This window comes from Podarcis cretensis, assembly GCF_951804945.1.
Source record: "Podarcis cretensis genome assembly, chromosome: 3".
Classification (NCBI taxonomy): domain Eukaryota; kingdom Metazoa; phylum Chordata; class Lepidosauria; order Squamata; family Lacertidae; genus Podarcis; species Podarcis cretensis.
The window spans coordinates 120005259-120246246 of record NC_137172.1 but is presented as its reverse complement, the minus strand read 5'-3'; the positions used below and the strand labels follow the sequence as shown (position 1 = coordinate 120246246).

The window sequence follows — 240988 nt, the reverse complement described above, 5'->3', positions numbered from 1 at the left end:
TGCACCCGGAGGTGCTTTCGAACTGCTAGGTTGGCAAGCGCTGGGACCGAGCAGCGGGAGCGCACCCCGCCGCAGGGATTCGAACCGCCGACCTTTCGATCGGCAAGTCCTAGGCGCTGAGGCTTTAACCCACAGCGCCACCTGCGTCCCTGACCCTATCTACATCAAGCTATATTCTAGCTTTATCACCAAACTCTGAATATAATTGTACATTGTATTAATTAACATTATTTTTTAATATATTAGTGGCCATGTGATGTTAGCTTAAAATTTTTATTGTTTAATGTCTTAACTTGTATATTAAGGTACTTTTATAGCTCTGTTTAGAGTAGGTAATGTCTTGATATAAATCTTTTAAGTTTTTTGTATCAATCCAGTATATATATTTTTAATTGTTGAATGATTCTGTGTACATTGCGGCAGCCTTTGGTTATGTGCGATAAAACTGACTGACTGACAGTAATTAGGTTCGCACCCGCATCACTTCAGCCATTCTGCGATATCTGCTGCTCCCAGGCAATGCTGTGGTTGGCAACCCACACTAGTGCTAGACCTTTCACCTGCCTCTTTTCGATTCTAGGATCCAGCCCACCATTTGTTCCCCAGTAATCCCTCAGCCGTATCCTTCCCGGAATCTCGGGTGCTATTGGGAGAGAGGTATCCCCTGTCCGAGTATTTTCCTATCTAGAATCATAGAATCATAGAATCATAGAGTTGGAAGAGACCACAAGGGCCATCGAGTCCAACCCCCTGCCAAGCAGGAAACACCATCAGAGCACTCCTGACATATGGTTGTCAAGCCTCTGCTTAAAGACCTCCAAAGAAGGAGACTCCACCACACTCCTTGGCAGCAAATTCCACTGTCAAACAGCTCTTACTGTCAGGAAGTTCTTCCTAATGTTTAGGTGGAATCTTCTTTCTTGTAGTTTGGAACCATTGCTCCGTGTCTGCTTCTCTGGAGCAGCAGAAAACAACCTTTCTCCCTCCTCTATGTGACATCCTTTTATATATTTGAAAATGGCTATCATATCACCCCTTAACCTCCTCTTCTCCAGGCTAAACATGCCCACTCCCTTAGCCGTTCCTCATTCACTCTAGGAATGAAGTAGTTGTAATTATGTGGCCCTACAAATTTTCCTCCACTGGTTGATTTGGCCACAGTGTTTATGTCGGCAAAAAACATTGGCTATGTTAAAAGGTGCAAATGTGTCTTCTGCATTGTTTTGTTGCCCTTTGGAATGGGTTTTTCCCTTGCTCAGCATTTTACTAAGCAATTCCATGAGTGTCAGCAGACTACACTTTCCAGAGTTCAGCTAAAGGGAAAAGTTTTAAAATTCAACAGATGGATAATTAGTCTGCTGTTTTATCCATATTCTACATATACAGTGGTACCTCAGGTTAAGAACTTAATTCGTTCCGGAGGTCCGTACTTAACCTGAAACTGTTCTTAACCTGAAGCACCACTTTAGCTAATGGGGCCTCCTGCAGCTGCTGCGCCGTGGGAACACAATTTCTGTTCTCATCCTGAAGCAAAGTTCTTAACCTGAAGCACTATTTCTGGGTTAGCGGAGTGTGTAACCTGAAGCGTATGTAACCTGAAGCGTATGTAACCCGAGGTACCACTGTATCATCACCATTCAGATCATAGCCTGCATCTCATCTACCTGTGGCTACATTGCAATCTTCGTGTCAAATCTACGTCTGTAAATTCTAACTTGGACTTTCCATATCAAGTGATCCAACTTTTTTACTTCATGCCATCCAAATTTCAATTTTCCATCTCATCCCATTTTTGAGTTATGAGGGTTTGAAATTTCAAAAAAATTGTAATTTTGGCCTAAACAAAAACCTTTAAAGCTCAGCCAAGGATTGAGATATGCCAAAACTAAAACCACCAAAACTGAAACCTGTGCAACAAATGCTCTTGAAAAGTGTTTGGTGTAAAGTATAAATAATGGAAGAATAAATGTTTCCAGGCACATTTCATGTGTAAGTCATCACCCCCTTAATTTTGTTTGATATGCATGCAATGTTCATGAGATGAAGTAATAACAAGAATTCTTTCAAAGTATTAATATTTTTTATAATGTGATCCCATTGAGAACTCAAGATGAGATCTTGCAGGAAGCTCTTAGAAATATTAAATACAATTTTTTTGGAAAAAATTAATTCTATTAATTTTTTTAATGACTTTTTAAAGTTTTACATTTTGTAACTTACATTTAAAATTTTAAGTAAGTCCATCATGTGACATATCATATTAAAGCCCATGAAGTTCTCAAGAGATTGGTGTTTTTGTGTAGTCCAGAATCAGTGATACTCAGAAGAGACAGATAAATCACGAGGTAGCTTTGTGGCAAAGTTTTTGATGAGCTGGACAGATATGGGTTGGACCCTAGCATATGAAGAATTGGTGACTGATCCTGGGGGGGGGGCGCTAGGGGCGCCTTGAAAGATGGCGGATATTAACATAGATAGATAGATTCTTTATTGTCATTACACAAGTGCAACATTGCACAAGTGCAACGAAATTGGATGCCATCCCTTAAAAACAACAAAAGCAAAACAACAACAACAACCAAACAAACCACATTCCAGCCACACCCACACCCACACCCATCAAACTCCCAGATCACACTATCGAGTTACAGCATTTAAAAAGGCCACAGCTCTTGGATAGAAACTATTTTTCAGTCTATTTGTCCTTGACTTGATGTTTCTATATCTCCTGCCAGAAGGCAGTAGTGCAAACAGACTGTATCCCGGGTGAGATGCATCCTGCAGGATGTTGTTTGCTTTCCTAAGACAACGGGAACCGTACAGTTCTTCCAAAGATGGGAGAGGATGACCAATAATCCTTTGGGCTGTGGTTATGACCTTCTGGAGCACCTTCCTCTTCCTAGCTGTACAACTGGAGAACCAGGCACAAATACAGTATGTGAGAATGCTCTCTATGGAGCCTCGGTAGAAGGACACCAGCAGTCTCTCACTCAGATTGTTCTTCTTTAAAAGTCTGAGGAAATAAATTCTCTGCTGGGCCTTCTTCACCAGAGCAGTGGTATTTGCGCTCCAAGTCATGCCCTGATCGATAGTCACTCCCAAAAACCTGAATTCCGCCACCCTCTCCACCCGTTCCCCTTTGATATACAAGGGCTGAATGTCCGCCTTTTTTTTCCTGTAATCCACCACCAATTCCTTGGTCTTAGCCGTATTAAGAGCCAGATTGTTCTCTCCACACCAAACACAAAGCCGCTCCACCTCGTCCCGATAGGCGGACTCATCCCCTCCTGAAATGAGCCCCACCACCGTAGTGTCATCAGCAAACTTGATGATTTTGTTGCTGGGATAGATGGCTGTACAATCATACGTATAGAGAGTATAGAGCAGGGGACTCAACACACAACCCTGTGGTGAGCCGGTGTTAAGGCTAAGGGCTGTGGACATATGTGACCCCACTCTAACCCTCTGAGAACGTTCTGACAAAAAATCCAAAACCCAGAGACAGGTGGAGTTGGAGAGTCCAATCGCCTCTAGCTTGGACACCAGTCTATGGGGGAGGATAGTGTTAAAAGCAGAGCTAAAATCCACAAACAGCAGCCTCACATAACTCCCCGGCTGCTCCAGATGGGACAGAGCAGCATGGAGAGTGATAGTGATAGCGTCTTCCGTGGATCTATTTGCCCTGTATGCAAACTGGTAGTTGTCAAAAGTTGATGGAAGACAGGAAATTATATGACGGCGCACCAGTTTCTCAAAACACTTCATGATGATTGGAGTCAGTGCAACTGGTCTGTAGTCGTTCAAACTACTGATTGTAGATTTTTTAGGCAGAGGAACAATAGTTGACGACTTCAGGCAGGGTGGGACAATAGACTGGTGTAAGGACTTGTTGAAGATCTTAGTAAAGACCTTCGCCAGCTGATCCGCACAGCCCTTCAACACCTTTCCCGTGATGCCATCAGGTCCAGCAGCCTTCCTCGGATTCACCATCCTCAATACCTGTCTCACCTCATGCTCCTCTACAGTGAATGAGGGGCCCCTATGGGCTGGTGGCTGTAATACCGGCGTCTCAGGTGGCTCCTTCTCGAAGCGAGCAAAGAAAAAGTTAAGCTCCTCCGCCAGCAAAGGGTCACCATCGACAGCACCAAGGTTAGGTTTGTAGTTGGTAATATGCTGAATCCCCTGCCACATCTGTCTTGTGTTGTTACTCCTTAAATTATCCTCAATCCTCTGCCTATAGACCAGTTTTGCCCGTCGAATACCCCTCTTCAAGTTTGCTCTTGCCACACTGTAAAGCTGCACCTCGCCCGACCTGAAAGCCCTATTCCTTTCCCGCAACAGGCACTGGACCTCTCTATTCATCCAGGGTTTCTGATTGGGATAAAACCGGATGGATTTATTTACTGTGACAGTGTCTGTGCAGTGATTGATATAGCACAGAACTGCCGCCGTGTGCTCCTCCAGGTCTGAACGATCGAAAATATCCCAATTGGTTCTCTCAAAACAGTCCTGCAGCTGGTGGATAGCGCCTTCAGGCCAGATTTTAACAGTCCTTGATATTGTGGGAGCCCGTTTCCTGAGTGGGATATATGCTGGTACCAGGAACAGAGACATATGGTCGGACTGGCCCAAATGTGGCAGCTGTAAGGCCCTATAGCCGTGATTTACATTCGAATAAACTTTATCCAGTGTCTTGTCCCCCCTTGTGGGACATTTCACATGCTGATAGAGCGTTGGGAGCACTGTTTTAAGTTCAACATGATTGAAGTCTCCCGCAATGATGTGCACAGCTTCAGGATGCTTGTCTTGCTGGCTGCTGATAAGGCTCTGCAGGCATCCCAGAGCCAAGTTGGCATTGGCATCTGGTGGCACGTACACACCAGTTAGCATAACAGCTGTAAACTCCCTAGGGAGATAGGCTGGTCTGCATTTAACAGCCACATATTCCAAATCCGGTGAACAGTAACTGCCCACGGTCTTAGAATTATTGGACCAGCATTTGTTCACATATACACACAGCCCCCCTCCTTTGGTTTTTCCGAAGTCCATGCCTCGGTCATGACGATGTACCACACAGCCTTCCAACTGAATAGCCGTGTCTGGTATGGACGGTTGAAGCCATGTCTCAATGACAAATAAGACGCAGCAATCTTTTACGAGACTGTTCTTTGCTGCCAGCAGCCTCAATTCATCCATCTTGTTGGCAAGAGATCTCACATTAGCAAGAAATATGCTAGGGAGTGGTGGTTTAGATGGACTCCTCTGCAATCTTACCAGGACGCCGGCCCGACAACCCCGCCTTTGCCTCCTGTCTCTACGCCGCCTTCGCCTCCTCCCTGGAGGCATAGTAATCCATGGAGAGCCCGGTGGCCTGGCTACTCCCACAGGAGCGTTATCTGGGCGAAAATAATCAGCTCTCACAGCTTGTTCACACTGTAACCCGACCTTCAGAAGTTCCTGCCTGCTATAAATCTTTCTTGCCCGGCCAAACATACTCAGAACAAGTAAAAATAATGAAAACAAAACACTGAAAACAAAACAAAACGCTGAAAACAAAAGGAGAGCACTGAGCCGCAGCGTCTCTGCGCGCCGCCATCAAGCAAACATCTATCCAGCCCGCACGAGGTAATTAGAGGCTGATTATGGGGAGTAAATCAGTCTCCCTAACATCTTTCCAGGGGGGAGAGATGCAGTTATCACCCGCGGTTGCCGTAAATCACCCCCGATTTCGGAAGAAGGAGGGGGTGAGGCACTGGGTGTAAACCCTCAGCGGATCTCGGAACACCTCCGAAGCTACTTTCAGGAGCGAAACTAGTTGCGTTACTTAAAAGGAAAAATTTGGTGAAAGATAACACACATGCTTCAAGAGAGGCAGAAGGTTTTTATCTGCTAACAATTTTACCACCGAAATGAAGAAGACTGAGACAGAAGATTAATCAAAGTACTACAGACAAGCTGGTATGTGGATTGCAGTGCAACGGAACTTAAAGGGGGGGGGGAATGACTTTTTATCTTTTTTCCCTCTATGTGATTACTAATAACCCTCCGAGAGGATCCGTCACAGCAACTAATTGGCAAATGGGACTGAATATGAACTGTGTGGGAATGATATAAATTTCCTGTAAAGGATTTGGAAAGAAGGGCTCTCTCTGTGATGCAGTTAAAATGGAAACTGGATACGAGACCTGTGTTGCAGGAGGTTTTGGTCTTGGGGGAGGGCGAGCCGAAGATTTATTTCTTTCGATGAGATTGTGAACTGGAAGGGACAGCCCTCCTGGAAAAAGGCTAATTTACGATGCAACAGGTCAGGAAAGCTAAAGAGCGAGCTTTAGATTGTATTTCATCTGAACGACAAGATGGCGAGTGCTTGCTCGAGCGGAAATGCCTGGATTATTGGGATTTACGAGAGAGCAGTATAAAGTCCACACAGAAATACAAATAAGACTGTTTTTTTTCCAACCCACTTGCGGAGTAATTCGGAGGCGAAGGAAAAGGAAAATGTGTAACGATAAGGATTGAGAAGAGGAGACTGAAAATATCATTCTTAACATGAAGGCAGCAGAAAACAGTTGAGGATTGGACTCCTGCCGATCGAGAAGCATGGGTACCCCCCACAAAAAGAATTTATAATTTGGCAAATAATTGGATTATATATGTATTGTTACAATTTGGACTAATTGGTTTGATATGTTTAATTTGGTAATATGAAACTTAATAAAAATTATTAAAAAAAAAAAAGAATTGGTGACTGATCCAAGGTTTTTTGGGTGAATGGGCTCAAGTGCAGGCGTGTTCTGGTACCTCTTCAGAGGCTGAAGAATAATGATCAATAATGAGCAGCAACTTACTATTGACTGTTCTCATTGCCAATGTTTGTTACTGAGTGGGGGACAAGCTGTGTGTGTTGAAATGCTGACAGTTGTTCAATGTCCTAGCCAAGAGCTTTAGTTCCTCAATGATTGTGTCAAACACAGGAAGTACCTCAATTTACAGGTGTACAATGCCCACAAAAACTAGCAGGCTTAGGTCAATGGGTTTTCACTTGTTTATTTAGCCCACTCTGGACAAAGTCCTAGCAGAGGAGCCTGGTTGGTATTATTAATGGTCAACTGTTCAGATTTCATGGTAGAATGATTGTTTCAGATGACAAAGTGCAGCAATCCATCAGTTGTTTGCCCATGGTTTTGATCTAGCTGGAGCCTTCCCATGTGGTCTTTCACCCCTTGGAATCTGCACTTGTTGAACATCTTACTGATTTACAAAAACTGCATTGCTACCATACCCTACTGTAATTCAGATGTTTTTTGGTTTTTTTTCAAAATAATTTTTATTAACAAACCAATCAAATCAAATCACATTAATTCCAAATTACAAAGTCAAATTTTATTTTTTTTGTTGGGGGTACCCATATTTCAAGTTCGGAAAGGGATCCAATCATCTTGTTGCTGCTGCTTTGATGTCCACAAATCTGTCCAAATGATGTTCACAATTCTAACCAATCCTTTCTTGTTGTTTTCCACATATTTCTTTTTCTTTGTGACCTCTGATAGTCTCCACAAGCGAGTTGAAACCAATTGTAGTCCTGTGTGGGTTTTTCCATTCATCCAAGGGTCATATTCAGACGGCTGCCGCTTTTCATCGCTTCCATAAATAAACACACTCTTGCCATCTACTCATTAATCTTCACAGGTCTGTCACTCCCTTTCTCAATCTTCTGAGGAGGTTCTGCCAGAGATCCCATATAAAAACAAATCCATAGCTTCCTCCTCCTCAGTCATCAGTCTTTCGACAGAACCTGCAAACATGGCGACTCCCTTTTTATTGCTGCGCCATTCCAAAAGCCCTTATTCTTTTCCGGATCTCCGTACGTCAAACTTTTGGCTAATAATTCATTTCCACACAGTTTTTAATCGTCTCGCTTAGGTCAGTTATGGGACGGTTCTTTTTGGGGAGGGGTTCTTGGGTAATCGCATAGAAGAAAAGAAAAAATCCCCCCCATCCAGTCCCATTCCGACATACCAATGCTTTGATGAATCTTCTTCATGATGAATTCCTGTTAAACCCAACCCATAGCTCTTGCTTCACAGAGGTCACTTCAGTTAGCAGTCTTAACTCCCATTCTTCACTTGAAATATGTGCATTTGCTTCTTCGCTAATTGTTTAATTTGAGCTCCTGCAGCCAGTTCGCGCGATCAGAGACAGCGTTCAGGAGAGCCGGCTCCCACGGGGGCTGTGTGCCTAGTGCCTTCACCCCCTTCTTTCAAACTCGGGGGTGATTGATGGCAACCGCAGGCAAGGCAGTGTTTCCCCATTCCCTGGGGTAAACAAGGGAGGCTGCATACTCCAATATCAGCCTCTTAATGACCCCGTGTGAGCCGGAGAGATGGTATTGTCGGCCATCTTCCAATGCGCCCCTGGTGGGCCCCCTGTAATTCAGATGTTTATATCTTATGTTGCTTCACAAACTCTCTTGTCTGCCACACTCAATTTTTAAAAATACAGTGGTTCCCCGCAAGACGAATGCCTCACAAGACGAAAAACCCGCTAGACGAAAGGTTTTTCTGTTTTTCGAGGCGCTTCGCAAGACAAATTTCTCTATGGGCTTGCTTTGCAAGACGAAAACGTCTTGCGAGTCTTGCGATTTTTTTCGCTTTCCCCCCCTTTTTCTAAGCCGCTAAGCCGCTAATAGCGCTAATCCGTTAATAGGGTTGCTTCGCAAGACGAAAAAACCGCAAGACGAAGAGACTCGCGGAACGGATTCTTTTCGTCTTGCGAGGCACCACTGTAGTATTTGGTTGTATACACACAATCATTCAGTCTGAAGCCATGGGAGGAGGTGTGAGAAGGAACTTTCATTCAACTGTTTCCCCCTCCCCAAAAAAAGCCACCCCTCACCAAATTTACCAAGCAGCATGAAACCCTGACATATGAACATGGCCTTAACTTTGATCCAGAATTGGCCATTAAGTGTCTGGATTGCAACTCATCATTTCCTGTCTCAAGGTGCTTTGAAAGCTTTCCAGGAAGTGCCGCAGATTCACAAAATTGACTTTGTTTTCTCACTTCTCTCCATGGTCAACAGCAACATACCCCTTCCTCTTACAACACACGAGTTTTCTTCTGTGTGTTCATTTCAACGAAATATTTTTCATGTTATTTTCTTCTTTTCATAGTGCTGCCCCTTCTTACTAATTCCAGGACTGGGGGAGTGTTTGTTTTCTGTGGGTTTACTTTAGTTCAACTTTCTTATTTGGTGTCCATTCTTCTTTCCTCAGCTGACAACCCACTCCCCTTGGCTATTTTCCCAAGCCTTTAAAGCAGGGGTGTCAAACTCAAATTCATCGGGGGCCGCATCAGCAGTTTGGTCACCCTCAAAGGGCCGGTTGTATCTGTAGGACTTACAGTACAGGAGAGAAGGGTTCAGGCAGCCATTGGATCTGTCACATCAGAGGATGGCATGCGCTCAATATAAAAACAAGTGGAGGTTTCCTGAATGCATGTAAAGTGGAGGTTTCCTGTGTGGAACTGCCGGCGCCGCTAGAGGGCAGACGTTCTCTGGCTTGTAGGCTGCCGCGCATGCGCTGAAGAGGCGGCTTTCTTGTGTCAAAAAAAAGCGAGAATAAAAGGTGAAGGCTGGTGGCCGGCGGTGGCTACACGGGCCACATGACGAGGTCTGGCGGGCCGGATTCGGCCCGCAGGCCTTGTGTTTGACACCTGTGCTTTAAAGCTTTCTGCATCTTTCCTGTCCTTTTCAGATTTGATTCCCCCCTTTTTTTCTTGATCCTTTAGTGCTTTGTAACATATGAAGGGATATCACATGATCTGATGGGCTTTAATTTGGGACAGTCCATATTCCCAGTAAGGTTTTTTTTAAAAAATCAATCGTTTTTAAAATCCTATTTTTCCATTCATTAATTTCTGTGTCAGGTTTTATCTTGGAGCCAAGGTCTTTTAAGTGCATGCATAATGTGACAGAGAGGCTGGAGTACGTCTCTGATGTGGGCTAGTCAGGAAGGAACCCAGAGCTGCTTTGGGGGAAGTCAAGGCTTTGAGGTTCTGTTCAATCATGTCGGATACGGTTAATCTCATCCCCTGCTCTCCCAATATCTATGACATAAATGTCTGACCCCTGGTGGGCACAGGATGCAACCATCTTCAGATGCTGTGTGGGGATCTGAACCCAGGTCCTCCAGGTTCAACACTCTCACCAACTACACTACACAGGATGCCAGCCTCTTGGGCCATGCTAGCAAGAGCCCAGCCAGACTAATGTAAAGGTAAAGGATCCCTGACAGGTCCAGTCACAGATGACTCTGGGGTTGTGGCACCCATCTTGCTTTACTGGCCAAGGGAGCTGGCGTTTGTCCGCAGACAGCTTCCGGGTCATGTGGCCAGCATGACTAAGCTGCTTCTGGCGAACCAGAGCAGTGCACGGAAACGCCATTTACCTTCCCACTGGAGCGCTACCTATTTATCTACTTGCACTTTGTGCTTTCGAACTGCTAGGTTGGCAGGAGCAGGGACCGAACAACGGGAGCTCACCCCGTCACGGGGATTCGAACCGCCGACCTTCTGATTGGCAAGCCCTAGGTTTAGACCACAGCGCCATCAGTGTCCCTCCAAGACATATAGTAACATAATAAAACTTCAAACATTAAAAACTTCCTGATGCAGAGCTGCCTTCAGAAATCTTATAAAAGTGGGACTCTGAAGATTGTGAACCAAATCACAGTCAAGTTGGGGTAGCTGAACACAATGTATCTCTAACATAGAAGATCATGCCACCATCTTTGTTTATTATTTTAAAGCCTCTTTTCTGGGAAAGCTCTTCCAAAACAGCTTGCATTTTTTTTTAAAAAAAATCCACAATGGGTGAACTATCACTAAACAAGCCAAAAGAAAATAAAATACAACAGAAGATTTGCGGGAGCATTTATGGCAGAACAACATTTGAGTTTTGGGTGGTGGTTGTGGGTGTCTCTGAACATACTGAGTAAATTAATCCCACATAATTCATGATTTCCTTTTTCCATGAGCCTCTACAACTTCTTTCTGGGGTTACTTACTGGATGCTGAAAGAGCCCATTGGGCCATGATAACTTGTTGTTGTTGTTATTATTAAGGGATAGTTTGCTAATACTGGGAAAGTTGAAATGCTTCAAGATTTCTAAATGATTTAATTATCCAGAGAGTTCTATTTCACATTTCAGGAATCCCCTTTAAGCTTCTGGCAGGTTGCAGAAAAAGGAGAAATGGAATGATAGGAGACTCCACCTGCCTCTGAGAAAGTCTCCTTTTGTGGTTGTGAAGTTTCACAATCATCTAAGATAACAGAAAAGGCTGAGGTCAGACAAGAAGAGCTACACTGACTTCCATATCCATACCCTCCAACATTTCTCCGATGAAAATAGGGACGTCCCATTTCATAATTATAATTTTACTACTTCTATCCCACACATCTTACTGGGTTCCCCTAGCCACTCTGGGAAGCTTCCAACATATATAAAAACATAATAAAACATTAAACCTTTAAAAACTTCCCTGTACAGGATTGCCTTCAGACATCTTGGGGATCAGAGAACTCCATACCCTCCAACATTTCTCCATTGAAAATAGGGACACCCTAAGGAAAAGTGGGACATTCTGGGACCAAATCAGAAACTTCTCTAAATCAGGAATGTTCCTGGAAAATAGGGACACTTGGAGGGTCTGCATATCACATTGTTTCCACCCATCCTCATACCCCTAAACAGCAAAGTGGATTGTTTCCTCAAAATCTGTTTCCTTTCTTCACTTCACTTTCTACCACTGAATGATGAAACAATTTGCCAGCTCATTGCTTTCTTGCAATCTCTAAAGTCTGGTTCTCATCCACAGGTCCCACAACTGATCACCCCAGCAAAGTTTTCCATTTAAAATCCAACACAGGGGGAGGGTGGAACTGTTGTGTGGCCAAAATGACTACTGCTAAGACCTTAACAAACAAGCTCAAACCTTCCCGTTGTGTTTGGCTTGGCTTGGCTTGCTCTTTGCATTTTCAAGTCATAGCAATGAAAGGCTTTTTTAGCATTTTTTAGCGGAAGCTTTCTGCCCTCAGTCCTCCATCTGCCCTCCCCTCTTGACCTCTTGCAACAGAAATTTCTCCAGTGTTTTTGAAATTTACCACTATGACCATGCTTTGCATTTATTATAGCTTTATTGTAATTTGTGATTAAAAACAAGGATTAAAAAATGGGAGCAGACTTTGCAAGAGGATCCCTCCCCCTTTAATCACTTTGCAAATTTGTAGTTGGAGAGCAGTTGTTCAAGGGATGTGTAACGTGTTTCCATCTTGTACATCCAACTTAAAGGTAAAGGTAAAGGTACCCCTGCCCGTACGGGCCAGTCTTGACAGACTCTAGGGTTGTGCGCCCATCTCACTTAAGAGGCCAGGGGCCAGCGCTGTCCGGAGACACTTCCGGGTCACGTGGCCAGCGTGACATCGCTGCTCTGGCGAGCCAGAGCCGCACACGGAAACGCCGTTTACCTTCCCGCTGGTAAGCGGTCCCTATTTATCTACTTGCACCCGGAGGTGCTTTCGAACTGCTAGGTTGGCAGGCGCTGGGACCGAGCAGCGGGAGCGCACCCCGCCGCAGGGATTCGAACCGCCGACCTTTCGATCGGCAAGCCCTAGGCGCTGAGGCTTTAACCCACAGCGCCACCTGCGTCAACTTACATTCAACTTACATTCATCCAACTTACATTCATTTAAAGGTCTGCAGTGTGGGCCTCCAGATGTATGAAAAGCAAAGCATCAGTCTCATAAACTTCTCTTCCAGAAAGGCCTTTTAAAAATCCCATTAGCTTAATTGTGTGCGTCAGTGTTGTCACTGAACAGAGAGCTCAAACAGCATGGGAATGGGATTAGGATTTAGCTCCATCCATACCTTCCATTCCCTAGCATAAAAAATAAATACACTCTTTTGCACTTACAGCATGGATATTTTCACACCAAGGATCCTTGCCCCTGACTATTACATATTGCAAAAGATTCAACTCAACCCAAAGGCAGTAGCCCTTCCCGGGCATACATAAAAGCCATTTGGGGGGTTTGTCCTTTTTATCAAAGCCATGTCAGAAAATCCACAAATGTGCCACCAGCAGTTCAAAGTGAACTTTGCCAGCTGCAGCCGCCAAAAAAGTAGGTTGTACATAATAGGGCATTTCTGTTTGGTGTGGTTTTTCTAAAGGAGGAGGCCACTTAAAAACAAGCATTTTATTAAATCCTGGGCTAAATGTAATAGCTTACAATGTTTGGATTCCCGAGGGGCCTTGTTCTAGGCCAGCCCTTCTGAATGTCTGTGTTACATGCAATTTAAAGAAAAAGAAATTGTACCCAGACACAACTCAGAGAGCCAAGTTAACTACAAGAAAGAAGATTCCACCTAAACATTAGGAAGAACTTCCTGACAGTAAGAGCTGTTCGACAGTGGAATTTGCTGCCAAGGAGTGTGGTGGAGTCTCCTTCTTTGGAGGTCTTTAAGCAGAGGCTTGACAACCATATGTCAGGAGTGCTCTGATGGTGTTTCCTGCTTGGCAGGGGGTTGGACTCGATGGCCCTTGCGGTCTCTTCCAACTCTACGATTCTATGATTCTATGTACTTGCGCCCTAAGGTCTACCCCCTGCCCAAGTTGCCAAGACAGGGTCTGGATGATGATGATAATGATAATTATATGCCACCTATCTAACTGGGTTGCCCCAACCACTCTGGGTGGCTTCTAAGGAGGATCAGGACCTTATCAAAGAGGGTAGGGTAGGAGGTTTAAATCCTTTGTCCCCTGATGTGCCCTACACACTGCAATCTTCAGAAGGAAAAAGGCTCCTGTTGTTAATTTTATATATATTTTATGAATGCGGCAGTACTTTGTAAATCCTATAAAATGACTTTTGTTGTAAATGTGCTGATTAGCTTTGTTGTTGTTTTGCTTTGTGTTATGTAGATTGTAATTGGTTTACTGATGATTTGTAATCATTATACTGATGATTTGTTAATTATTCTATGTGATTTATGTCGCATTTGTGATGGTCTATTCTGCTATTTTTATTTTTTGTTTGTAAGCAGCTATGCGGTTCATGGGAATGAAAAGCGGCAAAGAAATACCTATAATAAATCAATTAAATCAAATCAGGCATCATAGGCAAGTTGGCCTCTTGATGATAGAACCATGGAAGGCCACTTTGCTTATAACAAACCCAAAGAAAAAAGCAGCATTGTGGGCAGGAACTGGAAAGTCAAGGAAGAAGGGTGAGATAAGGAAGCAAATCGGCAGAGAGCTCAGGAAGGGTCATTGTAAAGGAAGACAGGCCTGAGAAACAGCAACGTAAATGAAGGATATGTGCAAGAGGAAAAGAGGGGACAGTGAAAAGTTTGTGCACAGGAAGGATAGTTTTGTTCATGGTCACCAATTCACCGCCAGTATTCGGATGACCTGCTTGCTGTTGCACAGATTAGGCGACAAGGGTAGCAAGGTAACAACACTGGTTGACTGCATGGGTTGTTAAAGGTAAAGGTAAAGGTACCCCTGCCCATACGGGCCAGTCTTGAGAGACTCTGGGGTTGTGCGCCCATCTCACTCAAGAGGCCAGGGGCCAGCGCTGTCCGGAGACACTTCCGGGTCACGTGGCCAGCGTGACATCGCTGCTCTGGCCAGAGCCAGAGCTGCACACGGAAACGCCGTTTACCTTCCCGCTGGTAAGCGGTCCCTATTTATCTACTTGCACCCGGAGGTGCTTTCGAACTGCTAGGTTGGCAGGCGCTGGGACCGAGCAGCGGGAGCGCACCCCGCCGCAGGGATTCGAACTGCCGACCTTTCGATCGGCAAGTCCTAGGCGCTGAGGCTTTAACCCACAGCGCCACCTGCGTCCCCTGCATGGGTTGTTACAGGTCTTCAAAGCTCCCCAAGATGAATCTTCTTTATCTAGTTTGTTAGTTTTGGAAGCAAAAATTGCACCACAGTTGGGTTTTTTAATTGATCACTTGAGAGAGCATAGCCCACAAAGGTTAATGGGTCAGAAGCTCATTTCTGTCAGGGTTTATTTTGCAGATGCAAATCCAAAACCCAACTATCTTCTTTCTCTGCAAACTCTTATTTGTGCAATACCTGGCCAACACACTGCAGAGAACACTGTGACTTTGTGGAAATTAAATATTCACCTCAGATCAATCAATGTTTTCTGTTATGTTTATCCACAATGTTTGGGTAATGAAGTAATATCTGCTCAGCTGTCTGAAACTACTTGAAAGCAAGGCTGCATTTCTCAAAATATGTTTCCACAAGGTGTGGGAACCTAAACAGATTCAGACCATTGGCAGGGAGAAAGGATCAAGTGGGATTATGATAAAAATTATAAAAATGTAATATGGGGAAGTTAATAATTGCTAGGCTAAGGCAGGATGTTAGGAATGCTCAAAGACCCTGATTTTAGTGAGGGTCATCATTAATTCGTACACCACAAATCTGTATTTTTTGGCCAAAGGTGCCAAAAAAACCCCCACCTGTGCACCTTGACATTAGATGGGAACACAATTTGTGGCAAAATGTCTCAGGCTGGTCCTGGTGACTTATTATCAACCTGCTATGAAAAATGATGAAAAATCATAATTCAATAAAAAAAATTGTAGAAGAGAATTTGTGCCACAGCGATTCAAATATCTTGGCATGAGGTTATAATTCTAAAATAGAATTAGCTCTCCAGCGGCCAGTACACACCATGTACCTTCCCCATTACCCAGTTCATTGGATGGTTAATTATAATAACCTAAGGTTACCAGATTTTTATCAATGAATCCGGGGACAATTTTCAACTTCAGTAGGAATGATAGGATTTTGTCAGGGGACTGCTTTGTAAATCTGGGGACTGTCCCTGGGAAACAGGGATGTCTGGTAACCTTATAATAACCTATGTTCTAGAAAGGCTATAGATCACGACACAAAGTGTTATAGATCATGACCCAAATAAGCATCTGCTTCCAGGTAGATGCTTATTGTGGAATGGGGGGTTCTCACGCAAGCAAGTTTTCCAGAGGGTCTACATGATTGGCATCAAAATGCCAGCCTGTATTTGCCCTCACCCCACGTAATCTGGAATTTCATATTCTGGGGGAAATCCAATAAATTAGCAAAAAACCCACAACCCACCCCTGTTGCCAATGAACCATTTATGATATCTGAATTATCATCATCATCATCATCATCATCATCATTTGTTAAATTTGTATTCAGTCTGAAGATCACAGGGCAGTTCACAACGTGAAACTAGAAAACGAGAACACAGGTTACACGATAAGACAAAAACAGAAAGAAATTATCTCCCTCTTCCCACAAACACATTTAAAAGGAGGTAGGATGTTAATCAGCCAAAGGCCTGGTTGAAGAGGAGCGTTTTCCCCCTGCGCCTAAAGATGTATAATGAAGGTGCCAGATAAGCTTCCCTGGGGATAGCATTCCACTCCACAGAAAAAGCCTCTTCTCATGTTGCCACCCTCCCGGCCTCTTGTCGAGGAGGCACACAAAGAAGGGCCTCAGGTGGCGATCGCAGGGTCTGGGTTGGATCTTATTACCTGCTTATGGTAATAAGCATATCTGGAAGCCCCCTGCCCCCCTGCCTTTCCGCTTTGCTCATTCAGTGGCTCCCTGCCAGGGTGCCCAGCGGGAGAGGCCAAGCAGAGGCGGCGGCTTCCGGTCTGCCCTTCTACTTGCTCAGGTGGAGGCCCATGTGCAGGCAGCCAGGTACACTTGCTCTGAGCCTCGAAGGGCTAAGCTGGCTGCGGGGTGTGTGTCTGTGTGTGCTTTTTCGTTTGAGTTTATAACTTTATTCTAACAAGACTGCTGCCCTGCGCCTCAAGCAAGCTCTCTGGGCAGTTTAATGCTTGGTCCTGGTCCTGCTGTGCTACCAGGAGTCTGGAATGCCTCCAGCTGCCTGAATGCTCTCCAGTGCCCTGGAGAGCACCAGTCTAGTCAGCGGCGTAGCGTGGGTTGTCAGCACCCGGGGCAAGGCAAGTAATTTGCGCCCCTAAGCCCCTGCCGCTGCCAGCTTCTTCTTGCTGCTGCCTGGGCTGGTCAGGTGTGGTTCTCTCCCGCGCTCAGTGCTGCGCTGGGCGGCCGCTGCACTGTCCCTCCCCCAGATAGTCCCTCCCTCGCTCTCTCTCCGCTCCGCACCGCAACGCACGCCTGGCACCCTCCCCCTCCACAGTGGGTGGCGACCCGGCAGCTCGGATCAGATTCGCACAGCCAGCACTGCAGTGAGAGAGAGTGAGTGAGCCAGGTAGGGGCAGAGAGCTGCGAGTGCGAGTGCGCCCCCCCCCAAATATTGCGCCCAGTGCGACTGGCCCCCCCTGCACCCCCCACGCTACGCCACTGAGTCTAGTCCCACTTTCCAACTCTGGGAGAGAGTGGAGGCAGCGGCCACAGTCCCTTGCATCTCGTGGCGGTGCAGCGATTGGCACTGGGTACACTAGGCCCAGTTGCCTCTGCCTCACCACCCAGAGGGAGAAGAGAACAGAGACAGCGGCTGTTCTTTGCAGCTGCCTCTCCCGTTTGCTTGTCTGAATTGGAGACCAAGGAGCAGTGGACTGTGGGGAGCAGCTACCATCATCTCTGCCCTCTCTCTGGGCAGTGCAGTGATCAGGGTTTGGCTTTAATAATAATAATAATAATAATAAATATTTATACCCCACCCTCCCCGGCCAGAGCCAGGCTCAGGGTGGCTAAAACCAGTAAAATTACAGTAAAAGCATAATAGGAACAAAAAACACCAATTTAAAATACAGGTTTAACAGGCCCAATCTTCCTCTCCTCACCACCTCGAAGGGTAGAGTGGAGACAGCTGCTTTTTGCAGTTATGGACACTGGGGCCCAAGCGATGGCCAACCATAGGACCACAGGAAGCTGCCTTGCACTTGGTCCAACCAAGTATTGCCAAACACTGCCTAGAAGTGGCTCTCCAGAGCTTCAGGAAGGGGAAGCTGGGGGTGTAGACTGGGACCTTGCACATTCAAGGCAGGTGCTCTCATCATGGAGCAGTGACTCTTCCCCATCATAAAGGTAAAGGTAAGGGGATCCCTGACCGTTAGGTCCAGTCGTGGCCGACTCTGGGGTTGCGGTGCTCATCTTGGTTTGTTGGCCGAGGGAGCTGGCGTACAGCTTCCAGGTCATGTGGCCAGCATGACTAAGCTGCTTCTGGCGAACCAGAGCAGCGCACGGAAACGCCGTTTACCTTCCTGCCAGAGCGGTATCTATTTATCTACTTGCACTTTGACATGCTTTCAAACTGTTAGGTTGGCAGGAGCAGGGACCGAGCAACGGGACCCATCTCGGGGATTCGAACCGCCGACCTTCTGATCGGCAAGTCCTAGGCTCAGTGGTTTAACCCACAGCGCCACCCGCGTTCCCCATCATAGAATCATATAACTGTAGAGTTGGATGGGATCCCAAGGGTCGTCTAGCCCAACTCCCTGCAGTGCAGGAATCCAGTGGCGTAGCATGGGGTTGCAGGGGGGGCCGGCCGCACCGGGCGCAACATCTGGGGGTTAGAGGTAGGGTTAGGGGGCACAAATCCACGGGTTAGGGGGTGCAAATTACTTGCCTTGCCCCGGGTGCTGACAACCCACGCTACGCCACTGCAGGAATCACAGCTCCTTCACCCAAATGAAAATGCTAAGAGGAACTTTTTGCTTCCGGAGGCAATAATAATAATAATTTTTTATTTATACCCTGCCCTCACCAGCCAAAACCGGGCTCAGGGCAGCTAACAACCAATAATAAAAACAACCATAGCCGCTTCTTGCCACTGTCGTGCGTGGCCACCTAAGGCACGGCCATCTCGGGTCGCCTGCTGGCTCTCTCCCTGCAGGTGGGTCCAGTTCCCATTGCTTGTCTGCTTTGGGGGCTGCGGGCGGGGAAGAGGGGGGGCTGCTTCCAGAAGCTCCTCAGAAACCTCCCCGGGGCTTCCCGTGACGCCCAGTTCGGGGGCAGCGCCCCCGGGGCGGCCTCCGCGGCCATCCCAGAGGTGCCAACCTGGGAGCGCGCTCCGCCGCTCGCCGCAGCTGACGCACGAAGGTGGCCCGCACTGCTCTCAGGGAATCCCTTCTGGGATTGGACGGGATTCCACGGGATGACCGGCGATTGGGCCCACGCCGCCGAATGAAGCGGTCGAAGGCCGAGGGCCCGCAAAGGGCCGCACCATTGCGGACCGCGATATTGGCACAGTTCGCCTTGGACCACAGGACCATCCTTTGACCTTTCTCCGGCTTTTTCAAGCCACGCTGCAAACAGAGGACCGTCAGGCGACCAGATTTTCTCCTTATTATTATTATTATTTGGGAATTTCTTATTTTAAAAGCGTGCGGCCATCCAAATACGCCCCCCACCCCCGTCTCCAGAAGTGGTTCGGCCTCATTATCCCCCCCCGCCCCGCCCGGCCATTCTCCGCCAGCCGCTTCATTCCGCTTCCACGCGCCTCGGAGAGAAGGTGACGCGCGCCTCTACCTTCTGTCGCCTCCGTCACCATTTATGGGGAAAAGCGGGGGGAGACCGGAGGCGCCCAAAATAAAACTGTAACGGCATTCGGCACTCCGCCTCCCCGGTGGGATCCCGTACAGGCAAACGAGGAGCCGAGGGGGAAAGCGGGCTCCAAGCGCAGTCGCCGCTCCGGCTTTCTCTGCCCCCTGCCAGCCTAGTTGGCTCCACCCTCTCGACAACTCCCCCCCACCCCCCCCCCCCCGGTTTCTTGCTTCTTTTTCGGAGTCCGGGGTTCGACCCCTCCACTTGCAGCGCCATGAGCCGTACCAAAGAAGAGGGGAGGGGGCGCGTGTGAGGGGAGGAGGAGGCTTCCGCGTGGGAAGGGGCGGCGGGAGCAGCTGCTGAGCCCAGACCGCCCTCGCCTTGCATCATCCTAGAGGCGAGGAGCGGAGCCGGGCGCCGCTGCCCGCCTTGCTTGCGCCTCACAGCTGCTCCAGCCGGCGCGTAAAAGGCGCAGTGAGGGCGCGCGCGACGCTTGGCTGCCGGTCCGGCCGGGAAGGACGAGCAGCGGTCCGGGCAGCGTCTCTGGTCGCCCGCCGACGTCTCCGCGCTCCGGGCAGCATGGAGAAGCCCGACGAGAGCCGGAATGGCTACCTGGAGGCGACGGTGGGGTCGGGCTTGGAGGCCGGGGAGGAAGCGGCGCGTCGGCCCCGCCTGAAGCTCTTCCAGCTGCGCGGCTTGGGGGGCTTCCTGAGGAGGAACTGCCTGGTGATCCTGACGGTGTCCGGGGTGCTGCTCGGCGTGGCCCTGGGCAGCCTGGGGCGGCGCCTGCACCTCGGCCCGGCGCACGTCGCCCACCTGGCCTTCCCGGGGGAGATGCTGCTCCGCATGCTGAAGATGATCATCCTGCCGCTGGTGGTGTGCAGCCTGGTCTCGGGCGCCGCCAGCCTCGACACCCGCGCGCTGGGCAAGCTGGGCGGCATCGCCGTCGCCTACTTCTTGATCACCACCCTGCTGGCCGCAGCCCTGGCCGTCGCCCTGGCCTTCATCGTCAAACCCGGCGTGGGCGCCGGCAACCTCAACAAAAACTCCCTGGGCTTGGAGGACACCGCGCACACCGGCAAGGACACGGTGGACTCTTTCCTGGACTTGGCAAGGTAAGGAGTTGAGCTGGAGGCACAGGAGCAAACTCAGGAAGGCCACGTGGGTTGCCTTCCTGGCTCCTGGTCAGTGGCGTAGCATGGGTTGTCAGCACCGGGGCAAGGCAAGTAATTTGCGCCCCCTAACCCGTGGATTTGCGCCCCCTAACCCGTGGATTTGCGCCCCCTAACCCGTGGATTTGCGCCCCCTAACCCTAACCCCCAGATGTTGCGCCCGGTGCGGCCGGCCCCCCCTGCACCCCCCACGCTACGCCACTGCTGCTATGAGTGCCAGTTATTGAGATTAAGAGAATTAAATAAGGATTTGAGAGATTTGGTTCTAGAAAGGTGGCCAGTGCATAGGTGCTTGTACTTCAGCTTTTTATTGCACACGAGTGCATGGTCAGTACAATCTAAAGGCCAAAATGGGCAGGACTGAGCAGGCTTAAGCCAGGCACCCCCAAACTCGGCCCTCCAGCTGTTTTGGGACTGCAACTCCCATCATCCCTAGCTAACAGGACTAGTGGTCAGGGATGGTGGGAGTCCCAAAACAGCTGGAGGGCCGAGTTTGGGGGTGCCTGATTAAGCTCCTTGTGCTTTCAAGCGTTTCATAGTCCAATAAACTTTGGCAAAAAATCATGTTGGTTTACAGAAGAGTATTGCTAAAGAAGCATTCATTTTAATGCTAACTCCAGAGCGGAGGCAGCATTTCTCTGTTGAAGCAAAAATGACAATGTCTTATGACACATTAAAGTTTAAGTTGAACGCTAACAGATTTTTGTGTGGAATGAACTGTTAATGGATCAGAGTCTGCTTCCACTCATGAAGCATATCCTGGGTTGGAAGAGAGAGAGAGAGAGAGAGAGAGAGAGAGAGAGAGAGAGCTATAATAACCAGGGACTAGGATAGGGCTTGGTCAAGTTATTGTTTATATCTGAATGGCCAACATTTGGTTTTGGAAACATTGTGTGCTTTCTTATCTGTATTATTTTAATGCTTCTGACTTGTGATTCTCATTATGTGTCTCATAATTTATCTCCTTTGTTGTGGTCGGATTGTATCTTGTGGAGGTTTAAGCTTTTGGCACCTGTTCCCTCTGGAAAAGTGGAAGATCTATTAACATGGTCCACTGAAGTCTTTGGAGAGTTTTTCCAGATAGAGTGGCAGATGCTGCTTTTGAAGCCCTAGTTACTCTCTGGATTGGAGAGACCCTATGCATCCTCTTCCGCTGAGCAGATCAAAGGCTTGGTTTGTACCTGAGCTGAGGGCTATGATGCTAGTCAATGATGGCTGAAAAGAAAGTTGAGCAAAATGCATGATGAATTGGGTTGAACCCAAGTGACAGCCTGTTATCAGGCCTACTCATGGTAGTGACAGAAGCAAATAAACTTTTATCCTCCCCCATAGTTTTCTCAGTATCATCAAAAAGAGCTTTCTCTGGTGTTGTGGGACCTTTTTGCAATCAGGGCAGGGTGGGGGAATTTCATAGAAGTCTGGGTAACAATGCAGTAAGGCATTTGTAAGACACCGTGAAGGTCTTGCATATCCTTCAGGTATCCTGTCATTTATTGTGAAAAGTTATATTTTGATGCATCCCTCCCTCCCAAACCGGCTTAATGTGACCTGAGAAATAGAATGACATAGCTTTGTTTTAAGCTGGTAATGTGTGCACAGCCGTGGATGAAACAGATTGTGTGGTAATGGAATGAATGAAGGTCTCACAGCACAATCCTAAAAGCATGTCTACTCAGAAGTTTATTCAACTTTCTCTCTTTTTCTCTTTTTCTCTCTCCCCTCCCCTTCTTTTTTCTTTCTATTCCTCTGGATCTATATTTTTATTTTATCTAGATTAATGTTTTAGTCTGGACAAAAAAAATGTTAATAACTTTTGTATCTCTTTTTATGAAATCTAATAAAATGTATTCAGACAAAAGAGTTTATTCATCTTCATTCAATGCATAACCATATCCAAGCCCTGATTCCAACCATTCACAGACTTGCTTGCATCTGATGGAAAAGAGACACAGCTGGGGTTTGTTCATGTATTGGTGACACCTTGACTCAAATCTCTTGTTGACTTCTCTCAGATATTAAACAACATACGGCAGGTGCGTCAATTTGCCCTCAGCATTGGGGGGGGCATTGTATGCTCATGACATCACACATGTGCCGCCCCCCAACCTGGCCAGGCCAATACAGCCAACCCATCAGCTATCTGACCTATCGTTTGCCACCGCAGGGCTGAGGCCACCTCCGCAGGTTACCTTTTGTGAAAGGGACCTTTTGAGGATCGCCACGGAATTTGGGGTGGGACCATCCTTGAAAATATGAGGGGATGGCACCCCTGCCCACAGATGGCACCCCTGGAAATAATTGATCTGTGTAGGATCCAAGGGGATGAGCAACAGTGCATCTTGTCCCAGGTAGCAGGTTAAGATTTCAGTCTCAGTCCTGACAAGACAGCTCTACTATTGGTGGGTGGTTGGCCTTCTGGGTGAGTGATACTCATACTGTTCTGGAAGCGGTTGCACTCTCCCCCTAAAAGATCAGGTCGGCAGTCTGGGGATCCCGCATTGTCCTTAAGCACTCAAAGCATATTTTATCAGCTTCAGTTGGGCGCCAGCTGCGACCATATCTGGCTTAAGATAGTGTAGTCACAGTTAACCTAACCTAACCTCCCACTTAGGTTGCTAACAGACTATTGCTATTTTATTTGGGACAGTGCTGGATTAAACCCCCTGGAGGCCCCATGGCAGTTGAAATCTCAGGGCCCCCTTCATGTGCACTCTCTAGTGGGATAACATTGAACTAAGAAAGCTTGATTGTAATTTTCTTTCAAGATAAAATGAATATCGTTGTGATCCGCTGTCACAGGGGTACTAAACAGCGTGGGGCCCACAGGCCAGTGCCTACTCTGCTTATTTGGTAATCCAGCACCGATTTGGGGATCCAGTTATATACCAGCAAATTCAGGTTGCACAATTAGAGTTGTGCAAAATATCAGACTTTTTGAGATAAGGAAAGTTGGGGGAAGCGGGAGATAACCCTTCCATTTATTTAACATCATCTAACTCTCCCCTCCAATAAATCAGAACAAATGTCTATTCTTATGTCCCTGCAAATAAATTTGGATGAGAATGATCAACGAACAGGTCAGGTGGAAGTGTGCGTAGACTTTTGTAATGTGTTGTACTTGGGGCTGCCTTTGAAAATGGATCAGAAGCAAAAGTTGGCTCAACCTAGAGCAGCAAGATTACTGACTGGGTGGTTTGACCATACTAAGCCTGAACTTTAACAGCTGCCTTGGCTACCAGTCAGTTTCTGGGCCTGATTTTAACTGCCAGATTTAACCTATAAAGCCCTAGAGTGTTTAGGGTCAGGTTGCCTGAAAGGCTACCTCTTGCTTCATATTTCTTAATTTAACATTCCCTAGGCTTGATTCCCTAGGACGCAGGTGGCGCTGTGGGTTAAAGCCTCAGCGCCTAGGGCTTGCTGATCGAAAGGTCGGCGGTTCGAATCCCTGCGGCGGGGTGCGCTCCCGCTGCTCGGTCCCAGCGCCTGCCAACCTAGCAGTTCGAAAGCACCTCCGGGTGCAAGTAGATAAATAGGGACCGCTTACCAGAGGGAAGGTAAACGGCGTTTCCGTGTGCGGCTCTGGCTCTAGCAGCCAGAGCAGCAATGTCACGCTGGCCACGTGACCCGGAAGTGTCTCCGGACAGCGCTGGCCCCTGGCCTCTTAAGTGAGATGGGCGCACAACCCCAGAGTCTGTCAAGACTGGCCCGTACGGGCAGGGGTACCTTTACCTTTACCTAGGCTTGATAGCCTGCCTCAACAACCCATTTCTCTCTGTCTCTTTGAAGTGTCAAGGTATATTAGCCACAAATTCCTATTTGAGAACAGCATTTTGTATGTGTAAAATTCTGAACTCTACCCATTTCTCCAAATAACGTGGTTACTTGTGCTCGCAATTTGTTCTGTGATAAAATTGAGGCATTAGTTGAATGCTTTGGGGGCTATTTTCCTTTTTGTTTGTTTGCTTAGCCTCAGATTAACTGTTTCTGTGAAAACTTGTTTCAGAATGTGTTGTCATCGCACTCAGAATCTACCTGCTCTGCTTCATTGGCTGCTGCCTGTGGGGGCAGAAAAACTGTCATTTCTTCACACATTTTTGTTTATTATATGCTATTGTGAGAGAGAAGAGTTGGTGACGGGCCATTGTTTTCAGCAGCACTCATGCATCTCCTATGTTACCTAGTTCCTGCCCAACAGCTTTTGATGCTTAACTGTTAACTGGGGCACATTGATTTATAGTGAGATAATCATATCAGACATTGATTTTGCACTTGCTAGGGAGTAAAAACCCTACTGAATGCAGTAGCGCCTATGTCTGAATAAACATGTGGAGCAAAGCTTTTCAAACTGTGTCTCGTGACATGTTAGTGTGTCGGCTGCAGTGTGCAGTGATCCTCCTGGGGCTGGAAAGGGGTTAGTTTAACCTCCGGTTTGCTAGTAAAACTGAATTACTGTGTTGCTAAATGACACATGCCTAAAACGTGTGTCACCAACATGGAAAGGTTGGAAAACTCTGATGTAGAAGGTTGCATTTTTGCCTGTGCAGTCAGGTAAAATCAGTTCAAATGGACTTTTAGCAGTGTCTCCAATCTGTCATTTAGCACCCTACACCCCAGCCCGTGTTGTCCATCAAAGTAGAAGGTGTTTCCTTTTTTTTTTTTTTTTTTTACTTAACATTCCCGGACCATCCTGAGGCCGGATTTAGAAGGCGATTGGGCCAGATCCGGCCCCCAGGCCTTAGTTTGCCTACCCATGATTTTTACCCTGCCTTTCCCCCGATGGGATTCAAGGCAGCTTACAGATAAAAATAAGAACTGTTAAAAACATACAAAAAGAAATCATTGAAAAAGGATTAAACATTGATAGAATTTAAAACTATATACATATATAAAATCTAGCAAAACCATACCAATAGTTGCAATAAAAACAGCACAGTGCCATTTCATTCAAAGCAGCCAGTTCCGAAAAGCAGTCTTCACCTGCTGGCAGAAAGACAACATGAAGGGAGTCAGCCTAGCTTTTTCAGGGATGGAGTTCAAAGGTCTGGGAGAAGCCACTAGGAAGGCCCTCTCATTTCCCCCACCAAGCATGCCTGGGAGGTGATGGGACCATGAGAGGGGCCTTCCGCAAAGATCTGAAAACCCAGGCAAGTTCACATGAAAGTATGTTGCTTTGAGCATAGAAAAGTAACTGATACATTTCTTTTCTTCTTTTAAATCAACTATGAGCAGCACAAATTAGCTTCCTGTGTGTGTCTAGTTAGGCTGCAAAGATGGGTGGCAGCAGTGAATGTACACAGTGCCAACGTTTTATGCAGCCAAAGAAGTTTGGGATTAGTTTAAAGAAACTTGTTTGGAATACATCTGAAAAATACAGTCTGATACATTTTGTAAAGTTTGAAATAGAACAATACTTCAAACCCTCTGAATTATTTCCCTTCATTTCTAGTGGAGTAGTGGTAGAAAAGCAACAACAGGAAAACTCAGACGCTGGCAGAAGCAGTTTTCTGAGGGGTTGTGTGCATGGCTGCTCATGGCTGTGGGAAAGCTCACTCAGTGTGAGTTGAGTAAAGAACTTGAGGAGTAAAGCTCACTCAGTGTGAGTTGAGACCAGGCAGCTTATCTGTGGTGTAGATAATGGCTCTTCCCTTTGTCATACCAATCTCACTGGTTCACTTTATCTTCATATAATAAGTCCTGCAAGCTTATTGTTTTTCTTTCCACTGCTGTACAGTATATAGACTCCAGTCTCAGATCTATTATGTTGTTGTTGTTGTTGTTGTTGTTGTTGTTGTTGTTGTTGTTGTTGTCAACTGAAGCTGTTTGCTCCGTGTGTGCCTCTTCTGGGATATACCCGCTCTCCCTTGTGAAGTGTGACCTGAGTTGTATGGGTTGTTGTGGAAGATGTGTGTACATCTGTACATGCAGAATTGGGCTGGTGGGTTCTAGATTACCAGATCTCATCTCACATGCTATCTTGGAATTACACAGCAAAGTTAAATGTAGCAGTAGTTGTAGTAATAATGACACAAAACGCCTAACCTTTTCTAAGACAGGCTGACCATCTACTCCAGGCTTCCTCAACCTCGGCCCTCCATATGTTTTTGGCCTACAACTCCCATGATCCCTAGCTAGCAGGACCAGTGGTCAGGGATGATGGGAACTGTAGTCTCTAAACCTCTGGAGGGCTGAGGTTGAGGAAGCCTGATCTAATAGATAAGACACAGAAGGGGAAAGGAAGAGGGAAGGAAGTGGAAACCTGCATTGATGTGGCTGCTTTTTTGCTGGCCAACAGGTAGAGCCTTGTTGCCATGCTGAGTTGGAGCAGAGTCTCCTTCCCTGCAGGGCGGGTGTGGCGGCGACAAGCAGATTGAGGCAGGACATTATTTGGAGAAGCATTAAGAAAATTCTGGACTCAGTGGATCGGCCAAGGGATTAACCTAACGACATCTGTGGGATCCCAGGATGCCAGTTTGATGATGGCTCTTTTTAAAAAGTTGGATGTTCCATATGGTAGGGAAATGTCACATGACAGTTTTGAGAAAATAATTATTGATTCAACTAGTTCATTCCTATATTCTGCAATGGCAAGTGTGTCTGCTGAGGCCTAATAAGATTGAGGCAAGAAGTGAGTATATGGCATTGTACAACATTGTTAATACTGAATTAATGCCCTAATCCTACTATATAGGCATAATGTTGTACTAATGTGAAAAGAAATAATTAAGTTGATAAGCTGTCATTAAATGCTAATCTTTGTTTTTCTTCTCTTTTTCCTTTTTTTTTTTTTTTTTTTGGTTCCCGCCCACCCAGAAACTTGTTTCCAGCAAATCTTGTTGCAGCAGCCTTTCGATCGGTAAGTTTCAAATGCCTTTTCCTTTCTTTCTTTGGATTGAGATTTCTGAAGCATGTGACCAAGAAATGGAAAACAGAAACCCAACTCAATTCCTAAGGGGATCATGTCTTTGATATACTTTCACTGAGACATAATAGTACCTACAATTCTTTACCCTGGGTGATTAAGAAAACAAATTATTATTATTATTATTATTATTATTATTATTATTATCAAAGCAACTGATCATTTACTTGTTACTGTTTATGTACCAGTTTAAATAGTCACTGAATTTAGCCCATAGTGTGGTTCAACTAAGTATAATAGTTCACTTATCAAGATGAATGAGGGGTTGCGGAAATATGTAGACTCAGATTTAAAAGAGGACTGTTTGCACAAATGTTGTGGAGGGCACAATGAATTTGGATATCTAGCAATTTCAACGTGATGAAGACAGACTAATGGAAGAATTTCAGCACTGAATTCTTCCTTTTTATCTAGTGCATAACCTCTTGATGAGAAGCTACCCACTAGCATTACTACAATGGACATTCTGACATTACCATGATGTATTTCTGTGGCGCTGGCAGAATCTGGCTATTTCAGAATTATTTTTCTCCCTTTTCTTGAACTGGAATGTTATCTCACACAGTGGCGTAGCGTGGGGGGTGCAGGGGGGGCCGGCCGCACCGGGCGCAACATCGGGGGGGGGGGCGCTCGCCGCCTCCGGAGTCGCCGAAGAGCCTCGGGCGCAGGCTGTAGCAGAGCCCCATGTCTCGCGGAACCGACGAGGTGTGCGCGCGTCCGGGCTGAAGGCGTCCGGCAGGCAGCGGCTCTCAGGGCCGCGGAGGGTGCACCAGGCAGCCCCTCCTCACAGCCCCGCCGCCGCTGCTGCTGCTGCAGCTGGGCCATGTTGCATTTTCCTCGCCTCTCTGCCCTCCTCCTCCGGGCAAGCGGCGTCGTTTGGGCGGCAGCGCCAGCGGCAACTCGCCTCAGATCACCTGACACGGACCCGCCGCCGCCGCCGTGGCTACCTTACCGTAAATACCCCAGCCCAGGCAGCAGCAAGAAGAAACTGGCAGCGGCGGCAGGTTAGGGGTTGGGGGCGCAAATTACTTGCCTTGCCCCGGGTGCTGACAACCCACGCTACGCCGCTGATCTCACATATACCTGACAGATCTCCCTCATGCAGCAGCTGCTGTCTGAGAACATTACCTCTGATTCCACAAATAATTCAGTTTCCACCACTTATCAGAAAGTCTTTCAAGTCACCAAAACTACAGTTCTTACACAGCCTCCTTAGTTCTGTAACATACTCATCAATAGTTTGCTTTTTGCATGCATATTTCTTTCAGAAACATCATTCTTTTTAGGCATACTATATTCTTCAAATTTATCAGTTATTTATTTTAGTTTCATATTCTCACCCTGAGCAAACACAAAGTTAGCATACATGTTCAGTATCTGCTCTTCCACTAGGGTTGCCATATTTTGAAGAGCAAAAAAGAGGACACATTCTCCGACTTCTACTTTTAACTACAGATCACTTTGACAACTCTAATTTTAAATACTCCTACTAAATGTAGGCTGTAGAAGCTGTGATATATATCGCTAGTAGCAATGTTCTTAACTTTTCAACAACAAAATAATAAGAATAGATATAGTCATACCTCGAGTTGAATGTGCTTTGGGTTGAGCGCGTTCGAGTTGCGCTCCGCGGCAACCTGGAAGTAATGAAGCGCGTTACTTCCGGGTTTCGCAGCTCGTGCATGCGCAGACGTCACACGCATGGGCGGAAGCAGCGGAACGTGACTCACCCATGCGCAAATGTGCCGTGGCGTCTTACGTTCCGTTTGGGATGCTAATGGGGCTCCGGAACGGATCCTGTTCGTATCCCGAGGTAGCACTGTATTGCTCCCTCACTTGCCTCATGAAAGTATTGGGGCTCATGTTCACATCTTTGTGAACATAAGTGTGCACAGAACAATTTAGTAAACTGTTCAACATGTACATATGTGCTCTCCCTAAGGGCAGGAGGAGGTTAACTTTTGCCCTCCCAGACTCCTTCCCCAAGATCTTGTAGCTGAGCCAATATCCTTTTAGTTCAGCCACAAGAGAAGGGATTTATACAGTACGTAGTTAGTTTAAGATGCTGCTCTGTTGTGATTCTCTGCTGCAGACTAGCTCAGCTGGGTGCCTTAGATCTGAATCTAAAGCACTAGAATTTTTTTCTTGGGCTACTGTAAACAAAAAAACCTGGATATTTTGCCAAATTTTAAAAATCTGCCCAGACAGAAATTTTAATCTTGAAAAAGAGCACGAGTCCTGGAAAAAGAGGATATATGGCAACCTTACACAACATGTAGAAAAGTTGATTATTTGATCCTATCAGCTTTCTCTTCTCCCATTGCTACCAGGTAGAATTCAAACCTTTGCCTAAACCTTTTCCAGTTATCTGAAATATCCCCTCACGACTGCAGGCTTGGTGATACTTGAAACATATTCATTCCTGTTTATAATAATTCCTCCAATTTAGCAGCACTTACAGATATTGTTGCTTTCACTGGGTGTGGCTCTCACAATTTCTTATCATTTGTTTCTAGCTGTACATCCAGAAAACTGCTTTCAGCTGATTTAGTTTGCTCCTCATTCTGCATTTCAGATGTCATGTAATTATTCTGGATCAACATACAAACTAGAGGAATGAGTAACGGCTTGAAACAACTTTATTATTCAGAGACTCTAAAACAAACATGTGCAGCAACTTCTATGCTTTGGAACTGTCTGAAACAAGTGACCTTAGGGCAAATCTTCACATTATCAGCTTCTTAATACTTAACACTAATCTCTGAATTATAAACACTGTCATGACAGGTATAGCAAAAGATGGTTCTTTTCAAAACTGCCCATCTGTGTAGATTCCAGAGTGATATTCAGTGAAGAACATACCAAAAATACAATACCCTAAAAGCAATAAAACAGCACCACTCATAACATGGAAGTTGCATTTTTAAAAGCCAGTTCACAACTTTAAAATGCCTAGACTAGAATTGTAAAGTGCAAGTAAGTTCTCATTGCCTTGAAGCTATGGTTGAAAAAAAACCCTATTGTTGTCAGTTCATATACAAAATATTGGGTTGACAATCTGATTGATTAGTTCATAATTCTACCGATGCAGATGCCAACTATTTTCCTTGTGGTCCCACTGCTTCAACAGTTCAATTTCCTGGCCTCCAATTTCTATAGTACTACTCCAGCTTTAATTATGTTCTATGCATAGCCTTGTCATTCCTCATCCTAAACTCCCAATCAATACCTTGTATTTTTATAGCTCTCCCACATTCCTTAGACATGCAAAAGGGGTTACTTGGCTGCAGTTTGAGTAACCAAGTTTTATGTAGTTTCAGAACCCTTGCTCCATTAGCAGAAAAAGGTGCTAGTTTGCATGTGGCTCACTTTTTTATTTTGGGCATTTCATGCTGGCAAGTACTGGGAGTTTTTTCAAACTCTTCCTGTGTAATTCATGCTTCTCTGCTTGGTTTAGCATACATGCATTTAACATTCTGCCTATCACTTTTTTACATTTTTGTCAGCAAATACTAGCTCGATAAACTGCAGTCCTTTCTGTCAGTTAATGAAACAGCATGGCTTTCGTTCATGGATAAATGTGGGGTAGGGAGGCAAGGGGTATGTGTGCTTTCTCTGCCTCCAAAATCATAAATCTATTTATTTCTTTTAACGTACACAGACACATGCACACCCAGATAGTCAACAAGAGATTTAGAGTGACCTCTGAGGCCACTCTTCACTTTCCCTGGCCAGCAGGCAACTCACAGCTCAGATGAATGCTGCTTGTTCTGATCTAATGATACTGCTCTGGCAATGTAAACAAAAGAATCGTGGTGCCTTTTTGCAATTAGGTGAGGAGGTTGGGGGTGCTGTTGGACCTGACCCTGCTTTTTGAGGGGCAGACGTGGGCAGTGGCCAAGATTAGAAATCAAAAGTGCCAACCAGGTGCTCCAGAAATAACTAGCATCTTTATTGGGAAACCACGTCAAAGTGCAAGTAGATAAATAGGTACCACTCCAGCGGGAAGGTAAGTGGCGTTTCCGTGCACTGCTCTGGTTCGCCAGAAGCGGCTTAGTCATGCTGGCCACATGACCCGGAAGCTGTACACCGGCTCCCTCGGCCAGTAAAGCGAGATGAGCGCCACAACCCAGAGTCGTCCGCAACTGGACCTAATGGTCAGGGGTCCCTTTAGCTTTAAAATAATGTATTGGGAAACAGAAGCTTTGATTGGTTGAAGGTTGAAAGAAAAGTATAAGGGCTTTCTCTATAAGGTTGCCATGGAATGAAAGCAAAGAAGCAGAGCTGTTTTTATTTGTTTATCTATGGATATTATTTATTTCATAACACACACACACATACTGCTTGAGTGTAAAAATAAAGAAAGAACCTCACAGTGGTTTACAAAGAAATATCCACAACTACTTCAAAAAGCAGAAGACAGTGAGCCCAGACACAAGCTGAATGTACTGCTTCCTCAGACATTGTACATGCGCCACCAGTGTGTCTCTGTCAAATGAGACAAATAATATCCAGGTACAGCCAAGGGCAGGGCAGGAAAACATCCCAACTGAAAATAGAGCACATAATAAAGGTAAAGGTAAAGGTACCCCTGCCCGTACGGGCCAGTCTTGACAGACTCTGGGGTTGTGCGCCCATCTCACTTAAGAGGCCAGGGGCCAGCGCTGTCCGGAGACACTTCCGGGTCACGTGGCCAGCGTGACATCGCTGCTCTGGCGAGCCAGAGCCGCACACGGAAACGCCGTTTACCTTCCCGCTGGTAAGCGGTCCCTATTTATCTACTTGCACCTGGAGGTGCTTTCGAACTGCTAGGTTGGCAGGCGCTGGGACCGAGCAGCGGGAGCGCACCCCGCCGCAGGGATTCGAACCACCGACCTTTCGATCAGCAAGTCCTAGGCGCTGAGGCTTTAACCCACAGCGCCACCTGCGTCCCAGAGCACATAATAGGGTTGCCATATTTCAAAAAATGAAAATCCGGACACAAAAGTTGTTCAGCCCTCTCCCCTTTCCAAATCTCCCCAAAAATTAATTGAGCTTTTTGGGCTATTTTTAAGGAAATCCATCAAAGCCCGGAAATGTCTGGGAAATCCCGGGCATATGGCAGCCGTAACCTACCATTGAATCACAGGAAAAGCTGGATATAGGGGACTACATATCGAAAGCAATGTTATTTATTTGTTGAATTTAAAAGATGTTTCACCTGCTCTTTAAGAAACATTTTTCACAAAGGGTCTTACAAAGCGCACATCAGAACACAACACAAAGATATTAAGAGAGCAAAACTGACCTCTTAATAATCAATAGAGCCTCATCAATGCAAGTAGCAGTTTCCAAAATTACATTTAAAAGATCTGAGATATTTACAAGCTGTCTTAACAGTGAGCCGGTATATCTGTCTACCAGTGTAGGACTCAGTTTATCCTTTTGCATTTACAGTATGCCACCGATTATAAAGCCATAGTAAGAAACGCAACTATCGGAAACGTTACCATTGAAAAGGTAAGCAATGGTTTTGTGTTAATTTCACCCTCTTCATATGAGATTGAGATTAGAATTAAATCTTCCTAAAGTCTTTATAAAATACATAATAACATAAGAGTGGCTGGGGCAACCCAGCCAGATGGGTGGGGTATTAATTAATTATTATTATTATTATTATTATTATTATTATTATTATTATTATTATTTACTATTTATATAAATCCTAGGCATGCTTACAAAAGTAAATAACACTGAATTCAATGGGATTTGTTGCTAGGTCCAGTGTATGTAAGATTGAAGGTCAGGGACTGTTCAGAAGTACCAGTGAAGGCTTGAAATGGTAAAAGAAAACTATTTTGACAAATGTGTTAATTTTATTTGTACCAATGTGTGTGGTGGTTTCCCTTATTATATGTATGAAGCTCTGGGTGTGAATTCACAAGCTGTGTAGCGGTTTTCCCCAAACAACTGCCCTCCAGATGTTTTAGAGTTTAGTTCGCACTGTCCCTGATTATGGACCATGGTGGTGGGAGTTGTAGACCAAAGCATTGGAAAGGCAGAAAAGCTGGGAAAGGCTGCTGTATAACAATGAACTTGTATACCTCTGTAATGATACATAGAATATTTAATCAAAATATTGGTTTCTTTTTGTTAACAGTATATTACTGATTATAACGCAGTAGTGATAAATGGAACTTCAGTTGTTGGAAATGCTTCGATTGAAAAGGTAAGCAATCGTTTTGTTTTCACCTCTCACGTTTTAAGGTTTCGCATAGATCTTAACATGTGAATGTAAATGCTTCCTTTAGAGTTGGACTTTTGGCTTCAAAATGTGTGTGATTTTAAAAAAAATTAAGCACTCTCAGAGAACGTTGTCTTTTAATCCTTTGTCAAACACAAGGGCAACCTCTGTGCAGTGACCTGAGGCCATTCTTGCAGCCCTAGAGTTGATGTTGTTGTTTAGTCGTGTCCGACTCTTCATGACCCCCCCTGGACCAGAGCACGCCAGGCACTCCTGTCTTCCACTGCCTCCTGCAGTTTGGTCAAACTCATGCTCGTAGCTTTGAGAACACTGTCCAACCATCTCGTCCTCTGTCGTCCCCTTCTCCTTGTGCCCTCAATCTTTCCCAAAATCAGGGTCTTTTCCAGGGAGTCTTCTCTTCTCATGAGGTGGCCAAGGTATTGGAGCCTCAGCTTCAGGATCTGTCCTTCCAGTGAGCACTCAGGGCTGATTTCCTTAAGAATGGATAGGTTTGAGGGATAGGCAAATCAGCCTGTTTCTTCGTTTGTTTCACTTAAAGGGGAAAAAGGCACATTTTCGCCCATTACTAGGGTTTGCTGATTGTGGAGCAGCAACCAGTCTGCTGGAGTCCCAGATCTTCTAGGAAGTCATAAAACGACATGATGCTTCATATTTAGAGTCTAAAACTATATAAAACACATTTGTTAAAAGTTCAGTTGCTAAGGTTGTGCCATATTGGCCAGTTACATCAAAGCCATTGCCCTCTCTGTTTTGTGTCTCATAATGTGGGGGTGCCAGTCTGCTAAGCCCCCTTGGTCTGGTGGTGTTGCTGCTAAATTCCAGGTCTTTTGAGAACAAAACATCTGTTATCCATTATTTGTTTGCAGATGAGAGCGCTGACTTGGCATGCATAACTGGGTGGCCCCAGTTGGGTGAATTGACTGGGTGGCCCCATTCTCAGGTGCTTGATACAGCTGGTCTTCCATCACAGCACCAGCCCAGTTTACGTCACTCATCCATAAACATTCCATATCCTTTCCCTGGAGACCTATCTGCACTGTGTCTGGGTGTGATGCCTTTTTTGTGTTGTTCGGCCAATGAGACAGAACAGGGATGTTGTTAGTGTACCATTCATCCCAATGCGCAACAAACTCCCAAACTAAGCTGCTGGTGGAAGTCTTGGATGTGGTTTGGAGAATCCTTTCACGGTAGTTTTAGGGGACTTCAGTATCCATGCTGAGGCTGCCTCAGATGGGCCAGCTTGGGACTTGATGTGTCTTAGTATGATGTCCAAATACAATCAGAGTACAGTGGTACCTCGGTTTAAGAACAGCCCTGTTTACAAACTATTTCATTTAAGAACTCTGCAAAACCAGAAGTAGTGTCCCAGTTAGCGAACTTTAACTCGGTCTACGAACGGAAGCCGAACGGTGGAAGGGCACCGGTGGCGGGAGGCCTCATTAGGGAAAGCGCGCCTCGGTTTAAGAATGGTTTCGGTTTAAGAACGGACTTCTGGAACGGATTAAGTTCGTACACCGAGGTACCACTGTAAAAGGAATGTTTACATTCCAATTCAGATGGCATATGTGAAAACTCTTAAGCTACAAAGGGCAAGAGCCGATATGTACTGTACTGGGTTTATATTATATTTGAAAGACACACACACTGAAACCATTTACCTCTTTTTGTTTTCTCTTGTAAGATTTTAATGTGGCTTTTGGACGCTTAATAATGTGGAATCCTTTTCTCATGGTTTGATCTCCTGGTGCTCTGGTATAATGGAGCCCTGTGTACATTGGAAACACAGCATGATACGCCTTAGGCTGTCCCTGAAATCTGGCTAGCTGTTGCTGACTTTGAACAGTTTTCCTTTGTAGTTCTTGAATGTTTCATTTTGTTTCTTATTTTAAATAGTTTGATTTTTGTTTTTGACAATCAGAGCATCTCTAAGATATGAACAAAATATTATCTCTGATTTGGCAGGTTATTGCCCCATGGATAGTTCTGGATGTGTGTGTGTGTTTCCATAGGTTCTAGCATGGTGCCACATCAGCACTTGTTATGTGAACTGAGACCTCCAGGTATAGATAGGGTGGTATATAAATTCAGTTAATAATAATAATAATATGGTCAATGTCTATTCAAAAATAAGTTCCTGAAGAGGTATGCTTAGGATTCTAATAGGTGCAATCCAGCATTAGCCTGAAATGGTTTGTAATGGGGAAATATTCTATTTGATATTGAGTTATCACTTTAGCAGAGTTGGATTCTTGGGACACATGGAAAACTGGAATATCTCGATTGAATACACACCCACACACCCTGCCCTGATGTACAATGAACAGTATAACATTTCACAACCATGCCTGTGTTTTATTCTTGCTTTTGATTACCTCTCTTGATTATGTAAGTTTTGTTCAGACAACATATGCATTAATCAAACATATAGGGACAATTTGGGGTTGTGCCTGCAGTACCCCCAATACATGCACAGTCACCTGAACATCTGCACAGAGGTTACATGTGTGCAATATGCACACTTGCAGACTCCATTCAGACATTATGTCTAATACATGTGTAGGGCAGGGGCAGTGCACACAATCAGAGTCGCTCAGTGTGCCTTTAGTCAATGCACATACGACACAGTCTTTCCTTTCACAAAATTTAACCAGATATAGAAGTAATTCTTAACCTATTGGTCTGCAGGTCAGTGTATAGAGAAGAATTTCAAGATGTCAACTATATGATAGCAATGGTCACTGCTGAACGGAGTAGGCTGTGACCAGGTGGGCTGAGTGGGAAGGGGTTGATCCTGTGACAAAGCACTAGCCCTTAAATTTTGAGATTGGGAACGATAGAGGCTCTACTGTCTTTATTCTGAGCCCTCCTGGAAACAATATTTTCTGTTCAAGGTTTTACATTTAAGTCTAGAGACTGGCTGTTTCTAGTTGTCTCCTGGTGTTTCTACAATATTTTGCATGTATCTTCTATCCATTCTGTGACCTGCCGTAGTTCATATCAAAAGAGGGGGAAAGGGAAAACTGACCTAAAGATTTAATTTCATACAATTGGAGTTTAGCACTAATATATTTAATATTTCAACTATGTATTATTTCACAGTTCCCAGTTGGCACGGATATTGAAGGAATGAATATCTTGGGGCTGGTCCTGTTTTCTCTGGTTTTGGGAGTTGCCTTAAAAAAGCTTGGCACTGAAGGAGAAGAACTCATCCGTTTCTTTAATTCTTTCAACGAAGCAACCATGGTCTTAGTATCTTGGATTATGTGGTGAGTGTTCTTTGGGACGATCCTCTCTGGCAATTTTGTGTGTCAGCATCAGCAACAGTAGTACAAATCAGCTAAATATAGGCACAGGCCAACTTGGAGATTGCCCTGATCCAACAGGATCTTCTTATGTTCTTATGAGATGGGTCTGAATTTATCATAACAGTATCGCATATCTTCTTTCTGTGCCCATGCAAATAAAATTTTTAGGGATTTCCTTTGGTCTTCCAGTACTGGGGAACTGGCAAAACTACATGTATACGTACCCACATAGACATTTCTAGTTTACAGGTATGAAGTCTGAACCAGCCTAAGAAGTATTAATGCAGTTCTTACGGCAGCACACCATCTGCCTGTCTACTTATATGGCAGTACAGATGCCACATGAAATGCAGGATCTTTGAAATGTACAGGGGACCTGCTGCTACCCTTGATCCTGTTATTTAAAAACTGCATCAGCCACTCCGGACGGCTTCCAACAAAGATTAAGGTAAAGGTAAAGGGACCCCTGACCATTAGGTCCAGTCGTGACCGACTCTGGGATTGCAGCACTCATCTCGTTTTATTGGCCAAAGGAGCCGGCGTACAGCTTCTAGGTCATGTGGCCAGCATGACTAAGCCGTTCTGGCGAACCAGAGCAGCGTACGGACATGCCGTTTACCTTCCCGCCGGAGCGGTATCTATTTATCTACTTGCACTTTTACATGCTTTCAAACTGCTAGGTTGGCAGGAGCAGGGACCAAGCAACGGGAACTCACCCCGTCGCAGGGATTCGAACCGCCGACCTTCTGATTGGCAAGTCCTAGGCTCTGTGGTTTAACCCACAGTGCCACCCGCGTCCCAACTCCAACAAAGATTAAAAATACAATGAAACATCAGTCATTAAAAACTTCCCTAAACAGGGCTGCCTTCAGATGTCATCTAAACGTCTGATAGTTGTTTATCTCTTTGACATCTGATGGGAGGGCATTCCACAGGGCGGGTGCCACTACGGAAAAGCCCTCTGCCTGGTTCCCTGTAACTTGGCTTCTCACAGTGAGGGAACTGCCAGAAGGCTCTCGGCGCCGGATCTCAGTGTCCGGGCACAGCGATGGGGGTGGAGATGCTCCTTCAGGTATACTGGGCTGAGGCCATTTAGGGCTTTAAAGGTCAGCACCTCCACCAGGGGGGATTTTTTGGAGGACAGAATGTTAAAGTAAGAGGAAAGGAAGGTCTTAGGGAAGGTGGGATGTTCAGAAGGTGCAAGGTGGAGCTGGTTTGTTCAGGGGAAAAATAGGGGTTTGGAATAGGGTGGAGAAGGGATGTGGATTATAGGGTACTCTGCCTTGAAGGTTTCTGTACAAAAAAAAAAGTTTCTCCACCAATTACACCACATTGGCTTACAGTCCGGTCTGAAAACTATTTGTTTCTTTCAGTGTCTTACAAATAAAATCTGTTAAGTGGTTATCCCTAGTCTCCCACATAAAAAACCCATGCCTTAAGGGATCGAGCATCCTCCTTGAAACAAAGTGTTCACAGTGAGACAGTAAACCTGGATGTTGTGCAGGCTCACCCCTTATCGAGCAGTCATTTTCAGACTATTTGACTGCAGGTGAAAAGGGAAAGTGGAAGCCAGACTTCACACATAATCACTGCTTTACTTGAAATTCATCGTTTTAGATGGTGTATGCCTGCATTTTCTTAAGAAGCTTTTTCTCAGCAGTTAATAGCATCCAATGTTGGGCTTGGTCCGTAAGCAATGGAATGAATCTCATAGGACATATGACCTTAGAAACCAGACCTTTATGTTAGTACTTGCCATTAGTGATTTGTATCAGAGCAGCTTAAGGTTTTTACTTCCAAGGATAATTAGGGATGGATGAGCTCATTAAAGTTTGGCCCACCCAAGTTCTCAGCGTAAACACTGGGGGCAGCCATGCTTTCTTCCCATACTGTTCCCCCTGAGAGTAACAGAACATTGTCAGATTCCATCACTCCCAAAAGGACTTGCTGTATACGAATTCAACAATACACAGGCTAGTGATATAATAGCAAAATGCAAAGTCACACAAAAATATATCACCAAGGACAACTGCTCCACAATAAGGCGGCTTCCAACAAAATATTAAAATACAATAGTAAGTCAAACATTAAAAACTTCCCTAAACAGGGCTGCCTTCAGATGTCTTATAAAAGTCTTTCCTTGACATCTGATGGGAGGGCGTTGCACAGGGCGGGCGCCACTACCAAGAAGGTCTTGGGAGAGATGCATATAGGGACAGATTTGCCCAGTTTTCTAAACTATTGATTGTATACTGTTAAGATTTCACTGTACAGCTTGATAGTTAAGCCCATTTGTGGGAAGAAACGCTGATTATACCAGAACACCGTTGACTCGCAAGTTGATGTACACACAAGTGATTGTAAAGGAAAAGACTACTTTAAATTACAGAAATTATTTATTTGCTTCTTTACACTACTTAATGTGGAGCAGTTGCCCTCGGTGATATATTCTTGTGTGACATTGTATATGAATTCAAAGCATGCAGAGACAAGGAGCCCTGGGTGTTAGTCAGTCCAAGTTATGGATGCCCTACTTTGGGGAGTTTAAACACAAAACATTTTTATGGACCTTCTTGCAAAGCAATCCACTGGACTGTGGATTGATTAATGTTTTCTGGGCCATGATCTGCCCAGATCAAATCAGGTGTGTTTGCTCCGGAATCTGAGTAGGATTCCTCTCCCCCCCCCGCCCCCGCAATTCCTAAATATAACGCCTTTGTAATATTAAAGCAATTGATAGGTGGCACTGTCATTTCGTCATTACTAAGCCAACACTCCAAGTTAATCAGTCATCAAATAATCCTCCACTTTGTAGATTATGGGCATACATTTTAGCTTGACCCTGGAATGAACAGAAATTCTCAGGCCTGCTTTTCTCCTTTTCTGGAATTTATTATCTCCCTCTTTGAAATCCTAATTAGCAAATTGAAGAAAAGCCACCCTTCTATAGATTAAAAGATCAAACAGTTAAGTTTTGGGTTTGTTTTTTTAAGTGGGATTCAAAACATCAACTTCATTAGGTTTCATGCTCAAATCATATTTAGAAAAAAATAATGTTGCTTTTATGCTTAGTGAAAATGTAGCACCCTGCTTGTGGTTAACGCTTAGCTGGAATGAAATATTCAACGCAGCAATAGAGAAATCAAAATAATAATTTATTTGTCAGACAAATAAATGAGAGGCACAGTGGTATATAGTTACCAAGCTCTGGCCTGGCCTCCCGCCATTCTGGCCAGCACTTATATTTCCTTAATCCAGCCCCCTTGCTCCTCCTGTGGCTGCCTCTGTCCAATCAGCCTGGTTGAAATTCCTATTGGCTGTTTGCTAGAACCAATCACAAAAGATACACCCATTTCCTCTTGCCCGTTTATGGGAAACAAAAAGCTATATATTCTTCTATCTATAAATGACAAATAAGTAGTAATATATCTTACATGTGTCTCAACAAGGAACCTTAATTACCAGCTCACCTCGCCCTATTGCCCTCCAAAACAAATGGTTTAATCTCAAATTTTTATCTTAAACAGATGTCAAGGATCTTGAGTTCACATCATCATTGAAAGATCTCCTTCTCTTGAAGGTCTTTAAACAGATAACCATATGTGTGCTCTAATGATGTTTCCTGCTTGGCAGGGGGGCTGGGCTGATGGCTGATGGCCCCTGTGATCTCTTCCAACTATATGAAATAAGAATCTAGCATAAGGATTTAACATTTCTTAGCTTCTAATTCCTTTGCATAATTACATTTAAGCCAATATATTTAATACATAACATAGATAGCTTTTTAGAAGAATAAACCTTTTCAAAGTAAAAAAAGGAAGGAACAGTTTCCAGCCTCAAAATAAGATGGAAAGAAAACCTCTCTTCTCCAGCCAAGCCAGTTGCCTTTTTCACTGCTCTTGACCTTTCAACCTTAGGAAAATATGGCTCAAGTTTAATGGGAGGCACATGGTTTTATTTTACTATTTACCCACTCTTAATTATGTTTATCTCTTTTTTTATCTTCTGTAATATGTAGGGTCAGTGTAACCTTGGCTGTCAGCCTGTAATTCCCTTTTTACGACTTTGAGAATTGTTTTCTGCTATAAATCAGGGGGGCCCCTTGTCCAGGAGAATAAACATCTTGTCCAGGAGAATAAACATCTTAGGCAGCTGGTCTTCTGCCTGGCATGAACATTTGAAAATCTTTAAGCTCATTTTAAAATACAGGCCCTGATCAAGCCTTAATAAAAATGCAGGCTATGATTAGATGCCTCAAAACCATTGGTTTTTCTTACTCAGAATTGTCTATTCTGTGTCTGGCAACCACTCCCCAGGGATTCAGACAGGAATATTTCCTGGCCATACCAAGAAATGCAAGAGAGTCAACCTGGGACTTTTTGTGAGCTTGGATCAATTTGTTCTGCTCCTATGTATTTAGGAGGCCCGCACACTTATTTAAACAGTAGCATTGATATGATGTCCCTTGCCCAATAGATGAGAGGAAGAGACAGTAACAGTTTTGCTGTGGGAGCACAGATATTTTACCTGTAGCTCTCAGATCTTCCCCTGCCCCATTTGAGCTGGATCAGTGCTGCAGGGCTGATTTAGCACAGCATGGAAGCTGACAAATAATGATAGGTGGGCCTTAAATATAAGGGTTTGGGAAATGTAGGCAATGCAGAAAGGGTAATATTGTTTGTGGGGGGAAATATGCTCATCAAAGAACAAACCTTAGTCAAATGTTTTAATTAGAATGTTATTCCAGACTTGGTCTGTATGGCATGGCTGTTGCATTCTTCACATGCTTTGGTTTATGGCACTTTAAAGACCTTGTTCCTTACTAATGTTGAATGTTAACTTCCCTGCAGGTATGTACCTATTGGCATTACATTTCTTGTTGGAAGCAAGATAGTGGAAATGGAAGACATCATGCTTCTGGTGACGAGCCTTGGGAAATATATATTTGCTTCGATTCTGGGCCACTTCATCCATGGACTGGTCGTTTTACCACTTATTTATTTTGCAATTACACGCAAAAACCCTTTCACTTTTCTGCTAGGACTTATAACACCGTTTGCAACAGCTTTTGCCACTTGTTCCAGGTTGGTTGGTGTAAGCTTTTATATGTGAAATGGGAATAGCATTATTCTAGTTCAGGGTAATAATTCTAGCTTAATGACCTGCTTAGTCATTTTTGTAGCTTTTATTGCAATGCAAGAAGCCCTCCTATGGGTGTCTAATTTCTCAAAATGTCACATAGGCTTTTAGAATGATATTTGGATGTCCCATGTCTATATACCCTAATATAGCTGTCAGAATTTGACAGAGTAATCCTGCCCTCGTGATCCACTGGCTGAAGAGATTTAAGATGGGGTGAAGTTTCTCCAGCAGAGCGGGGGTGTCCACCAAAGAGCCCCCTCTCTCCTTGCACATGGAAAGTGTTAAGTTGTGGGTGAACATATCAGACGACACAGCGATTCTTCAAACAGCGCTTGTTTATTCACAGGCCAGGACAAAACTGAGCTGAAGGGTTCAGCCAGCCTGCTTATATAGAGCTCCAGTACAATGTAACTGTAACAATTTTCTAAAACTATCCAATCACTGAACGTCACTTTCAATCCCTTATTTGCATAACTATCTACAGTATCCCCCTGCTGGCCCAGGGTGAGAACTTCAGTACATAACAGAAAGCTCTGCAGGTGTAGACCTGCTAATGGTAGTAGCCATTAGTTAGGCCCTGAAATAAGGCATTTCAGGAGCAGGCCAGAGGCAGCCTTGGTTCCACTGGATCCAAAGTCTTCCAAGATCCTACAAGAAGCTCCAAGATCAGGCTCATAAGCTATGCCAGTTTGAGACTGAAATAGCTATTTCCTCTTATTAGTTTCAAAGCGGGTGGGGGGGGCATTTACAATTGGGCGAGGGCTAAAAAGAGAGAGACGTCCCTGTTGCAACCCCATTGTGGGCGGCTGAAGCCAGGAGATGTAAATGATCTGTTTCTTCACTCCCTTTCCCACTTAGGAAGGCTCTGACCAGTTTTAAAGGGCCAGAGAAAATAGCAGCACCTCCCTAACAGTGTGAGATAGCTGAGGTGCAAATTGTCTGCTTTTGGCCACCAAGACAAATAATGAAATCCAGTCCAATCTAAATTCTTAGACAGTGTCTTGCTTAAACTAGTCATAACAGCTCTGAAACAGAAACAGCAGTTTTAAAATGTACCCTAGACCGCCCTTTATTTTTCCTCTTATAAGACTTGGATGTATCTTTTGGAAATACAGAACGTGGAGCTCTTTTCAGTTCCTGGGTTACCCTGGAACGGCATGTACCTGGAATGCTGCACAATATGTTTAGGCTGGCAGAGAGATCCAGCTGTTAGAATGTTTATATTAGTGGGTTATATACATTGCCAGACCTGATGATGATCTCCTTTCTTGGCCACATCTAGCTCTGCAACTCTTCCATCCATGATGAAATGCATCGAGGAGAATAATGGAATAGACAAAAGAATTAGCAGGTTTATTCTGCCAATTGGGGCCACGGTGAACATGGATGGAGCTGCCATTTTTCAGTGTGTAGCTGCTATCTTTATTGCCCAGCTGAACAACCATGAGCTCAATAGCGGACAGATCTTCACCATTCTGTAAGTTGCAATGCAAAGCTGCCTTTTTCTGATAGCTGAATGCAGCGATAGCTCCACTGTGGATATGCAATAAATGGAGTTACAGTGGTGCCTCGCAAGACGAAAAGAATCTGTTCCGCGAGTCTCTTCGTCTTGTGGTTTTTTCGTCTTGTGAAGCAAGCCCATTAGCGGCTTAGCGGATCAGCTGATAAGCGGCTTAGCGGTTTAGAAAAAGGGGGGAAAAGGGGAAAAAACCCGCAGGAACTCGCAAGACATTTCTGTCTTGCAAAGCAAGCCCATAGGAAATTCGTTTTGCGAAGCACCTCCAAAACGGGAAAAAAACCCGCAGGAACTCGCAAGACATTTCCGTCTTGCAAAGCAAGCCCATAGGAAATTCGTTTTGCGAAGCACCTCCAAAACGGAAAACCCTTTCGTCTAGCGGGTTTTCCGTCTTGCGAGGCATTCGTCTTGCGGGGCATCACTGTATCTAGCTGTAAAGGTGCAAGAGAGAAACAACAGCTTGCCTTCTTGCAGCTTTCTTGGTTGCACTGCTAGTACTATTTAGAACGTGTGCCCTTCACAGAGGTGGTGGGTTAAATACAGGCTTTCCCTTCTGTGAATGAAGGAGCTTTCGTTTGCAGAAGGGACTCAGATCCACGGGAGTAAGTCTTCCACCAGTCCTGCCAGTCGTGTCCAGTGTGACTCAACATGCTGTTCTGGAGGGAGGATCCCCCAGATCTTCTTTGGGGGTGGGAGCACAGGAGTCTGCAGGGGGAATAGGCAGAAAATAGCGTCCTCTTAAGACAGCACCCCATGGACAGTGTTCCACTTCATGCGTAGTCTGGGTTCAATGTGCTGAAAACATCAGCAACTTTCTCCTCCCAGTGAGAAAACAGTAAAGGTAAAGGTAAAGGTACCCCTGCCCGTACGGGCCAGTCTTGACAGACTCTGGGGTTGTGCGCCCATCTCACTTAAGAGGCCAGGGGCCAGCGCTGTCCGGAGACACTTCCGGGTCATGTGGCCAGCGTGACATCGCTGCTCTGGCGAGCCAGAGCCGCACACAGAAACGCCGTTTACCTTCCCGCTGGTAAGCGGTCCCTATTTATCTACTTGCACCCGGAGGTGCTTTCGAACTGCTAGGTTGGCAGGCGCTGGGACCGAGCAGCGGGAGCGCACCCCGCCGCAGGGATTCGAACCGCCGACCTTTCGATCGGCAAGCCCTAGGCGCTGAGGCTTTAACCCACATATTTTGCAATTGTGAATAAGTGCTCAGATGGGCAGAAGGTCTGAGCATGAGACTCATGATCTCAGGGTTGTGGGTTTGCGCCCCATGTTGGGCGAAAGAGGCCAAGCTGGGACTTCTTGCAGAGGCGATTTCAGGGTAGCGTGACCGGTTTGGCCACACTGGGCACCAGCACTGCAGGGGGCACCACAACAATGATGTAGAACAGAGTGTGGTAGTTGGGTGCGCACTGAATTTTAGCGTCACACAGGGGGCCACTGAAATTTGAGAGCCCAAAGTCTGCCACTTGCTCCCTTCCAAGGCAGACCAAGCTAACCCCATTTCTGTGGCTTTCTGCATGGAGGCAAAAGCCTTTGTTCCTAAGCTGATGTATAAATACATTGCCATTGGTTTTAACTGGTTGTTTCTATTGATGCCTCCTCTTTTTTGCTTGCTTTTATTAATTTTTTGTATTGCTGTTAGCTATTTTGAGCACCATCTGGTGAAAAGGCAGGCTACAAATTTAAGAAATAAGTTAAATAGATACATAATTAAGCCAAGTGTGCACAACAGTGAATCAGATCTGCAGAATACAGCTTGGAGAAATATATCCACTTTGAATTGTGAGTGTGATGCAAATGGAGACCATGATGAACAAAATTAAACTTAGTGCTGGTAGTAAGTGTATAGTTCCCAATGGTGATATGAATCATCTGTGTTGCAAAAAAGCACTTCTGTTTTTACATCTAAGTACCTGGAACCTCCGGGTGCAAGTAGATAAATAGGGACCGCTTACCAGCGGGAAGGTAAACGGCGTTTCCGTGTGCGGCTCTGGCTCGCCAGAGCAGCGATGTCACGCTGGCCACGTGACCCGGAAGTGTCTCCGGACAGCGCTGGCCCCTGGCCTCTTAAGTGAGATGGGCGCACAACCCCAGAGTCTGTCAAGACTGGCCCGTACGGGCAGGGGTACCTTTACCTTTACCTTTACTTACCTGGAACATAGGGACGTGGGTGTTGTGGTCTAAACCATTGCGCCTAGGGCTTGCCGATCGGAAGGTCGGCTGTTCGAATCCACGCAACGGGGTAAGCTCCTGTTGCTCGGTCCCAGCTCCTGCCAACCTAGCAGTTTGAAAGCATGCCAAAAAGTGCAAGTAGACCTTCCTCTGGCGGGAAGGTAAACGGCATTTCCGTGTGCTGCTCTGGTTTTGGTGTTCCGTTGCGCCAGAAGCGGTTTAGTCATGCTGGCCACATGACCCTGGAAAAACTCTGCGGACAAATGCCGGCTCCCTCAGCCTGTAAAGCGAGATGAGCACCGCAACCCCAGAGTCGTCTGCGACTGGACTTAACTGTCAGGGGTCCTTTACCGTTTTACCTGGACCATGTTGTGCCAACATGTGGAAAGGAAGAAATATCCCTAGACATAAAAGGAAACCTTTGGCATTTTTATGCATATGTGCCATTGCAGCACAACAGTAACCAAAATTGATTCCCATTGACAGTGTAACGGCAACTGCATCCAGCGTGGGAGCTGCTGGAATCCCAGCGGGAGGAGTTCTCACCATAGCTATTATCTTGGAGGCAATTGGACTTCCCACCAATGATATCTCCCTCATATTGGCTGTCGACTGGATTGTGTAAGTACTTGGTGTGTGGTTAGGGCACACATTATTGTGGCGTCGTTGCAGGTGGTTGGTGGCATGAATTGAATATTATATTTTGAGGGGAGCATACTGTTGCACACCACTCCAGTCTCCAAGTGGTGGGAGATTCCTGGGGTTCCAGCTTGTGTTTCCTTTGCAACGAGGTACTGTGGAGACTCTAGTGTCCTTAAGATATATGGTTTAATTACACATATATACAAGCTGAGCCTATGATGGAGGGGCTCACAGCATTAACATGCCAAGAATGTCCTGCGTCTCCCATAGCCACAGCCTTGGATCCTAGCAGAAATCAGCCATGGCGCTCGCTCACTTGCTCCCTCTCTCTCTCTCTCTCTCTCTCTCTCTCTCTCTCTCTCTCCGTTTCCAATCTGCCACTTTTGCATCCAGCTTCTAGCTCACATCACTCAACTCTCAACTCCAGCCTCTTGTCTTTCTAACTAAGAGAATGTTGAGAAAGGGAGGCTCACACATTTGTCCTTTGGCACAGAGCCATTCCCATATTTAGTGGGCCATTATCAGGCTGGCTTGCCTATTCCAGCAGTTGAATCTGTGCTGGATCTGTGCAGGAATTAGCTTGCCTGCCTTCTCCCCACAAACTCATAGCAATACATTTCAGAAGATATTTCTTTTAAGCTGACAGTGTGAATGAAGTACAGAATTCCTAAAAGGCAGGAACCTAAAAAATGAAAGAGAGATGCTGTATACTGTAGGTCAGTTATCAAGAGCCAATCTTGATGATGTTATGGCACAGCTTATCCTTAGAATCTCCAGTTAAAGTGACTCAGCTACATTAGTAAAAAAAAACCAACACCAATGCTTTGAATGTGTAACACCAGATGGCGCCAGAGAACAAACATATTTTCTATGTGATTTTTACATAGGGTGTTTTTTTATAACGATTTGATTTCTGACTTATTTATAGCGTGGTCTTTTACTCTGTGTGTAGATCCACCCTGGGTTGCAGTCTACCAGTCAGTAAACAATTTGGGTCCAGATTGACCAACAGTCTGACAAGCTATAAGACAGTTTGTTGTGTTCCTGTGAGGGGAGCTAAAGTTTCTCTCCATAGTACAATCCACTCCTCCGGGCACTTTTTGTCTTGGCTGGCAGCACTGGGAATGATTCACTTTTGGTTTATCCACACTTCCCTTTCCTCCGCTTTTTCCAGGCATGATCTGCGCTTTAAAGCTCTGTGCAAAAACCCGCTCTTTAAAGCTCAGTTGGAGCAAATAGCAATCCATGGAAAACCCAAATTGACATTTGCTCCGATTGAACGCTGAAAAGTGGGGAAAGCTCAGACAAAAGAAAGAAAGAAAATGCTTAGGACACAAGAGCTTTTAAGCGTGGGCCTGTGCTTGGAAAGAGTGGGACAAAAGATAAGTGTGGACAAGCCCTAAGAGAGAAGCATTGTGGAGGGTGGAGCTGTAGGGAGCGTCAGTGTTGGAGCACCCTCTCTGCTTGCAGAAGGTCACAGGTTCAATCCTCAACATCTCCAGGTAGGACTGAAACCCTGAAGAGCAGGTGCCAATTAGCCCTGACAATACTGGGCTAGATGCACTGTTGGTTTGACTTGTTATAAAGCAGCCTTCCATTTTCCTATGAGATAAGCCACAATTCAGCAGAGAGTAGCCTCCCCTCCCCTGGAACTGCTGCTGCCCTGTCTGGTTAGAGTCAGACCCTTGGACAATATAAGTATTGATGCCTCCAGCCAGCTATAGTAACCACTGTTTTTGATTACCACTGACCTTTATAGCCCTAAATGGCCTCGGCCCAGTATACCTGAAGGAGCGTCTCCACCCCCATCGTTCTGCCCGGACACTGAGGTCCAGCGCCGAGGGCCTTCTGGCGGTTCCCTCGCTGCGAGAAGCCAAGTTACAGGGAACCAGGCAGAGGGCCTTCTCGGTAGTGGCACCCGCCCTGTGGAACGCCCTCCCACCAGATGTCAAAGAGAAAAACAACTACCAGACTTTTAGAAGACATCTTAAGGCAGCCCTGTTTAGGGAAGCTTTTAATGTTTAACAGACTACTGTATTTTAATATTCTGTTGGAAGCTGCCCAGAGTGGCTGGGGAAGCCCAGCCAGATGGGTGGGGTATAAATTTATTATTATTATTATTATTATTATTATTATTATTATTATTATTAGCCTCTGTGGCTGGAGCACCACTTATAAGAGTCTCATGCTCTACTGACTGAGCTATCATCAAGGAGGAGAGCTGTTTCATTCCAGTCACTTGTTTATTCCTACTGGAGGGAATAAGGAGGTCATTGCTCTGGCTGTTCAGATTTGCCCTTGTTGATTCTCATGGTGGCTACATTGGCCTGCAGTTGCGATGGAGGAAAACAGAGGAAAGCAGCTCATGTGTGGATCCTTCTCATTCTGCTTCTCTCAGTATTGTCCACACTGAATAATAATATTAATAATAATAATAATAATAATAATAATAATAATAATAATTTATTATTTGTACCCCACCCATCTGGCTGAGTTTCCCAGCCACTCTGGGTGGCTTCCACAGAGACCAAAAATACACTAAAATGTCACACATTAAAAACTTCCCTGAACAGGGCTGCCTTAAGATGTCTTCTGAATGTCAGGTAGTTGTTTATTGCCTTGACATCTGCTGGGAGGGCGTTCCACAGGGCGGGCGCCACTACCGAGAAGGCCCTCTGCCTGGTTCCCTGTAACTTGGCCTCTCACAGTGAGGGAACCGCCAGAAGGCCCTCGGCGCTGGACCTCAGTGTCCGGGCAGAATGATGGGGGAGGAGACGCTCCTTCAGGTATACTGGGCCGAGGCCGTTTAGGGCTTTAAAGGTCAGCACCAGCACTTTGAATTGTGCTCGGAAGCAGCAGTTTTCTTGTGTTTCAGACCAGGTCTCTCTCAACCCTAACCTGGAGATACCAGGCATTGAATCTGGAACCTTTTTCATGCAAAGCAGATTCTTTGCCTCTAGGCTGTGGCCCTTCTTCAAGGTTTCAAGGCTTGTTGGGCTGCGTGTAAGTAGAACTGGGGGAGCAGTATCCTGCGTGAGGTGGGCTTTGCTTCTGACTCTGAGACTGCTCACTGAAATTGAGCAAATTCTGAGAAGCTCTACTCAGTTTCTCATGACGTCTGAACTGTATACACCTGGGGGGAAATGGTACCCTGTAGGCTGACGGAGCAATCTCATCTCCTGTGATGTTTTGTTAACACCGGGTACCCTTTGTGCTCTTTCCCAATTGACCAGGGACCGGACCACTACAGTTGTGAATGTAGAAGGGGATGCCTTTGGAGCAGGTATCCTTCATTATCTGAATCAGAAAGAAGCCAAGGAGAAAGCAGAAGAAAAACTAAATGAAGTCTGCGTAGAAGCCGTTCCAAACAGCAAGGCTGAGGGGGAAACGTCACCCTTGGTAATGCACAGAAACCAAGACATCACATTTGCCGCTCCGCCACCTAGCACTAAAGATCTAGAATCTAAAGAGTCAGTCCTATGAATGAGAAGGAGCGGGGAGGCACTCTGAGGACACTGTATGTTGGAGACAACAGCATATTTAACTTGGAGCAGACCCAAGCGGCCGTTTGGATTGAACAGATGCGTCCCTTTTCCATTTTGGTGGTACGGAACAGACTACGTGTGTGTGTGCGTGCACGCATTTCTGGTGTATTTTCCCCTTTGAGTGCAGACACTTTTGTGATGAGGTAGTGATGTTTCATAGTTTTGCGTGTGTGCAAAATATGCAACGCTCGTGCGCTGATACGAGTGAAAGCAAGGTGTTTGCTTTTTGCTGGAACACTAAAGGCCCACTCTGAGAGGTAGATTTTGACAGCTGGATCGTACTAGGCAAGGTCACCTTGATAGCCTAGCTTGTACGGGGAGACAAATTGAGTTCTCTCCCTTTATTACATCAAGCCTGCCCTGTTGTATTCTGAAAGGCCCGCTCTCTGTGAAGGGATAAGTCTTCTTGATTCGAAGGCCAGAGATTATGGGATTATGTTTCTGCTACCAGTTACTGGATAAATCTTGATGATGCAGAGTGGACTTGAACCAATGTATGCCAGACATGCATGCCTAATGGAAACTAGTCCTAGCTATTCTAAAAAGTACATTCTCATTTACCGTATTTTTCTGCTCTATAAGACTCACTTTTTCCCTCCTAAAAAGTAAGGGGAAATGTGTGTGCGTCTTATGGAGCGAATTCAGGCTGCGCAGCTATCCCAGAAGCCAGAACAGCAAGAGGGATTGCTGCTTTCACTGCACAGTGATCCCTCTTGCTGTTCTGGCTTCTGAGATTCAGAATATTTTTTTTCTTGTTTTCCTCCTCCAAAAACTTGTGGTCTTGTGGTCTGGTACGTCTTATAGAGTGAAAAATACGGTATATTTCTCTTATCCCCCTCCTGCTAAGCCACACTATCTGTATATGTTAAACATTGGGATATTTGAAAAGAATCTTTAGCTTCTCCAAATGAGAAATGTCAAGAACCTGTAACCATACAGGAATGGCCACAGTGAGCTTGATGTGACAAGTTCAAAGACTGTTTTACACAAGACACTTAATTTGCCTCTGAGCATCTCTTGGCTCCTTTATTCTAACATCTGGGTATTGTTTAGACAGATGAAAGGCATTTGTAATGTAATTGAACATTCTGGATTATTGGTAAGTGTTAGCATCCTTATTACAAACCTGACTGAAGAAAGACAGATTGAAGCTTCCTGTGCAGATATTCTCATTCTGGTTTCCTTCTTATTACTGGTACCAGTTAACACGCATTATTACTTAAGGCCTTAAACCTCAAGAATGCAGACCAAAGAAAAAACTTGAAGCAGTATAGTCATTGTTTTCTCTATGACTGTTAAAGTGCTTGTTCTTTGCTTTAGAAGAGCAGTTCTTGACCTCTAATGCACTACTACCAACTATTTCTGCACCATTATCATTAAATGCCCCCTAAGCCATAGGTAAGAATTAGGACATAAAAACAGGACTCCAGACAAGGCAACTTATTCTAATATATAGGCATAGAGAGCTGTTGCAAATGCATCACTGTTCAGAATACATTTAATACATTACATCAACTGTTTTGGAGGAAGAGGGAACAGAATGAGAGCCTGGCTCTACCTTTCCCCCAAACAGGTACAGTTGTACCTCAGTTTTTGAACATTTCCATTGACAAGCGTTTCAGTTTTTGAACGCCGTAAACCCGGAAGTAAATGCTTCCGTTTTCAAACGTGCCTCAGAAGTTGAACGGCTTCCACTGAGTGTATATGTTATTTTTCTCAATTTTCTCTATTATATTTGCAAACTGCCCATTGCGCCTCGGTTTCGGAACTTAAACAATCTTCCGGAACGGATTATGTTCAAAAACCGAGATACCACTGTATTTTAACACCCAGCTGGGACTTCTGGATTGTGCTTTGAATCCAGGCACTCTCCCACAATCCCTGGCTTGTGTTTCTTTGTGCAAGATGGGGAGCCTTTTAGTGTAGGATAAAATGGGAAAAGCTGAGATGAACTCCTCCTTGATACAAGGATAGGAAACTTTTGATTATCTTACTAATAATAATAATGCTGATTTCTTATCTGCCTTTTAGGAGGAATGATCTGGTATCTATCTGCTGAAATGACCCTTTTTCAGTCAGCACAATTTGGTTTAGTGCAGGCCCTTGAAAAAAAGGTTGCACATAAATACTGGCCCCCAAAATCTCCCTTCTCTGTGGGAACACAGCAGTATTTATCATGTGTACCTTTTCAAGTGTACTTCTTCTTACAATGTGTTATGCAAAGAATGCCGTCTTGTTTTCCTGGGTCCTATAGCTAAAGGTCTATGACATGCTGACTGACAAAGGCCCTGCTGTAGTCTTAGTAGCCCAGCCAGTTAAGCCAGTCCAAATTGCCACGTTCTCTTTTGCAAGAAAGATACAATCTGTAAATAATCCCATTGCCTTTCAGTTAGATAATCATTGTCATAAGATTGCATCCATCCCTTGCGTAGTTTGTTGAGCACACTTCAAAAAGGATGGGGGTATATTCTCAGTGTCTATGGTCTTGATTTCAGGGTTCCTTTTGAACAAATGACAGACATACAGATAAACTTAGCTTACATTGAAGAGAAAGGCAGTGTACATCTTTTCTTGTTTCTGGCACCAGCTTATAGCTTTGTTTGGGGTTCATGAGTCAAGTATTTCAGCTCACACATTCAAAGTATATAGGAGAGCTTGCAGGGAAGCAGCAATCCATTTGGAGAATAAACACCAGCAAACTGCTTTAATTGATCTAGCAAATGTTTAAGCAGGAAATAAATGAAGTTCAAAAGTTGAAAGTAGCATCTTTCCTAATCAGTAACAACAGTTCGAATCCCCGCGGCGGGGTGAGCTCCCGTCGTTCGGTCCCAGCTCCTGCCCACCTAGCAGTTCGAAAGCACCCCTAAGTGCAAGTAGATAAATAGGTACCGCTTTATAGCGGGAAGGGTCATGTGGCCAGCATGACTAAGCCGCTTCTGGCAAACCAGAGCAGCGCACGGAAACGCTGTTTACCTCCCTGCCGGAGTGGTACCTATTTATCTACTTGCACTTTGATGTGCTTTCGAACTGCTAGGTTGGCAGGAGCTGGGACCGAGCAACAGGAGCTCACCCCGTCACGGAGATTCGAACCGCCGACCTTCTGATCGGCAAGTCCTAGGCTCTGTGGTTACTTGCCTACCTCCTTACTTGCAGCCGTGGCACAGCCTGTCAGCTTCCTTCTCCTTCTTGGCCTCAGTGGTGCCCTTGTGGAACTCATTGGGAAAGAGGATAGGGTCAAAGGTAGAATTAGTTGGCTCCACCTCTCATTGGCTCTGGCTGCACCCACTGTCAGACTCTCTGCCTTCGGTACCACCGGTTCCAATGGATACCACCCAGCGCAGCTTAGCCACACAACTCCCTCTAATTCTTTATGGTGTTCACGGTAGCAAACACTGCTGTGCACACAGTAAACACACCCCTTGTCATAGGAGAAGGTGGAAGACTAGTTTTCTAACGTCGCTGCAGGTATCCTCTGTAGCCCGTCATATAAGTGGGGCTACAACAGAAGAAAACCTGTCTCCCATGCCTGATAAAACCTGTCGTTAATGTCTGCAAAGTGTCATGAGATGAAGAAACATTATTGAAATGATACAGGGTATCATAGAAATGTAATCTGCTCTGCTTTTGGGCACTCAGGTTGCCTAACAAATACGGTATTAAGAGCCAGCACACTTTTTGCCCCGGTGGGAGGCTTGAACAAAGAATCCTTCTGCCGAATCTCCAAAATGGTGAAACCAGCTGAATGTGTTCCCATCATCTTTTGCTGAGAAGATAAAAGCCTTTGGGGATGTTCTTGCCCATATTGAGGGTACCTTTTCATGCTAAGTATCTGAATTGCAGGCTGATTTGGGAAAAGCTAATTGAGAGCAGAAGCTAAAGAGGAAAACACTTGTTTCTCAACATTTTCTTCAGTTCAAATATTGAGTCAGTGCCAACATAATTACCAAATTGCAGTCTTCTCTTTCCTTCTCTTGTTAAACAATTGTGCTTTCCCCAGTATATCTATTTTTGAGAAAATCAAGTGGGTACATAGCTGAAAATTGCACAGGTCATGTGTTCTTTGGCAGCTACAAACTTCTTTTCTACCAGGCAATCCCTGGACAAAATCCAAGGTGATCGTATCCTTTCTACCCCAACACTGTGTACATTGCGTAACACATGTCCTTTTGTACCTTTCCATAAAGCAAATGCAGCTGTTTTTTTTTTAAACATGGATGGTACAGCCTGTCTTCAGGCGCCCTATGGACCTTTAAATTAGCACATGCCCATTAGGCATGGTCAGATTACCAGGTCAGACTGTGTTAACCTGCAGCACGGTACTGTCTCCTTTGACTAGCAGCTGTTCTCCATCATCTCAGGCCTTTTGCATCCTTTTCAAGCTGGTTCTTTTTAATTACAGATGCCAGAGACCACACCTAAGACATTCTGCATGCAAAACTAGTGATAAGTTACTGTACTCTGGTCCCTCACCAGTTGATTTAAATGGCACGAATGTAGTTAGAAGAAGCTTTGAGTTTTGTGAGTAGTCTTGCGTATTTGTAGCCTGAAACAGCAAACCTTCACTACTATCTGATAGTTTTAACAACATTCCAGTTTTCTACAGGCCACTAAGAAATCTTAACGTGATAATCTCTGCTCTCCTCTCCATTCTCTGAATATTTCCCATTCCTTCAAAAGAGAAGGGTTTAAACCACTTGAGATAGACATTAGTCTTGTCTCCCTCTAGTAATTAAGAGTGAAGAAGGGAATAGTTTTTCCCCCATGCGATTAACTGCATCTGTGTGTGATTATTAGTGCTTCTTTATGTGCAAGCAAATGCTAGCTATGTACACACTCTGCTATTAAAGCACATTTGAAGCAGTTTCTCCCCCTCAAAGAATTCTGGCCACTATAGTTTACCTCTCAGAAATACAGTTTCCAGGAACTCTAAACTTCAGTGCCCAGAATTCTTTGGGTGGGGGGATGTGCTTTGAATATGCTTTAGAGTAGGGTTTCCCAAACTTGGGTCTCCAGCTGTTTTAGGACTACAACTCCCATCATCCCTAGCTAGCAGGACATGTGGTCAGGGATGATGGGAATTGTAGTCCAAAAACAGCACTTATACTACTTCAGTGTCTGAAAAAAGAAACCCTGGAACTTTTTAAAAAGATTGTTTTGCCAGACCTCCTTATGCACTTGGACATGGCCAGTAGATTTTGTTGTTGTTCTTGTTGTAAGGATTTCTCATATTTCATGAAACAGACATATCCTGGGCTAAACTGATTTCCAAAGCCACGGAAGGAGAGTGAAGGAGCGATGTAAACACTAAAAATGAGGATTCAGGTTCATAGTTTAAACAATGAGCAATTGATTTTTGCAGTGCAGTTATGGGAAGTTCTACTGAAAAGGAAGATAATTAGTTGGAGGGGAATTGTTGAGAGAGATCGAGACTCACCTGTTTTCATTATGGAGGAGATGTGGCCTGAAGTGTGTGTGGTCTTCTGGTGATTTCAGGTGATCCAGGCTAGCTTTCAGCTAGCTTGCCAGGAGGGGGAAATGCAAATCTATGCATTGTGACTGGTGAGGCTTTGAAAATAACTGTGTCCAAACTGTAGCTGACTGATTTGGTGCTACAGAACTCAACTGAATGGGAGAGGAAGGCACCTTAAGGAAAACGCATCAACAAACATAAGTGTTCCGACTATAGCCATTCTTTTAGGTGGTTGCCTCTCTGGTTCCTGCTACACTCCCATTTTCTGGTTTAGTGGGATCAGTCCAAACCCTCATGTTAGCAAGATCACTTCAAAGTGGTATATCATTTCAGTGACTAAACTTCTCATAAGGAAAAATACGGTTCTGCCGCCTATTTCAGACTTCGGAGTGCTTTCCCGTTCTGTGTGTCTGCATTTTTAAGCCGTATCTTTACATATGTGCTTCGTGACTCTTCTTAGTTAGGTTTTTAGGAGGAAATATAATGTCACGCCTTGTTACAGTGTAACAATGCCTTCTGTGTCTTTCTCTGCTGATGTCCACAGTAAATGGCAGGTGGAGACCAAAAGAGCCTCTGTTAAACTGAAAACGAACCGCTGGATGGCTATTTTGCTCAATATGGTGCCTACATAATAAGGAAGGGCCATGCTGGGAAGGCCGTGAGTCTAAAAAAGAACTATGACACCACCTGCCTTATTATACCTCAGGTGCTTTGACCTGCTCAGCGCTGCTGTTGGCCACTGTTTAGTATCTTGCTGTTTTTATAACTATGCACCACGGGAGGCAGAGCCTCTTGTTGCTAGCAGTGAGGTGGGCCAGTATCCAAGGAGAAGGAGGCAGTGGTGTAGCGTGGGGGGTGCAGGGAGGGGGGCCCGGCCGCACTGGGCGCAACAACTGGGGGTTAGGGTTAGGGGGCGCAAATCCACGGGTTAGGGGGCGCAAATCCATGGGTTAGGGGGCGCAAATTACTTGCCTTGCCCCGGGTGCTGACAACCCACGCTACGCCACTGGAAGGAGGGCCAAATTACACGTGATGCTATTCACACAGCAATGGTGTGATTGGTGTTTTTAAAGTAAATAGCAGCTGCAAGAGGGCCTAATCCAGACCATGAACAGAGTAAAGGATAGGGAGGTATTGAACCCTTTACAGCTGCTGCAGTCCCACTTGATCTCTCTCTCTCTCTCAACACACACACACACACATTTGCAGTGGAAGGAAAGTTCCCATTGGCATCAATTGAATTGTTGGGTGTATTCCTTCATTAAACTCATTGGTTCACTGATATGTCTGCTTTTTAAAAACTATGAGTTTGTTTAACAGGGACAGATCAGAAAGGTGTGGGGTTTTTTTTGAATGATTGGTGCCATATAATTCTGTACTATTCTAATGTTTCAATGAACATTGTTATGTTGCATCACACCTATCTTGTTCTAGTATATTTCATAGGAATATAAAGGCTTAGTCCTAAAAGAAAGGAATTGTCAGATGCCAAAAACCTATGTTGACTGTACAGATAACCACTCCATTTTCTAAAAGTTCCTCCCCTCGCTTTGTGAAATGTTCTTAATATATATTTTGTCCATATGGCTCCATACAGTCCTGATCACTACAAAGGACCAATTACATTTGTGTACATTAAAGACATTCTATGTAGATATGTGATTGCAGAGCTGATGTTATGATACTATTTGTGTATTTTGCCTCTACACATAAGATGTTCCTCAAGCCCTCACTTGTTCTTGCCTAGAGTGTGCTGCCTAATGAATCAAGTTCCTTTCTAACTTTACAGAGAATAAACTCTCTAACTCCCAAACAATCATGTTTGTTCACTGGGTTTTTTTTCTGAATCTGAAATAAGATTCCTTTAATCTGAATGCACCATGATTGGTCTTTTTGGAAAAAGAATATAGATTCTATTGTACAGCGGTACAATAGAGGTATTCTTATTTTTATTTTTTAAAAATATATTTATTGAATTTTCCAAAAATTAGTTTAAAAAACAAAAAGAAAGAAAAAACAAAAAAAATACAAAAAACGCAAAATTAAAACAGATACAATTTTCAATACTTATTTCCATTAACTTGTTTCTCAGACCTCCTCTCACCTCCCCTTCTTGTATTCCAATTTAAATTTTTAATTCAACAAATCCTTATATTCAAAATTAGACATCAAATACTTAAACAACTTTGCTCATTACACTTTTCCTAAAGTCGACCAAAATATCCCTTCCATGGCTTTCCCCAATTCCAAACAAATAACAGAACATAGTAAAAATAAAACAAGTTATAGTTATATACCCTTTGGATTCCCAGACCCCGCCCACCCCTTTCCCGGTTTCAGTCCCCAAAAAATGTTCAATAGTTCAATATCTTGTCTAGCCTGGAGATCTCACGTCCGAGGGTTTTAAATCTCTTTCAGCCCCTCTCTGCCAGCCTTTTTGGTAGTCCTTAATGTTAAACCCCAGATTTCGAAAAGGCTTTGGCCCAACAGGATCCATATTCTTCCCAGCCAGCCCTCCATACTTAAAACCTCTAGGGTACCCCAACATACTCCTGTCAAGTCCAAATGTCCTCAAGATCAAGTTTGTAATCCTTCGGTCTTCAGATCTCCACCAAAGGGGATCTCTTAGTTTCAGGCTCACCAATTCAGGCCAGGCTTTCCACATCAGATTGTCATTCTCCTTTGTTGTCTTCATGTCAGACCACCAATTGCAGCTCTCATAACAGCTTTCATTTACCATCTGGGAAGTTAGAACTCCTCCTTCCTTGGCTTCAGAAACAGCACATATCTCCTCTTCCATATTCTCATAACATTCAAGTTTGCCTAAATGTTCAAATATATGAGCTTCCTGCTTCAAATCCTTATCAACTCCAACAGTATTGTTTACTGTTGAGGCCAGAGTTGTGACACTTGTAGCCAAAACACGAATTTCCCCTTGTAATTTTCCCAAGAGAACAAATGTTCTTTCCAGTTCAGTCTGGATTTTCCCTTCTCCAGCCATTGTTGTAATGTCCAAAACCCCCTCTAGGGGATTTTAGTTTGTTAGTATTTTTCAGCTCCAGTCCAAAAGCCAATTTATTTGTATCAGTTCTTCCTTATTCGCAACAAATTATAACTAATATAACCAGCAGGAACAACAGAAACAAAGTTCTCTTTTTCCCTCTGACAGCCAATTTGACAGCTGTCAAAGTCCTCAGTGCTTCATCAGCAGGCTCTCTCGCGGGACACTCCCGGGTCCAGGGGGGTGAAACTTGAGCTCCCACACTTTAGTCTTATATCCTCCGGTAAAATTTCTTATAGTGTCAAACCATGAGGGTTGAAATCATTTAATAAAAAAGAAGATCCTCTCGACCTTAGGTAATAAGTTCTTTTCATTGAGATTATCTACATAGAGGCGGGGGCGGACTTCCTTTTTAACCCTTCCCTGCTCGTTCCTGATTCAAAATAAATTTTTTCTTTAAATTCCAGATTCCATGTTACTCACGGGTTTTTAGTTTAAAGTCCAATTGTTCCCAGGAAAAAGTCAGCGCTCTCCGTCAATGGCTTGCGGCTTCGCTCCGCAGAAGGAGCAGTGGACTCACAGCACCGCGCCTCACCCCGTCTCCGTTCAGAAGCCTTTAAAAAGGCTCCTTCGCGGTTTGGGGGGCGCAAATGGTGCCCGCCGAGTCGCCAGGTTCACAGGCATCCGCGCCTGTGATTTCTGAGGGTCCCCGCGTCGCTGCCGCGGGCAAGACCCGATCCTGCGGAGCCGATTCCCTCCAGAGCTCGGAGGGAATCCGCCATTAAACGATGGCGCTAACCCGGAAGTCCCAATAGAGGTATTCTTAGAACACGATACAGTACCTTTTGGTATTGCCCGTCAGGAAGTTATTATCATGGCTCTTTGCATGGCCAGTTCTGAGTTTATATAGAATCATAGAATCATAGAGTTGGAAGAGACCACAAGGGCCATCGAGTCCAACCCCCTGCCAAGCAGGAAACACCATCAGAGCACTCCTGACATATGGTTGTCAAGCCTCTGCTTAAAGACCTCCAAAGAAGGAGACTCCACCACACTCCTTGGCAGCAAATTCCACTGTCGAACAGCTCTTACTGTCAGGAAGTTCTTCCTAATGTTTAGGTGGAATCTTCTTTCTTGTAGTTTGGAGCCATTGCTCCATGTCCGCTTCTCTGGAGCAGCAGAAAACAACCTTTCTCCCTCCTCTATGTGACATCCTTTTATATATTTGAACATGGCTATCATATCACCCCTTAACCTCCTCTTCTACAGGCTAAACATGCCCAGCTCCCTTAGCCGTTCCTCATAAGGCATCGGTTCCAGGCCTTTGACCATTTTGGTTGCCCTCCTCTGGACACGTTCCAGTTTGTCAGTGTCCTTGTACTGTGGTGCCCAGAACTGGACACAGTACTGCCGCGTCACACTGTTGGCTCATGTCAAGTTTGTGGTCAACCAAGACTCCTAGATCCTTTTCACATGCACTGCTCTCAAGCCAGGTGTCACCCATCTTGTATTTGTGCCTCTCATTTTTTTTGCCCAAGTGCAATACTTTACATTTCTCCCTGTTAAAATTCATCTTGTTTGTTTTGGCCCAGTTCTCTAATCTGTCAAGGTTGTTTTGAAGTGTGATCCTGTCCTCTGGGGTGTTAGCCACCCCTCCCCGTTTGGTGTCACCTGCAAATTTGATCAGGATGCCCTTGAGTCCATCATCCAAATCGTTGATAAAGATGTTGAATAAGACCGGGCCCAAGACAGAATCCTGTCTTGGCACCCCACTAGTCACTCTTCTCCAGGATGAAGAGGAACCATTGATGAGCACCCTTTGGGTTCGGTCAGTCAGCCAGTTACAAATCCACTGAGTGGTAGCATAGTCAAGTCCGCATTTTACCAGCTTCTTTACAAGAATATCATGGGGCACCTTGTCAAATGCCTTGCTGAAATCAAGGTAGGCTACATCCACTGCATTCCCTTCATCTACCAGGCTTGTAATTCTGTCAAAAACCGAGATCAGGTTAGTCTGACATGACTTATTTTTCAGAAATCCATGCCGACTATTGGTGATCACAGTATTCCTTTCTAGGTGCTCACAGACTGTTTGACAGCAGTAAGGAGCGCATGAATCTGCCCATTTTTGTCTCTCTCTTTCTCATTGTATTCCATTCTTCAAAATTCTGCAATATATTTTCCCACTGGTATATGCATTTTTGTGCACACTTGGATTTTTCCCTGTGCGAAGGCTTACATCTTGCCCCCACCATCTTTGCTAGAGATGGATGGGTGGCAAAGTCGCAAGGTAGTATTGGGTTCAGTTCCTTTGGTAGGGTCCAATCAAGCTACCTCTACACAGGTAAGTAGCAGAAGGGATACTTTAGTGTAGATCTTAAGACTAGAACACATAAGGAGTATCCACCGATGGTTGTCGTTTAACCAGCATTCCCTGTAATTTGCAAGTCGACCAATACTACTTCTGGTGCCAGCAATGCAGAACGTATTCTCCCATTTTGCATTTGAGCCAAATAGTCTCCAGCATTAACCTCTGACATGCTCTGAGGCAGAGATGCCAAACTTTCAAGAGATTTTCTCCCTCTCAGCCTCTACATATGTGGGGCCACAGGTAGAGTTGTGGGGAGCAATCTGAACAAGCACAACACTGCATAAAAATGCACCTTTAAATATATAACTGCATACAAAATCCAGAAGTTGGCCTATTTAAGTGTGAAACGCAACTTTTCCTTACAACTTGTAGAAAACCAGGTCACACTGAACAATATTTTTAACACTTGCTTAATTAATAATGTTGGGTCAGGTGATATGCATTAGTGCCAGATCTAACTCATGGGGTGCATGATGGCAATCTTTGATCTAAAGCATTATTTTATAGAGGTGGAAATGCTTGAAAGAACAGCTTTTGTCCTTCAGAATCGTATGTATTTGGTGTTGTTGTGAAAGGGCCATAATAAACCTTTTAACACATATTTTACTTGTTAGTAAAAAGTAGAGGATAAAGTGGGCTTGTCTTTCCACTTGACCTCCCCCAGTTTACTTTACCACTTTGCTCTTTGAGTAGCAGTTCTTGCCTTCAAGACAGAAAGATGCCCTTTAAGATTAGAACTTTGACTTTTCATTTTTTTTAAAAGAAATAGACCATTTGCTATGATTTATCTTAACATCGAAGAGAAAGCAGATCTGAGAGGCTGTATAAAATGAAGTAAGACTATGAATAGGGACGCAGGTGGCGCTGTGGGTTAAAGCCTCAGCGCCTAGGGCTTGCCGATCGAAAGGTCGGCGGTTCGAATCCCTGCGGCGGGGTGCGCTCCCGCTGCTCGGTCCCAGCGCCTGCCAACCTAGCAGTTCGAAAGCACCTCCAGGTGCAAGTAGATAAATAGGGACCGCTTACTAGCGGGAAGGTAAATGGCGTTCCGTGTGCGGCTCTGGCTCGCCAGAGCAGTGATGTCACGCTGGCCACGTGACCTGGAAGTGTCTGCGGACAGCGCTGGCCCCTGGCCTCTTAAGTGAGATGGGCGCACAACCCCAGAGTCTGTCAAGACTGGCCCGTACGGGCAGGGGTACCTTTACCTTTACCTTTAAGACTATGAATGCAACAAGATATCTTGAGAGATAACTACAGTTCACACCAAGCTAAAATATGGTCTTTTACACCAGCTATAACTAGGGATGCAATGTTCTTTTAAGAATGCATTTGATATCTTGATTGAGGCTGCAGTCTTATATCCACTTACCTGGGATGGAGTAAGACCAAGGAAAAGCATGTGAAACAAAGTGATGAGAGATGCCTGCCCTGTGCATTATAGGAATATGCAAACCACTGTAATCTGCAAGTTTTAAAGGCCAGGATACTTCTTTTTACATCACCTGCCTCTTAACTGTGCACTTCTAGAGGGGGAAAGAGAAAGCATAAGACTGGATTATTTTCCTCAGGTTACTTGGTCCTCCCTTTACATATGAAACACCAACATAGGTCACTTCTAGGCAATCTGTTTATTCAGCATTCATCCTGATTTGCATGTCTGGAGGAGATACAACATTGCATCATGCATTTTTTATTTATTTTATTTATTTATTCTTGCATTTATATTCCACCTTTCCTTCAGGGAACTCAAGGTGGCTCACATGGTACATTATCCTCACAACAACCATGTGAGGCAGGCTAGGCTCAGAGACTAGGTGAACCAAGGTGAGTTTCATGGCTTGAGTCGGGATTTGAACCCTTGTCTCCCAGGTCCTAATCCAACACTGTAAGCACGGGGAGTATATTCCTATCTAAGGTTACCAGACGTCCCTGTTTCCCAGGAAGAGTCCCCGGATTTACAAATCAGTCCCCTTACAAAATCCATTGAAGTTGAAAAATGTCCGCGGATTCATTGAAAAAAAATCTGGTAACCTTATTCCTATCATACAAGAAGTCTGATATGTGGGGACGGGGGAGAGCAGATTTGTTGTGCAGGAGTGCCAAAGCAACTTTAATGGTGAAACCTGAATGTGCTGGAATGGGATTGTATCCCACCCAAAAACAGAGCCAGGGAGCAGCCAGAATTAATGCAGCTAAATAAACTGGAGTCTATTTCCATCTTGTGGCTAGATGAAGAAAGTGCAATTTTACGCTTTCCCTAAGAACATAACCGGAGCGTGGTAAACTTGTTTTTTCCCTGTTGACAAAAGTGCAAGGGGTGGAGATATCTGAAGCTCTACATCAGTAGCTGGGATGGGGCAGCTTAAGGTTTACCCCATCCTGCACTATCAACCTCCCTGCTAAGTAGTGCGGAAACCTGTCCAAAAATTTATCCATTATCCTCCCTTGCAATTACAGATAGGCAGCCGTGTTGGTCTGCCATAGTCAAAACAAAATAAAAAAAATTCCTTCCAGTAGCACCTTAAAGACCAACTAAGTTAGTTCTTGGTATGAGCTTTCGTGTGCATGCACACTTCTTCAGATACACTGAAGTATCTGAAGACTTAGTTGGTCTTTAAGGTGCTACTGGAAGGAATTTTTTTATTTTGTCCTCCCTTGCAAAAGTGCCTTCTATTTTTATTGTGCCACAGAGCACAGAAAACGCTTAAGGGAAGTCCTTAAAAACATCTTTCTGCACTGTCTCTAAAAGTGTAAAAGGAACTGTGCTTAAAAAGAACAACAATGAACAGCTGCCAGGTGCTCATGGGGCAATGTCCCCATCGTCCTGTGCTCACAGGAAAGCCCAGCAGAGGATACCATCAGGTTTTTAGGAAACACATGCAGTTGGAAAGGCCCCAGAATGCAACTTGTGCACAGAGATGGTTTGGAGAAAGAAAGGAAGGGCTCTCACAAACACACTTCGTCTACTTTGAAAGTAAGAGGAGCATAACAAAAACTCAACACGCCACCCATCGGAATTTCGCCAAAGTTTTCTATTTATTTTCTCATGGATTGATGGAGAATGGTTAAGAAAAAGATGACCTTTTCACCATATCACTACCTCAAAGCTTTTCTCATCCCCTCCACCATCTGTCCCTGGAGCTTTGATTTGGTCTTGGAGTCCTCAACATGGGAAAAAATGGCTGGACAGGAAAGATGGGTATTACAACTGGGTGATATCCACTTAGGCTTCTGCTTCTCCCTAACTTCACATCCACACCTTCACATTTAAAACATGTTTAAAGCATCCCTCTTCCCCCCCCCCCCCAAGAATCCTCTACAACTGGGGATTGTACTGAAAAGAGAAAAGAAGGATTGCCTCAACACTACAGTGCTGAATGTCATACACTCCTGTTTCGTCTCAAGGATTTATTTAACAGGATGCAACTCATCTCAAATGCATTTCAAAAGATGCCTGCCAAGGTGCTATTTATTCAGGGTTCATCGCCTACCTCACTCCAATGCATTTTAGTGACCATTTGAACGGACAATACATTATTGTTTGGTTCTATGTGACATTCCTTAATTATACTGCATAAGCTGCCCATCACTCAGGAATGTAATGCATTTTTTCCAAATGACTATTTGAAAATCCAGTGCATTTCTCTGGTCATTCAAAAGGAACTAATGCATATCAGTAGCCATTCATTATTGTCCTAGGACATGGGTAGGCAACTTAAGGCCTGGGTGCCGGATGCGGCCCAATCGCCTTCTAAATCCAGCCTGAGGATGGTCTGGGAATCAGTTTTTATAACAGTAGAATGTGTCCTTTTATTTAAAATGCATCTCTGGGTTATTTGTGGGGTATAAGAATTCGTTCATTTCCCCCTCTTCAAAATATAGCTCGCCCCCCCCCCCAGGTCTGAGGGACAGAGGACCGGCCCCCTGCTGAAAAAGTTTGCTGACCCCTGTCCTAAGAGGATATATTTTGCTGTGACACCCGTGCAGTATAATGAAAAGTGAAAGCAGCTGCGTTTTTCTACTCCCCCCCTTTCTTTGGTTTGAAAAAGGTCAGAGTCTTTAAACCTTGGGGTCCTAGCTGTTGTTGGACTACAACTCCCATCATTCCTACCCGGCATGGCCAGTGGCAAGAGATTATGGGAGTTGTACTGTTATCGCTGGATGAATCCCTAGCCGGAATTAAGATTGCCGGAAGAAATATCAACAACCTCAGATATGCAGATGACACAACCTTGATGGCAGAAAGTGAGGAGGAATTAAAGAACCTTTTATTGAGGGTGAAAGAGGAGAGTGCAAAATATGGTCTGAAGCTCAACATCAAAAAAACGAAGATCACGGCTACTGGTCCCATCACCTCCTGGCAAATAGAAGGGGAAGAAATGGAGGCAGTGAGAGATTTTACTTTCTTGGGCTCCATGATCACTGCAGATGGTGACAGCAGCCACGAAATTAAAAGACGCCTGCTTCTTGGGAGAAGGGCAATGACAGGCCTAGACAGCATCTTGAGAAGTAGAGACATCACCTTGCTGACAAAGGTCTGTATAGTTAAAGCTATGGTTTTCCCAGTAGTGATGTATGGAAGTGAGAGCTGGACCATAAAGATGGCTGATCGCCGAAGAATTGATGCTTTTGAATTATGGTGCTGGAGGAGACTCTTGAGAGTCCCATGGACTACAAGAAGATCAAACCTCTCCATTCTGAAGGAAATCAGCCCTGAGTGCTCACTGGAAGGACAGATTGTGAAGCTGAGGCTCCAAGACTTTGGCCACCTCATGAGAAGAGAAGACTCCCTGGAGAAGACCCTGATGTTGGGAAAGATGGAGGGCACAAGGAGAAGGGGGCGACAGAGGACGAGATGGTTGGATAGTGTTTTCGAGGTTACCAGCATGAGTCTGACCAAGCTGCGGGGGGCAGTGGAGGACAGGAGTGCCTGGCGTTCTCTGGTCCATGGGGTCACAAAGAGTCGGACACGACTAAACGACTAAACAACAACAACTGTTATCGCAGAATTGGAAGGGGTCCGCCCTCTGCAACGCTGGAATCTCAACTGAAAAAGGAAGGAGAGGCGCCCCCCTCTCGTGGGGGGGGTCTTATTCTGGGGCCCGCCTCAGGTGCCCCAAAGTCTTGGTCCGGCCCAAAGGATTTGCTGAACTTTGACTAGAAATTGGAATACAGAAAGGGAAGGTGTGAGGAAGTCGGGGAAGTAAGGTCTTTGAAAATAAGGGAATGAAATTATACTTGTTTTTGTCTGATTTATGTTTGTTTGTATTGTTGCTTTGTTTTGTCTTTATATAATTTGTGAAAACTTTGTTTTGTTGTTGTTGTTGTTTAGTCGTTTAGTCGTGTCCGACTCTTCGTGACCCCATGGACCAGAGAACGCCAGGCACTCCTGTCCTCCACTGCCCCCCGCAGCTTGGTCAGACTCATGCTGGTAACCTCGAAAACACTATCCAACCATCTCGTCCTCTGTCGCCCCCTTCTCCTTGTGCCCTCCATCTTTCCCAACATCAGGGTCTTCTCCAGGGAGTCTTCTCTTCTCATGAGGTGGCCAAAGTCTTGGAGCCTCAGCTTCACAATCTGTCCTTCCAGTGAGCACTCAGGGCTGATTTCCTTCAGAATGGATCGGTTTGATCTTCTTGCAGTCCATGGGACTCTCAAGAGTCTCCTCCAGCACCATAATTCAAAAGCATCAATTCTTCGGCGATCAGCCTTCTTTATGGTCCAGCTCTCACTTCCATACATCACTACTGGGAAAACCATAGCTTTAACTATACGGACCTTTGTTGGCAAGGTGATGTCTCTACTTCTCAAGATGCTGTCTAGGCCTGTCATTGCCCTTCTCCCAAGAAGCAGGCGTCTTTTAATTTCGTGGCTGCTGTCACCATCTGCAGTGATCATGGAGCCCAAGAAAGTAAAATCTCTCACTGCCTCCATTTCTTCCCCTTCTATTTGCCAGGAGGTGATGGGACCAGTAGCCATGATCTTCGTTTTTTTGATGTTGAGCTTCAGACCATATTTTGCACTCTCCTCTTTCACCCTCAATAAAAGCTTCTTTAATTCCTCCTCACTTTCTGCCATCAAGGTTGTGTCATCTGCATATCTGAGGTTGTTGATATTTCTTCCGGCAATCTTAATTCCGGCTACGGATTCATCCAGCCCAGCCTTTCGCATGATGTGAAAACTTAATAAATATTTAATAAAAAAAAGAAAGAAAGAAGATAGGGAAAAAAGGGGGAAAAAAACAAAGTCTAGGTCCGGCCCGGGGGTGACAGCTTCTCCGCCCGCTTTTGGCGCGCAATGCGCCCCTGGCCAAAGCGGGCGAGTTCCCCCCCGTCTCCATTTCCAGGCCTCCCTTTTGTCTCCGTCTCCTTCACCAAAGCGACAAGACCGCGCCCTCTCCCCCCCCCCTGCGCGCGCGCCCCCGGCACCTCTCGTCACGTGGGCGCGCAAAGGAGGCGTGCCAGGCCTGGACGCCCCCGCAGGCTCCCTCCAGGAAAGGGCGGAGAAGAATTGCGCGTTCCGGGCGCGCGCAGCAGCAGCAGCAGCAGCAGCGGCCGCCTTGGAGAGGCGCGGAGGCTTCGCGCCCCTGCTGCTTCCAAGCGCCTCGGCCCCGCGTGGTGGCCGGACGAGGGGCGCAGGGCGCAGGGCGGCGCCCGGAGCTCGGCGGGGAGCCTCTTCGGGTAAGGGCACGCCGCTCCTCCGCCTGCGCCTCAGAGGAGGAGGAGGCGGCTGCGCGCGGAAGCTCCGCGGAGACGCTGCCGCTGTTTTCGGGGGCCGGCGGGGCGGGAGGCCGAGGGCGGCCCCGGCGTTGCTTGGGGCCGAGGCGCTGGCCTTCCCTGCTGCGGTTGTCCGGAGAGGAAGCCGGTCCGGCGCTGACCTTGTCATTTCTGTGGTTTGCAAGACGGAAACGCCAAAGAGGTTTTGGAGCAGAGGGCTGAGATTCTTGCATTGGAAGGCGTTGGGCTCAATGATCCCTTCCACCTCTGCCCTTCTATGAACCTGTTGAGGTTCTTGCAATGCAGAGGATTGCACTAGATTAGCCCTGGGGGGTCTCTTCCAGCTCTACAGTTCAGTGGTTCTGATAACAAACAAGGCTGTCCCCCCCCCCTTTCAGAAGGCCTGTCCCTAAATAAGTTATTTTTTTAATTAATTAAGTAAAATCCTATACCGCCCTTCACCGAAGATCCTAGGGAGGTTCACAACAGAAAAATTACAAATATATATTATAAAACAGAAACACACCAAGAACCCCTCTCCCACAAAAGCATTCTTGATAACGCCTCTAACTTGTTTTTTTTTCTTTTTTACAAAAGCCCTCTGCGGGATTTTATTAAAGGCCATGGTTCTTTTTAAATCTTTATTTTCTCCTGCTTTGCATCCTTCTAAATTTGCGATTGATAAGCCACAGTAGTTGCATCTGTGTGAATGGTAGTGTACAGGGATCTGCTCTCTTGGGTGATTCGTTCATTCGTTTACGTTTTTGTAAGAAACAAACCGAAACTAGTGTTTTCTGGTGGGTTGAAAACCACGCAGTTCACCATCTGTGTAGAGGAGATTTAATTTCTTGGCCAAGGCAGGATCTTTTTAATAGCAATCAAAGCTCTCTAGAGACTTCAGAGAACATTGCAAAATACTGTTATTGTCTGGGGACTTGGTTGTTAGTATTTAAAAGTCTGGCAGTCGGTGGGTATTAACAAAAGGCAGGGCTGGCATTGTGTTATGAAAACTAGCTGTCTCCATCTCTACCCACACAGAGTTATGGCAGCCATCCATGTGCTAACAATTTCCCCCCCAATAATGCCAGAACAGTTATAGGCTTTCCTATTACTATTCAACACTTTTTTCCACTTAAAGTTAAGGGCAAAACTTACTGACAGCAGTGTCTGTTAGGATTGTAAAGTTTGGGTCTTGATTTTAGTGCTTGGTGGTTAAATTCTGTACTTTTGACTGTTGAAATAAGCAGCCCTTTAGAAACACAAAATAGGAGATCATTGCATCAAAGCCTCTGAAGTCTCTGAAGTCCAGGAGAATTAACTGGCATTTATTAAGAGTAGTCTTAAATTTTGACTAGGCAGTGTGTGAAATGCATGCCCATAAGAGCAATTGGAACCCAGCCATTGTGTGCAAAGTGTAAGGCAGGCAAGCACAAACCGTTGGCAGGGGAAACATGACCTGCTTCTTGTTGCCTCCTTCAGGTATGTGTGCGTGTGGCTCTGGATACTCAGAGAGCTGTGTTGTTGACAGACTGTCCTTAATTTTCATGGGTTTGCTTCCCTGTGGCGTTGGGAACCCTAAAACCCCGAATCCACGTAGTTTTTGCTTGTTCCTCTTCTGCTGTATGTCTGCCTGTTGCTGGCCTCAAAGATAGGAGTGAGCGTACCCAGTTGAACTGGTCTTATAACCACAAGGAGCTAAATAATAATAATAAACCCTAAGAAGACTCTTAAAGGACACTTGGATTTTTTTAAAAAATGTACAGTGTCAGGTGGTAAAAATAGACAAAAAGTAGTACAGTGGTACCTTGGGATGCGAATGGGATCCGTTCTGGAGCCCCGTTCACATCCCGAATGGAACGCAAGATGCGATGGCGCGTGTGCGCGGGTCACGTTTCACTGCTTCCGCGCATGTGCGTGACGTCATTTTAAGCATCTGTGCATGCGCGAGCGGCGAAACCCGGAAGTAACACACTCTGTTACTTCCAGGTTGCTGCAGAGCGCAACTCGAACGCGCTCAACCTGAAGCACATTCAACTTGAGGTATGACTGTAGAAGGAAATGCCAAAGACCTTTGCCATAACCAGAGCGGTAGCTATGGGGGGCTAGTTGGGGTTTTTGCCCTGGGTGAAACCTCCAGAGGGGTGCCATCAGGGCCGTCGTGCAAAGCTCCCTCCGGTGGCGCCTCCCCCCATTTCCCAGAGTTTTTTAGGGAGGACGGTGGTGCTGGAGGAGGCGGGCAGCGGCTGGAGGGTGGCTCCTCTGGCAGGGAAGAGGCGGAGGCTGGACATGATGCCTCCCGGCTCAGCTGGACGCTTCGTGCCGCAGTGGCCATGGCAGACGGAGGTACTGGTTGCGGCGCTGCTTCGGCATGGCATGATGGAGGCGGGCGAGGGTGGCGAGCTGATGCTGGGTGGCGCCGCGTCCAGCCTCCGCCTTTTCCCTGGCGCCCTCCGGAACTTGGTGCCCTGCGCCACTAGCCTCTATGGGTAAGACCCCCCTGGGTGCCATTGAGGCTTTCAGCGTGTGTATGTACGCAAATGTGTGTGGGCACAGTACCAAATTGGGTTCTTGACCTGAGTGAAATAAAGCCTAGCTGCCATAACAGACAAGTGACAAAAATTGAAACTCTGGGTCATGCAGTGATATGATTTGCAGAAGGTTATTTGAGGGATTTGCTGGCAAAAGATGTGATCCTGGGTAGCTTTAAATGGGGATTTGAGAAATTTGTGGAGTGGAAGGCTCCATGGCTGCTACTTGTGGTGCCTGTATGCAGTTTCCAGGTTCAGAGGCTGCAAGGACGGGAGATGACGGTTGCTTTCACATACTGCTTAGGGGTGTACCTGGTTGGGCTCTGTGAGCCTTTTTGTCTGATCTAGCAAGGCTGCTGTGTATAACGTGAAATGCTTAACTAAAACCCAGCTCTTGTGCTCCAGTGCAGCTGTGCTGAACACAAGGGGATGAATAGAAGAGAGTAGCTTTACTAAAATCCATGCCTCGGGAGGCTGTTCTGGGTGCACCTGAATTTGAGCAGCTTGTGAGCCATCTCATGGTACCTGTAACAAGAGGCACGAAGGAGGTGGATGCCCAAAAGTCCCTCACAAACCAGAACAATGGTTTATAGTGTAAACCTGTACATGTATTATTTTGCTGTGTTATTAGAATTCCGTGGTTGAACTAACAGTTGGGATGGTGATCTCCTCCCTAACAAATTCTTGTGTTTAGTGGTGCAGTGGTATTGAACAGAACTAGTGGTTTGTGGGGGCTGGACCAAGGGGTGGCAATAAATGAAGAATGATTAATTCGGAATGAAGGAGGAAGTGAGTTTTGTGTACATTCCTGAAGTAATTTGAGTTGTGATTGGAAAAGTAGGAAGCCTTTGCTAGCAATAAAAAGGTTTGCTCTGACTGGGGTACAGTTTGGAGTAGGAGTAGCCTATTGCAGTTATCAAATAATACAAGAGAGAAATGTGCATTCCTGGAGGAGGGGTGCGAATGCCAGAACAAAATGTTGGCTGGGTTTCATTTCTCATTTTGTTTTGCAGGGGTAAAATAAACATCCTCTGCTAGAATGGCACAGCATGGCAACCCTCACAGTTCGAAAATAAACAAAATCTATCTATAAAAAATGTGTGCTATAAAGAAAGTACAGTGGTACCTCGCAAGACGAAATTAATTCGTTCTGCGAGTTTTTTCGTCTTGCGATTTTTTTCGTCTTGCGAAGCACGGATTTTGGAAAAGCTTCAAAAATCACCAAAGTCTTCAAAAACCTCAAAAAAGGCTACCACACCGCGTGCTATGAGTTGCTCCTCGAAGTCAAGTCGAAACTGCACCCCCTGAATGCACGATTTCAAGAAAAAGGAAAAAACTTGCAAGACAAAGGAAACAAACTTGCAAGACGTTTCCGTCTTGCGAAGCAAGCCCATAGGGAAATCCGTCTTGCGAAGCAACTCAAAAAATGAAAAACTCTTTCGTCTTGCGAGTTTTTCGTCTTACGAGGCATTCGTCTTGCGAGGTACCACTGTAGAGAGAAAGTAGTTCATTGTTTTGTCAACAGTGCTATCTCTTGGGAACTACCTATAGTTTTAAATCTTTTTTTGGGTCATGGCATGGTCCTTTTTAAGAATCTGCTGAAAGCTATGGATCTCTTCCCCAGAAATTCAACTTCTTTAATCTCCCCCCCCCCCGCAAGACACATTTCAAACTAAAAAAGATAAAGGTACCCCTGACTATTAGGTCCAGTCGCGGACGACTCTGGGGTTGCGCGCTCATCTTGCTCTATAGGCCGAGGGAGCCGGCATTTGTCCGCAGACAGAAATAAAAGGGGAGGGGGATCAATGGGTTGGGTTGGTTCATGAATGCCTAGGTATCTATGGACTGCAGGTTGAGTACAGTCATATCTCATGTTACGTTTATTTCAGGTTGAGTGTTTTCAGGCTGCGTCTCACGGTGACCCGGAAGTACTGGAAAGGGTTACTTTCGGGTTTCGCCGCTCGCGCATGCACAGATGTGCAAATGACGTCACGAGCATGCGCAGAAGCGGCTAGTCGCGACCCGCAGACGCGGGTTGCGTTCTGCTCATGTTGCGAACAGGCCTCCGGAAGGGATCCCGTTCGCAACCAGAGGTACCACTGTACTTCTATACTAGTCTCCTTTAACACAAAAAAACCACATCCCACATGGAACTTTCTTTAACAAGATGAGCTCACTGCTGAGTAAATGGGAGTTTTGCCTCAGCAGAAGTGCTTTGAGTTGTCTAGATCTTGCATAATGATGGAATAACAGATGCTCAGTGTTTGTGTAATAAAACAACCACCTGGAAACGCTCTTGATGCGTATGGCTTGAGCTGACTCTCATGAAAGTTTTGTGATGGATCCTCTCAGTTACTTCATCTTTCTTTTGTTTGCATGTTGAGTAGACCTGCCCTTAAGGGAGCGGCAGATTACTAGTCTCTGGTGGTTTTTTCTTTCTCTTGGGACCGAACAGTGTGCTTGTTATGCATTCCCTGTAAAATTGATGAAGCATTTAATTTGCCTCTTTCATGCTATGCAGTGCTTTCCCATTGCTTAGTGATATCAACAAACTGCTTCATATATAGTACCCCTGGTAAAGCGCGCACTCTATCTCTCTTTTCTGAAAGCTTCATTTGCTCCCATGAAGAACATGCCACATATTGGGAACCTTGAGGGCACCTTCTCTCTTGTGGAGCAGCAGACCAGAGAGATGCGGTGCTGTGGCCAGGACAGAATTAGGCAGTCAGTGGACAAGGCTGGAGGTGGACCTAATGATGGCATCCCAAAAATGGCATCTGAAAGATGGAATGTAAGGCTGCGTTTGTCCTTTCTCACAATCTCTGCCATTTTTTTTTCACTTGGAAGAATTAAAAAATCCAGCATTGGTTGAATGAGGCCAAGATTTATCTGCTTCAAGTAGCAGTAACATAGTATAAAGGGTTTCCCCTCTTCTAGAAGTTCAGGAATAACTCTGAAGTTGTTTCTTACGTGACACAGGTAACTTTTTTTCTTTTTAAACAATGGCTCTTGTTAGACTGACGTCTAACATACCCTAGTACAGGGGTCAGCAAATTTTTTTGGGAGGGGGCTGGTTCACTGTCTCCCAGACCTTGTGTTGGGCCAGACTGCACGCACGGGAGGGTGCTTCTCTCTCCCCCCCGGCCCCTCCCCTCCCCCTGCCTACCTCCTCCGCCGCTCTGCCTGCGATTGGTGGTGGCGCCTCTCCATTTCGGGCCATTTTCTCTCCATTTTGAGGCCCGTGGGCAGGCGGCGAGGCTTCCTATCAAAGCCCATCTCCCTTCCTCTGCAGGGTGGGGAGAAGCCAGGAAGAGGGAGGGAGGAGGGAGGAAAAATTGCCCAAAAATGGCCCCCGGAAAAAGATTGAAAAAAATGGTGATCGTGGCGATTGCAGAACTGTTAACGGGCCAGATCCAGAGGGCAATTGGGCTGGATCTGGCCTGTGGGCCTTAGTTTGCCGACAAAGTAGCATGGTACAGTGGTGCCCCGCAAGACGAATGCCTCGCAAGACGAAAAACTCGCTAGACGAAAGAGTTTTCCGTCTTTTGAGGTGCTTCGCAAGACGAATTTCCCTATGGGCTTCCTTCGCAAGACGAAACGTCTTGCGAGTTCTTGCGAGTTTTTTCCCTCCCCCCCCCTTTTCTAAGCCGCTAATAGCCGCTAAACCGCTAATAGCGCTAATCCGCTAAGCTGCTAATAGCCGTGCTTCGCAAGACGAAAAAACCGCAAGACGAAGAGACTCGCGGAATGGATTAATTTCGTCTTGTGAGGCACCACTGTACTCTAATTAGGATGAACTGAAAAGTCACAGAGTACCAGTTTTCTTCTTTAAACAGCTGTTACCTGTTGCTGATACTCAGATCTAGCCAAATAACTATTTTGTTGATGTTAACAGGGCCATTTATAGTATGTGATCCATCCAGTTAGGCATCACAGTGATGATGATATAGCATCATGCAACGCTTTACATTTGGCTGTTTGTGATGATGTCACTAAGGGCAAATGAAGCTCTCTCACTGGCCTCACTCTTTGCTGGCAGCGAAGAGTTTGTATTTGCACAGAATGGGTTCCTACGTCAAGGTAGCAAAACCAATGCTCCCAATCCTGATATGGTGCTCTGATAGTTCATTACATGCCAGCACACTGTGGCAAGGGAACATTAGCCTACCTGACCTTCACAATCTATAAATATTTATTCCCGCTCCCAGAGCATTGGGAAGGGCAGAAATTGTCTCCCCAGTCTGGACTATCTGAAGTTTTATATAATACTGTCTGCTCCCAGTGATCTTAGTTTATTTACTGTCTAGTGTTTCTTGACATAGATTTTGATCATGTGCATGCATCTGTTACAGCACAAGGGTTGAGACGCTGAAGAATAAAAATAGAACAGTAGTCTGCACCAGCAAACTGTATTTTGTATGTGGTTCTTGCATTCAAGAGACTTGGTCAGATTGCTCATGTTGCTTACATGTATTGAAAGATCCAACAGAATTTAACTCAGTCATCATACCTACATTACGTAAGACAGCAGAAGCTTTGGTTATGGGGCAGTGTGCCACCAGATGTTTTCTTCTTTCAGTTTATTTCTTTTTGCATCTGCAATCCAAATGACATTAACACGTATTAGACATTGCCCCAGCTACATCTCAGACGCAGCAGGCATGGCGAACCTGTGGCCCTGCGTATGTTGTTGGACTCCAGGTCCCATTAGCCTCAGCCAGCATGGCTGTTGGTCAGGGATGATGGGAGTTGTAGTCCAGCAGAATCTGGAGAGCCACTCGTCTTTGGACTACAGGAAACCAATTCCTTTTGAAAGCCAAGATGAAGATAAAAAAGGTAAAGGGACCCCTGACCATTAGGTCCAGTCGTGGCCGACTCTGGGGTTGCGGCGCTCATCTCGCTGTACAGCTTCCGGGTCATGTGGCCAGCATGACTAAGCCGCTTCTGGCGAGCCAGAGCAGCGCACAGAAACGCTGTTTACCTTCCCGCTGGAGTGGTACCTATTTATCTACTTGCACTTTGACGTGCTTTCGAACTGCTAGGTTGGCAGGAGCAGGGACCGAGCAATGGGAGCTCACCCTGTCGCGGGGATTCGAACTGCTGACCTGATGGGCAAGTCCTAGGCTCTGTGGTTTAATCCACAGCGCCACACACAGCTTAAATATGAGGACAATGCTAAATGAAGCATACTGCTTGACGTATCAAGGCTTCTCCTGCCTGAGGATACAAACTCTGCCCATGCCTTTAGCTGTTGAACTGAAGTTGAAGCAGGCCTTTTTGTTATTCATTATGGCATGACCTGAAGCATGTAACAAATTTCACAGCAGGCCTTTCTTTCACCTGACTCTGTGTTCTCGCCCACAGACTTGGATGGAGGGGGCTAGGAAAAGAGGCTGGATTCACTTCTTGCAAAGCTCCTGGTCGGTTGTTAACAGAAGCTAGATTACTGGGATCACCAGGTTACTGGGATGGGGGTAAGCTTTGTTGCTTGGCACTGTAACACCTGCAGGCATGGCCCAACTTGGCCCCCCAGATGTTTTGGGACGACAGTTCCCATCATCCCTGACCACTGGTCCTGTTAGCTAGGGATGATGGGAGTTGTAGTCCCAAAACATATGGCGGGCCAAGTTGGGCCATGCCTGCATTACGGTGACTAGTGTTGTTGTTGTTTAGTCGTTTAGTCGTGTCCGACTCTTTGTGACCCCATGGACCAGAGCACGCCAGGCACTCCTGTCTTCCACTGCCTCCCGCACTTTGGTCAAATTCATGCTGGTCTCACCATCTCATCCTCTGTCGTCCCCTTCTCCTTGCGCCCTCCATCTTTCCCAGCATCAGAGTCTTCTCCAGGGAGTCTTCTCTTCTCATGAGGTAGCCAAAGTATTGGAGCCTCAGCTTCACGATCTGTCCTTCCAGTCAGCACTCAGGGCTGATTTCCTTACTAGTAGCTTTTTAAAAAAAAAATAAAAAAAATAAAAACAGTAAGCATCACTGCAGGGGATACTCAGCTGCTCCATTTGAGAGGGGAAATGTCTAATGTGAATTTTATTTATTTAATGACCTTTATATACCTCTTCATTGTAAAAACAACAACCTGTTACAGATAGGTAGCCGTGTTGGTCTGCCATAGTCAAAACAAAATAAAAAAATTCCTTTTTTTTTTTTATAATACACATTCATTTTTTTAATTTCATATTTATTAAGATTTTTGAATACAAATGCATAAATAAAAATTACTTATATCATAACATAGTTTCGTCTCTTCTTTGGACTCCCTCACATCTCCCGCTCCCACTTACATCGTTGCAGAAGATTTTTTCCAAGCAAATTACCCACTTGTTTACAATATTTATCACCGCTCATTTAGATAAAATCTAACAATTCTCCAAAAAAATTTATATTTTCCTTATTTCTCACTTATCATCAAAATCCAATCTAATTCAATGGTAGGCAATTATTTATGATCTAGCATCCTTCTTAGCATTCAACCAAATTACAGTATTTCTGTAAATAAGTCTTAAATTTCCCCCAGTCCTCCTCAACCCTTTCTTCTCCCAGGTCTCAGATCCTGCCAGTCATCTCGGCCAGTTGCATATAGTCTATCAGCTGCATCTGCCACTCTTCCAGTGTGGGTAGATCTTGAGTTTTCCAATTCTTAGCGATGAGTATCCTTGCTGCCGTTGTTGCATACATAAAAAATGTTTGGTCCTTCTTTAACACCTTCTGGCCGACAATACCCAGAAGGAAGGCCTCTGGTTTCTTAGTAAAGGTATACCTAAATACCTTCTTCAGCTCATTATATATCATTTCCCAGAAGGCCTTCACTTTAGGGCAGGTCCACCAGAGGTGAAAGAATGTTCCTTCATTTTCTTTACATTTCCAACATTTATTATCAGACAAATGGTATATTTTGGCAAGTTTAACTGGGGTCATGTACCATCTATATATCATTTTCATTACATTTTCCTTCAGAGCATTACATGCAGTGAAGTTCAACCCAATGGTCCACAACCTTTCCCAGTCCTCAAACATAATATTATACCCAATGTCCTGAGCCCACTTTATCATAACCGATTTAACCATTTCATCTTGTGTATTCCATTTTAACAGCAAGTTATACATTCTTGACAATACCTTAGTCTTTGGCTCTAGCAATTCTGTTTCCAACTTCGATTTCTCCACCTGGAACCCTACCTTTTTATCATTTTTAAAGACTTCTTTAATCTGAGCGTAATGTAACCAGTCTCGCACTTTATCCTTCATTTTCTCCAAACTCTGCAATTTCCAATTGTCTCCATCTTTTTCTAATATTTCCCAATATTTTGGCCATTTGGCCTCCATATTGGGTCTTTTTCGGGCCTTAGCTTCCAGAGGACTTCCGGAGGCGGCGGGACTTCCGGAGGCGGCGCGAACGGCAATGGCTGCCCTTTCCTAGTCGGGAGAGGGAAGCTCTGCTGAAAACGGGTCTCCCGCTGCGGCGAAGCGGAGACCCATCTTGGAAAACCACAGGCGGCAGAAGCCTGTGGTCTTGGGACCCGGCGGGCGCCAGGAGCGCCCCCCAAAACGTTGAAGGAACCCCGTAAGGGGCTCCGGATCGCGGAGGGGGTTGCGGCGCTGTGGGTCGTTCTGCAATCGGCGGAGTGAAGCCGCGTTGCTGCTGCCGGTGAGTGCTGACCTTTCTTCCTAAACCTCTGATTCGGAAAGCAACAATCCGTGAGTAATAAGGATTTTACAAAACTTTGAGACCTAAAAACATTGAATTTGGCTGAAAGCGGAGCGACGAAAAAGAGGAAGTCCGTCTTCCGCTGACACTGAACTTCAAAGCAAAGAGCTGGAGAGTGGAGGCAAAGAGTGAGCTGTTAATTTAACTGATCTGGACACCCGTGGAAATTATTTTTAAGCAGAATAAGGACTTTAAGTAATTGATATATGACTTTTGTTTGGACTGTGATACCTTTCTCTCATTTGGATTACAAATTGAGTAAGAAACCCAGGTGCTGGAACTGCCTGAGTAATTGAGCTGTCAGTCTGCAGGGCTGGATACTTTGAATTTAAACTCTGAAACAATCTGAGGGAGTTTGGACTGGCTACTTTGAAACACCTTTTGGAATACCAGTAAGCACTGTTTGAAACATTGTGTTTTTTTTTCTAAATACTAACTCTGCTAAAATCTACCTTATTGAAGGTTCCTGGACACTAAACCAGACTTTATTAATTTTATTGGAATTGATCTCTTCCCCAAAGACATTTTAAGCTCCCCCTAGAGGATTTGGGATTTACAGCAGTGACATTGTTTTACTTTCCTTTTCCCGGCCTCCTGTTTGATTGTTACCATCTGGGCTGTCGCTTTCTCATGGGAACAACTCAGCTTGACCATGACTTTTAGATAACTCTGGAATGAGTGGCGCAAGAAAAAAGGGACCGAAAACCAGACAAACAACTCTAACCGCAGCCTCTAAGGCACGTAGATCATCTGTGCCTACTTTGCCTTCTTTGCCTATTTTGACTTCTGAGGAAGAAGCTGCTTCTCTGCCACGGGCAGAAACTGAGGAATTACAATTGGAAGAGATGGCCTCAGGAGCAACTGGCTCCATTTTAGAGAAAATTCTTGAAAAACTGGAATCTCTGGATAAAAAAGTTGATCAGCATATAGCTAAAGTTGATCAAAACACAGAATGTTTAAAGAGATTAACTGAACAAGTTGCACAGAATGTACAAGCAATTGGAGAAGTGAAGGAGGCTGCAGGTGAAAATCGGAAATTGGCTGAGGATACCAGCCAAATACTGGGAAAATTAGAAAAAGAGGTAAGACCACTCAGCAAACAAGTAGGTGAACACCAGACCTATCTCTCCATGATAGAACTGCGGAACAGGGAGACCAATTTAAGGATAAGGTCGGTACCAGAGGTGGAAGAAGGCAGCCTAGCTGAGTTTCTGACTAAAGAATTTTCCAAGTTTTGGAACTTAGAGGAAAAAGACCTTAAAATCATATCACCCTTTAGGCTTGGAAGACTTATAAAGAAAGAGAAGCCCAGAGACTGTTTAATAACATTGAGATCAAAGGAGGAAAGGGACAAGATTTTAGGCTTGCACTATGGAAAGTCACTGGATATTTTGGACAAGAGAATTGAAATTTACAAGGATATTCCTAAACAACTGTTGGACCTTAGATCTGATTATTTGGAACTAGCAAGACTGCTGAGGAGCAACTCAATTATCTTCAGGTGGGATTTTCCTCAAGGATTATCTTTCACTTTTAGAGGGAAGAAGATTAAAATTAGAACATTGGAAGATAGAGACAAGTTTTTGACTGCCTACGGAGAGGACCTTCAAAAAGGACTTGAACTACCTTCAGGGCCTGGAGTACCAGGGGCGCTTGTACCCTCGGATTCTGAAGATCCAGCGAACAAGGTACCACCCTTAGAAAAATAACCAGATTTATTCAGGATGTCTCTGCAACTTTTGAGTTGGAATATAAATGGTTGTAACATTCCGGAAAAAAGGAGGAAAATTTTTCATATATTAAAAAAAGAACAATTGGACATTATCTGCTTACAAGAAACACATGTGACAAGGCTCCACAGAAAAGTATTAATAAATAAAAGACTTGGCCAGGAATTTATATCTTCAGACAAAGTAAAGAAGAGAGGCGTGGTGATATATGCAAAAGAGAGCCTGTCACCTAAATTTTTATTCAAAGATGAACATGGAAGAATTTTGGCAATTGAAATACAGCACCAGGGAGAAAAGATTCTGATACTAGGAATTTATGCACCAAATGAAGGGAAATCGGAATTTTTCAAGAAGTTGCATGAGATCATGCTGGATTATCTGGACTATGACAACATCATTATGATGGGAGACATGAACAGAGTCATATCAACTAACATGGATAAGTCACAAAGCCAAAATGTTACAAAAGATGGCAGACTACCAAAGACCTTTTTTGAATTGACAGACAATATGGACTGGATTGACATTTGGAGAACGAAGAACCCCTTGGGAAAAGAAGGAACATTCTTCTCTGAAGCCCAGCTGACTTGGACAAGAATCGACCAAATATGGATAACTAGAGGTCTGGCAGGTGGCGCTGTGGGTTAAAGCCTCAGTGCCTAGGACTTGCCGATCAAAAGGTCGGCGGTTCGAATCCCTGCGGCGGGGTGCGCTCCTGCTGCTCGGTCCCAGCGCCTGCCAACCTAGCAGTTCGAAAGCACCTCCGGGTGCAAGTAGATAAATAGGGACCGCTTACCAGCGGGAAGGTAAACGGCGTTTCCGTGTGCGGCTCTGGCTCGCCAGAGCAGCGATGTCACACTGGCCACGTGACCCGGAAGTGTCTCCGGACAGCGCTGGCCCCTGGCCTCTTGAGTGAGATGGGCGCACAACCCCAGAGTCTGTCAAGACTGGCCCGTAAGGGCAGGGGTACCTTTACCTTTACCTTAGAGGTCTGGCACCCAAGGTCAGAAAGGTGGAAATCTGCCCAAAGACCTGCTCCGACCATAACGCATTGAAAATGGACATGATACTATTACCAACCGGCTCTTTTAGATGGAAGATGAATGACAATTTGTTCAGAGATCAGGAGATTATTAAGAAGGCCCCAAAAGCATTGAAGGATTACTTTGAGATAAATATGAACACTACGGTGGAAAAAAGAATTATTTGGGATGCAAGTAAAGCTGTGATGAGGGTGTTCTTGATACAACAGAATGCTGCAAGGAAGAGGATACAAAACGACAGAAAAGATAAGATTTTGGAGAAAATAAAATAAAAAAATTCCTTCCAGTAGCACCTTAAAGACCAACTAAGTTAGTTCTAGGTATGAGCTTTCGTGTGCATGCACACTTCTTCAGGTATCTGAAGAATTTTTTTATTTTGTTTTGACAACAACCTGTGTACAGTTTACAGCAACATAAAAAACCCCTTAAAAGTGGTTAATAAAAAACAGCTAAAAACAAATTACTAAAAAGATGACTAAAATCAGCAGTAGCTAAAAAGAAATAAAGCACATGCAACTTAAACATTTGTGGATAGGCTTACCTACACAACACAAATATGTGGTTTTGGGGTGTACAATGTTCATCTTGGTGGTGCAGGAGACGATCCACAGCCATCTGGGAACGTCTCGAGATGACTGGGCTGTGTGGTTAAAACATCCTGGAGTTTTCTTCTCCATGGAAACAGAATTTGCAGTCCCAGGTTGACAGCTGCGGGATAGTAGTGTGTGCATGTTTAAAATGAAGTAGTTGTAGTTGGAAAAACAGGATGGAAATGAAAGTTTCACTTGCATGGGGGTCTGTCATATTCACAGTGCTTCTGTTAGACCTCCACAGGTGAAGGAATACTTAATATGAAGTTTGAACCAGAAAGTGTGTTGGGGGAGCTGTCCTTTTTGTTGTTGGGTTTTTTGTTTCCTCTCCCATTGCGTCTCCTGCTCCAGGTCCTTCCTTCTCCTTTGTGGGTGTTTCTGCTTTTGGAAGCTGTTGCCTGGAAGAGTGTGTGTGTGTGTGTGTGTGTGTTGTGGTGGGAGGGGCCTTCCTGTCTTGGGAGAATACAATGGACATTGGCAATGGGGAGGGGAGAGATGAGATTTTGCCAAGGATTTTCCAGATTACTGCTAGGAGGAAGTGGGAGGGAGATCTTCAGGCCAGATGACCTCATGGAAGGCTTCCTCTGTGAACATTCGGTTGGACAAGGCAGGCTCGAATTGTGTAGGCATAAATTTTTTGAGAGATTGCTGTTGGACCCTGCCCCATGGGTTTGTCTGCAGAATGGTTATTATGCATTTTTGTGCTTTCATTTTGTATTTTTATGTTGTGCGCCACCCTGTGATCTTTGGATGATGGGTGGTGTGGCGTTTGCCCTCCTATGTGTGTGACATCATACTGGGTTCATAAGGAAAGGGTTAACTAATTGTAAAATGACTAAGCAATGGGAACCCAAGGGGAGGGGTTAACTGTGTATAGGGTTTAAGCACAGAGGTTTTAGGGAGTAATTATTATTATTATTATTATTATTATTATTATTATTATTATTATTATTTATACCCCCACCCATCTGGCTGAGTTTCCCCAGCTACTCTGGGCGGCTAGAGTTAGGGTGGTTGAGAAGACAGTCTGGTGTTAGAAGAGACAGAGAGGATAAGTCTGTGGGTTGGGCTACTCTGATGTGAGAGAGGGATAGAATCTGTTAAGAGGAGACAGTCAAACAGTTGAGATAATCAGTCGGAAGGTATAGGTCGGTAAAGAAACTAAAGTTAAGAAACTGACAACAATATTATCTGAGAAACCATAAACTTGTTCATCTTTATAAAATAAACTTGTTTATTTGGTTCACTGTTAACAACTGTCTGGACTCCATGTTTTACCCGAGAGTAACAGGTTGGTGGCAGCAGGGAAGCGAGCGCAGTGGTGGCACAGGGATCAATAGACCGTTAAACGTCCGGGGACCCTGTGTGATCGCCGCAGGTGGTATAAAATTTTTAGAAATAAATATGGAAGTAAAAATAAAACATAGGACTAGTTCTGGCATCACCTTTATCCATGGTTGTGCTCACAGCATCGCCAACAAAATCCTCATGTGAGAACCATTACCTGTTACTTTTCAGCTGCTCCCTGTTCCAGGAGGTATTGCTTCCATTCTGGCTGCCCCTACCGTAAGGTGGGGCTATGTGGTGCTCCTTGGATGTTTTGGACTTAGAAGCCCTCCGGTCCCGGGCAGCAGGGATGATGGAAGTTGTAGTACCAGATTAGCTGCCCTTGTCCAAAGGCACTGGTTTTTAAAGGGGGACCAAATAAAATAACCCACTGAGGCCCAAATGTTCTGACTTCTGCAGCTTAAGAAGGCTGAATCCCAACTGTATACAGGAGGGATGACAAATACAGCTGAAAAGAATTATGTTTGGGCCACCCAAAAGCTCAGGTAGTTGGGGGAAACGATATTGTCACTGGGTTCCTTGGGTGGTCCTGGTGATCTGCACCAGTGCCTGCTCTGTGATAATTTGTTAGTTCCTGAATCCGGTAGGAAGCCCACAATAATATTGTATCATTTTTGAAGCGTAACCTAAGAAATCAAATATTTTACCCATGGAAAATAGCTCTTTATTAAAAGCTCCTTAACTCCTCGCAGACGTGGGGATACAGGGCATAGCCCGTAACTGGTTGTGCTCTTTTATCTCTGGTCGGGGACAGAGGGTGGCACTAGGGAGGGAAATGTCATCGCGCCACTCCTTGGTGTGTGGAGTGCCGCAGGGCGCAATTCTCTCCCCGATGCTTTTTAACATCTTTATGCGCCCCCTTGCCCAGATTATCCGGAGCTTTGGGCTGGGCTGTCACCAATATGCTGATGACACTCAGCTCTATCTGCTGATGGATGGCCACACCGACTCGGCCCCGAACACACTGACCAGATGCTTGGAAGCTGTGGCTGGATGGTTTCGTGGGAGCCGATTGAAACTAAATCCTTCGAAGACAGAGGTCCTATGGCTAGGTCGGGATGGCATGGGGATGAGGGACCAACTTCCTTCTCTTGCGGGAGCCCAATTAGTGCCTTCCGTTAAGAGTTTGGGTGTAATCCTTGACGCCTCCCTTTCCATGGAGGCGCAGGTTACAGCAACAGCCAAGGCGACATTTTTCCACCTTCGCCGCATCAAGCAGTTGGTCCTTTACCTTTCCCGCCCTGACTTGGCCACAGTGATTCATGCGACGGTCATCTCCAGGCTTGACTACTGTAATTCGTTCTACGCGGGGCTGCCCTTGAAGCTGTCCCAGAAACTCCAGCGGGTGCAGAATGCTGCAGCGAGGCTCCTCACGGGGTCTCTGCCATGGGAGCATATTCACCCAGTGCTTTTCAAGCTGCACTGGCTCCCGGTGGAGTACAGGGTCAGATTTAAGGTTTTGACCTTTAAAGCCCTTCACGGCCTAGGACCCTCGTACCTACGGGACCGCCTCTCCTGGTATGCCCCACGGAGAGCCTCAAGGTCCATAAATAACAACACCCTAGTGGTCCCGGGCCCTAAGGAAGTTAGATTGGCTTCAACCAGAGCCAGGGCCTTTTCAACACTGGCTCCAGCCTGGTGGAACGCTCTGCCTCATGAGACCAGGGCCCTGCAGGATCTGATTTCTTTCCGCAGGGCCTGTTCTGCCTGGCCTTTGGCTTGGAGCCAATTTGATTCCCTCCCTCTCTTTTTTCTTTTCTTTTCCTTCTCCTGCGATGAGGCTACATTTTAATATTTTAATGTTCCATTATTTTAATGTTGTATTTTATTTTTGTTTTTAAGTTTGTAATCATTCATCTTGTTTTTATTATTGCTTGTAAGCCGCTCTGAGCCCGGCCTTGGCTGGGGAGGGCGGGGTATAAATAAAAAAAATATTATTATTATTATTATTATTATTATTATTATTATTATTACTGTTAAACAGATGGTTGTGATTCACTTACAGGAAATGTGTGTGTGTAACACTTTTCTGCAATGCAGGAATCTCAGCTAAAGCATCCATGACAGCTGTTTATTCAACCTCTGCTTAAAACTTTCCTAGGAAGGAGAGTCCATCTGCTCTACTGTTGAACAACTTTTACCATCAGAAAGTTCTTCCTGATATTTAGTCGGAATCTCCTTCCTTGTAACTTGAAGCCATTGGTTTGGATCCTAGAATCTGGAGAAAGACAAAACAAGCTTGCTCCATCTTCCTCTTGACAGCCCTTTGTTTATTTGAAGATGGCTGTCATGTTTCCTCAGTCTCCCTTTATTCTTGGGTTTGTTTTTTTAAATATCATTTTTACTTGCTTCCTGGGAGTAGGTCCCATTGAAAACAGTATGACCAGCTTAGAAATGAGTATGCATGGGATTGTAGATATCCAGAACAATCCTAGGGATACTTTCTTGGATGGCTAATTGGAGTTTACTTGCAAATTAGCATGCATAGGCTTGCAGCCTCTGTGTTAGATGGGAGTTCTTAAATAATTCAGTTGCATCTCTTGTTTATTTCAGGTTAAAAGACTCACGTTTGAGGCACTGAAGGAAAAGAAACCCGCTTTATAGATGGCCTTGGAGGTAGAAAAATCTCCTTTTGAGGCATCATTGAGTGCGAAGGCCAAATGCTATGGGAGGTGGAACTACCGAGAACTTGAGATGGACCACTCTGAACTAGTTAGCAAGGTTTGCCAGCCTTCAGCTGTGGAAGAAGAAGAGCCTTTGTCCAAAGAGACAGGGGTTGGAGAGCTCAAGGCCATAGAGAAAGCTGGCCATACATTTCCTGGCATTTTCTGGAGAACTGAAAAATGTGATAAGATGTCTTCAACGGCTTCTGACAAGTTTTGCAAGATGAAAGCAAAAGTAAAGTATGTGGAGAGACGGCCGCTTATCAGTAGGACCACTTTTGGTAGTGAAGTAGCTCCGAGTTTTAGCAGAGGTGGTCTGTTTCCAGAAGAACAACAGCAGGTGAGCATATTTAGGTATTCATACTTGCACAATGCTTCCAAGAAAAATGCTAAGGAGACTGGATTCTCACGGCTGAAGAGTGAACGATCATAGTGCAGAAATCATTTTTTATTTCCTTTTTTACATCTCTTTCCATTGACACATGTGACATGGTGGATAAGCAGTTTGAAAGAAACTTTAGGAGCTATCTGAATTAGAAACCAGAGCAAATACCTTGCAGCCTTTGACTGCCGTTCTGATTTAGTCACACTTCTGCCTCTTCCTTTAAAATTGTTTTTATTGAACGTTGGTCAGGCTGGGTCGGAATACAGGTGGGGAGGGATGATCTGTGAAAAGGATAACAGATTGCTACCCAGTGTTAAGCACACTTAATAGGGAGTAAGCCTCATTGAACACAGTGGGGTTTGCTTTTGAGAAAATGCACATAGGGTTGTGCTGTGAATTCGTGTATTTTAGAGTTTCAGATTTATGGTGTTACGGCAAAATCTGGGTGCGAGGCTGCTCTGCCACCCAGCTCATCGGACTAAGTCCGTGGGTCCCTGCGGAGGAAAATGAGCTCAGCCGGAGACAGGAGCAAACAGCAGAAGATCCAAGTTTATTGCGCAACAGGTTCAAGGCGAGATTGAACAGTGAGAAAGGGGTGACATGAGTTTTTGAAACTCCCTCCATGTCCCAGAATACAGTGCAAAACACGTCATGAATACATTAAAGAGAGGTTTGGTTACACAGATTACATCATGAATATATTAAAGGGAGGTTGGGTTACACAGATTAACATATGGAGGAGGGAGGGGGGAATATGCAGAGCTGGAGATATGCACAGATAAACACTTCCTGGGGTGAGAAAACAATGGTCTCAAATATGCATAGTCTGTCACCTGACATTGCCTGGAGGAAAGGCTGATCAGAGCCATTTGACAGGATTAGGGTCTTAACACCTTGCTGGAGGGATTGTGCTGGACAGGGGAGGTGTGATGGAGTCCTAGAGAAATTGAGCAAACTGGCACGTTGATTTTCTATGAATTTTATAGATTTTAGTCCCTTTTGACATTGACAATTGGAAATAAATTGATATATTGTAGCGAAGAAGAAGGTGAAGAAGACATGCCCCCCCCCTTCCGTATCAATGGTATTTGCTACTATGGCAATATTGCAAGTGTGGGTGGGGAGGAAGAATGATGGACCCGCTTCCCTGAATGTATTCTTCAGGGTTGGGCAGCATTGTGGACTTTTCTGAAAACCTATCTAAATGGTTCACAAGATAGATCTAGTTTGTTGGCTTAAAGATGGGTGAACGCTGCCTGAGCAACAGGAACATAAATAGTCCGTGGGAGGGAGTGAATTTGCTTGAATGTAATTGGTCTGGGTCTTTCTATCTGAGTGTATGTTTTGAGATTCCCAAATACATAAGAAATTAGTGTCATCCTTGTGATGACCTTTCCAGTTCTATGATTCTGTGTCATGGGTAGGCGAACTAAGGCCCAGGGGCTGGATCCGGCCCCATCGCCTTCTCAATCCAGCCTGCGGATGGTATGGGAATTGGCGTGTTTTTATACGAGTAGAATGTGTCCTTTTATTTAAAATGAATCTCTGGGTTATTTGTGGGGCCTGCCTAGTGTTTTTACATAAGTAGAACATGTGCTTTTATTTAAAATGCATCTCTGGGTTATTTGTGGGGCATAGGAATTCGTTCATATATTTTTTATCAAAATATAGTCTGGCCCCCCACAAGGTCTGAGAAAGTTTGTTGACCCCTGATGTCATTTGCATCAGAATTCTGGTTTTCATTCCTCCAGCCTTCAAATTAATCCAGATTCACTTATTTCTGGGGGGGAGCCATTGAGCTTAAAAGAAAAGAAAGAAACAATTGCCAACAGCCTCCTTGCTAATTAAACCCCCACCTATATTGGAATATTCTTTCTTTGTAAATAAAAAAAAGCCTGCCTTTCTTGCCTGACCTCTTTTTTAAAATGGCCTGCACAGGTGACTTCAGCAGAAGACTCGGATTCTGCAGAGCCACTTCAGGGGTTGCTGGAAATCACAACCAAAGCTATGGACTCAACATTTTACAGCCCTCCCACCAAACCCCTCTACAGCCTCGATGCCGATGGGAGGAGCCAGGTGACAGTTGCGCCTTATTCATCCACTCCCAAACACCTGCCAGGTAAAATAAACCATCGTTTTGATGCTGTGACACCTGTGTTCCCTCGGACTAGCTTCACCTTACAGCCTTCAGAAGACTCTGGTTTTGATCAGCAGAGGATGGCGAGATCAAAGAGCTTTTGGGGGGCTGCTGGGGCTGAAACATATGCTCCCTGGCAGCTGCCTAGTCTCCCTGACCCTTCAGGAAACCACATGCTGGGCGCACAGGGGCACATAGCTTTGGATAGCTCCCCCACAGTGGGTCACATGAGAAAGATGTCCTCCTTCCAGGCGGACTACTGGGCGTGTGCCATACCCGGTTGCCTGCCCCCATCGCCAGACCGCCAGTCGCCCCATTGGGACCCTAATAAAGAATATGAGGACTTGCTTGATTATACCTATCCTTTGAGGCCGAAGCACAAGCTTGCAAAGAACCCCAGAGAGTCTTCCGTCCACGATTCTGGGGTTGACCTCAACAGCCTTTCCATTTCTCCCGAGAGTACCTTGAAGTCCGTGAACCTGCAGGTCCAGGAACCCCTGGCTGCAGAGATCCCTCACTCAGAGGGCTTTCCAACCCCTTTATTGGAAAAGTCGGAATGCCCCCTTCCAGTTTCTCACTACAGACTCTCACCTGTTGGGAAAGTGTCCTTTTCTGATGGTGTTCCCTCTCCTGGGAGAACTCGCATCTCTGGAGAGATGGCACATGGCTTGTCTCCTATGTGCCCTCGACCAGTTCCATTTGATTCATGCAACTTGGATGAAAGACGCTGGGACACAAGGGGATATGGCTGCCTTACAAAGAGAGATGCTGTCAGTAGCAACTTCATCCGCTCCACAAGGGTGCTGCCTTTACAAAATGGGAGTTCCAGTGATGAAGAGTATCTCTCCTTACCACCCAGGCTCAAGGAGTTAGAGACGTTGGCTCAGCAGCTGACTGAGCTTTCACTGATCATAAGGAACCCTGAACATTCTGCATATGCCGATGTGACTGGAGAGCAGCTTCCACTGGAGGCTCAGGGAGATGGTGGAGCCGTCAAGAGTCAGTGGGAAACAGATGGTGATTCTTGTCATATGTGTAGCTTCCACGAACACATTGAAGAAGACCTTCTGAGCAACCGAAGCTGCCAGGACCAGGAGGGGTTTCCAGGAGAGGCTGCTAGTAGCATTGACTTGCTCAAAACAAGATTCCTCGAGAGTGGAGGTCATCATGTCGAGCAAGAGACAACCCGATGCAGAGACTCCCTTGCACTGCATATGAGGGTAAATAAAATGAATCCAAACCTGAACAGCAAAATGCCAATTGTGTCATATGATACTTAGATTTGAAAGTGGCCAAAGGGAGTGTGCGACTTTTGAAGGGCTGAAAGACCTGAAGGCCTGGCTGCTTGTCCCTGTGTAGACCTGTATTATCACTTATATAATAATAATAATTTATTATTTATACCTCACCCATCTGGCTGGGTTTCCCCAGCCACTCTGGGTTGCTTCCAACAAAATATTAAAATACAATAGTAAGTCAAACATTAAAAGCTTCCCTAAACAGGGCTGCCTTCATATGTCTTCTAAAAGTCTGGTAGTTATTTTTCTCTCTGACATCTGGTGGGAGGGCGTTCCACAGGGCGGGTGCCACTACTGAGAAGGCCCTCTGCCTGGTTCCCTGTAACTTGGCTTCTTGCAATGAGGGAACTGCCAGAAGGCCCTCAGCGCTGGATCTCAGTGTCCGGGCTGAACGATGTGGGTGGAGACGCTCCTTCAGGTATACTGGACTGAGGCCGTTTAGGGCTTTAAAGGTCAGCACCAACACTTTGAATTCTGTTTGGAAACGTACTGGGAGCCAATGTAGGTATTTCAGGACTGGTGTTATGTGGTCTCGGTGGCCACTCCCAGTCACCAGTCTAGCTGCCACAGTCCGGATTAGTTGTAGTTTCTGGGTCACCTTCAAAGGTAGCCCCACGCAGAGCGCATTGCAGTAGGTCATCTGGGGCAAGTTTATGTGTAGCACAACCTACCTAATGTCATAGGGCAGGGACCCAAAAACAGGCATTTTCTGCTCCTGCACCGTGCCTGTCTCTGTACCATTTGTGAAGCAGCAGCCACCAGTATTGTATTTAATGTTAATTCTGGAAGTGTCCCTTCCAACACTACAATTCTATGGTTCTATGATATTTGAGGCGGGTATCATAATGGTGTATATTTTGCTCTAGGAGGCTAAGTTAGGCCAGAATCGAGAACAAACTTCCAGAATTAACACGGAATACATTACTTCTGGTAAATGAGCCACCGTAGTCCCTCAAGGGTTGTGAAAATTTGTGTCCCAGGCTTTTTGGACTCGTCTAGTTGTCTGCTCTTCCACCCCACTACTGCGTCTAACCTGGGAATTGAAACCCCCCCCCCCAATAGTTTTACAGTTAAGCCTATAAAACTGAATTTTACTATGTCTTATGCATATAATGAGTGCCTTTGTTCTGATTCATCCAAGTAGATATTTTGCTGTCAACTAGAAGAGCTCATTTGTTGGCTGCACAAAGTAGCAGAAGTTACAGACAACTGGATTCCTCCCAAGCCAGATGTTGGAAGTGTCAAGGCAGCATTACAAAGCTACCTGGTAATTCCTTCCCCCCTTTTTCCTCCTTAACTGTGGATTTGAGTAGCTCTGAGGTCACTGGGCTTCATTATGTAGGAGCAACTGACTGCTGAAAAGAGGCCCAATTCAAATCAAATAATCCCTTAAGCAAACCCCTGTGAGAAATAAGAAAAGGCTGCAGCCCTACTGTGGCCTATCAGTTTGGAAGAATGCCTATTGTAGACAGCTCTACTCCACATCATGAAACGCCAGTCTCCCTTGTCCCCCCGCCCCCTCAAATGTATAAATCAGTGGAATACGGTATTGGGGAAATGTATATTCTCACCATGTACTCACCCTCCTAGGAGAGTTCTGCTGTTCTTGGTGTACAGTTGGTAGTAACCGGAGGGCAGATAGGCTAAGAGCAACCTTTTTCAGCCGTGGGCCTGTCCACCATCCCTCAGACCATGGGATGGGCCGGACTATATTTTTGGAAAAAAATATGAATGAATTCTTATGCCCCACAAATCACCCAGAGATGCATTTTAAATAAAAGGACACATTCTACTCATGTAAAAACACACTGATTCCTGGACCGTCCATGGGCCGGATTGAGAAGGCAATTGGGCCGCATCCGGCCCCCGGGCCTTAGGTTGCCTACCCCTGGCTGAGAGCATTGTGATCCTTGTTTCATCAGAGCAGCTCACACAACTGATATTCCTGCGCCCTCCTTGCTGCCCACCCCTGACAGCCGTAACCCTGTCCAGAGATTCAGAGGGCCCTCCTGAACAGTCGAGGCTGCATTGCACAGGGCTGCAGTACAAAGGGGGAAATTGCCTAGACTCTGGCAGTGGGATCTTTCAGTAATGGGAGCTTCTGCTGGCAGACGACCCCTCCTCTCAATTTTAGCTGACTTCCCCTCCTATTTTGCACTGCAGAACTGTACACCACAGCCTCTGCTGTTTCGGGGTGCCCCATTGCCTCCATAGATAGGGTTTTTTTATTTTTGTTAAGTACAGCAGCTGCAGGCAGAGGAGGGAAAGAAAAATGGGATACAGAGGCTGTCTTCTCACACCGTTGGATCTAACCTATAACTTTTAAATACATTTTGCAGAACCTATGTGCCCACTTGTGGATAATGAGTAGTTTTTCTTTAGAAAGATAAATTTAAAGGACCCCTGATCCCGTTTACCTTCCCGCAGGAGCGGTACCTATTTATCTACTTGCACTTTGATGTGCATTTGAACTGCTAGGTTGGCAGGAGCAGGGACTGAGCAATGGGAGCTTACCCCGTCGCGGGGATTCGAACCGCCGACCTTCTGATTGCCAAGCCCAAGGCTCAGTGGTTTACACCACAGCACCACATGCGTCCCTAATTTTTCTTTACTCATTAATAGATTTTTAATGCTTTGGCTTTGAATACTGTTGCTCATGACATCAATCACATTTCTATGCAGGAGTTCAAAAAGGATTTAGCGGACCACCAGACACTGACTGAAAATGTCTTGCAAGATGGCGATAGGCTTCTCAAATGCATGGTATCAGATTCACCAGGTGAGGGGAGACAACTATAAGGGGGAAACAGAACCAGAATATGGTGTAGGGGAGGACAGGGGGACTGCAGGCCACCAGATCAGACCTTGTAATATTTTTCTGAAACTCCTCCACCTTCTCCCACTGGGTTTTCAACTTTCTAGCTCTCATGGTTTTCAACATACTTGGCAAATATAGTTTTCAAGTCTCATCTGTTTAAACAGAGCAAACTTAAGCACATATTTGATGTTCTCATAGAAAGCTGTAGGATTTCAGAATACTTTATTTTTGCTGAAATATGCCCCATGTTGCCTTCTTTTTACTATATAAAGGCTGAAAAACTAGAAAGCACTGCGCCTGAGCTGTGACCTGAGCACATGTGTGTTTGCTAATAGAAAACGGAGCTTTGGGGTAGTGCTTTTTGGTGAATCCTTCTTGTTAGTTTCATCCGCTTGAGAAAGCTGCTATAACTTGTACAGGTAAAAGGTAAAGGTAAAGGTACCCCTGCCCGTACGGGCCAGTCTTGACAGACTCTGGGGTTGTGCGCCCATCTCACTTAAGAGGCCAGGGGCCAGCGCTGTCCGGAGACACTTCCGGGTCACGTGGCCAGCGTGACATCGCTGCTCTGGCGAGCCAGAGCCGCACACGGAAACGCCGTTTACCTTCCCGCTGGTAAGCGGTCCCTATTTATCTACTTGCACCCGGAGGTGCTTTCGAACTGCTAGGTTGGCAGGCGCTGGGACCGAGCAGCGGGAGCGCACCCCGCCGCAGGGATTCAAACCGCCGACCTTTCGATCGGCAAGCCCTAGGCGCTGAGGCTTTAACCCACAGCGCCACCTGCATCCCACCTCTCTATTCCTAGCATGCACCATAATCTACTCTTCTTTCTCTTATCCTCTAGTTATTTATTGCAAGCGAAGCAGAACGCTTAATGCCTCTTCTTGTGGTCATTTCTAACAGTGTTAGTTACCCAAAATTGTCAAGGAGAAACATCACAGAATCCGGATCTTAAATTTGTATTAACCCTTGCTTCTAGTTTTACAGAACACTCTCAGCTTGATCGCCAAACAATCTGACAGGCTTGAAAGCCACGCTGAACGCTTGTATGAGACTCTCCTAGCAGCTATGGACACCCTTGGCGATGGCTTGATAAAGAATTGTGATGCTCAGCAAACGGCTGCCCAGGCAGAGTCGTCAAGGTGGGTAAGGGATGAGAAGATGTGAGGGTGGACCTTAATGAATGTGTTCTTGTGTGCTGGCAAGTAAGGAAGCAGACAGAGCTTTCACCAAGCTTGCCTGGCTCCAAGGGCGTTTGAAGTTCCTTAAATAGTAAACTTGCACCCTCTTATGAATTGACGCTCATCTTGAGCTTTTCGTAAACCACTAGAAATTCCGGCAACTTGGGCAGATGCACCCAGTTTTCCTGGGGTGGATATAAGGGTATAAACGCTTTAAGAAAATCCTAAAGGTTATAATGAATTAAGGTGGAAAGGGTGGTCTGCAGGGGCAGCCCGGGATATTTTGCCACTGTAGGCAAAAGTCCCCTCCCCCCCCCGAACCAGGCCCCCTCCCTGCCCCCACTGTCACACCCGTGCAGGTTGTCCTTCGCTTCTTATGACTGGGAAAGACTCCTTCCTGCCGGCTGGTCTCAACTGGGCTGGGTGAGCCAATGATCTGATTCTGTGCAAAGCAGTTTCCTCTGCTCCTAATGGGAAATTTGGATCCAAGGTCTAGCACTTTGCACCTGAAGGGACCGCCATTAGTCCTTTTATTCCTCTTTTTGTCCCTGCTCTTTGTGGATAGAGTGGCTTTGTTAAATAAGGGACAGGGCTTCTGCACTGTTAATGGCTGCCAAGAAGACTGAATTTGCATGACAATCTGCATCTCTTGAAACTACCTCTCCAACACAACAATTAAAAGTTCAGGAGCCTTTGTTCTTTTTTAACCTGCCATCTTTAGGTGAATCATTAAGGCTGCAATCCTGTACCCAGTTTCCGCAGAGTAAGCCCCACTGAATTTAGCTGAACTTGTGGTCTAGGGACGCAGGTGGTCTAGGGACGCAGGTGGTCTAGGGACGCAGGTGGCGCTGTGGGTTAAAGCCTCAGCGCCTAGGACTTGCCGATCGAAAGGTCGGCGGTTCGAATCCCTGCGGCGGGGTGCGCTCCCGCTGCTCGGTCCCAGCGCCTGCCAACCTAGCAGTTCGAAAGCACCTCCGGGTGCAAGTAGATAAATAGGCACCGCTTACCAGCGGGAAGGTAAACGGCGTTTCCGTGTGCGGCTCTGGCTCGCCAGAGCAGCGATGTCACGCTGGCCACGTGACCCGGAAGTGTCTCCAGACAGCGCTGGCCCCTGGCCTCTTAAGTGAGATGGGCGCACAACCCCAGAGTCTGTCAAGACTGGCCCGTACGGGCAGGGGTACCTTTACCTTTACCTTACTTTGATCAGACATGATACAGAACAGCACTGTTAAGGAGTTCAGCTGCCTCTGTGCTAAAGGGTATAAGGATCCCATCCTTCAAACGAGAGCACACACTTTCTAGTTTTGTTGCTCCTTGCTTTCAGCCAGTGGTTTAATTTAAACTATCATAGCAATCATAGTCACTAATAGTAAAATGCAGAAAACAATTGGGAAATCAAGCCTGCATTGTCTGAATAGCACCTTCCTGGCCATTGGCTTTTAAAAAGATTTATGACGGGTTGAGAGTGGCAGTATTAACAGTGGCCTTCTAGAAATGTAGAGCTTAGGTTGAAGTTTATCTGTACCTGTAAGGTAAGGGGACCCCTGACCATTAAGTCCAGTCGTGGACAACTCTGGGGTTGCGGCGCTCATCTCGCTTTATTGGCCGAGGGAGCCGGGGTACAGCTTCCGGGTCATGTGGCCAGCATGACGAAGCCGCTTCTGGCAGAGCAGCGCACGGAAACGCCGTTTACCTTCCTGCCGGAGTGGTACCTATTTATCTACTTGCACTTGGACGTGCGTTCAAACTGCTAGGTTGGCAGGAGCAGGGACCGAGCAACGGGAGCCATGTAACTTAAGAGGGCTACTTTGCAATGTAACTGAGGCATCATCATCATCATTTATTCCCCACCCATCTGCCCAAGTTTCCCAGCCGCTCTGGGTTTCTCCAGCCACTTTATGTCCTGAGGAACTTTTGGTTGCAAATAAAAGCATACTAACCCCCCCTCCCCAAATTATTTAAAGTTATTTAAATCCCATAGAGCAAATGAATGCTTGGTACCCTGGGCAATTTTCAGTGTGTAGTCTAAAGGCATTTGATGTAGCAGTGAGATCAACAAGAACAACAAAAATAATAAGAACTGGACAAAGCTGGAAGTGGGATCATTTGGGACATCCAGATTTGACAGGCTTAAAGAAATAAAATTGGAGTTTGTACTCCTAGATATAAAAATCTGGATGGAAGAAATGGGCCTTTTTTGAGACAGATTCCTTCCAAGATTGGACATTCGAAATTAAAGATGACTGGTAAAGGACTATGGCTTAGAGAGATGTGGGAACTCCAGGAAGACATCAGACGTTGAGGAACATTGGGAACGCAACCGGGAAAGGGGGGAGGGAAATTTGGAATCCAAAGGGTGTAAAATTATTTTTTTACCTTTTTCTATTTTAATCTGTATTGCATATTAAAGGGGGGAACTCGCGGAAGGGAACAGGTCGATTTTAGGGGATGGGAAAATATTTTTAAAATTGGGTCAATGATAATAAGTTTAAAGTTGGGATAAGAACTTGTTGAATTTTTTTGTTTATTTGTAAGAATTGGAATACAAGAGGGGGAGGGGAGGGGAAGTCCGGAAAGATGTTATTGGGAAAAAGATTTTAAAATTGGATGTTTTTTTGTTGTTTTTTTCTTTATTTTGTTGTAATTGGAAAATCTTAATAAATATCATTTAAAAAAAAAATAAAGGCATTTGACGTAGCAACCTTGCTGAAGTGAAGCAGGTCTGCTCATCCTAAGTGTATTTCGTTTGAAGTCCACAATGGAAAAAAGACAGGACGCATATGTTAACTTGCAGATTACTTTATTTCAGATAATGCGCCTGTGTGGAATTTCACAGGCCTTCTTTCCCTGAATGAAAGAGCTGCTTCAGTAAGAAGTTCGAGGAAATATTAAAGTGCTCTCGACAGTGTGCTTGAAGCCTGAAAGCTGTATGTGACCTCTTGCAGCGTCACCAAGATTTGTTTCCAAGTTCAGGTGTTACAGCAACTGGCTCCATCTCTGGCGCCCATTGGAAGTATGCTGGATACAGCGCCCACAGATGTTGGTGTGGTCATTGACTTAATGATGAACCGCCTCTAAAGTTGGATGCCCTTTTTTATGTTATCGTTGTTCAAGTGAACAAATAGAAGTCTCCAGTGCCTGGTCCTTTAATGTACTTGGGTTTTCCTTCGAAATATGGTTCGTTTGTTTACATGTAATTTCTATGGAAGACTTCATTTCAAATAAAAGAATTTTATCACCATATATATTAAAGAAAGCACTGGCAATGTGTGATTTCAGTACACCTGCCATCTCCCTGTCACACAGTGATCTCTAAGAAGACATGGGTAACTTCACCTGATGCTTTTTAAAGGAATAGTGCCATGGCTGGTTTGTTCTTTGGTTAATCATTGGTAGAGGTTCTCTAGCAAACTGCTGTTTAAGAGCTGCTGATTTTCTTTGGAGTACAGAGAACTTATCCTTATAGCTCTTTTGAAGAATTGCTATGTGGTTTGCTAATGGCCTCATTTCATAAGAGGAATGAGACTGCAGGCCTCTGCTGCCTCCTTGTATTTGCTTCCATTTTCAGCTACAGTATAGTTACAGATAGGTAGCCGTGTTGGTCTGCCATAGTCAAAACAAAAAAAATTCCTTCCAGTAGCACCTTAAAGACCAACTAAGTTAGTTCTTGGTATGAGCTTTCGTGTGCATGCACACTTCTTCAGATACACTGAAACAGAAGTTTCCAGACCCTTCTATATAGTGAGAAGGTGGGGAGGGGTATTACTCAGAAGGGTGGTGGGAATGGGTGATTGGCAGATAGCTGTGATGAGCCTAGCTACATGCCTCTAGCTACCATCCCAAACATACCAAACAGTCCATTGTATATAGCCAGGCACTACGTTACAGCCGCATCTGTTCCAATTCTACAGACAGAGACTCTCACCTAAGAGATCTACAGCAAACCTTTTTAGAACTAAAATACCCAGCAGATGAAGTTAGACAACAGATCAACAGAGCCAGACTGATACCCAGAGAGAACTTGCTGCAAGACAGACCCAAAAAAGAAAATAACAGAACACCTCTAGTCATCACATACAGCTCCCAAGTTAAAACAGTACAACGCATCATCAGAGATCTACAACCTCTCCTGGACAACGACAGTTCTCTTTCTCAAGCTCTGGGAGGAAGACCTTTCATTGCCTACAGACAGCCACCCAATCTTAAACAACTCCTAACCCACAATAATACTACAACCAGACCTAACACGGACACTGGCACCAGAGCCTGCAATAAACCCAGATGCCAGCTTTGCTGCCACATACACCCGGACAACACCATTACTGGCCCCAACAACATCACACATACCATCTCGGGACTATTTAATTGCTCATCGTCTAACATTGTGTATGCAATCAAATGCCAACAGTGTCCTTCAGCTCTCTATATTGGACAAACAGGCCAGACCTTACGCCAAAGAATAAACGGACATAAATCAGACATCAGGAATCACAAGACAGAGAAACCAGTAGGAGAACACTTCAATCTCCCAGGACATTCTATACAAGATCTCAAAGTAGCTGTTTTACTACAAAGGAATTTCAGAAATAGACTGGAAAGAGAAGCTGCTGAATTGCAACTTATCACCAAACTTAAAACCATGGAGAGTCCTGGTCTGAACAAAGACCTTGGATTCTTATCTCATTATACATGACAAAGCCATTTTTCACCTTCTCACCCCTTGCTTTTTCCTGTAAGACCTATTGCAGTCGTTAAGAGTCGTCAACAGGCTCATCACAGCTATCTGCCAATCACCCATTCCCACCACCCTTCTGAGTAATACCCCTCCCCACCTTCTCACTATATAGAAGGGTCTGGAAACTTCTGTTTCAGTGTATCTGAAGAAGTGTGCATGCACACGAAAGCTCATACCAAGAACTAACTTAGTTGGTCTTTAAGGTGCTACTGGAAGGAATTTTTTTTGTTTCAGCTACAGTATAGTTAAGTCTAAGCAGGGAAGTGCAGTTTTGCCAAACTCTGGATTATGCTTTGAAGTTACCTTGTTAAAACTAAACCTGGTTTGTCTCAGTCTGGAAACTAATTGCAGTTTAAAACAGTAGCTGTGCCAGTAGATGTGTGCCCAAATCCAAGACTTGTTCCCATAGTTTAGTACTGTGTATGATCTTATTCGATGAGGTAAACAGTTTTGCTACTGAAGTTGAGTTTAAGAATCCTTACTGCCAAACATCAAAATAAGAATTTTGAATATTTAAAATACATCCCCCAAAATTGGATAACTGGCTGCTCATGCACATTTGGCTAAAGCAAGGCTGCATATTTTTTCCCCCATCGTAGCAAGACTCACTGCATAAGCTATCCATGCAAAATTAAACGACCTGTTTTTCAGTACAGTGGTGCCCCGCAAGACGAACGCCTCGCAAGGCGGAAAACCCACTAGACGAAAGGGTTTTCCGTTTTGGAGGCGCTTCGCAAAACGAATTTTCCTATGGGCTTGCTTCGCAAGACGAAATGTCTTGCGAGTTTTTCCGACTTTTCCCCCCTTTCCCCCCCCTTTTTCTAAGCTGCTAAGCCGCTTATCAGCTGATCCGCTAAGCTGATAAGCCGCTAAAAGCCGCTAAGCCGCTAATAGCGCTAATCCACTAAGCCGTCAATGGGCTTGCTTCGCAAGACGAAAAAAACGCTAGACGAAGAGAATCGCGGAACGGATTCTTTTCGTCTTGTGAGGCACCACTGTAACTAGTTTGCTCATCACATGTGCCAAAAAATAAGATTCCAAACCAGTTTATTTCTGGTTTGCAGGAAAACATTGGGCTGAGTAAACCAGTTTGCATCTTAAATGCAGTAACTGTGCCTTTCCTCATATTTGCTTCTCTCCTCAATCATGGGGAATAAAATGAACACAAGATGAGACCAAGGCCCTAAATAGGCTGTATGAATTGAACCTTTTCCTGCTGTTTTCAACTATGCCACTTCAGTTACCACTACGGTGATAGCTGTTGCGAGTAGTTTAATCTTTGCCTATTTTCTAACCTAGATCCTAGCTGCATCATTGCAGCTTTAAAATAATGTGCTTTTTACAGGCTTCCCATTCAACTCCTGCTATAAGCTCTTCAGCAAGACAGGTAGTTTTAGTTGTCTGATACCACTGTTCTGAAGGTGACATGATAGAAGGCACCCACATTTAGCAATTGGAACCTTTAAACTGAATGATCCCAGTATGTTGAACTGTGGCTGTTGTGAGCTCAACTTGACTAGAGCCCAGTGCAAAAGAGATTTGCTTACAAAGAACCAAGGGTGGCATACTGTCTCAGTACCAGTCCTTCCATACAAAAACCCATTCCTGCTTACCTTCTCCCCCCACCAGCTTTTTTCATTTCAGCAGTATAATTTGTAAATGGGAGATCATTTTGTTATTGCCGTTCTTCAACTGGGAGACAAAACAGGAAACAGCAGTGACGTGTGGGTATGTACACTCAAGCTAACCTGCTATTGTTGCTTTATGAACATGCTTCAGGAATAACAAGACATCCCAGTTACTCAGTTCTATGTCTTGCAACCCAAACTGTCCTGTGGATTTGAACTCCCTGAAGCTGTAGTCATAGCACTTTTCGAAACTTCCAAGTTCCTGCTGGGGGCAAGAACTTAAAATATAAACAAGTAACGGAAATGAGAACCTATTATCTCGTTACATTTCCACTGCTTCTGAGAAAAATACTCTCATGACTGACACATGGGAGTTTCATAGTGCAAGTTAACTCTTGGTATTTTGTCACATGTTTGAGTGCCCAAACCACAGTGCTGTTTTGCCTTCATCCTAGTAATGCGGATAAATTACTGCTTCACGGAGAGCAGTGAGGCAATGGAACGTGCATCAGAGGAGGCAGTGATGGCCAAAAGCTTGGATGGCTTTTAAAGATTAGATTAGCCTTTTCTTCTTCTCACAGTGACTGTTCTACCCCCACTGTCAGAGGTGGGCATCTCAAGTGTGTCACTCATTTCCTGCCTACACGGTTTCCACAGGCTTGGGTGGCCACTATGAGAACAGGAGGCTGCAGTAGATGGGCCATTGGTTTGATCCAGCAGACTCTTCACTACTCAAATACTAAGGAGGACCTGCCCTACAACTAACAGGATGTAATTTACACAGCTCTTTGTGTTTTCAGGATAGAACTTGCCAAGATTAACCGGGTGCTTAACTTCAGCAAATAGGCACAGAAGGTTCCTCTGTTATACTAATAAAGTATGGTGCCTACATTAACCATGTGATACTGGCTAAGCACCCAGTTGTCAAAATGTGTTCATCAGCAAGGTCTGTTCTCCCCTTTGCCAGGGTCTTAACTTCAATAGCCTGGTTCTCGGTGTTAAACCTGCTAGAACCTGAATTAACTCTGCACACGAGGATGAATCAAGTAGGCAATCAGATTACAAGTTTGTTAACCAGAAGTTATTTGAGTACAATGGGTATATAGATCTCGTACACTTTTATTCCAGAACCTATTTGCATCCTAGATGTTTTCTGCACTTCAGAAATAAATTTAAATGATTGTGCTCAATGAATTCACTTTATAAACTTTCAGAAGTAGCTTCAGAATAACCAAAATTCCATGAACACAAAGTATTCTAGCTGGATATCTTCTACGTAAGAACCATTTTGATCAAAACAGTACACTATTACCCTCAAAGCATGTTAGGAATTGATCCACTAAGCACATCTCATTATGAAGTACACTTTATTGTGAAGTTCAAGAGCATATTCAAAGTTTCAGTAATTTCAATCTTCTGACAACAGTATGAAGACTTAAGGTACTATGTATTCCAGTTGTGGATGCAAATCACGTTTATCCCAATATTGGGATGAGTAATCATTTTAGTGATTTGCTAATACACTTGCCTCTCAACATATCTAACTGGCATATTTTGCAGTCACATCTGGTTGTTTTCTTGCAAAAAAGCCTTAATGGCAGTTTTAATCTCTTTTAAAAGAGAGATTATTTAATCAAGTTGGTAACTTTAAAACCCAGATAACAGGCACTAATGGATTAGTTTCTCTGTACAAGACGTGGTCGCTGTAGCAATAAATCAAGTTTTGAGTTTTTGCTCAGACTTACATTTTAGAGTCTTCTTGCTGCACAAAGTTACATTAGTCATCTGGTTATTTGCTTGATAACCAGTTCCCACCACTCCAGCTTCCTTGTGCATAACCAAGCCAACCAATAAATTGCACTAAGTTTTATTAAAGTCAATAGTATTTGATTGTGAGAGAATGGAAGTAACATTATTTAGAAAAGACATAACATCAGATTTTAACATCACCTTGTTAGTTTGAAGTCATTCATATATTAGGAAAATACTGCTTTCCTCTTCTATGACAGAGCAAGAGACACAAGGTATTTCTAAATGAAATCATTTAGAAAGATCCAGACACTTAGGAGCAGGGAGGGGGAGAATATGGTACATTTAGAGTGATTATGATTCTATAAACAATGTTAAAAGATTTTGTGTTCCAAGTATAGCTTACACGCCAGAAACACCATGGCAACTTTTAGTCATTTAAGCCATACTTGCTAGTTATTTGTTCGGCTGGGAAGGTATGGTCCAGGAAAAGGTTCTAAAGTGCCATTACTGCACATAAAAAGGTACATTTGGGGCACAATGCAAGCCTTACCGCTTTGCCATAAGAATTAAGACAATACTTAATCACCATACAGTTTGATATTACTTCCAATAAGTACAATATTTATTAAACATTTCTTCAGTTTGTTACATATTGTGCAACAAATTACAATGTTCTGCAGCCACAAATTATATGCAGAGTATTAAGAAAAATCAGCATCTTGGATCCAAAGAGCTACTGTAAGATTGCCCAAGGTCTAAGGCATTGCCAATGGAAATCTGCGACTTTCCTTTCAGGGGCAGCCACCCCCCCACCCCCAATGAAACATGCCTCAGTTAAAAAAAAAAAAAAGGTTTGTCTGGGAGAGGTACAAGTAGAGTCCAAACCTGCCTTGGGCGCACAGAACCAATTAGTGCAGTTCTTTGGATCAAAGACAGATTGTAATCTCTCCGTTTACAACTCTACAAGGAACTAGCAAATCAGATCTTACATAGAACATTTGTCTTACTGAACTTTTTGCATGGAAAAGTGACAAGACACAGTTGTGCTGTTGGATACAAAAAAGGCTATACTTCATCTTCAGAAGACTAAACCTGACATCTAAACATGCCAATATGATCAGAACAAAATAATATATTCCAAGTTTAGCCAACCACAGGAAATGATCTGGTATAAGAAAAAGCAACAAGGATTACACGCATTTATAAACCAGCACACAAAAGGTTTAACATATTTCTGAAAATGAAGTTAGCTTTATTGAATCGGGGGAATAAAAAAGTCAGTATTGACCATTTACAATCTCTGACCTTTGTGGAGACGATAAGAATCTGTTGTAGTGCAGCTACATACAGTACAATTCAGGCATTTTTTTCAGTTGGGTTCAGGTTTCAGATTCATTGCAAATGGGGAGGAGAGTTTTAGCAGCAACCTCCACTGGACTGCTTGACGGGAGTGCTCTGAATTTTAACATTGGACTTCTCTGCGCCACCTGCTGTAGCTCCAGGGCCCATCCGTTTTTTGATCTCAGCAGCCATGGTCATGAAAGACTGTTCTACATTTGTTGCATTCTTTGCACTGGTTTCCAAAAAAGGAATCCCAAGGGAATCTGCAAATTCCTGTAGGTAAAGCATATCAGTGTTATTTATGCTGTCCAAAACTTGGGAGAAAAATAAAGTAGCTCTGCATTTTGCCACTGTACACGAGCAAGTCAGGTGTATATTAATGCCTTACTACCGAAGTCAACACCATCCTTTCACTAGGTACATTTTACATATCCTGAATCATTGGTCCTAGGACTGTGTGATTTATTGATACATTGCTGAAAACCAGCTTAATGTCCAGATCGTGATAAAGGTTTGATAATTTTTTGGCCATGCAATGCTCTGCTCACGAGGGGTGGAAGCAGTTGCTGAACTCCTTGCTGCTAAATGCCTCCGTGCTTGCAAGGAGTGTGCTATCAGCTGGCAATGTAGTCCTTTCCTGCAGAGTAAATAGGTCCCGCTCCGGCGGGAAGGTAAACACTGTTTCCGTGCGCTGCTCTGGTTCGCCAGAAGCGGCTTAGTCATGCTGGCCACATGACCCGGAAGCTGTACGCCGGCTCCCTTGGCCAATAAAGCGAGATGAGCGCCGCAACCCCAGAGTCGGTCACGACTGGACCTAATGGTCAGGGGTCCCTTTACCTTTTTTAAAACATTTTACTGCCATGTAAAGGGCTGCTAGCCAGCTCTAAAGCAGCTCTGCACCCTGTTGTCCAGGGAAGAAGGAAAAAGGAGTGGGATTAAGCACAGCCAGTTGTAATCTCTCTTTGGAGGCTGTCCTTATCATTGCTCTGTCAGGCAATGGATCTCTTGCAATGTTAATTGTTCCTAGAGGGAACTGAAGAGAAGGAATGCAGAAACCAAAATTGTCCTCAGGGACAGTGGAGGAAATCATGACCGTGGATCTGGTTCATGAGACCTTGCAGAGGGAGGTGGGACTGCGCTTGCCAAAGCCTCTATGTTGCGATTCTTCTGCAAGAAACTTTCTCCCTCTGTTTTTTAAAAAAGATAATTCCCTCCCCCCTCTCCCCACCACTTGTTGATCTCCTATTCTTTAGTTGCAACTGCAAACCTGCTTCTAGGCAAAACGAGGTTTAGGAGGAGTCAGGCTTGGAAAAGATTCTCTCCCCCGGCCCCAATTTCCTAGCTTACAACTTATATCCTAGTAGCCCCAGTGGACTTCTTTAAGTCCACTGCTATTTCTGGTTGAAACTGGCCAACTTGGAAATAGCTTGACTCCAGACCCTTAAGTGTTTTAAATTTCACCCCCACCCCCCCAGCCAAGAAATGGTTGAGTTTTCAGCTGGGCAGGCAATGATTGATTCCCCCCCCCCCCATTCAATGAGTGACTAAACAACTGGGCATTTTTTTTAAACACACACACTCACACATGGAGCAACTGTCAATCATTACACAACTGTTGCTCTAACTAAAGGGCAATATTGTCTTTTTAATTTAGTGAATAGCACTTCTAAAAAATTTAAAGTAGACACTGAACACTTTAAAAACAAGGGTATCCCTGGGGTGTGAAGTTCTCCTTTCACTTGTTCATGGTTATGTTTTTGGTACATTCCTGGGGAGTTTTAAAAAGTGCAAAAAAATTCCTCCCCCCAAAGAAAATGCAAGGAAGTGCTGCAGGAGAACAATGTTCTTGGCTAGGGCTGGGCAATGCATTGTCCAAAACTGGTGTGAAGTTCACATCCAGGAATCAACGGCTTTCCCCTCCCCACCTTCCCCTCCTTCATTCTTATTTCAGACATTGACATATATATTGTTATATCATGACATTTAGCTGGTGATATAGCACAATGTTGAAAACCAGATATTGCCCAGCCCTACACCACCTTAGCCCATATCCAAAGTCAGAACTGTTGCAATTATTTAAAAAAAAAATTGTAAAATCAGTTGACGTACCTTTGCTGTTGTATAGTCTACTACTTTCTTTGTGGTCAGATCACACTTGTTCCCTACCAACAACTTGTTAACATTTTCACTGGCATAACGATCTATTTCTTGAAGCCACTGTTTTACATTATTGAAAGACTCCTGGAACATAAGGAGGTATATGTTAAATATTGCCTTTATCTTGTACAAGTGTACGAGAGAACTTGAAAAGTTGCTATAAGCTAGCTTAAAGCTCACCCCAGCAAATTTTTTAAAAAAAACTGGACATATTTTTTGACTAAGGTACTTAAAACACACTCTTCTTAGCTCCATCACTTCTTCCTGTGGCTGCAGCCAAGGAAAAGGACCTTGTCAATTGCAAGATCTTTCCTTCAGAGATCCACAATAGCAATGTAAATAAGCTGCATTTAAAGCAATTTGGTGTGTGTGTGTAAACTCTAAAACAGACACCTTTCTGGTCACCTAGGAAGGAATAATTGAAAGACTGCCAGGAAAAGTGGAGCAGGAGGCTCAGAGGGTAGAACTACCACTTTATATGAGCCTCCTCTCTGCACACAAGCTTTTGACACCTATGTACAAAGTTTACATTTCCCCATGGTTTGCTCAGAAACCATAAACAAGCTTTTAGACACTATTTCCTCAAAGGCAAAACAAAGGCCAAGTGCTTACCTGATCTGTAACATCATACACAACTATGATGCCATGAGCTCCTCTGTAGTAACTAGAAGTGATAGTTCGAAATCTCTCTTGGCCTGCCGTATCCCACTACAAAAAAGCAAAAGAGAACTTAGAAGATGGCATCTGTTCAGAGAAGCAGCTCACTCTATTCCAATAGAGAAAAGGGGAAATAGGGAAAGTTAAAAGGAGTTCTGTAAATTCTTTCAGTGATCCTTTATGGACTGCTCTGAAGTACCTGCCACAAAAAAGACACCTTTACACTACTGAAGTGAAATTGAAAGATACTGCCATACGTTAAGGCATGGTGTGTCAACTGTAAAACGTGACTATTCAAGGACCCTCAGTACATTTCCCCACCCCAGCATGCCCCTCTCTAAATAGCACCTGGCTTTAAAGAGTGAAGGATCAAACCCTCAACAGTGAGGGTTAGCAGCAGCCCTGCCATCATGCGTCTTCAATTAGCAGCCAAGAAGCTCAGAAATAAACAGCACAGTGATGTGGAGCAGCAACATGGTAATTTCCCTGGTCTGGCAGCCGTTGTACTACTAACTTCAGTGAATTACAATTCAGAAGCTTTTTACATATTTAAGGTCCTCAGTTTTTGGAGAGCTGCACTGGTCTTGAAAGTGCAAAGGCTTTTAGATGGTCACTGCTGTGCCATGGAGCACAAAGGACGAATGAAATGTGAAATCTCATAGGAGCCTTTGCTTTTGAAGTGTTCTATAGAACTCCGATTTCCCACATTCAATGCATCAAGCACAGATTGCAAATTTGGAGGGTCACATGAGCCAGGCTTATCTTTGCAGAAGTTGCACGTTTATTATTTAAGACCTTAAAAAGCAGGAGAAGTCCTGCTGCCTGCCATCTCCCCCAAAAAGGATACGAGGCAAAAGTGACAGACCCCAGGAGACAGTCAGTGACACGGCCTTTGCTGCTGCCTACTTTCACAGTTTAAAGGAAAAATGCTACCACCAGAAAGGTAAGCTCTCTCCTTCTCACCTCCCCAATTCGTATTTCCACCCCTCAAATTACTGGAACGGCACCTGGACAGTGTTCAAAATTAGCCAGGCGCCAGTCACATTTCACGACTGGCAGCTGGGCCTTTGCAAAGGCGTGCAGATGGCCGGGCGCCATATTTTGCACCCTAGCTGTGGTGGGAGAGGCGGCAAAGACAAAAACTGCCCTGAGGTTGCTGCTGAAGAGCCGTTTGTGACTGCCACCTGGAGCCCCCCCCCCCCGCTGTGAATGGGGAGGAGCTCCTGGCTCAACCCAACCCTGCCACCCCCTCGCCCCACAAGGCAGCAGGAGTGTTCTTGCAGCCACTGCCTTCTCCTATTTTCCATTCCTCCCTTTCCCTCCACTCTCCCTTCTGCAGCCTCGAGCTCTGCTCACCCGACTCTTGAGTAAGCCACTGAGTTTCTCTGGCTGAGGGCGCAGACTCCAAAGTAAAATTAAGAACAGTTTCCCAGATTCATTTGACTACCATGCTGAGAGGGACAGGGGAGGAAAGGTGAGCCCACTGAAGGAGAGAGTTCTCCAGGCAGCAAAGAGAGGGGAACGTGCCTTATATGTTGGTTTAGATCAGGGGTCTGCATCCCGCCGCTCCGGAGCCGCATGTGGCTCTTTTACACCTTTGCTGCGGCTCCGGGGCGGATACTAGCGAGGGGAGGAGGCACATTGTGTGCCCCGACACTCCCCACTGTGGCAGGCGCTGTACTGGCTGTGACGTCGCATGGGGGTGGTGCGTGCGTTAGTCACGCACCGTCCCAACATCACCTTCCCGCCCTCCCGCCCGCCACACTGTAAGGGGCATGTACGCTGGTCACTGTTTTGAAGGGGAGTGAAGAACACACACACAAAAAAAAGTTAACTTGTTAATTTAACTTCTATTTCTATGAGGAGGAGTAATTCTGAGGGGTCAAACAAAGAAATAATAATAAAAAGTGACAAAAAATGACGAGTTTTGCGGCTCACAGTTTTTTTCTCTTCGGAAACGGGTCCAAGTGGCTCTTTTTGTCTTAAAGGTTGCAGACCCCTGGTTTAGATCATAGGTAAGCAAACTAAGGCCCAATCACATTCTCAATCTGGCCCGCGGACAGTCCAGGAATCAGGGTTTTTTACATGACCAGAATGTGTCCTTTTATTTAAAATGCATCTATGGGTTATTTATGGGGCACAGGAATGTGTTCATTATTATTTTCCCCAAAATATAGCCCGGCCCCCCACAAGGTCTGAGGGACAGTGGACGGGCCCCCTCCCAAATAAGTATGCATGAAGTTGCAGCTGGGGGGGGGGCTGCTTGTGTTTCTCTACCAGACACAGTCATTTTCTCATGATTCCAGCCCAATCCAACACATTAAACCTGAAGAGGTCAGCTCAGCAGTTGTTCACACCTCTTTTTTCTCCGTGTGTGAGAGTGTGCATGTGTGTGTATTTGCAACTCTTTTCTCTCTCTCCCTCTGATGTGAATTGTGTATTAGATCATGCGTTTCAAAAAACAACAACAAATAGAAAGTGCTATCACGGTTTTTTGGAGGGGGGGGGGAATAGTGACTAGCCATTTTATTTTTGTGACTGAAACCCAGGTTCCAGGCACCGTGTGGTGAATAGCTTTTCTAACACTGCACCTGGTTTGCCCCTTCCCCATTTATAGCCAAAGGTTCTCAGAATCTGAAAGTTCCATTCTCAGTGTCACCAAAAGTCATGCAGAACCTAACTTGAGAAAGTCCTTTTAAATTCTACATCAGCTATGGACAGACCATGAATACAAAGAACAACACAAGAGTGCACCACTATCATGCATTTCAGTACATATATAAACCATGGTTTGTTGCTGCTCTGCCCAGCTGTGGAGCAATGCAGGTCTGCTTATGCCATATAGCCAGTCCTATGACTGGAAGTGCCACTAAAACACTCCAGCCTGTGTCATACAGTGGTGCTCCGCAAGACGAATGCCTCGCAAGACGAAAAACTCGCTAGACGAAAGGGTTTTCCGTTTTGGAGGTGCTTCGCAAAACGAATTTCCTATGGGCTTGCTTCGCAAGACGAAAATGTCTTGCGAGTTCCTGTGGGGTTTTTTCCCTCCCCTCCCTTTTTAAGCCGCTAAGCCGCTTATCAGCTGATCCGCTAAGCCGCTAAACAGCTGATCCGCTAAGCCGCTTATCAGCTGATCCGCTAATCAGCTGATCCGCTAAGCCCCTAAGCCGCTAATAGCGCTAATCCGCTAAGCCGCTAATGGGTTTGCTTCGCAAGACGAAAAAACCGCAAGACGAAGAGACTCGCGGAACGGATTCTTTTCGTCTTGCGAGGCACCACTGTATGTGGAATTAGTGTCCAATTTTGATCATACATTATCGAATAGGTTTCTGCTTCCCATACAAATGGATTCAAGTTACAAGAAAGGAGATTTCAATGAAACACCAGGAAGAAATTTCTGACAGTAAGAATTTCAACAGTGAAACGGACTCCCTCAGAAGGTGGTGGACATTTTTCAATGGAGATTTTAAAGCAGAAAGTAGATGGCCATCTGTCATAGATGCTTGAGATTCCTGCATTGAAGGGTTGGGCTAGATGACCCTCAGAGTCCCTTCCAACTTTACCATTCCAAGTGTGCAGGAGATTTACGGCTTCTTTAAGCAACCTAAATTTCTTCCTAAACCTGCTTGCATACACCTTTTCAGCTATTTATCCACTATCTTAGGGACACTCAGGGTGGATAAAAATCAAAGTTTTTTAATAAAATAAATAAATCAGATTTTTTAATTTAAATTGAATTTATAAAAATAAAATGCTTCTGAAGGAAAAATCTTTCTAAAGATACTTTCTATTTAAGTTACATTATAGTCCAAAGGCTATTCATCAGGAAATAAAGATTTGTTTTCAATTATGTAGCATGAGACTTTATATGCAATGTTTATTTTTTGGGGTAAATGAATTCCATTAATCCATCACAACATCATGATCTTCCAGAGGTTTCTGTAAGATTATTTGGGGCAGTTTTTCTAAGGAGGGTATTATCACAGATGCTTGTTTTTGCAGTTTTCAAAAGTGTGAATTTGTGTCTGCAGAGATAACATGCCTTTTCTTCACAGGAAAAATGTTATAAAATAAATATACAGAGTTGAGGGGAAAACCTTAATCCCATTGCTCCTCTGCAAATTTATATACACAGAATCAACCCCTTACCTCTTAAATGCTAAGTTCCAGGAGGTTCAATGAATAGATTGTTTGGAGTGGAATAGATCTGCACAAGTAGCTAAGGGTGAAGCAGTAAAAATAAAAGTGCAACCTTGTGAGCAGAATACTCCGCAAGTCTTGGGATCTTTGTGTAATAATTATGCAAGTCAGTTGCATGTCTGTGTGACTCAGACTTGAGGCAAGTGCTTAAGGCACTTCAAGGCTGGCAACCTCTTTCCACTCCCAGTGGGTCCCAGCAACTGCACTAACACTTAACTGTACAGAATAGGCACCTGAATGTAGAAGCAAATCTAAAGGGATGGTTGGTGGTGGAAATACAGAAGTTTTAAGTTTTTCATGTGTGCTAAAACTCAGTTTAAGGTGGGTTTTTTTTTTTTTTAATGTTTAACCACATCAGTTAACAAACATGGAAACATATGCTTTAATGTTATTGTTATACTTAAAGAAATGATTTAAGGTGTTATTAAGTGTCAGGGAACTGCCATCGGAAGGACAGGTGGTGAGAAGGCTTCAGCAGAATAGGAGAGCCTCTTCTTCAGGAGAAGAGGGAACCAGTAGGGGGAGTGCGGGAGCTCCAAAGGAAAGGGAGTCGGAGGGGAGGCTCTGGGATACTTCCAGTGAGAACAACGAGGAGGTATCAGAACAGCCCATAAGGACTCCCACCCCCCGCCGGAAGCTGTCACGCAGGGAATCCAGGAGGCGCATGTCTGTGAAACAGCTCTTATGTTGGAAACGTTTCCGCAAACGCCCACTGTCAGATTCTACCAGCGACTGAGGGAGCCATGCTCAAGGGCTCTTCTCAAAGCAGGGTTTCACTACACAGAGTGAGCTCTGAGGGATCCAGCTTTAACGCACAAGCTGCTCATTATCCCACCACAGCAATCTGACAGTCCCTGAAAGCAGCTTGTGCAAAGAGAGGCATCATGAGCAACCCAGCCGGAGGCGGAGATGGGGGAGCAGCTGCAGCCGGTCCTAGCCTGGAAGAAAGGTACAGGATGTTGGAGGTACAGTTAGCTCTGCAAACGGCGAGGCTGGAGGAGAGGAGGGCTCATGATGCAGAAAAGGGGAAAGCCGCCCAGCTCTCGAGGAAAGTGCCAGGACTGGTGCAGAAGTTTGGGGGTGATCCCAGGAATTATCAAGCCTTCAGGACAGAGATGCAATATGCCCTCAATCTGCAGTTTGATGATTTTCCTGATGAGGATTCGAGGGTTGGTTTTGTGATTGGGCATCTCGAAGGCACAGCCCGAGATTGGGTGAGGCCACTAATGGCAGCCAATAATGAAGCCCTAAGGGACACAAGGAAGTTTTTTCGCGCCATGGATCTGATGTTTTCCAGCGAGATTGAGCAGGGAGTGGCGCGCAGGCAGTTAATGGCATGTAAACAAGGGAACCGATCTGTCCGTGAGTACTGGACTGAGTTCACCATGTTGATCCATAAATTAGGATGGGATTTGTCAGCGGAACCGATACAAATGCTGTTCGAAGAAGGACTATCTTCGGCAGTGAAAGACGAACTTTCCCGGGGGCCCAGGGCGGAGTCTATGGACCTTCTGACTAAATCAGCGCTGGCCATAGGCTCACGCCAGGAGGCCAGAGCCTTGGAGAAGCGGGAAGGGAAAGGGGAGCGTTGGAGGGATTTCCGCATTCCAGAGATGCCAGAGCAGCCTTCTCTGCCAGCAGAGCCGATGGAAATCGGAACAGCGCGCGCGCGCGCAATTTCAAACCCCAGTGAAGGGCGGAAGAAGGAGGGGAAAGGCGCCAAGAAATGTTTTCTCTGCCAACAGCCAGGTCATTTTGCCAGAGTTTGTCCGCAAAGAAAGGAATGGCAAGGAATGGCGGGAGCTGTTGGGGAGGAGGGAGAAGGAGCTAAGGGAGTTTATTGACAAAAACCTCAAGCGTGGGTTCATCAGGGAGTCACGAGCGGTGGGGGGTAGCCCAGTGTTCTTTGTAGACAAAAAAAACTCGGACAAACCGAGATTAATTGTGGATTTCAGGGCCCTAAACGCAGTGTCCGAACCCGTGACCTTCCCTATGCCCAGAATCGATGACATTCTGACCCGGGTGAGAAAAGGGAAGATTTTTACCAAGCTGGACCTGAGGGGGGCGTATAACTTGATACGTATGAGAAAGGGAGATGAGTGGAAAACCACTATGTTCACCCCCTTGGGGGCATTTGAGTACTGCGTTATGCCTTTCGGCCTCCAGGCGGGTTCCGCAGTATTTCAATCATTTATTAATCACGTACTAGGACCATTGCTGTACAAGAACTGCGCTGCGTTCTTGGACGATGTGCTGGTGTACTCAGAGGATGAAGAGCAGCATGTGCGAGATGTAAGAGAAGTACTGAGCAAACTGCAAGAAAACCAGCTGTGGGTGAAACTGGAGAAGTGTCAGTTTCACGCCAGGGAGGTGGAATTCCTTGGGTACCGGTTGTCGGACAAGGGGCTGGCCATGGATCCTAGCAAGGTGCAAGCAGTGCTGGAATGGAGGCCACCGAAAACTAAGAAAGATGTGCAGAGGTTTTTGGGGTTCGGAAACTTCTATCGGAAGTTCATCAAGAACTTCGCCCATTTAACAGCCCCCATCACGGATTGTCTCAGCAGTAAGAAGAAATTTGTCTGGACGGAAGAAGCGCAGCGAGCTTTCGAAAGTTTAAAGAGGGCGTTTGCTTCGGAAGAACAACTTTTACACGTGGATCTGCAGCAGCCGATGAGGGTGGAAACCGACGCGTCTGACAGAGCGGTGGGGGCCGTGCTTCTGCAGCCAGGAGCGAATACGTCGGAATGGAAGCCGTGTGCCTTCTTCTCGAGGAAATTGAACAAGTCTGAGAGGAATTATACAGTGTACGACAGAGAATTACTCGCTGTCCACGAAGCGTTCAAGAGATGGAGACACCTGTTGATTGGAGCGCAACACAAGGTTCAAGTACGGACAGACCACAAAAATCTAGAATACTGGAGAACAGCCCGAGTGTTGAACCAGAGACAAGTAAGATGGGCGCAAGAGTTCTCCAAGTTCAATTTTGAGATTCGCTACGTGCCAGGGGCTGAGAATGTCAGGGCGGACGCTCTCTCCAGAAAACCTGAGTACTTGGAGGGGGAAGGAGGGGCGGAAGAAAGACATATCATCTCAGAGGACCACTGGGTTTGTGGGGCGGCATTGGTGGGGCAAAGAGAACTGGTAGAGGGTATTGAAAACGATGAATATGCCCAAGAGAAACTTAGGGAACTCAGGGAGACAGGTGAAAACGCAGGGGGGTTTGAGGAAAAGAACGGAAAACTATATTACAAAGGGGCGCTCTACATACCAGGTGGGGAACTAAGAGGGCGAGTGCTTAAGCAGTTGCATGACAGCCCCACGGCCGGGCACTTCGGGCAGCACAAAACCATGTGGTTGGTTACCAGGGAGTTTTGGTGGCCCAAGGTGCGGGAGGACGTGCGGGAGTATGTCAGGGGATGCGACAGGTGCCAAAGAGCAAAGGGAGAGAGGTTGGCGCCAGCGGGGTTATTGGAACCCTTACCCACCCCAGAAAGGCCATGGGAGATGGTATCCATAGACTTCATGACCGATCTACCGAGATCCAAAGGGAAAACCGCGGTCATGGTGGTGGTAGATCTACTAACTAAGATGTGCCACTTTATAGCTTGTTCACATGCAGTGACAGCGGAAGAAACCGCAAGGTTGTTTGTGGAGCACATTTTTAGGTTGCATGGCGCCCCCTTGAGGGTTTTGAGCGACAGAGGAAAACAATTTACTTCTAGGTTCTGGAGGAAACTAATGAGCATGTTGCATGTGGAGGTAAGTTTTTCCACCGCCAGGCACCCAGAAACAAATGGGCAAGCAGAAAGGGCAAACGGGGTTTTGCAACAATATCTGAGGTGTTATGTAAAGGACAGAGAAACTGATTGGGTGGACTGGTTACCTCTGGCAGAATTTGCCTACAACAACGCGGAGAACGCGTCCACAGGGATGAGTCCCTTTCTAGCCAATTATGGGTGTCATCCTCGGGCGTTTCCAGGAGAGGGCGGGGGAAGGTGGAGTGTACCTGCAGCGGAAAATTTTGTTGAAGAGATGGAAGCGATCCACCGTCAGCTCCAACTCAACTTAGAGAAAGCCAAAGAAGAATATAAGAAGCAAGCTGACAGAAATAGGAGGGAAGGCGAAACCATAAGGGTGGGTAACCGGGTGTGGCTATCCACCCAAGGACTGCCGTTCAAGGGAGGGTGTAAGAAATTGAGACCCAAACGGTTGGGACCCTTTGAGGTCATACAGCAGGTCAACCCAGTAGCATTCAAACTCCGATTGCCCAGTCACATGAAATTGCACCCAGTATTTCACAGGTCATTACTGTCGCCCTACAGAGAGGGGTGTGAGTGGGGGGAACGTGAGAGGGAGGTCACCCGAACACCCGTCATAGAAGAGAGAGAACGCAACATGGATGTGGCAGGGATCATTGATTCCAGGTGGAAGGGGAATCAGGTGGAATACTTGGTAGAATGGGAGGGGGAGGAAGAGTCAGAAAACGCATGGGTACCGGCAGAGGAAGTCAAGGACGAGATTTTAATAGAAACGTTTCATCGGCGTTTCCCAAGTAAACCACAACCAGTGGCAAGGTTTAGGAGGGAACACTTCGGGACTACAGATGAGGAAGGGGAATTTGAAGGGTTCCCAGAGTCGGAAGTGGAGGTGGAAACAGATTCCGACGAAGGAGAGGAAGAGGGGGAAAGAGGCGGTAGGCCGTGGTTAGAAGTGTTTGAATCCTCGGAGGATGAGGGGAGTTCCTTCCAGGGATTTCCGTCCTCGCCGCCAGTAGGAGAAGAGGCGGGAGGGGGTGAAGGGGGCCCTGGGGGGGAGGTGGATGTCAGGGAACTGCCATCGGAAGGACAGGTGGTGAGAAGGCTTCAGCAGAATAGGAGAGCCTCTTCTTCAGGAGAAGAGGGAACCAGTAGGGGGAGTGCGGGAGCTCCAAAGGAAAGGGAGTCGGAGGGGAGGCTCTGGGATACTTCCAGTGAGAACAACGAGGAGGTATCAGAACAGCCCATAAGGACTCCCACCCCCCGCCGGAAGCTGTCACGCAGGGAATCCAGGAGGCGCATGTCTGTGAAACAGCTCTTATGTTGGAAACGTTTCCGCAAACGCCCACTGTCAGATTCTACCAGCGACTGAGGGAGCCATGCTCAAGGGCTCTTCTCAAAGCAGGGTTTCACTACACAGAGTGAGCTCTGAGGGATCCAGCTTTAACGCACAAGCTGCTCATTATCCCACCACATTAAGGAAATGATTATTTTTCTCCTTCCAATAAAACACAGCAGAAAAGTTGTCCAAATATAAACAGTTAATTTATTAAACCTCACAATAATTTCATAATTATCTGTCTACGTATTTCTAATAGTATAACCAAATCAGTATTTTTTTATATAACTATAAAAACTACTCTGAAAATTTATTATTCCAAAAATGAAATCTTCATCTGGTTGTAAATATTTAGATTATACCAGCAAGAATGAGTCTTTCTATAAAAAAGTGATTTAAATAGATTCTTACTGACTAGTGATTTAAATCGATTTGATTTAAACCAAATCTACCCTGGGGACACTATAGCCCTATTACTGTGTTGTGCATAGTCTTTCACAGCTAACCCCAGCCTTAACCCTTAACCATTTCAGATACAGAATCTTATCTCACTGTATCAAATATTTTGACAGACTTTGATTCTACGTAAGAGGATTGCAGAACCTTGAGTTTAGTCCACTGTGCACCTGAGCATTTCCCCTACCCCAATTAGAAAGCGTAGCTGGAAAAAGGGGTGGCATACCACAAGAAATACAAATTTGCAAACAATACAAACCACTGACAGATAGTTGGCTTAACATGAACAGGCTCTTAATGGGCTATAGCAGGGAAATGCATTAGATAACATATGAAAATTAGCTTCAGTAAAGAAATAGAGTAGAACCTTATGCAAATAACACAGCCATAACCACGTGCAATCTCAAGACCAAATTATTCTGCCCTATTAAGTCATCTCTGATATTGCCCAAGGATATAAGCTCTCCAAGAAGAGTAAGGAACCTGTGTCCTTCCAAATTACCGTAACTCCAACTGCCATCAGCCTTAGCCAGCATGGCCGCAGGTCCAGGGGTCCGGCAATATCTGGAGGGTCCAGGTTCCCCACCCCTGCTCTGAATCTTACTGTGTTTTCCTTAGTTTGCTGCTCCCTAGTATATCCCAAAGTGTCACAATTGCACTTGGTTTTCACTGTGTTCAGGGTTAATGGAGCTTGTTAACTGCATCATTGCAGAAGTCTCTTTGCATTTAGCACATTAAGATACACCAGATTTCCCAGACTTGTAGTTTGCCAATTGTTTAATTTAGAAATATCGCCTTGCTTAGTAGAGAATACAAACAGCAGTCAAGTTGATTGAAATGAAAAGTCTTCCCTGGAAAAGAGCCTATAAGAGTTCATTGTTGGCTTCTGCACAAGGTTTCCTACTCCTCCCCAGCACAGACAAAAGCAGGTTATTTTGCTTCAGGGAGTCAAAACATAGCAGCAGGAACTTAAGTCAGAAACCAAACAAGTTTCCAGTTTTAAAACTGGAGCAGGAACCATATCAACGGGAACGAATTGTAAGGCCAAACGTTGCAATAATAATAATAATAACAACACTTGACTTGAAATCACCAGACTGCATTTTAATTAAACATGGGTAAAAAAATCACAATTCCCCAAACTATCTGATTAGCAGCAGTAAAGCACTTGGACCATTCATTCAGCTCCTACTTCTAATATTTAACCATTTTATAGCACTACAGAAATTAACAAATGGGGCTGGATTCAACTAAGCAGTTGCACAATAAATCCTAATAGTGGTACAAGGCTGACCCCTTCTCTTCACCCGCCCCCTGTCCCAAATCAGCACTGGGGGGGTGTCCCCCCCCCAAGAACAGCACATAGGAGAGATTGCACTGAAGGGACAATCATACTGGCACAATGTTGAATTCCTTCCATGAACTAGATTAGACTCACCAAGCAGAACCGGGGATACTTACTATCTGAAGTTTGATTGTTTTCCCATCTAACTCTATAGTTCTGATTTTAAAGTCCACGCCAATTGTGCTGATGTAGCTTTCTGTGTACGTATCATCCTAAATGGGAGAAGAGAAGAGAAAAGAATATCACCATTTACAAATCAGCAGCACTGTGTCCTACAAAGGCAAAGCCACAATCAAGACAAGTCAAGGTTCTGGGAAGGGTGGAGCTGAAGCCATTATACCAGCCTGTACTCTCACCTTGCGTAAAAAGTGATGCAACTATATGCACCAGCAAAGGTAAGGTGTCATGGCTCACTGCAGGCAGTCAAAGTTTGGCCACAGTCACAACTATTGCAATATATATTTCAATAATGCAATGGGTGAGGAAACCTTAAACCACTATCTGCCTGGTGTCACAGTAAGGGCTGATTCAAGTAATTCTGTCAGGGACAGAAAAGGAGCGAGAAAAGGCATGCTCAAACAGAAAAACATGAATTATCAATATGGTGTGTGGTTTTCCATTGAACCATGCACTCCCCATTACCAACCCCAAGTCGAATTGTATAAGGAAACTCCTTCCTCCCATCTGTTCTGGGGTTTTCATCATACCTCTGCAAATTAAGGGATGGCATAGGGCACATGCAGGGGGAAGAGAGGGAGAAGTCCTGTTGTGCAAGCTCACATAATTATTTAGTTAAATACTGTTCGCAGTTTATATTAATCGGTTTATTATTCAATTATAATTTACTCACATGCTATATAGAGCTATTTGCTCTACATGAAAAGTTTGGGCTCAGCCTTTGTAAGATGTTATTTTTCCTGGGAATTCCCAATTACACAAAAAAACATTATAATGCACTGCATGAGTTCGCTGGGCCCTAGGAGTGGTTTTACCCAAAGAGGTTCTTTCTGCTCCAGGTTGGTTTTATCTCTTATTGTGCAAATATTTACTTACTTACTATTTATTTACTTGTTCTGATATTGTTGTTTTAAGAAAAAAACTATTAAACTGTTGGGATTATTGAGATACATTGGACACCCTTTTCATTATATTACTATGAAGCAAATATATCCTCTAGACATTATTTGTTTCTGTTTTGTTCTTCTTCTGGGTTATAACTCCAGTATTTTGCTCACACATATTTTCTGGTTTTGCCTCTAGGGCTTCCCAATAACGTAAATTCCTCACTGGGCTAACACTGTGGAGTCTATTGTACCCAAACAGCTTTTGTGTTTGACTATGTTTTTGGACGCAGGCGGCACTGTGGTCTAAACCAGTGTTTCCCAACCTTGGGCCTCCAGCTGTTTTTGAACTACAATTCCCATCATCCCTGACCACTGGTCTTGCTAGCTAGGGATGATGGGAGTTGTAGTCCAAAAACAGCTGGAGGCCCAAGGTTGGGAAACACTGGTCTAAACCACAGAGCCTAGGACTTGCCAATCAGAAGGTTGGCGGTTTGAATCCCTGCGACGGGGTGAGTTCCCGTTGCTTGGTCACAGCTCCTGCCTACCTAGCAGTTTGAAAGAACGTCAAAGTGCAAGTAGATAAATAGGAAGGGAAACAGTGTTTCTGTGTGCTGCTCTGGTTTCGCCAGAAGCAGCTTAATCATGCTGGCCCCATGACCTGGAAGATGTATGCCGGCTCCCTCGGCCAGTAAAGCAAGATGAGCGCCGCAACCCGAGTCGTCCACGGCTGGACTTAACGGTCAGGGGTCCCTTTACCTTTAATGTTTTTGGATCATGATGATACCAATAAAATCTTCATTAACTTGTGAATTAAGAGTTGTTGACTCTTAAGATAAGCAATAAGGGACTTTCAAAGTAGTTTGTGATGTAGCATGGAGCCTGCTTTTCAAAGTGAAAAGCATCAGGCATGCTCAAGATTCTGGCCTACCGATTCTCCCCTGCTGCCAAGTCTTAGATAAGTTATTGTATTTTAGTGTTTTGTTGGAAGCCGCCCACAGTGGCTGGGGAAACCCAGCCAGATGGGCGGGGTATAAATAATAAATTATTATATTATTATTAGATTTAGTGAAGGAAAGAATAAGAAAGACAACCACCACAATGTTCCTCCCTGAGTTATAAACTAAATGTAGAACTTATGCAAAATTAGGCACAACTCACAGCTGCAAACCTTAGCATACTTATTCCAAGTATACTTGGAACTCCATGCAACTGTCCTATTGAACTCCACGCAATTTACTTTCAATTTAATTGTGCATAAGATTAAGCTAAGAGTTCAACCTGCTTGTGTTTCGTATTCTACAAATATTACAAATCATAGGATTAGTTCTCAATATGGCCTACAGTTATCATGTGGTAATTGCAAAGATCATATAGCAGCATGTTCAAAGATCCTATGTTTTGATAGCTCTCCATTCAAGCTACCAAAGGAAGGAAGCTTATCAAGCAGGAATTTTTTTCATTCATCAGCTGGCATCTGAACCAATCATGCAAATGAGCTTGGCATAATTGCACAGCAAGGAGAATTCAACAATATGCAAGTTTTCAGGTGTATATGCAACTAAAAAACTAAACTTCAGTTCTGCCTGCTAGAAGAAGCCATTTGAATTTGAAGGGTAACTGCACCCATACAAGGAGAACTCCTTTTCATGTGACTGTAAATTGGTATTTTCTTTTGATTATGATTAGCCAGTAGGAAAGAAAAAACAGGAAACCCGGAACACATTCATTTTTGCATTACAATCAGTTTTTAAGGTTAATCGTTAACAAAAAGTTGAAGAGGCATGACAACTTACTGCAAACCTAAGCAGAAGGCAAGATTTTCCAACACCAGAGTCTCCAATCAGAAGCAGCTTGAATAAATAGTCACTGAAAAGAGAAAACCATAATTAAATCTACTATAGTATGGCACATAGCAATTGAAACTGTTGGTTCATAATACACTTTGTTTTATTTCTATCACAAACTAGGGAAATTTCACACGTGTGTGTATGTGTGTGTGTGTGTGTGCTTGTACCTAAAGTACAAATTTAAAACTAAATTTCATGGCTACCTGGAACTACACTTTTGTGAAGGTACTGAAAAAGGTTAAAGATCCTTAAGTTTCTTCCAAAACAACTACAACGCTGTCCAGATGGGAACTGCTGGCACAGTACTCCAGCGGTCCCATTTTTACCTGGTTAGCTGGTTCCACAAGGTGATGTTAGGTGACTATTGTTCCACACACTGGCACCAGTGTCATTGTGTTCCATAGGGCTCTATCTTGTCTTTGGACATCATCCACTGAATTGGAGTCTTATTTAACATCTAAATGAAACTACAGGTTAGGGCACCTGGGCTAAGTGTCAACAATATATAGATTACAACTAGCTTCACATTTTTTCATTCAATCCAGGTGAAGCATTCTGAACCAGGAACCTAGCTTGCTAATGGACTGGATGAGGGTCAATAAACAGACAAGAGAGAAGCACTGTTGGGGGTGCTCCTAGCTGTTTAATGAGGTTCTGGTATCTTGGAACACCTTTCATAAACTACGGTCATCTATACTCTGGTACCCTCCCAGGGTGACCACTGCAAAGCATTATACATGGGGCCGTCCCCAGAGAGCCTCAACTAGCACCTATTGTCTTTTAAATGCCAGGTAAATAACATACTATTCGTCAAAGCCTTTTAGCTTCATTTTTGGTTACTGTACTAAAGCTACCCCACAGGCTGCGTGCTGTTGCTAATATTTTAGCTGCTTTTTCTTACTACATGTGTTGTTGAGGTTTTAAATTGTCTTCTTGGTAACATTCACCTTAAAAAAAGATTTACCATGTTGCAAACTGTCTAGAGCAGGCTTCCTCAACCTCGGCCCTCCAGATGTTTTGAGACTACAATTCCCATCATCCCTGACCACTGGTCCTGCTAGCTAGGGATCATGGGAGTTGTAGGCCAAAAACATCTGGAGGGCTGAGGTTGAGGAAGCCTGGTCTAGAGGACCCAGTAGGATGAACAATATTCAAGTGTGACAAATATATAAAGGCTTCAGAGACACTTTCTAGCCCTTAAGAAGAGGTATGCACCATTGTAGAGATGGTTCAAACTCCTGCTGTTCAGTAGCTATGAATAATAGGATGCTTAAGACATTTGTGATAGCATGGTTGATTCTTTTCCTATCTTGTCCTTCCAGAGTTTTGTGGAAGCCAGAAAAGAAAACATTGCTACTCTCAGGAGACTTCTCAACACAGTTACTTAAAAAACACTAGGCTAACGACTAATCACAACATGGAATATGTTTTCAATAGAAGCGGGATCATGGGAAGACCACGGAGTTTGTGTAGATAGGAGAGAACTCTCACAAACCTGAAGAACAGTCCCAATGCCACATAACTTATAACCCTCTTTAAAACACTGGAAATCCCATTTTTATTAAGATTGCTGTGAAAAGCCTTTTGAACACCTAGGCTTTACTACCTGCCATAGGTTGCATTACAAAGAACCCAGTATGCATCAAGAGCAATACTAGTTTCAGGTGATCATAAATCCCCTAGATTAGCTGAAAGTAAATAATGAACAGCAATTATAGAAAGGCTTTGTATATGCAACACCACAATCCTAAACTCATTACTTGGACAAAGTAAAACTCAAATAAGATTGACTTCCAATTAGTTTGGGATTAAAATTCAAGAGTAAGAAGAGGTAGAATAATGAAAGCTAAAGGGTTCAACTAGCATGTGTGCCCCATGTTTGTTCCATGCCATGTTTAGAAGGAATAGATAATGCACAAACCACTTAAGTCCAGTATGTCATATTTATTTAAATATATAGATTACAAGCAATTATGAATACACTGAATTGCCGCTGACCTATCTCAGTATTAGCAGCTGCTAACATGATACACTTTCAGGAAATGTTTGTCTTAAAACCTTGAGCCTGTTAAGACTGTTCGGAGAATAACACTCACAACAGTGCCAAGACTTCCTTAGAACAGATTTCTTGTTTAGCACTTCATGTTGTTAGCTTTACCTAATCAGAATAATGTGACTGTCTTTACTGTGTTAACTACTATGGCAGCTGTAATTAGGTCCAGTTAAGAATATAGGAGACATAAGGGAAGCTCATCAGAAGCACCTATTCTATTTTTAAGTGCTCTAGAGTAGTTGCAAAAATTCAAATGCATTTTGCAGATTTGACAATGGAATGAGGACCTCTCCCTTTAACAGTATCAAGCAAGTTAACACTGATTAAACCATCACATTAAAAGCACTGTTACTGTTCAACGAAGTCTCTGTCCCGACAGTAATATTGAACCACTCGTTCAAAAGCATTTTCATCTTAAAAAGAACAATCTTATTATTACATTTATATCCCACTTTTTCTCCAATGAACGCAGGGTTTCAGTTTTCTGGTATAGTTTTCTGAATATTAAAGCAGATTTGACATTGCAGATAAGTTTTCGGCAGTGGGAAGGATCCGATTATCTAATGTGCCATTCCACATGGTATTTGATATTAAAAACCCAGAGGTAGGCTGATGAACTTTCACACACGAGCAGCCCACATATCGGTATGCAACTGCTGGAAGAGATCTAAATAACAAGATTTAGAAACAAAGCTTAACAATGCAGTCCTATGCAAACTTTCCTGGGTGTAAGTGCCAATGAAACAGTGACTCTTATTTCTGAGAATATCTACCTACCTACCTACCGCACCCTTCATTCAATGATCACAGGGCCATTTACAATATAAAAACACAGACATAATAACAAACAAAATACCCCACCAACAGTTTAAATGGCCATAGATTGTTTAATTAGCCAAAGGCCTGTGAGAAAAGGAATGTTTTTGTCTGGCACCTAAGAGCATTCCTTAAGTGGAGAGCCACCACAGAAAAGGCCCTTTCTCATGTTACCACCCTCCACACCTCTCAGATGATGGGCCTCAGATAATGATCACAGAGTCCAGGGTCAGTTCATATGGGAAAAGGCGGTCCTTGAGGTATTGGAGTTCTGAGTCCCTTAAGGCTTTATGGGTCAAAACCAGAACTTTGAATTTGGCCCGGAAACTAATTGGCAGCCAGTGCAGTCAGGCCAGGATTGGCATTATATGCCCAAACTGTTTTGCCCTAGTGAGCAACCTGGCCACTGAATTCTACACCAGCTGAAGTTTCCAACCTGTCTTCAGAGGCAGCCCCATGTTTAACACACTGCAGTAATCTGACCAAGAGATTACCAGAGCACAGACAAGTTATGCTATCCCTGTCTAGATAGGGGCACAGCTGGGCCACCAGCCAAAGCTGATAGAAGTCACTTCACTTCACTGAGACCACCTGAGCCTCAAGAGACAACAATAGATCCAAGTACAGTAGTACCTCGGGTTACAGACGCTTCAGGTTACAGACTCCACTAACCCAGAAATAGTACCTTGGGTTAAGAACTTTGCTTCAGGATGAGAACAGAAGTTGTGCTCTGGCTGCGTGACGCCCCATTAACTAAAGTGGTATCTCAGGTTAAGAACAGTTTCAGGTTAAGAATGGACCTCCAGAACGAATTAAGTTCTTAACCAGAGGTACCACTGTACCCCCAATTTGTGTTCAGAGGAAGTCTAACTCCATCAGGACCAGACAATCGCCCATCCATCTGGTCTAGGGAACCACCCACTAACACTGCTTCAGTCTAATATGGATTGAATTTCAGTTTATTGGTTCTCATCCAGTCCATTACTGGATGAGAAACATAGGTCCAGAACATCCACTGTCACACCTACAGATGCAAAAGAGCTGTGTGTCATCAGCATATTGAAGACAATATACTCCAAAACTCTGGACAACCCTCCCCCACACTAAAGACTTCACAGGACCGAAGAGCACTCCCTAAGCATCATCTTCTGAAAATGGCCATCCAAGTAGGACCAGAATCACTGCAATGCGATGCCACCCACTCCTAACTCAGACAGCTGCTCCAGAAGTATACCATGGCCGATGGTATGGAAAGCAGCTGAGGGGTTGAGAATTAACAAGGACTCATTACCCTGTCTCTCTCCTGACAGAGGTCATCCTAGTGTGTAACCAAAACAGGAATGTATAATCAATTTATTTCCTAGGATTCCCATGTTCATCTGCATGTTTCTCCTCTTCCTCTATTGTTTTGTTGCATCCACTTTCAGAATGAAAGGTCCCTGGGCCACTACAAATACATAAAATACAGTCCATTCTTCAGAATATCTGAACTGGGAAATCAGCAATACCAGAGAACATTTTATTTTTATGTGCTAAAACGTGCTATTATTAAAACATGCTAAGTACAGTCGTACCTTGGATCCCAAATGCCTTGCAAGTCGAAGTGAGTGTTCCGGTTTGTGAACATTCTTTAGAACCCAAATGTCTGACGCGGCTTCTGATTGGTTGCAGGAGCTTCCTGCAGCCAACTGAAAGCCATGCCTTGGTTTCCAAATGTTTTGGAAGTTGAACGGAATTCCGGAATGGATTCCGTTCGACTTTCGAGGTGCCACTGTAGTTCACAGCCATTATTTTATTCATATTAAGCACTCACTTCTTACTGATTTCAAGGGCTGGGAGCAAAAGAACTGTGCAACTAGTTTTACATGTCCAATGGCATTACACAGGGTTGATTCACTTGCACATTAGCCTCTCCTACTATTGTGCAAACTAGTTCTGAAACCAAGGATACTTCCATAAGGATCTGGCACACCAGACTGCATACTTCACAAAGGCAAAAAGAGCAACTGACCTGCACAAGTCCTTGGATGGGCCTAAAGTAGCTCACTAAATCCCTGTCATTACTATACGGACTATAGTAATGACATTCTTCATTAATCCATACACAAGATGCAGCCCTTTTTGGAAATACTGGATTAAAACAAACATTTGCAGCAAATAATTATTCACTGCTGATCTCCTATTTTAGACACACCAGAAACTGAAATGAACTTTTGTCATCAGAATCATCCATTTTATTTCCATATTGCCCTTCCTCACATGGGAGCTTAAGGAGATGAAGATTAAAAAATCCAAAAATAATTGAAAGCACCTAAAAATCACACCTCAAAAATTAAAAAAAAAGCATTGGTAGGTATTGGGGGAGGCAGCCTTTTATGTTCTTGGGCCCCACACCATTTGGGGCTTTACACCAATATCAGCACCTTGAATTGGTCCTGGTAGCACACACAGTCTCAGCTTGCTGCCCTGCTGAGCAGGGAGTTCGGCCACCTGGGCCTCCAGGGAAAGTCTGGAATTAAGGAAGAAGCCCAAACTAAATACCTCAAAGGGAGCACAACCCTAACCAGAACAAGTTGTCTCCCCAATTTCTGGAGATGAGATCCACCAATCTACAACACCTCCAGATCATCAGCATTCAGCCTCAGTTTATTGTCCCCCATCTAGCCCATCATTCATCCCCACACTGGTCCAGCACAGCCTCTCCGATGCAGGTGGAATGGAGAGAGAAGAGAGTATCACTCCAAATTTTAGGATGACAATTCCCAGCAGCTTCATAGAAGTATGAAACAACATGGTGGACAGAATATACCCCCACAGAGCAATACACCACAAGTGCCACGAGGTCAAGCAGCCGTTCCCCAGCACTACCCTCTGGTAACGATCCTGCAGGTAGGAGCAGGAATGCTGTTAACATGGTCAAACACTGCTAAGAGATCAAAAGCCATCCTAGTCAAAAATCTCCCTGCCCCCCTCTCCAAAGGTTATCAATAATCAAGATGACCAAGATGTTTCAGGGTCAAATACAGATCTGAAGATAGACTGCCTCAGCTTTGACAGAAAAGGGAGGGCGGGGGAAGCTTTGCGGAGGGAACAGTAGCTGAGAGGGGGGAGGCTTCGCTTCCCTGCCTGGCCATGCAGAGGGGGCTGGGAGAAAGCCATCCTCTGCAGCATTGGAGAAGGGGAAGAAATTAGGAAAGCTCCACCTGACAGAGGGAGGGAGACAGTGATAGAAAATGGGATAGGAATGCTAGGAGTTGTGGCTTCTGGGACCTAGGTTGCAGGTGCCAAAACAAAATGTCTAAGCACCATTAAAAAAAATAAATTGCTGCCCCACTACCAAACCGGGCAGCCTCGAGGAAAAAAAAGGTGCTGGGCAAATCAGGGAAGCTGCAGGGTAATGTGGCACCAAAAGACATGTATTTTGCTACCACTCTATCCTGTCAAACACCTGCTTCACCGTCAGCACAGAACAAAAAAAGATGTGTGTCAGGGGTTCAGGAGCAGAGGCACAGGGAAGAGAGGAGATGGAGAGCGAAGGGGAAGAATCCGAGGGGAGCGTAGGAGAAGAGGACAGTGGACCGAGGGATTCCATGAGCCTCTCCAGCGAATCGGAAGATTCACAGAAGGGGGCGCCAGTGGCCAGGGGTAGGGGGTTCCCAAGGGGAACGTCCCAGGAGCAAGGGGGGAGCAGGGACTCCCAGAGCAGTAGTTGGAAATCAGGACCAGCTTCCCCACCAGAGCAGAGTGGGGGGGAAGAGTCCCAAGGATCAGGGCCAGTGCATTCCCCACCAGGGAGAGAAGAGAAGGCAGGGCTGACCACACCTCCTTCGGAGAGTCAGACAACGGAGGGGAGGTCAGATCCGGCCAGTATCCAGGAAGAGGGAAGCAGTGACAGAAGTAGTGTAACGGTCAGGAGGAAGGTCACTGGGTTGGCGCGAGAGGCAAGTTCAAATGTACAGGAGCGCGGGACAGCAGAGAATGAGGATTGGGAACCGGGTCCTAAAGCCCGCAGGAGGGAGGGGGAGGAGCTAAGCGACTCAGCGTCGGAAGAGTCCAGAAAGGGCAATGCCCCAGCGGGCAGGAGGACCCAGAGGAGGAGAGAGCAGCGTAAAAGGTGGAGCCGGGCTAGGATCTTAAACTGGTGTCATAGGGGAGGAGACTCAGACGGTACTTCGCCGGTCTAGGCTTTAAGACGTAGAGCTGCGCACTGCGGCTTTGAAATGGAAACTAAACCTCAATAAAGACTTTTGTACATAACGACAGTCTGGCATTGGTCCTCTGTGAGCTGGGACCTAGAGGCAGCTCTGACAATGTGTTTTTTGGCTGCTGTGCTACCGGGCAAATAAGGCGTGTGTCATTTGCTACCACTGTGGCTCGCAGGCCAGCTGACTGCAACCAGGCAGGTGGAGATGCTAGGTGCCAAGGGTGGCTCCTGAACATTTCCATCCTGTCAGAAAAGGCTGGCTACCCGATACAAAATGTGACTGGCACCCGGCTAATTTCAAACGCTGGAGGGAGAATAGGAGGAGGAGGCGGCAGCAGCAGCAGCAAGAGCGCTCCTGCTGCTGTCGCCTTGTGGAGCAAGAGGGTCATGGGGTTGTTTGGAGCCATAACGTACCTAACGCCAAAGTCCGGAAGCCGTGGGAGCTGCTTAAGAAGTTGCAGCAGCAGAACAAGCAGTGCCAGTAGGGCTCCAGGCAGCCGCCACCGCAAACAGCTTCTCAGCAGTATCCACAGCAGCAGGGGGTGGGTGTCTGTATGCCATTGATTGTGCCACTTGCCGTGTCGGCACCCTGCTGTTGCCTTTGCCACTGCTCCCTGCTGCCATGAGCAGCCTTTTGCTGCCTGGCCTCAAGAGTCACTGCCTCGGCTCCAACAAAACTGAACCGAGGTGGCCTCTGCTGAGTGGGTAAAAAAGGAAGAGGAAGTGGCTTGGCACCGGTGGATGTTATGGTGGCAGGGGAAGCCGCAGAGAATGGCATCCTTATTATTAGTGGAGCCGCTGAAGCCTGATGAGCTGGACTGGCTGTGGGAAATAACCTGGCTCACGCAGCACCAAAAGATGTGCTTCTGTGGGGCACCGCAGCACAAATGCGACTAGACAAAGTGTTTTGAAGCCCCACAACCCAGGTTCCAGGCGCCATGTGGTACCTAGCTTTCCTTTCCCAGCTTTGAACACTGCCTCAGATGTCATAGCCTAACCCTCACATCATACCTTCCCTCAACCCTGCCGACCCATGCTCTGAGCTCTCCCTGTCCCCCATCTCCCAGTCACATGCTCTTTTCTTACTAATTTCAGCAGAACACAAGAAGAGAAACTAAATCCAGCCATAATCAAGTGTGGGATGCAACAACAAATTAGATTGTAGGAACCCAAGCTAGGGGACATAGAGAAATCACTGGCAGCATTTCTGTGCAGTACTTTAGCCATATAATGCTAAAATATGTGTATCTTAGCTTTTTCTTCACTATTTATGCAGATCAAATAGGTTTCTAAAGTTGGTAGTACTAGTACCACTCTAACATCCTATTGCAAATCGAAGTAACAGTACCACATGTGAAAACACAACCTGAGTCTCTTGATGGCTGGGGCACAATCTGTTCAAAATTAAGTAGTCCCTACTTAACTTTCTCTCAGTTGTGGGAGGATTTTGTCTTTGGTAACTTGCTGTTTTTAAATAATCAGCTGTTTTCGCATCCCCACAATGATCTGACTATATGTCCTAATTCCATCCACCCTCCCGATAATTCAGCAGACTCCTAGCAAACTTCACATTGGCACTCTTTAAAATAATCACTGCTCCACAGTCAACAGATGCTCCTCCTGAAATTATTTACCAGACAAGACAGATTTATATCAAATTATCTGCTACCTATGAGCTCACTTCAAAGACACAATAAGATATCACTCAGTATTCCAATCTGAAACATCAAGAAACTTGTTACTGCAATTTAAATATCCACTGCATATCAAAACAAGTTACAGCTGTGTTGTTGTTGTTTTTTCAAAAGGGGGTACAGTGGTGCCCCGCAAGACGAACGCCTCGCAAGATGAAAAACCCGCTAGACAAAAGGGTTTTCCGTTTTGGAGGTGCTTCGCAAGACAAATTTCCCTATGGGCTTGCTTCGCAAGACGAAAATGCCTTGTGAGTTTTTCTGACTTTTTCCCCCTCCCCTCCCCCCCTTTTTCTAAGCCGCTAAGCCGCTTATCCGCTAAAAGCTGCTAAGCCGCTAATAGCGCTAATCTGCTAATGGGCTTGCTTCGCAAGACAAAAAAACCACTAGACGAAGTTCTTTTCGTCTTGCGAGGCACCACTGTATTAGGATGAAACATGGATACAACACCAGACCATTTCTTTAATGTTTCTGTTGAAGAATACAGTATTAGAAACAAATACAAACTTCCTAGAGCTGGGGCACTGCTAGGTACTAAAATGACTCACAGCACAGGCTCATGAAATAAATTTGCAGAAAATGTGCATTAGCTAATTTACATGCATGGGTGCAAAATTTTGGCTGAATTTCATAGGGGAAACTTTTTGCCTCTTGCTATGTGTTTCCAAAAGAATTTCATTGCTATAGTGGGTTATAGCCATTGCTAATCCTGTTCAGAGTAGACCCAGTGAAGTTAATTAACATGGCTAACTTAGGTTGATTAATTTCAGTGGGTCTATTTTGAGAAGAACTTAATAAATGGATTGGGACCTACACCTTACCTACATTCTATATGCACCTATTAAAAACTAGAAGAAATATTGTCCAATATCTAACATAACACTCATGCTCTCTTTCACAAACACTTCTCCTTCCACATGCCATTCAGCTATTGCATATATTCACAAGTCCCCTATCACCAGTCAACACCATTGACACACGATATTCAACAACCACTATCTATACCAGTCTCAAATCTTCCATTCTTGGGCAAGGTGATTGAGCGAGTGGTTGCTGAACAACTCCAGGCACGCCTGGAAGAAGCGGACCATTTGGATCCCTTCCAGTCAGGATTCAGGCCTCCTCATGGGACTGAAACTGCCTTGGTCGCACTGGTTGATGATCTCCGGCGGGCTAGGGACAAAGGTGAGAGCTGTTTCCTAGTTCTGCTGGATCTCTCAGCGGCGTTTGATACCACTGACCATAACATCCTTCTGGACCGTCTTGAGGGGCTGCGAGCTGGGGGCACTGTCATACAGTGGTTCCGCTCCTTCCTCCTGGGCCGTGTTCAGAAAGTGGTGGTGGGGGATGAGTGTTCAGAGCCCTGGGCTCTCCCTTGTGGGGTGCCTCAGGATTCTGTCCTCTCCCCCATGCTTTTCAACGTTTACATGCAGCCGCTGGGAAAGATCATCAGGAGGTTTGGGCTGGGTGTTCATCAGTATGCGGATGATACCCAGCTCTACCTCTCTTTTAAATCAGAACCAGTGAAGGCGGTGAAGGTCCTGTGTGAGTGTCTGGAGGCGGTTGGAGGATGGATGGCGGCTAACAGATTGAGGTTGAATCCTGACAAGACAGAAGTACTGTTTTTGGGGGACAGGAGGCGGGCAGGTGTGGAGGATTCCCTGGTCCTGAATGGGGTAACTGTGCCCCTGAAGGACCAGGTGTGCAGCCTGGGAGTCTTTTTGGACTCACAGCTGTCCATGGAGGCACAGGTCAAATCTGTATCCAGGGCAGCTGTTTACCAGCTCCATCTGGTACGTAGGCTGAGACCCTATCTGCCTGCAGACTGTCTCGCCAGAGTGGTGCATGCTCTGGTTATCTCCTGCTTGGACTACTGCAATGCGCTCTACATGGGGCTACCTTTGAAGGTGACCCGGAAACTACAACTAATCCAGAACGCGGCATTTAGACTGGTGACTGGGAGCGGCCGCGGAGACCATATAACACCAGTCTTGAAAGACCTACATTGGCTCCCAGTACGTTTCCGAGCACAATTCAAAGTGTTGGTGCTGACCTTTAAAGCCCTAAACGGCCTCGGTCCAGTATATCTGAAGGAGCGTCTCCTCCCCCATCATTCTGCCCGGACACTGAGGTCCAGCACCGAGGGCCTTCTGGCAGTTCCCTCACTGCGAGAGGCCAAGTTACAGGGAACCAGGCAGAGGGCCTTCTCGGTAGTGGCGCCCGCCCTGTGGAACGCCCTCCCATCAGATGTCAAAGCGATAAACAACTACCTGACATTCAGAAGACATCTGAAGGCAGCCCTGTTCAGGGAAGTTTTTAATATGTGACATTTTAGTGTATTTTTCATCTTTGTTGGAAGCCGCCCAGAGTGGCTGGGGAAACCCAGCCAGATGGGCGGAGTACAAATAATAAATTATTATTATTATTATTATTATTATTATTATTAATTATTATGATTATTATTATACAAGAATTGGAAAGCAAATGAAAACAGAGGGTGGTGGGGTCTCAAAGCACTGTGCTTTGCAGTTCACCCAGTCATCCTATAAGCAGGTTTATTTCTATTTTTTTGGAATGGGGGAGGTGAGAAGAACCATGGTCTAGCACAAAAGACCCAGCGTCAGTCCCCAACATCACCCCTGCCTAGCGTCCCCATACAAAGTTTTGAGAGTCATAATAAATTTAGATTTATTGCCCTACAGTGTCACTGCTGTTGCCAGAAGCAGAACATGATCTCCTGATAGTAGCCTACACAGTTCTCAAGAGAGAAAGAACTTAAAAAAGTGCAAGGGTCAAAGAAGTTCAACAGTTAAACAACCATTTTAAACAGCTAAATAACTTTTCTTAGACGCTATCACTGTGATGCAGCAACATTGCAAAATTAATGTTAAGCCCACAAAGCATTTTGTAAGCATCATGTGGTGAGCACATGACCAGCAGCTAAGTGAAGGGTAGACATCTATGTCAAGCAGTCAATAGCAATTGGTTGAAAAGTGTGTTAGATGAACTGCCAGAATGAGACAAGACTTCACTTTATTCCTTACAGCTTAAATTTAGGGAACTTAACTAAGCTTTACTACATTTTAATACAAAACAGCAGGGTCCATTAGAAAATAAGCTTGTATGTTCTGCACTGGCAGCCTTAAGGGCGTAGTAAAGTAGACCTGCTATGTGCGCAATTGCTTCTCAGTGTAGAGGAGAAAATATCATTAACTTTTCATGACGTGTCATAAAATCTTCTCACTCCCCATCTGTGACCACTGCTGTTTGTAACCCAAACTCCCACGGGACAACATTACAGGCTTCCTTCATTTCCCTTTCATTCACCTTCACGTTTGTTAAGTTTCCAATACATTTTGAAGACAGCTGAAGCCCGAAAGTGTTTCAGTAGTGTAAATAGAGTCAGCTGCTAAGAGTGCAATTTTCAGCCAACAATTTCTTGCCTCAATTGTTAAATCCACTAGATGGCTACTCCCAGCTTCATTCCACTTCCTGCACTATGGAAATAATACTGACTTCTCTGTTAAAGCAGGGCTGAAACCACAAGGCCTCTGGGTTGACTGTGCTCCTATATGGCAGGAGTAGAGAATCTGATCCAACCCCCCTCTATCTGACCCTTGAGATTCTCCCCAGTCACACCCTCTAGTATTTGTGCTCTGCTGGAATGTGTTCTTAACTATGGAAGTGCCTCTTGCTTGTCTGGATGGGTGACAGAAGGACGTGTATGAGTACTAAAGTACTGTACAAAGGTAAAACTTACATTCATTGCTCCACCCACTTTTGCCTCTGGACCTGCTCATCACTGACAACCTCCATAAAGTTGCACAGAAAAGAATGCAGCCCTTGCGTTCCCCATCCCTGCTAAAAATTATTTATTTAAAAAAAAATATTGACCACACTTTCAAATAAAATATTGCAAGGCAGTAAGCCACCTAAAAACACCAATATGGGAACCTGAGGTGCTCAGAATTTGTGGTCTATCTTCACATTTGTGTAAGAGCGATCCAAGTCTATCATAACTGAGAGTGAGGGCAGGAGATAGTCTGCACCACTACTTCTGTACTGTCCCTCCTATATTCTGAAGCACATGGTGACACTGATACCAGTTTTTCCAGTCTTTTGCAGCTGGCCAACTAAGCCACATGTTCACCTGAATCTCAGATCCCTTCACTAAGATACTGATGCTACTAAACTAAAAAAAAGGAGTTTGGAGAAGACAGCAGGCCTTCAGGGGGAGAGAAGCAAACAACAAAAATTGGGACAGGGGAGGCTGGGAAGAGAAAGTGGTAGGTGGAAAAGACAAATATGGGAGAGTTGGAAGATAGCAACAAAGATGCAGTTGTAGAGACTTGTAAGAAAAACAGTGAAGGGTGTCGCTGAGATACCTAAGCGAAGATAGAGACTGCACCTGCAAAGAGGGTAAGAGTCCCATGGGGTATAAAGAGAACAGAAGAGATGTTGAGAGAGAGAAGTTCAGGGAGGCCTGTAGCCAGGGGGTGGGAGAGGAATAAATACACTTACGGGTCACAGAAAAAAAGAGGAGGCGAAGAGAGAGATTATGATTAAAAGTTACAGCTGAGGACACAAAGCAGGAGTCAGAGCACAGGACTTAAACCTGGGAGACCATTCAGTCACAACTCATGCAAGAGATGTAGATCACTTGGTATGGCATAAGACTCTTAATCTCAGGGTTGTGGGTTCGAGTCCCATGCTGGGCAAAATTTTCCTGCATTGCAGAGGGCTGGACTAAATGATCCTCATGGTCCCTTCTAAATCTACAATTCTATGATTCTATCCTGGGTAACTTTGGGCTAGTTACCTATCCTATATCAAAGGAATGTTGTGAGGATTAAAAAGAGGCGAGCCACATATACTGCCCTGTGCTCACTGGAGAAAAAGTGGATTTTTTAAAAACAACTCCTACTGACTTTCAGAGATTAAAATACTAATACAGCTCTAGTGTGTTAGTGAAAGCATTCTACACAGTGTGATTTGAGTTGTGCACCTCTACTATAAGATTTGCCAGCAAGTATGCATACTACTACTTAGCATCTGGGCTCCACAATTTAAAGTTTGAGTTGCATACAACATAGGTGTGCAGAACACAAAGGCACAAGAACGGAACCAGGCAAAACCATGTCTCACAAACACTTTTTAAAAGATTGTTTTGCCCGAATCTGTTCTTGTGCCTTTGTGTTCTGCGCACCTATGGTGAATGCAACTCAAACGTTAAATAGCGGAGCCCAGACGCTAAGTAGTAGTATGCATACTTGCACACTATAGTGGTAGAGGTGCACAACTCACATCACGCTATATATATATCTCCACAGCAGGAACTGTTAGCGAGAATGTCATCAGGAAGCTGTGACATCCATTCCCCTAATACTGGGGCCCCTTTATAGATCCTCGCCGGCCAAATGCGCCCAAAACGGCCCCCCTCCCGGCCCCACAACAGGACTTGGGGGGGGGACACCCTCAGGCACATTCCATTCCACCAGTTCGTCTCCACAGGACCCCCCCCCGCCCCAATATCCCATTAATATCACTTTTTCGCAGGCCCTTCAGCCCCCTGCTTTCTGCGGCTGGGAGGCCGGTGGGAGCAACTCCCCGCCCCCCACCCCCGGGTCCAGCCCCCTTCACCTCAGATATATTTGTCCCCCCTGCACCTACTCCTGCTCTTCGACTTCCGCGTCGCCCCCCAGCCCCGAATTAGGGTCCCCCCTCCCCCTAATCGCCCCCCCCGACCCACACGCAGGCGCAGAGCGACCCTCCCCTGGCGCGGCGCTACTCACTATTCGGGATTCATGCTTGACATGTCAGCGGGGCCCCGCGGCCTGTGAAGAACGAGCTCGCTCCGCGGAGCAGGCGGCGGTCAGACCCACCGGCGGCGGCGGCGGCGGCGGCGGCTCCTCCCGGCGGTCAGGCTCCCTTTATCCGCCCGAGCAGCGGAGGGGCGAGCGGAGGGCAGCACCGGCAAACGGACGCGGCGTCTCCCTTCTTGGCCGGGCTCCACTCCTCCCCTCACAGGCGGCGGCGGCGGCGGCGGCTCCGGCACCCAGATCCCAAAATGGCTGCCGGCCCCGCGAACCAGGAAACAGAGAGGCATCCGAGAGGAGGGGCCGGGCTTACATTGCGGCGGCCGAGCGGGGGAGGCCTTCTCAGGGCACGCCGGGAAATGGAGTCTCCGAGGGAGGAGGCGGCCCTCGGCCCGCCGCGGAGGCGTCAGAGGGGAGAGAACTCAGTTTCCCGGCGGCGCCCTCGGCGCAGCTGGCGCGTGCGCGTTCCGGGTCGCCTGTCCCCCCCCGCGGCTTCCCGGTTGACTCAACTCCGATGTTCTGGCAGCGGATTGGCTGGCGGGCGAGGCCGGCCGGGTTAACGTCAGCAAGGAAACGTGGCAGCTCGGGCGAGCCGTTGACCTCGCCGGACGGGAGGGAGGGAGGGAGGGGGCGGGGCCTGGCAGCCTTGGTGGGCGGAGCCACGCTGGCAGGCGGAGGGCGGGATTCGAACTGAGGGGCGAAGTTAGCTCTGGACCTGATCCGAGTCCCAGAGCAGCAGGGCCGGCTCACCCGTGAGGCAAGGGGAGGAGGCTGCCTCAGGAGGCAGGGTCTACAGGAGCGGCAGATCCTGATGTAGATCTATATTCTCAAAATGTTTTTGTTGGTTTTCACAACATCATAAACCAGCAAACACATAAAACAAACAAGCATAAATCACAGCCTTATTAAAAATTACACTTATTAACATTAAGTGACTTCCTCGCTTCCCCTTAGTTGAATTTCATTGCACGTCCTTTTAACGGTTTTCCAGATCACAGTTCTTTAAAAAAATTAACTTAAACATTAGCATCCTTAGATCTTCACATTGTGAAATTAAAGAAATTAATTCATCGCTTAACTTAAATAAAATCTTAAGCCAATTAAGTATCTGCAAGCTGTTTTCACTTAATTTAAATTAACATATGTAACTAAGTAATCATTAAATTTGATCCAATCTTCCTGATACTACTCCTCCTTCTGGTCATGGACTCTTCCGGTTAGGTCGGCTAGCTCCAAAAAACCCATCATCTTCATCTGCCATTCTTCTATCATTGGTAATTCTTGGGTTTTCCACTTTTTAGCTAATAAAATACGCGCAGCAGTCGTGGCATACTAAAATAATTTAACATCTTTCTTGGGCAATTCCAAACCTGTTATTCTAAGAAGAAAGGCCTCTGGTTTCTTTATAAATGTATATTTCAACATTTTTTTTCAATTCATTATATATATTTTCCCAGAAGTCTTTCACCTTGGGGCAGGTCCACCACATATGATAAAATGTTCCTTCCTTTTCTTTACATTTCCAACATAGATTATCACAGTAATGATATATCTTTGCTAATTTTACAGGAGTCAAATACCATCTGTACATCATTTTCATTATATTTTCCTTTAACGCAGTACATGCGGTGAACATGACCCCTTTCTTCCACAATCTTTCCCAGTCCTCAAACATTATATTATATCCTACATCTCTTGCCCAATCTATCACCACAGATGTAGATCTTTATTTTCTCCCCCCCCCCCCACATCCCTGTAGATCTTTCCTCAGCCCTTCTTCCCTGACTGGGGGAATGGGCGCAATTTTGTGGTTTGTCTGGGGCACCAAAATGTCTAGGGCTGGTTCTGCTGGAACATAGATAGGGAGCTGTCTTATACCACCCACCCTGTGGAACGCCCTCCCACCAGATGTCAAAGAAATAAACAACTATCTGACTTTTAGAAGACATCTGAAGGCAGCCCTGTTTAGGGAAGCTTTTAATATTAGATGAATTATTTTAATATTTTGCTGGAAGCCACCCAGAGTGGCTGGGGAAACCCAGCCAGATGGGTGGGGTATAATAATAAATTATTATTATTATTATTATTATTATTCTACCAAGTCAAGCTTCCAGGCAGGGAGCCTCTCTGGGGATTGAACCCAAGACCTTCTGAGCTATGGCCCTCTCCTCATTTATCTACTAAACCATTGGTTTGTTTAAGGGGGCGCAACATGCACATTGCTACAAAGATATCAAGTGATGCTCAGCGATTCCAGAAGCTGTAGGTGGTGAGGTTCATCTTGGACTGTGTAATGAAATATTACTATGTCAAATAATAGCAAAATCACACTTTTCCTGATTTCCTGCGTAATAGCAGAGGTGGACCACGTGATCCTTGGCGTGAGAATGGGGGTGTTACAAATACACAAGTGTCTCTTTTCCCATATGTGAAATATTGTTGAGTAGGGAAAGTTGGAAACAACCGTCTGATTGAGAGATGGGAGGCCCACTGCTATAAAACAAGACATCCTGTCAGAACATGGTAATTGTATGCATGGAGGTGACATCTTGTAGGAATCGGGTGCTGTTTACAATGATAAGAGCAGCTTTCCAGCTTTTTAGGCGGGGAACATTCCCAGTCCTCTCTGGAGGTTGTACTTGGGATCTTCTGCTTGCAAGGCAGATGCTCTACCAATGGCCCTTCCTCCTGCATTGGAGCATAAAGAGAAATAGAAATAGCAAGACTAATTTAAGGCTTTAAGCAGCCAAGGATGTACAAGGATCCAATGCGCAGATCATTGCCTTCACTAATCCAAGATTCTTGTCAATGCCCTTGATAGTGTACAGAATAAAACCACCACCTGGTTACTTGCAACAAGTGGTTGATCTGGATACTGCCAGTTTAGACACTGCTTTCTAAAAGCCACATCAAAGCCAGACTAAACATGAATAGCTTTTTATCAGCAAATTAATGTAGCAAAGGCAACAAAGTGAGCAACGGTTCATTCACTTTCAGAGGAGCTACTTGTCTTTCGAAATTTACTGATTTTTCACTACCACCCAGAACTGAACTAGAAGCAATTCCTGCTAGCAGCCACCAGAAGCTCTGTGCAGAAAAATAGCTCTGGTGTGTGTTCGTTAATACAGTGGTACCTCGGTTTACGAACTTAATCCATTCCGGAAGTCCGTTCTTAAACCAAAACCGTTCTTAAACCAAGGTACGCTTTCTCTAATGAGGCCTCCCACAACCGGTGCCCTTCCACTATTCGGATTCCGTTCTTAGACCGAGGTAAAGATATTAAATCAAGACACTATTTCCAGTCTTGCAGAGTTTCTAAACCAAATTGTTCTTAAACTGGACTGTTCTTAAACTGAGGTACCACTGTATGTGTTGGGCTCAGAACAAGGTTCCTATGGAGACCACAAAGTCCCGAGTAGAACTAGAAGCACTCTTGGCATGGGCATCTCTTGAGTTTATTATTATTATTATCATACATTTATTTCTACCCACATTTTCCAATGATGGGACTGAAGGCAGCTTACGTATAAAAATGAGAACCACTAAAATAAGAGAAAAAGCCACCATTAAAAACAATTAAACACTGATAGAAGTAAAACTATATATGTGAACAACATCTATTAAAACCATACAAAGAATTAAAATAAAAACTGTATGGCCCCAGCCCTTTCATTTAAAAAAGTTAGTTCCTGGAAGTCTATTGGAACAAAAAAGTCTTCACCTGCTGGTGGAAGCCAGTTTAGCTTCTCTAGAGAGGGAGTTCCAAAGTTTGAGTTGTTGGGAGTCACTGTTTTGTATGCTCTGTAGTGTTTAATTTTTTTTATGTAATGCTTTTCTGTTCAAAATACAACAACATTGGTGTAGAATTGTAGTGAATGCTGCATATTGCTCAATATGTGCAGTGTGTGTCATATGGAAAACCATGGGAGGTGCTCAGCCTGATCCCACATTCATAGGATGGGATAAAAGCAAATGGACAACTGAAATGAGTTAACTACTAATTTGAGTATTGCATAATTCACTTTACAGAACATTTGTTTGCACCTGCAAAACAAGTTGAAAAGTACCATGCAGTAGATGTGGCACAATGAGAGCTGTAGTGCAACAACACCCAGAGGGCTAGACCTGACCTAGACAAATAGGACAGATGCAAAAAAGAATGTAAATAGCACAAAAGCATATTAATGAGCTTGGTCTTGTTCAGAGAACCAGCATCCCTGAGAAGTTGCCTGGTTTAACACCAATATGTTTTGACGCTTCTGCAGAGACCCCAGTGCAGTAAAAATGTCAGTTATTTAACACTGATAGGAGTGTACATACAACTTGTTAGCTATCAAGAGAATGCATTTCCCTTTCTAAACTAAGCATATCAATAGTTAGCACTGACACAATGATAAGTGGTCAGAGCACCAAACAACAAGGGGCCAGAATTAGCTATTAAGAGGAACAAAGAAGTAGGGGTGGGAAGAGAGATGATAAATATTTGGCTTACAGTTGTTTTCTGTCTCTTGAGTATCTGTTGCAAAACAAGGGATAATATTCTCATGTCCCTTTGAGGGACACATACATCTTTGAGCATGCACGTGCATGCGCAGAGCGAAAGAACCCTCTTACACCTGGAACTTGTGTGCGCAGGAGGGTGGATCCAGCAAGATGTTTCCTACACAATTTTATTTTATTCATTTTATTCATTGCCAGCGTATGGGTACAATGAAAAGCTAAACTTAAAAAAGCAGTTATCTGAATTGGAAGATAACTCCTTGCTCCCTAAATAAGTCAGCAAAAGGATTTCGGTGGTTGTGAATGTAATTATAACGTTCAGACATCTCACATTAGACTAGTGCTCTCATGTTATGTCTCCAAAGATGTTTTAAAACTGGTTAAAGAAATAGTTGTGGACCAAAAGGTAACAGCAATCCTGTTTCCTTGTAAAGAACAAAAGTGGTGTCCAAATGACAAAGGCAGCCCATAATTATCAGCAGCCCATATTTCCACTGAGATGGCAAGCTGTGATTATATCCTAAAATGTCAATGTATTCTTATCTTCACCCTTTTTTGCAGGCAGAATGTTTTTGTTTTCTGTAGATAGTCTCTCCAGGCACCTGGTCACAGATCAGGAAGAGAATCTGGAAGAGATTCAACGAACTCGTGGGTCGCATCCAGTTTCCATGGACTTTTTTCCAAATGCAATCATTGTCTGCATTGTGTGAGAAGGGGATTTTTAGCGTAATGGCAGAAGCTTCTAAGATGTCTGCTCATTTTATGCTGGGAGCTGCAACACAAATATTGCTTTAGGTCTGCCAAGTGTCCTTCCCAGGGCCAAAAGTTCATTTTCTGCTAGAACAAGTGCCTCCCAGATTAGAAGCCGTTTAGAACCTTACATACTGCTTTTTAACTTAGTAGTGATAGAAGCCGCCCAGAGTGGCTGGGGAAACCCAGCCAGATGGGCGGTGTACAAATAATAAATTATTATTATTATTATAGTGCCACCTTTACCTTCCAACATGGCAGGAACCCCTACTGGAACAAAATAAGAGGGGAGGGGACATTTAGCAACTTTTATCAGCCTGGGGGTGGGATAACCTGTTCACTGCAGCTCATGTTCCATTATGTTACTCTACCATTTCACTTCAGAACTAGGTCTAGAACTCGTTTAAAGTTGTGCCATTGAGGATATGTCAATGCTCTGGAGTAGAACAAGGTGTGGCATCAACATGTTCTTCCCCTGTGCTGCGTATTATGACTAAATGACCCCTGGGGTCCCTTTCAACTCTACAGTTCTTTGAGTCTACGAAGAGGTGTTACAAGAGCTGCTCCAACAGCTATTACTTTACTTATTACTTTAATAAGGCATGGTTATAGCAAATTTGCTACAGAATGTTATAGGTTTTGCCTACCACGGCAATTGACTGCCTCCAATGTGGCAGGACTACCAGTGCTAGTACCAAAGGTCGAAAATCTGCACTGATTTGCGCAACTTCTGTGAAATCAGCAGCACACAGAACTTTGACACTGTGATGTACAGAAGTAACAGTTATCAGTAATAAAATATTGCATGTTTCTGCTCTATGCATCCCAGAGCGACTTTTATTTTTAAAAAAAGCCTGGACAAAGCATGTATAACTTAAAGCATGTATAGTTTTATTGAAAAGGCTTTCCCTTAATAAATACAGCGCTAGCTTTCATTTACTCTCGAGAGTGAACCTGTGATGTCTGTATGTAATATGGAAATATGGCATTTTTGCAGTTTTTTTGCATTTTTAATTAATATTAGACACAAGAGAGCATTATACATTTGCAAAAATACTCTCAGGGAAATACAGTATAAGCATATTATGAAAGGTTTCTTTTTTAAAAAAGCAGAACTCCACCCCCCTTAATATAGCTATGGTCTTACCATCTTCTTCCATGAGTGGAGCTATTATGGCTAGTTTCCAAATGCCACCTCATAACTGAAGCTGCTATTTGTCTTAGGAGAGAAGCTGTCATTGGTGCTAATGGCAGTTTTCTTCCTGGAATGAACAGCAGCTGAGGGTGGGTGTGATTTCGTAATGATCACAGCAGAGGGGAGAAAGAGTTAAAATCTTCCTCTCAGTTCAAGGTCTTTATTCTCTCTCACACACAGTGTCAATGGCGGGAGGCAGCAGCTGGGGAATCGCATGGGGAACACAGCTCAGAGCCTGGGGAAGATGGCTGAGAACCTGGAGATTGGTCGTGGGACAACAATGAGTGATCAGAGGGAGAAGAGGGGCAAACCTGGGAGGAGGTGTCAGAATCTGAAGAGGTAACAGGGTTTAGTGAGCAAGAAGAGGCTGTGGCAGAGAGCAGTCCACAAGCAGGAGAGGCGGGGTGGGTGTGTCAAGAGGCAGAGTGGAGGGAGACTGCTGAAGAAGCCAGGGAGTCTCCCCCTCCTGCTGTGACCAGCTCCCCTCTGCCCTGGTCTCTCAGAACACCCAGAGCAGGCCTTGTTTTCTCTAATAAAGTGTTAACTTCATGTACTTTGTGTGAGTTATTGCTGGCTGGCTCCCTGGCATACATGGTATAAAGATGAACAGTAACTGCACATTTTAATGTATTGTCCAGCTTGGCCGTAACAAATCAGTTTCTTGATTAGGTATAGGCTGAAGTTCTCATATTCCCATAGACCTTCTGATGAAAAGTCTCAATTTAGATTCCCCTCCCCAATACTTTACACAAGAAAAGGAAACGTCACAAGATAAAGGTGGATGTGACTCTGAACCTGGGCGCAAGAGGTGCAGAATATTTTTTTCTTTGATCCTTTCAAAGTTGTTAGCATTGTTGCATCAATTGCTCTACAGAGTCCTTTCCCTGAGACCAGATGCAGTATGGGAATGGCATTGATGAAGCAGCTCCAACTTCTCCCTAAACATTAGAAATCCACAAGGGGGAAAAAGATGAATAAATTAGGATTCATTAATATCCTACTCGATTTGCCTCAATTATTATTGCAGCAACTCCCATCCTACCATTTTGTCCCTGTTTAGTCATAATCTATTTTTTAAAAAATAATATTTATTAAGATTTTGAGGGTTACAAATCAAACAGAAAAACACCAAATTAAACAAAAAACAAAACAATGTATCACATAAAAAAAGAATACCATACAAATAAGAAAAAAAGAGAAGCAAAAAAAAGTTAAAGAAAAAAGAAAAACAAAAGCAAAAACACATCAAATCTTCACATAGTATATCTTTCATTTGCTTGTTTCCTTGACCTCCTCCCACCTCCCTTTTTTGTATTCTAATTCAATTAAATATTTCAGCAAATCCTTTCCCTCTTTTTCTCCTTAAAATTAATATATCTATTTGAACTTAAACTCTTAAAACATTTCCACTAGGGTCATAAAAATTTCATTCCACGATTTTTCTCTCCCTCATTAAATTTTACAAAATTTCCAAATATAAACTTTAAATTCCCAATCTTCTTCCACCGTCTCCTTTCCCTGGTCTTGGCCTCTGCCGTCCCTTCTGTCAACTCCAAAAAGTCCATCAACCTGGAGATCTTATATCCGAGGCTCTTAACTCTCCTTCACGTCCCTTCTGCCGGTCTTCTTCATAATCTTTAGTGCTAAAAAGCCGATCTTGGGGGAGCTCCATCCCAACAATGCCTTTATTCCTTCTTAACAGGGCAGCCAGATTTCCATAGTTAAAGCTAGGATCCATAAAGCGTTCCAAATCTTGTTTCAAAAATCCTCCAAATCCAAATGTCCCCAAAGCTCCAATCTCCTCCTGACCCAGCTCCATATCCCAAAAGTCAATTGATCCCTGCATTAGGGAATCTCTCCAACTTTCCTTTTCCAGACCAGGCCAGGCTCTAATCTTCAAAATCTGGCTTTTTCTAGTTTCAATCATAAAGGGCCTCTGTTTAGTCATAATCTAGGCTAGCTTGCTACATTATCCCATATGTGGGATATACGATGAAAGGTAAATAGGAACATAAGTTATCATAGCCATGATCAACCAAGAAGACGTGGGGAAACACTTGTCTTTGTGTACCTTCATATTCATTGCAATTATTCCAAGTTCAAACATATTTTCCTTTCCTGTTCGCTGGAGGATATCCTGGACAACAGTCTGGCATGCATCCATGGGAGACAAGCCCTGAAAGGTAAACAAAACCTAAAACAAGTTTCTTTCGCCACTCATTTCTATTCTATGTATCTAAGCAAGTTTTAATTCGTGCCCTCTCAGTGCTGCTTACATTGACCAACAGACCGCAATGTAAAAACAGATGCACATTGCTCTTCATTTTATCTGTTTATACATTAAATCACACAGTACACTGCAAGGCAAAATTTGGACTGTTCAACAGAGGGCAACGTAAGGATTACAACTCTGCAGAAAATGCCACAAGGACATTCTGTGGCAATTTCATTGATCAGGAGCATGTGCCAGGATTTATTTGTGCAAGAAGAATTATTATATTAGAACTCACAATCCTTATCTTAGAATTGTGCTGCTGATCAATGGATTGCCACCACCTCTAACAAACTGGTGAAAAGTGTCTAGTCCCTCTGTGATTGGTTTGCACGAATGGTCTCACAAGGGTCCGTAAGAAAGTGGTCTAGTGAACAGAACTTCCTAACAGAGCCTCGCTTTCTTGTATTAAGAGGGCTGGGTAAAAGTTTTAACAGGGCTGGCAAGCTTCCATGAACAGACAAGGGACAGAATGTTTTAGATATAAAGTGCTAGAGTCTAGACTGCATCCATCTCTTCAGCACTCTGTCCTCAACTTTAACTGGCTAACTTTGACTACTGATGTTTTCAGCTTCTGCCTACCATTTGGCCTTTCTTTCTGCTCTTTTCAATCATCTATGTCAGAGGTATGTTCCTTGAAAGGGACTGTTGCCCCAAACAATTTCTTTAGATAGTCTACAGCGCCCTCTTCTCTAGCAGGAGGCTTCAATCATTTCTAGTCAACACATTATGGTTGAAAACCACTTCCCTTGCCCTTACTAGATTGGCCAAGGGTAGGCAAACTAAGGCCCAGGGGCCGGATCCGGCCCAATCGCCTTCTAAATCCGGCCCACGGATGGTCCAGGAATCAGCGTGTTTTTACATGAGTAGAATGTACCCTTTTATTTAAAATGCATCTCTGGGTGATTTGTGGGGCCTGACTGGTGTTTTTACATGAGTAGAATGTGCACTTTTATTTAAAATGCATCTCTGGGTTATTTGTGGGGCACAGGAATTTGTTCATCCCCCACCCCATATAGTCCGGCCCACCACATGGTCTGAGGGACGGTGGACCGGCCCACGGCTACAAAAGTTTGCTGACCCCTGAGCTAGTCTCTCTTCCTCTCCTCTCTCCCACTGATGCTCTTTATGATAGTGCTTCAAAGTAGGCATGCTTGAAACCCACTGATGACATACCTGTTTCATTAACAGGGCTGCATGAAAACAAGGGCAGAAACACATAATCTTGTCTCCATCACCAGTAGCTGATGGGTTAAAAAAAGATTTACTTGTGAATAAGTGTTCTGTGTTAACTCCTGGAAATAAGAAAACAGAATTGCAATGCATCTATATACAAATCACTCTTCTATCATACATTGCTGCAGTAGGACAATGTTGTCTGGTTTTAGTGGATAATACCAACAGAGAAACACTTTGACTAGACTGTTCCCAAAGTATATTTTCTTGTACTCTCTGTATTGTCTTGGATTTTGCAGCTTGTACAGTGGTACCTCAGGTTACATACACTTCAGGTTACAGACTCTGCTAACCCAGAAATAGTACCTTGGGTTAAGAACTTTGCTTCACGATGAGAACAGAAATCGTGCTCCAGCGGCGTGGCAGCAGCGGGAGGCCCCATTAGCTAAAGTGGCGCTTCAGGTTAAGAACAGTTTCTGGTTAAGTACAGACCTCCGGCATGAATTAAGTACTTAACCTGAGGTACCACTGTATCACAACGGCAAAAATCGCCTCCAGTCAGATAAATTTCACAAAACCTGTGTTGTTTTCCACCCCATGCTTTTAGGAAATAGAGACTGAGGCTGCAATCCAAGGCAAACAGGTAGAAGCAACAGTAACTTACTTCTGAGTAAACAAGAATAGGATTGCACTGTTAAGGCTGCCAACCTACACACACTATGGTAAATCCTGCTGAACGAATGGTGCTTATACTGTAGCAGAGACATACAGGATTGCACTGTAAAAGATTTATGTGACTGTGTGGTTGATGAGTAATTTTGGCGGGCTAGCAACACTAAGCTATGAAACTCACAGGTCAATCACTCACTCTCAGCCTAACTGACCTCACAGGCTTATTGTGAGGATAAAATGGGGAGGAGGACTCCTATGTAAATCACCTGGAAGTCCTTGAGGAAAAGTGGGATATAAATGTAATAAATAACAAACAGATAACATTTGCAATTATGTCTGGGATACTTTTTTAGCAATAAACATTTGTACATGATCCTTATTCATCCCTCAAAACGCTTTAGGTGAATGTGTATTTCTAAGGACTAAAAAGCCAAACAGTTCTTAGCACTTATCCAAGCAGCTTGGAAACAGGTGTGGCAGTTTTGCTAAGCCCTTGCTAGAGCAACAGAAAATACTAGCATTAGCATAACAAGGTTAGTGCATGAGATTAGGATAGGTGTTTTTAAAAAAATTAAAAGGAAAGCGGCTACAGGGTATTCCTATTTCAATTAGCCAAGGTATGGAATTGTAACAATAGGCTATGTGCAAGGGAACCAATAAGCTTACATATTTCAGGTCACTCCCTCTTTTTTTGGAGGGGAGGACTAATGTTTCCTGTGTTTATCAGCAGATATTGCTGCAATAATGATTTCTTCAACATTCCAGTTTCCTTTTGCCTGACTTCAAAGCTATAGGAAACTGCCTTGCACAGACTACGAACGGGCAAATCTGTCCATTTTGGTTTCTCTGTTTCTTAGTTTTCTAATCTGAAATTCAGTTCTCAGCATTTCCAAATCAGTTTGCAATGGAGTTTTTTTCTTTAAAAAAGTCCTCATACATGCATACTTGCAAACTAGTTTTCCCTAATATAATGCAATACACACACACACACATATTATATGCACACTTTAGATGTATTTTATAATATAGGTAAAGGTAAAAGTACCCCTGACCATTAGGTCTAGTCACGGACTCTAGGGTTGAGGCACTCATCTCACTCTATAGGCCGAGGGAGACAGCGTTTTCCACAGACAGCTTCTGGGTCATGTGGCCAGCATGACTAAGCCGCTTCTGGTGAACCAGAGCAGTGCATAGAAACGCTGTTTACCTCCCCACCAGAGCGGTACCTATTTATCTACTTGCACTTTGACGTGCTTTCAAACTGCTAGGTTGGCAGGAGCAGGGATCGAACAACGGGAGCTCACCCCGATGCAGGGATTCGAACCACCAACCTCCTGATCAGCAAGCCCTAGGCTCTGTGGTTTAGACCACAGTGCCACCCACGTCCCCTATTTTATAATATATTATATGCATTCTACACACCCTTTACCCTACTATATATATTTTTGTAAACATTACTTGGATAGAGATCTGTACCACAAAATTCAGAGAAGTACAAATTTTGAATGATTGCTGAGTTTCAATTCACATATTGTTTCCTAAAGTGCAAATTACATAGAATAATGACGTTAATGCCCCAGCGACCCATAATGTGGTGGAAAGAAAGATTAGGAAGAAGATCAGGATAAAACTGCAGTAAAACTGTAGATGAGATTCAAAGGTCTAAATGGGGAAATACTGTAAGCTATGTGGAGACCCTTAAGTCATGCATGCACCTGCGTTCTATGATTCTGATGGTATAGGCAGAGGTTGTGCTTTTATACATAGATTTATAAAGACTTATTTCTCTGGTAGTCTGTATGGTTTTGTCATGGCCTTTGGCTAGTACAATAAAGCTACACACACACCCTACATGCTAGGGAAAAGGTTGTGTGGCCATCCCCTCCTTTCATAGCCACCCCAATCATCCTTCAGAAAGTGAAAGTTTCGGAGGATGGTTGCGGTCATGTATTGTTTTGGAAAGTGTGGATTAGATAGGCTTGCCTTCAAAGGCAAAGAAAATTGACTTTCTCCCCCATCCTCACCACAGATATATTCTTCCTTTTAAAACTGTGTTCATGGCCCAACTAGTCTCTGAATAGTCCTGTTAAGTAACATCACATACTCACTCTTCCTGATCTCATACCCTAGCATTGCTTTGTTATTTCTGGCTAGTGTGCTCCTTTCAACAACTGCACCAACATGAGCTCAGCAAAACAGAATCTTGATCTGGGAAGCAGGAAGATGGCCTGAAGTGTTTAGAACCCTTTAAAATAGAAAAGTGGACATTTTTCATTTCTGGCATGAGTACAAGAGGTAAATGTTTCCATAATGTGTGGATTCGGGCCAGTTAAACTACCGGCAAGATAAACTCTAAAAGAACCTGTAGTAAAAATTAACATCAAGGACGTTAACTGGTTCATGGGAGATTTCAGCTCTAGATATGCATAAATGTATTTAAACATAAACAGGTATGCAAATCTTTTAATTATTACTACTAATACATACCTACTGCAGCTCCTACCTAGAAAGAAAGAAAGGTATTACTTTGGAAGTAGCATGATCTGGATTAATTATTCTCAGAGCCATAAAGAAATTGACAGCACAATTCTAACTCCCTGATCAGCAGGGCTGGGAATGGTAAGAATTGGGTGGAGGTGTCTCTCCGCTGGCAGGCAGGCTCCGCTGCAACAGATGCCCCTGTTGCGCCCACTGGAAGTGTGGGTGGTTGAGAAGCTACTGCCAGCAGTGGCCAGTGTAAGGCACAGAAACAGGGGAGAGGGGTGAGCAGGGTAAAGATACCTCTCTATTCTGTCCAGGCAAGGGCTCACTCTAAGCCCCTTGGTTAGTCCAGTCTGGAGCTGGTATAGCAAAATAATAAGAACAAAAAAATGTCCCCCTTCCACCCTGGTTGCTGTGAGTAGCAGGGCTTTGGGTGCAATCGTGGCTCCATTGCTTCCCAACCACATTTAGGGATGCTGCTATTATTATTATTGGTCACTCACTCATCTTGAAGAAAGACCTCAACATTTCAAAAAGGACAAGATGTTTCCCTGTTGCAAAATGTTGCCTTTTCCGCCATCTTAAAGAGAAGGAACTTTATATAAATAAGATGGGGGGGAACGCATAATAGGTTGCAATTAACCAGCATATTCCTTCTGAGCACAATCATAGAATCACAGAATTTGAAATACTTTATTGTCACTTGTACAACTTGTATTCAGTGAGATTACACGAGCACCCCCCACTCAGCTCTCTTAGTCTTAATTCCCCTCGTTTACTGACGCACACCCACCAAACCCGAAAGTCAGTTGCCCTGTTGTTATCTTTTCATTCAGCAGCCTAACAGCCCACAGATAGAAACTGTTCTTTACCCTGTTGGTGCCGACTAAGCATGCTTCTTTATCTTCTACCCGAGGGCTGGAGATCAAGAAAGTGCCGGCCAGGGTGTGAATCATCCCTGAGAATTTTCCTCACTCTCCTGAGGCGACGTTCTTCTGCTATTTCATCCAGCGGATTCATGGGACAGCCCATAATATCTTGTGCTATATTTACCACCCTCTGTAGGCACTTCCTATCAGTAGATGTCAAACCAGCATACCACAGCATGATGCAATATGAAAGGACACTTTCTATTGTGGACCGGTAGAAGGAGATTATCAAATGTTGATTGACAACATTGTAGAGTTGGATCATCTAGTCCAATCCCTGCAATACAGGAATCCCAACTTAAGCATCCATGCCAGGTGGTCATTCAACTTCTGCTTAAAAACCTCCAAAGAAGGAGAGTCCACAACCTCTAGAGAGAGACCAGGTGTGTGATCGGGAAAAAAAGGAATTATCACTTAGCTCACAGGGAAAATTCTTTCATCCGATTTTGTTTGTTCAAATTACTCTATTTGCATTTATGCAAATTGTGTCCATGGTCTAATGAAACTGAGCAAAAGACAACATGCAAAATGTTCAGAGTGGTTTTGAAACTAACCAGGTGTCACATATTTGTTTTGTTGTCAAGTAAATGCAACTGGCTTCCACTTCTACAAGGTCATCCTAAAAAATGGCAATGGATGGAAACAATTTTGGTTGTTAAGGCTGCAATCCTTTGCACACCTGACCAGAAAGTAAGCCCCAGTGACCACAGTAAGACTTACGTCTCAGTAAAGATGTAAAGGATTGTGTGGCAAGACTCTTTCCTACCTGGAACTGTTTTCTATACTTGTGTGTTTTTAGTAACTATATTTCTTTAATGAAATATGTATACCGCCCGTCATCCGAAGATCACAGGGCAGTTCACAACATAAAAATACAAAACACATAATAAAATAAAAGCAAAAGAAGCCAATAACCCTTTCTTCCACAGACACATTTAAATGAATAGTAATATTAATCAGCCAAATGCCTGGTTGAAGAGAAACTTTGGAATATTTGTGTTTCTATACACTTCTTAATTATAACAAAATGAATATTACTAACTGTTCCAGAGATACCTGTGTGATCACATAACTATTCCTGACAGTGGAGTGGGAAATACTGTTACTACTCAAGTTACTTTTTAGGAATTTTATGGTTGACTACTTGTTTCTAAATGCTGTATCCTACTGCCATTCCTATGCTCCATACAATTTATCTTGGCATACCTCTTTATCAGCATACAGCCCACATCCCGGCATCGGAGAATCTCCCACTCTTCCTGGATATTTAAAAGGTGCTCCAGAAGTAGAAACCCCTAAACATTTTTTTCAAATCAGTAAAATATTGGTTATTGGTTATTCTGATAGCAATAGGAGAATGGTTACATGAGATAGCGGAAAGGATGGGGCTAACTGAATCATTATCTTTTATTCACCACAAACACACACCTCACCATCTTTCATGCGTTTGGTTTATATCCTCGGTGAAAAACTGTCAAATGACACAGCTTCTCCGCTAACGAATTCTGCTGTAGTCACTGACTGTGAATGTTACACAGTGCTAACAATTGTAATCAAGCTCTATTTTTTTAAGGGTTCGTAAGTCCCCTTTAAATACTAACACAGATGGATGTTTCTCATGACAGATTCTGCTTCCTTCTCCCCTCCAATAAAGTAAGTGTATTATTTCCCTTCCTGTAAATGATGAGAAGACCCACACAGCTAATTAGCAGCAGTTGTATAACATAAGGCAGGGATGAAACTCATTATTTATTTTGTTTATGCTGCTCCCTCTTACCAACTGTTATATTTCCAAAGGTATCCAAGGCAATCAAACCTAATGAAAAGACAAAAATAGAATAATAGAATTAACTTACCAAGCAACACTAGGAATATTGCTTCAAATAACAAGTCTCTGTTAGCTATTGAAATTTTGTAATTTCCCCATTTTTAAAAATACAGGAATATTTATCTGAAATTTCCTAGACAACAGAGTGAAACCCAGATGACATCTTCATTTCATCCCAAGTCTGCTATACTGTCACCTTGCAACTTAGAAAGGACTCTAATAATATGGGTGAGTGCACTGTAGAATTCAATACAGTGGTACCTCAGGTTAAGAACTTAATTCGTTCTAGAGGTCCGTTCTTAACCTGAAACAGTTCTTAACCTGAGGCGCACTTTCGCTAATGGGGCCTCCTGCTGCCGCTGCGCCACAATTTCTGTTCTTATCCTGGGACAAAGTTCTTAACCTGGAGCAACCACTTCCTGGTTAGCGGAGTTTGTAACCCGAAGCATCTGTAACCAGAAGCATCTGTAACCTGAGGTACCACTGTATTGTTAAAAAAACCAAGCATGTGGTTATGATATCTGGAATAAAGAGCGATCCAGGTAAAATAAGTATATATTGCATAAATTCTGTACTAGTACACTTGTTAACCAACCTTTCCACTTGGAGACGGTAGCCGTGGGGAAAGTGGGGGCAGAGAAGTCTGCTTTTGATACCCCTGTTACATGCATTAACCCAGAATCATGTTTAACTAGTATCACTGTGATATGTGATCTTAAAATTATCTGAATATTATGGATTACTTTGAGATTGTTTATATACCGGTACATTCAGGCATATTGTACAGCTACTGAATATCTGCCAGTGTAAACAATTAATTGTCATAATTTCTACTGAAACATCTTTTCAGACATCACTTTACACCTAGATGTCAAGCAACTGCATTTAGATTATCTTTCATTTTTTATATGCTGCCTAGCACACAATAACTAAACACCAAATTTCCATGAGTCCTTGATGATTTTGGGAACATAACAATAGTTCGTGTTATAGAGCCATCATTATCTGCAGTATAAAACGGTAAAGGGACCCCTGACCATTAGGTCCAGTCGTGACCGACTCTGGGGTTGCGGCGCTCATCTCGCTTTATTGGCCGAGGGAGCCAGAATACAGCTTCCGGGTCATGTGGCCAGCATGACTAAGCTGCTTCTGGCGAACCAGAGCAGCGCATGGAAACGCCGTTTACCTTCCCGCAGGGAAGTATTTATCTACTTGCACTTTGATGTGCTTTTGAACTGCTAGCTTGGCAGGAGCAGGGACTGAGCAACAGGAGCTCACCCCTATACCTGTTCTTTATTGTGCACTACTGCCTCTGGCCAAACTGGCCTTGCAAGTGTTTATAAGGCTTTAAGTTGCATTCTGGAAACAGCCAAAACAAGTCCCAAGAAATGTGGCGCTGCTGAAAAAAGAGAGCGTGGTAGTTTTGACGTGACTTTCACAGATGCCTATTGCACTGTCTTCATCCCAAGAAAAATGCTGCATTTCTTCCATCCTAAATATGCAGAACATTTTTGGAACAAAGTTATTGTTTTTAAATCTAAAGTATTTATCAATATACAGCTCTTGAGGTCTTTAAAAAGAAAAGTTCAACGTCTCCCTGAGAGAAATTTAATAGAATCTTCTGTTTCAATGGAAGACAGCAGCGACAAATGAATTGAGAAAGGGTTCCCTGAAAGTTCAAAGTGGCTACAATAGGAAAACACAGCCTAAGATACTTCTCTTCTCCCACCCCTCCTATTCATTACATTAATAGTGATGACTCTTTCAATTGTAGATCAGGACTTGTGCCACGTCTTAACAATAAAGGGGAAATGGTAGCTGTTCCATAGAAATGTTTGCGCGCTGCTAGCTTCACCACTTCTGTTGTGTGTATCTAACATGGGAATATGTATGTAAACAGTGCATTTTTTTTAAGAAGGTGGAAGATTTACCCTTAAATTAATTTTAAAAACCCTGTGATTCTACCTACTGTACTTGGGAGTGACACTGGACTCATTTTCAAACAAACTTGCATAGGATTGGAAGGCAACTGCTTACAGTTGTCCTGTCAACTGGATATTTACAAAGTCACTTTGAGGCTGAAATCATTTGCTCACTTACCTAGGAGTAAGACTCATTGAAGTCAATGTGGCTTATTCTTTTTTCCCTTTTGTATGTGGCTTATTCTGAGTAGACATGTATAGGATTGCACTATAAGGCTTAGATCCTATCCTAAGCACCCTTAGAGCCAATGTATTTATGTTGTCTCTTGTAATGGAGATAGTAGACATAATTGCTAGAGTTGGGATAATTGCCAGGTGATTTTCAATTATTTCAAGGCAGAAATTAAATACATTTTCCTAGCCACCATGTCCTTTAAATCCAACCTTAACAGTTTTCTTATAGCTTTTATTAAGCCATAGCACCCTCTTGAGGCTGAACAAAGAACAGGATGTATAAACTTTTGCAGGATACTGAATAGGGCAACATTTTCTGGAATGGAATGCCCAGTACTACAGTAGGCAGAAGAATGCCTACCCTAGATTTCTGTAGGCCCTCAAGTAAAAAGATCTAGCAATAAGTTTTATTTACTTCCTGTTGGTCCCCTGGCCACTGAAAGTGAAGTTATTAGGATGAATTAGAGAGCATGCTATACTCCATGATCTCTTGGCAGCTCCCTGAATTTTCCAGGAACGATGTCACTTATATTGAAGCTTTCTTGATATTCTATGTGTACTAAAAAGGGGGCCACATTTAAACTAGAGATGTATGTCAGGCAGAAAAGAAACCATGCCCATACACACTGTCATCTGAGAAAGACAACATCTATTTGCTGCAGCCTTCTGCACATGTTCGCGTCTTCATTGAGATAGATGTAGATGCTGCTGTCATGCATGACACACTACATGAAGACCTGCATGCTTGGTTGTAAGGAAATGGAATATGTAGGAAATTACCATGCTGGAATCAGCCCAGATTGTTTCCAAAACTTAGATTAATTCCTGTATTATTTCAGAAAGTCTGTAAAAGTTGCCAGTTAATACATAAGAATTAATTAACCACAGCATCTTATGTACCTGTAAATTCTTGGTAGCATAAACATACAACTAGAAAATGGCAAGTTAATGCCTCCACAATTACAAAAAGAAGACCCAGCACATCCCATAAAAGTGTTATATTAATAAAAATATTACTTACCCAATGTATCATGTTTCTTCAAGCTCTTTCCCTTTTCTAAATATTCCTACAGAAACGATAAGACTAGAATGAATTGTGCTATCAAATGCCACCCATTTGTAATGATAGTTTTCCCCCAAAGCAGAAATCTGTTAAGTAAGCAGAATGTATCTTCTTATGTATAAGTAGCATCCAGAAGTTGTATCTGAAACATAGTTTCTTTCAAAGGATTAATCCTAAATTGTATGTGGGTTCAGAGGGAGAAATTGTTGGGCTCTTCTGATCATTCTGTCAGCGAAAGCATTGTCGGCTTGCTAGACAAAACAATCTCCACTCTCCTCCTCCCATGTGCTATTCCACAGGTTCTCCAAACCCCAGTGCCAATTTTGGGGGTGGGGACACACAGGGGGGAAACACTGATGGGATTCATTAGTTGAATTCAACCCTCAATCTTGGGACTATTCTAAGGGCTGGCAACTCACAGCCCATAGCCACTGGCAGGGGTTTTCCAATACATTAAGAAGCAGCATAACTTCCCAGCTAGTCTCATGCCAGGTGAGATGAGGAAACGTTAACTTTAGAAAGGAGAAATAAGCAGAATTTCAATCTATTTTTCTCTCCTTTCCAAGCCACCCATAGCTTATCCTTCCTCAGCAGTCAGCATGGACGTACAGTGGTGCCTCGCAAGACGAAATTAATCCGTTCCGTGAGTCTCTTCGTCTAGCGGTTTTTTTGTCTTGCGAAGCAAGCCCATTGATGGCTTAGCGGATTAGCGCTATTAGCGGCTTAGCGGCTTTTAGCGGCTTAGCGGATCAGCTGATAAGCAGCTTAGCGGCTTAGAAAAAGGGGGGGGGAGGGAAAAAACCCCGCAGGAACTCGCAAGACATTTTCATCTTGCGAAGCAAGCCCATAGGGAAATTCGTTTTGCGAAGCGCCTCCAAAACGGAAAACCCTTTCGTCTAGCGGGTTTTCCATCTTGCGAGGCGTTCGTCTTGCGGGGCATCACTGTATGCCATTGTCCATGCAGTTGGGAAGCACTTTGGCCAACAGAATATTAAAGGTAAAGGTAAAGGTACCCCTGCCCGTACGGGCCAGTCTTGACAGACTCTGGGGTTGTGCGCCCATCTCACTTAAGAGGCCAGGGGCCAGCGCTGTCCGGAGACACTTCCGGGTCACATGGCCAGCGTGACATCGCTGCTCTGGCGAGCCAGAGCCGCACACGGAAACGCCGTTTACCTTCCCGCTGGTAAGCGGTCCCTATTTATCTACTTGCACCCGGAGGTGCTTTCGAACTGCTAGGTTGGCAGGCGCTGGGACCGAGCAGTGGGAGCGCACCCCGCCGCAGGGATTCGAACCGCCGACCTTTCGATCGGCAAGTCCTAGGCGCTGAGGCTTTAACCCACAGCGCCACCTGCGTCCCAACAGAATATTAGTAGTCAGTTAATTTGAATTCTATTTCTGACTATCTGATGCGTGACATTTTGAAAATGTCACATCGGGTGCCCCCTTTGTTGTTTGAAATGACTTCAAAGAGACTTCTTGATGATTCATGAGAGTCAGTGGTGCTCAGAACATCTGCAAGGATATTTATTCCTAATGTGAATTATTCTACTACTGCATAAATAAACTCACATCACTATTGCTCCAAAGTAGAGTGTTACCTGATAAGCTTCTGTACTCTGCTCACTCATCATACTTTGGTTATCTTCCACAGTGAAGCCTTGGTCTTTTGCAAAAGCCACAGCACCATCCCCAACCAGAAAACTGTGTGGAGTTTCTTCCATGACCTTACGTGCTACAGCGAGAGGAGTTCCAATTCTTTATCAGCAGAAAGAATATAATTTGAGAAGGGGTTTGTTCCATATATACTTTTAAAGAACTGAGTTCTATAGTTAAATGCAATGATAAAAATTATGAAGAGCTAAACCATTAGGCTCGAAGGAATAAAAAAAAATAAATCTGTGAAAAAGCATAATTAAAAAATAATAATCTCAGAGTTTTTGGTGCCGGGCTGGTGACCTCTGACACATAGCAAGGTATAATACATACCCATGCAAGGCTGCCACAGCTCCAAAACGCCCAGGTTGTCCTTCCATTATTGCTGCATCACATTGGATTATGCCCTGTTTATTTGGGTAGCCTCCCCGTCCTACTACAAAACGTCCTGTTTTCTCATCGTTCTCAATATCTGAAAACATATTTTAAGAAAAAAAGTGTTTTAAAACCTTTTATTTCTATAGCTATATCCTTGAGCACATTCAAAGCACATTTTCTCCCTCAAAGAATTCTGGGTACAGTCCTATTGTTAAGGGTTGCTGGGAATTGTAACTTTGTGAGTGGAAAACTACATGTGCTTTAATAAGCTAGGTGTTTGTCTGAAGGCAGCCCTTTTTAGGGAAGCTTTTAATGTTTGATGTATCACAGTATTTTAATATTCTTTTGGAAGCCTCCCAGAGTGGCTGGGGAAACCCAGCCAGATGGGCGGGGTATAAATAATAAATTATTATTATTATCATTATTATTATTATTGTTGTTGTTGTTGTTGTTGTTGTTGTTGGAAAAAACTATTTTCCATGATGGACTGATATTAATGATAATACATAACTATTGGTTAAAGGGCAATTAGTCCTGAATTCATCTCAGTTACATACAGTGCTTTTTTCTGGGTCTGTACCATTCATACGAAAGGAAGCAATTGTCACAAGTACTGCATCCTTTCTATGTGGCAGTCATATTTGTGGTGCATAACCTTTACATATCTGCCATCTTTATTTTGATCAGCTAGGTGGACAATACTGACATCTTATGTCATTCATATACCACTAGATATAGCATGAAACAGTAACCTTTATAAGTAAGGTAAAGGACCCCTGGATGGTTAAGTCCTGTGTATGGATACAATTTGGACTAATTGGTATGATATGTTTAATTTGGTAAATGGAAACTTAATAAAAATTATTTTTTTAAAAAAAGAAGAAGCCTTGAGTCCCAAGCCTTGAGTCTCAAATGAAAGAATTGGACTCTTAATATTTTGTTGTACATATCCAAATTTCTCTCCGCCCACGCTTTACACTTAGTCTTTGACAAGTGAAATATCTGTATATCTATATATCTCTATTTGGGCCCACCCTGCTATTCTGCTAGTAAATTTTTAAAAGCTGGTTTTGATATTGTTGTAACCTGGAGCGCATTGAAGGATGGTTAAGAAATCCAATAAATTATAGGATTGTAGTGTGGGAAGGGACCACAAGGGCCATCTAAGTCCAACCCCCTGGGTACCCAACCAGGGCCAGTGCAAGCAATCTTGCTGCCTGAGGCAAAGAGCAAGATGGCACCCTCCCTCAAGGTGCGCACACACACACACACACACACACGAGGTCAGCCCACCCGCCTTTGAACCTTGCTCCAATGCAGTGATACCTCCGGTTGCAAACGGGATCTGTTTCGGAGGCCCGTTCGCAATATGAAAAGAACGCAACCCGTAGCGGCGCGTCTGTGCACACGCGGGTCGCGATTCCCTGCTTCTGTGCATGCGCGTGACATCATTTTGTGCTTGCGAGCGGCGAAACCCGGAAATAACATGAAGCGGATGTAACCTGTGTTATGACTGTACTACAAAGGACAGCACCTTCCACTGGACCTGAGGGCACCAGGCTAGTGTGCAAGGTGTTCAGGCCCAGGTCCTGCAGCGTTCCCAGCTCTGGACATTCCTTGAACCCCAGCATCTACAGCCTAAGGTCTTAGAGGACAGCACTGATATATAGTGGATGTAAGGGAAACTTGATGGAAAGGAGAGAACCAGGGCTTTTCCCCAGCCAAAACTCACTAGAACTCAGTTCTGGCACCTCTCCTGTGGGCACCATTGCCATTCTAAGAGAACAAGGGAGGTGTTCATGGTGAGTTCTGGCAACTCTTTTTCTAGAAAAATGGCACTGGAGAGAACCAGTGTGACACTGTTATCTCTGGATATGAACCCAATAGGAAGGGCACAGAAGGACATACTGTTGCTTTGTATGTGAAAGAAGGCGCTGATTCGAGCAAGCTAGAAATCCCAGATAAGGGAGACTCCTCCAAAGAATTATTGTGGGTGCTCATACCTGACTCCAGAAGTAATCTGCTACTGGGGACACACTATTGAATTCCTGGAGAAAGCTCTCAGGGAGATCTTGTGGTGGAGAATGGGATCGGGGAAGCATCCAAAAGATGTCACAGTAAGTAAAAAAACTATTGATGCCCCAAAAAACTGTGCGCTAGAACAGTTGGTGAGGGAGCCCAACCAGGGTGATTCGCTTTGACTCAAATTACACGTATCTGTATGTACATATGTATGTGTATGTAGATGTATAGACAGTGTGTAAAGGTAAAGATAAAGGTACCCCTGCCCGTACGGGCCAGTCTTGACAGACTCTGGGGTTGTGCGCCCATCTCACTTAAGAGGCCAGGGGCCAGCGCTGTCTGGAGACACTTCCGGGTCACGTGGCCAGCGTGACATCGCTGCTCTGGCCAGAGCCAGAGCTGCACACGGAAACGCCGTTTACCTTCCCGCTGGTAAGCGGTCCCTATTTATCTACTTGCACCCGGAGGTGCTTTCGAACTGCTAGGTTGGCAGGCGCTGGGACCGAGCAGCGGGAGCGCACCCCGCCACAGGGATTCGAACCGCCGACCTTTCGATCGGCAAGCCCTAGGCGCTGAGGCTTTAACCCACAGCGCCACCTGTATGTATATATACAGTGTGTATATAGTACTTAAAACCATTCACCTAATAAACCATATCAACAAAACCCTTTTCCTTCCCCTGCATGCCTCCCAAAATTGTCTAGGGCAGGATTCCTCAGCCTCGGCCCTCCAGATGTTTCTGGCCCACAACTCCCATGATCCCTAGCTAGCAGGACCAGTGGTCAGGGATGCTGGGAACTGTAGTCCAAAACATCTGGAGGGCCGAAGGTTGCTAGGCAGCGGAAGAAATGGATTTTTGTCGTTGTATTTTTTTACTCCTTCACATTTATGATCCGTCTCTACCTGCCATGGCCTCCTGGAGGCAGTCGGTCGCTAAGCCCCCCTCGAGCAGCAGCTGCCTCATCCTCCCCACGGCCGGGCGCGAAAATGCCCAGGTTCCCGCGGCGGCTGCCATGGCGACGCCCGACCGCGGGGCGGGACTTGGAGGTCTTCGGGAGGCTCTGATTGGGCGGCCGGCGGCCTGTCAGTCACGGCGGGGTCACGGCCGTCGTCTTCCGCCTTCTCCCGCTTTCGCTTCCGGGGCAGCCTGTGAGGGAAGAGAGAGAGGCCTGGTTGGAGTCGCGGGGAGGAGGCGAAGCTACCCTTCACTTCAGCCGCTCGCTCTCGGGCCCCTTTCCCCACCGAAGAAGGAGCCATGGACACGCTGGGCAGGAAAGTGGTCGTCTGCGACAACGGCACCGGGGTGAGGAGGAGGAGGAGGAGCCGCCTCGCTCCCTGGAGCGGCGGCCGCGACTGAGCCCCCCCCCCCCCCGGCGGCTCTAACGTCAACCGCCTTTCCCCACCTCGCCTCAGGAGCCTGGAGGGGAAACCCGAGTGGGGGAGCGGGGCCTGGGGCCGGGTGGGTACGGGGTCTGGGAGGTAAGGCGTTAGCTAGCCCACCCTGCCAAATAATTATACACAGGTAGGTAGCCGTGTTGCTCTGCCGTAGTCCAAATAAAATAAATAAAATTAAAAAATATTTCCTTCCAGCAGCACCTTAGAGACCAACTAAGTTAGTTCTTGGTATGAGCTTCCGTGTGCATGCACACCTCTTCAGATACGTGCCCACGAAAGCTCACACCAATAACTGTCTTAGTTGGTCTCTAAGGTGCTACTGGAAGGGATATTTTATTTTTTTATTTTATTTTGTTTCAAATTAATTATATACAGTGGTACCTCGGGTTACATTGGACGCAGGTGGCGCTAAAGGTTAAAGCCTCAGCGCCTAGGGCTTGCCGATCGAAAGGTCGGCGGTTCGAATCCCTGCGGCGGGGTGCGCGCCCGCTGCTCGGTCCCAGCGCCTGCCAACCTAGCAGTTCGAAAGCACCTCCGGGTGCAAGTAGATAAATAGGGACCGCTTACCAGCGGGAAGGTAAACGGCGTTTCCGTGTGCGGCTCTGGCTCGCCAGAGCAGCGATGTCACGCTGGCCACGTGACCCGGAAGTGTCTCCGGACAGCGCTGGCCCCTGGCCTCTTGAGTGAGATGGGCGCACAACCCCAGAGTCTGTCAAGACTGGCCCGTACGGGCAGGGGTGCCTTTACCTTTACCTTTAGGTAGCCGTGTTGGTCTGCCGTAGTCCAAATAAAATAAATAAAATTAAAAAATATTTCCTTCCAGTAGCACCTTAGAGACCAACTAAGTTAGTTATTGGTATGAGCTTCCGTGTGCATGCACACCTCTTCAGATACGTGCCCACGAAAGCTCACACCAATAACTGTCTTAGTTGGTCTCTAAGGTGCTACTGGAAGGGATATTTTATTTTGTTTCAAATTAATTATATACAGTGGTACCTCGGGTTACAGACGCTTCAGGTTACAGACTCCGCTAACCCAGAAATATTGCCCCGGGTTAAGAACTTTGCTTCAGGATGAGAACAGAAATCGCGCAGCGGTGGCGCAGCGGGAGGCCCCATTAGCTAAAGTGGTGCTTCAGGTTAAGAACAGTTTCAGGTTAAGAACGGACCTCCGGTACGAATTAAGTACTTAACCCGAGGTACCACTGTAGTTATATACTCTGCAGTTTTCCCCTGACAAGGCGGCTTACAGATTAAAAAAAAAAAGAACATCTCTAAAGCTTATGGCGGGGTGGGGAGACAATGGTCGGTGTGACCATTGAGAAACTATTAAACATCAATGAGCTGCAAGCCTTTGAGTCCTTTTGAGGTGCTGGTAGAAGAAGCTAGAATGATCTTTCCTCTTTCTCCTCCCATTTAACTTGCGGAAGGTGCGCATGTGCCTAAGTTAAGCATTTCCTCTCATACTGTCACGCTTTCTTTAAACGAATTCTTTCGCTTTTTTGCTGAATTGTTGCATCCCTATCACACACTTCCATCCAAGGAGATAAAGGTGGCGTCATCACATTCTCCCATCTTATCCTCACAACAACCCTGTGAGGCGGGTTAGGCTGTGAGTGTGTGAGTGATTGGCCCGAGGTGGGCTTCTTAGTGAGGTAGGGATTTCATCCTGCATCACCCAAGTCCAGCACTCTAAGCACTATGCCGTGCTGTGCTGGCACAGAATCATTCCCATGGTCACTTTTACTCCAGTTCTGTTGGATTACAATCCGACAGAAGTTGGATGAGTGTCTCTCAATCGCACACACACTCCTACCACTTTTCTAACATTTTGCCATCTACTGGCATCTGAGTTACTTTCTTTGTATTTGGCTGTCCCCTCAAACAGTTTGTCACAGCTGCATGCCACTTCTCCCCTCCCTGCCTATCCACCCCATATCTGTTCTCTAGGTGTGTCACTGTTGCGACTCTCTCCCCATTTTTTAGTTTGATGTTTTACTATGCTTTTACATATGCTGTAAAAGCCCAGAGTGGCTGGGAAAACCTAGTCAGATGGGTGGGGTATACAGAATAAAATTATTATTATATTTAGGTGAGTTTGTGCTCACATGGGCATAGCCAAGGGGGGGGGTCAGATGGCCCCCTAGATCAAGTAAAACAATAGAAATACTGTATTGCTTGCTTCAGTGTCCCACCCCTCATGTTTCATAGTCATTCAAACAAGACACCAGAGTGCTGGTTTCAGTCCCCCCCCCCCTTGAATGGCCTAGAATCAGCAGTACTAATAATAGTACCTAGACTCCTCCCTCCTCTGAAAATATGTTCTCTAACGAAAGGTCTTTCAGTTTGAGAATACCAAAAGTAGAATATTGAAGTTAGAAGACTTAGCCGCCTTTTTTTCAGCCCGAGGCTAGAATCATTTTTTGTACTCTTCCCTAACAAGCCATTAAAACATTTCCCTCCCTGTATAGATTTATTGCTGATAGTACTGTGGCAGGGAATACAGTGGTACCTTGCTTAAGAACAGCTTAGTTTATGAACAACTTGGATTAAGAACGCTGCAAACCCGGAAGTAGGTGTTTTGGTTTGTGAACTTTGCCTCGGAATAAGAACATGTTTTGCTTCCTGTTGAGTGTGTTCCATTTGTAAATTGAGTCCCCCGCTGCTATGGGAAAGCACGCCTTGGTTTAAGAATGCTTTGGTTTAAGAACGGACTTCTGGATCGGGTTAAGTTCATAAACCAAGGTGCCACTGTTACAGCATTTCTCACTGCAGAGCGATGAGTGGCCTGAGCTTTGGGGTGGAATTATTATTAGCCTATCGTTCACCCTAAGCTCCCACAGAGGGTTGCAAGAGTTTAAAATACAACTTTAAAGATATGCTGAAGTGTAATGACTTCCTTTGCAAGTGAGTAATGGCCCCTTATAAAATTGATGCTTACTGTGACTATTCTTTATGTGTGTGTTTGAAATAGATTATCTGGCTTCTCTGTATCACAGGGCTCATTCATTTTTTGGAATGTAAGGCAAAGCTTCACTTTGGTTATTGCTTCTGCTTTTTGTTGATGAAAAATTGTATGCTTTCTATCTGCAGCCTGAGCCTGTAAGTCCTATGCACATTTATTGAACACATATGTAAATCCTCATTAAGAACATAAGAAGAGGCCTCTGGATCAGGCCAGTGACCCTTCTAGTCCAACATTGTGTTCTCACAGTGGTCACCCAGATGCTTGTGGGAAATCCACTAGCAGGATTTGATCGCAAGAGCACTCCCTCCTTCTATGGTTTCTAGCTGGAGTTCAGAAGGATACAGCCTTCAACTGCGGAGGCTTATTAACTTTTGACACATTCACAATTTATTTTTTCAAATAAACATTTTTTAAAAGTTCAAGCTTTCCTTAGGGTTAGATGTGACGTTAAATGCATGTTTAAATTTTAACATGTATGTTTTAAAAAATTCACATAGCAAGTGGAGGGGGGTGGGAGCTGATAATAATCAGGATCTCAGCAGGCATGGAGAAGGAAGTTAAGTCTTGCTAAAATCCCTTCTCTGAAGCTGCTGTTTGCATTTAGAGGAAACACCCTGTTGACACCGATGGGATTTCAGCCTAACTAAAATGCCAGCTTCAGAAGATGAATTTTCTTCTAAAGTAGTCATTCACTAACAATTGGAACATGTTTATATTTCCAGTTTGTGCAGTGTTAGCACCATCAGCAAGGATACGTCAAAACTGAGTGTTCAGTTTAGTATCTTTGGATTAATGGCAGAATGCTTCAGGTTTGGGTATTCTCATTAAAACCTTATTCTTCCATCAGGAGAACTAAAATGAAGGAAGTCTATCTAAATGAAGGAAATTATGATGGGAATAATGCCATTTAATATTAATGAGTAGACCTATTTTTCAAACATTTGTGCTTTCCATTTGAAGCAATATTTATAGACAGCAATTTATTACCACTTGATGACTTAACAGGAAGTGAGAGAGCCAGTCATAACCACACAGCGTGTAGAAGAAACTATATATGGTAAAGCATACGCTAGATAAACCCAGCAGATTTTCCTAAAAGAGTTTTTTTTTTTTTAAAAAAAAGGTTATGTTAATGTCTATATTTACAATTGTGAAGTTAGCTGGTTTAGTGCTGTATTTCTTTTTGAAGAGGCAAATAGTTAGCAAATGTGCTCAGCACTGCAGTAAGCTGAAATAGCCAGTTTTATTCATTTACTTAATTAAAATTAAAATTATTGATACTTAGACTTTAAACTAAAAAATCAAGGCAACTTAATAGTAGAGAGACCTAAATAATAGGTTAAAAGCTTTCCCTGGTTACTTTATTTTGTTTTATTTAATTTTACCCTGGTTTTCTATAGACATCAGGACACCTTATATCAAAACAGCATATCACTTAAATGCTTTTTCGCAGCATACACATGTATAAAAGCTAGTATCTAAAATGCTTTTACTGAAGATTGGCTTATGTAGCTAGAGAGAGGGGGAGGAAGAGCAACGACAAATGAGGTGTATGCATTTAAAACGCTTATAGGCTGCTTTTACACGAATCCAAAGCTATTTATGGTGCAAAATAAACACTTTGCAGCACAATGGAGAGAAACAGGTTCCCAAATGATCTCCTACACTGGAAAGATCTTTCACAATCAATCGAAGAGCAATATTTGTGTTTTTCTAAAGTCTATAGATTTTCATAACCATTTTGAAATAATCATAAATAGACGGCTTTGGTGTGTCGATGCATTTTTGAAAATATCCTTTGACACTCTCGTGTTGAGATCATACACCCTGCAGGGTTGTGCTGCTAAAAACATTCTTGTTTAGGGAAGTCTCCCTAAATACGCAAACTTGACAAGTATTTTAATATGTAATTGTATTTTATTATGTGTGTTTTTTAAAAAAATACTTTTAAATATTTTGATTTTTTAAAGAACAAATTCTGTTTGATTGTATCTGGATATTTTATGTAACCCGCTTAATGGCTTTGACTAAACAGCGTATAAATCTGGTAAAATAAAATAAAAATCAATTTCCCACTGAATGGGAAGCTCTGTGCACCAGCATGCAGCCCCCATTGCTTTCACTTCACATGAGCAGGGAAACAAACCAGTAAGCCCATAGCTGACCATACCTTCCTGTTAAGTGCAAACTGGAAATGATGGTTAATCATTTCTAAGTATCCCAGCCTAAACCAGGATGAACCACCATTATCTGTCCTGGGGGAAGAATTCCAAGAGACGGGTGTCAGGGAACTGCCATCGGAGAGTCAGGTGGTGGAAGGGCTCAAGGAGGCTAGGAGACCCTCGGATGCTGAGGAAGGAACCAGCAGGGAGAGAGAGTGAGTTCCTGCAGAAACTCAGTCGGAGGGAGGGCTCCAAGATACTTCCAGTGAGAACAGCGGAGAAGTCTCAGGACCTCCGCTGGGGACGCCTACTCCGTGCAGGAAACTGTCACGCAGAGAATCCAGAAGGAGAGTTTCCGTGAAGGAACTCTTATGTTGGCGTAAATTCCGGAAACGCCCACTGGAGGATTACTGCCAGCGATTGAGGTAGCCATGCACCCATGGCTCCGCGGTCTGGGAGAGTTTTTAGAAACTGATTGCATGAGTTGAGAACTCAACCATCTATGCACAAGCAGCCCCTTATCCCATAACAGACGGGCAAAGTCTCCACAAAGTCTGCTCCAGTGGGACTATCCCCTCACTATCACAGTGCTAGTTTACCACCAACTGTGGGAAGGATCCTAGTTGCTTTTTTTTTTTTTGCTTTTTTTAAAAAAGAAAATTACTGTTAACATTCTTAATTTTTAAAATGTAGTTTAGTGTTTCCTGTAAGCCACCTTTGAGGCGGGGTGTAAATAATTGAAATAAAAAATGCATAAATTATATAAATCAAGGACATGCATTCTGATTATGCTAATAATTAGGGGGGTTATATTTGGCCACCCAGACCACTGGACTTATTAAACAGTTTCAAAGATTTCATCAAGCATTGCCTACACTACTTTCAAGCATCTTTTTACATATAAAATATTCAGAACTTTTTTTAAAAAAATGATGGCTGGGATTTTCAGGAAGCTGAGTTTAGTGCACTGTGCTTATGTACGTCACATCAAGTAACAGAATTCCAGCAGCTCTATGTCTTATAGATACGGGCAAACCTAAGGAAATCCCTACTGCTTAGATTGGTTTTTTTGAAGTGTATCCAGCCAGGCAAGAATTTATTGCCCTTTTTTATAGTTGACAGTTCATGCATTCAGAGGTTTTCTATCAGCATAAATGCAGAATCCATGGATAAATCTAAATCTCTAAACAGACTTTAATATACATAACCAGATGAAACTGGACTATGTGTATTTTTCCTTTACCGTATTGGCCTGAATATAAGCCTCACTTTCCCCCCAAATTCCGACCATAAAAAGTTAAAGTGTGGCTTATATTCGCGATCTTATGGTATGCAAACAGCACAGGGCAAACAGTGCCAGGAGTGTGGCAAAATGATGTCCGCCCTGCACGTAGTCCCCTGTCCTCTCCCCCAAGGTTGGGAAGGGAGAGAGCGAGGAAGGGGAAAGGCCACCGGCAACACAGCGCGGCTTCCCCCCCCCCAAATATTCTTTCTCCCCTCCAATTTTAAAGGTGTGGCTTATATTCGGGCCAATACGGTAATTGTCTTTTCACGATTTCCAGCATTTCCTTCATGAGAACATTTTTAACTTAAAATGATAAATGCTTATTTGGGAATTTGACCAGCTATCTTTAACTTGTTGTAGTTTTATGTTGAAGTAACAGAACAGCATCAACAAGCTATTAGAATGTATGTGGGCGCCAACAAATTAACTTGAAGGATTTTTATTTTATTTTTCAGTTTGTGAAATGCGGATATGCAGGATCCAATTTTCCAGAACACATCTTCCCAGCTTTGGTTGGAAGACCAATTATTCGTTCAACTACCAAAGTGGGAAACATTGAAATCAAGGTACTATTAAAGAACTTAAGTCCTTTGCATGGTACTTTGGGGTGCTACCTCTCCCTTCTGGATAACTTCTTCTAATGTATTATGTGATAATCTCGTTAAATCAGTACAAATGGAAATTGAGATGTGGCTTCTATATGGACAAAAATACACGGAGGGCGCTATTTAAATACAGTCATACCTCGGGTTACAGATGCTTCAGGTTGAGTTTCTTCAGGTTACGGACCTGCCGAAACCCGGAAGTGCCGGAACGGGTTACTTCTGGGTTTCGGTGATCGCACATGTGCAGAAGCGCTAAATCACGCTTTGCGCAGAAGCGCAGAATCGCAACCTGCGCGTTCGCAGATGCGCCGCTGTGGGTTGCAAACGTGCATCCTGCACGGATCACGTTCGCAACCCGAGCGTCCACTGTAGATTTTTAAACTATTGTAAGTGAGCGAGCTGATAGCAATATTTTGTACAGTAGTGGTTATTGTGTCTGACTAAGATTGGGGAATCCATGCTGAAACCCATTCAGCCGTGAAAGATCACCTTGGAGCAGTCATTTTCCTTCAGCCTAATCTGCTCACAGGAAGGGAATTTTCAGGACATTCTTGCTTCCCATTCTTGACCCTGACAGCGCAACAGATAAGCTGGGTATAATATTTATTCTGTGACATTACAGAAGACCTTTATTCCTATTGACTCATTCTGTTGGAGTTTAAAATAGCCTTTCCTTTGAGTCATGATTGTTTGGGGATCCTGGCATTGCCCCACTTATTATGTTGAGGTATAGCAGGGGAATCAGACTAAATCAAGTGTGTGGAGGGTAGCAGGCAGAGAGCTTGCTAAAGTAAGATTTGCTTAAGATATAACATGGGTTGATATCAGTAGATAGTTGTGTATTGCTTTGTTCACTTAGGTTATGGCCCAAATTGCCCTCCTCAACCAACGGCATAACCACAAGGAAACATGGTGGAACTGGAGAGATCAGACAAGCAGGCCTCAGAATGTTTTAGTAAAACCAAATCATGGGGGCGGGGCAGAGCTTTTTAAAAGCAAAGGGGGTGATTACAAACAGGCAGTACCACCTTGTATCCATGTAATTCACACAGATTTCTGTCCAATCTTGTTCATGCAATATAACTGGAGCACTGTCAGTCACCTGCATTTTAGTGGAGTAGTTATAACTTGCGTTATATGACAGCAGTTCCATTTCCTTGCCTTTCACTGTCTAGGATCATGTGTAGTTTTCCCGTCTGCTACTCCATTCTGTCTAGGCTCATGTTCATTCTTCTTTTCTGGCCAACTTACAACATCTCAGATTGTGTAAGAAACAGTTCTGCTTTCTCCTCCTCACGATGCCCAAACAGATAAACAGCTTAGAAGAAGAGAACACACCAAGCATGGGCAGAGGGGGCCAAGGATGTTCAAAGTCTGCACCTACTTTCAAACTCTAACAGTGATTGGCTAGCATGACTTTAGAGAAACCTTGGCTTTTACTACAAGTTTTAATACTATCAAGAGTTAAACATTATATTAGCACTGCCAGCTTTAGAGGTCCCACAAGAATTTTCTGTAGCCAAATAGCACAGGTACAGTGGTGCCTCGCAAGACGAAATTAATCCGTTCCGCGATTCTCTTTGTCTAGCGGTTTTTTCGTCTTGCGAAGCAAGCCCATTGACGGCTTAGCGGATTAGCGCTATTAGCGGTCTAGCGGCTTTTAGCGATCAGCTGAGAGGCGGCTTATCAGCGGAACAGCTGATAAGCGGCTTAGCGGCTTAGGAAAGGGGGGGAAAGCGAAAAAAACCCGCGGGAACTCGCAAGATTTTTTCGTCTTGCGAAGCAACCCCATAGAGAAATTTGTTTAGCGAAGCACCTCCAAAACGGAAAACCCTTTCGTCTAGCGGGTTTTCCGTCTTGCGAGGCGTTCGTCTTGCGGGGCACCACTGTACTTAGCAGGCATTAGGAAGAGAAGAACAATGGCCATCCTACTTGACTAGATTCTGCTTTGTTACTGCTTTGGATTAAGACCTCATTCTACTCAATAGGCAATTCAGTTATTCATGTCGTCTTGAAGGCAAGGGGAAGATGATTCACCTTTGGGAAAGGGTGGTAGTTGAGTGGCAGATTGTCTGGTTTGCCTGCAGAAGGACCCAGGTTCAGTCCCCAGCATCTCCAGGTAGCGCTATGACTGTCCCTTGCCTAAAACCATGAAAAGTTTCTGCCGGTCAGTCTAGGCAATGCAGAGCTAGATGGGCCAACGTTCCATCTATAAGGCAAATTCATGTGTTCCTGTACTCTAAAAAACACATCCATGCAAGGCTGAAGAAAACTCGAAGGATGAGATAGCTCTTCTCACCTGGTGTAACCCAGCTCTCGCCACCAAAATCCATCTTTGATAAGTTTCACAGTGCTCATAGATGCCCAGGCTTGCATGCTAATGGGAGCAGCCTCCACATTTGTGTGATTTTCACTTGGTTAATGAGTGGTATTACAAAGAAAGTGTGCTTTGGGAGAGGATTGCTCTAGGCGTGCTGGGCCCAAGCCCACATTTTTAGCTGCCCTACACAAATATGAAATGCACTGGCATTACATATTGGGCACCAGCTGAAACTTCAAAGCGGAGGTGCGAGCCTTGGGCTCAGGGGCCAAAAGGGCCCCTCCAGACCTCTCAATCTGATCCTTGGGATTCTCCCAAGATCCTACTCTTCTCCACCTACATCCCGTCTCCCTTGGCAACACCCCTTCCTAGCCGTACTTTGCATCCTCCTCTGGTGTTTTTTGCCTGATGGGAACGAGTCTGTGAACTCTAATAATGGTTCTTGCTTGTTTGGATGGAGAATACAAAGGTGTGTGAGTGTGTAGAAACTAGACTTCTGTATGAAGGCAATATTTATATTCATTGCTCTGCTCTGGCCCCTGCCCACCAGTGGCATGTTGCCCCTGAAAGATTGACCTGAACAGAATGTGAGCTTGGGGCTGAAACTTTCCCCATCTAAAGGGAGCATTGGTTATTTGCATCCTTGTGAGATCTTTATCTTTAGCAAATTGTGCTTAAGCAGGTTCTAAGAATGAGGGCTCCTGAGTCATGCAGCACTCATTTTCTTCATCTGAAAGCAAAAGTGGGGTGTCACATAGAGACATTCCACACCGTTTCAGTTTTTCCTGGCATATAAATAGACAAAACAGTAAGGAGCATGATCAGATTTCTAAACTGTCTTTTCAACATACACAATGATACAGAAGTTTCCAGAATATACTTATTGGAACCAAGATGCTAATTGCAACAACGCAGCAAAGAAGAAATTGGGGGCTGCATAATTTGATATCAAAATACATAATTTTCATTTAAGTGATATTCAGAAAATGGCCCACTTCACACATAATGGTAATCTACAATCAGGAATGAACTATGGCTTGTCATGAACAATCAATCATACTGGTTTCAGCTTGTGTACCTCAGAGAGAAACAAGCCATGAGTTTTGGGCTCAGTATTAAAGGGAAACCAGCACTTGTGGTTTGTTTTTTTTCCAGAAAAACCATGACTTGAAGCCAAGGTTTGTTCTTGGTTTAGCCAAACTTCATAGTTTGTTTTTGCCACAGGCAGGCAAGGCACAGTTGAACAGTACATACCGGCACACTGCTCATTCATGCTAAGCTATGGTTTTGTTTCTGACCTGGAGTTACCTTTATGGGCAAAGTAGGGCACTGAAAGAGGGGTGATTGTGAAGTGGCTACAGAAGTCAAAATTTTGCAGAAGCAGCATCAATGCATGCAAAACCACCAACTAAACTATTAGCCTCTTTAGAGCATACTGAGGGCTGCCTGGACTATATGTGCACATTGGGGTAGCCCTAAAAAAAACAAAAACAACAATGAATAATTGTAGTGTTTTGGGCAGCTTAGTGGACTTAACTTTGCCAAAGATTTGATTTTTCAAAACATGATAAAACATTTTAAAAAACACCCCAAATTTGACCCCATCTATTATTGATGAAGTTCTCACAATGCTTAGTGTTCTTACATTTCAAACACCTTTGAAAGTCTCTTTGACTCCTACTGGTTTAAAGATTTGTGTAACTGCACTGTAATAAACTATAGTTGCAGTTCCTCCTTTTCTTCCCTAACCCAAACTCCCAACCAAGAAACAAGCTTCTGAAACACTGATAGCAGGAAATTCGCTCTAAGGGGATGAAAGTAGGCTGCATGGTACAGTCTGGATTTTTTTCTGGCAGAGATGGAGGTGTATCTGCTCTCCTTGGCTCTACATTGAAATATAGTAAGTAATCTAGTATACTTGAAGCTAATGGCTTTCCTTAGTGACATGAGATATTGTGGGCTCCTTGTCTTAGATTAGTGACAAATAGCCATTGTATAGATATTATACTAGTACTTGAATTTTGCTTGTCTACAGAAATGCCGATTACTGCATTATAGAACAGTGAAAAATTCTATTCTTTGCTTTCGAATTAGCAATGTGCTTAGAGAATTAAAGCATGCAGTGTTTAACATTTATCTGGTTGTATGTATATATTTCATCCTATTTCTTCACATTTTGAGTCAAAATGAATAACACATTAATTATTCAATATATTTTTAGTGGTTAAAGGATAATAGTCATTTCTTGGGGGATGACAAATGCCGTCCTGCATAGCAAAATTGCGGGCACACCAGGATACTTGTAGTGCATTATTGATGAAAATCAGAACATCAGGCATTGCATGCATGGAAATAAGCTCTTCTTGTTTCTATTTCTGTTTCGGTTCTTGGTTTCTTTGTTCTGTTTTTTAAACTTAGTAGACTTATTCTCACTTGCCCTGAAGTATGCAGAATTTGGAGCATTTCCACCTGTCCGTGCATCTGTTTTTTCTGCTTTAGTTCTGTTGTTTATACTTGAAATAATTTGAAAAAAAAAGATTTCACTTAGGCCTCTTCTGATTCTCTTGCTTCTGCCTTTTCTTCATCTTTCTTGACCTGTTGAAGTAGAATAACAAAAAGATGGTAAGTGAGGCGTCCCTGTGCTATCATCCACTCTTTTGCTTGGTGGGACCTTGTAGCCTCTTTTTTTGGGGTGCTTTATAATTTTCATGTCCTGTCCACTTATGTTCTGAATACATAACCATTTTAATCTTTCTTCATTGCTTTCATTCAGTAGCTAGTACTTCCTTAAAGCTATTGTACACATCTTGCAGATGTGACATGCCCCAATAATTGCAGCTGCCTGTAGAGGCAAGGAATCTGAAGGTCAGTATCAGTGTTAGAAACCACTTGCTGAGACATAACAAAAATGAGTCATCGAAAACTACTTGTATCTTGTCTGCTATGTAGGCAAGACATATTATATGGAGAGTATTAAAACCAATAATGTCAGTTCACACATGCAAACTCGCCATTTCTTTTTTTCTGATGATTCCTCTTGCAACTCCCATGGGGAAATGCAGTGTGTGAAATGGTGGTGAACTGTTCGCACATAGAGCTGTTTCTACAATCTCATTAATACAGCGGTTCCCAAAAGTGCAGATGCAGAAATCATGTCTATGACGTGAACTTTCCTACGATTCCCCATGCAGTCCTGCATTCTAGGGATACTCGAGGGAAAAATTAACTGGCTTGTATGTGTGAATCTACCCTTAATATGTTCTGTGTCATTGTGTTGCCATATATTTAATATTTGTTCTTCTAAATTGAATACAGGATTCTCAACATGCTTCTTCAAGATCATGTCTGAAGCATGTGCTAAAAGCTGTGTGATTCGTTGCTCCTCTTGTTTGATATAGATCAAGGGTTGTCAACCTGGTCCTTACCGCCCACTAGTGGGCGCTTCAGGATTCTGGGTGGGCAGTAGAGGGTTCTACGGTACAAGCTGAATGCTCCTGGTGGGCACTGGTGGGCAGTAAGGAAATTTTACCATCAAGAAAGATGCATTAGTGGGCAGTAAGTATAAAATGGTTGACTACCCCTGATGCAGATTGAAAAAATAGTATTTTAAAAGTAGCATTAATAGGAACAAGGCAGCAGTGGGGTAAAATGATACATTGAATATACTCTATTTACCTTTCAGGCAATTTTGCTTCTAAATTTGTTAAATGAATTATCTTCAGCAGACTATTTTAACCACAGCTAGTATGAAGTTAAGAGCTATAGTAGAGGTGCAGAATTACAATAAAAAAATCCTAAAAAGCACAGTATTAAAATCCTGCTTAGAGGAGGATTTCAGTTTGGTTTTAAAGATGCCTTTTCCACTTTCATGTAAGTTCCCCATATGACAGATATATTTAGGCTCAAATATTCCATAGTTGCTGGAGATCTGTTACTTTATTTGAAAAATAGGGACTTTACTGTTTAAATCTCCCCCTGTTTTGAAGCATGAGAACAAATTTTACTTTGTTCCTTTTTAATATCATGTTAGTTAGGATATTGATGGGATAGGACACAAACTAGATTAGAGGTAAACTTTTTCTATGCCTGTGTTCATTGCAAGAATGATGCCATATCACTGACTTGCCATCACTGACTTGCAGTACAAAGTATTTTTGGTAACTTCAAAATAGATCAGAGTTGCTTAATCATTTCAAAAATGTCTTATAAATCAAAATTAAGTTAGGCATGAAGTTCATATGTTTGTGGAGGATAGTTTACAGACTTTGAATAAGTGGTGCACATTGCAGAAATCTTCTGACTAATATAAAACTTCTATTTTTTTCTCCTCAATCAGTGTGGAATTTGCAGTCCCTTATTTGCTTTTGCTACTTGTTCTCTATGCTTGTGCAGCACTCGTTATTCCCATTTAGTAATGTGCACAAAAACATGAAACATGCATGGAAATTTTATTCTGCTAAGCCCACCTATTATTGTGTGCAATTCCACATCATGTGACTTGTTCATATATAAATGTGTAATAAAAAGTTGAATGTATTGGTCTAGAAATCTACATGTGAACTAGGCCCTTTGTCCCAAATTCCATTTGATTTTAATATACATAACTGTTTGTAGAGTTGTGCCGACTGTGTTTCTTTCATTTTAAATACCTTGCTATGTTTTTCATTCGGACATGTAAGTATTATCCCTCTCCATTGTATTGTAAGACTGAATAGTAAAAGCAGCTTCTTTTTATAGTTTTTTTGAAGAGTTGAATTCAAAAAATGGTTTTGGAAAATGTTAATTTGCCAGTTTTCATTTGTAACTTGTAGGATCTTATGGTTGGTGATGAAGCAAGTGAGCTGAGGTCCATGTTAGAAGTTAACTACCCCATGGAGAATGGCATTGTCCGGAACTGGGATGATATGAAACACCTTTGGGACTACACCTTTGGACCAGAAAAACTTAACATTGACACAAAAAACTGTAAAATACTTCTAACAGAGCCTCCTATGAATCCAACAAAGAACAGGGAGAAGATTGTGGAGGTAGGTACCTTGAAGCTGACCCTACTTTCTGTCTGAGAAAGCCCAGGTGGCAGTATTCTTCAGGAGGAGTTATATTCTGTTTGGGGGCAGGGAAAACAAGTTTTATCCAGGATCATGCAGTTACGTGTGTTCAGAACCTTCTGAAATGGCAGTGGAAAGTTAGATATCCTTCAATGCTTAGGGTGTTTTTCAGTGAAGTAATATGTCCTTCGTTTCTTTACTTCTCTACGTTGGCTTACTCTTGCATGCTAAAGAGGATTTTAGGTAAAGGGACCCCTGACCATTAGGTCCAGTCGTGACCGACTCTGGGGTTGCGGCGCTCATCTCGCTTTATTGGCCGAGGGAGCCGGCGTACAGCTTCCGGGTCATGTGGCCAGCGTGACTAAGCCACTTCTGGCAAACCAGAGCAGCGCACGGCAACGCCGTTTACCTTCCCACCAGAGCGGTACCTATTTATCTACTTGTACTTTGATGTGCTTTCGAACTGCTAGGTTGGCAGAAGCAGGGACCGAGCAACAGAAGCTCACCCTGATGCGGGGATTCGAACCACCGACCTTCTGCTTGGCAAGTCCTAGGCTCTGTGGTTTAACCCACAGCACCACCCACGTCCTAAAGAGTATTTTAGGCCTTGTTAAAACAAGCGGAGATGCATTTTAAATAAAAGGACACATTCTACTCATGTAAAAACATGCTGATTCCTGGACTGTCTGCGGGCTGGATTTAGTAGGCAATTGGGCCAGATTTGGCCCCCGGGCCTTAGTTTGCCTACCCATGCCCTAGATGGAGAATCTTGAACATCAGTTTATTTGTATGCCACTTTCCTAGAGCAAATCCTGGCTTGGAACATCAGTAAAGTTTGCATTTCAAGATAATTCAGTAACCATGAGAAAACAGGAAGGAAATGCACTTTAAAAAACTAAAAAAATTAAAGGTAGGAACAGCATATAATGCACCAGTAGGGATAGATATAAAGTGTTTAATAGTGTTAGATGGAAGGCCTTTCATAACTTGTGTTCTGAAAACACTTCTAATTTAACTTTTAGAAATTTAGTAGTCTGTAAAAATAGTTTTAGCAGTCTGTTAAATATTGACAATTTTTCAGCATCAAAAAGCAATTCATTTGTTCTGTGCTGCATATTAACTGAATTGAAATATGTTAAGTTTATGACAACTTCTTTTTGAACTTCCAAACAACTATGAGCCATGAGCTATATGATGGTCCAGGAATCAGCGTGTTTTTACATGAGTAGAATGTGTCCTTTTATTTCAAATGCATTTCTGGGTTATTTGTGGGGCCTGCCTGGTGTTTTTACATGAGTAGAATGTGTCCTTTTATTTCAAATGCATTTCTGGGTTATTTGTGGGGCCTGCCTGGTGTTTTTACATGAGTAGAATGTGTGCTTTTATTTAAAATGCATTTCTGGGTTATTTGTGGGGCATGGGAATTTGTTCTTTCCCCCAAAAAATATAGTCTAGCCCACCACATGGTCTGAGGGACGGTGGACTGGCCAATGGCTGAAAAAGGTTGCTGACCCCTGCTCTAAATGTTCAGAAGATAAAATCAATTTTTTTCTACATTGAATTTTTAAAAGTATGGGCTGCTTCTATGTTTGAGGGGTGGAGAGACTTGCAGTGATCTTTATATGACCTGTAAACCACACTTTTTTTGCAAATACAGATAATGAAGTTGCCAAGTAGTGCTTTGTCAAACACTGACTTAACCTATGAAATTTACTGTGCTTTCTTCAAATAAGAGATAACTTTCATTTTCCAGGTAATGTTTGAAACCTACCAGTTTTCTGGTGTCTACGTAGCCATTCAAGCCGTTCTCACTCTGTATGCACAAGGTAAGTGTAAATACCCAATAGCAGTCAGTTGGGTGAGGCTGCACCACTCAAACTCCAGTCATTTTCTTTTTGGTGTTTACTGGAAGGAGGGGCAAGACATTGGTACAAATGCATAATTGGGAGTACTGGAATGTCTCCTCTGGTGCATTTGAACCTAACTGCTGTTTCACCCCTCTCTCTCTCTACCTACCTACTAGAAAGCAAGAAAGATACAGGTGACAGGTTGGGTGAGAACTGCCACCCCACCTTGGCTGACTGCTGCTGTAAATGCTACTTTGTACTTAAGATTTATTTATGTATTAGCAAAATTAACCACCCCAGCCCTAGCTAATGGTATCTTTCTCAAACAATGTTGTTTGGAGGCCTTGTTCAAGCTTAATTGCTGTGCAAGGAGATCTTCATGGTGTCCCACGAGTGACTATGTTACATATCCTCATGACCACTGCTCCATGTGCATTTTTCTAATCTATGGGTTGTGCTGAAGAAGATTCCAGCAAAACAGTCAGATCATCCGGGATCACTGTCCTACGTTGTTATTCAATTACTACTTCGGCACAATTAACGCCTAAAAAAGTTTTACCGATTAGCCCACAGGATAGCATCTATTACGTTGTTTCAACTATAGACTTATTATACTTTCACGGACTTTCAAAGATTGACAGATGTGTGTTCATTTGATTTCAAATATATTAGAGAATTTACAAGTGTACACATTTTGTTTTTGTTCTACTAAATCATGTATATCATGCAATAAGAATTGCAGTGCTATCTAATATACTGGTGTTGCTTGTATTGTTTGTTGACGAGTGACTATGAGGCAGCTCTGCCCACTGTGGCTTGGGCCACCCATCCCTACTTTAATTAGTAGCTAAAAAGCATAGCTAGTAGTGCTTCTATTCTCTAAAGTGCACTCTTTTCTATTGCTAATTGAGAGACTACTGCTAGCTCATAATTAGGGCAGAGAGAACACTATGACATGTATTAGTCTGAACTGCATGTTGCTTTACTCTTGGGTCAAGTTAATAATTTTTTATGGAAGCAAGCTACTTCATGTATTGATTGAAAAGGCTCAAAAGCCTATTCAACTGGCCGCTTCATTTACTGAGAGTAGAGGAAGACGGCTTGACTTTTGGAGCCTGAAGAAAATAAAACTTGTATCCAAATACAAATGGAACCATGAAGCATGCCTGATGAAAGTTGTTCAAGCCAGATGATTATTATAATGAGCTTGCATTGTAAAGAATATGAAAAAACGACTATTATCAGCGACATGCTCAGCTACTAAAATATATATTTCCATTCTCCATGTATGCAGGACCATCCTTCATACATGGAGAATGACAGTATATATTTTTCGTGGCTCAGTATGTTAGGTTACACGTTTGAAATGCTAGCTGGTATTTTCCACTATGATGCCTTGGTTTCCTTGAAGGAAATAAGCAAAAGCAATCTGCATCAGGCCTATAAAAGAAAGGAAGACTGCGTAAAAAACGACACTAGGAATGTGCCCAAATGTCTTCTTTAATAGTTTGAATAATAATTGTTTCTACGCTGTAGTGTGAAAGCCCTAAGATGTTATAGTAGCATGCTTTTCATCTTGAGGCAGAATGACACTAGCCATTCTTGATATCTTCATATGGTGGGATATAAATATAATAACACAACTGAATTTAACTTACTTTTTGCTCAATGTGGACACTGTACCATGATGTTAGTTTCACAGGCTTCAGGAATAAGCCATTCAAGAAGTGGAAGTCCCAGTCCCTAATCTTCCAGGATTACACTTTCATTGTCTGTGTCACAAGCCACGGAGAGATTTAGGAGAATCTGTAGGCTCAGGCTTTCCTCTGACCTTCTCCCAGCATACAGACCAAGGCTAGTTTTGTTTCCTAGACTTAAAACCAGGATCCATACTGACATGCTCTCATGTGCTTTTGCCATTATTCTTGTTCAGGTTTACTGACTGGTGTTGTTGTGGATTCTGGAGATGGTGTTACTCATATTTGTCCAGTCTATGAAGGCTTCTCTCTTCCTCATCTCACGAGAAGACTAGATATTGCTGGTAGAGATATTACCAGATACCTCATCAAGGTAAGCTAGTGGTGTTGAATCTGAGCAGAATGCATGTTTATTATTATTATTATTATTATTATTATTATTATTAATATTGTTGTTGTTGTTATTATTTTATTTTCAAGAAAAAAGAAAACTTTCCACATATACACTCCAATACACAATATACATTTTCCATGATGATTTTGTTTTCTGCCCTTCGTTGCACCCTGTCTATCTCTTATTTCATAACAGTATTACAGTCAGTCCTAATTCTTTGTTGCTCATACTTAAAATCCTACTTGTGAATTCATCAAACTATAATATTTATTTAAATAGTCCCAAAAAGGCTTCCATTATTCCACAAAACGGTCATCAATTAATTTTAGCTGTTAACTTTGCCATTTCTGCGTAGTCCATCACCTTACCCATCCATATTTCTTTTGTGGAAATTTCTTATTCCTTCCATTTTTGAGCATATAAAATACTTGCTTCTGTCGTAACGTACATAAACAATTTAATCGTTTTTTTTAAACTTCTGTCCCTATAATCCCTAAAAGGAAAGCTTTAGGGTATTTTTTATTGTATAATCACTTGAAACATATTTTTTATCTCATCATATATCATCCTCTAAAACATCCTTACTTTCCTACAATTCCATCATATGGGAAAAAGGATCCTCCTGCTTGTTTACATTTCCAGCAGTTCTTAGGAACTTTCTTATACATTTTAGCCAATTTACTAAGTGTTCTATACCATCTATACATCATTTTCATATCATTTTCTTTTATAACATAACAAGCAGTAAATTTCAAATTTGTTTTCCATAACTTTCCCCAGACATTTATTTCTATATTATGTGCTAGATCCTTGGAACATTACTGATTTAACTATTTCATTCTTCATCTCCCATTTCAATAATAGATCATACATTTTTGACACCTGGGAATTTCAGTCTGGGTTATCCCCAACAAAAAGGACTCTGTTGTTTTTGGGAAAGTTATACTTAAACGTGTTTTTCAATTCATTATAAATCATTTCCCAGTACCCTTTTACCTTTTCACGTGTCCATAGCAAACTAAATTGCTGGACTTGAAAACTCAGTTCCCTTAACCTATGTAATTTGATTATTTTCTTAAAAGTCATGCTTTTATCAGCTTGTCTTTCAGAAGCCTGCTTATTTTAAAAAGCTATACAGTAAGCCTGCAACTTACACACATTTAATTTGTGTGCATTCAGCTTTACATGTGTGGCAATTTTTTTTAAGGGGTGGGGGCGGGGTTCCAGGGAAAATGACTTTGGCAGTCCCGACCATCATTGAACCCAATGGGGTTTGATTAGATGCAATTTTGGCTTTAGGCACAATTCTCGGAACGTAACCCCCACGCAAGTTGTGGGCTTACACTATGTAGAAGGGAGAGCACTTTTCAGATTTGCCACTAATTAACTTACTTTCATGCCAGCTGCTTTTACTACGAGGGTATGCCTTCAACCATTCCGCTGATTTTGAGACTGTTCGTATGATTAAAGAAAAGCTGTGCTATGTGGGCTACAACATTGAACAGGAGCAGAAACTGGCCTTGGAAACTACTGTGCTAGTTGAGTCCTACACGGTGAGTATGTCACAGGCTTAAGCTACCACACTTAGGCACTACTTCAAATGCTGATTTGAGTGAAGCCTCTTCTTCTAAAGCAGGGGTAGCCAACTCTCAAGTGACTGTGATATACTTTCAGAATTAAAAACTGGCAGTGATCTATCCCCGTTTTTGGGGAGTTCAGCTCAAAGTTGTTGAGGAATCGAAAAGTGCCGTTTTTATAGGAGTTTTTTTTAAAAAAAGCTTTTTGAGGGGCAACTTCTGTTTTTTTTGGGGGGGGGGTAAAGGCAAGGGACAAAGGAGTGAAGTCACTCACAGGCACAGGTCAAATCCGTGTCCAGGGCAGCTGTTTACCAGCTCCATCTGGTACGCAGGCTGAGACCCTATCTGCCTGTGGAATGCCTTGCCAGAGTGGTGCATGGTCTGGTTATCTCTCGCTTGGACTACTGCAATGCGCGCTACGTGGGGCTACCTTTGAAGGTGACCCAGAAACTACAACTAATCCAGAACGCAGCAGCCAGACTGGCGACTGGGAGCGGCAGCCAAGACCATATAACACCGGTCTTGAAAGACCTACATTGGCTCCCAATACGTTTCTGAGCACAATTCAAAGTGTTGGTGCTGACCTTTAAAGCCCTAAACGGCCTTGGCCCAGTATATCTGAAGGAGCTTCTCCACCCCCACCGTTCTACCCGGACACTGAGGTCCAGCACCGAGGGCCTTCTGGCGGTTCCCTCACTGCGAGAAGCCAAGTTACAGGGAACCAGGCAGAGGGCCTTCTCGGTAGTGGTGCCCTCCCTGTGGAACGCCCTCCCACCAGATGTCAAAGAGAACAACAACTACCAGACTTTTAGAAGACATCTGAAGGCAGCCCTGTTTAGGGAAGCTTTTAATGTTTGATGTATTACAGTATTTTCATATTTTTTGGGAAGCCGTCCAGAGTGGCTAGGGAAGCCCAGCCAGATGGGCGGGGTATAAATAATATATCATCATCATCATCATCATCATCATCATCATCATCATCATCTCCTCTATGGATGAAAACAGCAGCACAGAGAAAGCTCCGTCTTCCCTTCCAGAGATCGTACAACGATGGAGGGCGGGGCGAGGGGGCAGGGCAGGAGTCAGTTTTAGTGACGCTAAGGAATGGGAGCCGGAGATCGACCGTGATCTACCAAAACCTCATGGGGATCTTCCAGTAGATCGCGATTGACCTGTTGGACATCCCTGTTCTAAAGTGTTCATTGTTCAAATGGGCTGCCTTGTTCCAAATTCTATTGAAAACATGTTCCTTAAGGCTTAATAAAAGCTGATGAGTCATCTGAAGACATTACCACTTGGTGTGCCATTTGCCTATCACTGTCTGTCTAACTCATGTCTTTTATGCTCCTAACTACCTTAGACATACAGTGGTGCCTCGCAAGACGAAATTAATCCGTTCCGTGAGGCTCTTCGTATAGCAGTTTTTTCGTCTTGCGAAGCAAGCCCATTGACAGCTTAGCGGATTAGCGCTATTAGCGGTTTAGCGGCTTTTAGCGGATCAGCTGATAAGCGGCTTATCAGCAGATCAGCTGATAAGCGGCTTAGGGCTTAGGAAAAGGGGGGGAAAAGGGAAAAAACCCCGCAGGAACTCGCAAGACATTTTCGTCTTGCGAAGCAAGCCCATAGGGAAATTTGTTTTGCGAAGCGCCTCCAAAACGGAAAACCCTTTCGTCTAGCGGGTTTTCTGTCTTGCGAGGCGTTTGTCTTGCGGGGCACCACTGTACAATTTAACCACTTTCTTGGAAAGAGCAGGAAGCAAATGCTTCCAGTTAATGGTCATCTGCCTCTGTTTTTGCCTCGTTTGGTCTCAGCTACCTTGTTGGGGTTGTGTTTTGTTGTTTTTTAAACTGTTGTAAGACACCTTGGAGGATTTGTCGACAGGCGTGATGTAATTTTAAAATTATATCATTTAAAAATAAGAGCTGGAAGAGGGAGAAGATTGGAGTGTTATTTTGCCAGGAGACGCAATACTGGGTCATGATAACAGCCTGTCTTGCATCAGCTGTGCTTTTTGGTCAGAAGTCAGAGAAAAAGCCACACAACAACCACTATGGTGGCTGTAAGCGAGGCGTTAAAGAGCAGTCAGACTCCTGGAATAAAACCACCTTTTACATGTGTTTTTTTTTTTGGGGGGGGGCTAATTGTTTGTTTTGTTTTTGTTCTAACTTTATTAGTGCTTTTATATTGTCTTTTTCTCTTGTAAACCTCCCTGAGATCTTCAGAGAAGGGTGGTATATACATTTAATAATTAGAATTAGAATTCAAGTGGAGAGAGAGCCCAAACTACAAGTGCATCAAAATGAGATTTGGTGATTTTCGTCCCATCGCACATCTGAACCAACTTGGTACTGCTAGAGGGGTTTCCAGTGATTTATCTGAACACTGTCAGTATTTTTTTTTTTAAAAAAAACTTTTATTAGTTGTAATTTAACAGTAATTTTATCAGTAACATCAGACATTCTGTTCCATAGCTCCCAGATGGCAGAATTATTAAGGTTGGTGGCGAACGGTTTGAGGCGCCAGAAGCTCTGTTCCAGCCTCACTTGATCAATGTGGAGGGAGTTGGTGTCGCTGAACTGCTGTTCAATACAATCCAAGCTGCTGATATTGACACCAGGTAGGACCAGGAAAAACTAGCACACTCAAATCTGTGTGAAGGTAGAAAGATGGGATGGGCAATTTCCCAGTGTTGCATGGATGTTGTCTTTAAAGAGATGAGTATATGAGAATACAATTAAGATTCAAAGACTAGGCAGAAATGGCTACCAATCATCTGTACAGCATTTACTACTCCCTGTTTTGCTGCAGAAAGTCAATCCTGAATGGGAATGTTTAAGGGACTATTACTGCATCTTTAATGTTGGTTTCTGTTCCCCTTTTTGGAAGTGAAAACATGTCTTTCACACTGGTGTTGCTGCAGTCACGCTCATTGTTTACAGAAGTGTGTTTCATCTTTAGGTCTGAGTTCTATAAGCACATTGTGTTATCTGGAGGTTCCACGATGTACCCAGGGCTGCCTTCACGACTGGAACGTGAACTTAAGCAGCTTTACCTGGAACGGGTCCTGAAAGGTGATGTGGAGAAACTTTCAGTAAGTAGCCTTCAAATAAATCCTAAGTTATATACAGGACTGTCGCTAGAGGGAGCAAGGTGGTCCAAAATAGCGTGGGACCGTTGATTGAGTTTGTAAACTTTGAATAATCAACTTCACATTGAGATTACAGTTGTTTGTGAAATTGCTTTAAGCTGCTCAGCGTCTTGGATTGTACTTAAGTACACTGTGAAGAACTTTCTAGAGTTCTCTCTAGAATGCCATCTCAGTAGAGCAGTGGTGTCCAAACTTTTTTCAAAGAGGGCCAGATTTGATGAAGTGAAGGGCCCTTGAGGGCCAACCAAAGGGCCGACCCAAGTTGTTAACCTTTTTTAGGATTGAAGTTGTTGAGCTTCTTTTAGGGTTGAAGTTGTTGAGGGTTTTTTTAGGATTTTACCCCAGGAAATAAACTGCCACAGGGGCTGGATTAAACCGACCAGTGGGCTGGATTAGGCCCCCGAAACGGACTTTGGCCATGCCTGCAGTAGAGGAACTACTAAGTTGGAAGAATGAGGAGGAACTGGTTTTGCTTTGTGTTGTTGTGCATTTCATAATATACAGTAGAAGTTTAGTTTCCTGAAGCTATTAGGTGGTCTTCATCCTTCATAAAACAATTATTTAACCCAGGATGGCCAGGGTGCATGTTGTATACAGTCCCCTGAAGGAATTTCTGGCAGCTCCTGAAACTTCCCAAAAATGATCTTAAGAGAAATTTAAAAATCCCCCAGCAGGCGGCATGGACCCAGTATTGTGCTGGTCATACTGGACAGGTTTCAGGCTCTCCACTGGTCTCCTAAGCTGCCTCTTTTTACCACTCCAGAGGGGCAGCTTCTCCCTTGGGTGCAGTGTCCTTGTTAGAAGTTCTCAGAGAGGCTTAGCAAATGGGAAGAAGCACTGCTTCCTTGTTCCTCTTTAAGAACATCTGACAATGGCACCAGCTGAGAGCATGTATATGGTATGTGTTTATATGAGTGTGCACACATACTGGAATGTGGCCCTTGGAGGGTGGCATACTTTTAATGTGGCCCTTGAGCAGAAAAAGATTAGCCACCTATCCACATCAGTGGCATAGATTAGAAAATATTCCAGTGCTTAATCTTTCTGCAGGAAAACATCCGTTTCATGAGTTTGTTAGTACCAATGAATGGCTACTGATTGTCCAATTTATTTTGCAATCTTGGCAGTTTCAAAGTTTTTAGTTTGGTTTACTGAAAGTAAGTAAAATAAACCTGATAAATTAGATCACTCTGTGATGTGAAATCTTTGACCCTCTGGAAATTGCTGGGCTTTTGTACAGGTTTCCAGAAATACCAAACACCACTGTGTTCTCAAAATTACATGTGAGCTGACCTCACGTTTGTGGGATCAACCTTGATTTTTTTCTTACTAGCATCAGTTAATTTTCTGTATTATAAAGCTACCTGCTTTATGGGATAACTTTGTAACAGATTAGATTTAAATGTTAATGGATTAATCATGTAAGAGTACTGGCAATGGTTGGGCAGCATATTTTTACAGCACAATTTTTAATACAAGTGTTTATACAAAATGTAGGTGACATAGGAGGAATGCCTCCTAAATTGTGTGCATCTAAATGTATCAAAAATATTCTTGCTTCACAGACATTGTGTATATGCAGGTTAATTGACTAAAACTGATTAACTGGTTTAAAATCGTGCAAACTGGGTTGCAGCTCTACAGTATGTCATATATAGAGCTTCCAAAATAAAGTGGCCTACCAATTACAGAACTTAAAGCCTATATATTAACATTTTTTATATTCTAATATTTACATAATACTTTGGTTAATTTTGTGGCTTAATACGTATATTATTAGACATCTGCATTATACTCCACTTGCATATTGGATAAGGTCATTGATTATAAACTAGTCTCTTAGTATCTCTGTCCACAACTACTTTTGTGATTGTTCTGGATCAGAACATAAGGAAAAACCTTCTGAGCAGAGAATACAAGGCATGCTATGTTTTGCTGGTGCTCTTGAGTCCAGTTCTACAGGGAGCCAAACCCAAAGCTGGGGGAATAGATTGGAGGTCTAATCTGTGCTATAACACTTCAGGGAAATAAGGCAAAATGTAGAATGCTCCTCTCTGTTGCCAAATGCATCCACATAAAGATAGCTTACAGATTCTCCTGCTATCTAAACCTGTTTTTTTGTAATCTATGTATATATCAGGGTGGTTTTTTTAATGTAATAGGCTACAAGTTCAGATAAATCCATTAGAAAAAGACAAAATTGGAACTACAGTTCAGTTTCTAATTTGCAATGTTTCCCATAATCTCCCAAGCTATAGCTCTTTTATATATGGTGTCTACTAATATTCCAGTACTGTAGTCATTGACCATCCAGAGAGAAAGAGCTGTTTGAATGCCAGTTCTGCCATTCTTAACAGGTTTCACAGCTTTGCTCTATAACCTCTAGTAATGCTGCTTTATCATCTTTTCCCATTAAGAAATTTAAGATTCGTATTGAAGATCCACCTCGTCGAAAGCACATGGTATTCCTTGGTGGTGCAGTTCTAGCAGACATCATGAAAGACAAAGATAACTTCTGGATGACCAGACAAGAATACCAGGAGAAGGGAGTACGTGTGCTTGAGAAACTCGGTGTGACGGTTAGATAAACTCTGGAGCTTGCTCCCATCGCAGCTCCAATGCTCGCATTCCTTTATTGCCAATCTTTGAACTCATTCAGCTGTGTGACACGGAAAGGCCTGTCTCTGCCCTTTGACTCAAGGGCTAGGTTTTGTTCTGGTTCCTTTTGTTAGATATTTTAAATGTGGCTATATTTGACTACTTAATTGGACCACTTCTCAGCAAACAAAACAAGGGCACGAATAGCCTGTCTGTCACATCGTTCCTTCCCAGTAGGCAGTTGGGTAATTCCAGTAGCTTTTTCTTGGGTTATTGTTATAATGCTGTTGGCATTTGTCTGTAGCTCATCATGGATGGAAACTTTTTTTAGCACGAGAGAACCTTTGGACAAACAGCTCTTTACTATCATGTGGTTGTAGTGATTTATCTTTGCATCCTTTTGCCTTTATCCCATGCTGTTCAGTGTCTTTATATTGTAAGAACTCTGAAATCAGTGTCTTTATATCTTGCTTATGATCTCTTAAATTGGATCGAATGGCAAACTTTTTTTAAAACCTTCCTCTGGAATATTTTGGGGTCTGAAATTGTTTCACATGAAAATTATGTATCCTTAATCAGATGGCAGAGTTATGAGGAAACTAAAATAGAAATTTGCCTGTCTGTTGTTGCAAATCTTAACTGCCTGCACTTCTCTCTCTCAAATGTATATTTCTAGCTTGATGATTTGTCACTAGGTAGTTGTTTTCTCCTATGGAATGCATACAGAGCTCCTTGCAATTTTTTTCCCTTTCTTTTTTTTTGGTACTGTGATACCATCTTTCATTACCATTGGGGCTTAAAGACTTTTTTTTTAATGGGTAACATTAGAATGTCATCTGGGACTGGATTCCTGGATATAATCTATTGAAAGTAGTATGTTTTAAAAAAACCCTGAACTTTATTTACTGGTACAAAATTAGAGAAAAACAGAATTGTATTAAATTTGAACACACAGTGCCAAGTAATTATTGCTTTTTTAAAAAATAAAAAAATTATAATTGTTAATGTTATTTAAAATCACCCAGATATTTATATATGGAACTGTGAGGTAGGTTGTGAGGAATGACCTATATTTGTAGCGGTTAAAAAACCCCACATTGGAATATTGGCATTGTAGTAAACTGGTAAATACTCAAAATTTACCTGTCTATTCTTGACTCTGGGCTAAAAGGAAATAAAATAAGTATTTGAAATACTGTTTCATTAAAGTCAAATGTACCACTGAAGAAAGGTATAGTGATTATTGACACCCTTCAAAGTAACATCCACCAGGTATACCAGAAGACGAAAGCTGCTTTCTCACCAGAGCATTCTTGGTAATTTGTGGTGTTCCATACATGTGCATAAAAAGGAAAGCTTTCAACAAGATGGGTGAAGCAGCTTCAGACAGAAAGAAGTACAACACACACAGGGCAACTGTTCCATGTGAATAAGGGTGCCCTCTAATTTCTGTTAATATTTTCTCTTTTTGTGTGTGCTTTAAGCATACCTGTTGAAAGCAAGTGCTAATGTGCAGTGGCGTAGCGTGGGTTGTCAGCACCCGGGGCAAGGCAAGTAGTTTGCACCCCCTAACCCGTGGATTTGCACCCCCTAACCCGTGGATTTGCGCCCCCTAACCCTAACCCCAGATGTTGCGCCCGGTGCGGCCAGCCCCCCCTGCACCCCCCACGCTACGCCACTGCTAATGTGTGCAGTGCCTCTCACAAGATGGGTTCAGCTTCAGCTAGTAGTAGCATGTACATTGTGAGTGCCTTTTGCTGGTCCCAACTCTTTCTGCTTTTCATTCCTCCTTGGGTTTGTGGGCTTTTACTCTACCTTTTCCCCCTAGGTGAAAATCCCAAACAGGAACACAAACTACAGGGTTAACCCTTGTTTTCTACTATGAGAAGCACTGAAATATGGTAAAATAAACTAGATAACCGGTATCTAAGTACATAAGATCTACAAATGCCAACTTTGACAAGTGGCTGGCAACAAACACTGACTCAGAATTGTCAGCCTTTTACTGTGTGGGAGAATATGGTGTGGGTGTTCTTGCAATAATGTGTGCTATTGAACCTCAGCATAATTTTTAGAGTTTGGGGGTAAGATCACTCCAACATAATAGCCCCTCCAAAAAAAAAAAAAAAATTCAGAAGAGAAAGAAGTTAAAAGGCATGAGTATATATAAAACAATGAAAAAGTACAACAGTTTCACAGAGTAGTTGCTAAGATGTTGAGCAGTACCCATCTTAAATGTTTAGGGAGTTAAGAGACTAAAACTCAATATCAAAAGCACCAGCTATTTTTTGGTTACTGATGCTATCAGAAAGAATGAGGCATATTTTTCCAACCATAAAGCTATATAGACAGTTCGAAGGCATCACATTCAGATTTTTTAAAAAAAAACCCAAACCTTTTCCTGATGATGATGATGATATTTGTATTCTGCCCATCTGTCTGGGTTGCCCCAGCCATTCTGGCTACTTCCAACTGAGCATTAAAAACATGGGAAAACATCAAAACATTAAAAACTTCCCTAAATTGTTTAAATGCTTTAAACAATTAAAATGGAAAAGAAATAGTTCTACACTCATGAGAAAGGAAGTAAATAAATTCAAATGTTTTATATAACAAAAGAAGAAGAAGAAGAGTTTGGATTTGATATCCCGCCCTTCACTCCCTTTAAGGAGTCTCAAAGCGGCTAACATTCTCCTTTCCCTTCCTCCCCCACAACAAACACTCTGTGAGGTGAGTGGGGCTTAGAGACTTCAGAGAAGTGTGACTAGCCCAAGGTCACCCAGCAGCTGCAGGTGGAGAAGCGGAGACGCAAACCTGGTTCCCCAGTGTGATGGGACAATGAGCTACTTGTGCGTAAAAGGATTGTTCCCTCGGAGTTTGCTTAACCTAGCAAAGCTCTGCCTTGAGCGGAGCCCTTGGACATGGCTCCGTTAGTCACTGGTAGGATCCGACAGTGGGCGCTTGCGGAAACGTTTCCAGCATAAAAGCTGCTTGACGGAAACGCGTCTCCTAGATTCCCTGCGTGACAGCTTCCGGCGAGGGGTGGGGGTCGCTAAAGGGAGCCTTGATACCTCCTCACTGTTCTCGCTGGAAGTGTCCCAGAGCCTCCCCTCCGACTTCCTGTCCCTGGAAGCTCCTGCTCCCCCCCTACTGGTTCCCTCTTCGGCTGCTGAATCTCTTCTATCCTCCTGGAGCCCTCCCACCACCTGTTCTTCCGATGGCAGTTCCCTGACATCCACCTCCCCTCCAGGCCCCCCTCTATCCCCTCCCGCCTCCCCTTCTACAGGCGGTGGGGCTGGAAAGCCTCGGAAGGAACTCTCCTCGTCCTCAGATGATTCAAACACTTCTAGCCACTGCCTCCCATTTCCTTCCCCGTCTTCCTCTTCTTCGTCGGAGTATGCCACCTCCTCACTCCCTGACTCTGGGAACCCTTCAAACACCCCTTCCTCATCAGTGGTACCGAAGTATTCCCTCCTAAATCGCTCCATCGGCTGCGGTTTTCTTGGGAAACGCTGATGGAAAGTTTCTATCAGAACCTCGTCGTGGACTTCTTCCGCCGGTACCCACGTGTTTTCTGACTCTTCCTCCCCCTCCCATTCTACCAAGTATTCCACCCGATTCCCCTTCCACCTGGAATCAATTATTCCTGCCACTTCCATGTTGCGTTCTCTCTCTTCAATGACAGGTGTTTGGGTGACCCCCCTCTCACTTTCCCCCCACTCCCGTCCCTCTCGGTACGGTGACAGTAATGATCTGTGAAATACGGGGTGCAATTTCATGTGACTGGGCAATCTAAGTTTGAAGGCTACTGGGTTCACCTGTTGTATGACCTCAAAGGGTCCCAACCGTTTGGGTCTCAATTTCTTACACCCTCCCTTAAACGGCAGTCCTTGGGTGGATAGCCACACCCGGTTTCCCACCCTTATGGTTTCACCTTCCCTCCTATTTCTGTCTGCTTGTTTCTTATATGCTTCTTTGGCTTTCTCCAAGTTGAGTTGGAGCTGCCGGTGGATCGCTTCCATTTCTTCCACAAAGCGTTCCGCTGCTGGTACACTCCAGTGCTCCCCTCCTTCTGCTGGGAAGGCTCGAGGGTGACACCCATAATTGGCCAGAAAGGGACTCATCCCTGTGGACACGTTTTCCGCGTTGTTGTAGGCAAATTCTGCCAGAGGTAACTTATCTACCCAATCAGTTTCTCTGTCTTTTACATAACACCTCAGATATTGTTGCAAAACCCCGTTTGCCCTTTCTGCTTGCCCATTTGTTTCTGGGTGCCTGGCGGTGGAAAAACTTACCTCCACATGCAACAAGCTCATTAGTTTCCTCCAGAACCTGGAAGTAAATTGTTTCCCTCTGTCGCTCAAAACCCTCAAGGGGGTGCCATGCAACCTGAAAATATGCTTCACAAACAACCTTGCGGTTTCTTCCGCTGTGACTGCATGTGAACAAGCTATAAAGTGGCACATCTTAGTTAGTAGATCTACTACCACCATGACCGCGGTTTTCCCTTTGGATCTCGGTAGATCGGTCATAAAATCTATGGATACCATCTCCCATGGCCTTTCTGGGGTGGGTAAGGGTTCTAATAACCCTGCTGGCGCCAACCTCTCTCCCTTTGCTCTTTGGCACCTGTCGCATCCCCTGACATACTCCCGCACGTCTTCCCTCACCTTGGGCCACCAAAACTCCCTGGTAACCAACCACATGGTCTTGTGCTGTCCGAAGTGCCCCGCCGTGGGGCTGTCATGCAACTGTTTGAGCACCCGCCCTCTTAGTTCCCCATCTGGTATGTAGAGTGCCCCTTTGTAATATAGTTTTCCGTTCTTTTCCTCAAAACCCCCTGTGTTCTCACCTGTCTCCCTGAGTTCCCTAAGCTTTTCTTGGGCATATTCATCGTTCTCAATACCCTCTACCAGTTCTCTTTGCCCCACCAATGCCGCCCCACAAACCCAGTGGTCCTCCGAGATGATATGTCTTTCTTCCGCCCCTCCTTCCCCCTCTAAGTACTCAGGTTTTCTGGAGAGAGCGTCCGCTCTGACATTCTCTGCCCCTGGCACGTAGCGAATTTCAAAATTGAACTTGGAGAACTCTTGCGCCCATCTTACTTGTCTCTGGTTCAATACTCGGGCTGTCCTCCAGTATTCTAGATTTTTGTGGTCTGTCCGCACTTGAACCTTGTGTTGCGCCCCAATCAACAGGTGTCTCCATCTCTTGAACGCTTCATGGATGGCGAGTAATTCTCTGTCGTACACGGTATAGTTCCTCTCGGATTTGTTCAATTTCCTCGAGAAGAAGGCACACGGTCTCCATTCTGACGTATCCTGTCCTGGCTGTAGGAGTACGGCCCCCACCGCTCTGTCAGACGCGTCGGTTTCCACCCTCATCGGCTGCTGCAGATCCACGTGTAAGAGTTGTTCTTCCGAAGCAAACGCCCTCTTTAAACTTTCGAATGCTCGCTGCGCTTCTTCCGTCCAGACAAATTTCTTACTGCTGAGACAATCCGTGAGGGGGGCTGTTAAGTGGGCAAAGTTCTTGATGAACTTCCAATAGAAGTTTCCGAACCCCAAAAACCTTTGCACATCTTTCTTAGTTTTCGGTGGCCTCCATTCCAGTACCGCTTGCACCTTGCTAGGATCCATGGCCAGCCCCTTGTCTGACAACCGGTACCCTAGGAATTCCACCGCCCTGGTGTGAAACTGACACTTCTCCAGTTTCACCCACAGCTGGTTTTCTTGCAGTTTGCTCAGTACCTCTCGTACATCTCGCACATGCTGCTCTTCATCCTCTGAGTACACCAGTACATCATCTAAGAACGCAGCGCAGTTCTTGTAAAGCAATGGTCCTAGGACGTGATTCATGAATGATTGAAATACTGCTGATCCCGCCTGGAGGCCGAAAGGCATAACGCAGTACTCAAAGGCCCCCAAGGGGGTGAACATAGTGGTTTTCCACTCATCTCCCTTTCTCATACGTATCAGGTTATACGCCCCCCTCAGGTCCAGCTTGGTAAAAATCTTCCCTTTTCTCACCCGGGTCAGAATGTCATCAATTCTGGGCATAGGGAAAGTCACGGGTTCGGACACTGCGTTTAGGGCCCGGAAGTCCACAATCAATCTTGGTTTGTCTGAATTTTTTTTGTCCACAAAGAACACTGGGCTACCCCCCACCACTCGTGACTCTCTGATGAACCCACGCTTGAGGTTTTTGTCAATAAACTCCCTTAACTCCTGCATCTCCCTGTCTGACATTGCATACACCTTGCCCACTGGCAATTGTGCTCCTGGGAGTAAGTTGATTTGGCAGTCAAAGGGTCTGTGCGGGGGTAGTTTATCTGCTTCCCTTTCGCTGAAGACGTTGGCAAAATCTGCATATTGTCGTGGTACCCTACCTTGATCCGTTGCTTCTATCTTTGCTAACGTGGCCTGGGTACCTACTTGGCCCCCCTTTTCCGTGCAGTGTCCCATACAATGTGCTGACCCAAAGGAAACCACTCTCTGATGCCATCCCACAAGCGGATCATGCAGCGCTAGCCAGCTCATCCCCAAAATGATGGGCGCTCCTCCCAAAGTGGCTATATTAAATGCTATCAGTTCCGTGTGTCTTGCCACCCTCATTGTCATGGGGACAGTCTGCTGGTTTACTTCTCCTCCCAACAGCGCCCTCCCATCAATCGTGGTCACCTGCAGGGGATTTTTTAAAGGGATGGTTTGTATCTGGTGTGCGGCTGCAAACTCCTTACTCATAAAGTTGCAGGAGCTGCCTGAGTCTAATAGCGCCTTAACTTGTAGAGGGTGTCCGTTTGCCAGCTCTAACAACACCTCTATTACTAGCGCTGGTTTTGGCGGTTCCGGCGTGGGCACATTCACTGATCCTTGGCCTGGCTGCTGTGCCCTGATGGTGCCAGCCAGGCGTTGGCTTTTACTGACTCCTTAGCCCCCTCCGCCTCCTCCCCAACAGCTCCCGCCATTCCTTGCCATTCCTTTCTCTGTGGACAAACCCTGGCAAAGTGACCTGGCTGTTGGCAGAGAAAACATTTCTTGGCGCCTTTCCCCTCCTTCTTCCGCCCTTCGCTGGGGTTTGAAACTGCGCGCGCGCGCGCTGTTCCGATTTCCATCGGCTCTGCTGGCTGGGAAGGCTGCTCTGGAATCTCTGGAATGCGGAAATCCCTCCAACGCTCCTCTTTCCCTTCCCGCTTCTCCAGGGCTCTGGCTTCCTGGCGTGCTCCTATGGCCAGCGCAGATTTAGTCAAATGGTCCATAGACTCTGCCCTGGGCACCCGGGAAAGTTCATCTTTTACTGCCGAAGATAATCCTTCTTCGAACAGCATTTGCATCGGTTCCGCAGACAAATCCCAATTTAATTTATGGATCAACCTGGTGAACTCAGTCCAGTACTCACGGACAGATCGGTTCCCTTGCTTACACGCCATTAACTGTCTGCGCGCCACTCCCTGCTCAATCTCACTGGAGAACATCAGATCCATGGCGCGAAAAAACTTCCTTGTGTCCTTTAGGACCTCGTTATTGGCTGCCATCAGGGGCCTCACCCAATCTCTCGCCCCTTTTTCTAGATGGCCAATCACAAATCCCACCCTCGATTCCTCATCAGGAAAATCATCAAACTGCAGATTAAGGGCATATTGCATTTCTGTCCTAAAGGCTTGGTAGTTCCTGGGATCACCCCCAAATTTCTGCACCAGTCCCGGCACCTTCCTTGAGACTTGGGTGGCTTTTCCCTTCTCTGCATCTTGAGCCCTCCTCTCCTCCAGCCTAGCCGTTTGCAGGGCTAACTGCATCTCCAACATCCTGTACCTTTCTTCCAGGCTTGGAACGGCTGCAGCTGCTCCCCCTTCTCCGGCTCCGGTTGGGTTGCTCATGATGCCTCTCCTTGCACAAGCGCTTTCAGGGACTGTCGGATTGCTGTGATGGGACAATGAGCTACTTGTGCGTAAAAGGATTGGTCCCTCGGAGTTTGCTTAACCTAGCAAAGCTCTGCCTTGAGCGGAGCCCTTGGACATGGCTCCGTTAGTCACTGGTAGGATCCGACAGTGGGCGCTTGCGGAAACGTTTCCAGCATAAAAGCTGCTTGACGGAAACGCGTCTCCTAGATTCCCTGCGTGACAGCTTCTGGCGAGGGGTGGGGGTCGCTAAAGGGAGCCTTGATACCTCCTCACTGTTCTCGCTGGAAGTGTCCCAGAGCCTCCCCTCCGACTTCCTGTCCCTGGAAGCTCCTGCTCCCCCCCTACTGGTTCCCTCTTCGGCTGCTGAATCTCTTCTATCCTCCTGGAGCCCTCCCACCACCTGTTCTTCCGATGGCAGTTCCCTGACACCCAGATTACGAGACTACCGCTCTTAACCACTACACCACACTGGCTCTCAAAACTGCTTTACATGAAAAAACTCACTGTCAATTATTCAGCTGAACCAAAGGCTATGTATTAAAAAATAGAGTTGGAGGCCTCTTACTTAAATTAATTACCTCTGTGCTGGATTGTGGCCATACAAGAATTCAGAGTGCAAGCAGTTTGCAAGATGATAATACAAACTCTTAATTTTTTTTACAGGATCTGTAAAATGTGAGTAACGCTACTTGCATGGAAGTTCTTTTTCTGTGGACTCCTAGCAAGCTCCAGACTAAGGAGTTTAGCTAGTCATTTGCAGTGTTGCCAAGATAAGAGAGAGCTTAAAATGACAGACCAAATTGTCTTGATTTATGACACCAAATAACCTCAAGAAGCTTGGCTGATTTCAGTTGATTCATCTATTTCTGTAGCATGAGGGTGAAAAATCTACTGCAGTAGAGATGGAAGAAATTACTTCTGACTCTAGAGACTGAGGGAAATAGGAATCCTTGCATGTAGAATAAGGCAAATTTATGTAGCAGTGAATTAAATGCTCTAGAGCCTGGGAAACTATAAAGAGAGCTGGAGAAAAAATTAAAACAAGTAATGAACATTGCATAAACTAATAGCAAGAGATGAAATTTAAAGCTATTACTCAATATGTGAACAAAAAACATAAGGGATGCAAACTATAAGATACCTGGACGTTTTAACATTTCCTGTCCAGAAAAGCTTAAATTTTAGTTCAAAATGGAAATGCATGATTTCTTCTAGAAAATGTAGAAATTAGATACTCCATTTTGAATAGCATACTTAGTACTACTTTTTTGTTCTGAAAATGTGTAAGGTATGCCAACATTCAGATCAGCTGCTTGAGGGAAGCAAACATACTTTTGCCTTCATTTGTTGGAGCTTCCAGAGCCATCAGGGTGGCTGTTGTACAAAAAAGCATATAAAACCCTAAGGGTCTGGGGTTTCCCATCCTTGCTCAGTACACTGGGCCTTACGATCAGCAGGGGGGCATCACTGCAGCTTAATTAAGCTTTCTACTTACCATATTTTTCGCCCCATAGGACGCACCGGCCCATAGAACGCACCAAGTTTTTTTGGGGGGGGGTGGGGAAATAAAGGGAAAAAAAATTATTTCCCCCCAGGCGTTGTGGGGCCGGCAGCGGGGAGAAGCGCTCTTCTCCCCGCCGCCCGCCTTCAGACCAGGTCCGGGGACAGCGGGAAGACGCGCTGCGCCTCCCAGCTGTCCCTGGAGCTTGCGGGGCAGGCAGCGGGGAGAAGCACGCGTCTCCCCGCCGTCAGCCTCCAAACCACATTGGGAGACAGCGGGATGGCAGCGTCCACCTCCTCGCTGTCCCCCGACCTTGTGGGGCTGGCGCTGGGGCTCTCCTGAAGCCTGCATTCGCCCCATAGGACGCACACACATTTCCCCTTCATTTTTGGAGGGGAAAAAGTGCATCCTATAGGGCGAAAAATACGGTAATGATTTTTTAAGCACCAGGACACTCACCTGTCAGTGAGGCTGATACTGTATATAGCAGCACTACTAAAGGTAAAGGTAAAGGTAAAGGTACCCCTGCCCATACGGGCCAGTCTTGACAGACTCTGGGGTTGTGCGCCCATCTCACTCAAGAGGCCAGGGGCCAGCGCTGTCCGGAGACACTTCCGGGTCACGTGGCCAGCGTGACATCGCTGCTCTGGCCAGAGCCAGCGCAGCACACGGAAACGCCGTTTACCTTCCCGCTGGTAAGCGGTCCCTATTTATCTACTTGCACCCGGAGGTGCTTTCGAACTGCTAGGTTGGCAGGCGCTGGGACCGAGCAGCGGGAGTGCACCCCGCCGCAGGGATTCGAACCGCCAACCTTTCGATCGGCAAGCCCTAGGCCAGGGGTCTGCAACCTTTAAGACAAAAAGAGCCACTTGGACCCGTTTCCGAAGAAAAAAAAAACTGGGAGCCGCAAAACCATTGCAACATTTAAAACAAATATATCTCTGGAGCCGTGATCTGATAGCGGGCAGGAAGGTGATGTCGGGACGGTGCGTGACTAATGCACGCACCGCCCCCATGCGACGTCACAGCCAGTACAGCGCCCGCCACAGTGGGGAGTGTCGGGGCGCACAATGCGCCTCCTCCCCTCGCTAGTATCCGCCCCGGAGCCGCGGCAAAGGTGTAAAAGAGCCACATGCGGCTCCGGAGCCGCGGGTTGCTGACCCCTGCCCTAGGCGCTGAGGCTTTAACCCACAGCGCCACCTGCGTCCCTACTACTAAAGGTGGGAAGGACCAAATGGCTATTTCATTCATAAGGTCCCATGTCTTGTTTTATTGCACACAAGAGTATGCCTACAAAAAAAATTCTGAACGGGAACAGACCTGATCTTATAACCTGATTCACACATAACGCTAAACTATAGCTTAAAAACACACAGACAACCGTCTTCTCTGTGCTTTCTCCCTCCACTCAATCTCTTTTCAAATAACTGCAAGTACATCTTAAAACTACAAACTCTGCTTAGTAGTTGCTTGCTTCTCTAAACCATAGTGAACATCAAGCCGTGGTTAACAATCCTCACTTGCTTCACTAAAATGTTCTTCAACAAACCACAGTCAGTTGAAAGCTTCCACTACCCATTTTATAAGCATATGACCTTATAGCTCACCCAGATTCCTTCCCATAGCACTAAACTATACTTTAACATTGTGTCCAAACACAGCCTCTACATTGCCTTATGCACTTTGATGGTGATGATGATGATGATGATGATGATAATAATAATAATAATAATAATAATAATAATAATAATAATAATAATATCTTATTTATACCCCGCCCAGAGCCGGGCTCAGGGTGGCTAACACCAGTAAAATTACAGTAAAAACAACATGGGGGGGGACAATTTAAAATACAGGTTAAAATGCAATTTAAAATGCAGCCTCATTTTAAAAGTAGCCCATAGGTCAAAACCATAAGGGGAGGGAAACATAAGGGTCAGACTGAGTCCAAACCAAAGGCCAAGCGGAACAGCTCTGTCTTGCAGGCCCTGCGGAAAGATGTCAAGTCCCGCAGGGCCCTAGTCTCTTGTGACTGAGCGTTTCACCAAGTCGGGGCCAGTACTGAAAAGGCCCTGGCCCTAGTTGATACCAATCTAACCACCTTGCGACCTGGGACCTCCAAAATGTCATTTGTGGACCTTAAGGTCCTCCGTGGGGCATACCCGGAGAGGCAGTCCCATAGGTACATGGGTCCTAGGCCGCATAGGGTTTTAAAGGTCAAAACCAGCACCTTGAACCTGACCCTGTACTCCACCGGGAGCCAGTGCAGCTGGTAAAGCACTGGATGAATGTGATCCAGCAGCAAGGACCCCATAAGGAGCCTTCAGCATTCCTCACCCACTGTATCTAATACAGGCATGGCCAAACTTGGCCCTCCAGCTGTTTTGGGACTACAACTCCCATCATCCTTAGCTAACAGTGGTCAGGGATGATGGGAATTGTAGTCCCAAAACAGCTGGAGGGCCAAGTTTGGCCATGCCTGATCTAAAACGTTCATTCATTGTAGAGAATGTTATGGTTAAATTTCTCCATCTATTTCTTTTATGATACCCTACTTTTCCCTGTGCATGATCCAATGCAGCTCACAGCATAAACCAAAACAGATACAACTAAAACCACACAAATATAAATATGCACAGAACATGCCCCTCTCCCTGCACCTGGCTAAGAAGAAATGACAAGCCTTAATTAAATTTTAAAGTATCAGTATCAGCAGTGTTGGGAAGATTATAGGTGAATAGGGACACTTTGCATATATGGGAATGATTCCTTCAAATAATATGCATTGTAAGGGGAAAATTCAAACTGTTAATCTACTACTAGAAGCAACTGTGCTTTAGTGGAATCTCTCCAAACGGATCTGTAATTCAGAAAAAGTGCCAGTAACATCTTTCCCTGGTAGAATAATGTATTACAATATATAGGAAAAGGAGTGAGTTTCATCTCCTGCAGCCTGGAGGCACAAATGGAAAAAGCAGCTCTGGCAGACAACTTCACGGCATCTTAGCTGCTGTGTTCATATGCATCTGAATGTTACATTGAACCTGATTATTTTTTCCTTTACGTGCTATTGTTAATTGGGATAAACAGCATTTAAAAATTACATTAGACTGGAGGAGGTTAAACCTTTGTTTACTTCATGTTCTCGGCTCTCATTACCACTTGGCTGGTGTTTACTTACAAATTTTAAAAGATTTCTAAACTTGCTACCTGACTACATCCTTTGGGACAGGGGCTTATATCTGACTCTCTTGTTTTCACAGTCCTTCTGAAAGTGACACTCTAGAAGTGACTTTCAAGGAAACTAACAGCAGATACGTTAAAAAATGTGAATATACTTGAGGGCAGAGGTCAGCAAACTTTTTCAGCAGGGGGCCGGTCCACTGTCCTCAGACTGGGGTGGACGTGGACTACATTTTGGGAAAAAAATATGAACGAATTCCTATGCCCCACAAATAACCCAGAGATGCATTTTAAATAAAAGGACACATTCTACTCATGTAAAAACACGTTGATTCGCGGGCCGGATTTAGAAGGCAACTGGGCCGGATCTGGCCCCTGGGCCTTAGGTTGCCTTACCCATGCTTTAGGGTTTTTTTAAAACCAAAATGAGTAGAAGGTTATCACAAAAGGGAGCCTTACAGAAGCTAGAAAAAACATAGGAATACTTGGGGCCTTTTAAATGAACATTAATTATTCTTCATACTCTTTTTGATTGCCCAATACAAAATGTAGTCTGCAGAAGACTTATAAGCAGAATAAAGAAGATGGAGTTAAAAACAGCAGTCACCAACATGTTACTAAAACAACAACCTCAAATCACATCAACAAAATCAGTAGAAAAGCATTACTATATAGGAGCCAGGATAACCCATCATTTCACCGAATGCCTGGGAAAAGAGGAAGGTCCTAATCTTTTGAAAAGTCGGTGCCCGGTGGGTCTTACTGGAAAGAAAACTTACCTGGGTGTCCGTGACGGACAGCAGAGCCAGACCACAGTCTGGTGATGCAATGCCCCAGAATTCCACCAGAATGCTGGAGCCTCTCTCTGATTGGCTACCAAAACAGCTAGCCAGAGGAGGGTGGAGCCAGCACTCTGGGCGGGAGTATAAAAGGAGACGTTTCCGAGGGGAAGAGAGACAGGGACAGAGATACTGGCAGAGAAACTGCCTTGGTCGCACTGGTTGATGATCTCCAGCGGGCTAGGGACAAAGGTGAGAGCTGTTTCCTAGTTCTGCTGGATCTCTCAGCGGCGTTTGATACCATCGACCATAACATCCTTCTGGACCGTCTTGAGGGGCTGGGAGCTGGGGGCACTGTCTCATACAGTGGTTCCGCTCCTTCCTCCTGGGCCATGTTCAGAAGGTGGTGGTGGGGGATTAGTGTTCAGACCCCTGGGCTCTCCCTTGTGGGGTGCCTCAGGGTTCTGTCCTCTCCCCCATGCTTTTCAACATTTACATGCAGCCGATGGGAAAGATCATCAGGAGGTTTGGGCTGGGTGTGCATCAGTATGCGGATGATACCCAGCTCTACCTCTCTTTTAAATCAGAACCAGTGAAGGCGGTGAAGGTCCTGTGTGAGTGTCTGGAGGCAGTTGGAGGATGGATGGCGGCTAACAGATTGAGGTTGAATCCTGACAAGACAGAAGTACTGTTTTTGGGGGACAGGAGGCGGGCAGGTGTGGAGGATTCCCTGGTCTTGAATGGGGTAACTGTGTCCCTGAAGGACCAGGTGCGCAGCCTGGGAGTCATTTTGGACTCAGCTGTCCATGGAGGCACAGGTCAAATCTGTGTCCAGGGCAGCTGTTTACCAGCTCCATCTGGTACGTAGGCTGAGACCCTATCTGCCTGCAGACTGTCTCGCCAGAGTGGTGCATGCTCTGGTTATCTCCCGCTTGGACTACTGCAATGCACTCTACGTGGGGCTACCTTTGAAGGTGACTCGGAAACTACAACTAATCCAGAATGCGACAGCTAGACTGGTGACTGGGGGCGGCCGCCGAGACCATATAACACCGGTCTTGAAAGACCTACATTGGCTCCCAGTACGTTTCCGAGCACAATTCAAAGTGTTGGTGCTGACCTTTAAAGCCCTAAACGGCCTCGGTCCAGTATACCTGAAGGAGCGTCTCCACCCCCATTGTTCTGCCCAGACGCTGAGGTCCAGCGCCGAGGGGCTTCTGGCAGTTCCCTCATTGCGAGAAGCAAAGCTACAGGGAACCAGGCAGAGGGCCTTCTCAGTAGTGGCACCCGCCTTGTGGAACGCCCTTCCAGCAGATGTCAAAGCGATAAACAACTACCTGACATTCAGAAGACATCTGAAGGCAGCCCTGTTCAGGGAAGTTTTTAACGTGTGATATTTTACTGTATTTTTGGTTTCTGTGGAAGCCGCCCAGAGTGGCTGGGGAGGCCCAGCCAGATGGGTGGGGTATAAATAATAAATTATTATTATTATTATTATTATTATTATTATTATTATTATTAGGCTTGATCTGAGATGGAAGGTAGGGATTAGGATAGGATTTCACTGAGGGAGAATTGAGTTGAGTGGAACATCCACACAGAGGAGACTTGTCTACAGCAAAAGGAATGTGCCTTGCCGTTGAGATTGAGTTGAGGGTCTGGGGAAACTGGGATCCTGCCTGTGAAAAGCTTTAACGATGAACCTCAGATTGGGTCAAGGAGCAGGATGGGAACTGGTGCAGAGCAAGCTAAATACGTGCACGCCTTCCAGTATCATGACAGGAAATGTGCAGCGCCATCCCACAACAACTGATGCTTCTGAGCAGCCCCACATGGAGCACACTGCAGTTCTTATATCATTGTGCACATCGTGCTTCAGAAGATCTCTGCCTCCCTGTTCTGAAAACATTGGACTCCGTGTCAGCAGGGCTGTCCCAAGGTGGGAGGGGGTGCAAGGGCAAATTGCAGTCTTTGGGGACCTTTCACCTTCATCTCTCCTCTGCCACATCCACCCTCTTCCCCCTTGCTTGCCAGCTGGAAGGAAAGCAGCAGGGCTGCCAGTTGCAGATACCGTTGCCAGGCACAGGTTTGAGGTGGGTTTAGGAGATGTGGGTGGCGCTGTGGATTAAACCACAGAGGCTAGGACTTGCTGATCAGAAGGTCAGTGGTTCGAATCCCCGCGACAGGGTGAGCTCCCGTTGCTCAGTCCCTGCTCCTGCCAACCTAGCAGTTCGAAAGTACATCAAGTAGATAAAGAGGTACCACTCCAGCGGGAAGGTAAATGGCATTTCCGTGCACTGCTTTGTTCGCCTGAAGCGGCTTAGTCATGCTGGCCACATGACCCGGAAGCTGTACGCCGGCTCCCTCGGCAATAAAGCGAGATGAGCGCCGCAACCCCAGAGTCGGCCACGACTGGACCTAATGGTCAGGGGTCCCTTTACCTTTACCTTTTAACCAGTTCCATCACACTGGGAGCCAAGCCTAGAGAGTGCCACAGGGCACTGCAGCTACGAGGTAGTGAATCGAGAAGAACAGGACGCCTCTGAAGTCTGAAAGACTCGAGTCTGTCCCTGCATGGGTCGCGCAAAATGCTTAATGGTGACAACACACACACAACACATGGGCAGGCCTGAATGTTAGCATGGGAGATCTATCTTAACCTAATTTTACCAGCCAAATCATAAGTAACATATAAACTGGAATTGGATAGTATTAGTATCAGGGGAAATGGCATTTATATTTATGTTTCACATACATGCAGTATTTCAATAAGAAACCAGAGTTCTCCTCAGGTTTAAGAACCTGGTTTTAAAATACAATGGATGTTTTTGTACCTTAGGTATTTGCTATGCAGTGGGGGTGGGGAGGAGATTCCTCTGCCCATCATGATGAGGGGGGAGGGTAGAGCAGGGGGCTGCTTCTTGGTATTCATTTTTTTTAAAAAAAAAAATAAAAAGCCCTTGTGCTTCACCTTATTTCATATAATGCCTGAAGTAGCCACTCGGAAGTAAACCTGCTGTGTCTGCCTTCCAGTGTTCGAGTCCAAGAAACTGGGATAACTAAGAAGCATAACTAAGCCGTTCTTTTGATGCAGCCCAGCCGGTCTCTCGCTCTGGCCCTTGGGACCAGAGAGCCCTGCCCACTCCCTAGACCAGGGGGCCAGGGGCCGGTCCAATGTCCCTCAGACCTTGTGGGGGGCCGGAATATATTGGGTGTGTGTGTGTGTGTGAACGAATTCCTATGCCCCATAAATAACCCAGAGATGCATTTTAAATAGAAGGACATATTCTACTCATGTAAAAACACGCTGATTCCCAGACCATCCGTGGGCCGGATTTAGAAGGCGATTGGGCTGGATCTGGCCCCTGGGCCTTAGGTTGCCTACCCATGCCTTAGGCCACATCTTTCTTCGGCTCTGCTGCACACCCTCCTCAAGAGTTTTTGCAGGTTCTTGACCAGTGATAAGGCCCCTTGCTTGGTGGGGTGGAGAGGGGTGTGTGAGTGTGCATGTGTGTGTGTGTGTGTGTGTGTGTGTGTGTGTGCGTGTGTGTGCGTGTGCATAGCATTCGGAGGCTGAATTTAGCCTACTATCCCAAAGGAATGTTTCCCATCCCTCTTTTAAATTTTAGGCAACGTTTATTTAGAATTCTGCATCGATCCCTCGACTCCACCTCCATTCTGCTATAGCGCACAATATAATAATCACCACAACATGTCTGGTTGGAGGACAGTGTTATGTTCCTGTTCCCTTTCCCGTTCCCCTTCCCTGTCAGCGGGTTTTGCGAGGTGCTGTTACCTGTCATTTCCCATGTGGTAGTCAAAGCAGAGACATCACTTTGCCAGCAAAGGTCCGTATAGTAAAAGCTATGGTTTTCCCAGTGGTGATGTATGGAAGTGAGAGCTGGACCATAAAGAAGGCTGATCTTTGAAGGCTTTGAAGGCTGAAGAATGGATGCTTTTGAATTATGGTGCTGGAGGAGACTCTTGAGAGTCCCATGAACTGCAAGAAGATCAAACCTCTCCATTCTGAAGGAAATCAGCCCTGAGTGCTCACTGGAAGGACAGATCCTGAAGCTGAGGCTCCAATACTTCTCATGGCCACCTCATGAGAAGAGAAGACTCCCTGGAAAAGACCCTGATGCTGGGAAAGATGGAGGGCACAAGGAGAAGGGGACGACAGAGGACAAGGTGGTGGGACAGTGTTCTCGAAGCTACCAGCATGAGTTTGACCAAACTGTGGGAGGCAGTGGAAGACAGGAGTGCCTGGCGTGCTCTGGTCCATGGGGTCACGAAGAGTCAGACACGACTAAATGACGAAACAACAACAACAAAAGTCACTTTCTTCCCCACATGGTGGCAACTAAGTTTCATGGCCTCTTAGAGATTGAAATTCAGACTCCCTGGAGATGGGCTAAATCCAAAAGAAGTGTTGCTTGTGTGGAAATGACAGGTGGAGGTCCTTTTGTTTTTCGGAACATGGAGGACTGGGCTGCAGTCTCTTATGAATCTGCATTTTCTGTTACTAGCGGAGGGGAAGAGTGTTTTGAAGGAAATTGCTTTCCCGCTCACTCTAGCATTGTTACTTTCGAGAATATGGATGGCCTGTTTTCTTCAGACTGTAGACTCTTGTCTGGTAAAGTAATTATCTGTGAGGCAGACAGGGAAGGAAAAAATCCCATCTGCACAAGACAGGACAATCCGGCCGGGACAGCAAAGAGGGGGGAGAAGCTATGGGGATCCCCACTAGAATCCCAGCTGCCCACCACAGAGGAGCAGAGCTTGCCAAAAACAGTCACACTGATTTATGGGGGAAAGCAGAGGAAGCCATTTCACCTCCAATAGCTTGGACTGGTGTCACACTGCAAAAAGAAAAAAGGAACTGAACATGTTCAAACCATGTCTTTGTGTCCCGCTAACTGACTAGCTTATTTTCACAGAGGTGCCTGCTGCAACTATTATTATTATTATTATTATTATTATTATTATTATTACTCCACCCACTCCGGGTAGCTTCCAACAAAGTATTAAAATACAATAGTCTGTTAAACATTAAAAGCTTCCCCAAACAGGGCTGCCTTCAGATGTCTTCTAAAAGTCTGGTAGTTATTTTTCTCTTTGACATCTGGTGGGAGGGCGTTCCACAGGGTGGGTGCCACCACCAAGAAGGCCCTCTGTCTGGTTCCCTGTAACTTGGTTTCTCGCAGCAAGGGAACTGCCAGAAGGCCCTCGGTGCTGGACTTATATAGGATAAGTGCTCCTTCTGTTCAGGATTCGAGCCAATGCATTCAATTCTCTCTCCCAACAGTTAAACAGAAGTTTGTAGCTACTGGGACAGCTCACTGAGCTGCTTCCGGTCTTCCCCTACAACCCAGGATTCTGCCCTTCTCAAAGACTCCTTGTACTTCTGCAAACACTGAGGCTCCTACACGGATGGAGGCATTTTCCTTCTAGAAACAATGCAATTTTCACCACTTTAGCAATGGCCAGAACATTGGAAACAGTGTGAGGGATCAGAGGCGGAGCAAGGTGGTTGCGGCCCCCACGTGGCAACGCTGCGAAGGAGGATCGTGGCAGCGGCCCTCACACGAGGATCAGGGCGGCGGCCTTGTGGGGGGGGTCGCCCCACCCCCACCGCACCGGGTACCTGAGGAGATAGCTATGCCCCTGTGGAGGATAACAGATGATGATTCTGTCTACTTCAAAACACAAGACAGTTGTTATTAACAAACTTACAAATAATTACTGAAGAACTAAAAAAGCTAGCAGAGCTTATGAACCAATAGTCACTACATGTTAATAATGGCTAAAACCTGGTGCTATGTATAACAGAAAAGTGTTCCTATTTCCTTTTCTCTCAAATTTGAGCTAACCCCTCTTCTATGACTAAACTGGAATTTTTCTGCCCACCAAATGCAGTTCCTCATCAACGGCCTAAAACAGGGGTGGAGAACATGTGGCCCTCCAGATGTTGAACTCCAGTTCCCACCTGGCCTTGGGCAAGGGATGATGGGAGCTGTAGTCCAACAACATCTGGAGGGCAACAGGTTCCCATTAGTGGTAAAGGATGAATATTTATTTACTGATAAAATTTGTATACCACCCTTCAGCCGCACATCTCAGAGTGGTTCACAACGTAAAAATGCAAGATAAAAAATACAATTAAAAACAAGAACAGAACCAAACTCCCTTCCACAAACACATTTAAAAGGGGAAGGGATGTTAATCTGCCCAAAGCCTGGTTGAAGATGAACATTTTTGCCTGGCGCCTAAAGATGTATAATGAAGGCACCAGCCAATCCTCCTTCGGAAGAAAATTCTGCAAATAGGAAGCCATTGAAGAAAAGGCATATTCTCATGTTGCCAACCTCCGGACCTCTTGTGGAGCACATGAAAATGGTTCTCAGAGGAAGATCTCAGCATCCGGGTGGGTTCATATGGAGTTTGTGGTCCTTAAGGTTTGCAGTCCTGAGCTGTTTAAAGCTTTATAGGTCAAAACCAGTACTTTGATTCAGGCCTAGGAGCTAACTGGTAGCCAGTGCAGTCAGGCTAGGATTGGTGTAATATGCTCAAACCTTTCTTGCCCAGGTGAGCAACCTGACTGCCAAATTCTGCACCAGCTGAAGTTTCTGAACCATCTTCAGAGGCAGCCCCTTGTTTAGTGCATTGCAGTAATCTAACCTAGAGGTTACCACAGCATAGACAACAGACACTATAGGGACAACATTAGAAATATTGAGACTTAAAATGTGGGTTGTTTACCATGCCTTTCTTTCAAGGAGCTCATGACCGCAGCCGTAGTTCTTCCTTTCCCCCTTCCTTTTATCCTTGCTACTGCCTGGTGAGGTAAGTAATGCTGAGAGACAATTTCAGGTCTAAGGTTCATAGCCATGTGGGGATTTGAACTTTCATCGCCCCCCACAATCCAACACACTAATCACACTGGCTCTTCCACTGAAAGACGTTTCTGCTCAACCAGAGCCAGGAAATGCGTGCTCATGTGGGAAGGAGTTGAAGCACCCCTAAAAGGCAAGGTGTTGGTTCCTCTCCTCAGCGTGCCATGAGAAAGCACCAGCAGCTAGAACATAGGAAAGTGCCCTAGAACATCTGGCTTAGCTTTGCCTATTCTGACTGGCAGTTGCTCTTCAGGCCTTTATGCAGGCTTCTCTCCCCACCCTACCTGGAGATGCAACGGATTCGGTCTTCTGAATGCAAAGCAGTTGCTCTACTACTAAGCTACACAGTTCTCCCTCTACGCTGAATGCCTGCCAGGAAACTGAGGGGAAAGGTGAAGAGGAGGAAATCGGTCCAGACAACAAACCTCCTTTAGGTATCCTTGGCTTCCAAATCCCAATAACAAAGGATGTGGGTAAACAGAACACTGGGAATAATGTTTCTTGGGGTCATAAAAGGTAAAGGACACCTGACAGTTAAGTCCAGTCGCGAACGACTCTGGGGTTGCAACGCTCGCTTTACTGGCCGAGGGAGCCAACGTTTGTCCACAGACGGTTTTTCTGGGTCATGTGACCAGCATGACTAAGCCACTTCTGGCAAAACCAGAGCAGCGTACGGAAACACCGTTTACCTTCCCACCGGAGTGGTACCTATTTATCTACTTGCACTTTGACGTGCTTTCGAACTGCTAGGTTGGCAGGAGCAGGGACCGAGCAACGGGAGCTCAGCCCGTCACGGGGATTCGAACCGCCGACCTTCTGATCGGCAAGTCCTAGGCTATATGGTTTAACCCATAGCACCACCTGCGTCCCTTTCTTGGGGTCATAGAATCATAGAATTGTAGGGTCATCGAGTCCAACCCCCTGCAGTGTAGGAATCTTTTTGCACAGCGTGGGGCTCAGAACCCATGCCCCTGAGATTAAGAGCCTCATGCTCTACCGACTGAGCTCAGCCGATTATGACTGCGAGAGGTCACTTTATCCGTGTGCATAAACCATGGGAAGATTGCACCCCGCCCCCCCCTTCCCGGAACATGCCCACTTTTAAAACAAAAGACAAGAAAATGTATATTTCCAAATCAGCTTTTGCAGGCTCCCATGTGAGCCAGTGCAATCACTGCCTTTAACTTCCTCTTCCAGAGGCCTGATCTGCAGCAGAAGAAGAATTTTTCTGTGTATATACACTTGCATTCATAGCAACAGGGCCCACAAACATAACAGAAGGCCCATATGTTGAAAGACTAATCTGCTGTAATGAGAATTGCCGCGTTTTGGGGGCAGCGTAGTGGGACAGCTACACAGCAGCTGTGGCTTACTCAAGCGGCAGCTAATTTCGCGAGCTGAATTTAAGGATATTTCCCAGAACTACAAAACAATGAATGGCAGTATTGTTGCAGATTACCATGAGGGGCGTACATCCTCCCCTGACTGGAAGCAGAGGGAGGAAGTCTTTATCGATGGTTCTGGGGCAGAAGTGGGGGATTCCTGGCTAGTCCATCCCAGGCAGCCCCCGGGGAGCAGAGGGGACTGAGGGGGAAGTAAGGGAATGGGGCAGGACAAAGAGAGGAGAGGAAGCACTTCAGATGACAAAGCAGGCTAAGAAGGCCAGATCCTCCTGGGCCTATCTGAGTTCTTGTTACATTAACTCCTTTTAGAAAGGCATAATAATGATAATAATATATACATATCTTTTTAAAAAAACTTGAGCAGGCGAGACTTGGTCTAAAAGTGTCTCCGAAGCATGCTAAGCTTAATGTTCTGTATATTTAGAGTGCCTTTCTAAACCAGTGCGTTCATTGTTTTGGATATAAATAGGCTGTTTTCAGAACATGTGAGTCTAAGTTAAGCATCATTTATCAGGGCTCAAGAAGCATTTCAAAGTTTTCGAAAGAAAGATGTGATTGAAACTTAAGCCCTTTGAGAGCTGATGCAGTGCAATGGAAGCACGTGAGTTGAGCTACAAAGCTCTCTCTTCAGCCATGAACACCGTATGCACCCTTTTCCAACGTTGTGGCCTGCAGATGTTCTGGACTACGGCTCCTAGCAAGCCCATAACTTATAAATGCTGCAGTGGTATGCGACTGATGCTGGGCTCGACTGAGCACCAGTCCCTTCTATTCCGCTCTTTTTCGCTTTACAATTTTCGCAAATAATAAAAAACCAGAGGCCTCAAAGAAATTGCCAGCAACACTTGCTTCTGCAAAGATCTTAACCTGGACTATACCCAAGGCCAGAAAAACTCCAGTTCTTTAAAATGAAAGTTTCTGTCCATAAGGACTGTGAAGATGGGCTTTAAAGTGGGCAGGCAACTAGTGTGGACATGCCTGGCACAGTGCAGTTCTCCTTCCCTGGGAATTATGGGAAATGTTATGTTCTGAAGTTCTCACCCTGGGCCAGCAGGGGGATACTGTAGATAGTTTTCACTCAGGTCCACATATGCAAATAAGGGATCGAAAGTGACATTCAGTGATTGGATAGTTACAGAAAGTGGTTACTGTTGCGTTCTAGTGGAGCTCTATATAAGCAGGCTGGCTGAACCCTTCAGTTCCGTTCTGTTCTGGCCTCTGAATAAACAAGAGCTGTTCGAAGAATCGCTGTGTCGTCTGATATGTTAACCCACAACTTAACAGGAAATATATCTAGATAAATAGAAATTGGCTTCTTTTGCAGAGTTGCAGAATTAAGCTTTTATTGTTGGAGAATCCAGTGACTGGTATAAACTCCAGTTTTGTGCGTGCATGTGTGTGTGTGTGTGTGTGTGTTTTTTAATCAGGTGTTAGAAATGCTTTTCTCATTGTGAAATGGACCATTTAGTCAGATGGCATGGTTCAGTTTTAGGTTGTCTTTCTGCATCTGTCCAGGGGTTGGCACTGCAAATTTGTTACAGGTTCCGTACATGTTAACAGAGCCCTGGCAGACGATTAAGTTAGATCCAAAGAACTTTTTCAGATTAAAAGAAAGCAAACAGGGAACTGGAAGAGGGGTTGATTTTACTTTTGTTGTAATTAGGGACAGATTGCAAAACAGTATCATTGCACACAGTGCAGTGGGTTTTCTAGACAATTTCCATCCTCTTCACCCTGTGCACAGTTCATTCCTATAAATATAGTTCTTTATTGCTGTGCAGCTGAGATGACTTCAGAACTAGTGCACCACAATGGACAGACAGGTTGTCGAGCTGGAGAGGCTCAGGTTCAAATCTTGCTGGGCAATTCACAATTTGTCAGTTTAGCCTGCCTCACGGCATTGTGGGGGAGCGAAGTTGTAAGGATAAAATGAACTAACCCCAAATATGTTGCCCTAAGCTGTTTGTAACAACGGAAGGAAAGAAATATGGTTAAAAAAAATGAAAATAACCCACAGATTCCAGAGGGGTAGCTATGTTTCATACATACATACATACATACATACATACATACATACATACATACCCCACCCAGCTTAAGGCAGTTTGCATATAAAAATGAGAACCGCTAAAAACGTAGAAAAACCCACAATCATTTAAAAAGCAATTAAACATTGAAAGGAGAAAAACATAAACAACACAATCAAGAGCAGCAGGGCATGGGATAGAGCAGCCTCAAAAATGAGTGTACAAAAAAATAGAGCAACACAAAAAAAAACCCTTATTAAGCCCCCGGCCCCAAATCTGTGTTACAGTGGTACCTCAGGTTAAGTACTTAATTTGTTCCGGAGGTCCGTACTTAACCTGAAACTGTTCTTAACCTGAAGCACCACTTTAGCTAATGGGGCCTCCTGCTGCTGCCGTGCTGCCGGAGCATGATTTCTGTTCTTAACCTGAAGCACTATTTCTGGGTTAGCCTGTAACCTGAAGCGCATGTAACCTGAAGCGTATGTAACCCGAGGTACCACTGTATATGTTTTCAGCAGGGTTGCCAACTTGAATAAAATATTGCGGGGTCCAGGTAAGCCCCGCCCAGCACAATCAATCACATGATGCAGTGCACACAAACCATCAACTCAAAAATTTTATTGTGGGGGCCGAAGCCCCCACAGCCACTAGGAGGTGGCTCCTATGTTTAACAGAAAGATTCCAATTAGCCTTTGTCATTGCTCACTTAAAGAGTAGGTCGATCTCATAGGTGGCAAATCATAAACACAGGCACTTGTTCATGTGCCCTATTCAGTGGCAGTCTGAAAAAGGGTATATAATCTGTGACTTTTTAAAGGTTGCAATTGTTTTCTCCCCATCCTCCTTGTAATTTTCAAGACTACCAATGGGGGGAAAAAGGAAAGGGTTTTGTTCGTTGGTTGCTCTGAGCATGAACAAAACCAGAATAAATTCCACATTACTGAGAGCAGGAATGCCGTAGCAAAGGAGAAAAGGGTAGACGATATGCATGCAGAACATGCGCCTTGCGATGTGAACTGCATAGCAAAGAGCAGATTATAGAACAGTCCTGACTTATTTTCACAGGCAGCTATTTTGTAGTCAGCATAAGGAGCAACCACGAATAGAGAATAGCAGACAAGACACAAATTACAACATTGACTAAAAGAAGAATGCTGATCATGTGGCACTTTAAACGGCAAACCAGATGTCTCAAGAGATGCATTCAGTGGTTTGTGATTCACTTTGTGTTTTTTCCTTTGGGCGGGGGGAGTTAGCTGCAACGAGATAGTCTTGCAAGACTATCTGTTACTCTGTCACTCCTCCACAACCGGCTAAATTAAAAGGTGGGGAAGATGTCTGGCAACCTGCTAACATTTGCAGTAAAACACCACTGCGGGTATGAACTGCAGCACAGTGTGCATGTCAAATAATAGTTTCATTTATTTATTTATTTCGCAAAATTTATACACCACTTGATTGTAAAAAACAACAACCCTCAAAGCAGCTTACAAAAGAGAAAACCGTAAAATCAAGAAGAAGAAGAATCACAACCATGCTTTAAAAACCATGCAAAAATTAAAATCCCAAAACAGATTAAAATTACCTCTGAAAACTAAAATTACTAGTTTTGCAGTTCAAAAGAGCAGGGCTTGAATTGTGGGTGAGGGTCTGCAGTACAGTCAGGGAATTGGCTTCATCCTGCCAGTGTAGAGTGCAGATAATGTTTCAGATACATATACAGTGGTACCTCAGGTTACATACGCTTCAGGTTACAGACTCTGCTAACCCAGAAATAGTGCTTCAGGTTAAGAACGTTGCTTCAGGATGAGAACAGAAATCGTGCTCCGGCGGTGCTGCAGCAGCAGGAGGCCCCATTAGCTAAAGTGGTGCTTCAGGTTAAGAACAGTTTCAGGTTAAGAACGGACCTCCGGAACGAATTAAGTACTTAACCCGAGGTACCACTGTACTGTATAAAGAAAATTACTTTCCCTCTCATTGGGAGGGTGGGTGAAATCAGTGAGCTACATGTCTCTGCATCTCACATCAAGGAACATAAAACTCAGCTCATCGTTTTTAAATTTCATCTATAGCTAGAAAAGAGGTTTGCTCAAGTTTTTTATGCAGCCCAAACAGCAGCATCTACACACAAGAGACAAGTATTTGCAGAATCAGCTTATGAACAATTTAATTATTTTATTTGAAGGTTACTTTGAAAATGTTTGAAAAAATTAGTAGCCGCAAATCATTTTGAGAAAAAATAAAACAAAAACGGGTTAAGTGGGACTTGATTAGTAAACTGTGAGCAGAAGGCAAACCTGAAATCCCCTCTAGGTGTTAGCTATAATACTTGGCCAGCCATCATAGGTCTGCGTAGGACTGCACGTTATCATTTTCAGAATAATATGTCTTTGATTAAGGTGGATCTCTATCTTCTCCATTTCCAAGCCTTGACAGACATTTTGCAAGTGCTCCAGGGATTTTTTGCTTGCCCACGTGAGCTGCTATTGCGGCAAAGCAAGGAACTGCTTGCCTCTTGGCAAAGCTTTCATGGTGCTTTTTAGAGGGTTTGATTAAGGTTTAGAATTTTGGATTGATAACTTGCTTCTTCTCCTGCCGAACATGGTTCATAGGGTGATAACTGGTCTGGCTATTGCTCTTCATAGGTCACGGGGGGCAACTTGAATAAAATATTGGGAGGCCAGATAAATCCCAGCCCACATAATCGACTCCAAGACTAGGGCTGCCATATTGGCAACCCAACACAAGACGCGGCACATGCGCACCCATTTGAATGGCAATGCCCATCAACTGAGGAAAGGCTGCCCCCTCAAATATTTTAGGGGGCAGCAAGGGACATCCGCCCCTAGAAGTTGTGGGTTCATTCAAACATGATTAAATATTATTTCTTATTGACAGGTTTGCCAACGCTTTGAGCACATATACAGTGGTACCTCGGGTTAAGAACTTAATTCATTCTTAACCTGAAACTGTTCTTAACCTGAAGCACGACTTTAGCTAATGGGGCCTCCCGCTGCCACCGAAATGCTACTGCTCAATTTCTGTTCTTATCCTGAAGCAAAGTTCTTAACCCAAGGTACTATTTCTGGGTTAGCGGAGTCTGTAACCTGAAGCGTATGTAACCTGAAGCGTCTGTAACCCGAGGTACCACTGTATATAAGTGCAGATAGAGAGCCATTTTATGTCCATGTTTAATTACAAGGCATTCCAAAATATGCAGATGGTAGAAAGATAATAGGTCCGTATAGTGAAAGCTATGGTTTTCCCAGTAGTGATGTATGGAAGTGAGAGCTGGACCATAAAGAAGGCTGATCGCCAAAGAATTTATGCTTTTCAATTCTGGTGCTGGAGGAGTCTCTTGAGAGTCCCATGGACTGCAAGAAGATCAAACCTCTCTATTCTGAAGGAAATCAGCCCTGAGTGCTCACTGGAAGGACAGATCCTGAAGCTGAGGCTCCAAGACTTTGGCCACCTCATGAGAAGAGAAGACTCCCTGGAAAAGACCCTGATGTTGGGAAAGATGGAGGGCACAAGGAGAAGGGGACGACAGAGGACGAGATGGTTGGACAGTGTTCTCGAAGCTACCAGCATGAGTTTGACCAAACTGCGGGAGGCAGTGGAAGACAGGAGTGCCTGGCGTGCTCTGGTCCAGGGGGTCACGAAGAGTCGACTAAACGACTAAACAACTAAACAACAACAGAAAGATAATACTATTTATAAAGGCACTCACACATTGGCACCTTTGAAGTCAGGGTGCAAGATTCAAGGTCCCTGACAATGACTAATTAATCAAATGGAGGATAATCAAATGGCTACTAACCACAGTGGCAATGTTCTACTTCTGATCTTCTGTACTTCCTCCAAGCAAGGCAGCAGTCCCACTTCTAAGGATAATAAATGATGGTACAGCAAATTGCTTTGTGCCTACAGCACATTGGGGACCTGGGTGCCCGAGCACCCACAAAATTCCCCATGTGCATGCACAAATTTCAGTGCCAGGGCCATACACACTGCTTGGCGCCCATGGCCCCGGGCATCCACAGTCACGAGGCCCCACTGACAAAGGAGGTGATGTCTCTCTTACTGCCCCTGATTTGCTTCATTTGGGAAGTCACAAAATATGCAAGCTTCAACTGCAACCCTATTACACTTATCGATTCTTCTGATGGCACAAGTGAAAATAAATATATAAAACACTTGGCTTCTGACCAGAAGCAAGATAGTTTCCACCCTTAAAACTATGTGTGTATTTTTGGTGCTCTACTGGCTTTGCATCCTTCAGAATTTTTAGACCTCCCGCACCCTGCATTGCCGGACATCAAGGCACCATCATTCATCTGATTTTGTCCGTCTTCGCCAGGAATGAACTTTGAACAATATGGCAGCCGCTGGCCCGACTTACTCTCTCACATTGTCACTTTGAATCTAAAGACAGAGCCACTTGGTCGGTTTTAGAGTTCAATGTAAAACCATTGACAAGTCCATTAGCCTTCAATTCGTAAAACGAGGGTACTTGGGATTTGTTTTTCTTACTATCATTTTTAGAGTTCCATCTCTTGGCTCTCTCTCTCTCTCTCTCTATATATATATACCAAAAAACCCCACACCTAATTTCAAGACACTTTTACCACAGCATTTATGTTCAGCAAGCTTACACTCATAGATGAGTGTGGGTCTCCATTAGCCTCCATCTTTCCCTCTGTGAACTTGTGTGGTCAAATACCTATCCATTTTAAATTAAAATGGGGCTGTTCAAATAAGAAGATAGTGGCTTTTTCACGGGCTCAAGGGCTAGATTAACAAAAGTACGGAAATGTGTACATTTTTAACAAAGTCCCAAATGGCCCTGTGTGTTTCCAGGACATCAAAGGAATCTTAAGGACACAGAGATAATAAAAGGATTCAGTGATTCACATCTGGAGGGATAAATGCTATGTTTTTGTTTTTTAAAAAAACAACAACCTCCCCTTTAACTAGACAAGATCTTTTGCAGTCATAGCACTTGAGAAAGTTCTGTGGAAGCTTTATAAATGTGAGTAGGGGAGCAGACCAGCCATTCATTGGGAGGAAATTATTCACGATAAATATACTGTAAATTCCTTACAGATATACAACAAAGCCTAGTACAATGAAGTCTGCAAAGTCTTTTCTTTGCAGTAGCATCATAACTTTGGAACTACTTACCCAAGGAAGCCCATCTGCCTTGCTTTGGGAGGGCCGTAGATTTTTTGAGACTCATTCTTACGGACCTTAAAGACAAACTGCTTATTTGTTTCCGACTGTCTCCCGCTTGGACTACTGCATTGTGAGGGGAGAGAGACTTTCTGTTCTTCATCAGGCAATAGTGCTTCCACCTGCCTTGCCCTGGGAGCCTTTCCCAGATCATGACATTAAGAACAGCAGCAGCAGCTGGGGGAAAAGGAGTTCAGGGATATTAAAAAAAAAGAAAAAGAAGTCTTATAAGTTGTGTGCTTGTTTCTCAATTTGATCCTTTTACATGGTTTTGTATGTTTTGTGCATGGTTTTGTATGTTTTGTGACTCTCCTGTGTGGGTGTCTGAGGGCCCTGCTCCTTCTTGCCACTCACCATCTGGCCCAGGGCGGGGCCTGAAGCCTCACAGGGAATGCTGCACTCCGCTACCCAGGAGGACTCTCCTGTGTGAGTGTATGGGGCCCTGCTCCTTCCTGCCACTCACCATCTGGCCTGGGGCGGGGCCTGACGGGCCTCACTAGGACAGTTGCTGTTACTGCTGGAGGGGTGCAGAGTGCTTTTAAAATGTTTTAAAATTTTTATTTTGAATTTTTTGTATGTGGGGTGGGGTGGGGTGGATGTTTATTGGGCCTGGGAATTTGTTTGATTTTATGTTTTTGTAATTTTTGTAATTTTTATTGTTTTTTGTTTGTATTGTTTTATTTGTGTTGTTGTTTTTTTTTTGTTTTTTAAAGGGGTTATTTTGTTCTTAATGGGAGGGGTCAGGGCTGCTGGGGAATGGGCCCCAGCCCACAAAATGGCTGGGATATGTTTCACGGGGGGGAATGCACTGGGACAACCGATCTCAGTGATCACGGGTAGGAGGAGGAGTTACGCTAAGACCAGACCATGTCATTACAGAGGAGGCAGGTTTAGTCGTTGTCTGAGGACTATCCCTGCCTCCGGGTCTGGCCCTGACCAGATGAATACTAGAATCAGCAAGGGATACCCACATGACCTGAAAGTGTTGCTGTGCAATGCCAGGTCAATGATTCATAAGACCACTGCCATCCATGACTTGATCATGGATGGAGGACTTGACCTGGCATGTGTAACAGAGACTTGGTTGGATGAAGCAGATGGGCCTGTCCTTGCTGCTGCTTGTCCACCAGGTTTCTCTTACGCACAGCAACCCAGGTCATGTGGGCGGGGAGGGGGGGTTGCAGTGATTTTTAGGAAGTCATTAGTTTGCACCAGGCGTCCTATTGGGAAGACCCAGTTTTCTGAGTGCATGTTCTGGAAGTTGGGCAATAGGGGCAGTACAGGATTCCTTTTGGTGTACCGACCTCCCCGCAGCACCAAGGATTCCCTGCCCGAGCTGCTTCAGGTCGTGGCGGATGTTCTCCTGGAGACACCTAGCTTGGTCGTCCTAGGGGATTTTAACATCCATGCCGACACGACCTTACAAGGGGCCGCTCGGGACTTCGTGGAAAGCATGGCCTCCATGGGGCTGTCCCTGAATAAGTCTGGCCCAACCCATAGCCGCGGACATGCCTTGGACCTGGTGTTTACCTCTACGGATGTTGGTGATCTGACACTAAGTAAAAGTGAAACGAAAGAAGTGCCATGGTCAGACCACTTCCTGGTGCAACTGGACTTCTCTGCGACCCATCCCCTCTGCAGGGAGGTGGGACCGATTCGGATGGTCCGCCCCCGCCACTTAATGGATCCAAATGGTTTCCAGAGAGTGGTAGGGGATGCTTTATCCCATGTTGATGGCCTTTCAGCCGATTCCCTGGTGGCCCGCTGGAATGTGGAGTTAACCAGGGCTATTGACTGTTTGGCTCCGAAGCGCCCTCTCCGATTGCATGGAGCCTGGAGAGCCCCGTGGTTTTCCACGGATCTGAGGGCAATGAAACAATCGTTGAGACGGCTAGAGCGCCGGTGGCGGATAACCCATTCTGAATCTGACCGGACACAGGTTAGAGCTCAACGTCGAGCCTACCAAGTGGCGATAGCAACGGCGAAGTAGACTTTCTTCACCGCCTCTATTGCATCTGCAGAAAACAGCAGCAGGAGACTCTTTCAGGTGGTTCACAATTTAGCGGAACCACCTGCGACATCGGGGCCCAGTACGGGCCACATGTTCTCCTGCAATGATTTTGCAAATTTTTTTGCAGATAAAATCGCTCAGATTCGGGAAGAAGTAGACTCCACCATGGGAGCAGGGCCGGGGCGGGAGAGTGCTAGAGTCCTGTCTGGTCAAGTTGTGTGGGATCAATTCCAATCTGTTACCTCCGAGGATGTGGACAGGCTGCTTGGACGAGTGAAGCCAACCACCTGTCTCCTGGATCCTTGCCCATCCTGGCTTATAAAAGCTAGCCGGGAAGGACTGGGCGATGGGCTTCGTGGGGTGGTGAATGCTTCCCTCCGTGAGGGAGCCTTCCCAGACCCGCTGAAAGAGGCGGTTATTAAACCGCTTCTTAAAAAACCATCTCTAGATGCGGCCACGATGGCCAATTATCGCCCAGTCTCAAACCTTCCATTCTTGGGCAAGGTGATTGAGCAAGTGGTTGCTGAACAACTCCAGGCACGCCTGGAAGAAGCGGACCATTTGGATCCCTTCCAGTCGGGATTCAGGCCTCATCATGGGACTGAAACTGCCTTGGTCGCACTGGTTGATGATCTCCGGCGGGCTAGGGACAAAGGTGAGAGCTGTTTCCTAGTTCTGCTGGATCTCTCAGCGGCGTTTGATACCATCGACCATGACATCCTTCTGGACCGTCTTGAGGGGCTGGGAGCTGGGGGCACTGTCATACAGTGGTTCCGCTCCTTCCTCCTGGGCCGTGTTCAGAAAGTGGTGGTGGGGGATGAGTGTTCAGACCCCTGGGCTCTCACTTGTGGGGTGCCTCAGGGTTCTGTCCTCTCCCCCATGCTTTTCAACATCTACATGCAGCCGCTGGGAGGGATCATCAGGAGGTTTGGGCTGGGTGTTCATCAGTATGCAGATGATACCCAGCTCTACCTCTCTTTTAAATCAGAACCAGTGAAGGCGGTAAAGGTCCTGTGTGAGTGTCTGGAAGCGGTTGGAGGATGGATGGCGGCTAACAGATTGAGGTTGAATCCTGACAAGACAGAAGTACTGTTTTTGGGGGACAGGAGGCGGGCAGGTGTGGAGGATTCCCTGGTCCTGAATGGGGTAACTGTGCCCCTGAAGGACCAGGTGCGCAGCCTGGGAGTCATTTTGGACTCACAGCTGTCCATGGAGGCACAGGTCAAATCTGTATCCAGGGCAGCTGTTTACCAGCTCCATCTGGTACGTAGGCTGAGACCCTATCTGCCTGCAGACTGTCTCGCCAGAGTGGTACATGCTCTGGTTATCTCCCGCTTGGACTACTGCAATGCGCTCTACGTGGGGCTACCTTTGAAGGTGACCCGGAAACTACAACTAATCCAGAATGCGGCAGCTAGACTGGTGACTGGGAGCGGCCGCCGAGACCATATAACACCGGTCTTGAAAGACCTACATTGGCTCCCAGTACGTTTCCGAGCACAATTCAAAGTGTTGGTCCTGACCTTTAAAGCCCTAAATGGCCTCGGTCCAGTATATCTGCAGGAGCGTCTCCTCCCCCATCGTTCTGCCCGGACACTGAGGTCCAGCTCCGAGGGCCTTCTGGCGGTTCCCTCACTGCGAGAGGCCAAGTTGCAGGGAACCAGGCAGAGGGCCTTCTCGGTGGTGGCGCCCGCCCTGTGGAATGCCCTCCCATCAGATGTCAAGGCGATGGACAACTACCTGACATTCAGAAAATACCCTTTTAGTGTATTTTTCATCTCTGTTGGAAGCCGCCCAGAGTGGCTGGGGAAACCCAGCCAGATGGGCGGGGTATAAATAATAAATTATTATTATTATTATTATTATTATTATTATTATTATTATTATTATTATTTTATGCATTGCAATTTGCTGCAATTTTTATAGATTATAGATTATACAGTAGATTATAGATTATAGATTAGTAATTATTGCTTGTGGTTGATGAGTGTAAACTGTTTAAATTATTGTTTGCTGATGTTTAATTTTTCTGTTTACTATTAGATTTTGTTTGATATAAGTTGTTTATTTTAAAGTTATTGTGACTTTTTATATTCGATCAGATTGTTACTATTAATGTTTGATGTTTCATTATGTTTTTATTTGTGTTGGAATCCACCTAGAGTGGCTGGGGAAACCCAGCCAGATGGGTGGGGTATTTAAATTAAAAAAATGTTGTTGTTGTTGTTCTGCATTGCACCGTTATCTATTACAAAAAGTTTCTCTATTGCAATTATTCTATCATTTTTCTTCCACTGCTTTTATCCGAATCCTGCCCACGCTTTCATTTGAGGACAATATTTTTATAAATATTCCATGATAGGCCTCTGTGCTTCTATAAAATGTTCATCATTTTGATCTCCTAATTTCACTGTCAGCTTTGCCATTTCTGCATAGTCCATTACTGTCAAAAGCCACTCTTCCTTCGTTGGAACCTTCTCTTCTTTCCATTTCTGGGCATGTAATATTCTAGTTGCTGTTGTCACATACAGAACTAGTTTGGTCATCTTCTTTGGAACCTTCTGTCCCTATTATGGATATACAGTGGTACCTCTGGATATGAACAGGATTCAACAAAATTCTATAAAGAGGAAGCAACAAAATGAGAAGAAGGAAAATTTTTTAGAAAAAATAAAAGAAGGAGAGAAGAAGCTGAGGTCCAAACCAAAGTCCCATGAGATTTTGAGAGAAATAAAGTTTTATCAGATGCAGTACATGGAGCTCATGAACCAACAAATAGAATGGAAGATAAAGCAAATGAGACAAAGAACTTTTGAATCAGCGGATAAATGTGGGAAACTTCTGTCATGGCAACTGAAAAAAAGGCAGAAAATGAACACTGTAACAAGTCTAGAAATGGATGGAAAAATTATCCACAAACCCAATGAGATAAACAATTGTTTTCAAAGTTTTTTTAAGAAATTGTATGCACAAGGGCCAATCAATGAACAAGAAATAGAAGAATTCATCAGAAAATACGGTCTACCAAAAATTCCAGAACAAAGTAAAAGGATCTTAAATGAGGAAATAACAGAACAAGAAATAGAGGGTGCCATCCAAAATATGAAATTGGGAAAATCACCAGGACCAGACGGCCTGACGGCCAAATACTACAAAATGCTGAAAGAATGGCTGATACAACCATTGAAGGAAGTTTGCAATGAAATTTTGAAGGGGAAAAAGGCACCTGAATCGTGGAAAGAGGCTTTCATCTCACTTATACCGAAAACAGAGACTGAGAAGAACCAGGTCAAAAACTACCGCCCTATATCTTTACTCAATGTGGATTACAAAATTTTTGCAGACATTTTGGCAAAAAGATTGAAAAGAGTGTTGATAGAAGAGATTCATAAGGACCAAACAGGCTTTCTCCCAGGTAGACACATGTCAGACAATGTGAGGAACATTATAGACATTTTGGAGTTGCTAGATGTTGACATTAACAGGAAAGCAGTTCTGATTTTTGTGGATGCGGAGAAAGCCTTTGACAATATCTGTTGGACTTTTATGAAAAAGAATCTCCAAGGGATGGGGGTAGGCCAAGGTTTTGAAAACGGTATAGGTGCAATATATTCCCAACAAAAGGCCAAGTTAATTGTAAACAATGTGGTAACAGAAGAAATACCCATAGAAAAAGGTACACGGCAGGGATGCCCAATATCCCCTTTGCTTTTTATATCAGTCCTGGAGGTTTTGTTAAACATGATTAGAAAGGACCAGTTGGTTAAAGGAGTTCAGGTCGGAGTTAGACATTACAAATTAAGAGCATTTGCAGATGACCTAGTATTGACCTTGCAACAGCCAGATACTAGTACTAAAAGAGTATTAGAACTAATTGAAATATTTGGTCGAGTAGCAGGTTTTAAATTGAATAAACAAAAAACGAAAGTGTTGGAAAAAAATTTAACAATGGAAGAAAGAGAGAGTTTTCAGAATGAAACAGGCTTGGAAATAACAAAAAGGGTAAAATACCTGGGGGTAAACTTAACATCCAAGAATGTGAACTTATTTAAGGATAATTATGAAAAATGTTGGTCAGAAGTTAAAAAGGATCTGGAAATATGGTCAAGGTTGAAACTTTCCTTGTTAGGCCGAATTGCTACTATTAAGATAAATGTATTGCCTAGAATGCTGTTTTTATTCCAGACGTTGCAGATTGTGGACAAGATGGACTGTTTCAAGAAGTGGCAGAAAGACATATCAAAATTTGTCTGGCAGGGCAAAAAGCCCAGAATTAAATTTAAGATTTTAACTGATGCAAAGGATAGAGGGGGGTTTGCCCTGCCAGACTTAAGACTTTATTATGTGAAATATACTCAGAGTCGCAAAGTGATTTCATGCTCTTTATTCAGCTCATAGTGGTGAGGAGGAATGAATGTCCCCTCAAAGTATCTGCTTTATATACATTATTTACACAATGGGCTGCACATGATTGGCTAATTCCGGAATTCTACTGTAAGCCAATCAGGTTGTGGATTCACTTCAATCTGGAGCATGACTGGGTGGTTCCTGCCAACCAATCATACTGCTGCATTGTTCTAGGACCAATCAGACTGCTGCATTCTGAATCCTATTGTTCTAGGACCAATCAGACTGCTGCCTTTTGGATCCTATTGTTCTAGGACCAATCAGACTGCTGCAGTTTGGATCCTATTTGACTCAGTACATAACACCCCTCCCCTCTAAGTTCCAGTCCTGCCCGGGAGGTCGCATTCATAGTCCTCAAGGTACGCTGGCGGCCTACGTGTGCGTTGCGGCCTGGGGTGTTCCCTGGTCCGGGGTTCAGGTTCTGGCTCGTGTTCCAAGGATGCTGGCTGTGATGGGGCTGTTTGGTCTGGCGCAACCGGCTCGCTCAGTCGTGGTTCTGGTTCCGGTGTCCTTTCAGCCTCACGGGTCCTCTCTGTATTTACTGATTCTGCCTCTCCTGCTGGCCCCTGCTGCTCTATGGGCCTCACTGCCCCACTGTTCCCTTGGGACTCCTCTGACCTGTCCTCCTCCTCCTGGTTTTCTCCCAGGAATCGTCGGCGTATCTGGTCGCAGTGGCGGCGCCAGCATTGCCCCCCATCTGTTAGCACCTCGTACGACACGGGGCCAGTGACCCTGGTGACTGTGGCGGGTACCCATGCAGGGCCTGCCCCAAAATTCTTTGCGTACACTGGGTCCTGGGCCTCGAAGGTCCGGGGGTTCCTGCCTTCCCCCACCACTACCTCATCCTGAGCTCTATCGGGGTGAAGGCGGTCCAATCTGATTGCAAGTCGCCGACCCATTAGTAGTTCAGCGGGGCTCCTGCCAGTTGTTGAGCTGGGGGTGCTGTGCTGTGCTAGAAGGAATGTGGCAAGGCGGTACTCCCAATCCCCTTGCGTCATGCGGCGAAGGGTTTCCTTGGTGGTCCGCACCATGCGTTCTGCTTGGCCATTGGTGGCAGGGTGGAATGGCGCCGAACGGATGTGGCGGATGGCGTTCTGCGCTGTGAAGGTTTGGAATTCTCCTGACGTAAATGCAGTCCCGTTGTCTGAGACGAGAGTGTCAGGGAGCCCGTGGGTAGCAAACAGCCTGCGTAGTACCCGGATGGCTGCGGACGTAGAAGTGGACGGTACCAGTGCGACTTCCAGCCATTTGGTGTAGGAGTCCACCACTATGAAGAATGTTTTCCCCTGAAAGGGGCCAGCGAAGTCCACATGCAGTCGTGACCATGGTGCTCGGGCGGACTCCCAGGACTGGACTGGGGCCCTTGGGGGATCCGGGCGGGATTCTTGGCAGGCCTGGCAGTGTTTGACCCAGGCCTCTATCTCTCCGTCAATCCCCGGCCACCACACATAACTCCTGGCAAGGGCCTTCATTCTTACTACCCCAGGGTGTGTCTCGTGTAGGGCTGTGAGGACCCTTTTTCGGAGGGGCTGGGGAACAACGACCCTGCTTCCCCATAACAGGCACCCCTTGTGGGCCGACAGTTCATGTTTGCGGGTTGTGTAGCCGGCGAATTCTGGCCCGGGGCTGCTGCTGGGCCATCCCCTCCACACCCAGTCCAGGACCCGGGAGATGACCCTATCTTTCTTGGAATGGTGTGCAACTTCTTGTGCCTGAATGGGGCGGTCAGGAAGCAGCTCCAGGCTCATAACCTCTTGTGCAGGTGCTGGGTCAGGGCCTGTTTCCGGTAGTGGCAGCCTGCTGAGGGCGTCCGCATGGCCCATCGCCTTCCCAGGGCGGTGAATCAGTGCATACTGGTAGCTGGCAAGGAAAATTGACCACCTGAGGACGCGAGGAGACAGCACTTGGGGGGGTCTGCTTTTCGGGGGCAAACAAGCCAAGCAACGGTTTGTGGACAGTCACCACGGTGAAGGGCCGCCCGTACAAGAAATCATGGAATTTTTTAACTCCCTTCACGATTGCCAGACCCTCCTTGTCAATTTGTGAGTAGTTCCGCTCAGTTGCGTTGAGTGTCTGGGAAAAGTATGCCACCGGTACCTCTCTTCCATCTGGGAGTTGGTGTCCCAGGACAGCGCCAATGCCATAGGGTGAGGCGTCGCATGCTAGCACCACCGGCAGCCTCTCGTCGAAGTGTGCCAAGACCGAGTTTGAGACAAGCAAGTCCTTGACTGCCTGGAATGCGGCCTCCTGGCGCTGGCCCCACACCCAAGGGGCCCGCTTGTCCAGGAGTCTGTGTAGGGGCTCCGCTACCGCCGCCTTGTGGGGAAGGAAGGAATGGTAAAAGTTCAATAGTCCCAAGAAGGCCTGAAGTTCAGTCTTGTTCTTGGGCGCTGGGGCATCACAAATGGCCCGTACCTTGTCCCCAGTCGGGTGGACCCCTTCTGCGTTCACCATAAATCCCAGAAAGTCCACCTGGGGCACTCCTAGTAGACATTTTTCCCGCTTCACCTTGAGACCTGCTGTCTGGAAACGGTGCAGAACGGTGCGGAGGCGGTCCTCAAACTCCTCTGGTGTGGGCCCGGCAATCAACACATCATCGAAGAAGGGGGTGACGCCAGGAATCCCTTTAAGGAGAGAGTCCATTAGATTCTGGAATATGCCTGGTGCCACGCTGACACCGAATTGCAGCCGCTTTACCCTGAATGCTCCTCTGTGCGTCACAATCGTCTGTGCCTCTGCTGTGGCCTCATCTACTGGCAGCTGTTGATATGCTTGGGCCAAGTCCAGCTTGCCAAAAATTTTCGACCCAGCCAGGGTGGCAAGGACATGGCTGACCACTGGCACTGGGTATGCATGGGCCGTGAGGGCCTTGTTTATAGTACATTTGTAGTCTGCGCAGATGCGGACTGAACCATTAGGCTTGACAGGTGTGACGATTGGGGTTTCCCAGGGGGCATTAGGCACCGGTTCCAGCACTCCTTGCTCCATGAGCCGGTCCAATTCCTCATCTATACGGGGTTTCAGGGCGAACGGGACCCGGCGGGCCTTGAGCCTGACCGGTCGTACTGCGGGGTCAAGCTGTAGAGCAATGGGGGGGCCCGTATACTGTCCCAATTTCCCATCGAAAACCCCCGGAAATTCCTTGCATATGGCGTCCACGTCCACTTGTAAGCTAGTGTGGTTCACCCCGGTGACAGCTAGCCCCAGTGGTCCAAACCATGACAATCCCAGTAGGCTAATGTAGGGGCCCTTGACCACAAGTAAGTCCAATTGCCGCGTCCGCCCTCGGTATTGCACCCTGAAGGTCCCCACCCCCATTGTGGGGACCTTACGTTTCTGGAAGTCCCGGAGGGTGAATGGGGCCGGCCTGAGTTTGGGACCCCCAGTAGGACACAGTTTCCTTAAGGTCCTTGCCGAGATTATGGATAGAGTTGAACCCGTGTCAAGCTCCATGCGGCATGGGGCCCCCTCTATCTGTACCTCTACATAAATTTTTTCTACGTTGGGGTGGGGCAACTGGTATACCTGGAAGTCCGTGAGCTCCGTCGAGTTGCCTTGGTGCGTTGGGCCCCGGGACCTGGGGTTCTTGGATTGGTCATCTGATGCCTGGCATCGGGTGGGCCGAGCCCGACACACCCGGGCGATGTGTCCCACTTTTCTGCACTGCCTGCACTCTGCGTTGCGGAAACGGCAGGTCCTCCTCTCGTGACTTTCTCCACAGCTTGCGCAGTTCCCTCCTTCTCGTCGAGGCAGCTGTGGTATGTGGGCTGCTTGAGTGCGCTGCTGTACTCGGTGCACCTCCTCCCTGTCAGATCCTGAGTCGTCGGTGAGGTCTTCGTGGTGGACCCTCGGTTGGGATGGCTGGCTCAGCCGTGCCTCTTGCGTCGACCTCTTGGCAGCTTCCGTTGCCAGGGCCTCCTCCAGAGCGACCTGGAACGTTAGGTTCTTCTTAGCGTAGAGGCGTCGTTGCAGCTTCTCATCCCTCAGGCCACCGACGAGGCGGTCACGAAGCATGTTCTCCAGCTCTGAGAAGTTGCAGAACCGGGCGGCTTGGCGGAGAGAGGTCACAAACCCAGTTATGGTTTCCCCAGGGGCTTGCCGCTTTGCATAGAAGGCATTTCGACGAGCCACCACTGAGGGCTGTGGCGAAAAGTGCCCCTTCAGCTGTTCCATTATTGTTTTGTATGGAACAGTAGCAACGTCTTCAGGCGCAAGGAGAGCCCGGGCGATTTCAAATGTCTCCTCTCCGCAAACGCTGAAGAATATTGCCCTCTTCTTGGCGTCTTCTTCATCGGTGACCCCTTTGGCTTCTAGGAGGAAGGTGAAACGGGAGGCGTACGCTTCCCAGTCTCCGGATGCTGGGTTGAACGGCGAGAAGCTGCTGTCGGTTGCCATTCTGAGTTCCTTGTGTCCCGGAGCTGAAGCCTGGATACACGGTGCGAGGCAGCGGTGCGGCAGGTGGCGGTGCTGCGGTGCTGTGTGTGGCAGTCAGCTCAGCGGGATCCCACCTTCGTCGCCAGTGAAATATACTCAGAGTCGCAAAGTGATTTCATGCTCTTTATTCAGCTCATAGTGGTGAGGAGGAATGAATGTCCCCTCAAAGTATCTGCTTTATATACATTATTTACACAATGGGCTGCACATGATTGGCTAATTCCGGAATTCTACTGTAAGCCAATCAGGTTGTGGATTCACTTCAATCTGGAGCATGACTGGGTGGTTCCTGCCAACCAATCATACTGCTGCATTGTTCTAGGACCAATCAGACTGCTGCATTCTGAATCCTATTGTTCTAGGACCAATCAGACTGCTGCCTTTTGGATCCTATTGTTCTAGGACCAATCAGACTGCTGCAGTTTGGATCCTATTTGACTCAGTACATAACATTATGAATCAGCAGCTTTCTGCTGGTTGAAACACTGGCTACTTCTTGAGAACGCTGACATTTTGGATCTGGAAGGGTACGACAATAGTTTTGGTTGGCATGCATACTTATGGTACGACAAGGTAAAGGTGTATAAAAGCTTCAAAAACCATATTGTAAGGAAAGCATTGTATAACGTTTGGATTAGATACAAAGATTTGTTGGAAAGTAAAACCCCTAGGTGGGTGTCACCAATGGAAGCTAGGGAAGTAAAAAAGCTTAATATGGATTCTAAATGGCCAAAATATCATGAGATTTTAGAATATGATGGCGAAAGGGTGAAACTTCAGAGTTATGAGAAACTAAAGCCTAAGGTTCGAGATTGGTTGCATTACCATCAGATAAATGAGACGTTTAAACAGGACAGGAAAATAGGATTTCAGAAAGAGAAGTCAAAACTAGAAACAGAATTGTTGGAACCCAATACTAAGAACTTATCAAAAATGTATAACTTGCTGTTAAAATGGAATACACAGGATGAAATGGTGAAATCAGCTATGATTAAATGGGCACAAGATATCGGTCATGATATTATGTTTGCTGACTGGGAACAGTTATGGACCACCGGTATTAAATTTACTGCATGTAATGCCTTAAAAGAAAATATTATGAAAATGATCTACCGGTGGTACATGACCCCAGTCAAGCTTGCAAAAATATATCATTTGCCTAATAATAAGTGTTGGAAATGTAATGAGACTGAAGGCACTTTCTACCACCTTTGGTGGACCTGCCCAAAGGTTAAAGCTTTCTGGGAAATGATCTATAATGAAATTAAGAAGGTCCTTAAGTGGACTTTTCCTAAGAAACCAGAGGCTTTCCTCTTGGGCATGGTGGGCCAAGTGGTGTCAAGGAAGGATAGGATTTTCTTTATGTATGCCACTACAGCAGCAAGAATTCTACTGGCAAAGTATTGGAAGACGCAAGAACTACCTACTCTGGAAGAATGGCAAACAAAGGTGATTGACTTTATGGGACTGGCCGAGATGACGGGCAGAATCCGGGACCAGGGGAAAGAGACAGTGGAAGAGGACTGGAAGAAATTCAAAATATATCTTAAAAATAATTGCAAAATTGAGGAATGTTAAGATGTCAGGGGGTAAGAAGTAAAGAATTGCAGCAGTAAACAAAAAAACTTAAGAAATTTTTATGAAAGGGAATTAAGACAATGGACCTAAGGGTTGCTAAAGAATTATTAAACAAGGATGCAGGGATGGGGAGGTATGGGGAAGTCAAAGAAAGAAGGGTATGAACTGATGAGTTTGAAGTTATACTGTTCTATACTGTTTTTATTATTTGTGTGGAAAATTAATAAAAATTATTATAAAAAAAAAAATGGATATGAACAGGATCTGTTCCGGAGCCCCATTCTCACCCTGAAGTAAACATAAGACGCAACTGCGCATGACATCATTTTGAGCATCTGCGCATGCGCAAGCGGCGAAACCCGGAAGTAACACGCTCTGTTACTTCCGGGTCGCCGCGGAGCGCAACCCGAAAATATTCATCCCAAAGCTACTTCAACCCAAGGTATGACTGTAATGAAAGCTTATGGTCTTTTGGAAGTAGCCCATTTAAACATTTTCTTCATTTCATTATATATCATTTCCCAAAAGCCTTTAGCTTTTTTACATGTCCACCACAAATGGAAGAATGACCCATCTATCTGCTTACATTTACTTGACACATTTTTACACATCTTGGGCAGTTTATTTGTCATATGATTTGTGAGTTTAGAATGAGTGGGGCAGCATTTAAAGGTAAAGGTAAAGGTACCCCTGCCCGTACGGGCCAGTCTTGACAGACTCTGGGGTTGTGCGCCCATCTCACTTAAGAGGCCAGGGGCCAGCGCTGTCCAGAGACACTTCCGGGTCATGTGGCCAGCGTGACATCGCTGCTCTGGCGAGCCAGAGCCGCACACGGAAACGCCGTTTACCTTCCCGCTGGTAAGCGGTCCCTATTTATCTACTTGCACCCGGAGGTGCTTTCGAACTGCTAGGTTGGCAGGCGCTGGGACCGAGCAGCGGGAGCGCACCCCGCCGCAGGGATTCGAACCGCCGACCTTTCGATCGGCAAGCCCTAGGCGCTGAGGCTTTAACATTTACTCCAGGCTAAAAACTAACACAGGGCATATAACTTCCCTAGCATCTGTGGGATAGGGTAATTTAAGTCTGAAGATCCTATACACCTGGCAGGTCTAAGATGCTCTAGTTGTGCATGGCATCCAGTTGCAATGGTGATGCAGTACCCCACATCTATTTCCCCACCACCACCATTGTTGCTAGAACCGCTGTCGCCATATTGGTCCCTCCACAGGGAACCAAGACTGGTTCAGTGCATCTCTAGCAGAAAGCACACATACACAGTTTCCTTGTACCTAAACTTCAGATGCTGGCAGTAGGTTAGCTAACTGCCTCTAAACTGCACTTCGTTAGCACATATGAAGTGTCCGCAAGATGCCATTAGCCAACAAACCACCCGTCAGGCGCAAGTTTATCCTGCTTCCTTGCTGCAGTTATTTCTGCAACCAAATTAGCTCAAGTAGGCACACAGCATAGCTCTCTCCTCAAGTCAGTGTCCCAGTGTCCCAGTTCCTGCTGGCACTGCAGGCACCTCAGTACCCCTGAACTATTGCTTACTTGTGCCAACCTTATTTAATCTTCCTTTTTATTTTGACGGTATCCAACAGTCTTGAGAGGCAATGGAGTGCACCTCAGGGGGTGAAACCACTGGAGAGTCACAGCGCCTGCAGAGACCGTTAACTCAAAACTGTTGCCTCCCGTGTTAGTTTTGCTGCATTAACAGCAGCGAAGTGATTTCTCCAGGGTGCAAGCCCAGGCAGCGAGTCTGAAGGCCTTCCCTCTCAGCCACATTGATGTGGTCCAAAGGAAAGCCCAGCAAGACATTTGGCACCAGCTTGGCTGCAGGAGTTGCTGGAAAGAGGCGTACAGGAGATGCATCTGTCTTCGGGATTCCGCTCTACTCCAGATTTGCGTAGCGGTTATTTTTATAACCACAAACACCAAGGAACACAGGAAGCTGCCTTATACTATCTCAGACAATGGTCTTCTGCATGGGACCAGACCATGTGATGGACCACTAAGATATGGATTCTTCAATATACCGTATTTTTCGCTCTATAAGACTCACTTTTCCCCTCCTAAAATGTAAGGGGAAATGTGTGTGCGTCTTATGGAGAGAATGCAGGCTGCGCAGCTATCCCAGAAGCCAGAACAGCAAGAGGGATTGCTGCTTTCACTGTGCAGTGATCCCTCTTGCTGTTCTGGCTTCTGAGATTCAGAATATATTTTTTCTTGTTTTCCTCCTCCAAAAACTAGGTGCGTCTTGTGGTCTGGTGCGTCTTATAGAGCGAAAAATACGGTAATTTAAAGTACACCATTTTAATTATTTTAACAACACCATTCCTAAGCTTCTAAAAATACTTCTCCTGGCTCCAAGTCCCTCTTTTTGAGGGTATCCTCCCCGCAGACCCCAACACGGAGTAAAATAATGAAATAATGCTGTGTCCTCAGTTTGCTCTGCTGACTTGGGGGGTGACATCACTTCTTGCAATTTCCTTTTCTCCTTCCTTCCAACTCAGCGCCACCTGGATGGGGATGAGAGCAAGACTGAGCACCGGCTGCTGCTGACATCTCAGTGTTAAACTACAAATTGCAAGGATAACTATTTATTATCCTGGCTCTCACTCTTCCATGTTATCACGAAGTGTCCTCTTGCCTTGGAACAAGAGCTCTTCCCTTGCCGTTAAATACAGATCTTTCCAGGCTAGGGGTATGTGTTTTGGAAAGCAGAGCTCAGGGTCTTTTTATCCAGGGAGTTCTCTAAAATGGCATTCAGCGCTGCCCAAGAGCCATCTGCTGTCATGAGTCACACACACGTTACACTTGCATCTCCTCTATTCTTATCATAATGAACTTGAATAACCTTGGGCTGTGCTTCAGCTGGGGATCACGAAATGCACCAATTTACCTCTCTCCCAACACTTAAGAGGGATGGTTCACTGTATTCACTGTATTCTGCTCTGGTCAGACCTCACCTGGAGTACTGTGTCCAGTTCTGGGCACCACAGTTCAAGAAGGACACTGACAAACTGGAACGTGTCCAGAGGAGGGCAACCAAAATGGTCAAAGGCCTGGAAACGATGCCTTATGAGGAACGGCTAAGGGAGCTGGGCATGTTTAGCCTGGAGAAGAGGAGGTTAAGGGGTGATATAATAGCCATGTTCAAATATATAAAAGGATGTCACGTGGAGGAGGGAGAAAGGTTGTTTTCTGCTGCTCCAGAGAAGCGGACACGGAGCAATGGTTCCAAACTACAAGAAAGAAGATTCCACCTAAACATTAGGAAGAACTTCCTGACAGTAAGAGCTGTTTGACAGTGGAATTTGCTGCCAAGGAGTGTGGTGGAGTCTCCTTCTTTGGAGGTCTTTAAGCAGAGGCTTGACAACCATATGTCAGGAGTGCTCTGATGGTGTTTCCTGCTTGGCAGGGGGTTGGACTCGATGGCCCTTGTGGTCTCTTCCAACTCTATGATTCTCTGCTGAAAGTCAGAAGAAACAGCACCCCCACCGCAAAAGGAGGGAGGACTATCATGGATGTAATAATTCCAGACAAGGCTTGACAGACAGCTGGGAAGTGTTTATGGCTGCCACACACCAGCTGCTTCCTGGCGGTCATGGTACAGGTGTGCATTTCTTCAGGGGAGAATTGGAGATTTCCTGTTCCCTGTGGTTGCCATCCTTTTACCAAGGGGTGGGGTTGATTTTGCCACGAAGAAAATCAAAATGCTGCACGTCAGGCAAATTCTGACTGCAGTTCTGCGTAGCTTTTGCAAGCTATTTCTGAAAAACCAAAGTGTGATCTGTGTGTTGATGAGGTGCTGCATTCAACTGCAGAGTTCCAAAGCATTTAAGAGGGAAGAGGGTTTAGTTAGGGCAGGTGAGAGGTGGAAAAGGAAGACAGTGAAACAAACACTTTTCAGTTACAGTGGTACCTCAGGTTAAGTACTTAATTCGTTCCGGAGGTCCGTACTTAATCTGAAACTGTTCTTAACCTGAAGCACCACTTTAGCTAATGGGGCCTCCTGCTGCCACCGCACCACTGGAGCACGATTTCTGTTCTCATCCTGAAGCAAAGTTCTTAACCTGAAGCACTATTTCTGGCTTAGTGGAGTGTGTAACCTGAAGCGTATGTAACCCGAGGTACCATTGTATTAAGTTTGCAGGCCTTTATGCAGGTCAGTGGGGCTATGCAGGAGGCATGCAGAGGATTGCCCTGTTGTGCCTTAGGGTTTACTCTTTGCTGACACGTTGTGTAAGGAACATTAGCGAATGAATTGTTTATCATTTGTTGTCTTTGGACAATTGCCTCTACTTCTTTTACAGGTCTCAGTTAGACCGACTGCCTTTCTGCTTTGATTAAGCCATGTCTGGATCTCAACGGAGGGAAGAACAAGGCATCCATCAACAGAGGGCAATACGGGCAACCGCAAGTAGGGTCCCCAACAAAATGTTGCGGCGCACCTCTGGTATGTGTGCAATATCTCAGTCTGCGGCTGCGGGGGATGAAATATCAAGGATAAGAGTAGGAACTCTTAAGCTGGGTCTGTCTTGAAGTGTCATTTGCTTTGTTCCAGTTTTGCTGGATTTGACCTGAGAGGAGCCCCCAAGGTAGCAATTTAAAGTACCGTATTGGTCCGAATATAAGCCACACTCCCCCGCCCCCCAATTCTGACACTGAAAAGTTAAAGTGCGGCTTATATATATATCAGAATATTTAGAATTAGCAAAATCAACAAATATAATAAGACAAAAACCAAAAAGTGAAGTGAAAAAGGAATGGGAGTGTCTAAATGAATACCTTAAAAGCCAAGGTTCAAGGACAGAAATCTGGCTGAGTCTGGAATAACCTTGTGAAGTGAAAGGATAAGAAAGAGGGATCTATATCTAGATACTAGGAGAGAGATGATAAGGAAATCAGGAAGACACAATGAGAGGTAAAGGAGGTGTTGTGGGATTGGCGGAAGTCAATGTTTGCTTTTCTTTTTAGTGTTTATATTATTAACTTGTAAGATATGGATTTGTTTTTGTTTTTTTTGTATGCTGGTTTTTGTGTTTTGTGTATTGTTATTTTTCGATATTTTTCGTGTTGTTGTTGTGTGGAAAATACTAATAAAATTTATTATTTAATTTTAAAAAAGAAGTGCGGCTTATATTCAGAACCGAGTGCTGCGCGCCTGCCTCCCAGCACTACTGCCGTGAACCACCGGCTTTGGGGAGTTAGTGCCAGGAGTGCCAGAAGGTGGGCTGCACACACAAATAAGCCTTGAATTTTAAAGGTGCGGCTTATTTGCGGGTGCGTCTTATATTCGGGCCAATACGGCAGACTGCCATTTGCTGCAGCCTGAGAGGCCAGTCCCACGCCCACCTTCTCTGGATTGCTGTGCCCACTGATCATTTTCTGCCCTCATAAGGCTGTGTTCCCCCCTGGCGCTGTGGGTTAAACCACAGAGCCTAGGACTTGCCGATAAAAAGGTCGGCAGTTCGAATCCCTGCGACGGGGTGAGCTCCCATTGCTTGGTCCCTGCTCCTGCCAACCTAGCAGTTCGAAAGCACGTCAAAGTGCAAGTAGATAAATAGGTACTACTCCAGCGGGAAGGTAAATGGCGTTTCCGTGCACTGCTCTGGTTCGCCAGAAGCGGCTTAGTCCTGCTGGCCACATGACCTGGAAGCTGTACACCGGCTCCCTCAGCCAATAAAGCGAGACGAGCGCTGCAACCCCAGAGTCAGCCACGACTGGACCTAATAGTCAGGGGTCCCTTTACCTTTACCTTTAAACCTAGGGGTTCCCCTAAGCCTGCTGATTCCGCTCTCCTGTGTGTCTGTTGCCCTTTTGACAATGTAAGAATTGGCACCCACCCTACAAATAAAGGGAATTATGATAGGCGCAGAACTCAAAGAATGGGAAGCTGTTATCTCACTTTGCAGGGAGAATAACCCCATCTACCCCCATCCTTATAAGGGACGTGGGTGGCGCTGTGGTCTAAACCACAGAGCCTAGGACTTGCCTATCAGAAGGTCGGTGGTTCGAATCCCCGCGATGGGGTGAGCTCCTGTTGCTTGGTCCCTGCTCCTGCCAACCTAGCAGTTTGAAAGCACATCAAAGTGCAAGTAGATAAATAGGTACCGCTCCGGCGGGAAGGTAAACGGCGTTTCCAGCTCCCTTGGCCAATAAAGCGAGATGAGGGCACAACCCCAGAGTTGGTCACGATTGGACCTAATGGTCAGGGGTCCCTTTACCTTTACCCTTATCCTTTGGGATGAGGGTGGCACTGTGGACTAAACCACAGAGCCTAGGGCTTGCCGATCAGAAGGTCAGCGGTTCGAATCCCCATGACAGGGTGAGCTCCTGTTGTTTGGTCCCAGCTCCTGCCAACCTAGCAGTTCAAAAGCACGTCAAAGTGCAAGTAGATAAATTAGGTACTGCTCCGGTGGGAAGGTAAACGGCGTTTCCGTGCGCTGCTCTGGTTCGCCAGAAGCGGCTTAGTCATGCTGGCCACATGACCCGGAAGCTGTACGCCGGCTCCCTCGGCCAATAAAGCGAGATGAGCGCACAACCCCAGAGTTGTCCGCGACTGGAACTAACGGTCAGGGGTCCCTTTACCTTTACCTTTACCCACATCCTATGTTGGACTTCTGCTCAGAGCACTAGCTAGTCGAGGATCCAGGGGTAGTTGGTATAGCATAAGACTTAATTTGGTGGTTGTGGGTTCAAGCCCCATGTTGGGCAAAGGATTTCTGCAATGCAGGGGATTGGACTAGATGAATCTACAATTCTAGGATTCTGTGTCTGCTGAGAATGCGCAGTGGCAGGGCAGGGTGCTTCACTCCCAGAAAGGGCACCAATGGAGTGATGTCCATGTGTGAGGAGATTTATATATATATATATATATATATATATATATATATATATATATATAATATTTATTAATAGTTTTATCACATTTCATAACATATTTTCTTATCCTTTTTGGACTTCCTCACATCTCCCTCTCCTACGTTCCAAAATATAAAAATTAATTCAGCAATTTATCACCTTGTCCCCACCTTATCTAATTTTCCAATGTTACATCTTAAATTTTAGATATATTCATTTGACTTTTTAAAACTTTTTAGTTTAGCCTAATCATTATCTAAAAGTTGATTTTTTCCTAAATTTAGCTTATCTTCATAGTTCAGTTTATCTAATTCAATGGTGCCAAGTTGTTTGTGATCAAGCATCCTCCTTAACATTCATACAGTTTACAATATTTTTGCAAATAGTCCTTCAATTTCTTCCAATCTTCTTCCACCGTCTCCTCTCCCAGGTCTCGAATTCTGCCAGTCATCTCAGCCAGTTCCATATAGTCTATCAGTTGCATCTGCCATTCTTCCAGTGTGGGTAGATCTTGGGTTTTCCAATGCTTAGCAACGAGTATCCTTGCTGCTGTTGTTGCATACATAAAAAATGTTCGGTCATTCCTTAGCACCCTCTGGTCAACAATGCCCAAAAGGAAGGCCTCTGGTTTCTTAGGGAAGGTATACTTAAATACCTTTTTCAGCTCATTGTATATCATTTCCCAGAAGGCCTTAACCCTAGGGCAAGTCCACCAGAGGTGAAAGAACGTTCCTTCACTTTCCCTGCATTTCCAACACTTATTATCAGACAAGTGGTATATTTTTGCAAGTTTGACTGGGGTCATGTACCATCTATATATCATTTTCATTACATTTTCTTTCAAAGCATTACATGCAGTGAAATTCAGCCCAATGGTTCATAACTTTTCCCAGTCCTCAAACATAATATTATACCCAATGTCCTGTGCCCACTTTATCATAGCTGATTTAACCATTTCATCTTGTGTGTTCCATTTTAACAGCAAGTTATACATTCTTGAGAGTACCTTGGTCTTAGGCTCTAACAGTTCCGTTTCTAACTTCGATTTTTCCACCTGGAATCCTAACTTTTTATCAAGTTTAAAAACTTCTTTAATCTGAGCATAATGTAACCAATCTCGCACTTTGTCTTTCATTTTCTCCTGACTCTGCAATTTCCAATTATCTCCATCTTTTTCTAATATTTCCCAATACTTCGGCCATTTGGCCTCCATATTGAGTCTTTTCCGGGCCTTAGCTTCCAATGGTGAAAGCCACCTTGGAGTTTTGTTTTCCAATAAGTCTTTGTATTTTGTCCAGACATTAAACACTGCTTTTCTGACAATGTGGTTCTTGAAATTCTTATTGATCTTAACCTTGTCATACCATAAATATGCATGCCAACCAAACGCATTGTCAAAACCTTCCAGATCTAGTACATCAGTGTCTTCGAGAAGCAGCCAATCTTTCAACCAGCAAAAAGCTGCTGATTCATAGTACAGCCTTAAGTCTGGCAGGGCGAAGCCCCCTCTTTCTTTCGCATCAGTTAATATCTTAAACTTAATTCTGGGCTTTTTGCCCTGCCAGACAAATTTAGAAATATCTCTCTGCCACTTCCGGAAACACTCTATTTTGTCCACAATCTGTAATGTTTGAAATAAAAAAAGCATTTTCGGCAATACATTCATCTTTACAGCAGCAATTCGGCCTAACAAGGAAAGTTTCAATCTTGTCCAACTTTCTAAGTCTCTCTTAATTTCTGCCCAGCATTTCTCATAATTATCTTTGAATAGACTCAGATTTTTTGCTGTTATATTTCCCCCTAGGTATTTTACTTTTTTAACCACGTTCAACTCTGTCTCTTTCTGAAACCGTTCTGACTCTGTAACTGTCAAGTTTTTCCCCCAATACCTTAGTTTTCTGCTTATTTAACTTAAATCCCGCTACCCGACCAAACTCTTGAATTAATTGTAATACTTTTTTCGTGCTAGATTCTGGCTCCTGAAGGGTCAAAACTAGATCATCTGCAAACGCTTTAAGTTTATATTGTTTCGCTCTGACCTGAATACCTTCCACCAGCTGGTCCCCTCTGATCATGTTCAAGAGCACCTCCAGAACAGAGATAAATAACAGTGGGGAAATCGGGCAGCCTTGTCGTGTTCCTTTTTCAATTTTGAACTCTTCAGTAATCACATTGTTAACTATCAGTTTAGCCTTTTGTTCTGAATAAATTGCGTCAATCCCGTTCCCAAAACTCCGTCCCACCCCCATCCCTTCCAAATTTCCCTTCATAAATTTCCAAGAAATATTATCAAAGGCTTTCTTCGCATCTATAAAAATTAAAACTGCTTTTGTGTTGATATTTGTTTGCAAAAGTTCCAAAATGTCAATTATGTTCCTTGTGTTAGCAAACAAATGTCTTCCTGGGAGAAAGCCTGCCTGGTCTTTGTGAATTACCTGATTCAATACTTTTTTAAATCTACTTGCTAATATGTCTGCAAATATTTTGTAATCCACGTTTAGGAGGGAGATGGGGCGGTAGTTCTTAAGTTGAGTCTTTTCAGTTTCCGATTTTGGTATCAATGTGATAAAAGCTTCTTTCCACGATTCCGGCGCCTTTTTCCCCTCCAAAATTTTGTTGCTAACCTCCAGCATTGGTTGTATCAAATAATCTTTCAATGTCTTATAATACTTGGAGGTTAGTCCATCTGGCCCTGGAGATTTGCCCAATTGCATATTCTGAATAGCTTGTTCAATCTCTTGTCGTGTTATTTTAGAGTTCAAGATTACTCTATTTTCTTGTGACAATTTTGGTAATCCATTCTTTTTCAAAAATTGTTTTATCTCGTCCTCATCTTGTGGCCCTTGAGTATATAATTTTTTGAAGTATCTCTGGAAACACTTTCTAATGTCCACAGGGTTCTGAATGTTTCTTCCTTCAATCTCTAAATTTGTAACTGTGTTTAGTTTCTGTCTCTTTTTCAACTGCCATGCTAGCAGTTTCCCACATTTATTCGCCGAATCAAATGATCTTTGTTTCATTAATTTGAGTTTCCACTCTATTTCCTGGTTTATCAATTTAGAATACTGTGCTTGATGGAGTTTAATTTCTCTAAGAATCGGCTGTGACTTGGGATTAGATCTTAGCTTCTTCTCAAGTTCTTTGATTTTCTCCAAAATCTTATCTTTTTTCTCATTTTGTGTCCTTTTCTTTACAGCATTCTGTTGTATCAGGAACCCCCTCATCACGGCCTTACTTGCATCCCAGATGATTCTTTTTTCCACCGTAGTGTTCAAATTTATCTCAAAATAGTCCTTCAAAACTTTTTGGGCCTTCTTGGTAATCTCCTGATCTCTAAACAAATTGTCATTCATCTTCCATCTAAAGGAGCCGGCTGGTAGTAGTGTTATGTTCATCTTTACAGCATTATGGTCGGAGCAGGTCTTTGGGCAGATTTCCACCTTTCCAGTCTTAGGTGCCAGACCTCTAGATATCCATATTTGGTCGATTCTCGTCCATGTCAGTTGGGCTTCAGAAAAGAATGTTCCTTCTCTTCCCAGGGGGTTCTTTGTCCTCCAAATGTCAAACTCTGGTTTCTCTTCATGTGTGAGGAGATTTAAGTCTCAGCCTCTCGGGACCACTCCCACCACCTGAACTGTTGATGGGTGGGAGGGGGACACATAGCAAGCTGGTTCAAATCCAGCTGTGGTAGTCCATAGGCTATTTTGTTACTTTTTGCTTTTTCTTCAGTTGGTCCCAATAAAAGTTATTCCCATATGTCACCTACTATGTCGCAAGAAGACTCCTTTGCCCACAGACTCCAATGACTGCACCGTAGTCTACTCTGAGTAACAGGAAGATCCGGAGATTTCCCACAGCTAGGAATCCTACTGCCAACAGCTGCAGAAATGGACACCATCCCTTTACAGTGGTACCTCGGGTTACGAACTTAATTCGTTCCGGAGGTCCTTTCTTAACACAAACTGTTCTTAACCTGAGGCACGATTTTGCTAATGGGGTCTCCTGCAGCCGGCACGCGATTTCTGTTCTCATCATGGGGCAAACTTCATAACCCGAGGTACTACTTCCCGGTTAGTTAGGCTGTATGAATTGTGCATTGCTTTGTAACGATTTGATGGGTCTCTGGACAGTAATAAAGATTGATTGATTGATACTTCCAGGTTAGCAGAGCTTGTAACCCGAAGCTTTTGTAACCTGAGGTGTTTGTAACCCGAGGTACCACTTGAACAGTTGCAGCACTCTTGACTATCTAATTCCGAGGTTTTTAACCTTTTTGAGTCCATGGTTCCCTTGACCAACTACATTCTTTCTGTGGCACCCTTGTGGGGAATCATGCTGCAGAGCCAGCAGCCCCTCATCTCTTTTCGAATACCCTCCTTTATGAAGTGTTCCCTCAGCCTCCTCTCCCCTCTCCTTGGGAGTCCTCCAAGCAGCCACTGCCACCCCCATGAGAGGTGCCTCCTTACACTGCCTCCCAGGGGCTGGGATGCCCCCAGCCGTAGCGGCCTGACGGAAACTGGCCCAAGGTGAATGTGAGGCCAGCACCTTACGCACCCTGGGAGGCAGCAGTGGGTGCTACTGGGCCTGCAAAGGCTCCCCTTTGGCGCTGTGCACTCAGCTTCCAGGCAGGCCTTGCACACAGCAAGCACAAGGAAGGCCAGCATGGTGCCTGCCTGCCTGCCTGCTTGGCCTCCCACTTGTCTGTCCATTCCCAACAGCAAGGGCTGGCTGGGCTCCCTCACCCACTTGCCTGCTTACTTCGAGGTTGCCTCAGCTCCTGGGAACCAGCACCCCTGGCCAGCCCCAGAGGCACCATTCACTTGCAGAGCTTGTAGCCAGGGCTGCTGCAACAAACAGCTGTGCAAGCCTTTGGGAGGCAGAGACGTGAGAGGGAAGAGAAGACGGATGGAGTCAGTGTTGCCTGAAGCAGCCCTGATGGCACACTGGTTGAATACCCCTGGCCTGCTCCAAACTCTAAAAGATCTACCAGTTCCCTTCGACACCACAGAGACCTTTATCTTCTGCCTCTGCTGCAGGACCACTAACGGTGGTCCTGAATCAGCAACTTGCTTTTTGTTCAAGGTACTGAGCTTGCCTTACCTTCTCATCTGTTCCAGACGCGGGTGGTGCAGGGGACGCAGGTGGCACTGTGGTCTAAACCACAGAGCCTAGGGCTTGCTGATCAGAAGGTCGGCAGTTCGAATCCCTGCGACGGGGTGAGCTCCCATTGCTTGGTCCCTGCTCCTGCCAACCTAGCAGTTTGAAAGCACGTCAAAGGGCAAGTAGATAAATAGGTACCGCTCCGGCGGGAAGGTAAATGGCGTTTCCGTGCACTGCTCTGGTTTGCCAGAAGCAGCTTAGTCATGCTGGCCACATGACCTGGAAGCTGTATGCCGGCTCCCTCGGCCAATAAAGCGAGATGAGCGCCGCAACTACAGAGTCGGCCACGACTGGACCTAATGGTCAGGGGTCCCTTTACCTTTAACCTCTACCTCCCCTTGCTGGTGGGACACCCTCATGGATAAGGACAGCTGTATAGCAGGCCCATCAGACCTCAAAGTGAAGATAAAAATACAGAATGAATACATTTGATTTGGCCGAGAATATTTTCAATCTCAATATAAACGATACCTTGGCATCTCCACCTGCTGCATCGCTAGGTTCAAAGATATCAAAGTGGGGGGTGGGGAAGCAACAGAAAATGTTCACTTGCTATCTTTTGCATACCAGGCTGTTAAAATGCACAGGAGCATGGCAGTTATCCTGCTTTTGGCAGTGTTTTCCAGAGCATGGTTGGAGGTATTTACAAGCTTCCCGGATGGATTTGGATATTAGCAATATCTTCTTTGCACCCACCCACACTCCACAGCTGCAGACAGCAAGAACCGGGCATCTCTATTCCTGCATGGTGTGCTCTGCTCATGACAGATCTAATTCCGAGCAATGGATACAGTGAAACCATTCAGTGTTGACCAGTGTTTTAGGTAACACAAAAAGCAGCATAGGAGTACAGTACATCTCATTTCTTCCCTCATCCATTAATGGAAAACAGAGTTGTCAATCAAGCTGCTTTAGCAAGACATTGCCTTTTTTGTATTTTCACAGGTGGTCAATCTGTGCTGCGCAGATGCACAGCATCACTTCAGACAACTCAGTAGTGGATATGCAAGACTCCGAGGATGTTTTAAAAGTTGATGACTGCACTCAGCGAGCTTTACACAAACAAGCATTGCCACAGAGAGCCACCTTGAAAGGGCAGCAGTTTAACTAGTGCATTTTAATTAATATATAATACAACCACAAAGGGACGCGGGTGGCGCTGTGGGTAAAACCTCAGCGCCTAGGACTTGCCGATCACATGGTTGGCGGTTCGAATCCCCGTGGCGGGGTGCGCTCCCGTCGTTCGGTCCCAGCGCCTGCCAACCTAGCAGTCTGAAAGCACCCCCAGGTGCAAGTAGATAAATAGGGACCGCTTACAAGCGGGAAGGTAAATGGCGTTCCGTGTGCTGCGCTGGCTCGCCAGATGCAGCTTGTCACGCTGGCCACGTGACCCGGAAGTGTCTCCGGACAGCGCTGGCTCCCGGCCTATAGAGTGAGATGGGCGCACAACCCTAGAGTCTGGCAAGACTGGCCCGTACAGGCAGGGGTACCTTTACTTTTACTTTTTAATACAACCACAGATGTTACTAGGTCGTGTCTGGTGGCCTGGAAAGCTTCTGGGAAAAGGTGGAGAGCATTTTATATGGTCAAATAAAGGATGGCAATATTGCCTTGCCTGAAATTAAGGCTGATTGGGTATCCATACTGTAATTCTTAGTTCTTCCATACATAAAAGCAAGAAAATAATCAATAGCCTCTGGAGAGTTACATGAACGCAGAAGGAGACCTCCTTTAGAAAACAAGGCTGAAATCATAGGCTTACTTGCTGGGGGGCAAGTCCCACTAAATTTATTGGGAATTGTTTCAGAATGCCAACATGATTCCATACCAAGAGTTAAAGTCCCTTGGGCTATGGATATGCAGTATGTCATCATGTTTAGAAAGCTGCTATGAAGTGTGAAGACTACCTGTTATCTAACTGAGCTGATACAACTAATCCCAAGTGAGATCATGAGATACAGAAACCAAGTATCTTTGATTTTCAAACCCTTCTCTCTAGTTCCTGAGATTTGTGGACAGATCACTACTACAGTGGAACCTCGGTTTTTGAATGTAATCTGTTCCGGAAGACTGTTCAGCTTCCAAAATGTTAAAAAACTGAAGATCAACGGGCCGGCTGCAAAGTCAATGGGAAAAAAGAAAAAAAAAACTCCCTGGAAGCCGTTTGACTTCCGAAAAACGTTAGAAAACGGAAGCAATTACTTCTGTGTTTGGGTTCTGAATTGTTTGGCTTCTGAGACGCTCGAAAACTGAGGTTCCACTGCACTGAAGTCAAGAGTCTTCTGAAACGAAGGGTGGAAACATTTTGGAGTCTCAAAAGATCAGGATCTTGGAGCTGAAATTTGTACGTTCTGTGAACTGCGCACTGATCTCACAGTGGGGAAAAATAGTACATCACCTCTCAGAGAGAGCTGGGTCTCTCAGATTCACAAGAGGATTATCCACTAGGCTACAGTACACTTTCAGTATCTCCATACCTAGAATGCTTTTATTACATTGGACAGTCTCTCCAAGGTTGACAGCACTGAAAACCTTACTCACTGTTGATCTGGTTCTCTTCCCTGTGAAACTGGATATATCTGTGTAGGAAGAGGGCAGGGCAAGAATGAACCCAGGGACAGAGAATCAACAGAGAACGAATTCTGTTCTTATACGTTAAGAGAGAGAGGATTATTTGAGAATTCTGGAATTACCACTAGAAATGGGATTATTAAGTAAACCATATCAAAATAGCATTTTGCATTTAACAACCTATAGTGAAGTTACAGTAATTTAAAAACATTTGGGTTGGATGTAGTTTATTTCCTGATACAAAATGCCAATACTGGAGGAAAAAATGTTAGGATTAACACAGAGGAAGCCTGACTCCATACATGTACACACATACATGAGCTGAGTTTACTGGCACTGCATAAGACTGCATCCTAATATCAAGTTAAAGGTAAAGGGACCCCTGACTGTTAGGTCCAGTCGCGGATGACTCTGGGGTTGCTTTACTGGCTGAGGGAGCCAGCGTTTGTCCGCAGACAGCTTCTGGGTCATGTGGCCAGCATGACTAAGCCGCTTCTGGCGAACCAGAGCAGCGCACAGAAATGCCGTTTACCTTCCCGCTGGAGTGGTACCTATTTATCTACTTGCACTTTGAGGTGCTTTCGAACTGCTAGGTTGGCAGGAGCAGGGACCGAGCAACGGGAGCTCACCCCGTCACGGGGATTCAAACCGCCAACCTTCCAGTCGGCAAGCTCTAGGCTTTGTGGTTTAGACCACAGCGCCACCCGCGTCCCTATAAAATATCAAGTTAGGGGGGCACTATGTTGTCACCACTTCCCAACGCACTTACAATGGAGATCAATGTCTCCTCCTTCCTCATGGAAGAACTGCAGGCACCAATATTGTCCTGCATATGTCGAGGAAGTGCAGGTGAAGAGCAGCTTTGAATTTAGGA

General features: G+C 44.8%; 5 protein-coding genes and 3 long non-coding RNA genes across 12 annotated transcripts; 5 read left to right on the top strand and 3 right to left on the bottom strand.

The window, feature by feature from the left end:
* The first annotated feature begins 20065 nt into the window (after positions 1-20065).
* SLC1A4 (solute carrier family 1 member 4) lies at positions 20066-50266 on the top strand. The gene is made up of 9 exons (XM_079969897.1): positions 20066-20657; positions 27525-27567; positions 33070-33132; positions 33773-33841; positions 36977-37143; positions 42033-42266; positions 43607-43801; positions 46502-46636; positions 49891-50266. The coding sequence occupies exons 1-9, from the start codon at positions 20122-20124 to the stop codon at positions 50138-50140; spliced, it is 1692 nt and encodes a 563-aa protein (XP_079826023.1). The 5' UTR covers positions 20066-20121; the 3' UTR covers positions 50141-50266.
* Positions 50267-53122: 2856 nt separating this feature from the next.
* Positions 53123-57488, top strand: LOC307212690. Its single transcript, XR_013837102.1, has 2 exons — positions 53123-56507; positions 56689-57488. It is a non-coding gene; the product is annotated as an uncharacterized lncRNA (long non-coding RNA).
* A 10111-nt stretch (positions 57489-67599) lies between these two features.
* On the top strand, positions 67600-96450 carry CEP68 (centrosomal protein 68). Of its 3 annotated transcripts, none has more exons than XM_079969821.1 (7): positions 67603-67721; positions 85269-85718; positions 87702-89120; positions 90343-90465; positions 91881-91977; positions 92993-93155; positions 96004-96450. In XM_079969821.1, exons 2-7 carry the CDS (start codon positions 85320-85322, stop codon positions 96005-96007), a joined length of 2205 nt encoding a protein of 734 aa, XP_079825947.1. In that variant the 5' UTR covers positions 67603-67721; positions 85269-85319; the 3' UTR covers positions 96008-96450. The 3 variants fall into 3 exon arrangements, with proteins under 3 accessions (XP_079825949.1, XP_079825947.1, XP_079825948.1); XM_079969822.1 differs by lacking the exon at positions 67603-67721 and adding an exon at positions 73120-73264; XM_079969823.1 differs by lacking the exons at positions 91881-91977; positions 96004-96450 and having other exon boundaries at positions 67600-67721; positions 92993-93149.
* Positions 96451-98163: 1713 nt separating this feature from the next.
* LOC307212718 lies at positions 98164-102268 on the top strand. Its single transcript, XR_013837136.1, has 2 exons — positions 98164-98587; positions 98935-102268. It is a non-coding gene; the product is annotated as an uncharacterized lncRNA (long non-coding RNA).
* RAB1A (RAB1A, member RAS oncogene family) lies at positions 100908-134354 on the bottom strand. The gene is made up of 6 exons (XM_079970155.1): positions 134027-134354; positions 119417-119489; positions 116676-116771; positions 105420-105515; positions 104760-104891; positions 100908-102923 (listed from the first exon to the last, which is right to left on the bottom strand). Exons 1-6 carry the CDS (start codon positions 134047-134049, stop codon positions 102726-102728), a joined length of 618 nt encoding a protein of 205 aa, XP_079826281.1. The 5' UTR covers positions 134050-134354; the 3' UTR covers positions 100908-102725.
* A 5816-nt stretch (positions 134355-140170) lies between these two features.
* Positions 140171-158186, bottom strand: LOC307212590 (N(4)-(Beta-N-acetylglucosaminyl)-L-asparaginase-like). The gene is made up of 10 exons (XM_079970100.1): positions 158029-158186; positions 155059-155197; positions 154671-154827; positions 153031-153076; positions 149803-149841; positions 149232-149320; positions 147103-147118; positions 143944-144011; positions 142567-142671; positions 140171-141433 (listed from the first exon to the last, which is right to left on the bottom strand). The coding sequence occupies exons 1-10, from the start codon at positions 158138-158140 to the stop codon at positions 141341-141343; spliced, it is 864 nt and encodes a 287-aa protein (XP_079826226.1). The 5' UTR covers positions 158141-158186; the 3' UTR covers positions 140171-141340.
* Positions 158187-158258: 72 nt separating this feature from the next.
* ACTR2 (actin related protein 2) lies at positions 158259-185361 on the top strand. Of its 3 annotated transcripts, XM_079969993.1 has the most exons (10): positions 158259-158428; positions 165390-165500; positions 170467-170481; positions 172671-172886; positions 174661-174733; positions 176688-176824; positions 178249-178398; positions 180894-181039; positions 181381-181513; positions 183988-185361. In XM_079969993.1, exons 1-10 carry the CDS (start codon positions 158381-158383, stop codon positions 184156-184158), a joined length of 1200 nt encoding a protein of 399 aa, XP_079826119.1. In that variant the 5' UTR covers positions 158259-158380; the 3' UTR covers positions 184159-185361. The 3 variants fall into 3 exon arrangements, with proteins under 3 accessions (XP_079826119.1, XP_079826120.1, XP_079826121.1); XM_079969994.1 differs by lacking the exon at positions 170467-170481; XM_079969995.1 differs by lacking the exon at positions 158259-158428 and having other exon boundaries at positions 165401-165500; positions 170464-170481.
* Positions 184917-186749, bottom strand: LOC307212706. The gene is made up of 2 exons (XR_013837125.1): positions 185848-186749; positions 184917-185673 (listed from the first exon to the last, which is right to left on the bottom strand). It is a non-coding gene; the product is annotated as an uncharacterized lncRNA (long non-coding RNA).
* Between the last annotated feature and the right edge of the window lie 54239 nt (positions 186750-240988).

Excerpts from the sequence above, each read along its gene's own strand:
- CEP68 (XM_079969821.1), top strand. The coding sequence starts at position 85,320 with ATGGCCTTGGAGGTAGAAAAATCTCCTTTTGAGGCATCATTGAGTGCG. Across the intron at positions 89,121-90,342 it reads CCCTTGCACTGCATATGAGG|ATATTTTGCTGTCAACTAGA; the intron begins GTAAATAAAATG and ends TCATCCAAGTAG. Across the intron at positions 90,466-91,880 it reads CAGCATTACAAAGCTACCTG|GAGTTCAAAAAGGATTTAGC; the intron begins GTAATTCCTTCC and ends ATTTCTATGCAG.
- ACTR2 (XM_079969993.1), top strand. The coding sequence starts at position 158,381 with ATGGACACGCTGGGCAGGAAAGTGGTCGTCTGCGACAACGGCACCGGG. Across the intron at positions 158,429-165,389 it reads TCTGCGACAACGGCACCGGG|TTTGTGAAATGCGGATATGC; the intron begins GTGAGGAGGAGG and ends TTTATTTTTCAG. Across the intron at positions 181,040-181,380 it reads GCTGCTGATATTGACACCAG|GTCTGAGTTCTATAAGCACA; the intron begins GTAGGACCAGGA and ends TTTCATCTTTAG.
- LOC307212590 (XM_079970100.1), bottom strand. The coding sequence starts at position 158,140 with ATGGCAGCCGCCGCGGGAACCTGGGCATTTTCGCGCCCGGCCGTGGGG. Across the intron at positions 149,321-149,802 it reads CTTTGGAAATATAACAGTTG|GGGTTTCTACTTCTGGAGCA; the intron begins GTAAGAGGGAGC and ends AAAAATGTTTAG. Across the intron at positions 142,672-143,943 it reads CAGCCCTGTTAATGAAACAG|GGCTTGTCTCCCATGGATGC; the intron begins GTATGTCATCAG and ends TTTACCTTTCAG.
- RAB1A (XM_079970155.1), bottom strand. The coding sequence starts at position 134,049 with ATGTCAAGCATGAATCCCGAATA. Across the intron at positions 104,892-105,419 it reads TGTATGATGTTACAGATCAG|GAGTCTTTCAATAATGTAAA; the intron begins GTAAGCACTTGG and ends CTTATGTTCCAG. Across the intron at positions 102,924-104,759 it reads TAGACTATACAACAGCAAAG|GAATTTGCAGATTCCCTTGG; the intron begins GTACGTCAACTG and ends CTTTACCTACAG.
- SLC1A4 (XM_079969897.1), top strand. The coding sequence starts at position 20,122 with ATGGAGAAGCCCGACGAGAGCCGGAATGGCTACCTGGAGGCGACGGTG. Across the intron at positions 33,842-36,976 it reads GAAATGCTTCGATTGAAAAG|TTCCCAGTTGGCACGGATAT; the intron begins GTAAGCAATCGT and ends ATTATTTCACAG. Across the intron at positions 46,637-49,890 it reads TTGGCTGTCGACTGGATTGT|GGACCGGACCACTACAGTTG; the intron begins GTAAGTACTTGG and ends CCAATTGACCAG.